This window comes from Panthera onca, chromosome A3 (assembly GCF_046562875.1).
Source record: "Panthera onca isolate mPanOnc1 chromosome A3, mPanOnc1 haplotype 2, whole genome shotgun sequence".
NCBI lineage: Eukaryota > Metazoa > Chordata > Mammalia > Carnivora > Felidae > Panthera > Panthera onca.
In genome coordinates, this window is record NC_138341.1 from 57,904,690 (window position 1) to 58,193,047 (window position 288,358).

The 288,358-nt window shown below is 41.6% G+C and overlaps 3 protein-coding genes across 13 annotated transcripts; 1 reads left to right on the top strand and 2 right to left on the bottom strand.

Moving 5' to 3' along the window:
• The first annotated feature begins 15,090 nt into the window (after positions 1-15,090).
• Positions 15,091-130,343, top strand: SERTAD2 (SERTA domain containing 2). 7 transcript variants are annotated; one of them, XM_060604484.3, is made up of 4 exons: positions 15,091-15,858; positions 80,274-80,377; positions 105,334-105,423; positions 125,046-130,343. In XM_060604484.3, exon 4 carries the CDS (start codon positions 125,050-125,052, stop codon positions 126,001-126,003), a length of 954 nt encoding a protein of 317 aa, XP_060460467.1. In that variant the 5' UTR covers positions 15,091-15,858; positions 80,274-80,377; positions 105,334-105,423; positions 125,046-125,049; the 3' UTR covers positions 126,004-130,343. The 7 variants fall into 7 exon arrangements, with proteins under 7 accessions (XP_060460467.1, XP_060460491.1, XP_060460455.1 ...); XM_060604508.3 differs by lacking the exon at positions 80,274-80,377; XM_060604478.3 differs by lacking the exons at positions 15,091-15,858; positions 80,274-80,377; positions 105,334-105,423 and adding exons at positions 107,895-108,224; positions 108,678-108,758.
• Positions 130,344-163,978: 33,635 nt separating this feature from the next.
• On the bottom strand, positions 163,979-230,656 carry AFTPH (aftiphilin). 5 transcript variants are annotated; one of them, XM_060604563.2, is made up of 11 exons: positions 230,545-230,642; positions 222,367-222,469; positions 201,766-203,723; positions 190,006-190,157; positions 187,319-187,445; positions 186,857-186,913; positions 182,928-183,050; positions 176,587-176,647; positions 174,971-175,054; positions 170,959-171,082; positions 163,979-164,236 (listed from the first exon to the last, which is right to left on the bottom strand). In XM_060604563.2, exons 3-11 carry the CDS (start codon positions 203,689-203,691, stop codon positions 164,092-164,094), a joined length of 2,799 nt encoding a protein of 932 aa, XP_060460546.1. In that variant the 5' UTR covers positions 203,692-203,723; positions 222,367-222,469; positions 230,545-230,642; the 3' UTR covers positions 163,979-164,091. The 5 variants fall into 5 exon arrangements, 4 of the variants coding, with proteins under 4 accessions (XP_060460546.1, XP_060460540.1, XP_060460554.1 ...); XM_060604557.2 differs by lacking the exon at positions 222,367-222,469 and having other exon boundaries at positions 230,545-230,656; XM_060604571.3 differs by lacking the exons at positions 222,367-222,469; positions 230,545-230,642 and adding an exon at positions 217,057-219,669.
• A 46,319-nt stretch (positions 230,657-276,975) lies between these two features.
• On the bottom strand, positions 276,976-284,807 carry LGALSL (galectin like). The gene is made up of 5 exons (XM_060604588.3): positions 284,266-284,807; positions 283,388-283,459; positions 283,149-283,237; positions 282,331-282,508; positions 276,976-280,127 (listed from the first exon to the last, which is right to left on the bottom strand). Exons 1-5 carry the CDS (start codon positions 284,299-284,301, stop codon positions 279,984-279,986), a joined length of 519 nt encoding a protein of 172 aa, XP_060460571.1. The 5' UTR covers positions 284,302-284,807; the 3' UTR covers positions 276,976-279,983.
• Positions 284,808-288,358: the final 3,551 nt, after the last annotated feature.

Here is a 288,358-nt window from a genome sequence, read left to right on the forward strand (position 1 = left end):
TGCAGATAATTCTAAGACAGCAAAATGCAAGCCAAATAATGTTCAATATGCCATTCTTGCCAACTCCTAGTCTGTAAAGTGAGGGGTGTCTATAATAACAGTTTTATAACATGATTTTGCTGTGGAGAGTACATGGCTGTATAAGTATTTGATAAAGAATGACTTCAATAACAACTGTTACAGTGCGTTACAAAATGCCCATTTGATGGTAGGCCCCTGATGAAAGACAATTTGGCAGTAAATGTCACGTTTTAAACTGTCCATGCCCTTGGACCCATCAGTTCTACTCTTGTGCGTTTCTGCTACAGAGGCAGTACCTACATGTGAGGTCATTGATTGGTGCAGTGTTTGTACAAACAAAAGGTTAGAAATATACAAATGTCCTGCAATAATGGCACATCTATATGATGAACTATTACATAGCCTTGAAGATTAAAACACTCCCTTTTTGTACCAACAGGGTAGTATCTCCAAGATGTCCTGTTAAGTGAGAAAGATGCAGAAACAATATAAAATACTATCAGCTATATTAGAAAAATAAATCTAAATGCACATATTAACTTTTACATGTCTCAAATACATACATGTATATTAAATGCATATATATGGAAATATTTATGAAACTAGTAACAATGTTTGCATCTCGGGAGGCACCAGGGAGTCTAAAATGGGAGAGAAACATATTTTCTATTATCCAGCCTTTCGTATCTTTGAATTTAGTTCCATGCCCATGCATCACCTGTTAGTTTTTTTTTAACTAAAAATACCTTTAAATTTCTTTATAAATTTAGTCAGCTATGATAGATCTCTCTTCAATTTGTAGAAGTTCTATATTTGGGATTGCCGTCATTTTAGAGAAGTTTACTGTGTTGAAGAAAACGATGAAAAGTCAAGCTAAGCTTTGATCTTCAGGACTCGTTTAACCTAGCTCTACCTAGTCTATGAATCATCATAGAAATGCTTTGCCCTGATATGGCTAGAATGCTATTACCAGCATTTTTAAAGAAAGCATTCTGTTGGTTTTTTCTCTATTCTTGGGCATTTCATAAATGGGAGCCGGGGCAGAGTTAAACGTCTATTTAGCTTCTATTATAAAATAACTATTTAAAGAGATTTATAATTCATCCATTTTTTTTTTTGCACAAGTCTTATTTAACAGAATTCATGCTTCTTCCAATGATTTTCTTTTTTTTTTTTTTAATTTTTTTTTTTTAACATTTATTTATTTTTGAGACAGAGAGAGACAGAGCATGAACGGGGGAGGGGCAGAGAGAGAGGGAGACACAGAACCGGAAGCAGGCTCCAGGCTCTGGGCCAACAGCCCAGAGCCCGATGTGGGGCTCAAACTCACGGAACGCGAGATCATGACCTGAGCTGAAGTGCGACGTTTAACCGACTGAGCCACCCAGGCGCCCCCCGATGATTTTCTATAATGGAGATAAGTTGGTTAGATTTCAAAGTATTCTAGTGAGGTAATGTGCACAGAGTACATCTGCCTCCATTACAAAAGAGAAAAAAACAGAGGCCTTGGGGTAGGCAAGGGGTGTGTACTATGAGATTATACCAGAAATTAGCTAAATTATTTATATTTTCAATTTCATTGTAGGTATTTTTTTCTTTCCAGCTTTATTGAGATATAATTGACACATAACGTTAAATACATTTAAGGTATGTAGTGTGTTGATTCAATACACTTACATATTGCAAAATGACTTTGTAAGTATTTCTTACTTAAGTTTATGTAAGTTTATGTTGTTACTCTTCAGTATAAGAACAGGAATGGGGCAGGACTGGTGTTGCCAGGGTGGTTTCCCTCCGGGCCGAGCACCAATGCTCTGTGATGAGGATGATGATGAGGACAAGGAGGAGGAAGGGTGTCTTTGCATAAACAGAAATGTCTGCAAGTTTTGTGTACACAAACTGTGTGTAGAGCACTTTGCCAGAGTCTGGCAGTTAAAAAGGACTCAAAATAGAATTACTATTTTATTTTATCTTATTTTAAAAATTTTTAAATGTTTATTTATTTTTGAGAGAGAGGGAGAGAGAGAGAAAGAGAGAACGTGAGTGGAGGAGGGGCAGAGAGGGAGACACAGAATCCGAAGCAGGCTCCCGGCTCTGACCTGTCAGCATGGAGCTCAACTCGGGGCTCGGACTCACTAACCCTGAGATCATGACCTGAGCCCATGAGCCAAAGTCAGACGCTTAATTGACTGAGCCACCCAGGTGCCCCTAGAATTATTTTACAATAGTTTACAATAGTCTCCTGGGCCACAAGTTTTGTTTGGGGTCGTAGGATCAGGCTGCCCGTGCACCATATTCCACTTTTTTTTTTTAGAGAGAGAGGTGGGGAGGAGGGACAGAGGGAGAGGACAAGAGAATCCCAGTGCAGATTCCAGTGACCTTAAGATCATGACCTGAGCCAAAATCAAGAGTCAGATGCTCCACCAACTGAGCCACCAAGGCGCCCCCATATTCCACTTTCTTAAGAACTACAAAGTCCCTGTGCAATGTTTCCCACCGTCAAGTATCACAAAAGTGAAGCACAATCATGACTTGTACTATCTTTAGGCACCAGCTATAATATTATTTCTAGAGAGTTTTTTAAAACATTACTTCAAGATAACTCTACTCTCCCCCTAGCTTTGCTCTCTAAGCAATCATCATGGCTTTTAGCTGTCAGTGGTATATATATGTGTGTGTGTGTGTAATATTAGGACAAAATACATTATGTGCATAATATTAGAATAAAAACTGTCTGTGAACCTGCTGAAAGTATCTCATGTAGCGTATCTACCCTCTTGGGATGCAGAAAAGGAGAGATCGCTATGCAATTGCTTGTCTTTGATAATTTCATTGTAACCTGCAGAGGACCCTGCGAGACACTTGGCAGCTACTTCTCCCCTTCGACATCCTTGATTGGGTTTGGGGTGGCTGCTCTGGAAGCAGGAAAACATGATAACCACCTGCTACTCACACTGCAAGGTAGACACTTTGAGAGCAGAAAGCTTTTGCAGTTCCTGGCCATGCATGAGCAAGCCTGGGTATATTCAAGTGTCTGTGTATCCATATTCTGGTGTATGCTTGCATTGCTCCTGGGTTTGGGCTCAGAAAGGACACTTTCAGATGAATGTACTCTGGTCACCTATTTCAGAACAAAGTCAGATTAGATGGGTAGTGAAGAATTTGGGGAGGGTGAGAGTATTTGGGGGGAGGAGAGTCCCAGCATGTATATAACCTGTCTGGGAAAGCCTCAGGAGACAGAAGAGTGAGGTTGTGGAAAACTTTATCTTTTGGAATTGGCCTGAGATACATTAGCTTATATGATACCATGAATACAGAAGAACATATGGCAAGTGTGGTTTTAGGGAAAAAAATAAATTGGACAATCACGTGTCTATCACCTTGCTTAAGAAACAGAGTATCACCAGCTCCTTAGAAGCCCCTGTGTGTTCATTTCCAAACCTATCTGTCTCCCTGGCTTCTCTCGGGAACCACCTTTCTGAATTTTGTTTTTGTTTCTGGTTGTAGTGGTTATGTACCTATTCCTGAATAACAGTGTTTAGATTTACCCACCTTTGAACTATAAGTAGATGGAGTCTTCGATGACTTACTTTTTTCACTCAGCATTCTGTTTGTGAGCCTCCTCCAGCCCCATCCTTTCTCCCCTCATTGCAGACCTCCAGCCCAGATCCCCTCTGGGATTCTCGCTTTTATCCCCCAGCCAGACTCTCTGTTGACAGATTCTTCCTTCTAGAATTCGCTGTGCAAACCACCACCAAATATTCACCCTAAAATGCAAAGTTGCGTGTGAAACTATTTTCTAGCAGCATATTCAGTGAGAGATGTTTGTTACGTTGACAAATTTTGTACCAATATATATTATAAATCACATTTGGACACAATGTTAACAATGGCTCTCTCTAGGCAGGAGGTTTATAGGTAATTTCGGTTTTTGTGATTTTCTATATTTTCCACATTTTCAACGGATTACATGAAACCTTGAAAGTGAGGTTCGGGTCCTTCCCTGCTTTGATCTTTCTTCTTCCCGGTGGTTTCTGGGGTGTGACTGGTGGAGAGCTGGGAGTGTGGGGCACAAGAGAAGAACACAGAGCTCCCTTTTTCAGCAACATTTTGGTGCTTAGAACCTCTGCTTTCTCTCTCACCCTCAGTCCAGAGCATCATTCTCTCAGCCGAGGCAGGGCAGCCTGGCCTTTCGTCTGTTCTTCCAGACAGGGCCAGCATCACAGACGTGTCATCCCCGCAGCCACCCAGGGCCCCGCGCTCCGAAGGGCTCTGTGCCGCTGTGCTGTCTCAACAGTCTTGATTTTATTTTTGTGCCTATGTTTTGTATGTGAAGTCCCATGGGACAAGGGAGCATGAGCAGAAGGGACATGAATATCTGCTACTCTTGCCCCCGCATGAGCACAGTTTCCTGGTTGTCCCACAATGCTTAGGAGTTCAGCAAGATGCAAGTGTGTTTCATCTTTGATTGAGTAAGTGGGGACGCTTGGGCTTTTTTTTTTTTTTTTAATGTTTATATTTTGAGAGAGAGAGAGACAGAGAAAGAGAGGACAAGCGGGAGAGGGGCAGAGAGAGGGAGACAGGATCCGAAGCAGGATCCGCGGTGACAGCAGAGAGCCTGAAGTGGGGCTCCAGCTCACCAACCAGGAGATCTTGACCTGAGCCAAAGTCAGATGTTTAACGGACTGAGCCACCCAGGTGCCCCAGAGGTCGGACTTTCTATTCAAACCAGGATGTGTTTTGAAGGCAGAAAAAAGGGCAATGGTATTCTAAAAACATGAACAGGCAAAGAACCTTATCATATCCTTTCTTACTTTTGATGCTGTCTCTATTAGGCAAGCACATAGGCTGAAAATGACAACATGGAGGGGAAAAGAACACCATGGTTCCTTTTCCTTTCAGTCCTGCCTTACCCATTGGTAAACTTAAGTAGAGTGTTGGTGGAATGCGCCCATATCAAGAAGTAGAATAAAAACACTTGAATTAGTTCTGTGCAGTGTGTCCACTGTTCTGGTAAGAATAAAATACATATGCACATACAAGCTACAACATATGAATTGGATACTTTCAGTGGTTCTACTTATAAGTTAAATGCTCTTATATTTGCATTTAAAATGCAATTTAACAATATATTTATATATATTTCACAATATAAAATGAACAGTAAAATTCAGGCTAATAATTTAATTTTCAACTTAATTTTAATTTGTTTACTGAGAGTCACATTAAATAAATTTTTTTAAAAATGTGACAAGTTGAGAGAGAGAGACTATGGAAGAAAGAGTAAAAGAAAGAATAAAACCTTTTTATTCTAGTATCTTTAACAGCACTTTTTTTCTGGGCTCCACAAATTATGCTGGGATACACAGATTGTATTTCCAAGTCTATGGCTTATGTTGTGTTGTAGCTTATGAAAACCCAGGTCTTTTCTCTAAAACTAGGTTTCATCTCTGCTGTGAGTTTTCTCTCTCTCTCTCTCTCTCTCTCTCTCTCTCTCTTTCTTAATGTTTTTATTTGTTTTTGAGAGAGACAGAGAAAAAGACAGAGTGTGAGCATGGCAGGGGCAGAGAGAGAGGAAGACACAGAATCTGAAGCAGGCTCCAGGTTCTGAGCTGTGAGCACCGAGCCCAATGCAAGGCTTCAACTTGTGAACTGCAAGATCATGACTTGAGCCAAAGTCAGACACTTAACCAACTGAGCCACCTAGGTGCCCCTCCCCTGTGAGTTCTTAAAGCCCATTTCCAGACCTGGGAGTCAAGGGTTCACTCTTCTTTCTTTCTGAATCTTTATTGTACGATATCCATACCCTGTGGGAAGGGACTGGGGTAGAGAAAATGCTGGGAAAGCACACTGGTTAATATCTCAAAATAGTACCCTCTCTATTAAAAAACAAAAACAGAACAACAACTAGAAACTATAAATTTCTTGAAGACAAGGACTTTCTCTCTCTCCCCTGTGCCTCCATAGTGCTTTCCTGTAATAGGGGCTTGATAGCTGTTTGTCCTTTTCCTCAGTAAGTGTTTGCTCAATTAAATTTAAAACACTCTTTTCATCATGCTCTTCCAGTTCTCAAACACCTTCAAAGGCTCCCTATTGCCTTATCCTATAAATTGAAACGCTTAACCAGGCATTTAAGGTTCTATAATCTGGGCTCCATCTGCTTTTCCAAATACATCTCTAAGACTCCCTAGAACTCAGTAAGTAATTGTTGAACAAATATGGAGTGATTGGATTACACAGCTTCTAGGAGTTACAGAAACTACAGATGGATAAATCATTAGACCTTTTAGGGTTAGATTTATGTAATAGATGTCAGCTAACATTAATGCCCCAGTACTGGGAGCGTGATGAGTGTTACAGCCCCCAAATGGTAATCATAAGATATGCGATCCTGAGAATAGTCATCTCTGCAGGATCACATTCTGGCTTCTGCAAAAATCAGACATCCAAAGCTAGTTGGAGAGAAGCCTGCAGCTGTGGCTTAGTTCCCTGGGAAGGGGTGTGGGCCACGGGGCCTCACGTGCTGCTCTGTGGAGCTCCCTACCTGGGCTCAGGCAAGCTCCTGCAAATGGGAATTTGAGGGCCATGAAATCATAGCCATTACTAACGGTCAGAATTTCGTATGCTAGTAAAGAGCCATTAGGAAAGCTCTGGGCAGAGACAGGCTTTTAAGGCAGTATAATCCAAGCAGGGGCTATTCTCAGCATACCTTTGTGGGAAACAATTGCACTTCCAACATGCCTGCTCTGAGGAGATTCATGACCTGACAGAGCTGGGAGAAACTTTAAGAGCCGTTGTGTCCATTCCCCTGCGTTTAGGTTAGAAAACACCCAAATCTTTCAGAAAGCTACCCATCTGTACCCAAACCTTCTGGTAACTCCTTCACTTGTTTATCCAACACTGATTTCAGGGAACTACTTCTGATATCTAACCTAGATCTCTACAGCTCATTATCTTTTTCATCTTCTCCCTCTCAATCAACCTTAAAAGGCCTTTTGTGTCTACTGCTCATTGACACAAAGCTAATATTACAATTACCGTTACGGTTTCATCCTTACGGTTATTATTAGCACTGACAGCACACTAGGAGGTATATAAAGATACATAAGCAAACACATTTTTAGGTCAGTCTTGAAATAAAGCTTTAAAAAAATTTTTTTAATGCTTGTTTATTTTTGAGAGAGAGAGAGAGAGAGAGAGAGAGAGAGAGACAGAATCTGAAGCAGGCTCCAGGCACAGAGTCTGACATGGGGTTTGAACCCAAGAACTGTGAGTCCGCGTCCTGAGCCAAAGTTGGACACTTAACTGACTGAGCCACCCGGGCACACCCAAATAAAGCTCTTTAAAATCCAGTAACGTTTGGGTGTTTCTGACTTGGAAATGGGGCAACGGGCAGATGTGGGTAGCAGAGTGGCCCTGACTGTGGCTGACTCTTCAAGAGCCATCGCTCAACTTCCACCCAGCTGGATCAGGAAGCTTATAACCTGATGCATGGATATTAAATATGCATGGGGGAGCGAGGAGGTGCTAGGGAAGGCCACAACAGTAGAAACTGTGGAAGCCTGCAGAAGGAGTCGACCTGGGGTGTAGGGGGAGGGCATATATGAAAACCTGCCACAGCATCACGTGGAAGCCAGAAGGAAATATTTGAGTCAGAAGTGAATTGTAACAACACTTTCCTTATCCTTCTTTCAAAGTGTTCCAGTTAAGAGCACAAATGAAAAACATCCTTGTGATGAAAAACATCCAGAGGCCCGTGGCTGACATGATCTTGTTCTGTTTCTTACCTGTTTTCACTTATGAAACATTTTAAAGATTTATCCATGCTACAAGATGTGTATTTAGTACCTTACTTCACGTTACTCCACGGCATCTGCTACACTTTACTTACCTACCGTAGTACAGGTGTTATATACTTAAGTTTGCCTATAATACCTCAAGTGCTGCTGTGATGAATAGCCTCAGTTGTGCCCTCTTATGGACCTGTACAAGAGTTTCTTAGTGGTCTATATCTCCAGGAGCGGAACTGTTGGGCCATCAGGAAAACATTTGCTACATTTCATTAAGTATTGCCAGATGACTCCAAAATGGCTGTACCAGGGCTTAAGTCCAAACAGCAATATACAAGGGTTCATACTCTCCTCCATCCTAGCCAACACTTGGTGTTATCCACCTTTCACATTTTTGTCCAGTTTGTGGATGTAAAGAAAGAAGTGTCCTGTTGTTTTAATATGCATCTCTCTGATTATAAGGGAGGTTGTATATCTCCTCATCTTCTCAGAGTTCCCTTCTGTAAATTTGCCTGTTCATATCCTTCGGCTATTTTTCTACTGTGTTTCCTGTTTACTTTTTTTCCCCTCGATGATTTGCAAGAATTCCTAGTATATTCTAGATATTAATCTTTTGTTCATTTTAGGCTTTGGAAATACCTCTCAATCTACCAACTGTCTCTTAAATTGTCTATGATGTTTCTGTTGAACAGAAAACTTTAATTTTGATGCAGTCAAGTTCATCGTTCTTTTGGTTTTATAGTTTATGCGTTTAGAGTCACATTTAAGTAGTCTTCTCCTATCTTAAGACTCCAAAGCTATTCTATTTTTAATATCTATTAGCCTACCAGTTTTCCCTTCCCTTTTTAGTGTTCTTTTTTTGTTTTTTAATTCATCAAGAGCTCACTTTTGCATATAGTATGAGCTATGGATGCAACTTTATTTTTCTCCATGGTGAACCAATTTTCCTGAAATTACCTATCAAACAAAACCTCTGCATTGGATTGGATTATTGTTCTCAATCCTTCATGTCTTCCTTGCTATTGAATTATATACCCATGACCTTTGCCATGTGATTTTGTAGGACCTTCCACTATTGATGTCGGACTTGGCCATGTGACTTATTTGGCCAATGGAATGTTAGAATATGTGATGGGAGCAAAGGTATTAAATGTGTTTGAGTGACTTGGCTTCACCTCTTGAGCTTCTGTAATTGCCAGAATGAGACATGTGATGGAGACCTGAACTTAACCTGTGTCCTGGAGCTAAGCCCAGAGAATTCGGTGGAGCCCAATTAAGCCTTGATGAATCCAGATGAGATCAGCAAATCTCAGGTCACACACAGACCCATGAAGGAGAAAACACAAATGGCTGTAAGTAAGCCACTGGTTCTCTGGTTCTCTGGGGTTGTCTGTCATGGAGTATTATTATTGCAGCAATAGTTGGCTATCTCAACATGATTTCCTCAAAGATTTGTGATGTCACCATTATCATATACCAAACTCTCATAGGTAGATGGTTTGTTTCTGAGTTCTCTATTCTGTTCCACTGCTCTACAAGTCTGTTACTGTCACTTAGAATATGTCTTACTATATGGGAGGGTAAATTTCCCCTCTGATTTTCTGCCTGGGTGGCTCAGTTGGTTAAACGTCCAACTTCGGCTCAGTTCATGATCTCATGGTTCATGAGTTCAAGCCCTGCTTCAGGGACTATGAGTGCAGAGCCTGCTTGGGATTCTCTCCTTCCTCTATTTGCCCACCCCCCTCAAAATAAATAAACTTTAAAAAATGACCAGATTATACGGAATTTAGTCTTCCATATGCATTTTCATTAATTAATTTTCTATTTTAAGTAGGCTCCACACCCAACGAGAGGCTCGAACTCATGACCCTGAGATCAAGAATTGCATGCTTTACCTACTGAGCCAGCCAGGTGTCCCTCCATATGCATTTTAAAATATTTGAATTCCTCCACTCCTGCTACAAGTTTGAATAGTTTGCATTGAATTTGTGAATAAATTTTGAGATCATTGATATCTTTTTTAAATATATTTTTTAATGTTTTATTTATTTTTGAGAGAGAGAGAGAGTGTGCACGAGAGAGTTGGGGAGGGGCAGAGAGGGAGAGGGAAAGAGGATCCGTAGCAGGCTCTGTGCTGACAGCAGCAAGCCTGATGTAAGGCTCAAACTCACATACTGTGAGATTAAGACTTGAGGTAAAGTTGGATGCTTAACGGACTGAGCCACCCAGGTGCCCAGATATCACTGATATCTTAATAATGTTATCATCCTATCCACAAACATTATATATAATGCTGTTTAGGTCTTCTTTGAAGTCTATCAACAGAGTTAACTTTTTTTTTTTTTTTTCCATAAAGGCTTTGTGCATTTTCTTAGGTTAATTGCTAGAGACTTTACTATTGTAAATAGTATCTTCCTTTCTAGTTTGTTAGTACTGGTTTGTAGGAATACTTCTGGTTTTCATGAATTGCATTGGTATTTGGGGATCTTGTATCAGTTAGGATTGGGTTTGGCTGTAAGTACATCACAACACACACACACACACACACACACACACACACACACACACACACAATCTAAGATAACAGTAGCATGAATTAGAGGTTTATTCAGGAAATTCAAGAAGACTGGAGGTAGATACTTTAAGGCTAGTGTGGGTATTGCAGATGCCTTCTGTCTTGTTGCTCCACTGTGTGTGTTTTCCATACCCAAGGTCAGCTCATGGTCTAAGATAACTGCTGAAGCTCCAGCCATTATGTCTTCATTTCAGATGACAGAAAAAAGGATGAGGCATACCCTCTCCCTCTTAGGACTTATACACCATTCCACTTTTAACCTATTGCCTGGAACATGGGAATACTTAGCATAAGAGATGCTGCCCAATGCTGTGTTTGTTCTGGCTGGCTATGTGCCATCTAAACAAAGCATAGTGCTGTGGAAGAAAGGGAGAAAAGTGTATCTTCACTTCGCTGATTTCTCAGATTATTCCCTCTTTTAAAAAAATGTTTATTTATTGGGGAGCCTGGGTGGCTCAGTCGGTTAAGCATCCGACTTCGGCTCAGGTCACGATGTTGTGGTTCATGGGTTCAAGCCTCGCATCAGGCTCTGTGCTGACAGCTCAGAGTCAGGAGCCTGCTTCAGATTCTGTGTCCCCCTCTCTCTCTGCCCCTCCCCCCACTCGTGCTCCCTCTTTCTCTCAAAAATAAACATAAAAAAAAGTTTATTTATTTATTTTGAGAGACAGAGACAGAGAGATAGCACGTGCATGGAAGAGTGGCAGAGAGAGAGAGAGAGAGAGAGAGAATCCCAAGCAGGCTCTGCACTGTTAGCACAGAACCCAGTGTGGCTCAAACTCACAAACTATGAGTTCATGACCTGAGCCAAAATCAAGAGTCAGACACTTAACCGACTGAGCCACACAGAGACCCCTCTCTGATTACTTCTAATAGCTTGTTTTTGTTGGGTGTTTTATATGGTTGGCCAAGTTACTACAAGCAATCCCAGTTTTATCTCTTTCCTTTGGATTTCACTATTTAATTTCTTCTTCCTTTTACAAATCTTACCCTGTTAACCAGGATTTTCAGTATCATGTTAAATAGCAGTGGCAACTTTGTCTTGATCCCACAATTAAATGGAATGTGTTTTAAGTAAATCTATTAGTAAGGGTTTTCTGTACATTTTGGTTCTTCATAAAGTTAATTTCTTCCTATTCCTAATTTTCTAGAAGTTCTTATTAATAATAAGCGATACACTTTCTCAAATGCTTTTTCTCTCTGAGTCTTTTTGAGATGAATTACCGGTAGGCTTTCTGATGTTAAATCATGCTTGAGTTTCTGGAATAAACTCTACTTGATTTATTATTCTTCATGTGGATGGCTAGATAGGTAGCTAGATAGATATCTAAGCTAAAGATAGAAAAATGAGACTCAAGGTTTCTCTTAGTTCACAGAAGTAGGCATGTTGGATTTGGTTAGCTAATATTTTATTTAGAATTTTTGTGCTTATGTTGATAAGTGAAATGGGTCTATATTATTCATAAACTATCCTTTTTAGAATTAGAATTTAGAATCTAGGTTCAAATTAATTTAAATTTAGAATTAAATTGAGAATTAGATTTAGAATCTAATTCTGCTAGTTTCCTTTTTTCTGCTTTTGCTTCCTTTTGCTCATGATAGCTTTTTTCTTCATTTGTTTTGTAATTTGGATTGTGAGCTCATGTTTGTCTAGTGTCTATCTGTGGGAATTCTGTGAGGCCTGGTTTGAATTCTCTATCCTTTATCCAAAAACATAAAGGATATGCTTTTCTTCCTGATCCATGTGGGTAATATATATTCAAACTAACTAAAAAAGAGCTTATAATTTAATTGAGATCAGCTACAATCATATAAATAAGTAAATAAGAGTAAAAGGGATCTATATTGTAATCACATATTTCTTGGATACTTTCTGATTTTAGATTTAAAAAATTATACATGTGACTCATAACAGATTGAAAAGTACAGATAAGTAAGCAAAAGGAAAACTAGATAAAAATGAACTCAGTCCTGCTTATCTGTGACAAACACATTTGAAGTCTTCCTAGACTTTTCCTCAGGTTCCTATTTAAATGTTGCCTGTGTGTACTTTTGAGCCTCTTAATTAGATTATAAGCTCCTTGAGGCAACAAAAATCTCATATGGTACTTTTTTGTTGTAATTATCACAACAATTGTAAGTTGTTGGTACGTCATTAGTTTCACTCCACTGGTTAGAAGAAAAATTATGGTAACAACATATTTTTTGTATGGCGAAATTTGAATTTTGAAATGTGACCCCATACATATGAAAAATTCTGTCTCTGTGTACTTTGAAACTATAAACTAGTAAGTTTCACACATATTGTAGGTTCATACACAAGATCGATTACAGTGATATTTTTAAGGTTATAAAATTATTTGACTTCCCTATACTTTTAAGTGTTATAAGGTATGCTTATGATATTTATGAAAGACAATTTGCCAGCTTCAACCTCCTTTTTAGGGATCACGCTGCCAGTATAACACAGACCTGTGTACAAGAGATTTAGAAAAGGAAGTCATCATAAAAATAAGAACTAGGAAATATATAGGAGAAAGGAAATAGATATGTGCGAAAAAGGAAAATAAGGGAAAAAAATCAAATAAATACGAGTTCTCTAATTTTCAAAAGGAATGAATACATAGGGGTTCTCAAATCAAATGTTTATTTTGATATTTTAATATTTATTTAAGTCACCTGGGGTATTTGTTTAAATAGCAGATGTCCAGGTCCTACCTACAGAAATGATCATTCAATAGATCTGAGTGCAGACCCAGTAATCTGGGTGGGCCTTAGACAATCATTTAAGAAATACCGGAATTGAGAGAGCACAGAATTAGAAAATGACACATCTTAGACATTGAAGCCATGCCAGTAACAACTGACAAGAGGGCAACTTCCACCACAGGATGCTAAACCTGGGTATTTGGAATCCTCTGGAAGATCCTAGTGTATGTCTAGACTCAAAATCTTCTTCTGTGTTATTAGTACCCTCCACAGTATGTAAGATAACACTTTCACCAGGACTCAGGTCTACAGGCTGAAATCATGGAGTAAGACTAAAATCTGAGAAGAGAGAAGACGTGTCAGGCTGAGTATCACAACTAGGGCTCAGGGGAAGGATCAGTACCTTAAAATGACAATAATCAAAGAAAGCCTCAACATGGCTAGAGTAAGCCTTTGTGTTCACGTATTATCTGTCCTCTGAATTTCAGACCGCTGTAGGCTTTAATCTTATAATTATGAAAACAGCAGCAACAACTACCTTTCTCTCTTGAAGACCCTAAATCAACCCTTAGGTCTCTCTAGTTTACTTGTCTATGAAAAATGGATATGGGGTATTCTAAGCGGATTTGAAAATATTTTTGTAGAAATGCAATATATAATTTGCCTTTCCTTGGTTTCTTGATGGGAAGCAATTGCTGTACTTTTCAAATAATGCACAGAAATGCACCTTGTGGGAAAGGTGGATTTTTGCCAATGTTTTGCTTTTGTGAGCATCTCTATTCAGGTTTACCGGTAATTAAAGTTATTTCCAAGTAAAAGTGCGTAGAAACTGTTAAGGTCCGTATAATGATTATTGGACACTAGGCAAGAAATTTGAGAAAAAGCCATAGCTCCGGAGAATGAGCAGCGTTAAGATCCAGCAGTGAGAGCTTCCCAGCATTGCCATCAGGGTACCAGGTGAGGAGGGTGGGCAGAGAAGTGGGAGAAAGAGTAGCGCGGGAGGGAAGGTAAGGCATAGACACATACTTAAAAAGCAGAGCCCATACAGTTTCGCTCCTGCCAGGTTAAGAAGTGCCTTTTCCAGAAGATCAGTAAAGAAATGGTATGTATTCGGGAGCTGTTTCAACCTGTCCACACCCTACCCTGACTTCCCCAGAAAACAGGCGAGCAGAGAGGCTCGCTCATGCCTTTGCCAAGCCTCGGGTCTCTGGATTCCAGCTTCCTCAGATCCCAGATCCCAGCCCCACAGGACGTCACAAGGAGCTGTCTTTCAGAGTGGGCACTGCAAGGGATGTGGAGCAAAGTTTTGATCCGATTCACTCCACATCTGGTTGCCCCTAGGGAGTGGAGTTCGACCTCAGGGGCTCTCCGGCAGCACAAGGCAGAGGGGATGAGCAGCAGCAGCCTGCAAGCTGAGTAAGGAGCCAGCCTCCGCCGCCGCCTCCTCCTGCCGGTGCGGAGTCGGCAGCACAGCCAGTCCCTTTCGCTGTCACGCCGCCAGCAGCGCTGCCCCTCCGCCGCCCCCCCGCGCAGCCCCAGCCCTCACACTGTTATTTGCGTGACTGACCCGAACCGAGCGGGAGGGAGGGGAAGGCGTTGGCCCGCCCACTCCTTCCCCTCCGGCTCGGGGCGGCACCTTCTCCTCCTCATTGGTCACACGCTTGCGTCCATCACCCCCACGCAGCCTTCGGATTGGCGGAAGACGCACTTCTGGAGCTAGGAGGGCAGAGTGACTCCGCCGATCTCCGGCGCCTCATCTTTCCCTCCACCCCCCACTTCAACGTCCACCCACCTCTCCCCACCCCCCACTCCACTTCCCCCGCCCCGTTCGCGGCAGTGTCCTTAGAAGACTCATTGGGCCAGGGGCGAAGCCAGCCGCCTATGGAGCCGCGTCGTGATTGGCCGACGCCCACGCCCGTCGGAGCGGCGGGATTTGCCATTCGCCACTTGCTCCGCTCTGCTCCCCGCCCCCCCAACGCCTCGCCCTCTCAGTCGCCTCCTCCCCTCCCGGCTCTTCTTCGGCCCCCTTTCCCCGCCCGTCCCCGCCGCATCTCCCCTGTCCAGCTGGGCGGGGACTGCTGTACGACTCTGTAAAGTCTGTGAGTCACTGCACAACCCATCAATCCAATTAAATGTCTCGAGCGAGCCGAGCAGGGGGTGCTGCCGCCGCCGCCGCCGCCGCTCGCCCCGCCGCGGCCGCCCCTGCTCGCAGCGCCCCTCTGATCCATGGCTGTCTGTCTGTACTTGTTACGGTGTAACCTCCTCCTCCTCCTCCTCCTCCTCCACCTCCTCCTCCTCCTCCTCCCTCTCCTCAGGAGCCGCTGCAACTTCCCCTCTGCCAGCCTCCTCTGCTTGGGGACTGCAAAGGCATGGGATAGATCCAGAGCCACTTCTCTCTATCTCCCCTCCAGCCCTCGCTCAATTTCCCCCCTTTAAATTAAAGTCTGTTCCTCGCTCCTCGTCGTTTTAGAAATTTATTTGTCAGTCTATTATTTCCCCTGATTTATTTTCCCTCCTGGGGTAAGGGGTCGCAGGAGCCGGTGGGTTTATTTTAGGGAAGGGGCTCTCCACCCCCACCCCCGTTTCTCCTCCTTTTTCGGCCGTGACTTGATTGCCCTGTTCCTCTTCGCTCCCACCCCTCGAACTCACCGTCCTGCACTCGAGTGACGCACCGACACCCCCCGCCCACTGCCCAGACGTCCCCTCCCTCGGTGCCACCCCGACCCGACTCGGAGCTGGACCCGGTGCCGACTTCTTCGCAGAAGGGTGAGTACCGTGTTGGTTTTTTTTCTGGGGGGGGGGGGGGGGATCTGGAAAGATGTAGCCGGTCCACTTTGAGGAGGGCAGGGATCACGTTGTGGGCTGGAGGTTCCTGGTCCGGCGTGGATTTGAGGTGGCGACTGCCTCCCTCCCTCGCTCTCTCTTCCCCCGCCCCTCGACTCCTTATTCACCAGCCTTGCTGTATTTCTAGGTATTGCCAGACTTCCACCATCGGGGCATTATAACGCTTATAAAATGAGCGGTAATGGCATGTTTTCTGTCTTAGGATGCTTAGTGAGCGGTAATAGTCAGCGATGGGATCTAATAGACTCTATAACCTGCAAAAAGTGTAAAACGTCTAATGGGTACATTTTACTCTAAATCAAAGTTAAACTTTTATTTAATGAAGGCAAAGCAAAAGGTATTTTTATTTTGGATGTGTGGGGATAGAGCAAGGGAAGACAGGTTGTCTAGTGGCCTGGCTTAGTATTTTTATTTTAAAATAGTTTTATGGGTTCCCTTTTGAAAAAAAAAAAAAAAGGATTTCAGTATTAAAGACTATGAAGTCTTTGAACCTGTTGGAGGAGTGCAAGGTAAGGTGGAAATCCAGCTTGACACTTCATCTTTCTCTCCCCTCTATTCAAGCGAGGCATACAAAACAGAATTTTTTATTTCTCAGGCACTGGGCACAGTGGGATAAATATGGATTTTTTTTCTTTTGATATCTGTCTTTTGTATACTTGATTGCTCTTAAACAATGTCATGCTATGGAATTTTGTAAAATTTAATTGGTTTCTTGGTTGTGGGTGGTTCAAAGGTGCACCTACCTGCTGCCCATGTATGCTTTATGAGAATCTTGCCTTATGGATCTTTAATATTTAATTTGAGATAGGAGAAAAATTATGAAAAATAGTTACTCTGAATTGGCATCTGAGGTCACTTTTGAGAATTCAGCCTGTTTAAAAATGGTAGTACCTTTTTTGAATCAAGGTCTGGTCTAGTTGTCCACAAGATTCAAATTAGGCCAAACCAAACATGTTTTGAAATATTAAAGTATAAGAAAGGCCTCTTAGTAGTTCATTCTCTCCTTCTCTTTCAGACTAACCAGAATAAGTTGTTACTAAATTTAATTTTAAAGAATAGATTGTTCCTGTACTGAAATCTGCCAAGTTTCTACAGAGATTTCTTTTTAAAGAGCAGAAATGTGTTTATGATCAACCCAAAGTAGTAATGTTGACTCAAATGTAAATGCTGTCGTAAGGAAGTGCTTGTCATAAGCCCCAAAACCTTGCAAAGTGCTTCAGGAAGACTTATACAAAGCCTTTTGGAATTGTTTAATAAATTTCTTCTTGGGGCCCTTTTCTTGAATCTAAGACTGAATCACTGAGAGACCTCATAGCACGGTGGAGCTGTGCTGCCTGCGTTTGAATCTTGCCGCCTACCCTTGAGGGCTGTCTGACCTTGGGCAAGTTTCAAACCCGGTCTGTGCTGGTTTTCTTTTGTAAATGGAAAGGATGACTTTCCCTCAAAGGGTTGCTGTAAAGGTAAATAAGAGAGTGCCTGTCACAGAGTGTTGGGTGTTGTCCCTCATCATCACCATCTGCAGTGAGGATGTCTAGTGTAGAAATTGAGAGTATGGCCTTCAGAACCACACTCTTTAGTTCAGGTCCCAGAATTTCCTCTTGTTATCTTTGTGACCAGGGTCAAGTGAACTTCAGATGCCTCATCTGTAAAATGGGAATAATAGAAGCATTTGCTTCATAGGGTTATTGTGAGGTCGGAATGAATTCATATATTCAAAGATCTTGACTAGTGTTTGGTACATCTTTTCGAATTTAATTCTGTGTAGTGTTTCTTGTCTGTCTTGAACCATGGATGACTATATTTTTTAGAAATAAATTTTGGTAACGATAGAGAATAATAGCCATCATGAAATATGCAGAATTCCTATCCATATGCATGATGTTTAATTGAATTTATACTTTTAAACCAGAGTTTATATGAGTCTTTATGAAATTTAGTTATTAGATGAGTTGATCACTCTTCCATTTAAATATACATAACAGACCGTATGACTGTATGACTGTATAGCAGACTGTAAAACTCTCTTATAATGGTACCTATCACACATTTGCTGCTACCTGCGATTTTCTCCTCTACTAAACAGAAAAAGCTCTTTGAGGGTAAGAATAGTGTATCATTCATAATTTAATCTCTGGTGCCTAGCAGAGTGTTGGATATATAAAGAAGCTTAATGAATGCTGTATAGTGAATTAAATACTGTTATTCTCAAGTTGTTTATGAGTAGTTGAATGACATTATAAGTGATACTGTGGAGAATGCTATTATTAGTATTGCTGAATTGAATTTTTACATTCTTAATTATTATTTTTGTAACTTGAGAGTAAATAAGGGGAATTATAGTAAAACTTATGTTTTGTTAAGGAAACATTTCTCATTTTGGAAATTAAACTTAAAACAGTCTGAAAAGTACATATTGAATGTCTTTCTTTGTTATCTGACATGTCCATTTTTATTGTAAAACTTTCTGACTCCTACACTTTCCTGCCACTAAGTTGGATGTCATTGCAATTAACATGAATTATACAGATTCTAATTTGGATGTCCCAGATGATGATGTGATGTTGTTATTGGCTTCAGAATTAATAATAATAAAGAAAAATTTTCAAGTTAACACTGTGAAAATAAAGTAGTATCATTTCTTAAGGACCAAAGCTTTATTTCTCTGTCCATTCAAGAGTGAGACTCTTTCTCTTGAGCAGTCTTAATAAATAATTAACTTTTGAAATACCTGTAGTAAATAGTGTAACAGGAATCATAAAGGAGGTATATGTAATTAGGAGGTAAAACACTTAAACTTTAAACCTGACTGCACATTTAATAGGCATTACACAATGGGAGAATATATTTTTTTAAATAAGCAAAATTGATGGGACCTTCCAGCTGCTTCATTTATAGAATCATTCTGTTTTACTTGTCAATATAATGCAGTTTAATTACTGTGCTCTCTGAAATTATAAAATGCAAGAAATAGCTTTCATGAAAGAGATATCCTCAGCAAAGAAATCTGAATACTAATCTACTCAGAAGTGTATAGTGTTTCATAACATTGTTAAAACTTTTCAAAAATGTGAACCATCTACTACAATGTGGATCCTTTGTTCAGTTACCCAATTTAGTTGAATATACTGCATTTTTATTGGCTAAAACAATTTACTAAACTTGCCCTTTTTTGTTCATATATTTTTAAAGCAACCAATCTCAGATGGAACTTAAAAACATTAAGTTATGGGCACTTAGAAACTACACTTAAGGGTCTGGTCTGTGAGATGCAAAGTGGTTTGTTTTCACTTGACACATTTTAGCATGACATTGTTTCCACACCTCATATCTCTTTTCTTTAACACTGTTGTGAAGGCATTGGAATATTGATTAGCATTTTACAGATGTATGTGATGTCTCCAACTTTTGAAGAAGCAGTGTTTCTGATGAAGAATTGCATGGAAAGAAGAGGAAAGAGAGAAATAACTTTTAGGACTTGTGATTTCTATCCTTGTCCTCTAACATTAGGAAAATGCTTAACTGTGTGCTTTGTCAGTGATCCAAAGGAGAGGAAAATAATATATGCATTATCTATTGACAAACTTAGAATCGAGGTCCATGGAGTTCTAGACTGAGCAGTGCTACTGATTGGCACGTGACCTTGAGCGGTACACTTCACTTCCACTACTGTTCACGTTCTTATTCTTTCAGCGGGAAGAGAGAAGGCAGTTACCCTGCCCTCACTCAGAACGTTGTAGGGGTTATAAGTGCTTTTTAAAAGCATTAGAGAAGGACAAGTTGCAAGCAAATACAAAATAAACATTAGGATTTAGAAATGGATATTTGTTTATCATTATTTAAAAATTGTAACCTTTTAGCTTGTTTGTCTGAAGGGCGTTTTCCTTTTAACTTTATATTTGAAGAGACTTCTTATTGGTGTGTTCACAAGATTATGTAAGGTAACTCCTAAAGAGGCAAGGAACTTTGGTTTAATTGAATGGGACTTTAATGTTAACACCGAGTTTTGTTTTATCCTGGGTTATAGCAGATGTTGATGTTGAAGAATAAACTACGTACTGAGAAGATACCACATTTTATTAGGTTAAAACTTGTAAAACCTGCACATGCATTTCAGGAAAAAAAAAGTTCAGATATATCAGATTCCATTAGAAGTATATCCAAAGGGAAAAATTAATCACATTATTTACTTTTAAATTTCAAAAGGATTATTCGGCTGTAGGACCCCTCCCTTGCTCATTTAATTTATACCTCGAATGCAGTGAAATGTGCACAATTCAGAATATGTATACTGGCCTGGAGGATTTCTCGTATTCCAGCTAATCTTTTATTTAGGAAGGCGAGTGAAGACACACGTGGAAAGGCTGTATTTTATGGAAGTAGTTTTTTTTCCCTCTTGTCCCTAAAAGTGAGTTAACAGTCTTTAAAAGTCAAAAGCTGGAGTTAACACATTATGTAAGTTTCTTTGAATTTAGCGTTTCCTCTCTGGTTATTAGAGAAGAGTTGTCACAACCTCACGATGTCACTTTTTTAAGTGGAAATGAAATTCTAGTGTACTCAGAGTAAGACCTATTCAGATGAGTGGCACATACGAGAAATATTATTCATCCCATTTAATATTAAGTATAGGGAACAATGATCCTCAAATGCAAGGTTGTTAAGTAGAAAGCAACTTTTAAAAATATATTGTCTTTTTGTCCTTATTGTTCAGCTTCCAACTGATGGAAAATTGGAACGATCAGATTTCTTTTCCACTTTTGAATTTAAAGTCTACATTGATGTTTGTAATCTTGGGTGGTGGTCTGTATAACTCTGTAGTACTGAATGTTTACTTTTAACATATTAAATAAAATGATTAAAACAGCCCATCCTTTATTTAAACTTGATCTGTTTTTCGCAACCCCCTTCCCTTTGTTCTACCATTGTTTTCAATTTTCTTAGTGTTTCCACATGAGTTTGTGTGTCTTTTAATGCAGCATCTTTCTTATTTGCTCTGTCTTCTTTTTGCATCTGTTTTCTTTTCCTCCATCACAGCACGTTTTTTTCTTTAGCTCTCTTTTGCCTTTGCCTCTGCATAAGGTATGGAGTAGGGGTTTTCACTTAGTTCAGTCTGCTCTTATGAGACTGAGGCAAAATGTAAAATTTTCTCTCTATAAAATTTGCTTTGCCTTATCTCAGCAGAGGAGCTCTCTGATCATCTTATCTATGCAAAACTTCAGGGGCCATTTTGTAAACCTAAAACCAAGTTTTAGTTTATGTGGGATGGTGAAAATTTTTCATTATTTACTATTTTTCTACTAATTTCTTTCATTGGAGGATACCCACAGCATTTTTCTGTCCACGTTACCTTGAAACATCTAAACATCCAAGCTTTGTTGTGTTCCTTCCGCTCGGCACCCAGTGCGCTGGCGAGTCCTGGAGCTGTCTCAGCAATGACCGTCGCCACCTGACCACCTTGGGGGTGGCTGGCCTGAGAACATCGAGTTAGACGGGAAGAGCAGCTCCTTTGTTTTGTTTTGTTTTGTTGTTAACTCCTTAAAACCAGACAGAACATCAGACCATGTCCACTGTGAGGTTTTCCAGGGTTCACCATTGTTGAATGATTAATGGTTCCTAGTAAAGTAACCATCAGCTTTATTGTCTTCCATGGCTTCAACTCAAATGAAATGTATCCCTTTGAGTTAACTTTTGTTTTGATTTTAAGGGTTCTTTTCACCCAGAAAATCAAAGGGTATGAAAATGAATATGTATTTTTAAACAAAAAAGATTTACATAAAAATCCCTTGAGTAGAAAGTTTCCTAAGGACCCAAATCCATTGATTTGGAGTGAATGTTTAATAGTTTCTCTAAATACCTGACATTATTCAGACATCAGTAGTAGGAAACCTTTCAGTTTGATTAAACAAAATGACTCCTCCTTTTGATTTAGAAAACAAGCAGACCGTTGTTACTTTTTATTTAAACAATTAAAATATAAGATTAGATAAACTGCATTTTAGAGTTGATTAAATAAGAGAGTTTTCCAGAAATTGCATTTTATGAAATCTGTACCTCATAGAAAAAACTTGATTTTTTTTTATACACCTATATCTCATTCCTAGCTTCTATTTATTCATTTATTCAGTTCATTCAGCAGATATTTGTTGAACACTTACTATGTGCCAGCTACTTTTACTAGGCACATATATTACAGCAGTGGAGAAAAGAGACAAATATTCTCGTCCTTGTAGGAATTATATTCCAAACCATTCTGGTGTGTATAGAGCTTTTTATTTACTGCGTGAAGTAGTCATAACTAAACATTGTGTAATAACGATTGGAAAAAAAAGTAAGATTCCTTTGTATGGATTTTATGTCCTTCGACTTGGTATAAAAGAATCCTGAGGCTGCCTGGGTGGCTCAGTCGGTTGAATGTCCAACTCTTCATTTCGGCTCAGGTCATGATCTCACGGTTGTGGCATCAAGCCCCATGTTGTTGCTCTGTGCTGGGCATGGAGGCTGCTTGGGATTCTCTCTCTCCTCCTCTCTCTCTGCCCCTCCTCTGCTTCCGTTCACTCTCTTAAAATAAATAAACAAACATTAAAAAAAAAAAAAAAAAAGGAATCCTAACTCCTAAAACGAAACTCCATTTGAATGTACAATTTGAGTTTGAGTTGAAATATTAAATACCTAAAATGTTGTTGGATGTTTCCACTAGAAATCATGAAATCATCCTCATTTATGAACCCTGGGAAACCTAACAGTGGATACCGTTTGAAATTTCTCCTTGGTTTTCTTTATACTTTTAAAGTTGTTTTCTCCCTTTGCTTTGTTTTCTTTGTGACAGAGCCTGAAAAAAATGTGTAACACTGAAAATTGCACAATGGCAATGTAGTCATCTTGGCTATATTGCACAATTAACAAGAAAATCTTAAGTTTGCTTTGTCTAGTATATGTAAAGAACTAATTTTTTGTTTCCATGATTGTCAAAACCATGTAATTTCCTAAACAAACAAAACCCTCAAGTGTACCTTTCCAGCTCAGATATTAAAGTAGATATATCTAAGTGTTTTTACAGTACAAATAGCATTAGTATGATATAATCTATTATAATGATTTTTATTTTTAAATTTTTATTCATAAATACTTAATACATGTCCCAAGTACTTGGGGGTATCAGAGACAAGTAAGACATCACACCTGTTCATAACGGTGTTCACAGTCCATTTGGGGAAACAAAAGATCCCCACGTGAAAAGTAAATCTCTTGTATTAGGCAATATGGGGTTTAGCTTGATGGGAAGTCTGTTGTAGGCTGCTACAGTAAGCTGAGTCCTAGGTCAAGTGGACGTGCCTGGCTCGTCTTCATGGGAATCCATCTTTTCTGTTCACTTTGGGCAAAGATGGTTAGCAGGCCTTCTTTGTGCCTTAGGCACCTGAAGGTAGTGAAGTCCCCTTTCCAGCTACTGCAACTGCTCAGCAAGGAAGGGGAAGGAAAGGGAATAGAGCATACATCCTAGCCATTTACTGCATTCACTAGCTATGCCTGCTGGAAGCAGAAACTCTGCACTTAAGAATGGAATGTATATAGACACACCATGGACATGATTCAGGTTCTTGAGGCCAAAAATTATTCCATAGGTTTGGGAGGACTGATATATTAACGAGGGTCCTGTAAACAAGGGGTGTTCCCTGAGAAACAGAAGAAGCACCAAGAAGGGAGGAAGGAGCCTTTTGGCGGTTACTGGAGAGCACTCTTTCTTCCTTAGTTTTGCCTGAAACAGCCCTGCCTGTGAGATGGGCTAATTTGTCAAATTTAGGAAGTCTGTATTGCTATAATATGTAGATACAATCTTTCTAAATTATTTTGCTTCACAATTAGCCAAAATTCCTGATATGTGTGTGTATTTAAATTCTCAAACAATGCTGTGTGCCCATGACTTTTGTTTTCATTTCCCTGGACATTTGAAAGTATTAAGAGTCTCTTTGTTTTTAGAGTATATTTGTTTGTTTATTTGGGCCTAAATCTAAGATGGAATAGCATCCATTGTTTTCTTTTAGATTTAAATTGGGGGAAAAAAAATCCAAAGCCTCAATGTGTATTTTGTCTGTTGATGAAACTATTTGGACACTTGTATATAGATTTCTTTGTGGTGGTGGTTATTGTTGTTTCAAATAACAATTTCTATGAAGGATATCTTTTCCTGAAAACCATATCTGGGCAAGAATCATCACACTTCTATTTGATTCAGAGGCCACCTAGGATAGTTATGTTCATTATCTTGATTGCTGTGATGGTTTCAGGGATATATACATACGTCAGAACTTACCAAATTATACATTTTAAATCTGTGCATTTGTTGTATATCAATAAAACTTTTAAAAAGCCGCCTAGGTCATAAGGTATATTTTCAAGGTAAAATCCGTATTATAAGAATTATATTTTAAAGTTTGTCATTTGTTTTTTATTTCTCTATTTTATCTACCACTTATTCACCTCTATCCCATACCCCAGACACATATGTTTTAAGAAAGACAAATAGAACTGAGGAGGCCTCTGCTCCAGCTGAAATTTAGATATGGGACCTTAGAGAGCTTTTTTCCGTATGTAAGGCTCACTGGAGTATCTTTAAGTAAATTACACAAATTTGAATTTGGAGAATTGGAGTTGTGTGTTTTTCAAGAAATCCTCCTTTCCTTATAGTTTAACAGATTATGACTCATCTTTGGCATGGAATAAAGAACATGATTTTAGTAAGACCTTTTTTTTTTTTCTTAAGAGAGGTTAAATTACTTAATGCTTCTTCTTAAATATTGTTCTCTGTTTTTTTGTTTCTTTTTTTTCATTTTTGTAAACTAACTTTTGGCATGTTGAGCCATAGACTCTATGAATAGATTTGTTTGGGAAGAACTAAGTCAACTCCACTCTTCATGCCCCATGCACAGAAGGCTTAATACATGTTTCATTAAAATGAGATGGTTTACTATTAACTGAATATTTCTTGTGTCACCCAGTATATGTCTGAGGGAAATTTCTTTATTGTTGGATTAATGCTTACGTTAAGTTTAAAACACTGGCAATTTTTCATGAATAAAACATAGCCTAGAAAAATTTTCAGAGCTGTCTTTCTGGGATTGGGACTATTAGAGTTGTGACTTCAAAGCTCAGGCTCTTTCCACCATACCAGTTGTACACATTGGAATTACCTGTGCCTAGGCCACAATCCTGGGTGAGGCCTTCCTGTAAGTATTTTTTAAAGTCCCCAGGTCATTCCAGTAACATCCACACTGTCTCTGCATCATATTCCCCCACACTCAAACTTTTCAAACATGTAGAGAACTTGGAAGAATAATTCAGTGAACACCCATATTTCCTCTACCTAAACTCAGTAATTTGCTTTATGACTCCTCTCTCTCTTTTTCTCTACATGTAATAGTTTATTGTACCAGTGAAAATAGGTTTCAGACACCGTGACTCTTTACCATTAAATACTTTAGTATGCCTCTCTTGTGGACAAGGACATTCTCCTACATAACCACAATACCATTATCACACCTAAGAAAATTAATAATAACTTAGAATGCTCTTTAAGAGCTCAATTCCATTTATTAAAGGCATGTGAATTCATATTCTACTAAAAATTAAATGCATATGAAATGAGAAGTTCTTCAGAATATGAAATCCTGGGAATTCTTGCCAATAATATGTTTCTCCTCTGTGTTTGCTTAAATCGTTTTGATGAGGTAAACGTATTTTCCTACATATGGTGAAGTAAGATCCTTCCTAGCTCTCACATCGCATGATCATATGATGAGAAAAAACACTTGTCAAAGTTCATGCCACAGCGTGGTTTAGTGGAAAAAGCCCAGTTTCAAGCCAGAACAATGTTGGTTCAAACACTTGCTCTGCCGCTTACCGCAGGTGACCTTGGAGAAATAAAACTCTTGTGTCAGTTAGGACAGTGTCAGAAACTACCTTCAGGCTCACTGGAGTGATCAGGAACTTTATTATTTCACGAGAAACCCAGAGGTAGGACAGGCTCCACGTTGGTCAGTTCTGTAGTTCAGGTACTTAGCGTCTTTCTACTGCGCCAGATGCCTTGTTGGCTCCAGCTTCTGTTTTGGCTTCTTCCTCAAGGTGGTTCACATCTATACGGTACGGTATTCAGAGGAAGTCAGAAACCTCTTCATGGGTGTGGGCTGTCTGTCTTTGTATCTGATTGGACACCTCTGCCCACTTCCAGACCAGTACCTTGGGATGGGGTTTTCATCAGGAGAAGAAGGGAACAATGGACTTTGGGTACCACTAACAGTGTCCAGTACTCCTCCAGATCCCAGTTTTCTTTGCTGTAAAATGAGAACAGTGATGTCTATCTCCGTGGTTATCAACTGACATGAAATAGGTAAAGCAACAAATACGAAGCCGATAATTTAATGATGGTAATTTCTATTTTTTTTTCCTCTCCTTTTCATCTTCGAGAAACTTCTGACACTGCTGCACTGCCTACTAGTAAGCACGTGTAAGTGATTGTCCCTTAACGGGTCTCTTCTGTATACCCTCACCTCAGCATGTAAGGAAGAACTTTTTTTTTAAATATATTTTTAATGTTTATTTTTGAGAGAGAGAGAGCGAGAGAAAATGAGAGTGGGGGAGGGGAAGAGAGAGAGGAGACACAAAATCTGAAGTAGGCTCCTGGCTCTGAGCTGTTAGCACAGAGCCTGACATGGGACTTGAACTCACGAACCGAACCGTGAGATTATGAACTGAGCCGAAGTTGGACGCTAAACTGACTGAGCTACCCGGGCACCCCTAGGCAAAACATTTTAGGTGAACTGTTCAGATTTGTCAGATACCCTCCGTTAACCTATTTTGGCTCATCTTATTTTTTCTTATATATTTCAACTTCACTTTATATTATTGCAAAGCCAGAGAAGGGGAACTGTCAACAGTGGGTACATATTTATCAAGATCAAGATCCAGATCCAATGTGAACAAAAAATATCTTTAATTTCACTATCTGTAAAAACAAAAAAGTTGAAATAGGTTTTCCCCTTTTATTAAAATACGTGCACCATGATCTGTGAAAAAGTCAACAAAATAAAATGTTATATTTGAAACGTAGTATCTTATTTGTCCAGGAGAGACCAGGTCTTTGATATGTGGGGAAAATCTAGGCTTACCATCATTTAGCCACTCTGGTTTCCCCAGAACTTACTTTCTAAAAAAAAAAATCTTGTTTACCAGCAGATCTTTTTTTGATAGTTTGGTCTTGAACCTTCTTTTCCCCAATGTGAGAAAGTCATCTTCCAAAGTCATGTTTTCCGATATATGCGAACACTGGAGGGTCTTTGTTCAGGCATGCCTTTACAAAATATGTAAAGAAGAGTTGTCATATTTTTCTCCCTATGGAATTTCTAAAGCACTTCTGAAACACCTGTGAAGTTCTGCAAAATTATTACAGCCCAATCACATGGGAAGATCATCACTTTGTTTTTGAATTTTCTCCCTAAACGATGGGATTTCTTTTGAAGGGGAGCTACCGCTCCTTCTTGACCCCTCAAGTAGAAGATTTAATTCCTTCGAACTTCCATGGCTAGGGAATAGAAGAACAGTGACAAGCCGAGTGTCTCTCCTGACTTGGAAGATGCTGGACCTAGGCTTATCCTGTCTTAGTCACAGTTTTTTTGCTTTGTCTTTAATTTTGTTGATGAGGTATCTATTGGTCTAGTAAGCTCTTTGAATATTGAAAATGGTCAGATTTTGAGTGGTTCCATCATAATTCAAACCTTCTGCTGGCATGCATCATTTCAGCCAGAGAGATTTTTTTAAAGGAACAATTTAAATGTGTGTTGATGTTTCTTTTTTTTTTTTTTTTTTTTTTTTTTAAATTTTTTTTTTTCAACGTTTATTTTTTTATTTTTGGGACAGAGAGAGACAGAGCATGAACGGGGGAGGGACAGAGAGAGAGGGAGACACAGAATCGGAAACAGGCTCCAGGCTCCGAGCCATCAGCCCAGAGCCCGACGCGGGGCTCGAACTCACGGACCGTGAGATCGTGACCTGGCTGAAGTCGGACGCTTAACCGACTGCGCCACCCAGGCGCCCCATGTGTGTTGATGTTTCTTACACGTTTAATTATGAAGCAGCACAATCAAAGCAGAACTCTGATATAGATCATAATTTTATTAAAGAAGCCAGATAAGGGACACTGTGGCCATAATGTTAGTTAAAAGTACTAGAGTTTGGGGGGAAAAATAAGTTTGAAATTTGTATTGCATTGTCTCGAATTAGTTACTTTTAAAAAGGGTGATATGTGATTATAACTTATGAAGCTTGGTTTTGTTGGGGCAGATTTTTAATTTTAGTCCCTTTCCGGAAAGTTTTGTGGACAGGATTCCCTTTGCTGTGTAACAAATGCTTTTACTGTTTGGTTAAGGTTTGCTACCAGTGGCTCAGAGGCTAAAATGAAAAGTGAAATGGCTGTTGTTTCCCATCTAATAACAGATTTTATTTTTATTTCCACTACCCAGTGTTAAAAAAAGAAATGAAATGAAAGCAAAGATCAAGATCCAAAAGCTCAAACTAAAATTTAATTTCCTAACTAGAATAAGGCTGGCTTTGCCGTGATGTGAACAGTCATATGTAGGAAACATTTGTTCATAGCTATACAGTTGGCCATGCTAATTGCTGGGATTAGTAGTTGGATTGGCATGTATTCCTGTCTTCAGACACTCCGTCAGGCACGTAAAAACCAATGAAGGCTAAGCAGTTGGGATTGACTCAACTTTTTTTACCTCCCTACTGAGAAATGTTTCAACTGTGCTTCTTGAGAGAATGGAACAAAAATGTAAGTGATAGTGGGTTGGAGAGCCATGCGTTATCCACCTCTTTATTACCCAGGACTTTAATGATAGAGTAATTGCCAGAGCTTTGTCTTTGTTTCTTTTCTTATTCTATCATTTCTATATTCTGTCTTGGAGCTTCTTATGTATGGGGTCTAAAGTTGTCTGCAATAGATCCTAAGGGCAAACTGCTTTTGTCCCAAGTCATTTATCGTTTCACTTTTCATATAGAGTTCTTGTTTTCACTGAAAATCACAACATGATCAGTGAAAAATTCTTGCCCAGCTAAGAAAAATATATTTACAAGAGATTTTATTTTATTTTATTTTATTATTTTTAAAGTTTATTTACTTATTTGAACAAGACAGAGACAGCACGAGCAGGGAAGGGGTCGAGAGAGAAGGAGAGAGAATCCCAAGCAGGCTCCGCACTGCCTGCCCAGAGCCTGACATGGGGCTCAAACTCACGAAACTGTGAGATCATGACCTGAGCCGAAACCAAGAGTCAGATGCTTAACCAACTGAGTCACCAAGGTGCCCCTTTACAGGAGCTTTTAAAAAATTATGCAGAAAAGGGATTATACTTGGAGAATCATTTTTGTTATTATTTCTGAAAGACCCAGTACCACAGAAAGTTTTAGGGCCATGAGTCCATTTAGCCATACTGAGCATTATGCCATTCAGTTTATCCATCTTTAGCTATATGCTGTGTGACTGAGTCACGAAGTATTTGGGGATACTTACTGGTCAACTTGAGTTTTGAGAAGTAGTTTTTTAAAAATTTGCAGCGGGACACAAGCACAGGGTCATTTGAGAATATTATTGGGATTGTGTTATGGTCGAAAAAGCTTGATTGTCAGAAAATTTGTAATCAGCCACGTATTTAGTTTTATTGTGGACTGAGTCGTGGACTCTGCTGGTGATGCAGCTTGTCTTTCTCCCAGCTGAGCATGAAAACCTGGTAGTACAGGGACGCGCCTGTCTTCTCAGCATCGGCAGGTTTCACAGCAGCTCCTTTCACATGTTATTGCTGACATGCTACCAAGTGGTGAGTGCGCTACACTGACACGGGTCACAGATTTTTGGTTTTGTTCTTTGTGGTACTTACGCACCATCAGAGCAATGCGATGACAACGGAAGCATTTCTCTTTGGTCTGTTTTAGGATCGTCAGTAGACACATAAAGGCATTTGACTGGTTTTTTAAATTAAAAAAAATTTTTTTTAATGTTTTATTTATTTTTGAGAGAGCATGAACCGGGGAAGGACAGAGAGAGAGAGAGAGAGAGAGAGAGAGAGAGAGAGAGGGAGACAGAAGATCCGGAGCTGGCTATGCGCTGCCAACAGCGAGCCCGATGTGGGGCTCGAACTCAGGAACTGGGAGATCGTGACCTGAGCCGAAGTCGGATGCTCACTGACTGGGCCACCCAGGCATCCCCCCCCCCCACCGCCACCGCCACACACACCTTTTTTTTTTTTTTTTTTTGAATGTTTTGCTCTCACGTGATGACTGGATGGGGAGATGAGCAAAGAATCTCTGTTGGGGTTATGGGGGAGAGTTGCTTGTGGCTACCACTTTTTGTTTGCGTGATCTGCTAATCATTTCATATGGCTGCTGGCAACTGTTCCGGTGACCTAGGTTTCACTTCCTTCGCAGAAACTCTGACTTTTATTTTTGAATAATCGTATGAATAAGAAAGTGTTTTTTAAAAATGGATTTGCCATTTCCTGAAATAAAGTGGAAGCCTTTTGTCGGTTTATTCTGCTTCAGCTTTTATTAGCCCCTTGCACACTTGTAGGCATTGTTGGTGTGAGAATTACTCTTTTGAAAGCTTTCAGTTTGGTTTTTGATCCAAGTGGTGACATTCAAATTAGCAGTATCCCTACTTTTTACCTGAGGAGTACAAAATGAGATGCACTTTGGAATATTTATTCTTTAACTTTTGAATATTGGACGCAGGTATTAGTATAAATTCAGCACACCAGTATGTGATGGGAAGAAAAGAGACATGTTTATGACTAGCGAGAACTTTTTTGGCAAAGAGCAGTTCTGTCCCGTTCAGTCAGTTACTGAGATGGAACTGATGAGTTTCCTTTTATTAGGTGTGTCTTTGAAGTTGAAATGATTCAGTAGTCACCTGTGAGCATTAGTGTATCGAGTTCTTGGAACCCCTTGTACTCCCAAGGAGGCAGTTTATGAAGCAAATGTATGGCAGGCAAGTATATTATGACTTTTCTAAATAGTGTGCCACAGAGCGGATGATGTTTTGGTACCATGTGTGACACAGTTACACCATGACATGTCAAGTGGAAACTCAGGCACTTGGTCAATCCAGTGATAACTATCTACTCTTCATGTGCGCTCATTTTCTCAGTGTGCGTTTGTAACTGCTTTATAGGGATCCTCCCGATTTGACAACCAGGAAGAGTAAAAAAAAAAAATAAATCCCAAATAGTTGATTTTAGAATTTTTAAGTAAGTTGGGTAGGGGGAAATGTTGCCTTTTGCTGGTTTCCTTATCAGTTGACCGCTTTACTTTATGTGAAGTTTTATTTCTTTTAAAAATAAAGTTCATGGGGCGCCTGGGTGGCTCAGTTGGTTAAGTGACCGACTTTGGCTCAGGTCACCATCTAACGGTTCGGGGGTTCGAGCCCCGCGTCGGGCTCTGTGCTGACACTCGGAGCCTGGAGCCTGCTTCAGATTCTGTGTCTCCTTCTCTCTCTGCCCCTCCCCTGCTCGTGCTCTGTCTCACTCTGTCTCTCAAAAATAAATAAATGTAAAATAAAAAAAAATTTTTTTTTTTTTAAATAAAGTTCATGAATTTTGTACCGATTCAGGATGTGGCAAGCAATGCTGTAATCACTGCTCTGTTCGGTCAGTAAAATTCCTGTAATTGTGAAACATCTGTGGCTGTTAGACTCTTAATGTTCCTGCATGCCACCATCTTATCATTGTTTTGCATCATCATTGACTTGTGTGTTCAGGTGTTCTTTACTACATGAAGAAATGAAGCTGGTAAATAGCCATTTTCAAGTATAATCTAAACCTGCTTCCATGGTTTTCTACAAGGTTTTCTGGCATCCTTTTTTTTTTAATCATTCATGTTAAGGAGGAGCCCAGGGATGGCCTTTCAGGTTTCTTGATGTATTTAAGAATATGTGGCCAATGTTACTTGCTGGAACTGGCCCTAAAAAAGTTGAACTGGCGCCATACTTTTCATGCTACTGTTATGTCTAACTATAAAATGAAAGAAGTGCTAATAACACTTCCTACTTGTTTAGCACGTTTTCCTCCCCAGCTCTCAAAGGAGTTGGCCAATATCAGGCTGGGTTCCCAGACCATGTTTCTATTATTTTCTAATTCCTGTAAGGTAATGTAATGTTACATAAGGCTTTCACCTGTTGACTTTTTTTCTTATGTCTTCCTAAAAATTGGAAACTAGTATTTGCTCTTATCGTCCCCACTTCTCAGATGCTGAGGATAAGGCTCACCTTGGCTAACTGTTTGACCTAGTATTATACTATCATCAGTTTCAGAGCCAAAAACAGAACTCAGAATTTGTCCTTAGTCCTCAACCTCATTTGTTACTGAGTCGCAGTTTCTCTTCTTTTCCGCTATACTCACAACAGGACCAAAGAAAATACATCTTCAGGTACCAAAAGTATTTCCCACGTTTCTTCTTCAGTGTTCAAATGTTAGGCTATACACTAGATTTATTGTCTGAAGTAAAGTTTCAGTGCCAGTTATAAACATGATCTGTTGCCATATTATTCCTGATTTGACTGGTGTCCCAGAAGGTGATGGATAGTTGAAGAAAGAATATAATGAATGCAGCCCCTATTTTCTTTTGCCCTTCTAATTTTGATTTAACGTAAGGTTGCTTTCTGCCAGGAACTTTCATGAATGGGCATATATTAATAAGCCAGACCTTTTTTCCCCTTTATAGTAACAGACCTAACAAAGCATCTCCCCAAAGTGGATTCAGTTGGTGTATGCTAATACTTGAGTGCGTACTTCCTGAACTTATAGGAGGAAGCAGCTCCAAGCACTCCGAAATTGAAGTCGTTCCTATAAAACTTGGTTAGTGCAGTCTGAACATATTTTGTGCTTTGAAATAGATCTTGCGTAATTCTTGCTGTTAGTGATTGTTCATCGAACTTGAGGAGTCTGTTAAAACTAGAAGAATTGACTGTTCTGCTTTAAAAATAAAATTTACTTTAGAAAATCAAACGAGGTTTCTGGGAGTGGCATTTTTTTTTTTCTTCAGAGTGACAAAAGCGAAAGTTGCATTTTGATCAGTTTTGATGAGTCGTCTTAGTGAAAACCCCAGACCCGAAGCGTGTGCTGGTAGGCACATACAAAGCAGTTTAATGTTTTGGTGTCCCCCCACCCCCAGTGAACCGTTGCATGTATACACATGCCACACATAAAGAGTCCATTCTTGCTCACAAGCAGCTGAAGGAGGCTGGCCACTGCGGTCTTCTGCTCAGTGGAAATTGGCAGCCTTTCTTCTCCTATAAACAACAGCCTGACGTCACCCCACGCAGTGGTGATAGCGGACCCACTTTAGAGATTCTCAATGGGCAGAACTGTTGAAGGCCTGTCGCTGGCTTTGGTCATCTTCAGCCACGCTCGAGTAAATGCAATGCAGGGAGGTTCATTAATGTCCGGGATCCTGGCGAGCCCTTTAAAGCTGTCGGTCAGGTATTTATCCTTGAACTGGCACAGAGAATCCTCACAAGAAACCTGTGTGATGAGCAGGAGAAGTGGAGTTGTTCCTGTTTTAGAAATGAGCTGGCTCAAGTCCAGAGAATTAAAAAGTGAGCAAGTGGTGGAAGGATGGACATTCAGGTTTTCCAGATACGGTTTTGTCTGTCTTTCCACCATGTTAAATCGCTTCTTTAGTAATTGTTAACTGTTCGAATCTGTTACTTCCCCTCCTGTCTAAAATGTGTGGAGGTGATGATTTATGAGGTTTTTTTTTTTTTCCAGTCAAGACATCTGTGCATGAAAATCAGATAGAGTCTTGATACATTTGGGAACTCTTTGACAGTAAGGTAACCCACTCCCTTGCCTCAGAGAGAGCCTTTTGAAAAATCGAATGTAAGTCTACACTCTCCAGTGTAATTGGAAAGATTTAACAAGATGATCCTGTTTTTCATTTGGCCTCCAAAAGTGACATAAAATTGCGAGAATGAATGATTATAATTCTTTTGTGTTATTAACTGGGAGAGACAAAACCAACATGAAAGAACAGTTCTATTAGTTAGAAGTTAGATTTTTATTGGGAAGGAGGGGAGGATCGAGCCACTGGTAAAAATATAATTTATTTGTTACGTAAAATAGTTTTTTTTCTCACATGCCCACTTCAGGCAGTTACAAAAAGTGAAAGAACAGTTTTACCTTCCATGACTTACAGTTGCATATGTGGCTTGGGGATACTTTAGATTTGTAGACAACTCATGGTTTTCTGTTTGTGACTCTGAGTTGGTTTTTCAGTGCGACATTAAGAATAAATAGGCAGGGGGGCACCTGGGTGGCTCAGTCGGTTAAGCTTCTGACTCTTGGTTTCGGCTCAGATCAGGATCTCATGACTCATGAGTTCAAGCCCCATATTGGGCTCTGGGCTCTGTGCTGACAGCGCGGAGGCCTGCTTGGGATTCTCTGCCTCCCTCTGTCTTTGCCCCTCCCTTGCTTGCTCTCTCTCTGTCACTCTCTCTTAAAAATAAACATTAAAAAAAAAAAAAAAAGAATAGGCAGGGAGGGTGTTTAAATATGTGTGACCTATCCACGAGAAATTACTTGTACTTTAACTTCTCTGCTGACTCCCCCACCTTGAGCCAGCTCCCCTGATTCTGATGTGTGTGTTTAGGGGATGCAAATTGATGTTGATTTTAGCTTAACCCTGACAGAAAAATGGCTAAAACTATGTATTAAACAGGCAAATACAATCTTTAGAAAAGCTTCTGTCTAAAACTGCACTTTGGCACCCAGGAGGCACTCAAAAATGATTTTTAAAAGACTTTTTATTTTTTAAGTAATCTCTACACCCAGTGTGGGGCTCAAACTCACAGCCCCGAGATCAAGAGTCGCATGCTCCACTGATGGGGCCAGCCCGGCGCCCCTCAAAAATGAATTTAAAATGAGGTGGTGGTAATCAGAAGTTAACTATGTTGGCGACCTCTGTAAGGTAGCATCTGTACAGTAGTTGACGAAAATACACCCGAGAAAAAAAGTACACCTGGGGTGAAAGAAATGTAATTTATCGCATCACGCAAAATGAACCAAAAGGGTTGTTTATTTTGCGTTTTATTTTATCAAATGGGAAAAAATAGTTTGGCCTTTAAAAGCTGATGCTGCCGGCTTTTCAAATTACGGCGGGCCGAAGGAATAGAGCTGAAGTGCATAAAATCTGCTTTAACAAGGAGAACAGAGTGACTGCCTTTTTGCCGTCTTTCCCCTTCTTCTGTGGGTGACCGAGAATAAGGAGTAAGTAACGGCTCCCAGGCCAAGCCTCTCACTTCTGCTGTGCGGTGAGTCTGGGTCTGCGGCCGAGCGGAGCCACCTTTGCAGCAGCGGCCCAGCGCGGGCTTCCCCGGCGCTGCTCCGGGAAGCCCGCGCCCACGGCCTGCCCGGCCAGCTTGAAGTTGAGAAAGCGTGCCCGAAGTGTCCCAGTTTAGCATTTAGCAGCAGTGCAGTTTCTCATCGCTGCAAGAAGCTGTTTGTAATTGTAGACAAATAGTAGGAAGGGCAGGGCACAGATGTTCGATAACTGAAGTCAGTGGCGGGGAGCAGCGGGAGCGCCAGGTTGGGGCTTAGATTTTAACTCCTATGTAATGATCTTGCTGTCTGTTCCATGGCGAATATGATATGAACAGAAACCAAAGGAGAGTTTTAATTTTAACCTTTCATGAGAGCATTAGCTTTTTATTTTAACTTTATTTATTTAACTTTATTTTAACAAACTTCAGAGTTTGTTGAAAAATAGTATTTTGGCAGATTTGTTACAAATAATGATACCACGCAGATGTGTATGGTGCGTTGCAGTTTGTAAGCACCCTCAGGGGCATTGTCCTTTGCCACAGCCACAGCCACAGCCACCTCGTGAGTCGTGCTCTTTCCTCTTCTGATGGGGAGCAGAATTCTGAGCGTTTATGGCTCGTCCAAGGCACATACTAGAGCCAAGACTGGAATCCCTGTCTTTTGACCCCCTGCTCCAGTATTCCCTTCACCAAACCAGGAATAAGCACTTTGATAACACCCAGATCCCTGGTTTTCCTCACCCCTCGCTCTCGTTTCTGCACAGAAAACCACAGTCGGCAAATCCAGGTTAGCGACCAGTTCCTGTTGCGCCAAGTAGGAGCACGTATAATATCATCAATGGGCAGCGTCTTGATTGACTTTCAAGTTAATACTCCGATAAAAAAGAGTCTTTTTAATTCTTTTTAAGACTCTTTTTAAGAGTCTTTTTAATTCTTAGAATCAGAATGGTAGTGCAGAATGAACCTTAGGTACTGTTCCGTGTAATGTACAATTTTTTTTTTTTTTAAATCTAGAGTAAATATCTTCCATAAGGAAAGTGCAACTTTAGTGAATTCAGAGACTAAGAGTTATGACTCATTCCCCAGACCCAGACCAGTGTGCTCTTTCTTTAAAAAAAAAAGTACACCTCCCCAAGCAGAGGCTATAGTCCCATCCCAGGAGCTGATTGGAGTTGAGCTTCCAGCAGACCTTCCTGAGCATCTGCCCTGTGCTGGACCCAGACCTGCAGGAGTGTGGGATTTACTGGGGGAGACTCCATCTAAGGTAAGGTGCACCCAGCACTAAGTGTTCAGACATTTGAAAAACAGACTAGGAATGTTACAGATAGATTCATGGATAACCCAGATTTGGTCTCAGTCTTTTGTAAACATTTATGAAGAAGCTCTTTCTTATATAACCTTCTAGCTGTATGAAAAAAATGACAATTGTGACCACTTTGGAACATTTCAGAAAAATGCTGCTCATCCCTGAGAAGCTGAAGTATAAAGATTAAAAGTAAATGAAAAGCAAATGAAATTGAGATTGTTAGCACCAGATTTTTCTTTAGGTGTTGTCCCTACAAGTTTTTTTGTTTTTTTTTAATGCTTTATTTACTTCGTGAGAGAGAGAGAGAGAGAGAGAGAGAGAGCATGCACCCAAGCGAGCATGAGTGGGGGAGGGGCAGAGAGAGAGAAGGGAGGACAGAGGATCCAAAGCGGGCTCTGTGCTGACAGGGTGACAGCAGAGAGCCCGATGTGGGGCTCGAACTCAAGAACAGCAAGATCATGACCTGAGCTGAAGGTGGACACGACCACCTGAGCCACCCAGGCGCCCCAGGTGTTGTCCCTACAAGTTTTGATTGAGAACATTCTACATTACTTGTCCTGTGTTGTAAAAGCTCTGCTGATAAGTTTTCATTCCTTAGCACACATTTTCAGAGAGCTAAAGGCAAGCAAGTCACATGCTCCCTAGCCCTCTATGAATGTTGTTCAACTGAGAACCTGGAGAGCCTTTTTGAAACCTCTGATAATTTGGGCAGTCTCCAAGTCAAGCTGAATTGATAGGGAATGCAGAAAATGATCAGAATAATTACAAGTCCCATTATATAAGAGATCACTTTGCCAACCAAAACACTCAGGGAATGTCTTTATAGACCTTACTTGCACCAGAATTAAACTTGTCTTTCTCAGTAGCTGTTTCCAAAGCTGAATAAACTGCATTGTGTAAATGGGTCAGTTTGTGCAGTATTCTGCATGAAATGTTCAGGTACACACAAAGGCAGTTGGATTATAAATTTCAAGGGCAAACTAGCCTCCAGTAAAGCAGATATAGGAGGAAGCTATGTTATATTCTTAGAGGAAGAGGGGTTTCCCTTTAATTTAAAAGCTGCATTCAATTTCCCAGTCTCTTGGCTCGGATCGTGCTCACCTCTCAGCTCCGGGTTCTACCCTTTAGCAGTCTCTCTCTTCATTCTCTCACGTTTCTGCCTCCAAGTCTTTGAATCACACCCAGCAGTACTTGGTTATAATCAGGAGATTCTGCCCTCCCTCTGTTCTCCAGGGCCTAAGAACTCGCTGGAATGATTTTGAATTAACTTAAAAAAATAAAATAAAAAGATATCCTATTGACTAAGATCTGTGCAGTACCTTTTCTACTTTAATGCTCCTGGCTTCAAGTCTGGCCAAAGATGGACAAAATATTATAAATGGTACATATGTGAACTTTGCTTAAGGGGCTTTGAGGGCCCTACCTCCATTTACCATGCTTATCCCAAAGTATTCTTTATTTCATTTTGGTAGTGAAGACCAAAGTTGAATTTCAATAACAGCCTTTTTATATTTGTAGCTTTTTGTGAGTTGTGCCAGTGCTCCCTCTTAGATGATAAATAGTGAAGCGGCGGGGGTGGGGGGAGTTCCATAGATATTAGGGCAAGAACCCAGTTCATCATTCATTGGGATTTAAATTTTCAGTTCATCACTTCAGCCCCCAAGACTTGAGAAGAGAAAAACAGGCATTGCACATCTACCTGCTTGACTGAAATTGTCAGAAACCTATCAAACTAACTTAGAAAACAGAGACTTGACCTACAGAATTTAGGAAAGGCTTGAGTCACCAAACTGTGGGAAGGGCAGTATTGAGGTTGGCTTGAAAGTGGACAGAATTCTCCTCCTTTCACCTTCTTCTGCATGTTGTTTCATTCCTTCTCATGGCAGACCATTTTCCCACGTGATTGGAAACATGGCCACCAGCAGGTTATTTTATAGCTTCGGTCACTGAAAAGTTCTCTGGGGGTCAAGTTAAAAAAAAATCACAGGGAACTCATCAGATCAATATAGATCACATGTCCATCCTTGGAACACTCAGCAGGGATGAGGGAGGTGGGGCTCATGTAGAAACATGGTGACACATGTATTTACCCATACAACGAGAAGTGGGTGGGTGGGTGGATGAGTATTTCCCCGGATAAGAGATGTTTGTTGGGAAGAAAATTCCCTAGCATGTATGCTCATTACAACATGTTAAACTAGTGCTTTTCGAGCGTTTTGACAGAAACTCATAGTAAAAAATACATTTCACGTTGCGGCACACAATATATACCCATGTTTAATTGAAATACATTTCATGAAGCAATATTCACCCCCACTATAATTTAAGGCATTCTGATGTTTTCTATTACATTCTATTGTAGTTCATTAAAAAAAAAAAAATACAGGTGATAATCCACCTAATTGATTTCATGACTCATTAGTGGATAATGATCTGTAGTTTGAAGAATACTGTGCTAGACATAAAAGTGAGCAGGTAGTTCAAGTGCCGATACTTGGATGTGAACATTTACTGAGTCTTGCTGAAGAAATAACTTACATTTTAGAAAGATGCTGGAATCTCATAGGGCGACAAGTATGTGACATGAATGCCCTTTCCAATTCCCATGGTGGATGTGATTGGTGCTTCTCCTACTGAGGAACGTCCTGGAGCCACTACCCAGCCCTTTGTAAATTAAAGTAAAGAAAACAAGCACTGTATGGAAGCAGCTGCACTTCACTCTGTTTTGGGTTTATCTTGTGCTGAGAAATACTGAAATCTCTGGACCTAGAAAATTTCCCAAAGTGCTTTCAGTTCTCTCTCAAAACAAAACATCAACACAACTTTCTTTTTTTTTTTAATTTTTTTTTAACGTTTATTTATTATTGAGAGACAGAGAGACAGAACATGAGCATGGGGGGGGGGGCTGGTGGGGGGTGGGCAGAGAGAGAGAGGAGGAGACACAGAATCTGAAACAGGCTCTAGGCTCTGAGCTGTCAGCACAGAGCCCATTGCGGGGCTCGAACCCACAAACCGCGAGATCATGACCTGAGCCAAAGTCAGATGCTTAACCGACTGAGCTACCCAGGCACCCCAACACAACTTTCTTGAAAACTTCGTTGTGGCAGCATGAGGGGCACTGTAAAGAGATGGATGATACATTTATTTACCCAAGAGCCAGTTGAACAACTAAGGTGTCTTCTTTTTTGTCTTCTCCTGAAACATTTGAATCGCCAGGCTTCTATCTCTCATGTTGAATTGAGGTATTCCGATGGAAAGTTAGAGCAGTCGTACATACAGAATGACTCTTGAATGAGACGTGGAAATGCTCCTTTCTGTAAGCCGTCTAGAGCCCGTAGAGGCCCGAGATAACCGATAAGCATGCAGTGCCATGAATCTCACCGTGAAATGCCAAGTGGAAAAATGTTGAGAAGAATGTATGGAGAATACAGAGAGAGTTAGGAATATGGAGAGATTTCATAAACAAGATGCAAAAAGTACTGACCATAAAGGGAAAGATTGATAAATTTGACTACAGTTGATCAACTTCTGTTTACTAAAAAGATGGGACAAAACAGGTTGGGAAAAGTCTTTAGAACACATACAACAGACATGAGACAAAGGACTCATGTTCAGAATACAAAGAGCTGTCATGAGAGTGTAAATTTGTACAACCGCGTTAGGAAAAAGTCTGGTGGTATCTAATGAAGCTGAAGATAACATGCCCTGTGGTCCAGCAGCTTCACCCCCAGGTTACACTGTAGAACAGCAGCTCCTCAAACCTCTTGATCTCACTTTATACATACATGTATAATATATATATTATATATATGTATAATACATATATATACTATATATATAATATAAAAAAATATATAATATATATACTATATATATAATATAATATATATATAATATATATATAATATATATATAAAATTATATATATAGTATAATATATACTATATATATAATATAAAATATATATATATGAAAGAACAAGTGGGGGAGAGAGGGAGAGGGAGACAGAGGATCCTAAGTGGGCTCCATGCTCAGTGTAGAGCCCGACGTGGGGCTCGATCTCATGACCCTCATGAGCCAAAATCGAGAGTCAGATGCTCAACTGACTGAGCCACCCAGGTGCCCCATCTCACTTTATACTTTTAAAACTTATTGAGGACCTCAGAGAACTTTTGTTTGTGTGGATTATATCTATTGATATCATCTGCCATATTAGAAAACAGAGAAATTGGGGTTTTTTTAATGTTTATTTTTAAGAGAGAGAGAGAAGGAGACAGAGCATGAGCAGAGGAGGGGCAGAGAGAGAGGGAAACACAGAATTCGAAGCGGGCTCCAGGCTCTGAGCTGTCAGCACAGAGCCTGATGTGGGGCTCGAACTCACGAGCTGTGAGATCATGACCTGAGCTGAAGTCAGATGCTTAACCGACTGAGCCACCCAGGCACCCCGAAAACAGAGAAATTGTTAAAATATTGATTCATTGAAAAGCTCATTATGTGTTAACATAAATAACATTTTCGATGCAAAATAGCTAAGTTTTACCAAAACAAACAAAAAAAATTAGTGAGAAGAGTGGCATCGTTCTGTTTAATGTGTAGCTTAATAGAAGACAGCTGGATCCTCATATCTGCACTTTTGCATTGATCTTTTGTGGCACGTTGTTTTGGTTGAAGTATATGAAGAAAATGTGGCCCTCCACAGATATGTAGTCAGAAAAAGGAGGAGTATTTTAATAACCTTTCCAAATAATTGTAGATACTTGTCTTTGATACTCAACTAAAACTGCAAATGGTAGTTTCTTAAAGGTTGGTGGCAATTTGAAACCTGCAAGCATATCAATAAGCTTGTAATGATTTATTAATTACGTTATTTTAGTTTCTTGCACTTTGCATAGATTTTTACTCACGCACGATCTTGTAACACCAAACGTCGATTATTTGAAAATCTTGGTTTACTGAGCTACGCGGATCCACTCATTGCCGACATGTTTCATTATACAATATTACGATGTCACATTCTTTAACTTCACCACTGATCTCATCAGAAAAGTGTTTAAGTATCAGAAAGCTGTCGAGCACATAGTGGCAGATACAAGTTTTCCAAAAATCTAATTTTCACTTGAAAGCCCGAATTTTATCAGTGGCACCCAAACTGTCAGTTGTTTTTCTGAAGTGATAGGCTCACTTGTCTGCCAGATACTCAAGTCTGAATAACCATAGTTTGTCTGACTGTCATTCCTTCAGTAAAAATGGTGTCCCATGAAAAAAGCAGCTACTGTCAGCTCAAAGGCAGACAGTTGCCCAAGTGCCTTTCTCCAGGCAACCTTTGAACCTTGGTATGCAGCACAAGTGCTTTATGTGTACTCTCCCATTTCGACACAGAAGATTAAAAAGACATGTGTGAGGGTAGAGACTGAATACAATTAATATCTCTCCTGCTCCACCAAGGACATTTTAATGTGAACCTGGCATGTTTTCTTTAGTGTGTGGAGGTGAGGAATACAGTGATTGTTAGTACAGTCTGGTGCTGCTGCCTTTGTTCATGTCATCTTGAACCCATCCCAGTTTTTCACTGGTTTTCAATAGTGAAGGAGTCTGGGACCCCCAGGGGTCCTAGGACCCCTCTCCACCCCAGGAGTTAGTTGGACCATGCTTGAGAGCTGCTGCCCTAGAGAGAGCACAGCTCTCGTGCACCCGGATACATGCATGTCACTGGGAGTGGGGGGAGGGTGTATGATGGAGGAGGGGTGCGCGGTGGGGAGGGTGCTTCTGGCATGCTGACAGCGTTCTGTTTCTTGACCTGGGTGGGGATGCTGCTTTATAATGTACAGATCTGTCCATTTATATTTATGCACTTATCTCTGTGTTTGTTACTTAAGAATCCACTTCTCTGACTTTTACTAGTATTGCTGGTCTCTGGTTTAGCAATACAGGGTGTGGAGGAGGGAGGAACCACCCTCCAGTGCTCCCCTCTTTGTATTGGATGCCGGATGTATTTGTCCCACCTTTTCTGCTTTTTGGGCTGTGGTTCCTTTGGTTCTATCACAGTTAAGGCAGAAATTCAAATACTTCAAGGGTGTTTTCCCCTTCGGTTACAGATGTGGCCAAGGCAGTAAAAATTACGATGAGGAAACTTTTTTAATTCAAAATTTTATATAGTGCTTAGTTATTTGAGACTTAGGAACCTTTCTGTAGAAGCTGTTCCCATATCCTTATTTTCTGGAAGGGGAACAAAGTGAAAAATGACTTGAGTAAGGACTTGAGTAAGTGGAGACTAAAACCATTTCTAACTCCTGCTGTTATTAAATCATAAAACTCTGGTGACTGTAAATGAAATAAGAAATAGTAATGAGATTTTGGCATTACTGTATTACCTTACTTTTGGTCATGCTATTCTTAGTGGTCAAATTTTATCTCTGGAACACTGAACTAAGCCCGCCAGGTACTAAGACTTGCATTTCATAGGTAAGAAAACTGACGCACAGAAAAGATCAGTAATTAACTCTGTAGCAAAGCCAGGACTCTTCTTGATTTCATGACTCCTAGAATTTGCTTTTCCCACAAAGCTAGTTGAATTATAAGGAGTTCAAGATAGTCCCCAAAATGTGGACTCTTGCATCTTGACCTCTTTGGCCCTCTTTGCTGCAAGCCGAGCTCAGGCTCTCCCACTTCTGACCAGGAACATCAGTCAGTGTTCTGTATGTACCTCAGCACCATCTGCCCTGCTTCCTTATGTTCTGAGACTTGGAATGAGACCGTTTAGAAAACCACAAAGACCAAAATAATTTCAGTGTTGTCCGTTAGAAACTGTGTCCGTGGAGGTGTGCATTCTTTGCTACTAATCATAACCTTCAACGTGAACCCCTGCACTGTAAGCAAGAGGAGTGTTTACTGTCCGGTTTTTAGCCGTCGGGATGACTGGAGAGTGATGGAGCTGGACGGCAGTTAAAACCGGTTAACTTTTGGATGTGCCCGATCTCCCAACAGGACTAGCCTCTTGTTCCCGGGCAGAGGGTTGTACGCTCCAGGTTTGTGTGTGCAAGAGTGTGTGCACGAAGAGAACAGAATTACCCAGCGTGATTGCAGCAGATTAGGCAAAGACTGCTGGACTCTGGAGGGTGTGCGGATGGGCATGCCTGTAGAATGAGCTCTGATTTAAATGGGCATGTGAAGTCTTCACGAAAGTGGCTGAGATTCTCTGGCAACAGAACATAAATTAAGGCTCTTTTTATAGTTTGTCCAGGCTAATCTTTTTTTGTAAGTCATATTTACCTTCGTTAAGGGTTAGTGTCCCTGGATATATAAAAACATTTTTGGATATTATCAGCTTTGGGTTTCACAACCAGGACCCACAGTCAGTACGTATTTTTCTCATTTACTCCTACCAGCTTATTATTTCTAAGATTTAGGTCTTGATCCAAGTCTTTCGTAAGTGAGATATAACAGAAATCTAAGAAATGAATCTACTAATTGCATTTTTACTGATGCATTTCAAATAGGGCCGTCTAATTATAAGCAACCCCACACACGAATGGCTGCCGCCCTTGCCCCAGTTTTCCCCTTCTAACCAGGCCCAGATGCTGCTGCCATGAAAGCCGTTGTCTGTGCTCAGAGAATCTGAGGGTCAGAGTAGAGGGAGGAGGGGACATCGTGGAAACTGTGACCAGGGGAGTGGACCCCAGGAACAGGGCTGGTCTGGTCGTACCGCGGCAGTTGCCTGCCTTCTTGTTCGCTACCAGAGTTCTTCTCACTTATCCTTGTCAAGCGCCATTGACCAGAGTAACAGGTGTGGGGTGGCAAGAGTCTTCTTTAACATATAGCAAGGAGGAGAAGAGCATGCGTTTGGATTCTGACACTTCAGACTCGAAATTGGGTGTTAATCACTTTCCGGCTGTGTAACCTTTGGGCAGGTTGTTTTACCTCACCTTCCAGGTCTGTTTTGTCTTCTGTGAGTGGGAATAAAACTTGTGTACATACACTGTACATGATCCAGTGCCTAGGATGTGGCAAGCTGTCAGCAGATGGTAGCTCTTATCATATATGCAAAAAAATAAATGGTTCACCAATGATCCCTGCAGCATATATGATCTCTGTGACAGTGCTGTACTGCAAATCTCTAGTTGAACTCTACTCCCTGGAGGAACTGACATTTCAAGAGGGATAGGACAGGAGGGAACTTTTACCATAGAGATGCTAGGGAAGGGGCAGGTCAAGGTGGGAAACTCAGGAGATTCAGAGCATCGTAAGGTCCTGTTAAATGGGGAGAAGATTAAGAAATGGGACTGGGTAGAGTCTTCCCCCAGAAAAGGGAGAGAATTCTTCCCTATTAAACCACATACACATCGTTGCCAGGACCCCAAACTCAGGTTGGGACTGTTAATATTGTATCTGCCCTGTGATTGCACGTTCTGTATGTCACAGAGCTTACAAAAAGTGCCCGTGTTTCGGTCTTGCCCCGGTCCCTCAGATCTGAATCTTAGATGGTGAGACCCTGCAGCACCTTAGGGAACTGATGTGCAGCCAGGGTTTGGAGACATTCGAGCCACGTGTGGGCTGAGTATACCTGTGAGGGTTAGCCTGGAAACCTGCCCATTCTAAGTTCTAAACAAGTGGGAACTTCTTACACACACATGCGTGTGTGCATATACAGTCTTAACTTCACCAAAACTTAGTCCTGATTCTACACTCATGAGGAGTGTAGAAGAGATGTTATTGTCAATGCTTTTAAGGTAGAGAAGTAATCTTTATTTACAAATAACTATAAAATTTCCAAGGTACCATGAGTGCCTTTAATAGAGGCATAAATTAGGATGACAGTTCAGAGGAAGGACAAAGTGCTCATGAGCGCTAGCAGGGAAGGCTTTTTAGAGGAAGTGCAATTTGACTTGAATCTTAAAGGGCGGGTAGGGTTCTGGATGGTGAGGATGAAGAAGGAAAGGGATTTCAGAGGGAGAGAATGTTGTGAACAAAGATGCAGAGATAGAAAAGCCCAAGGCATATATGGGAACAATAGATGGACCCGCTAGGGAGTGAGTTGAAGTTTATGCTGAGGAATTTGACAACTTAGTGTGGGTTTTGAAGCGGAGGGTAATGTGGAGAGAGCTATCTTTTAAGGAAGGTGAATCTTCCTGATGGTTCTGAGGATAGAGAGCTGGAATGCAGATGAATTTTCATAGTCGTGTGTCTTTTCTGAAGAAAAGAGGCTGCGTGAAGGAGTGAGGGAACAGCACCCGTTGGACAGTGGACAGTGGTGGTGGGGTGACATGGAGAGAATGGGAAATAGGAGGGGAGGCGGCTGGATCAGAAGAGAGGAAATTCATTCTTTTACTCAACCTGCTGTCGCCTGATGTCTACATATTATTCTGCAAGATCTACATTGGCCCATTTCAAACCACTATGTGGGTTATTCCTCAAGATTCAAAGGGGCAGAAAAAAGCTGGAAAAATTTTTTGAAAACTACCTTTTCTCCCCTGAGATTTTTTTTTTCCTGAAATTGAGTATAGAACTTTGGAAAAATTGTTTAAGATAAGGTGTTCCTATTGCAACCTGCTCATGACTGCTGATCCCCTCCCCACCCCCAAATTATTTCTGAAAACCTGGCAATAGAAAGACTTCTCTGGAAAACCATCTGCAGCTCTCACTTCCCTGAATCTCATTCTCCCTTTGTCAGGCATTCTTTATCAAATGGCCCAGATAAAATGAACTCTGGGAGAGTCTGAGTGCATTTCCACTTATGAGCACAGAGAAATACTTTATTTAGAAATAGGAGGGTTTTGCTGCAAGCCAACCCGTGTGGCTGCTCAGCTCTGCTATCCAAAAATTCAGGAGGGCGTGTGGGTGTGGGGGCACCTCTCCTGGATTCGCCTGGATTCTCCCTGGACTTGGAATCTTGAGAAAGGACAGCGATTTATGTTATTTCCAGTTAATATAAATATTAAGAATGAGAAGAAAGGCTATTGTTACTGCTGCCTTAGAAAAGAGACTGATTAGGCAAAACCATCCATGGAAGAAGTTATCATCCGGGAGGTGGCCTTGCCTTAGGAAGTTTCTTCCACCTTAAAGAAATTGAAAAACTGGTATAGATGTAAAGGTGATAGAACAATGTTAAAAATGTTTATTTTGGGAAAGATATTAACTACAGGCATTGAACTACTGTTTTTACTTTTGACCTTTGCCTTATTCCACATATGTATTTTTACATGTAGATGTAGATAATATCCATGCAATGATGTATTCTGGAATATGCACTTAAAATATAACAATCATTATCTTATGTCTTTATATCATTTTTATGATAGAAATTTATTTAGTATTATACATATTTTATTGGGTTTATAAATCATAATTTATCAAGCAGCTCTTTAATACTGGCTTGTTAGATTGTTTCTTGTTTTAGGTACTAGAGAAACACTGCATTGTATATCTTCCACATATGCCATTTTGCCTTTATTCCATTATTTCCCTAGAATAGATTCTTAGGAGTAGATTTATTTAGTCAAAGGGTACAGTATCTTCATGGTGTTTGTCTCACTTCCTTTCTGAAAACGAGTACTTTCTGTATTTGCTCAGTGCCCTAAGGGTAATAAACCGAGAAACTATAACATTTCTTACTTTGCCACAATTTTGATTTTAGTTTTTTAATCTCAGATTGGTAACAACTATTATTTCCTTAAATTTAGGATCCCATAAGTGTATTTATAGCTGTAATATAAATTAAAAACAAATTCAGTTCATTAATTTATAATTAAATAACCTGTATCCTTTATTACATAAAATAAACCCCATACGTTATCTTCTTTTCGTCAATATTTCCAGAAAGTTTATCTGACTAATATTTTAGAACTATAAATCCCTTTAAAATCCTCCTTTTTCTTTTCTTCACAATACGCTAGGTCAATTCAGTCATATTTACATACCTAGTAGATCTGTGTTTCCTTGAAAAATTTTGGTGTTTGTGCATACACTTGTATATTTTTCTCTTGTTAATTTTATAAAGGAAAAACCCAAGTTTTATTTGAGCTGTTATGTATTGATCTGGTATATTAAAATATATTTTCCTGCAAGTCGCAAGTCATTTTGTGTTTAGATGGGTCTTTTTCCAAGGACTTATTTTCTGTGTGTCTGATACATAGCTACGTTAAGACTGAAATAAGCTTTGTGGCTGAGAATAGTCTCCTTGCCAGTTGTGGCAGTGGTTTCTGTCACACTTTTCTTTCCCCTCCAGTCCATCCTATTCATTACTCCCAGATTAATTTTCCTAAAACACTGCTTACTGAAAAACCTCACTGAAAAACCTTAATTGACTCCCATTTCTAGATGAATTGAGTATAAACTCTTCACCTTGGCATTTAAGACCTGGGACAAAACATGCTTTTGCAGGCTCATGAGAGCCACTGGTGAGGAGATTTCGCATGTTCCCACAGTTCCCTACCCCAGAAACCTCTAGGGGTAGGACCCTCTGAAATCTCTCTCTCTCTCTTTTAAAGCTCCCCAGTTGCAGCACCGCTGGACAGGGGTGACGAACTCTGGCACTGGAAAAGGCCAGACACAGACTTACACCCTGGCTTTGCCACATACTAGCTTAATGATTTCTAGTGTGGGTGCAGGGCTCTTTGCTTCGGCTTTCTTCTCTCTGCAAAATGGGGTCCAGTGGTACCTTGTGAGGGTAATCGCAGTTCTGCATATGATGACCGGTACAGGGTAAGTACTAAACAAACATTGGCTGCTACTGTTTGGTAGTAGTAGTAATAGAAGTCAAAAGTTTTGCATTCAGGCAAAGCCCATATGAGATGTGGTCTCATATCACAACTCAGTTCTTCTTTCTAGATCTTATCTAAATAAACTACTTCTCTGACCCTCAGTTTCCTCACCTATAAACAGGGCTAATAATGCCTCCCTTTTTAAAAAACATGTAAGATATAAACTTAAAAAAAAAAAAATATATATATATATATATATATATAAAATGTTAGCACATTGCTACATAGTGGGCACACAATTATATGCCAGGTGCTTATGTTTTAACTCCCCTTCCCATTAACGCTCTGAGCCGCTACCACCACTCCCATTATTCTATAGACGAAGAAGCTAAGACAGAGAAGTTAAGCAACTTGCTCAAGGTCGCCCAGCTGGGAAACCATGGATTTAGACTCAGTCCTCTGACCCTGGAGCCCACTCTCACCCACTGTGCAGTATTCCTTCTCATTTTTGTATTGCGTTATTATTGACTTCCTTTATTCCCCCACCCCCCACCACCTGTGTCAGTGCTAACTCCCTTAGGAAGGTGAGGAATTTTTCTTTATACCCCCTGCAGCACCTAGCAAGTAGCTCATCTGTAGAAGACACTTAACAAGTATGTGTTCAATTGAGTACAATAAACATACCCATTTTTCACATCTGATCACAGGTACACTACTTTTGGCTTTAGGCAGCTGTCTCCTGGCAGACTGTCTTCCAGCCTCAAATCAGAGGACTCTTAATTCACACACTTAGCTGCTGTCTCAGCCTCTTCTTTCTGAGCTTTAAAAGTCTGAGCCCTGAAGGGGAGAGGATGGGAGTCTGGGTGATAGGATTTGGTAGGGACTCTCCGTGAGGACTAGGCACCTGGAAGGCAGCCTGGTCGGGGAGGGGCGGGGGTGGTGCTGGAAGGTAAGAGTCCAGCCCGGGAAACCGCTGTCTCAGGGGAAGGCAGGGTTAGCTGCCACCCATTTTGCCCTTCCCCTGTGACTACGCCAAGAAGCAGCTCCCCCGTGCAGTTAACCCTGTACGCCTCACACTTAACCCTGGATGCCTCATCGGGTTCAGGGAGGCACCACATTCATTTCCCAAAAGTATGACCCTATTTCGACTTGCTGTTTAAAGGGGTCGATTTGGAGGTGATTGTCTTCTCTGACCTCTTTCCAGTCTACCAGCAGAATGAGAGTGTCAGCTGCATCTTTTCATGCTGTTACATTTACTTTATGGATTTCACACTTATTCCCTAAAAGACCCTTTTATTTTAGCTTTCTCCAAAGGAGAAATTTAGGTGTACATCTTCCTTTATTACTTATACTCTGAAATTTTAGAGATTTAATCAGAATACTTATCTTCCTGAGTAATCCAGAATTCTGTATTACAGTTGTGATTATTGTCCTTTGACATTAAAATTTTATCTGAACCTTTGATTTCTGTTGTTGTTGTTGTTGTTTTTTTTTTTTTTTACAACATCTGCTGTTGTATTTTTAAATTACAGAATCGGAATATATTCATTGTAGAAGACTATAAAAATGCAGAAAAGAATAAGTTAAAAAAATAAAACTGCTACATTGTGTTATTTAGTGATATTAACTTTTAACAATTTGACAAGTGCTCTTCTATTGTTTTTTCAATGAATACACACACACACAACATGAACATCTGTATATAGCGTATACACACACAGAAACGTTTCATAAAGTTAACATTTGGCTGTACATGCTATATCTTGATTATCTCTCATTGTGTGATTTGTAAGTATCGTCCACGGACTTGTTTGAAAAAAATAATGGAAATGAATGTAAAGGCACTTTGTGTACATTGCTGACAATCCACATCGGGCGTTTATTACTAGTGCATTTCCTAGGACCTGGGCAGCCTTTTGTCTGAGCTCCATTTGGAAGTCTGTCTCAGCAGTAAGAGTGACTAAAAGAAAACAAGCTTGACAGGGAATTTCGAGGTGGTTCCCTCTATGGATCAGAGGCGCTGGCCTTCCCCCTGCCATTTGAGTCCTGTTAGGAAAACAAAGCTGCCTTTGGGCTGTGCACTACTGTATGTGGTACTTGATTCTATATGTGCTGGTTTTCCACATACCTCGCCAAATTGGTTTCCTGACCATGACCTTGTAGTTCAGCATTTCCCCTTCCCTCCACCCGTTTCCTGCCTTTGCTTTTGATCATCAGGATTTTTTTTTTCACATGAATCCCACGGTAGTAATGTAATAGACCCACCACTGGAAGATCCCACCCTTGGTCTCCTGAAATCGTTTTTGGAAAAGTACATTTTACAGGTCTGTACTCGGTAATTGTAATATGAAACTACCACACAATGAAAAAAAAATGTCTCTTTCATTTTATTTTTTATAACAAATTTTAGAACAAACACTTTTTCTTCATTAAACCTGGCATCAGCATTGCTTTTAAGGAGTGTTTTCAACTCTTACCTGTATGCATGTGACTCCTATATTTTGTTCAGCCCTCATCTCTCCTGTTCCAGTTTTGTATTTCTGTATACATTTAGGATGTCTCCAGTTAAGTATAACACTATCACTTTAAACTTAGTTTGTCTTATATGGACCTCATTATCTTGCATACAAACCTGCTTCAGCTACTTGTGTTTTTTCTTTCCTGTGGAATCTAATACTCTTTCACTCTCCTGGAATAATTATTAGTAATAATAACTAACTACTATTAGAACTAGTAAGAAAAAAACAGTAAGGTGGCCAGATGCAAAGAAAATATGCAGAGTTCAATAGCTTTCCTATACATTATCAGTGATCACTTTGATAATATAATGAAATAGGGGTGCCTGGGTGGCTCAGTCGGTTAAGCGTCCGACTTCGGCTCAGGTCACGATCTCGTGGTTTTTGTGGGTTTGAGCCCCACGTTGGGCTCTGTGCTGACAGCTCAGAGCTTGGAGCCTGCTTCAGATTCTGTCTCCCACTCTCTCTGCCCCTCCCCCGCTCACACTCTGTGTCTCTCTCTCTCAAAACTAAGTGTTTAAAAAAATAGAAAATGTAATGAAATAATTAGCCCCAATCACCATAGCAATAAAATAAAATAAAATAAAATAAAATAAAATAATATAAAAATTTTTAGTAATAATTTTGTAAGATACATAACAAAATTTTGCTGAAGGACTGACTATTTGGGGAAACACATTCCAAAATAAGACGATGCCAGTCCTCCCCAAAGTGGTCTATATATTCAATGCAATTACAACCAAAATCCTAATAAAATTTTTAATAGAATTTCATAAGCTGATTCTACTGTTTCTCAAAATTTGAATGAAGAAGAATGAAAGGAATAATCCTACCAGGTATACTTCTACCTTAAGCCTAACATAATTAATACATTAAAAAACAAACAAAAAAAAAAAACTATGGCATTGGCACAGGGAGAAACTAACAGATCAATGGAACTGAACAGAGTCCAGGAAAAAAAAAAAAAGACATAGAACCAAAGTTAATATATGGTAAGTACAGCTTTTGTAATCAGAGGGAAGAGAATGGGCTGTTCCGTAAATTGTAGAGAAAGAGGACAAAGAGAATGTTGTAAAGGCTGTGAAGTGAGAGAATGTGCACGGTGCATCTCGTGAAGCAAGAAACTCCCATGACTGGAGAGGAGGAGTAGGGGCAGTAGGGAGAGATGATGTTAAGGAGGTGAACAAGGGTCCTTACACATCCTTCTAAAGAGTTTGGGCCTTTTATTCAAGTGCCTTACTCATCTCCAGGTTAGGAAAAATATTCTCGTACCTTTTCTTCTATGTTCTTTTATGATTTCCTTTTACATTTAGATCTTTCATTTATTTGGAACTTCTACCCATTCATTACATGAGCTAAGGATACAACTTTCATCTTTCCTAACTAAATAACCAATTATCCCAACTCTATGAATTGAATCTTCTTGCATTGATTTTAAATGCTGTTTTATTTATTATTTAATGTTTATTTTTGAGAGAGAGAGGGAGAGTGGGGGAGGGACAGAGAGAGAGAGAGAGAGAGAGGGAGACAGAATCTGAAGCACGTTCTAGGCTCTGAGCTGTCAGCACAGAGCCCGATGTGGGGCTCAAACTCACGAGCAGTGAGATCATGACCTGAGCCGAAGTCGGATGCTTAACTGACTGAGCCACGCAGGCACCCCTTAAATGCTGCTTTAAATGTCCTCACGTACAAAATTATTTTTCTGGGGTTGTTTCTGAACTGTATTCCATTCCATAAACCTGTTTCCATATAAAATGCACCACCTTGAATAGTCTTAAGCAGCAGAGTGACATGATGGGATTTGCATTGTCAGGAGATTACACTGGTCGGTTAGGATTCTGTCCCAGTGAAATTCAAGCAGGAGAGTCTCAGCCAGAACTGAACCAGAGCAGTTGGAGTGGAATGGGCAGGACTTGGTGTTTGCTGGAATGTTGTGGGTTTAGAAAGAGGAGGGGATGAGGATGGAGCCCATATTTCTGGCTTGGGAAACTGGATGGATGAAGATGATGCCTTTCACTGAGAAAGAGGAAGAGCAGCAGATTGAAGGAGGGGCTTGAGAAGAGAATGAGTTCAGTTTTGGACATGCTGAATCTGAAATACCAAGAAGACAGATTTCTCAGGGGAGAAGTAGAGTTAGGCCTTTGGGTTTGTGAGTCCAAATCTCATTAAAGATCTGGGTGAAGAACTATTTATGAGGCATCAGCAGATAGCCCACAATTGGTGAGTGGGAGCAGATGAGGGAGTACAGCAAAGGACATAAGTGAGCAGGTGAGGACAGCATCCTCAGGAATACATGAGGGAGAGGAGCCTCCAAAAGAGGCTGAGATCGAGTGGCCAGAGAAGCGGGGAGAAATTTCGGTGAACTGTTCTGGAAGCCAGGGGAAGAGCTCATTTAAAAAGAATAGAATGTAGTCTGGTAGTATACCGTCCTGCAAGGAGATCTGGATAGCTAAGCTCTGAAACGTTCCCCTGGACTTAGTAACAAAGAGGCCCTAGCTGACTATGACAAGAACTGGTTGGATGGAGTGGTGGAGTGGAAACTTGTAGTGAGTTGAGCACTGAATGGGAAGGGGAAAAAGTGGATATAGGCACTTGTTAAGAATTTTGAGTGCAAAGAGAAGACAGATGGTGGGACCTGAGAGGTGAATGGCCAACTGGAGTTGAACAGTTTTCAGAGTTTCTCTTTTGAAAGTGGAAAAGGTTTCAATGTACTTAGATGCTGATGGGGAGGATCCACATGAGGGAAAGGAAATAATTGACAGGTCCCGGTCTCTAGGGTGGCTGAAAACAAGAGCCCCGAGGGGTTGGGGTGCAGAGACAGAGTGCGTGTGTAGATAACCTTGTCAGGTAGTGGTCAAGCTAAGAGAGGATGAAGGCTTCTGTTTTCCCTGTGAAGCAGGAGCAAGGTTTTCTGCTGTGAACAAAGAGAGATGTGGTAGAATGAAGGTTTTAAGAAAAAATGCAGAGAGTTTGAAATAGCTACTGTATAGAATGAAGGGGGGCAACTAGCACAGTATGATGCTTTGGGCTCGTGGAGTTTGAATTCGTAGGGACAACGTCTTTGTGAGCTGATGGTCTGGAGCCGAGGCTTCAGTTCAAGATGAGATACAAGATTTGGGATTGTTAGGAACCTTAAATTAAGGATTGAGAGGAAAATGAACAATTGGCGGAGCAGACAGATCAGAGAAAGAGACTCCGGACAAGGATATTGAAGGGGAACAGTAGGAGAAATAGAAATGCCCAGCAAGTGTGATGCCACGGTGACTAAGAGTTTCAAGCAGAAGGGGTGAGTTGAGGAATAGAGTCAGTGTAGAGCTGGGGTTCTTGACGCTGGCTGCACGTCAGATTCACCTGGGGAACTTCACACAGGGACCCAGCCCTCTGCCAACCCAAGACCACTTAAATTGCAATCTGCAGGTGGGGCCTGGGCATCAGTATTTTGTTTTTGTACTGTACTGTAGCAGGGCTGAGAATCACTGCTATAGAGAGAGAAATGACGAAGACTGAGATGCGATTGGACTTGGCAACCAAGTTATCAGTGTCTTTTGAAGAGCGGTTGCCGTAGAGTGGGGAGACAAGATTCCAATCCGTTGGGAGGAGGGGCTGGCCGAGGACACAGCCAGTGTGGGGAAAGTAAAGTAAATGGAGAGACCCGAGGCCGCGCGGCCCCCATCTTCTTAAAAGTAGGCGTTGTCGTCAGCCACTAACCATAAGTGGGGTGTGGATCTATTTGAGACTTTGTGGATAGTGGGGAAGAAACCGAACAGATGCTATGAGGAATTGTAAGAGACTGTAAAGCCGCCGTAATGGTGAAGATGAGCGTGAATTGCATTCTGTAATTATCTGGCCTTTGTTCCTCACTGTTAACTGAAGTAGCGCATACGGCACTGATGCATGTGGTGGAGTTGCATCTGAGGCAGGAGATAAGTTTCGAAGGTAGCATGTAAGGCCAAAATTGCATTTGGTCAAAACTGCTCTTGTAAATCCCCGAGGAAGGTGCACAGTGGGGACTGCCATTCCATCTCCCCAGACAGCTAGTGTTCCCTAGCAGCAGTGGAATAATCACTGTTTCTTCCGTCGAGCACAGATAAAATAGTTGACTTGCATATAACTAATGTTCTATGAAAAAATGTGTCTTTATGCTATAACCCCACTCAGCCTAATTAAATACTGTCTTGAGTCATTAAAGAGGGGTACTTAAATACCGAAATGGACGAACGGTACAAAATTAGTTTCCCCTCTTGTGTCCTGAGCATACAGTGAGTAGAGCGGGAGGAGTTGCCTTTACTAGCTAAATTGTTGTCTTCCAGTTTCCTTTTTAAAAAAAAATGGTTGTTTTTTTACTTTTGAGAGAGAGAGAGCGTGCACATGTGCTCATGCACACGCAAGCTGGGGAGGGGCAGAGAGAGAGAGGGAGAGAGAGAGAATCCCAAGCAGGCTCCGCACTCTCAGCGCAGAGCCCTACATGGAGCCCCATCTCACGAACGGTGAGATCGTGACCTGAGCCAAAATCATTAGTCGGAGGCTTAAGTGACTGAGCTACCCAGGCGCCCCCAGTTTCCTTTTTTTTAATTGAGCACATATAGTTGAATTTGAGTAAGTTAAATGCATGGTAATGCAGCTCACACTACTGGATTTTTTTTCTTGCTTGTCCCTTGCTATTATCTTTGCGAGAATATAATACAGTAGTTAAGAGCATGGGCTGTGGCTTAGTCCACCTGGGTTCACAACACATCACCGTCACTTACAGCATGTATGACTTTGGTCATGTTACTTAGTCTCACTTTTCCTCACCTGTCTCATCTGTAAAGTCAGCATGAAAATACTATCTACCTCATAAATTTATTGTGAGGACCAAATGGATACATGGAAAGCACTCAATACTGTTAGAGATTATTACTGTTGTAGTAACAGTGGCACGTGATGCTTCTTCCTAAGTGTGATCCGATGTTAGACTACAACTTACATCACAAGGTCAGACTTTCCCCAGACCGTAGATTATGGCCCAGTTGACGATCTTTGCCTTTCACATCAAGGCCTTGGTGAAAGAGCTGCTGGCAAAGTTCAGATGTTTTACTACCAAAAAAGGAGCCATATTTATGACTTTTAAAGAATCGAACTTGCTGCAGTGGGGTCTTCCTCAAATCTCAGAACAAAACAGATCACCAGTCATCACACCAAGTCACGGTCTTTACACGAAGATAAATGGTACATATGCTGGGAGGTAGTAGATTTTCTAGTATCGTATGTTTTACAGGTCGTCTCTACCAAAACTGTGGTATGTGTTGAAGGCACTCTTGTAAATGAAACGATACGATGAGTTGCCCAGATTTTAGGCCTCATGATTTTTTTGCAAAAACAGGCATTTATTTTAAAAGAACACCCCTATTGTAAAGGGACAATGAAATGAAGTCTAATGATGTGATAATGAAATTAAGGGATGGCTCAAAATGGAGTGATAAAGACATAAAAAGAAAGAAGCTTCATTGTAAAAGAATGGGGGGGGGAATACCTCTAAGATTTGAGCATTTCTTAGTTCTAGGCTTTTTATATAGCTGGATTTTGCAACGGTACCTTTTAAACTTGTGGTAATTGCTGGCATAAACTCATTTCCAGTTCTTTGAACAAGTACGTGTGTCACATTGGCAAAGATTTTTTATTTTTCCAGAATAAAACCTGCAACTGATAAACATATTCACTTTTACAAATTGTCTATTTGAAAAAAAAAATTACCACATTTTGGCTCAGAAAATTAATTAGATTAAGCCCCTGAACTCTTTGAAACAATTGTACTATATAACCTTATGAATAAAATTTAGTTAATGCAGAGTTTTAAAGCACTTCAAAGATTTAAAATTAATTATTCACCACTTTTTTAAAAAGTCAGAACCATAATGAGTTGAATTATAGATGCCTTAAAACTTAAATATAGCTTGGTTAGTTCCATGGCTATCCCACAGCAGTAGAGTACTAGAATCATTTATGCCCTGTAATCATACGATAGCTAATACATTTATTGAGCATCGAGCATTTATTGAGCATTCTCTGTGTAAGGAACTGTTGCAAGTGCTTTATACCTATTAACTCAGTTAATCATTACAGCTCTGAGGCAGGTCTTACGTTGCCCAAGATTTCATAGCTAGTATGTGGGCAGAGCCAAGACTTGTACTCATACCATCTGGCTCCAAGGCTTTAACCATTATGCTACACTGCCTGTACTCAAATATGTAAATTCTGAGGTGGACTTTAACACGCTTGAATTCCCTATATATCTTGTTTTTTAAAGAAATGGAGAGAGTTTACAGTATTAACTTGGATTAATTGTACAGGTTATGATACCCTGCAGAGAGGTTTCTGTTTCAGGCGCCCTGTTTCAAGGGCAGAATTCTTGAGATTTTAAGTACTTCAGGATATTACAGGCCATTGAAACAAGACTTTTCAGATGTGCTGGCTGTGCTATTTGCTATTTGTATTAGACCGACAGCTTATGTTACATTACCTCTTCCTGAATCAGTCTTGCTCTCCATATTACATGCCAAACAATTTACTGACTACTTTTTAAATTGATTTTACGTTTGGGGATTTTGGAATAAGTTGTGGGTGAATATTTTTGAGTTTGCAGCAAAATAAGAGACATTTTCGTGGTGTTGGACAAAAGAATTCCATTGCATTTTGGATGTGTTTTCAAGTGTAGGTTTTCTGACTGGTCAGAACTGATGCGGTGACCATCTGAACACCTCATGGCCTTGGTTTGCTTCCTTATAGTTCCTCCGTTTACTCGCTTCTTGTGTTGATTTAGAATAGCATCATTTGTAAGATAAAGCGAATTCTTTTCTCAGGATGCTTTACCTGGGTGGCTTCTCTAGCACCTGTCTTTTCCCTGGGCCTTACATCACTAGAACGGAGGTGGGGCAGGGGAGGATTTTATTCCCTAGTAAGCCAATTTGGTCAGCTTTAGGCTTCATTGCCATAATGATTAAGAGTCTCTCATGTCTTATCTGATACATACTGAATTTAATTCCTTTGGATTTAAAGGAATTAAATCTGCGTCTATGCATGTGTATGCATAATGTGTCATTATTATTATCTTGTATGTTTATGAAGATAATACATGTTTGTTCAAGAAATCCAAACCATAAAAGTATAAATCCCCCTAAGCCCTCCGCTCAGAATGCGCTGGCATCATTTTGATGAATAAACTTCTGGACCCACCCCTAGAGGATACGTAGAAATTAATAACTTTATTAAATAAAGTCATACTATAGATGCCATCTTGCTTTATGTTATTTTCAGGCAGGGAATCCTTTCCATGTCAATATAGATGATCTTTTTAAATAGCAGCATTGTATTCCAATGTGAATGGGTGCATAATAACTTACTCCCTAAACCATTATTGCCAGACATTTGTATTGGTTTTCATTTGTTCTCCTGGAAGCAGTGTACTGCTGGGAATATCACTTACACTTACATCTTTGCACGCTTTTCCATTTTTCTCAGTAAGATAAATTTGTTATATAGGTTTGCTGAGTCTAGTAGAATGTACATTAAAACATTTTATAATATTGCCAGTTTGTTTTCCACTGTCTTACAGTGTGCTTCTACTAACAGCACATGAAAGATCTGTTTTATTTTTTCCAATTGTTTCTTCACTAAGCTGATTCATTGTTTAATCAACAACTGAGTGCCTACTATGTGCCAGGGTATGCTAGGGCTTCAATAATAAGCAACACAGAAATTGTTTCTGCCTTCCCAGGATTTGTTGTTTGGGGAGACTTAATTGAATTAAGTCTTAATTTCTTTTCTTCTCATTAATTTGAAAATTTTAAACTGTATATATTGACTAGTATTCTTTTATGAATTGTGTATTCACATACTTGTTTTTCTGTAATTTATTTTTTCTTATTTGTTACTAGTTTTAGATTGTTTTATAGTCAGCTCTATCTTTTTAGGCAGGCCTTTTCCACCCCGAGATCATAAAATTGTTTGCCCATTGGACTAGCTAGAGTTCTTGGTTGCAAAAACAGAAACTGACTTTCTTCTTCTGCTTAAGCCATAAATGGTATCAGGTGCTCTCCTGAATTGCCAGAAATTGCCTGGAAGGCTAGAAACAAGAGGTCAAGAGAAGCTGGGTGGTCTGTAGCAGAATAAGGCCCCATGACAAGGGTAGATTCTTAACACCAATTTTCCCATTCTGAACCTGCTACTGTTCAAAAATAGCATCAGGAATACGTAATCTTTTCTCACTTTTCTTCATTGTTATCTCCTGTGGTGTCTTCCTTCTTAGGTGTATTGTCCCTATGCAGTAGTGGGACAGCCAGAAGCCATGGTCTTATTACCTTTTTGGCATCCTTAGCAGAAAGAGGGCACTTCTTTCCCAGTAGTTTGTGCAAAGATCTTGGTGTTAGACCTCATTGGTCTGTCTTGGGACATGTATGCATCTGTGAACCAATCACTGTGTCTAGGGAGATGGAATGCTTTGATTGGCCAGGTCTAGGTCATGTGCCCCATCCCTGGTACCAAGAGTAGAATCAGCTGGACTGAGAAAAAAGGGAGGGGTGGCTCACAAGAAAAAGTGGGGTGCTGTTATGGAAGAAGGGGAATAGATGAAACAAAAGCAACAGATGTCCTCTGTAATGATGGTATTTGACATTTTTAATAATGCTGGATTCTGCATTTATTCTGCATAAAATAATGAAGGATTCTGCATTCCTTCAGTAGAGCAAAATGCCACTTTGTAATTTATTGTTCCAGAAAATTAAAATGTCCTTTTATTAAATAAGTTCTTTTTTTTACTGTACATCAGTCACTAGGTAGAGGAAATACTAAAATCCTAATAAGGAAAGTAAGTTTCATCCTTCATTTTGAATCAATTATACTGAATGAAAGACAGCTGTGTAGAGGAATAAAGAACTTTTTCTTTTTATTGTATATATAGAACATGGGTTCTTAGAGATGCAAGATTCATACAAGGTGGGGACGTATATTTTACTAAAAACTCATATGTTATTAAAATATGATAACGTGCTATAAACATGTTTAGGAAAGCCAAAAATATAAAACTGAAAAGAAAAGTACTTACACTCTCAATTACATGGCATGAAAAGTCACTGTTGTGTGTTACAAGGTATTTCTGTAGTCATTCAAAACTGTTTCCCCATTTGAGTCAGTACTTGCTCAATGTATTTTCTACCGGGAATGCTGGCAACAAACAGAAAAATATCAAGAAACAGTGAAGCGTAGTGAAACTTCATGAGTTTTGGAGTCAGTCAAACTTGAGTTTCAATTTGATCTTAAATGATGTGACCATGAGCACGTATCCCTCTCTGTAAAATGATGTAATACCTACTTCATGAGTTTAAGAATGAAATGATGTTGTTTATATAGTAACTAGTATCATTGCTATTACAATTTGGAATTATTACTTGGGGGAAGATAACAGTGTTTTGGAAAATCAATTGTGTCAGCATGTTCAGAGACAGCGAGTATATGAAAGAAATATAATACATTCCCAACTGTGTACTGGGATTTTCTCTTGATATCTGCAGTTTGAGCATATCTGTGGTGAGCCTTTGGGGTGAAAAGGTTGATTTACCAAAGATAGGCTGTAATGTGTTGACTTGGATTATTCTAGTGTTTGAAGATCTGCGAGAAACTTTCTGTACATTTTCAGGTCTAGGAGAAAACAGCAGGAGCCTGATGTGCCCGGTAACTGCACTGTAGTCCAGCACCCTAGGGATTGAAGGAACTATCTGTGGAGTTAGACTAATCTAGCCTAGCAGCATTTGAACTTGGGGCCACACTTTAATTTGATTAACACTTTCACTTAGTGGTCTTGCTGTTTTGGCACTCTGCAATTGAATGATTTACACAAAGCCTTTATCCTTTGGGCAAAGCATGCATTTGTTGTCTAACTACAGAGTTTAGCATCAAATAATTTTATGACAGACCACATTTGGCATGCCTAGTTATTCAGGGAATTTTCAAAGAACTGTAGTGGGACTTTTTAGTCACACATCCTCTCCGTTCTTAGTCATCCATTCCTTTTATGGTAGTCATTAGCAAATATCTCTCAACCTCTTCTGTAATGGTTAACAGTCAGTGTAAGCACTCTGTAGCGTTGGCTGTTTTGAGCTCTGTGTACTTCATTATGAGACAGTGAGCATATACTTGTGAAAACATAAACTAAATGTTGGTATATTCTCCACATGGTTTTTTTTTTTTTTACAGAACTACTGTTGTTAATACACATACTGAACTATTTCAAAATCACTAATTAGAAGATTTTTCCCATGTATACTTTTTTGGGTATTATCTCTTCTGTCCTTCAGTGTACCACTTGTCCAAATGTGGTTGATTACTTACAGAATTAAGGAAAAACTGAAATGAAAGTCAGTATGATTAGAAATTTGTGTTAATGCATGAGATGGCAGTCATTTTTACATTCTAGGCAATCAGAAGCACCTTTTACATTTAACTGCTTGACCCCAATGGTCTGGTCAAATTCCAATGTTGCACAATTGCATTCTACCTTCCCTAATATGTAGTAAATCCAATTGTTTGGTTACCACCTGTGTACTTAACTTTTAAAAACTGTTTGTTGACTGTGCTCTTATTGTAAGGGCACAGCAGAAGCTGTGTACGTGTGTACGTGTCACTTTTTCTAAAAATTTGATAATTTACATTCCAACCCTTCTTCTTGCCCTTCCATTTTCCCCCCCAAACTCATAGACATATTGCTCCAAACATATTCAGTAGTGTTCTTTTTCATACATCCAGAAGACTTTGAACATGTGGATTGAAAACAACACTAAAGGTAATTAATTAAGGTAAGAAAAGGAGATAATGGGTAACACCTTTTATCCAGTGTCCAGTAAGGTATTACAAAGTATTCTTTTGTCTTGCAGGCCTCAGCATATCCGGAGTTAAATTTGTTATCTCTCCCCAGACTCCAGTTTACCCTCCTAAATGCTCTGTCTCCGCTTATGGCATCTCTCTCCATGCTTTTGTCATCTCAACTGGAACCCCAGCTCTCTTCCTCACACCCTATATCCAGTCCTCTCAGGCCTTGAGTGGAGGAGGGGGACAGTGGTGGGTAGCCCTGGGTAGCCACAGTCTCCAGTGGTCTCATCTAGCAACCAGTAGGTGCATCCATTAACTGTAGCATGCTGTATAAATCGCAGCTGTATAGCAGCTGTATGACCTTGGATGATTATGTAAACCCTCAAGTACTCAGTTCCTTCTTTGTAAAATGGACGTCATCCTCTCTAACTTGGGGGGTTGCTATGAAGATTAAGTGGAAGATAAAACTGTTTAGTGCTCAGTAAATGCTATGTTACAGTACTTATTTGAACTACTGAAATATTACACAATTCCTTTTTGTGTGCTCTCTGATCGGTTCTAAACTCCTGTACAAAAGGACTATGCCTTACTTTTGTCCAACATCTGCGACGATGCTTGGCATTAGTAGTAGTGGTAGTCGTCGCCGTCGTCGTGCTCTGTAGATCTTCCTATGTGCCAGGGACAGTTCTAAGAACTTTGTTAACAGTATCTCCCACACAGCGTTGTTGAGAGGGTCACATGCCCTCATAACAATCCTATGTGGGAGATACTGTCGTATCCATTTAACTGATGAGGGAACTGAGGCACAGGGAGGTTACATAGGCTACATAGGCTTGATCCAAGGCTACATAGCTATTAAGGGGAGGAAACAGAATTTGACCCCAGGCATCCTGGTTACAGACTCCGTGCTCTTAACTACCACACTAGGCTCCCTTATAGTAGGTATAATAAATATCTGTTGAATAAATTAATATGATTCAGATAAAGAGGCATGTGGGACAGAGTGCTGGAAATAGTCTTATTCAATGAGATGTGGGTAAGAAGTAAAAAGATTATCAAAAGGTAGACAAAATGAATAAAATAAAGCATTGATAAATACGGGAAAGGGAATATAATCAGTGTTAGTGACTATGGATGGCTGGTTCTTTGAAGATGCATAACTGGTCAGCAGGCAGTGTAGGACTATGATTTCTGAAAGAAGAAAATGGAGTAAGCCCTGAGATCATCACAGGTTTCTGCCTGGAGCACTGTTTGTCCACATTGTAGCTGAGCTGAGGAGAGAGAGACTAGAGTTCAATGAGGATGAAGAGACTGGAATTTGTGAGGCCAAGTACTGGAGAGGGGGAGCTATGCAGACATCTGCATAGGGGTCCCTGGAATCTGTTGCTGAATACTAAGCTATGCATGTCTGTGGTTAAACTCCACAAAGCTGGTTGTGTTGGTGGTCCCAAGATCCCTGTCAGTTTGATGACTCTCTAGGAGGACTCATAGGACTTGGCATATAGTCAAACTCCTGGCTAATATCTATTACAATGAAAGAATACAAAGAGAAAGTCAGTAGAGGGAAAAGGTGCATGGGGTGAAGTCTGGAAGAAACTAGGTGTGAGCTTCCAAGAGTCCACTCCCAGTGGAGTCACATAGGACACAGTTTCCTGTGTAACATGTGTGCAATGTTGTCTACCAGAGAAGCTCATTAGAGGCTAGTACCAGGGTTTTTATTAGGAGCTGGTCATGTAGGCATGTTCTACCTGACACATACCAAAATTCCAGATTTTTGTGAAGAAAGCAGATGTTCAGCATAAACCGTATTGTTTGTACAAACGTTGTCGGCCCAGTGAGCCACTCTTATCAGTTAGTATGTTGGGAACACTTCTGAAGTCCAAGTTTCCAGGAGGCCTTTCAAAAGATAGCAATCTGGCCTGCTATGTTAACTGTTTTCTGTACACCAGACAAAGAACTGAGAAGACCTGTAAGCTAATGATTCCCAGACCTCACCTATGGCATTATGCTGTTTGAGTTCTGAGTAGCCAGGGGGTCATTCAATAGAGGTACCAGAAAGGTCACATCTTGGAAATAGGTCTAAACCAGCCCTAGAGTAAAAGCTACCCTACACCAGTGGTTCTCAACAGGGATAGTTTTATCCCCCCAGAAGACATTTGGCAATATCTAGAGACATTTTGTGTCATCATAACTGGGAGTTGCTACTGATACCTAATGAGTAGAGGCCAGGAATGTTGCTAAACAACCTGTAATCCACAAAGCAGGCCCCCTACAACCAAGAATTATGTGGCTCAAGATATCAGTAGAGCCAAGGTTGAGAAACCCTGCTATCCTAACAAAAGTTTAAAACAAGCCTAGAAAGGATCAAGTTGATCTGCAAATAATTTGAATGCTGGTCAAAACAAAATGACAATTTTTAAAGGAAGGCAATGAAACCCAGACACTTAACAGTGCAACATTTATAATGTCCAGCATTCAATAAAAAATGACCGGACATGTGCAGTAGAGAGTATGATTTGTCACCAGGAGAAAAAAATTATTCAGTATAAGGGGGGGCTAGAAATGACTAAGATGATGAATTAGTAGACAATTATTATCAATATGACCAAGGACTTAAAATAAAACATAACCATAAATAAGGACGGAAATGGAAGATACTTAAAAACAGAAACTTCTAGAGCTGAAAAATACAATGTCTGAAATGAAAATTTTACTGGATGGGATTCTTGGCATTTTAGAAATACAGAATAAAAAGGTCAGTGAACTGGAAGACATAGCAACAGAAACTATTCAATATGATGCATGGAGAAAAATGACTGCAAACAAAAAAAGAAAGAAAGAAAAGAGAAAAAGAAAGAAAGAAAGAAAGAAAGAAAGAAAGAAAGAAAGAAAGAAAGAAAGAAAAGTGAAAGTTTCAGTGACCTGTGGGACAGTAGAAGTAGTCTGATATTCATGTAATTTTGAAGTTCTAAGGATGGAGGGAGAAAAAAATTAGACAAAATAAAGGACAAAAATAACCAAATTTGATGAAAACTAAACCTTACAGACTCAAGAAACTAGATGAATCTGAAGCAGAACAAGCACAAAACCACACCAAGGTACATCATAACCAAATTGTTGAAAGCCAATATGAAGATAAAAGTCTTAAAAGAAGCCAGAAGGAAAAAAGACATTTAAAGAGACATTTACATACAGGGAATTTTTTTTAAGTATCATAAACTACTCATCAGAAACTACACAATCAGAAGACAGTGAAATAACATCTTTTAGATGCTGAAGGAAAATGTACCCAGGTGAAATGTACCAGGTGAAAATATCCTTCAAATATGAAGACAAAATAAATGTTTGAAACAACAAAAGTGGGAGAATTTATGGCCAGCAGATCTGCATACCAAGAAATATAATAGGAAAATTTTCAGACTGAAGGAAAAAGATCCCAGATGGAAACTTAGATGTGTGCAAAAGAACAAAGAGAACAGATGTGGTAAATATGTGGATAAATAGGAAAGACTTCCCCATGTAATATTAAAAAAAAAATACTCTTAGCAATTGATTATTCAAAGCAAACAAATAGATTATATTGTGGGTCTTATTACTTATGTAGAAGAAAAATGAATGGCATCAGCAGTACCAGGAATGGTTGTTACAATATGTGTGAAGGTGTATGATATTATTTGAAGGTATATTTTGTTAAGTTTAAATGCATATTGCAAATACTAATAAAGAAATGAAATGAAATAGTAAAATATACACAGTCCAAAAGAAGGGAAGAAAAGAGGGAAAATGAACAATGAACAGATGAGATGCTAGACTTAGAGCCAACCTAGTTTAATAATTACATTAAGTGTAAGTGGTTTAAACAATCCAATTAAAAGGAATCAGACTGGATTAAAAAACAAGACTCAACTATATGTACTGTCTTTAAGAAGGGCCCAACTATATAATAACATTTCTAGTTATATATTATTTATACACTTAAAATATAAAGACAGATAGGTTAAAAGTAAAAGAATAGAAAAAAATAAACTATACAAACACTAATCAAAAGAAAGCTGTAGTACCTATATCATTATCAGGCAAATTATATTGTAGAGTAAGAAATATCACTAGGGATTAAGAGAGACATTTCCTAATGATTGTGATAGTTTTAAGTGTATACTCAAATTGTTTGACACTCCTTTCTTTAAGAGGTGGAGGCTAATTCTCCCTTTGAGTAGTGGTTGGACTTAATGACCATGAATAGAATATGATGGAAGAGATAAAAGATACTGTAGCTTACAACTTGGTCGCTTTCTGTAGAAAGGTTCATATGCTGAGGAACTGAGGCTGTCCCTGGATTTCTGACCCTCAGAACCTGTGTAAGATAATAAATGCTGTTTTTTAAGGAATGCTCTTGCACTGTTGGTGGGAATGCAAACTGGTGCAGCCGCTCTGGAAAACAGTGTGGAGGTTCCTCACAAAATTAAAAGTAGAACTATCCTATTACCCAGCAATAGCACTACTAGGAATTTACCCAAGGGATATAAGAGTGCTGATGCATAGGGGCACATGTACCCCAATATTTATAACACCGCTTTCAACAATAGCCAAATTATGGAAAGAGCCTAAATGTCCATCAACTGATGAATGGATAAAGATGATGTGGTTTATATATACAATGTAATACTACTTGGCCATGAGAAAGAATGACATCATGCCATTTGCAGCAGCATAGATGGAACTGGAGGGTTTTATGCTAAGTGAAAGAAGTCAGTCAGAAAAGGACAGATATATGGTTTAACTCATATGTGAATCTTGAGAAACTTAACAGAAGACCATGAGGGAAGGGAAGGGGAGAAAAATAGTTACAAACAGAGAAGGAGAGAGGCAAACCATAAGAGACTCTTAAATACAAGAACAAACTGATGGGGGGAAGGGATGGGTGATGGGCATTGAGGAGGGCACTTGTTGGGATGAACACTGGGTATTTATTGTATGTAAGCCAATTTGACAATAAATTATATTAAAAAAATAAATGCTGTTTTCAGCTGCTAAATTTTAGGGTTGTTACACAATAATAGACCTAATAGCATGATAAAAAGGGTTGCTTTATCAAGAAGACATTCAGATTTTAAATCTGTATGTACTTACTAATATAAGTTCAAATTATATAATGTAAAACTTGACAGCACTAAAAGCAGAAATAGATAAATCCTTATTTGAGTTAGAGACTTCAGCACTCTCTACCCAAAAATTGATAGAACAAATAGACAAAAAAATCAGAACTGGAAGTCTTGAGAAACACCATCAACCAACTTAATTGATTTTTATAGAATACTCCACCTACTAGTAGCAGCAGAATACATCTTCTTTTCAAGTGAACTAGAGTATTCACCAAGATAGACTATATTCTTGGCTGTAGAAAAAGTCTCAGTAAATTTTTAAAGATTGAAATCATGGAGAATGTATTCTCTGACCACAATGGAGTCAAACTAGAAATCAACAACAGAAATATACCTGTGAGATTTCCCAAGTATTTGGAAATTAAACTCTACACTTAAAAAAAAAAACTTTAAAAAAATGTTTATTTATGTTAGAGAGAGAGATACACAGAGCACAAGTGGGGGAGGGGCAAAGAGAGAAGGAGACACAGAATCCAAAGCAGGCTGCAGGCTCTGAGCTGTCAGCACAGAGCCCAACGTGGGGCTCAAACTCACGAACCGTGAGATCATGACCTGAGCCAAAGTTGGATGCTTTACCTAGCCACATAGGTGCCCCTGAACTGTACACTTTTAAAACAACATTTGGTTTAAAGGAATCGTAAGGGAAAATAGAAAATATTTTGAACTGAAAGAAAATGAAATCAATGTATTAAAATTTGTGAGACACAGGTTAAGCAGTGCTGAGGGAGATGCATAGTTTTAAATGCTTACACTAGAAAAGAAAACTGATCCGAAGTCAATGACTTAAGTTTCTACCTGGATAAACTAGGAAAAGAAGAGCAAATGAAACCCAAAGTAAATGGAAGAAAATAATAAAGAGAAATCAATAAATAAAAAAGAGCAAAGAATATTTTAAAAACTGTGAAATAAAAATTGGTTCTTCGCAAAGAACAATAAAATCGATTAAATGTATCATGAGTCTTATTCCTGTTGCATCCCTAAAATACAGTACAGTACACTTTTAAAATGAAATTTTGAAAACTAAAAAGTTGACTCCTTAATTGTCTTTTATTTAAAATACATGGCATTATTTTGAGAACTAGGCATTGAGCTACAATAAAATTTATTTAAACAGGTCTCAGATACAAGTTTAGTTATGATCAATCTATTTCAGAAAGATTCCTTGGAAAGATAATGAGTTATACTTATGGAGAGATAGTATTTGCAAAAAAAGAAGAAGAAGAAGGAAGAAGAAGAAGAAGAAGAAGAAGAAGCAGCTCTCCACAATTTGAAAGTTCTGTATTTTGTCTTCAGTTTTGAACAAAAAAGGCATAGAAGACAGTAAAAAGTTTGAGATTACAAGCAATAATATAAGTTCCAGGAAAATCCAGTTAAAGATGTTGAAAAGTACATATTGAGCATTTATCGATTTCATTTACAAGGAACATATTTTCAAAGTATGCATTCCTGCAAAGTGTTATTCGGTACCATTGATTATAAACTAATACCTGCCAAAAGAAAACTAGAGACCAAAACCAAATGTGCCAAATGATGAGGCATAATTTTAATAGTTGATCTCTTCAGTTATCAAATCTATTGATAAATAATCTGTGCCACGATTTGTAGTGTTACCCACGACAAAAACACTTTTGCTAAAGCAAAGACTGAAGTGAGGCAAGAATGTATAAGGAATCATTTTGTCCTTCGTGAAAGTGATCTTAAATATTTAGTTTTATCAGAATTGGAAGATAATAAATTACTTACTTGTAATGTTCAGCAAATAATGCATACAAGCCCAAGGAAAAAATAAAATCAGGTAAAATTCACATGTCATCACTAGGATATTTGGTAAATTTTTAAATCATTTCTTGATTATTCGTTGTCTGATATTCTGTTCATGGATTTTACAGGTTCTCTGTTAGAATCAAATTACATCATCCAGCCCCCTCATTCAGTTTCCTTTTGCTCTTCATCTTTTGAAACACCTCACTGATTATGAGCCTGCCAGATACAGGAAGAAATACTTAAAACCAAACCAGTCAGTTCTGCTACCTTCTAATAGAGTTTTTAAAAGGTGTCTTCACATAGGGGGTGGGGGTGGAGGAAGGAAGACAACCAAAATTAGGAGTTCAGGGTTATAGGTGGAATTCAATTTCAAATTCAATTTTTAACTTCATTTAATCATCTCATAGTGTTTGTAATATGCTTGTCCACCTGCTTCTCAAGAATAGTTTCTGGTTTTGACAGTCCTCCCTCTGAAGTATGAATTTTCACCCCAAGCAGGAGATTGCAATCAACTGCAAGGGCAGACTCAAGGAAAACTTTATGAGGATTCCTTTTCTGGGGGAATTTTGTTGCTTTGATTAGATGGGGCACAATGTTCACAATTAGAAGGAAAATTTTGGCCAGCCCAGAGAAGAGTTAGTTTTAAGGACAGCAATATTACTCTTCCTGTTGTATAGATTCAGCTACCAGGAATTCCTTAAGTGCTGTGGATCCCAGGGATTAAGTGTGACAGAGTAATAGTTACACTTCTTATTATTTGCACTCTTGTTTCATGTATGCATGTCCTCTTTCTACATTTTTTGAGTTTGCTATATTTGACAGCTGTTCATCAGTGGTATTTTTTGTAGTTCAAAATAAATAGAATGTGCTATAGCTGTCACTTTGTATTTTCTGTAGTTTTCTTTTCTGCTCTCTAGTAGGAGGGCTTGTTTTTGTTTGTCTGGAGCTGTATTTAAAAAATAATGGGAACAGGGTGCCTGGGTGGCTGGGTGGGTAGAGCCTCCAACTCTTGATTTCTGCCCAGGTCATGATCCCAGGGTCTTGGGATAAAGCCCTGCATCGGGCTCTGCACTGAGCATGGAGCCTGCTTGGGATTCATTCATTCATTCATCCTCTCTCTCTCTCTCTCCCCTCTCTCTCTCCCTACCCCCCTCCCTCTCTCCTCCCTCCCCCCTTCTCTCTCACTCTAAAATTTAAAAAAAGTTAAAAGGTAATGGAAAATAAACACCAAGCAAACTTGAATTCTATGATACATTATTGCAGAGGATGAAGTCTAAAGCCATCACAAATTACCGGGGATATATAAAGCGAATGTGACCATTGCACTCAGTTTGCTTTTCTCTCTGATTTGTTATAAGTGTTTCCCTGTTCTGAGTTCAAGTTCTCTACTATGCTTTCCTACTTTCTTAACATTCCTAGGTGTCTCCTCTTGGGCAAGGCAGTTCTTGTTTATTTCTTCTCAGAAGTTCTTCCTTACATTTAAAAAAAGAAGGAAAGGAAAAAGATAAAAAAAAAGGCATGACTTTCCTAGAACCTAGTTTTTCTTACCAAGTTTATTTGGCAGATAGTGGCTTTTTTTAAAATGAGTGTTGTGAAATCTGTTAATTTTCCAGTAAAAGGCTTTCTATCATAGTGGGCAATCATTAATTATTTCTTGAATTAAATTAAATGAATTCTTATGCTTACATTTGACGAAGAATTGAGAAATACCAGCTCATAGGAGTCCCCCCAAAGGATCAATTAAGGGAGACTAAAGACAAAGATCACATGTTCCAACAGTTTTGTAATTCTGCAGAGTCTGGCAAAAGAGAACCCTTGGTTATTGGGTCACATTGCATAAGGCGTGTGAACTCTGTTCCTTCAGCCAAGTTGTTTACTACCTAGAATAAGCCAAGCACTGTGCTGGTGGTGGGATAGGGTGATAAGGTACAGAAGGTGGCACTTACCTTCCAGGTTCCCTGAGAAGGCAATTCCTCAGCTAGAGGCAGCCATTTCTCACCTGTTTTTTTTTTTTTTTTTTTTTTTTTTTCTTCCCTCTTCTCTTTTGTTTTGCAAACCAGTTCTCGGAGCTTTCTTTGCTGCGATCTGTGACACCATTACTCTGGAGCTCACATCACAGTGTAATTACTTATATGTCCCGTTTTCAGACTCAAAGGGACTGTCTTTTTATTTGTTGCCCCAGTACCTAGCAGCGTAATGGAACCTAGTTGGTGTCGATGTTCACCAAATAAGTCAAATTAGAGTAATGTGTCATGATCTTTTTCATGCTGTGACACATAAAAAATACTGAAGAGCGCGAGCAGAGGCACTGGCTGAAGACTTGGCATTGCTTTGGGCCCTCTGTAACTGCCCTGCAGACTGACGGATCAGCATCTCAGCATACCTGTCTCCCATTTGGCATTTTACACACTCTACAGGAGCTCTGTGCTAGAGAGTACCATGTGCTTTCAATCTGCAGCTAGAGGGAAGGGGAGAGTGGTGGCCAGGAGCAAATGTAGGGCTGCAGGCATGGAGGGCAGAGTCAGTAAACTAAAGACTGAAAAGGAATCTAGGAATTTGGGCCAGTTGTCTGAAGGAGAATAAACTTTGAGAAAATTCCTGCAGTTTAACTTTGGAAGATGGGGCTTTAGCCTTTGAAAAGGGTGGTAGATTGTGTAAAACTCCCTTCCTTCTATTTTCTTTCCATCCTGGCCTCTCAAAACACCAAGTGCAAAAAGCAGTTGATTGGATGACTCTGTGAATATACTAAAAGCCGTTGAATTAGATGCTTTGTATGGATGGTTTGTATGATATGTGAATTCTATCTCAGTAAACCTGTTAAAAAAATTTCTCTGCTCCACTTAAGTTAAAAAAAATGAATCTGGAGAAAAAAAGTTGATTTAGGGAGTTGGGATTACCAAGATACAAATATTTAAATTACTAATCATTAAACATTTCCAAATCTGAACATTCAGAAATATACTTATTATTATTGGTATCTCATGGATTTTATAACATTTTATAAATGTCACACAATTAGAGCTTGATCCTGAATTATATTATAATCAAGATACTATTTTATTTTGGTGGAAAAGAGTAAGAAATCTTTATGACTATGTCATAGAGATCATTGTTTTGATATGAAATCATTAGTTGCAAAATATTTAGTAAAATTAGTTGTTTGGTTACTTTCAAAGATCTGATTTGCTAGTGTCCAATTGTATAAAGATAAATAAAGTTATTTTCATAGTCTATATTATGTATTTCTTTTTCACATGAGCACTACCTACAAATTTCTAGTATGTATAAAAATAGCAAAACCATGAAATGAAATTTATGTATGACTTTTTGAAACTGTGACCTCTTATCATTGATATTTCTGTTTTAGAACAGCTATATTAATTATCAATTGCTATATAACAGATTACCCCAAAACTTAGGTTAAAACAATAAGTATTTATCATTTTAGTTTCTGTGAGTAAAGAATTTGGGTGCAACCTGGTTGAGTGCCTCTGTGTTTGGGTCTCTCAATGCCAAGCAGGGCTGTAGTCTCATATGAAGACATGGTTGAGGGAGGATCTACTTCTAAGCTCACTCACCTGGTGAGTGACAGGAGGACAGGATTTAGTTCTTTATAGGCAGTTGGAATGAAGGCCTCAGTCCCTCATGGGCTGTTGGAAGGAATTCCTTGATTTGTGGGCCTCTGTCTAGAATAGCACAATATGGCGTCTGGCTTCCATCAGAGCAATTGAGCAAGAAAGGGTGAGTAAGATGGAGGCCACAATCTTTTTGTAAATCTAATCTTGAAAGCGACATCCCGTCACATTTGCTGCGTCTGTTTGTTAGAAGTGCGTCACCAGGTCGGCCTATACTCAAGAGAAGGGAATTTCACAAGAACCTGAATACCAGGAAGCGGGAGTCAATGGGGGACCATATTAGGGGCTGCCTACCACAACATTCCTCTCAGAAAGTTCTACATAGTATGTATTTTAACTTAGAATTCATTTCGTTTTAAGAATGTGATGGCATTTCTTGAAAATATTAGTGATACGCAAAGATGTAATAGATAAAGGACCAGGGAACAATACACTAGAACTGTTATCATATCCCTTTCTATCTTTTCACTTCACTACCCTGGAGCATTACCTTTGTCTAGGATGGCGCAACACCCACGAAAACAGCCACTGGAAAGGGAGCACAGACTCGGGGGAAAGATGGGCACAACACATAAGTCACATAAGCCGTCATTTAAGCTCTCTATCCTATTTGCCAGAACATAGTCATGTGGCCACCACCACCCCCACCTGCTACAAAAAAGGCTAGGAAATTCAGGCTTTGGCCGAGCAGTCATGAGCTCAACTAAAAATTACGTTGTTACTGAAGAAAGGAAGAATACATATTGGGGGAAGCTGGAAGGCTCTGCCCAAAGCTTTCAACAGCATTAAAATGATTATCGCATGAAAAGCACTAATGCATTTTACTCAGAGGTGAGTAAAATCATGTCCTCGTTCAGAGCCTATTACTCTTAATTTAGACAGATAGAATTCTTATTAGCTTAGTTACAGGGCTTCCCAAACCACTGCAGGTTAGGAGGAAGTATAGTGAGAAGTAGGCATCATGTCCAGTAACAAATAGGGAGGTACAGAAGGCCAAAGCTAAAACTAAGCTGGCAGTTCAGAGGAATTTGATACAGGGGCAACCGATTCTCTGGTAGCCCCAAAGCTTTGCTCATTTAACAACATTACCACATAGTAAAATACTTAGATTTAGTAATGATGATCCAGAGTCTTCCATTGTGGTGAAGAGAAAACGTTTTGGCATTCTGAAAGAGGTAAGCTTCATTGATTATCTAGAAAATTTTGTAGAGCATTCTGTAAACATGATCCTGTCAAATAAAGGAGAAGCCCCTCTACTTAGAATACTCTTGGTTGAGTATCAGTCGGTTGAGCGTCTGACTTCGGCTCAGGTCATGATCTTACGGTTTGTGTGTTCGAGCCCTGCATCGGGCTCTGTGCTGACAGCTCAGAGCCTGGAGCCTGCTTCAGATTCTGTGTCTCCCTTTCTCTCTGCCCCTCCCGTGCTAACGCACTGTCTGTCTCTGTCTCTCAAAAATAAATAAATGTAAAAATTAAAAAAAAAATTTTTAAATCTAATTACCACCACGTTATTTGTACAGAAAAATTCTTTCAGAGTTCCATTTCTAGTATCTAGAATTGTATATTATCTCAGAGAGCTTGGCATTAGTAATTTCCTTGTTTTTATAGAAAGTGTCTACATTAGCCAAGCCCCAAATATTTGATATTATAAACACAGAGCTCTTACTTCCCATCCTCTTATAAAGAAGTTATACATATAGAGTATTATTGTAAGTATAGGATTGTCAGAGAGTTCTGCAGTTCTCATATTTTTTAAGCCACTGGCATCATAGCTAGTATCAGCATTCTGATACATTAGCCCTGAATGTTTTCTTTCCCTTTTCTCAGTCTGGCAAACTCTGACTCATTTAAGACTCTGATCCATTACAGAATAAATTGCAGTACACATGAAATGCATGATCTGTGAAAGGAAGAAATGACAGGTTATATCATCGAAGTTAAAGTTTGCCTTATGAGAGACTATGTTAATAAGATGAAAAAACAAGCTGCAGAGTAGGAGAAAATATCTGACAAAGGACTAATATCTAAATATATAAAGAACTTTCAAAACCCAACAGTAAAAAAACCAAACAATCCAATTTAAAAATGGGCAAAAGACATGAAGAGACATTACACCAAAGGATATATACAGATGACAAAAAGGTGTTGAACATCATTAGACTAGGGAAATGCAAATTAAAACCACAAGGAGATACAAACGGATCTATCAGAATGGCTAAAATAAAAAAAATAGTGACAACACTAAATGCTGGCGAGGATGCTGAGAAAGTAGGTTACAGATACATGGCTAGTAGGAATGTAACATATCGCAGACACTTTGGAAAACAGGCTGGCAGGTTCTTCAAAAGCTAAACATGCCACTACCACATGGCCCAGCAGTTGCACCCCTGTGCAGTTATCCCAGAAAAATGAAAACTTAGTTCATGCACAAACCTGTACATGAATGTTTATAGCAGCTTTATTCATGGTAGTCCCAAACTGGAAACAGCTGAGATCCTTCAATGAGTGAATGGAGAAACTAACTCGTATGTTCAGCATACTAGTTACGAATGATACGTGCCACAACTTGGGTGAGCTGTGCTGAGTGAAAAAAGCCAGTCCCGAAAGGTTGTATACTGTATAATTCCATGCATAGAGTGATCTTGAAGTGACAAAATTACAGAAATGGAGAACAGATTAGTGATTCCCAGGGGTTAAGAAAGGTGATGGGTAAAGAGAGGGAAGTGGATATGGCTATAAAAAGGCAACACGAGGGATCAGTGTGGTGACGGAAAGGTTCTGTATCCTGACTATATCCATGCTAATATCCTGTGCTATAGTTTCGTAAGGTGCCACCCTGGGGGGAAACTGAGTAAAGGGTACATGGAATCTCTTGGTATTGTTTGTTACAACAGCGTGTGGAAATACAATTATCTCAAAAAATTAAATTAAAAATTATGAACTCCTGAGAACTCCATTGGGCTGTGAACCTCATGAAGGAAGGGATGGATATCTGTATTTCACCAGCAGCTAGTACAGTGGCTGACTCATAGGAGGTGCTTAAAAACTGTTTGTGGGTTGCCTTAAGGGAGAGAGGCTGAACATTTGAATGTAGCCATATTAGGCACATCCCAAAATGAAGGGGTCTCTCTGCTGACCTCTTCATTTAAAAACTATCGATTGAACATCTGCCTCATGATAGACACTCTTCTAAATGCCCGAAATACAACAGTGAACAAAATCAGTAGGTGAGGGGTGGGGGATCTCCTGCTTTCACGGAGCTTACAGTTTAACTGGGGCAAAAGACAATGAACATAATACATAAATTATATAATATATGAGGAAATGCTAAGTGCTCTGGAAAAAAAGTTTTAAAGGATTGCTCAGCGTTTGGCATTTGGGGATACAGAAAAGACTCCAAGAGGGAGAGGGTTGTAATTTGCAATTTTATACAGGGTTTAAAAACAAAGGACAGTGTCACTTGAACAATTTTGAAGGAATTAAGGGAAAAATCATGCAGGTATGGGGAGGAAGAGAGTTCCAGGCAAAAGGATCAGCCAATGTAAAGGCTTTGAGGTAGAAAGGTGTCTAGTGTGTTCAAGGACTAGCAAGGAAGTGAAGCCAGCTTGGAAGGAACAAGAATGAGTGAGGGAGAGTGGTTTGGTAATGAATTAGAGAAACAATGAGAATGCAGAGCATAGAGAGTGCTTTAGGATGTTGTGAAGTCTTTGGGTCCTACTTCAAGTGAAATGGGGAGGTACTGGAGGATTTTGAGTGGAGCAGTGACACAACCTGACTTAACATTTTCAGAAGGGTCATTCTGGCTGCTGTATTGAGAATAGACAGTAGAGGAACAGGGTAAAAGCAAGAGTACTTCAGAAGCTATCTCAGTACTTTAGGGCAAAAAGTGGACTGGGGTGGTGGCAATCGAAATATGAGAAATTATCCGTTTGTATTTAGATTTTGAAGACAGAGCCAACAGGATTTGCTGACAGATTGGATGTGGGGTATGAAGGAAAGAGGAATCAGTGATGACTCCAAGGTTTTGGAGCAGAAGACTTGACAAATGGTGTTGCCAATAACTGAACTAGAGAAATCTGGGGCGGGGCGGGGTGGGGGCGGAGTGGTGAGGGGCAGCTTTGGGAGGAAGTTGAGGAGTGCATGTTGAATTTGAGACATCTAAGTGGAGACGTTGAATGGGCAGTTGGGTATTCCAGTCTGGAGCTCAGAGGAGAAGTATACACACTGGACATTTATGTTTGCAAGTTGCCAGCATTTATATGGTATTTAAAGCCATGAAACTAGATGAGATCTCCAGGAAGGTGTATAGTGAAGAATTCCAAACACTGAACCCCAGGAACCCTGTAGAGGTCAGGGAGAGGGAGAAGAACCAGCTGAGAGAGGCTGAGATGGTGTGGCCAGTGACAGAGCAGGACCAAGAGGGTGGGATCCTGGGGGCCAAGTGGACAAGGCGTTTCCTGGAGGAGGAGGGAGTGATCGGCCGATCAGCTGTGCAAGTCAAGTAAGAAAAGGACTGAGGATGACCATTAGTTTAGTAACATGGAGGGAACCGGTAACCTCCTCACTAGAGAGAGGAAGAATTTTAGTTGTGAAACTGATGTATGACTCATTACAAGGACAAATTTAAGTTTTAGGAGCTTTGTTTTAAAAAGCTACTCTTCAGTTTCTCAAAAGGTTATAGAATTACCATATGATCCAGTAATTCCATTTCTAGGGCATACCCAAAAGACTTGAAAGCAGGAACTCGCATCCTAGTATGCCAATGTTCAGAGCAGCATTACTCACAGTAGCCAAAGGTAGAAGCTACTGAAATGCCTGCTGACAGATGACTGGTTAAGCAAGATGTGGTATATACATAGAACAGAATATTATTTAGCCTTAAAAAGAAATGAAATTCTAATACATGCAACAACATATATATAGGTGAACCTGGAAAACATACTAAGTGAAATAAGGCAGGTACAAACGAGCAAATATTGCATGACTCCACTTACATAAGGCACCTAAAATGTCAAACTCATAAAGACAGAATGTAGAATAGAGGTTATCAGAGGCTGGGGGCAGGAAGGAATGGAGTGTTATTGTTTAGTAAGTACAGACTTTCTGTTTGAGATTATTTTAAAAATTTCTGGAAACAGATAAGAGGTGATGGTTGTACAACAATATGAATGTTGTACATTGTACAACAATATGAATGTACAATATTAATGCCAATGAACTGTACACCCAAAAAGTTTGGAACGGTAAATGCATAATAAAAAGAAAGTATAGGATGCAGACAGAATACTGTCTAAAGAGAAATTGGTTATATATATATATGTATGCTTCGAACATATATATTTGAATAAAATCAATGAATGAGCAAAAAAAAAAAAAAAACAACCCACCATTTTTTCACTTATTTCTAACCTAAGAGCTAAGCTTGCTTGAGGCATCATCTGAGATTGGCTTTCCTTGTAGATCCTTTAGTACATGTTTGTTACACTTTTTTCTTTCTTTCTCTTTTTCTTTTCTTTCTCTCTCTCTCTCCCCCCTTTCCCTTCTTCTTCTTCTTTTTTTGTTACACTCTTTTTTTTTTTTAATGTTTATTTCTGAGAGACAGAGACAGAGAGACATTGCATAAGCTGGGGGGAGAGAGAGGGAGACACAGAATCCGAAGCAGGCTCCAGGCTGAGCTGTCAGCACAGAGGGGCTCGAACTCAAGAAAAGCGAGATCATGACCTGAGCTGAAGTCGGAAGCCCAACGAACTGAGCCACCCAGGTGCCCCTGTTACACTCCTTTTTAATGGCACAAGCCTTAGCCATTGAAGTTGAAGAAAATAGTATTCTTTTATAAAGGTCATTATCATCAGGAGGGCAGGAGAAGAGTCAATTGTTTGAGATTGATCCAACTAATTACTATTTTTGGAAAAAGGTTCATCTGTAAAATATTTACATTTTATATCTATTAAATAAATGTATTCCATATGTATTAAATATATATTCATTCAGGAAAACGTTTCTCGTACAATGACCCTTGAAAATAATGTTCCTTGAGTTCACATGTTAAGTATTTTCCTGCTAAAACCAGCATTTTTGATAATTTAGCAGAGCCGATACGGAGCAAACCTTGAGTACTGGAAGGTTTTGTGGCACAGCATATTTAATAACCGTGACAACTCAAGAATTTTAAGCAGACTCGCCTCCTTGTCTGGGATCTGTCGGCACCAGTGTGTCTCTACTGGCAAGCCCCTAAATGTACTGTTTCAGCCAAAACTGTGCTAATGATGGTCTACCAAATTTTAACAGGATATTTTTAAGACTTGATAGTCTCATGATTTAAAAAAACAAACAAACAAAAAAACGAAAAAACAAAAACAACTTTTCCGTCATTCCTTTCAAAAGCTGCCGCTCTAAAATATGTGGCAAATTAAAAAAACAAAAGGTCTAAAATTGCTTTACAGTCTGGATGAAACAAAGACTGGTGTGCTGGTGTGGCTGCAGGGAGCTCTGCGCTGCTTTTGTATGATTTCAGAGGTGAATTTAGATGGCTGGAAGATAGATGGGTGCCAGATGCAGTTTGACATAGATTCAGGCAGCTGCTCCTGGGCTAGGTTTCATTAGCTGGTAAGTGCGCCAGCAGAAGCAGCAGAGCGAGGCCCCAAATGCCAAAATGACAGTGAGAACAGTGGAACAATACAATATTCACTAAGTGATTTTAATCTTGGAGATTAACTATCACCCAATCAGTTTCCAGGTCTTAAAAGCCAACTCGTACGAAGCCATTAGAGGGCCCAAGTCTTTGTCCATTGGGGGGAAAGATGTTTTAGTTAAAAAAAAAAAAAAAAAAAAAAAAAAAAAAGTTGAAAAACAAAAAGTGTTGTAAACTCATTTTGGTAATATCCGATTAAAAATCACGTCAACCCCCTCCACACACACGCTGCGGTAAAAGAAATACATCCACTGTTGCAACCAGGCAGTAAGTGGACCCAATGTTGGTTTATCTGTCTTTTTCAAATCAAAGTCTTGGGTGAGCTTCCCAGGCCTCTTCCAGCTTTAAGGGCTCCCTCCCCCACCACTACCACACCCATTCTTCAAAGAAAGACCAAGGTCTCAAAATCCAGAGAGTGTACCTATTTGCTTTTCAGACCTTATGATCTGCATAGCTAGTGGTGATTATGTACGCAGCCACATAATTGTGAATTAAAAAAAAACAATTCCTATAAAGAATTTTTGCTCTAACTGCTTGTGGGGTCATAAGTAATTATGAAACTGACTCCAGAAGTCCCCATACTTGATTTTAACTCACATGTTTTCTCAGATGTGAAAGGGAACCTTTATTTAGTATATTATTTAAACTTACTAAACTTATCTTTGCTTTTCTGAAAAGAGTGTTATGATCTAATCTATCAGTGATGCAACCATTTCATGTGGAGTAATTTTTTAAGTTAAAATTAACACAAAATAAATAATTTGATTGGACATGTACGTATTTGAAAACTGTAAATTTAACCAGTCTCTGCTTTTTTTATTGAGTCGTAGGAAGCTAATGCATCACTTATAATAACTCTGAGGCATTACACGGTATTTCTTTTTTTTTTCCTCCAAATGAGTGTGTGCTTGGCTCTCTTAATAACAATGGGAGTTGTATATGTGCTCAAATAAGAATAGCATCCATTGTGTTTTGGTATTTTTAGTGTTTTGCTTAGTAATAATGTTGTGACACCACTTTTTGGGGGGGATGTCTACAGAATGGTTAAAGACCTAGAAATAAGCTCGGATTGAGTTAGAAACTCTGTATATTCAGGAGCACATTCTAATGTTAACTAATGGCTATATGATATCCTACCAAGTTTGAATATATTCTGGCCTTAAGTATGTTGCATACATGTTCTTTAAAGTTGAATTTCCTTGAGTTAAAGCTACCCATCTGTGAACTGATATTTGAATTAAAGGGAATAATACCCTAGGTGACGTGGTTTTAGTTCCTGTAAGTCTTTGGGAGTTATTTCCTAGTGACCAAAGCTCTGCCTCTCTCTTGCTTCCTTCCCTCCTTTTTCTCTCCCTTCTTCTACTGGTCTAGCACTGACGACTTCACCATGTGGACCTCAGTATTGAGACCTTTTTGTTTGTTTCACTGTACATACTGCTCACAAGGCCTGCTCTTGCAAACCTCTTTGATAACGGGTGAGTACTGGGTTAATGAAGAGTCTCTTCGGTTCAGCACACTCAGGTTTAGTGAACCTGACAAGACTCAGTTTGCATTTCTCATGACGGCCTGTAAATAAAGCTTACCTAACCTTTCCGAATCCCCCTCATAGGGTCTCTGGGAGGAGAAAATGAGGCACGTATGTTACACATTTAGCATAGTACTTGGCCCAAGGGTTCATTCGGAGGTTCTATATTCTGTATTTCTTTCCTTTACTTTATGCAAATATCCTCTGGAAAATGTCTCATTTAACCTTGTGAGAAAAGTTAATATATGTAGGAAACATATGGAGTTCCTCAGGGAAAAGGGTTATATGAATAAGTCCAAGATGCCATTGTGGTGATTACTGACCAATACAAAGCTGTTTCAATTGTTAATAATCATTGACACTTTAATTCTTTTTTTCCCCCTCAACGAAATCATAAATTTAAGCCTAGTCTTTTACCACTTATGGCAAATTTTGTTAATTATCAATGTTATATCTATTCCCCCTGTTACTTCATTCTGTTTCCGTGGTGGTGGTGGTGGTTTTCATTTTGGTTTTGTTGGTAAAATACATATAACATAGCATTGAACTTAGCCATTTTTAAGTACACTGTTCAGGGGTATTACATACATATACACTGTTGTACAGTCATCACCACCATCCATTCCCAGAACTCTTATCATCTTGTAAAACTGAAACTTCATACCCATTAAACAATAACTTCCTATTCTCCCCTACCTCCAGCTCCTGGTAGCCACTTTCTGTCTTTGCTTTTGACTACCCTAAGTACTTGTTCAAATAAGTGGAATCATGTAGTATTTGTCTTTTTGTGATGGGCTTATTTCACTTAGCATAATGTCTTCATCCATGCATGAGGTTCATTCATGTTGTAGCATATTGCAGAATTTCTTTCAGGAACTTCAGCCTTCTTAAGGCTGAATAATATTCTATTATATGTGTATACCACATTTCCCGTGTCCATTCGTCTATTGATGAGCATTTGGGTTGCTTCCACATTTTAGCTACTGTGAATAATGCTGCTGCGAACTTGGGTGTACAGATATCTCTCCAAGACCCTGCTCTTGATTCTTTTTGGTATATACCAGAAGTGAAGAAATTGTTGGGTCGTATGGTAATTCTATTTTTAATTTTTTGAAGAACTGCCATACTGTTTTCCACAATGGCTGTACCCATTTTACATTCCCACCAATGATGCCCAAGGGTTCCAGTTTCTCCATATCCTTGTCAGCACTTGTTGTTTTCTGGTTTTTTGATAGTAGCCCTCCTAATGGGTGTGAGATAATATCTCATTGTAGTTTGGATTTGGATTACTCTAATGATTAGTGATGTTGAGCATCTTTTCTTGTGCTTGCTGGTCATTCATACTTCTTCTCTGGAGTAATGTCTTCAAATCTTTTGCCCATTTTGGGGCGCCTGGGTGGCTCAGTTGGTTAAACATCCGACTTTGGCTCAGGTCATGATCTCATGGTTGTGAGTTCAAGCACAATCAGGCTCTGTGCTGACAGCTCGGAGGCTGGAACCTGCTTTGGATTCTGTGTTTCCTTCCCGCTCTCTCTGCCCCTCCCCTGCTCATGCTCTGTCTGTCTCTCTCAAAAATAAATAAACATTAAAAAATTTTTAAAAACAAACAAAGCAAAACAAAGCAAATCCTTTGCCCATTTTTGAATCAGGTGGTTGTTTTTGTTGTTGCTGACTTTTAGGAGTTCTTTATATATTATGGATATTAATCCCTTATCAGGTATATGATTTGCAAATATTTTTTCCCATTCTGTGGGTTGCCCTTTTACTCTTTTGACAGTGGATTTTATTTTAAGTTTTTGTTTATTTATTTTGAGAGAGAGAGAGAGAGAGGGAACGAACACAGAATCCCAAGCAGGCTCTGTACCATCAGCAGAGCCTGATGTGGGGCTCGAACTCAGAAACTGTGATATCATGACCTGAGCTCAGATCAGGAGTCAGACGTTTAACTGACTGCACCACCCAGGCACCCCTGTTGACAGTGTTTTTTGATGCACAAAATTTGTAAATTTTCTTAAAGTCTAATTTGTCTATTTTTTCTTTTGTTACTGGTGCCTTTGGTGTTATATCCAATAAATCAATGCGTAATTCAATGTCATGAGGCTTCTGTCATATGTTTTCATCTTGAGAGTTATGTTTGAGGTCTTACATTTAGGTACTTCATCCATTTTGAGCTGATTTTTGTATATGGTGTTAGGGTAAGGGTCTAGCTTCATTCCTTTGCATGTGGATATCTGGTTTTCCCAACACCATTTGTTGAAAAGACTATCCTTTCCTACCAAAGGGTCTTAGCACCCCTGTCAAAAGTCATTTATCCATATAGGTGAGGGTTTGTATCTGGGCTCTCTGTTCTGTTCCACTCATCTGTATGTCTGTCTTTGTGCCAATACCACAGTTTTGATTACTGTCACTTTGTAGTAAAATTTGAAATCAGGAAGTATAGGTCCTCTAAGTTTGTCCTTCTTTTTCAAGATTGCTTTCAGTATTCCAAGTCCCTTGAGATTCCATATGAATTTTATGATGGTTTTTCTATTTCTGCAAAAAAAACAGCTTTGGGATTTTGATAGGGATTGCATTGAATCTGTAGGTCTTTTGGGTAGTATTGACATTTTAACCATATTGTCTTCCAATCCATGAACATGAGATGTATTTCCACTTATTTATGTTCTCTTTAATTTCTTTAGCAATGTTTTCTAGTTTCCATTGTACATGTGTTTCACCTCCTTGATTAATTTCTAAGTGTTTTATTCTTTTTGATGCTATTGTAAATTGAATTGCTTTTCTTTTTCAGATTGTTCATTGTTATGTATAGAAATGCAACTGATTTAAAGTGATTACTGATAAGGAGGGACTTCTGCCATTGTGGTATTAGTTTTCTCTATGACTTAATAGCTGTTTTTGTCTCTCATGTCCTATATTAATGTCTTCTTTTGTGCTGAGACAATTGTTAATAGTGAAATGTTTAAAGTTCTTTCATTTCTTTTTGTGTATATTCTATAGCTACTTTCCTTGTAGTTACCATAGGGATTACGTTTAACATCCTAAAGTTGTAACACTCTAATTTGAATTTATACCAACCCAACTTCAATAACATACAAAAACTCTGCTCATTTGTAGCTCCATCCCAACCCCTTTTGGTTGTTGATGTTATGCAGTAGTCTCTTAAATTGCAGAAAAAAACAGATTTGGAGTACAAACCAAAGTTACAGTAATACTGGCTTTACCACTAATAATTTTTTTCTTTAAATCTATTTGTGTCTTGAATCATATTGAAAATAAAAAGTGCAGTTAAAAACCAGTTTTGCAATAATACTGTTTTTTATAATTGTCCTTGTATTTACCTTTATTGAGATCTTTATTTCCTCAGATGTCTTTAAGTTTCTGTTTAGAGTCTTTTCCTTTAACTTTGCTGGGTTCCTGAGAACATTTCTTGCAGGATAGGCCTAGTTGTCATGAACTCCCTCTGCTTGTATTTATTTGGAAATGTCTGACTTTCTCCTCCCTTTTGAAGGACAGTATTGTGCGATGTAGGATTCTTGGTTGACAGTTTCATTCTTTTAGAACTTGGAATATATTGGCTAACTGTCTGGTGGCCTACAGAGCTTCTGATGAGAAATGTACTGATAACCTGATTGAGGATTCCCTTGTACATGACAATTGACTTCTCTCTTCCTGCCTTCAAGATTCACCCTTTGTCTTTTGAAAGTTTTATTATAATATGCGTCAGTGTGGATCTCTTTGAGTTCATCAACTTTGGAGTTAGGTGAGCTTTTTGGATGTTTATATTCATGTCTTTCATCACATTTGGGAGTTTTCAGCATTATTTCTTCAAATATTCTCTCTACCCCTTCCTCTCTTCTTCTGAGATCCCATGATGAGTTTATTGCTTCACTTGTCCCACAGCTCCCTTGGGCTCTGCTTGCTTTTCTTCAATTTTATTCTTTCTATTCCTCAGACTCAATAATTCCCAGTGTCGTATCTTCAAATTTGCTGATTCTTTCTTCTGCTCAAATCTACCATTGAATACTTCTAGTGAAATTTTCATTTCAGTTATTGTGCTTTTCAGCTGCAGAGCTTCTTTCTAGTTTTTTTTTAAAGGTTTTCTATCTCTTTATTGATATTTTCATTTTGTTTCACACATCATTTTCTTGACTGTCTTCACATTTTCCTTTAGTTCATTGAGTGTCTTGAAAATAGTTGTTTTAAAATCTTTGTCTAGTATATCTCCAGTAGGTCTTTTTCAAGGACATTTTCCATTGATTTATTTTTTCCCTTTCAATGGGCCATACTTTCCTCTTCTGTTTTGTTTAATGCCTTGTAATTTCTTTTTGTTGAACACTGGACATTTGAGTCTAATATTGTAGCAACTCTGGAAACCAGATTCTTCCCCCTTCCTCAGGGGAGGATATCCCTTCTTGGATAAAAAGACAAAACCTCATGAAGACAAGACTTTTGACTTTCCTCTTATCTGGAATGTGGATGAAATAGCTGGTAGTAGCAGCCTTCATGTGACTCTGAGGACCATGAGGTGGAAGGTTACATTTGACCCATCCTTCCAGTCCTGGACTGCCTAACCCCACACTTTTAATTTTGTGGGAAAAAAATAAACTCTTTGTTATTTCAACCACTGTTAGTATTTCTTTTTTTTTTTTAATTTATTTTTAAAAATTGTTTTTATTTTGAGAGAGAGTGAACAGGGAGGGGCAGAGAAAGAGGGAGGGAGAATCTCAAGCAGACTTCCACACTGCCAGCACAGAACCTGACATGGGGCCTGAACTCACGAACCACAATCATGATCTAAGTCGAAATTAAGAGTTGGACACTCAACCAACTGAGGCACCCAGGCACCCCTGTTAGTATTTCTTCACTCACAGGCAAATGTAAATCCTGCTATACCATTCGAGCTCATAACCCACCAACCTAGGGGTAGAAGTTTGAGCCAATGGAGATGAGCACCAATATTTTTCAGAGCAATGCAAGAGGTTGGAGATTCAGTTACTCAGAGGTATAGTGGATATTAAAGAACAAGGAGTACCTTTATTTCTAATGAGGTGTTCAAGCTTTCTACATTTTTGGTGTTCATTCTCTGTTTCTTTGGGTTCACTTGCCAGACATTACTGGCACTTTTTTTAGGTGGAATAAGAAAGCATTGTAGCTCAGTTATAGCAATGAAAGTAGGAAGAGGCGTGCTGGTTGCTCCTGTTACTTATATTTTAAAGCCATTGTAGAAAGTAGCTGATTTTTCTCAGTCTTTGTTATAATTTGTTATGTACACATTATCACATCAGAATATAATTAAATCGAAGGAATAAGAAGGATGGAATTACAAATAACAATTCAGACATCTGACATTCTCTCAAATATTTGTGAGAGAATCTTCTCTAAAATGTAGACTAGGGCCTCGCACAGTGGATAGGCAGTAAATGTTAGGCAAAGAAAAAAAGTGGAGTTGGTTTTATATGGAACTACAGGTACAGAGGTAGAGGTCAGATGAGATTTATTCAGTAAAGATGCCTTTTTCTTACACTTCAGTCTGGCCTGATGCCTTAAGTTTGCAGGGCTCCATCTAATGTCTAGTGTGCTGTAATGTGTGTCCCAACCCCATACATGAGATTCATCATAGCAGCGAAGACTAGGCCTACTGGGAATGAGCAAAGTTAGCCCTCCTTCCAACACCAGCGACTACTAGCGCGGTGCTGAACTTAAGTAATTATTAAAAACAAAGACCTTTGTGTATCATTTTCAGGGGGCTGTGCTAACTTCTTTACATACATAAATCTCTCTGAACCCTCACAGTAACACCTGCCTCAGGTCCTGGCTCTATCCCCTTTTTACAGCTGAGAAAACTGAGGCTTAAGCAAGTTGCCGAAGGTCAGATAGCCAACACGTGGTCAAGCTGGAACTTGAAACCCTGTCTGTCCCGGGGCTTTTTGACTCCAGAGTTCGTGTTGTTAGGCACGTGAGAAGATGTTGACTACAGTTTGCTTAATTACATGGGAAATAATCTCTAAATAGTCTGTACTGTGTCCTTTCGTTTTTCTGCAAAGAACCAAAAGGTAATGGCACAAGTGGCCTAAGTCGTAGTAAAGACTTTTCTATTGTTAACGTGGAAAAAGTGACTTCTGACTAAGGGTACCTTTGTATAATCCTTTTTTATTCACTTCAGTTTCACGGTTTGTCTCTCCCTCGAGTGGGAGGGTGGGTCAGAGGTAGACAGATATGCTCTGCTGGGGTTATACACGCTGTGCCGCGGGGGCAGGAGAGCATGTGCATATGTTACGCAGAGCACAGCTTCACATCCAGCCGGTATGTCACCGAACTGCATGACTGTGGCAGCCTTGATGAATCATGGCATTTTAAGCTCTGCATGTGTCATCGACGTATGTGGGTTGAAATTGCATGGAAACATAGTAGTCCACTAGAAATATAAATAAGAGTAAAATACACCATCGGAATAACTGCAGCATTTCTTAGAGCAAGCAAATACTTGTGAAACTGGTACATTTTGAGCTTTTTGTTTTTAGAGCTAATGATTTTGTTTACTAGCTTAGATCATCTCAGCATTTTCTATTTATTTAAGTGTTTGAGGTTCAGTCATAAAATTTCACTCTGAGCTAGAGCTGTTTATAGAAGCTTAGCCAGTGTGTGTGTGTGTATATTAAAAAGAAAGAGATAATGTATATATATTTTAAAAGATACTAAAATTTTTCTGATTCGTGCTGCTTTCTAAATAAGTAGATAGGTGGATCACCACACTTGAAGTGCCCATGTGAGTTTGTTTTTAGAAATTCAGGTTAAGTGAAGTGCTATTTACAATAGTAAATTTGAAAATGAAAATTGGATTTTGAATCAGATCTGGATTCCAGTCTGGGCTTTATTGCTTGGTCATTGTGCGGTCTTTTATTAGTATTATTATCTTTTTTATTTAAAAATTTTTTTAAATGTTTGTTTACTTTTGAGAGAGAGAGAGAGAGAAAGAGCACGAACTGGGGAGGAGCAGAGAGAGAGGGAGACACAGAATCCGAAACAGGCTCCAGGCTCTGAGCTGTCAGCACAGAGCCTGACACGGGTCTCGAACTCACAAAAGGTGGAGATCATGACCTGAGCCGAAGCTGGACGCTCAACTGACTGAGCCACCCAAACGCCCCTATTTTTTATTTAAAAAAAAATTTTTTTTTAACATTTATTTATTTTTGAGACAGAGAGAGACAAGGCATGAACGGGGGAGGGTCAGAGAGAGGGAGACACAGAATGTGAAACAGGCTCCAGGCTCTGAGCTGTCAGCACAGAGCCCGACGCGGGGCTCGAACTCACAGACCGCGAGATCATGACCTGGGCCGAAGTCGGCCGCTTAACCGACTGAGCCACCCAGGTGCCCCGCCCCTATTTTTTAATCTTTATTTATTTATTTTGAGAGAGACAGAGTGGAGGGGGGGCAGAGAGGGAGGAAGAGAGAGAATCCCAAGGAGGCTCTGCATTGTTAGAGCAGAGCCCATCGCAGGTCTCTATCTCATGAACCATGAGACCATGATCTGAGCTGAAATCAAGAGTTGCATGTTTAACAGACTAAGTCACCCAGGAGCCCCAGTCATTGTGGCATCTTGAGAAAGTTTTCTCTGAACCTCAGTTCCTCAAATGTAAAACACAATAGTAGTAGCTGGCTTTTGGGGTTTTAGGGGGAGAGGAGCAAATAAGATGGTGATGCCAACATGCTTTATAATCTGTAAATAAGTGTACAGATTTAAAGCTGGGGTATCCTTACTGTCTACTCTATAGCCAGCAGATGGCCTGATCTAATGCCATCCTTCATCCATGAAGGTGACAATGTCAGTTTTGGTCTCTCAAACCATACAGATGTATTGAGCTCTTATGATGCATGATGACTAATTCACATCAGCAGAACTTATGTATAGATTTATAACAGCTATGGTTTGTACAGTGATGCACTTTATACAGCACACAGGCATTCTATACATGAGCATTCTGTAGATGTTTGAAGTTTCTCTTTAAGCACCCAAATTTGTTTCACGTGAGCTTGTTTGATAAAAATCTTTCCCTATACCATTATTGTTCTTGTAATTACATTTTTCCCACAGAGAGCATTGAGCATAGTAGTAGCTTTTATTCGCGATTCAGGATCATTTAGTTTGCTAAGGCATTCTGTTGGAACAGAGTCCTTTGGGCAGGGCTGGTGAGGGAGGGGCATGGTGCTCTTTGCCACGACTTTGAATAATCCCACGTCACTCAATTTTTTGAATTCTCTTTTTTTTCTTTAACATCTTATTTCTTTATTTTGAGAGAGAGAGCATGCGCAAGCGGGGAAGGGGCAGAGAGAGAAGGGGAGAGAGAATCCCAAGCAGGCTCCGTGCTGATAGCACAGAGCCTCACGCGGGGCTCGATCCCATGAACTGTGAGATCATGACCTTAGTGGAAACCAGGAGTCGCATGCCCAACCAACTGGGCCATCCAGGCGCCCCTGAATTACAGTATCAACATTTTAATTCCTCCTCCTGTTTCAAATTGTTAGTTGTCTTTTTTTTTTTCTTTTGGCTAGTATCATGTCCAATCCATTTTCCGTTTATAATCTGTGGTTTGAAGGGAAAAAAATTAAAATCATTTTTAAGATTAAATAGACACTTGGGAAATACATGATAATGCATGAGCTTTGAGATTTCTTATTTTTTCTCAAAGATTGAATTTTGCTTACTTTGTTAGTTCCAAGTACCTGGAATGTCTCTGGACGAATTGTCTTGCCCGCTACCATCATTTGCAGTCTGTTTATCAGTTTCGTCTAATAATTATCAATCATACTTATATAACTCGTTACCAACTATAAATTGCTCCCACATACATTGCCTTGCTTGATCTTCATATGACCATGGGAGATAGGCAGGACATACATTATTTTCAGACTTTACAATAAGAAAACTAAGGCATAGTTGGAGCTTACTCAGTGGTTTTAGCCAGGGGTGCCAGGTGTGTCTCCCAAGGAGGTTTATTCACCCGCATGTGCCTCGTGCTTGTACCTGGATAGCTCGATTCCGTAGGTCTGGGGCAGGACTCAGGCATATATTATTTTGGAAAAAGATTCCAAACAATTCTAATGTGCCTAGCTTTCCCCGACCCTTTTATCCATCCTCCATGCCCCACCTCTGCTCCCATCGAGGACCACTGGGTTAAGTTTTTACGACCAGTAAGTGATTTACTAGGATGCTTTCATGTGCAGGTTACAGAAAAGCCAACAAACAGTGGCTTAAACTTATGATTTTTAATGGTTCAATAATCAACTGAAGTGTGGTCAGAATAGTGCCCTTCATCCATCCGACCCCCCAAGCCCCACAGTTACTTTACTTGGTAAAAGAAACTTCGCAGATAAGGTTAAATTAAGGATCTTGAGATGGGGAGGTTATCCTGCATTGTTTGGCCCGGCTCCCTGTAATCCCAAGAGTCCTTGTAAGAGGGAGCAAGGAGGTCAAGGGCAGAAGAAGGAGATGAGGCGACAGAAGCAGAGGTTGGAATGATGTGTTTTGAAAGTGGAAGAAGGGACCACGAGCCAAGGAGTGCAGGTGGCCTCTAGAAACTGGAAGAGACAAGAAGACAGATTCTCCCTTGAAGCCTCCAGAAGGAATACAGCCCTGTCAACACTACGATTTTAGACCTCAGGACTGTCATTTGCATTGCTTTGAGCTACTAAGTCTATAGTAATTTGTTACAGCAGCAAAAGGAAACCAATACCACTGTGAGAAGTATAAAATGCAGATTCTTTTCTTTTTTAAGTTTATGTATTTTAAGAGAGACAGCACACATGGGGGAGGGGCAGAGAGAGGAGGACAGAGGATCTGAAGTGGACTCAGTGCTGAGAGCAGAGAGCCTGATGCAGGGCTCAAACTCATGAATCGTGAAATCATGACCTAAGCCGAAGTCAGACGCCTAACTGACTGAGTCACCCAGGGACCCCTAAAATGCAGATTCTTAAGCCTCTCTCACAGAGATAATATTTTAGCAGAGGTGGGTGGGGTCCAGGGATGTGGGGTTAAACTAGTCCCTAGGTGATTCACTGGCCTGTGGTCCTTGGATCTCACCTACAGAGTTATAAATATACCCATAAATCATTTATTATTTCCCTTGGAAGTTCAGAGGTGGGCATTCCTAGGTCAATTATTCTCTTTAAATTGTTTTTTTAATGTTTGTTTATTTTTGAGAGAGGGAGAGATAGGGCGTGAGCAGGGGAGGGGCAGAGAGAGAGGGAGACACAGAATCAGAAGCAGGCTCCAGGCCCTGAGCTGTCAGCACAGAGCCCGACACGGGGCTTGAACTCATGGGCCATGAGACCATGACCTGAGCCGAAGTCAAGCACTTAACTGACTGAGCCACCCAAGCGCCCTTTGGTTGTTCTCTTCAGCTCAGTGACGTCATCAAGAGCCCAGGCTCCACTTCAACCTCTACCCCACCACCCTCAGTGCGTTGAACTTTTGTCCTTAGCCTCCTTAAACTCTGTACACTGGAAGACACCGCATCCTCACACAGCCAGGAAGGGGAGAGAGAGCTCTCTCTGCAGGCCTGTGTGCCCCTCACTTTTTAGTCAGGTGGTAAAATTCTTCCCCAGAGCTCCCAGCAGACTGACTTCCCCTTACAGCCCACTAGCCAAAACCGCATCACCTGCCCACCTCCAGTAACATGGGAGGCAGCGAGAATCCTTGAGTTCTCCTCCTCCTCGTACATCCCCTCAAACGACACTCCCCTCTTAACCTAGCTGTGACCTCTGTCCTCCAAAATGACCCTTTAGTGCCAGTTCTTCGTCCTTTTAAATCATCTCATGTCCCACCCTTCACTTTGAGAAATAAATGCATTGTCTTATTTAATCTTTGTGACACCATGGAGTTGATAATATTTCCCCTGTTTTTACAGTTAAGAATCAGAGATTGAGAAACATGCCCAGGGTTCATTGGTGGAAAGCTCCTAAGTGGCAGGTCTGTCTTAACTGTAAAGCTCAAGCCCTTAACCATTACACCCACTGGTTACACAACTGCTTCTCAGTTGTTTGATTTTGGTGGCACGTTCTCAAATGCTAGAGCTTTTGGCACACTTGAAGAGATTCAAAACACAAAGCAACACTCAGCAGATCAATCATTACAACACAATCACCATCATTGGAGGGTTTTGCGAGAGGAGAGGAGGACACGACCTGACTTTTGTTTTAAAAGGATCATTGGCCACTGTCTCGAGAATACACAGGCGACAAGACTATTGCAATAATTACTTCCCCACTTAGGGTAAAAGCCAAAGTCGTTGCGTTGGCTTATTAAGGCCCTCCACAACCTGCCCCCTTCTCATACCTCCTCTCCTTCCACTCTCTCCTTCACTTCCTCCTCCACTCGCTCACCCGCCCCTCCTTTCCTTATTGACATGGAGCCCTCGGGCATGCTCCCCACTGCTAGTATTTTCTCTTCCCTCTGCTGGGAAAAATCTTGTGCTGGGCTTCAGTTCTTACCTCCTTCAGGTCTTTACTTCTTGTCATCTTCTCAGCAGGCTTTCTTAACCACCTCTTCAAAATCACCCGCCCACCCCCCCCAACACACACGCCCAGGCACACATTCCCCAGCTTTCCTTCCTGTTTTATTTTTCCGTATAGCACTTAATTTCTAACATGCCATATAATTTACTAATTTATTGTGTTTTCTCTTTCCTCTCACTAGCATGTAAGAGCCATGAGAACAGGGATTGTTGCGGGTTTTGTTTGTTGCCACATTCCCAAGTCCCAGAACCTAGGGCACAGTAGGCATTCAATAAATAGTTGTTGAATGAATACAATTTTTATGCGCAGCTCTGATTAGTTCTAAGGAGTAAATTCCTAGAAATGAAAAGACTACATTACAGCATATTGATATATATATTTTTTAATTATTGCGTTTATTTATTTTGAGACAGAGAGACAGACAGACAGACAGGGTGTGAGTGGGGGAAGGGCAGAGAGAGAGGGAGACACAGAATCCAAAGCAGGCTCCAGGCTTTGAGCTGTCAACACAGAGCCTGACGCGGGGCTCGGACTCACAAACCGTGAGATCATGACCTGAGCTGAAGTTGGACGCTTAACCAACTAAGCCACCCAGGTGCCCCCGGCATATGGATATTTTAAAAGGCTCTTCATACCCATGACCAAACCCTGTCTTCTCAAGGTTGAATCCAGTCACACTTTCATCGGTGGCTCTGGCATCCCAGCCCACTGTGCCCGCACATTGTAATCAGGGTTAACACATCTGTAGTCAGCTTGGGATGTGGCAATCATATTTCCTTTTAATTTATATTACTTTGATTAGATGAATTTGTATTTGGTTTTTTCATGCATTTCTTCTTTTGGTGACCATTAGCTTATATCCTTTGCTCATTTTTCTAATTTAGCGTCAGTGTTTTTCTAATTTAGTATTGGTGTTTTTCTTTCTTATTCTTTTTTAATGTTATTCATTTCTGAGAGAGCGTGAGTGGAGAAGGGGTGGGGGGGGGGGGGACAAAAGATCTGAAGCAGACTGCGCTTACAGCAGCAAGCCCAGTGCTGGGCTGAAACCCGTGAACCGTGAGATCATGACCTGAGCCGAAGTCGGATGCTCAACCTACTGAGCCACCCAGGTGCCCTCCCCCCCTTTTTTTTTTAAGTTTATTTATTTATTTTGAGAGAGAGAGAGCACACCAGAGAGCTTGAAAGAGCAAGGGAGGGGCAGAGAGAAAGGAAGAGGGGGCGGGGAGAATCTCAAGTAGGCTCCACGCTGTCAGCACAGAGCCCAATGCAGGGCTGTACAAAGGGCTCAATCCCACAAACCATGAGATTACGACCTGAGCCAAAATCAAGAGTCCAATGCCTAACCAACTGAGCCACCCAGGTGTCCCGATATTGATGTTTTTCTAATTGATTCATAAGTACTTGTTTGGCTATCAGGTTACTAAGTCTTTGTTAACTGTGTTACAGATATTTTTCCTAGTTTGTCATTTTTCTTTTAATTTTGCTTATGGCGCTTCTTGGTATATAGTTTTGTAGTATAATCATTTTAACTCTATGTTTCTTCTTTTGCTTTGTGTTTGGAAAGGTCTTGTCTACCTTTCAGATCAATTGTTCATCTGTAATTTCTTTTAATGTTATGTCTTTATACTGTGGCGTGTTTCAAGTTTTTCTTTTCGTTTTTTAAGTTTATTTTGAGAGAGAGGAGAGAGAGAGAGGGAGAAAGCGTGAGCACGTTTAGGGGAGGGGCAAAGAGAGGGAGAGAGAGAATCCCAAGCAGTCTCCACGCTGTCACTGCAGAGCCCGATGCAGGGCTCGAACTCACGAACTGCGAGACCACGGCCTCAGCCAAAATGAGGAGTTGGACGCTCAACGAACTGAGCCCCCCAGGCGCCCCTCAAGTTTTTCAGTGCACATCCATTTGTATTTTTCTTTTGTCAGAATCCAACTCTATTATTACAGCTTTTTAACATCTTATATAAAATTTATTTTTCTTCATTTGTTGGTTATTATAAATAACTTTTAAGATTGTTCTGTCAAATTCAGGAATAGATGTAGAATTAACGTCCAAAAATAAAAGTCAGATGATGCCACTCTCTCACGGAAAATATTTTAATGATCCCTCATTGCCTTCGGAATATAAAGTCCAAACCCTTTAATGTGGCACCCAAGGCCTTCCTAGACATGCCCAGCTGAACTCCTTAGTCTTGTATGTAGCTACTTCTTGCTTGCAATTTAAACTTTGGATCTGTACCCATATCCACTGCTATTTCTCACCTCCCTGTCTCTGCTGCTAATGACCTTGACTAATCCCCATTTGTCTTAAAACCGACACCATGGCTTTCACACTGGCCAGGCTCTGTGGCCACGCATATGTGTCCATTGTCACTCTGTGTCTCTATCACCACATAACCCACTGCATCACATCGATGAGTTAGTTTTTCCCGTGAACTTGGTGGGAGCATCTCCTGTTCATTTTGTATTTTTAGTACCTCGTGTGCTACCAGTCGTGCAGCAGGTGGTGTAGATGGATTAGAGGGGGAATATTCAAGACTGGAAGTAGGGAGATGGATTGTTGCCATAATCAAAATCAAAGATGATTAGGGTCTTGACTAGGGCAGTGATGGGAAAAATGGAGAGGAAGGGACATATTTGAAATGTATTTAAGAGGGAAAATTGGCAGGACTCTATGTCTGGTTAAATGCGAGGGAAAGAGAGAGGGAAGATACTTTGAATCTTAGATTTCCAACCTAGACACCAGGGGTACCTTGTTGGTAACTTAACCATTCTTAGGCATTCAAGAGGAGGTGCAGATTTAAGGAAAATACGATTAGGACAATTTCAGATGTGCTGTGACTTGGAGGTGCCTTTATGGTACCCAGTGGAGATGTCTAATAGGCAATGGGATAGAAATAGGCTAATTATATACTTTTATTGTTCAAACCAGGACCGTTTTGAGATTGAAACAGGGTGCTATTAGTAATTATGCCATGACAAGCATAAACTAGGAATGACCCTGACAAACTGGGATATATGGTCTCTCTCTCTATAAAGGTCAGATATGAAGCTCAAAGAGAAAGGTCTGGAATGTGGTTAATGGTTTGTGAATCATTAGCATATAGATGCCCTGAGAGTGGGTGAGGTTGCCTGGGGGGAGTTTATAGGATGAGAAGAGAAGAAGGAGCAAAAAGAAAACCATAGGGAATACAAACATTTGGATAGTGATTATCAGTGGGCAGAATGTTCTCAAAACACTCGTGTCTTCACATTTTCCTGAAGATTCTGATATCCTAACCAACCACCCCCATTCCCCACTCACCTCAATTACTCTCTATGGTCCCAAATTGCAACCGGAGGTGATTTTGGAAAAAAGTCAAGAACTATAGGTTTATAGGGAGGTCAGACGAAGGGGAGCCAGCAAAGGAAACTCTAAGTGTCCAGAGAGATAAGAACCAGCAGGCTATAGTTTAACCAAACTCACTGAAAGAGATGGTTGGAGGTGGTCAGTAATGTCAAATGCTACCGAGGCGCTCAGTAATGTGAGGAACTGGGAAGAGTGTCCATTCGCCTTGGTGCTTAGAGGGCACTGGGTGCTCTTTTCTAGGGGTGGTCAGTAGTGTCCTGCAGACGCCAGAGGAAGGAGGAGGGGCTAAAGCAGTGAAGGGTAGAGACAGGAGCAGCTACTGGTCTCCCTGCAGCACTGAAGCACAGAAAGATTACTTCTTGCTTTAAAACTGAAGACAGAGAGTGTTGGGTCCATAATTTATTGACTTCAGGAAGGAGCCAGTGGAGAGGGCAAGGCTGGGTGTAGACGAGAGGGAAGAAATAGCAGTTTGTAGTCATATTTAAGCTGTTTTCCTTGGACTGGTTTTCTCGTCAGGAATACCTGTGTTGTCCTAGAGTTGAATGCCACCAACCCATTCCAGTAGGAGTCACTTTGACTTTGAAAAACTTATCATTCAGACATCTTTTTATTTGGTTAGCCTGGGGTCTGGATTTTTCTCCCAATTTTTTACAAAAGACTCAAGATGGAAACCTTTGACTAGAATATAAATTCATCTCCCAGTTGCACTGATTTGCTGAAATGTCGCTAACAAAGTGTTAATAACCCATCAAGCTAGACTTATGGGTGGATATGATATATCCTTGTTGATAGATTTAGAAACACATATTGTAGATGAATCTATTCTTTTAGAACACATATGTGTGTGTTTATGCAGTACTGTATGTCTTAGAAGGAAAAGTGAGTTTTAAACTGAGAATTGATTTTTTTTTTCCCCATGAGAAGCTCCATTAAAAAAAAAAACAAAAAAACTTTAAGTTTCAGAATAGAAACTGTTCCGTTTTCTGATCTGCTACCTCATAGTAAGAAGTTAGTTGTAAGGTTAACTTCCTCGGAGAGAAGAAGGCAAGGACACCAGCAAATGGAAAAGAAAGGTTTAATTGCTCTGCAAAGGCCCAGACATGCTCTGAAAAGTAAAGATTTCAGGCTTAATGTGCACAGAACAAAAGGCCGTTGTGAACTGTGTACAAGAGTTGGTGAGAGTTTGTATTCTGCCCCTTTTTTCTGTGGGAGTTATTTCCTGTTGTTGACTAGAGTTCTTTATTTAGAACCACCTAGCTTCAGAATGCCTGCTAGCACGCAGAAAAGTGTGTATTTAAAACATAGGCTTATTTCAAGACAATCTCTGAAAAAAGTCACATTACCCATGCACTGAGACAACATCATGTCCCCAAAGGTCAGGAGAGCATGTGGGCTTTATTTCTATGCCTATGTGGAGAGACATAAAATAAGAAAGAATCAAAATGCATTTGGTATAGCAGCCAGTGGTCACCTCAACACCAAGTGAGAGATATTTATTTCATGGGGAAAGTGTGTTTCCGTTGTTTTAGAATGCACAGACACATACGTGCACACGATTTCACTTTTTAGTGCTAAATGCATTATTTGGCATATTAATCAAGTAACAAGCCTTCCTATTTTGTGAGGAAACTTTGATCTTTTCTAGCATGATAGAAGTTAGCCTGTTGGGTGAGAAATACATGGACTTTATCCCAGTTATTGTCTTACAGTTGACCTGTCAGCTGGGCTTCCTGTTAAGAACTTTAGGTTACTGTAGAGTCATCATTGGATTTTACAGTCTGTTATTAGGAGAGAGAGAAGGATAATATATCAAAATGAGTGTAAGGAATAAGTTATTACTGAAATAATGGGGAATGAATAAATACATTAAATATAAATACTGCTCAATGCTTTATTAATAGAGATTAAGAAATTGTGGGAGAAAAACTTCTGAAGTTCTACTTCATGGGGACCATAAGGAAGAAAGAAAATAAGGTGTATTTTTTTAACCTGATGAAATCTAAATCAATAAATTCACACTGTGTATTCCAGCATACTTACTTGGCTTTTCGTGTTTGTAAAAAAGAAATTAAACATTATAGATAAAAGAGAAGCCACCTGTGTGTCTCTCCCTGATTCCATTTCCCTCCTCTGTTTACCAGAGGTAACCACTTTCCTAAACGTTTTTTTATCTCTAATGTTTTTATTCTGTAATTGCATGCCTATGTATTTGTAAACAATGTATAGCCATATTTTGCATGTGTTAAAAGATTTTATATAGTGAGATTATACTGTACATGTTTAACAGCTTGCTTTGTTTTACTCAGCATTATGTTTTTTTAAGATTTAGCCACGTTGATATAGGTACCTTTAGTACTTCTTAACCACTATAGTTTTCAAGTGTATCAGTTTACTCTTACCTTGGTGAACATTAAGGTTGTTTCCAATTTTTAGCTGTTATAAGCAAAGCAGCTACAAATACTCTTCTATGTTTTCATGGGGGATAAAAACAAGAGTTTCTCTAAGATTCTAGATTCAGCTCTTCTCATCCAGAATTCCTCCAGAGAATTAAGCCCCAGTACCCTAAGACATCCATTATATGTAATGAATTAACTTCCTTCCTGTAAATCTAGAATGATTCCTGTGTTTGGGCTGGAGTTAGGGACTGACACCTGCCCCTGAGAGCGATCGTGTGAATCCCTTTCTAATTCTTGAGTTCATTTGGGAGGCTTCAAATCAGCCGTGATGGGGCTATTTACACCACAGAAATCAGTACATGCTACAGATAAAGGCTTCTTTCCGCATCGACCCAGCCAGTTGGTGAACATTTACCAACACACGACTGGTTTTTAACTGTATACCATCCATGGGAGAACTGAGGAAATAGGCACTTGAATCATTTTCTGTAGGGCTTATTTTTTTCATGGCACCCCAGTAAGAGAGACTGCATGTCTGTGGGTAGAGTGGATGCATCTCCAACTTTACTAGTTCATGTCAGATTATCTCCAAAACAGTCAATCTGATAGCTGTGAACTATCTTTTTGTAATTTGCATTTTTCTTATTACCGATGAGATTGAGTTATCTTTTCACATGTTTGTTGGACATTTAAGTTTCTTTCCTCTTTAACCCACTTTTCTGTTGGGTTTTAGGACTTCTAAAAACTTGATTCAGAAAAGCTCTTTATTCTGGATACTAATCGTTTGTTGATTATATGAATCACATATGTCATTCCACAGCCTTTAGCTTCCCTTTATTTTGTTTGTAGTGTATTTTGTTTAATAGGTGTTTAAGTTTAATGTAATCACATTATTGATCTTTTTCTTTACAGTTTCTGCACTGGGTGTCTAGTTTCTGAGTAGTCAGAATCTCGGCAGGAAACAATTTCATTCAAATGATACAACTTACGAGACTTATTAAAGGGACTTTTTACAGAGATGTGACAAAAGTTGAGGCATGGAAGACCAACAACAGTAGGAAGCTGTTCCTGTCCTTAGATCTGAGAGAAGGGGAGGAAATGGTATTGCTTGTATTCGGCAGAGTTGATATCCTGGAGAAGGGGGCCACCGCAGAAGCTGTGGGTGTGGAGGGATGGATACTGCCATGACAGGGGTTCAAAGCAGGAAGGGTCACGAAAGAAACACCCAAGCCTCTTTCCCCTCTGACCCACTGGCCTCCTTCTGGTGCCTTGCTTTTGCTGAATCCAGCTGGCAGCTAGTTGGCGAAAGAGCTTAGTCCCAAGGGGGTCAACATTTCAAGGCACAGAGCAAAGCAAAAGCAAGTGAGTCTGAATCTTAGCAATCAGACCATAATCTCACATTCTTTATCCTGAGGCCATAAACATATTCTCCTATATTCTCTCCTTAAAAGTTTTATTTATTGGGGTGCCTGGGTAGCTCAGTCAGTTAAGTGTCTTGACTCCTGATTTCAGCTCAGGTCATGGTCATGAGTTCGAGCCCCACGTGGGGCTCAGCACTGGCAATGCAGAGCCTGCTTGGGATTCTCTCTCTGCCCCTCCCCACTCGTGTTGTCTCTGTCTCTCTCAAAATAAATAAATAAAGACTTTAAAAAAGTTTATTAAAAAAAGTTTTATTTATTTTTAAAAAATGTTTATTTTGAGAGAGAGAGAGAGAGCGAGCGCACAAATGGGGTAGGGGCAGAGAGAGAAGGAGAGAGAAAAATCCCAAGCAGGCTCGCATGCTGTCACTGTGAAGCCCGATGTGGGGCTTGATCTCACGAACCATGAGATTGTGACCTGAGCCAAAATCAAGAGTCAGATGCTTAACCGACTGAGCCACCCAGACGCCCCTCTCCTTAAAAGTTTTAAAGTTTTGTTTTACGTATTTAGATTTAGTCCACCAGAATATATGTTTTGGAAAGATATTAGGTACTTAATTTTATTTTCCATGCAGTTAATCAAGTGGCCCTTAGCCATTTATTGAATAATCTGCTCTTTCCCCCTGATCTGTAATATCAGACCTGTCATATTATACACTTTCTTATATGCGTGGGTCTATTTCTGCACTTGTCAATTCTGTTCTGTTGATCTATTTATCTATCCCTATGACACAGCACTCTCTTAATTACTAGTAATTTATAATAAGCCTCGGTATCTGACAGGACGCATCCCCCATTTTGTTCTTTAAACTTACTACAGCTATCTTTTGCTCTTTGCTATTCCAGATGATTTCTGGATTTGCTTACCAAGTTCCATGAAAAGAAAAGGGGTATTTAAATTGGAATTGCATATAATTTATTGATGAGTTGAGGGGAGAGAGAAGTGATATTTATAAAGTATTAAGTATTCTTGTTCATAAGTGGTATAGTTCCCCATTAATTCTGTTCTTTTCATCTGATGAACTTTTGGAAAGATTTCTGTTTTCTCACTTTTCATTTTTGGCCGGATGTGAAAATAGTAAATCCGAAGTCTTTATAGCTGTTATTTTTTTTTATCACAAAAACTAGAAGTATGATGTTTAACGGTTCTAAAGTGGTAACAAATGAGAATGGATTGAAAATGAACATCTGATGCATTACAATTTTTGTCAACCTTTTTGTAATTTGGGTCTTAATTCCTAAAATGAAGTTAAAAGGAAATATAAATGGTGCTGAAATTACCAGTATTATTCCCACAAAAGCTAGTGCTAGGATGGACTGTGCTGCCGTGTGTAATGAGGCCAAATGAATAATTAGTGAAAGTCAGGGAATCTGGCACTTTTTAAGTGAGTTTTTTTATTTGATGTAATCCTTTCACATTTATGTTTTTCTCTTAAGAGAATCATTTTTAGGAATGATTAGATGTATGTATTGTTTGAGCAAACTCAAGTTCGTAGCGTGTAATTTGTAACAGAACAGAACAGCAATGGGCGTCTATACTATAGATGATATTCTCTCATTCTCCTTTCTAAATTTGGTGTCACACAGATTCAACTTCTGTTTTTAAAAAGGGAAGTTACATATAGCTCATTCACACTATTATTTTCCCCTTAAAAGCCAGTTTCTCTGATAATTGTCCATTTAAGGAGTTTCATATAACTCAAACAAGACTTCTCTGAGAAAACAGTTTTGAAACAAATGTTACTTAGCAAGATTAAATTTTTGGTTCAATATTTAAAGCATGTTTAGCAAAACAATTGACTGGTGACACCAGGGTATCTAATGTGTTAGTGTTTAGCTGGGATGCTTGCTTTACGTCTTCCTACTTCGACTTCACTCTGTGTGTTTCTGAAATTTTAAATTAAAAAACCTTGTAACTTAAAAATACAACCTTTTTTCAATTTAAAGCAAGGGACCGGTATGATTGGACAGTTTGATAATTTTGAAAAAGTCTTACTGTTTATTCTGGCAACAGAATAAACTTAAAAAAAAAAACTTTAATAAACTTAATAAAAACTTCTACATTGGTGACTAAAAGAAAAGATAAGGTCTACACCATTTTACCTAGGTGTTGCCTCTTCCAGAAAATCCAATAAAAAAAATGCAAAGGTCAAACAAGTGGATTCATTTTTAGTTGTATACTATGTTTCCATTGAAGCTGGGTTGTCTGTCAACATGTTTCTTTTCTAATGATGCCTCATAGCCTGAACTTGGAGGCATTTCCTGGGCATCTCTACACATTAAAGCTTGGAAATTTTTTAACTTCTCAGGGTAGAATTTTCATAGCTGGGACTTCAAAAATGGATTAAGTATATTATTTACATTCCCCAAATTACCATCATTTTCCTAAGTGACTTCTTTATTCATAGGTGATTTAAAGATACACAATCCTAGATAGTTTCTACAATAGATATGAGACCATGTATATAGCAGAAAAGAGAATTTAGTCTAGCCAGTCATATAAATGCTTGGTTTTGAAACATAAAAGATGGCCAGCATTAGAGTAATACTGTTAAAACCAATTACTTTTGCTGTCATCGTCTTACCAAGTTTTCCTGGAAGTTAATATTGGTTGATGATGTTCATAACATATTTGGTTATTGGCATATTTTTTTAATATTCCATGACCAAGAGGGCAGGAAGGTGCCAGTGAGAAGTGGTCATTTGAACCATCCAGGTAATCACTGGAAAATTTGCATAGGCAAGTCTTTTCCCCCCCATAATTATCAAATGCTGCTGTGGTTTTAAATACCATTTGACCAAGACTTTTATTTCTTAAAGTAAGTAGGAAGAGAAAACCTTTGTAAAGAATACAGAATGGTGGAATTTCAGCAGTAATTTATCTGCGAGGTTACTTCCCCAGTCGTGAGACTGTATAGATTAATAGTACTTTGTGAGTGCCCATTAGTCCTTTTAGCTATGTTAAACCCAAATGCATATTTTAGAATTGCTGAAAAGCAGTTACAAGGACAATATTATATTGCTCACAGCAGGAAAGATTAACCCCTTGACTTTATGAAACTGGGTATAAACACTTCAGCATTCCTTAAATTATTCATTCAGTGAAAACTTAACAAATATCTGCCGTGTCAGGTTCTAGACAAAGCGGTAAACATGAGTGAGGGGACTGAATGGTGTGATGAGTTTTCTTTCTTTTCTGTTGTGTTGTTTATGGGGTATTACTTTTGTGGGGTAAAAGGGGATGCTAACAAAGCTGACAAGCAGGGTTGGGGTTCTTTGGGTAAGAAGTAGAATTGTTGTTATTTTATGACTCTAGTATAGGGTCAAAGCAAAGTGGTGTCCAGCTCCTGGCACAGCACTACCCTCCTGGTGATCTCTGCACGTCGACTCTGTACTTCCTGCCTATAACCCAGTCTCCCTCCTTGAGCACTTCATACTCTTCTCAAGACACTCAGCTTGCGTCTTTCCTGGCTTCCACAATTTCAGTGAATGTTAGGAATCACAGCCTCCAGACCTTCTTTGTCCCTGGGAGTCAGCTTGATAAAGGAGTTCAATTGGCTGGTTCATCTCCAAGCCTCTGTTTACTCCTCTGTAAGACGTGGGAAGGAGGACCTGTCCTGCCTGTGGCACAGGGAAGGTGTTTTGAAGAGCGGACAAGTAAATCCGTATGAAAATGCCTTATAAACCATCCTGCTTCTATCCAAACGTTGGGGTTGGGGGCGGGGTGACTTGAACCATAACGGGTAACAAATCCAGGAGAATGTGGATAGATTGCTCAAATCTGTCTTCTAGATAGGAAAATGATTCCAAGAACATATTCTGTTGAATGGAGTATATTATCATTATTTGTACTTCTCCTTTCTTTTGGAAATTTGTGAATGTGAAGTTGGTTTTATATTCTTCCAGTTTGAGCAGGTTATCTCATTTGAGTCTAAAACTCCCCTATGGGGGTAGTCTACATTGTAATCACTTTTTTATAGTCTCCTAGCTCTGGGAAGGGGCTACAGAAATCGTTGACCCTGAGCACCTCCTTTTGAAGGGTGTGAAAGCAGGCCCCGTGATGCTAAGCGTCTGATTCAGCCTCACGGCTGGCTGTGGCTGAGGAACTAGACCCCAGATCTCCCGACAACAAACAACCTGTGCTGTTTTCCCTGGAACTGGGGCTGACCCTAAACCTGTGACATGGCAGATTAAGAAACTAAAGAGTCAGTCATAATTAAGTGATTTATTTGTACAAGATCTTCAAACTCCTACTCCGGGACTCATCGTCCCCCTCAGACTGGTTCCCGAGGACAGGGAAGGTCTGGAGGCTGTGCGGTCTCAAACATTCATTGACGCTTTCTGTGGGTGCCGGTGATGCTGAGTGTCTTGAGAAGAGTATGAAGTGCTCAAGAAGGGAGAATGGTTTATAGACAGGAAGTACAGAGTCGACACGGAGAGGCCCTCGAGAGGGTAGTGCTGTGTGGGGAACAGAGGACAATAAGAGATGCTTATGAGAAGCCACCACCAGTCCTAGTGGAGCAGCATCTAGCAGGAAGGAAACATAGAGTTGTTACCAGTAGTTTCCACCTGAGGAGAGGGTGAGAGCTGTAGTCTCTTAAGAAGGGCTGCTCCAAATTGGACCTCGCAGTTTATCAGAAGGTTTTTTTTAAGTTTATTTGTTTATTTTGAGAGAGAGAGAGACACAGAGAGAGAGAACAGGCAGGGGAGGAGCAGAGAGAGAGGGAGAGAGAGAATCCCAAGCAGGCTTCTCCCTGTCAGCATAGAGCCTGGTGCAGGGCTCGAACCCATGGATTGTGAGATCGTGACCTGAGATGAAGATTGGAATGCTCAGCTCAACCAACTCATCCACCCAGGCGTCCCTATCTGACGATTTTAGTGGAAAATAGTGGCAAATGAAATAAGAAGGAAAGTAATGCCCAGCAGAAGCCATTTTTTTTCCTAGCAATGGTGAGAAGGGACTAATGAACAATGTTAGGGGAAAAAAAGGTTTTAAAAGCATTTTCTTCAAATATTATCATTAAGATATTTTAAATATTTAAATATTGCCAGATTTTTTAAAAGGGAAGAAGACATATCTCTAACAGAAGAATAACCTTCTCTCAGAACATAAGGGGCTGTCAATGCAGAGCAGTCCCATAATAATTAAGGAAGCTTTGCAAAAGCAGCCCTTCACTGGAGTTGAAGATCTGCTTGTGCGAATGAACCATGACTTCAGGGAGAAACGGGGGAAAAGACCTGACAAAAGTAGGTGGAGGAAGAGGTGGTGGGGGAGTCTGCAGAAGTGGATGTGTTAACATGTTCCATTGGCACAGTGACCTTTTAAATTGCTAGTGGCTGCAAAGTACTGAACCTGTCTGTGCCACCTTCTCTAGAGTGTTGAGGTTTCCAAATCCTTCTGTCCCGTATGACTCCTTGGTAATCAATGAGGTGATGTGACTCCCAGAAGTTTATTTTAAAGTTAACAGTTTTCAGGGGTGCCTGGGTGGCTCAGTCAGTTAAGCATCCAACTTCGGCTCAGGTCATGATCTAACGGTTCGTGAGTTCGAGCCCCGCGTCAGGCTCTGTGCTGACTGCTCAGAGCCTGGAGCCTGCTTCAGATTCTGTGTCTCCCTCTCTCTCTGCCCCTCCCCCGTTCATGCTCTGTCTCTCTCTGTCTCAAAAATAAATAAAACATTAAAAAAAATTTTTTTAAGTTAACAGTTTTCAGTCGTCAGTGAATGAGAAGTCCAGGTTCAGGAAGGATGTCTATATTTTCCATAAAGAGATTATTTAGCCTAGCTGGCCGCATACAATATGTTTCAATAACTGAAATGTTTATTTTCTTTTTTTTTCCCGAAGACCAATAGTTTCAAGGTGTATACGTGGATGATTATTACTAGTATTTCAAGTGGAACCGGAAAGATAAAATGTAATAAGGGAGAAAGAAAAATTAAAGTGTAAAACTGTTTTAAAGTCTTTGTTTCTCAGTTTATATAACCAGCTTGTCCTGGTGTCATTTCTTGGGTGCATGCTAATTAAGTGCTAAAAGTGGCCTTCAGTCAGTGAAGTCGTCTTGTAGTTTGCAAGATGTGAAGGTACAGAAACTTTCAAAGAGAAGCAGTGAAGTGCGAACTAGTAGCCAGAACTACAAAGCCGTGTTGAGAAGTAGCTCTCTGAAACTAAACCAGTGAGTATTTTTATAATTTACCATTACAGTTCTGTACTTACAAAAGCAATGTTTGTTTTCTCCCTAAACAGATATGTTCCTGATAGTTAAATGCGGATGACTGGCCTAATTTCTTAAATGTGAAAGCGAGAAGGAGAAACTCTAAACTCTAAATCCTGAGGGTAGGATTATTTTAAATGGGCTTGTTAATGTCCCAAAGAGTGGGAGTGAAAACCACACTTACATGTTCACTAAACATTTCTTGTTCATGTGCTGGGAATAAGCAATGATTTTTTAAAAAGCGTGCCGTTGCATACTGAAGGGAGTTGACTTCAAAAGCTCAGGGAGAGCCTTTCCTTATCTTGGTGGAATTGGGTTCCTAGGGCCAGGCAGGGATTGCTGTGCTGGCTTGCGGGGGCTTGGGCTGGGGGAGGGGTGGTTAACCACCTTGTGTCTGACCACATCGGCAGCTGTTGAAGCTGCCACTTCACGATTTGACAAAAGATACCAGACTCTAGAAGTGGGGGAAGTGGAACTCCTACTATATAACGTGCACACTGTTAAGATGTTACTATCTTCCAAGGTGTGGAAAGGCGAAAACCTTTTCACTTGAAAACTCAAGGTGCTCTCCTAAGAATGCAAACCTTTCCTGAATTACATGCCTTAGCAGAATCACGGGCCCACTCTGTCTGGAGACACAAAGATTGTCACTTAGATCTTAGTTCTTTTTACAGGAACACTGCATTTGGTAATCCGTTTGCTAGAAAATATTCAAGTGTCACAAAAATTCTGCAGGTCTAACTTGCTGCTAACTTCAGCTCATGGATAAACGGTTTAAATTCATTTTAAATTCAACAGAGCCTTTGGCCTCTGCCACAAAGATATCACAGGAAGAGATTATTGCAGCTTCTGTTTCAATGGCTTTTCCTTAAAAGTGAGCGCTGAAAGTATAAGGGAGTGGGTGGTTGGGAAACTGTTAGAAGTTAGTGTTGTCTCTAAAAGGCAGAACTCTGGAAATGAAAAATATCTTGGCTTCGCAGCAAAATGTTTGAATGCTGTGCCGCCCAGGCACAGACTGAGCAGGACCTACAGAGGGCCCCGCACAGTACTTCCATGATGTGTCATTTGGAGCGCCATTATAATGAGACTTTCTAAAGACATCCACAAATAATTAGCTTTTAGCATTGGTTATACTTAAAGAAAAAATCTATAAGATTTTAACTATACTGAGGGTCAAGTAAAATCCTTTTTTATTCTCCTTAAAGATAACACAAGAAACACTGCCTCCTCTACCAACAGCTTAAACCAAGTTTAATTTCAGTAAGCTCATCAATTTGATTGATAACAAATCATTGCAGAACAGTTCGAATAGGTCTAAACTTGTCTTGATGTTAACGACTTATAATCACCTTTATGTTAGGTCTTAAAGCTTTATTATTCTTAAATATAACTAGTAGAGCGGACCGTTAAACGCCAGCTATCTGAGTTGATACTGATTGGGGTGGCAGCCAGAATTTTAAGATGCTTCAATTACTTTTTGTAACATCTTTACACTGAACGCGCATTTAACTTTTAAAATAATCATTAATTTTCCGGGGGAGCTCTTTTCCTGGTGTTTTAAATTCGCACCACTTAGGCACACACACAGCTCTCCCAGTTAGTATAAATTTCTCTGCTAAATGAAAGTAGTTCAAAGCAGAAGCTTTCCTAAGGAGAGGGAAAAGGTTATCCACATGAAACTTCTGGGCGGAGGACCGGGGGCCTCTGACCCCGCTGCGTCTCCAAGCCTGGCTTCCCTACCTGCGTGGGCTCTGCCAGCGCGGGCGGCCGGCTGCCCGCAGCCGGCCACGAAGGATGCAACTCGGTTCCGTCCTACTCCGAAAGTACTGTTGACTTGGTGACCCATTTCGAGGTGTTGGGCCGAGACTGTCGCACGCATGGGGCATTTTCTGCCCCCGGCTCCAGCTGGAGCCCCCGTCCTGCCATTCGGACATCTCTGCAGGCCACTCGTGCGTCCGGAGACCTGGCCGTCTGGGAGTGTCCCAGCTGCAGACGCTGCCGCCCCCCGCCCTCCAGGGACGCCTATCTCGAAAGCCGCGCAGGCAGCGTGGACGCCGTGCCTCGGGGTCGAATTTTTGCCCCTCACCTCCTATCCCCCCCTCCCCCGCGGGACCCTGCCCGCCCTGCTGACCGGCCCCAAGTTGCCGAATAGCTCAGATGCTTGTCATATTTGCGGTCGCGCGACTCAGCGGGCTGTGCGCGCGCTGCACTGGCCGCCGCCTTTGTCACTAGCCGCTCGGTCATTTGCATGAGTATTTTCTGGAGTATGAGGGGATTATTGGTGGTTAGTTGTGGTCCCTTGGCCGGAGTGTCTCTTTTCGTCTCGCCTTCTCTTTAAGCCTTTCCTTGAGAGAAAATAAAGGGCGCGCCGGCCGGGGAGGGAGCCGTGGGCGGCGCTGCCACCCGACGTCTCCCGTGCTCTGCCTGCCCCTTCCTGCTCCTGCAGCGGCCGGGGCCCGGCTCGGCATTTATCTCGCCTCCCGGGACCGCCGGGGGAGGGGGGCGGGGCCGGGAGAGGGGCGGGGCCGGGAGAGGGGCGGGGCCGGGAGAGGGGCGGGGCCTGCGGAGCCAGGGGCCCGGAGCTCGCGGGAGGCTCGCTGGCCGCACGTCACTCCTGCACGGCGAGTGCTGGAGCACGAGCTGCCGCTCCCTCGGTCAGGGCGCCCCCTCCGCCCGCCTCCCGCTTCCTCCTCCGCTGCCTGCCTGCCGCCGCCGCCGCCGCCGCCGCCTCCTCCACCATTGTATAATGCTCCGAGCGCGCCGGCAGAGGACTGCGGAGTCTTAGCTTCGGTCTCGTCTCCCGCCCGCTCCCCGGCGCCACCCTCGGGCCCCCGGAGCGGGGACTCCGCATGGAGAGAGAGTAGCTTGAGGAGTGGGCAGAAACCCCTCCTGATGCGTTAGTTCCCAGGTGGAGCTGCATGTGGTAAGTTCTCCCGGCGCCAGGCTGGAGGGGATCCTCGGATGCGCCGGGCTCCCGGCGATGGGTGGGGGGCAGCGTTGGGACCCGGCCAGGGCCGGGAGAGCCCGGAGGGCGGAGGAGGGGCCCGAGCGGCCGCGGGGGTCGCGGGCGCCTCGGCGAGAGGGACCTGGCCTGGAGCAGGTACCCGGACAAGCGTTCCCTCCCACTGCTTCCCGGCCCCGCGCCCTTAGACCCTCGGGCCGAGGGCCGGGAACCCCCCGGCGTACCCGGGCAGATCTGCTGGGGGAAGGGCAGGGGACGGGCAGTCACGGACCCAGGTCAGGAGGGGGTCGGGAGCTAACCGGAGCCCAGCAGTGGGGCGAAGGGAGCTTGGAGCTGTCGCTTCTACAGCTGGGATGTGTGTGCGTGTTGTGGCCGTTGTGTTGTTGTGAACGTACGAGACTTTTTTTTTTTAAGGTTCGGATTGCTGGAGCGAAGGCTGCTTCACTTTTGGGTTCCGTGACCGGGTCTGCATCCAACTTGCTATAGTGTGTTTCTGTGAGTTTCTCTTGTGTTTTTAGCTTGAAATCCTCCCTCTCTTCCCTGCTTTCGCTCGTGACAAGTGAGCTGATTTTGAATATTTGTGTGTATTCAACTTAACGTCTCACTGGCTTTTAAGTTAGAAATCTACAAGTCATCTTGGTGGTAACCGCCTCTGACTGAAAGGGAGGGGGCTGCGGGGAGCCAGCTGGCCCTGGCCCTGGACTTTGTACCATTAAGACAGAGGGTGCCGTCCGAGGGCCACTGCATCTAAAGAAAATCATAAATTGTTCTTATTTGTATTCTTGGCGGTCAATCATCCTGCCTTTAGCAGAAGTAGGAGTAATAGATTGAGAAGGGAGTAGGGTTTGGGGTTTAGTTTAAATTTCACAAAAAGATTAGGTATAGTTTGTCTTAGAGTAACTTTTTGCTTTCAAACCGGGTAGTTTCAGGATGTTTGGGGTGGCAGAAAGTAAGTTTTTACAGGCACTGAATAGGGAAGGGCAAATCAGCAGGGTGAGACATACAGCCTCAGACTAGCAGTTTTTATTTGAATCGAATTGGGCAGCCTCAGTCTTAAGGAAGATAGTAGATGTTTTCAAGCTTTGTTCATGAAATATGCTTTTTGATTTCCCAATATCTGTTAAGAAATGGCCATAATGTGTGTAAAGAACCTAGAAGTTGTAGTAGCCAATAGGATCCTCGAGGCCTTAAGTGTTCAAAGTAGCGTTCTGTAATTAGGGACTGGCCTCTGACAAGATTGAAGTGGGCTCTTGGCTCCACTCAACCCCTGGAGGGCAGTCCACCTGAGAGTCTCTTCATTGTTGTGCTGAGGGGGGTGAAGGGGATAGTTGCTCAGCTAACCAGAAGGCACGGCTCACTCCAAGAGCTCCTCCCATTGCTCCCACTTTTTATAGCAGTCTATTCTGATTTGAGTGAGCTAGAGTGTGCTGTGAGGATGAAAATACCCATCCGAAGACCCAGCTTCTGGCATGAGCAGGAATAGCTTGTTCACGGATCTCTGCTTTCCTATAAATTTCATCCGTTTCTTTGTGGAAAGAAAAAAAAAAGATGAATGTTAGAAAGTTTTCTTTTAGCTTCATTGATTTACTTAGAGGGGGTTATATGCTAATGTAAAGTTATTTATGTTGTTCCTCAAGTTTGGAATCCTTGAAAATAATTTTTACTTTTTTCCTCTCCTCCTAATTGAAACGTACATAACCGTGTTGCTGTCAGATGAGAAATCTTAGGAAATGGATTTGAGAGCCTTTTTTTTTTTTTCTTTTCTTTTTTGACACTCAGTGTGTTCTTTGCTTTATCACAATGGGCAGGTGAGAGGACTCACATTTTATAACACCAGCCAAGTATACAACAAGATGTCCTAAGGAACAGTTTTATTGTCAGGCAAGTGTCACAGCTTCTTAGGTAACAGCTGCTCAGGTTTGTTTCCCTTTAAGAACTAAGAGAAGGATATTAATTGAGATTTTGAAATCCTTTAGACTCCTGTTTGCTGAATTGTCCCCCTTGAAAGCTTTTTCAGTGAGAGGGTGAAATATGAATTTTACCCAGTTGTCATGCACTGAATTATCAATAATGAGCATAGAAAATAATAAAAATCTTGATATTTTAAAACTCACTCAAATTTGTATAGCAACTGATAGCTTTTGGCATCCACTATTTTACATAACACTCTAATGGCAGAATAAAAGTACAACACTACTTGAGAAAGACACATACACAAAACATTTTAAAAAAGGTGTGGAGGAGGTCAAAAATACAGACAAATGCATACAGTGGTCTTTTTTTTTTTTTTTTTTTGTCAAAGTAGCATACTACAGATTATCAGTATGAAGTTTTACTACAAGGCTACCCTCCGTCAAAATATTTTACACTTTATTTTTTTTAATGTTTATTTATTTTTGAGACAGAGTGAGGTGTGTGAATGGAGGGGCAGAGAGAGAGGGAGGCAGAATCTGAAGCAGGTTTCAGGCACTGAGCTGTCAGCACCAAGCCCCATGTGGGGCTTGAACCCATGAACCGTGAGATCATGACCCGAGCCAAAGTCGGACGCTTAACCCACTGAGCTACCCAGGTGCCTCGATATTTTACTTTAATTAACTAAGAAAGGTAAAAGCTACAACAGAAACTTTCTGAGTTTGTTTTTTGCTGTGGTTCCTCATTAACACCTATAGTAAAAGCATGGTGTTTTATTTTACATTTAATTTCTGTCAGAAAAATGAAGACCACTTTGTCAATATTCGATGTGGATTAAATACATGCAGAGGTAAATATGGCATTGAGGAGTGTGAACCTCAGTTCACTTTTAGAATTTTTTAAAAACTTTGTTGCTACAGAAATTTCATACTTACTGTTAAGATCTATCCTATAGGAGATGGTTCTGGTTGCAGTAGTTTCTTGGCAAAGGACAGAAAGAGAAAGAGAGAGGTATCTCTGATTACCGAGTCCAAAGATCACACGTATGCCAAAGGCACCACAGAGGGCAGGCTTCCAGTTTTAAGTGAAAAATGGCTTCGCAGTAAAGGTAACGCCTACCTTCATAGGTCTTCCCATGAATTAATACTGGCCAGCAGAACATGAAAATCTAAGATTTGGCCACTGCATATGCATAAATCATAATTTTCCACCTGCTGCTTCTATGTATTACTTCAACAAATGATAGAAACCCGTAAGCTGGGACTCCTGCTTAAAAAGTATGTGGGTTTTCAACTTAGTTTTAATATTCTTGAAGGAAACAGCTACTAACCAAAGCTGGCGTGTCTTTTAAAACAATTATTGTCTCCAATGGCCAGTGCCATTGGTATGAAAAGCAAACTTCTGCCCTCTGTGCAGATGCTGGGAAACCCTGTGAACAGAACTGTCCCCTGGAGCGCCCATCACTCATTGTGTGGAGCAGTGTCTTTCTCCATGAGCTGTGTGGCAGTTCATTCTTTGTATGAATCTGTGAATGGCATATGTCAGGCCAATAAGACGACATTCCTATTCTGGGTAATAAATAGATGCCTTGTGGGTTGTTTGTTTTTTTTTTTTTCTTTTCTTTTTTTTCTTTTTTCTGAAAGATCATGAGACAAAACATGCTTGGCTGTCTAAAAATTTTCATCGAAATACAAATAAAAATTTCAAAATAAAAACCTCACAGTATCTTTGAAAACGTATGACTTTTAATAGAACAAAACAAATACTTATCATTTAAACTAAGCACTTCATATAGACAATGCAAACTCCCTTTTGGAAATTCTGCTCCCTTTGTGGTCTGATGGCTCCAAAAGCTGGAAAGCCTCATTTGTCTCCTCTCAAGGTCTTCTGTCCCTCATCTGAACTTAATTAGAAATACCTGCCAGGATTCACTGACACAAACAACCACAATTTGATTTATCTATTTTAGAAACCCGGGACCACGTAAGCTGTATTCCATGCCCAGGGCTGCTCTCAGCTCAGACTGGAGTCAGCTCCTGCTGGCCTGTGTGGCCCCTCCTTACACTTGCACGCTGTGTGTGGAGCGCTGGCCCTGGCCATGAGCAGGGACGGCAGGACGAGGGGTGAGTGTGCCCGGCCCGGCACCGCCCGGAGTGGAGTGAGCTATGCGGATGCGTGGGGTGGGGGCTGGAGGGAGGAGAGTGGAGGGCAGGTCTGGAGCCACTGTGCAACTGCTACAGCAGGTCTGACTAGTTTTAGGCGCCCAAAGGCAGCTTTGTTTCTCTAGTGACTCCAGGTAGCAGCAAACCTATGTTCTTAAAACGAATTCGTGTCTGAATTACTATCTTTTTGTCTGTCTGCAAAAACCCTGTAACTTTGCAGAGTTATTAAGTCGTTCCAAGGTTTCTGCTTTAACAATCTTCATAGGCGGTTAACTGAGGAGACGATGCTGAACCAAGCATTTTTGTGCTTCTAGGGGGTTTCACGTAGAATAGTGAAGGGGAAGGGATTCTGGCTCTTAAGGGCATTTTATGTATACACACACACACACTCATGTTTACAGTGGGCTGTGTGAATCTGCTGAACAGAAAGTGAAAAGAACCGCTTGGATATGCCGTGGTTAGACGATTACATTCAAATTATGTTCGGATGGATACGCCACTTGCTGCACATCAACCTTTAGCTCCTTGCTCTCCTCTCCTGGCCGGCTGCTTATCACTCCCTGCCACGCCGGGGCTCCTGGGGCTTCGAGCAGGGCTGCTGGAGTACCCCACCCTGGTGTTTAGAAGTGCTGCCTGAGTTCACCTCAGGGAATCTGAAAGTCCCAAGGTCATCTCTACACCAGAACAGGTTTGCATAAAATTCTAGCCACGCTAAGGAGATAATGAGGCGGCACCTGTTTTAAACCGAGCCTCCCTGAGTGGTTATCCCATTTTTATAATACCTGATACAGACTTGCTTTTCAGATTTCTCTCCTCCTTTGAGGAGGGAATCTCCATGTGCGTGTGTACTTCCGTGTCTTCCCCGCAGTTGGAGAAGCCATCCAGCAGAGGAATTTGAGTTTTGTGGTCTGCAGCTGAACAAGAAATTTTTGTGCTTCCTTTCTGCTTGTCTTGAACCTGGTGGTGGTCCTTTCTGAATAGTTTTTAAAACAGGCTGCTTTCTTCAAAGCATTTTTTACCGAATCCAGGAACGTAAAATAAAGTAGATTTGACCTGATGATGATTGTTAGCTGCCTGATGGTAGCTGGTTTCTAAATTCAAAATGTGGATTCCTCAAGTGGCACCTGCCTTCTCGCTTCTGAAACCCCTGAAGATAGGCAGGAGGACTGGAATGTCAGGGATCGCAAGTGTGGTAGACGGGAGGCCCGCTCCCCTTAGGGATCATTGGAGACCATTGAAGTGTTAAGAGGTCAGTTCCTTAGAAAATAAATATTTATCATATTCAGTGTGGTACTTTGATTATTTTTATTGTCTTTGACTGACTTTGTGTTCCATGGGTCATTAATTATCAATAGGTAGAAGTCTTCAGAAAGAAACACATTTCATCTCAAAGTGGCCCCAAAGTATTATTTGTAAAAATGAATGGCTGACATATTTATAAAGTATCATTCACAGCTCTTGAGTCTAGTTGGTGTCCTCATTTTCTTTCTCTACTTTGTGAATTTCTCAAGTATATTATATAAAGTTTAAATTGTCTTTGTAAGACCTTATCACTAGCCTGCCCAATTCTTAGGAGTAACTAAAACATTCTGAGTATGGATGTGGCTTATATGGGACTGTGATTTACACAGCAAAATAGTTCCCTCCCTTTTACATGTCTCTTAAGTCTATTTCTATTATCCTATACCTTCAGGTTTTATCTTCTTATGTCATGTTGTAGAGATTTTTTTGAAGGAATCCAGATTTGGACCATACAGTACAATGTTTAGTTTGACTCAGTAAGTAAATTAAAAAAAAAAAAATTAACTAGACTGCATGTGGAAGTTAAAAGATGAAATATGTTCAATATTTGTGAATAATATGTTATAATCTGTCTTCTTTAAAGTGATCTTTCACAGTAATACAGAATACAGTATAGTATACAGTAAAGTATTCTGAATTTGAAAGCAAAGAAGATTAAAAACGCCCCATAATGTTTAAGAAACACTTCCTGATGTAGCATACTTAGTTTTTATTCATTTCATCCAGTGGTAACTAGTTGGCTAACAAAACGTGGAAGGCAACCTTTTGTTTTAACTAAAGATGCAATTTTATTTTGCACAGATTTATTTGAACAAAGTACATTTGCCTGTTTCAGTGTGACTGTTTTATATATCTGATGGCCCTCTTTAAAAAAAAAAAAAAAAACAAAACAAAACAGGACAAAAAAACAAAAAGCAAACCTGTCACTTACTTTTGGCAAGGCATTGGTTTCTACCCAAAGCCTTTTATTCCCCCTGACATTGTTTATTAAAGGTCTCTAGTGTGAGGGGGAAAAACAAGGTATCTTTGGGGAAAAGGCGCTATAGGAGGATTGAAACCAGAATCCCATCCAAGCAATTATAAATACAGGAGAAAAAAATATTTTCATTATGTACGGGAATGGGGGTGGGGCAAGGCTGGCTAGACTTTACAGGCACATTATCTTAAGAGAAGGAAAGAAATTCAAATCTAACAATTTTTTTTCCTTAATTGATTATGAATCTTTAGATTCAGCATGCTAAAGATGATCCTGACACCAAATAAGCATGAATTACTACCATCAGAATTTAAATGATTATAATAAATCATTATAAAAAATAATAATGTTTGTATTTACAAAGTTTCAAATGGAAAGTTTGGTGATAGTAGTTAATTTCTTTCGAACATTATTATGGAACATACATCATCATAGAACATCAACTTGTAATTGAGTAGAAAAATAGTTCATCAAGTAGTTACACAGTAACTGGTTTCATTATCTCTCTAAGGTTAACTTTGTTACATTTTATAGTTAAATGACTCCTCCCCAATATCCTTTTTGAAGTTTTCCCAAATAACTGCCCGAAGCCATATCTGTTCAGTGTGGAAGTAATTTCCAGTTCTTAAGAAGCAATAAGATTATTGAAGGCTTTTCAATACTAGTAAAATTCTTAATGCTACCATTGAGACTAACTTGTGTGGTTGGGAGTCCACTGTGGTTAGGACCTCCACTGGAAAATTTGAACTGTTGGCTTCTCCAAGTTCTCATCTTATACTTGGGTTTGTATGTTTGTTGTTGTTGTGTGTGTTCTCACTTCAGAAATCCTCCAGGGATTTTAACCATGGTTTTTGAAACATCAGTGTCACATACACAGGCAACAGCCTTTTTCTACATATAGTTTATTATTCAGTCTGAACCATAGAATAATGTAATTTAGTTTGGCCTTGGCAAGCCTCTTGGCTCGCTTAGCAGTGTCCTGTGTAGACTGCAATTTGGGAACAATCTCTGAAATGTGTATACTTTGAGAAGTCTATAGGTAGAATTGCAGTGAATAATCAGAATTCAGGCGTGCCTTGTTGCTCTCCTGCACCCCCTTGTGGCTGAATGTGATGTGCTGTCTTTCAGAGTTTGAAAGGAGTTGACCTGTACTGGGCTGGCGTACTTAGTTTACACGGAGCATTAATAGCCGCCTTCTGTGTAAACTAACCTCTCAAGTTAATAGAATAGTTCTCGCTGAGGGTGTAAATAATTTATTGTGCTTATTTGATTTTTTTAGTTTGTAGAATTTCAAACATCCGTATTGACATGTTGTGTGTGTGTGTGTGTTTAACCTTTTATTACGGAAAATTCCAAACACTCAAAAGTAAGAGTGTCATGCATCCCCTTGTACATATTACCCAGTTTCAATAGTTGTCAACATTTTGTCAATTTTGTTTCAGCTCCGGGTCCGGGTTTTCTCTCGAGGATTTTGAAGCAAATATTGAGTATGTTGTTGTTAAACTTAAGTTCAGAAACTGTATATTTCTGCTCAATCTTTTACTTCAAGGGTGGGGTGCTTTTGGCCAGAATCCTTCGGTAAAATAAAATAACTGCTAGCATTTCCACTGTCTTTGGAAGAAGGTGACTGATGTCCCTAGCTTCATAAGATTTAGCTTTAAAACCTAAAATTCCCAGCTGGTGGAGGAACCAATAAGACAGGATATTAGAAACATTTTATACTACTTAACAGTAACATTCGAAAAAGCCTATTTTTCTTTCCAGATGTTTATTAACAAGGCCATACTATATTCCAAAGAAATATTTACTTGAAATGTTCTCTCCCAGAATTTGAGTCTGTTTTGCTTACTAACTGCAGTTAGTTGTCAACATTTAAATTTTGCCTTTTCTTTTTCCGAGAGAAAAGATTATATTTGACAAACCGACAGTGTCTGAAACAGTCTTCAATTTAATAGAAGTATGCAAAAATCAGGAGAGAGGCGGCTCGAGTTTCTTAAATGTGGACATTAGAAGACATTCCCAACAGTCCAAGTTTTTTGGGTTTGTTTTGTTTTGTTACTTTAGTTAGGGGTTGACTTCCTGGCCGAATTTCGGTTTTGTCTCCAGGCTTTAAGGCTGTGTCAAGAAAGCAGAGAGGACTGTTCCCCGGGTCTCCGTGGAAATGCAGTGTCTGACGCCTAGCAAACAGCCGGTGCAGAGCCCTGCGGCCCGGAGCCCCCTGCGCAGCGGGCCGAGCCGGGAGGCGGTGCCGCCGCAAACAGTGGTGTCGGGTTACAGCTTCAGAATAGCGCCCGAGCGCGCCGAACTGGCTTCCTCCAGTGACTGGCTTCATAATTACATTGCTGATTTGTTAGGGAAGGCTTTGTCTTACTTACCAATTAGCATGGATGTTACTGCGGGGACCTCGTCCTGGATGAGCTTCGGTTGTTTTTTTTGTTTTGTTTTGTTGCGAAAAAAGCTTTCCCGGTGCAGGCAGCTTTAGGGCTTGTGTTAGTAACACTCTCCCCTGTCTTCGGGGAGTCCTTACCCTGCCTGTAAATAAGCAGGGAGGTTTTCTCCCCGTTGGAATTTTGCCCCTGTGTTTCCGCCATTCCCCGAGGCCAGAGGCAGTCACTTTGGGGTCTGAAAGGCGGCCTTGGGGAGGGCGGTTTCCACCCCCCACTTTCTGCACCCTCCTGGAGGCTCAGCGGATCTCCCCCCCCACCCCCCCCCCCCCCACGCTAGGGGATCCGTGGTCACTGCGAGGAGGAGCGTGTGGCGTGGTGGCACAGCTGCGGGTAGGGAGCCCTTGGAGGACTGGGCCTGTTTCTGTGAGCTGTTTCGCCAGCACCGCCACCTACTATGTCCATTTCAGGGTGGCCTTTGTGTTCTCCGGGTGTGTTTTGTTGTTAACTTGCGCCAGGGAGGGTGTTAAAAGCGCCGACGTTATCAGATTTCTGAGTCCCGTGTGTTTTTTAAGGTGTAATATTTTAACAGTGTAGCAAGTTGTCTAAGCAAATGTGGCTTCCCCCCACTGAAGTTGGATCAGGCTTTTCCTTCCTGCCTGGGAGTTGCTGTGTGACATTCTTGACAGTGGAAGCACCATTTCTCAGAGTTCTGCCCTGGGGCTGGTGGGAGGAGTCCTTTCTTAGGACCAGAGGCTCTCCGTTTGGACCGCCTCAAAAACAGGATCCAGAATGCACCTTAAGGCAAGCAGACTCTAGAAGGGAAGTGAGACCATCCCGTGTTGCAGAGGCTGTCTGAGAACCATTTCTCCGGCCGGCCCCTCTCTGGGTCTTGGAAGTCTCACACACACACAGTAATTTTGCCAGGGGCCCTTGCTGCTACCCCCATAAGAAACTGGAAGAATGTGTGTGTTTCCACTTAAAGGGCTGTGGGTTTTGGTGGCACAGGATGTCCTATGAGGAAATCACCCCTGCTATGCTCTTTGAAGACACTTGTCACACATCTTCTCTTAGCTTTTTTTTTTTTTTTCCTCTTCAAGGGAGGTTGATCCATGAGGACAAACCATTACTCTGAATTGTTGGCATCACTGTAAATGTTTTTTCACTTTTAGGAGTTTTAGTGTCAGCACTGGTACTTCTGTACCCTTCAGCGACCAGCAGTCACATAGGAAGATGTAGTCGCAGAGATTAGGGAGATGGCTTCCTAAAGCTCCCCTTTGAATTGGGAGCCTTTTCCTTGAGAGCTACTAACGAGTATTTTTTAAAAGTATTTTTATTATGGGGCGCCTGGATGGCACAGTTAAGCATCCGACTTCCGCTCAGGTCATGATCTCACAGTCCGTGAGTTCAAGCCCCGCATCAGGCTCCGTGCTGATAGCTCAGAGCCTGGAGGCTGCTTTGGATTCTGTGTCTCCCTCTCTCTCTGCCCCTCCCCTGCTCGTTCGCGCGCTCTCTCTCTCTCTCTCTCTGTCTCAAAAATAAACATTAAAAAAATAAAAGATAAATTTAAATATATTTTTAGTAAAGTCTAGCATGCATACAGAAACATGCATGATCCTAAGTGTGCAGGCCAGTGACCAGACTCCCCAGAAGCCATGACCCACTGAGGAACTACCCTTTTCTGACCGCAGATACCACAGCTTAGTTCTGCCTTGTTACTTGCCTTTTAAAACAATGTGTCACTTAATGGTGAGGCCTGCTACGCTCCTGAATGGGATAACACTGGACTTCTAGTTTTTATTTACTAGTACAAAAGGAAATCAGAACAGGCTCTTAAAAATGGACACAGTGTATGACCTAGTTGGGCGTGGAGGTATTTTTAAGTAATGATTTTCATCTTTTTTTCACCAGTACTAGTCAGAAAGGCAGCCCCCATGGTGGGATGAGGAGGCTTCCCATTCAGGCCCCCAGGGGCCCCAGCAGGGATGCTACCCACAGGGGCATCACTGCCCTCTGTGGGCCTGTCTGCGGGAGGCCATAGAGGGCTCTGGAGACCCTGCAGGTTAAAGCGGGAGGCGGTGGGGGGGGGGGGGGCGCGGGGGGGGGGGACGACAGAAGTGGTAGTTTGCAAAAGTAGACTTAATATTCTTAATTTAAATAGAACATTTCTTTTTGACAGTTCAAATAGCATTAAAGGAGAGTGGGGTTTTTGTTCATTTTAAGACATCGCTTTTAAAAAGTTGAAAAACATTGAGTAAAGAGAACTTTCTGATTGTTTTTTAAGTTTACATTTTGTTTCCTTAACGCCTTAAAAATATAAAAGCTATGAAATGTTAGGCTTTTAACACATAGGTACTATTTCAGTTCCTTCTTTGGACGCTGGGCTTAAGGCCTCACTGCCATGCACTCTAAGATCAGGCAAGAAGAATCTGGGTCCTGCTAGCCAGTGGGATGTGATATATCAGTCTGAGAAGCTGGGCTTTACCATTAAAATTGAATCGAAGGCACCTTAATTCTGCATATAGTCTTTTTTTTTTTAATGTCAGTTGTCAGTTGCCATCGCAAAAACGCTGTTCATTTCCTTTTTTCCTTACTTGCTTAGACACAAATAGGGAAGACCTTTAGACTCCCTATTGGGAGTAAAATTGGATAAAAATATCCACAGGCTTACACATGAAATGGCTGGATGCAGAAAAGAGGAAGTTAGGGTCCCCAGACCAGCATAACCTGGAAACCTGGAAATGCAGATTCCCCGGCTCCACACTAGACCTGCTGAATGAGAATCCTGGGGGTTAGGGGGATCAGCGTTCTGTGTTAACAAGCCCTCCAGGTGAGTGGGATACTCGCCCAAGTTGGAGAAGTGTGACGGGCATTCACTAGATGGCTTTCTGAGCTAAGCCTTCCCTGCCCACCCCATGTGTCTCAGTCCCACCAAGTTTCCTGACCCACATCCCGCCCTGTACAGCTCTCACCTCTGAGGTCTGTTCAATTCTCCTCTTTCTCAGATCCTCCCTCTCAGGGACAAAGACACACACATCACCGTCTTACAGTTCCCTGGCTGTCCCGCAGTCTTTTCTCATTCTTTGCATTTACTATTCATTCAGTAAGCAACTGTTTGTGGGGCATCTTGTGTGTGGCGAGGACTGCCCTGTCCTGGGGATACAGAGGTGAATGAAACACCGTCTATGCCCTCATGGGGCTTATCGTCTGGAGTAGGAAATAGGCATTAAGAGACCATCCCATCTTAATACAAATCTCAAACCCTGTCTCCAGAAGTCTTCCCTAATCACTCCAGCCTATAATAACCTCTCTGATGCGTTGCTATGGGAGTCCCTCAGAATCTGAAATTGCACACCCCCAGGTAGTCAGGTAATAATATCAGCCCCTGTGTTTCTGGTCCTATGGAATGTCCTAGTGACCCCGTGTTACTTTTGATCATCTGCCCAAGCAGATTGTAGCTTTTGAGGGCAGGGTCCCTTCTAATGAAAGCCGTGCCACTGAGAGCCAAGGTGGGTCCATAGAGTTGTATTCAGTATTAAATTTCTTGGAAAACTCTGGAAGAGAGGTTTTCATTTATATTGCTACCCATGAGTTTTGTTCTTTATTTTTAAAACTTAATTTGCTGTAGTTAACACTTGCTAAAGTTTATGTTAAGAAAAATGAGGATGCTAGGAGTTTGTTTCTAGCCAGTTTATTGGGAAGGGGGTGTTTTATCGGGAACCTTGTATCAGAAACCACCAAATATGCAAGAGAAGAGTGGGTATGGTTGGCTTTAGGCTCCTTGGAGGGGCAGAAAAGGGAGGAAACAACCACGTCCCTCCTGCATCCGGGGGTCTCTAACCAGCCCTGAAGTTCAGGGTCCCTTTTTGGATCTTTGACTGCAAAACTGGGTAAAAGACATGTGTGTTGGGCTTAAGTCTTCACAAGCCAAGGGAGGAGACAAAGAGGGGTGTCAGGTCTCTGGATGACCTAGAAGCCACACTTGTCACAAGCCCCTCCTTTCTGTCCCGGTGTAGGTGTCCCTGTTCCACAGCCAGGGCCTTTCAGGCAGGAACAGCAGAACACCCCCTTCTCAAGTGTTACCTTGAAGCCCTTAATGAGCCCCAGCTACTGCTTGGTCTTCAAGCTGCGGCCCAGTGAGGCCTTTTAAAAGGTCACGTGCTTCGCCAATAGGTGCTTAAAGAGCTATTGTTGTTTTCTTAGCGAGCCTGGGGAGCGAGGCTTCTCAGGAGCTGCTGACCCTGGCTTTGGCCAGCCTGAGCCCCAGGCCCAGAGACACCATTTGGCTTTTTGCCCTCAGGTTCTTGAGTGGCTTGTCTTTCCTTCTTTGAACTGTGCCCTGCTCCCGGAGGTGGTCGTTAACACCGCACTGAGAGTGGGAGTTCTCAAAACCTCCCTCCTGTAGGAGTTGGAGGCCTCTTCTGAACGTGGTCAGTGGGAGGACTTGACTCAAACAATGTGTTAAGCAAACTCTGCAGAAACTTTAGCTCTTAAAAATAAAATTAAAAACATGGTTTTAAGAGTTAAAGTTTCTAAGTGAAGATGCGGACTCCATTCTATTATGTTGCATTTTATCCTTTCTAGCAAGATTTAGATAGAATCAGGATTACAGACGGGGATTGTGTGTGTTTTGCAATCTCACTTGGGTGTGTGCAGCCAGTTTTGCCTCATAAAATGCTATAGAGAAATGAAGGCAAACCTGCTTTGAGACATACTGTATCATGGGTTACTTACACATCTGAAAAGCATCCAAGCTTCCATTTGTCTATCCTGCCCACAAATTTTGCTTACAAGGGTCCTCCTCCTTCCCCTTCCAGCATTACAACGTCTTATCAGGCTGCCCCTGAAGCATTAGGATTATCACACAGCTATGACCAGCTGGCTCATTCTAATTGGAAATTAAGTGCTTCTCACATTGAAATCTCTTTGAAAACATCTCCACCGATCTCCTTCAGCTGTGGGAATTCCTCTAAATGCCTGTGGTGCTGCATGCTTGGTAAACATTTGAGTTTCACAGATCCAGTGTTTATTTCTAGAGAAATAATCCTTATTGAGAAAGTTATTGAAAAAGTCCTATTGTTAACCTGGCAACAACTCTTTAAAAAGACAGTCCTATAATGATGACTAAGAAAAGGATGTCTTACCTGTTACCTCTCCCCCAGAAAATTCCAAGTGGCAGTGAGGTTACTCATTTTTTTTCTAGTTATTTATTTGGTTTACATTTTTGGGACAGTGCTTCTCAAACTTTTTGTGATGAAGGACCATCTTGCTTGTTCTTTTCTTTACTCTAGTAAAACATAAAAATACTTACTAGAGAAATGGAATAAAAGTACTGAGCCTGGGCGGCTCACTCAGTTAAGTGTCTGACTCTTGATTTCAGCTCAGGTCATCATCTCATGATTGTGAGATCAAACCTAGCAACGGGCTCTGTGCTGCATGTAGAGTCTGCTTAAGATTCTCTCTTTCCCTCTCTCTTTCTGCCCTTCTGCTGCTCTCCCCCACTCAAGCTCGCTCTCCTTCTCTTTCTCTCTCTCAAAAAAAAAAAAAAAAAAAAAAAATATATATATATATATATATATATACACAAAAACAAAGGAGAAGCCTCATTTTAGAAATTAGATTTACAGACATAGAATTACTCTGTAAATTTGCTGTAAACGTTTCTAAATAATACAGTATCTCTGTTTAACTCATCGTGGGCCAGTAACAGTTCACAGACCGGCACCTTCTACAGACCACACTTTGGGAAACACACATTTAGAGTGTATTTGTATGAATTTGTGTATTCTCACACAGATTCACATGTATTGGGTGAGATTACATTATAACCTACAACATAGACCATCTAACAGCTTTATATGAGAATTAAATGCACTCAGTGAGCTCTTTGGCAAAAATGGAATTTTTCTAGAAATGAATATTTAAATGCTTAAATTTTAAGGAGATACAATAGTGTAACTGTCGCAAAACACAGCCATCCAGTAACACTTCTAAGGCCTAAAGGGGAAAGTGTCCTGTAATGTGAAGTGAAATCACCTCTCTGATGCACACTCACATTTAAGTAGCACAGGTACTTTAGATAGGAAATGTTCTATGCAAAGTATATATACAAATGAGACTTTTTAGTACTGAACAGTAGGAAAGGTTTTTGTCATGGGGAGTATTAGATACAGAAGTCACATCTGCCTTCCCTCAGAGAACATTGTGGGCTGGTCTTTGGTCCTTGTGATTGACATCCATTTTCTTCATGTTTATGAAGGAAGGCGTTTCATATAAGTAACTGTATATTCTTTATGAACATTAACAAGTTCTCAGGCTGATTCTGACATTGACGGGTCGTGGCCATCTTTCTCTCCCAGAGACCGAGGCATGTGAAGGCAGTCACTCCCAGTGGAACTTGCGTACCAGGCTCTGTGACCCCCTGCATGTTGTTTGTCCATCTTGGGTGGGGGGGGGGGGGGGGGGTGGGCAGCGTGGCCTTCCTTAACAAAGTGTTGCAAGGAAGATCTGTGCAGTTTTGTTATGGTTAGCCTTATTCCCTTAGGATGAGACTCAATTCAAAATGATAATGAGGTGTAGGAGATGATACTCAGCCCCTTGAAGACCAGGCTTTATTCATCTGTGGGACTCCCAGATGGGACTCTTGGGCAGAGTGCCCAAGACAGCATAGATGCAGAACGAGTAAATCTAAAGGACTGAATGAGGCTCCGTCAAAATCCTGCCTTTTACTGAAGCAATCCAGTAAAAGGCAGGTCACTTTTAGAAGAAAAAATTGGCGAAGTACAAAGTACTTGTATGTGAAGGTATCAAAGAGTGAGTGGCATGGACGAGAGGATTAACACTCGCCTGTGGGTAGGTGCTGCAGAGAGGGTGGGCGGGCAAGCACCAGCCTGGCTTGGTTGGAACCATGTCTTCTCTGGTCTGGATGGCATGAGAACAACTTTCTTAATTAAATGGTTTGAAAGTGAGGTCTGTGAGGCAAAGGCCAGGGGACTTGGAATCGTTCTATTTAGATGGCAGAAGTTCCGAAAGGAAGGACCCCTCTCCAGAAGACGCAGCTAGCTGAGGGGGGTCTTCACTAAGGCGGGAGCAGGCGAGGAGCCGGCCTAGGCTGTGAGCGTCAGGTGAGGCGGGGCAGCAGTTCAGAGCCAAGCCATTCCCAGATGCTCAAGGTCTGAGATGTCAGGTGCTTGGGGTTTTTTGAAATATGTATGTATCTCTGGAATCACAGTAGGTATTTTGTTATGAAGTGTCTCACGTCCTCAAACAGCAATGCTTATAATCAGAACAAAGTACTTTTAAACTCGTCCCAGTTGCATTCAGACGTAACTGTATGCAATCAAAGTGAGCCAAGGAACTTGGACTGGGAAAACCGCATTCCTCCACTTTATTCTAGGCTGAAAAGCAGTGGCGGCTCCATCACTGTGGTCATTTAACACAGGCCAAGTGCTTCACCACATGTCACCAAACAGGCAGAGAGTCTCTATGCATAATGAGGAAGGAAAAGGCATTTTGAAAGCACGCAAGGTTCTACCAAAATTGTACATCCCCCCCCCCCCCCCCGCCCCCCTTCTCCAGCTTGGTTCTTTTAATCGTTCAAGATGTGTTCGAGATGTAATCTGTGACACCTTTATCTGTTAGGTCCTAGCATTGTAAGTGTTTTCTTGGGCTTTAAAAATAAATCTGTTTAGGGGAGGGAAATTGAACCTGCATGGTAATGTTAGGGAAGCGAACGCAAGCGCACGAGTGGAGAAAGTCAAAATCATGGTTTCCATGGTAACGTTTAACTTGTCTGTGTCGTACACATTTCTCAAGAAATACATTCACCAGACTACCTAGTGATAAAAATTGCTCCACCAGCATACAAAGGTAGATTTCCCAATACTCTCGTATTCCGAAAGATCTTCTCCCCAGTTAATCCGACTCTTCTACGTAACCTTGGGCAAGGAACCGGAGTCCCAGGCCCGACCTCCGAAACAGCGTCTTTTTCAGGGTCGAAGTTAGTTTTCGTGTCATTGATTCCATTTCCTTCCTTTCTCCTTCGCAGATATATGTTGGGTAAAGGAGAAAAACGGAAGTTTGACGAGCATGAAGATGGGCTGGAAGGCAAAATCCTGTCTCCCTCCGATGGGCCATCCAAGGTGTCTTACACCTTACAGCGCCAGACTATCTTCAACATTTCCCTTATGAAACTCTATAACCACAGGCCCCTCACAGAGCCCAGCTTGCAAAAGACCGTTCTGATCAACAACATGTTGCGGCGGATCCAGGAGGAGCTCAAACAGGAAGGCAGCCTGAGGCCGGTGTTCGCCTCCGCCGCCGCCGCCGCCGCCGCCGCCACCGCCTCTCCCCCGCCCGACTCGCTGAGCGACAGCTACCGGGAGGCGGCGCCGCCCGCCCTCAGCGCCCCCGCGCCCCCGCCCGCGCACGCCTGCGACCTCGGGAGCTCTACGCCGCTGGACGCCTGCCTCACGCCCGCCTCGCTGCTCGAGGACGACGCCGACGACACGTTTTGCACTTCCCCGGCCGCGCCGCCCGCGGCTGCCGCCAGACTGTCGGCCCCAGCGCCCCCGCCGGAGAAGGACAGCTTCTCCTCTGCCCTGGACGAGATCGAGGAGCTCTGTCCCACGTCTACCTCCCCCGGGGCCGCAGCCGCAGCGCCCGACAGCTCCCGAGGGGGCTCCGGCGCGCCGGGCGGCCCGAAAGCCGAAGACCCGAAGCTGATGGACTCTCTGCCCGGGAACTTTGAAATCACGACGTCCACGGGGTTTCTGACAGACTTGACCCTGGACGACATCCTGTTTGCCGACATCGACACGTCCATGTACGACTTCGACCCCTGCACGTCTGCCTCGGGGCCGGCCTCGAAGATGGCCCCGGTGTCGGCCGACGACCTCCTCAAGACTCTGGCCCCTTACAGCAGTCAGCCGGTCGCCCCGAGTCAGCCTTTCAAAATGGACCTCACGGAGCTGGACCACATCATGGAGGTGCTGGTCGGGTCCTAAGAGCCCCGGCCCGGCGCCCGCGCCGCCCAGACCCTGCGAGTGTCCCTGCACCCCACAGCTCTCCGCACTGTGCATGCACCCTTGCTTGCCTTTTTCAGAGGAAAAGATCGTTTTACAAAAGGATCACACTAGTTTTTGCTTTGAGCAGAGTTGGAGTGCCTTCATCCACGTCTGACCACTTTTAATATGCTTTTTTTTTTTTTTTGGAGTGGTCCTCGGAGACCTACTACCCTGGAATAGGAAAGAATGCTTTTGAAGACAATGTGGCTATGCTGAATGACAGAAATAAACAGTTCAAGTGAAGCACAAGGAATAAGTTGGAAAAGCTGTAAATTGCATGTGCATATTTGTCTATTTTTTCTATAAGTTTTATTGCAAGAGGTAAAAAGAGAAAATATATATATATATTATTTAGATAATCTCAGTACCTTTTCTGGCATTTTCGCCCTGTATAGGTTGACTTGGCAATTCAGCCTTTTTAGAGGCATTAACTACTCCTCCTAAGTGTTGCATTTACATGGCTGTTTAGAAACTGCTGCCCAAATTTATTTTATATTTTTGTACAGATTCTGCAGTTTATGATATTGTTTTTCTAAAAACAAATGCTGTTTATACATGAGATAGCTATTTTGATAGGATTTGCTCACATAGTTCCTGCAAACTTCAGATGTACAAGTTGCACTTGTACTTTTATAGAGTTGTAATGTTTTATATGTGTTTGGTGCAAAGAGAAAATTGGGTCAAATTAATCCTCAGTTGATGTCCCCAAATGCAAACACACACACATACACACACACACACACACACACTCTCTCTCTGCTTTCAGAAAGGGCCAGGCAATATCACACCCAAATTTCACAGGCACCAACCCCCTGGCATGAACACCCGCCAGCACTGTGACTTCCAAAGCCAGAGCCTCGTCTGCTCATCAAACTTGCATTAAGCAGTTGGCGGGAGATGGCCACGGAGCTGGGGGGTTGAAGTGATGGTTCTCTTTAGCTCCCTCTCTTGAGGGGAAGCCTACCGAATACTCACTGTATTTATGCCAAGTTTGTGCTTTTAATTGTTTTTATTTTTTTAAACAAAACCCCAACTCTTTCCCTTTTGGCGTAATTTTTACGATGACCGGAAATTTTACATGAGAACAAAATTTTCTGAAAATTAACCAACCTCTTTGTGGAACGAAACCCTATTGCAGATGCTTAGGGCTCGTAAGGAAGAAACTACCCCCAGAAGGCATCCACCGTGTTGCTCAGTTGTCTTTTCCAGCTTCCCTTCCCTAGAGCTTTTGTTCCCTCTGTTGCTAAGTGCTGAAAATGTCATCTTCATGATCACCACAGCGAGCTCCGCTCACCTCTGCCCAGCCTGGGGATGCTGTCTTGTAACAGCCGTGGCTCTAGAACCTGGAGTTGGTACCATTATGTCACAGCTTCCAATCTGGTTGCTTCCTTGGATCAACTGCTTTAACTACACTTTTACAAGGCTGTTTTACCCAAATAACACAGACAGGACTTTCTATGCATGTTTCTCCTCCTCCCCCTTGCCTCCCTGCCACCCCCTCCCCCGCCCCCACCCGGAACACTTGAGAAGTCGCTCTTTATTCCTAGTGGTGTACATTTAATTTTAAAACACTTGCAATGTATCATGCTTGTTGCCGAAATTGTTGATGGCCTTTTCGTTTCAGTTTTTTTCTTTCTTCCAATGGTACTTTAGCTGGTTACAACCTATATTGTTGAAATGCAGATGGCTTCTTTAGGAATAACTTTTATATTTATTTAAGAATTTTTAAATTATGGGATTTGTGTTATTGTCGTTGTCTTTGTTGTTGGTCATTTGTCAATATTCAGTCACCAGTTCTGCTCACTTCTTGCCATGGATAAAAATTGAGTCCTTCTGGCCAATTAAAAAAAGACAGCTTTATAAAATGGCACTTTAAACAAGCCATAGATAGTTTTATTTTTATAATGCACATGGCAAAGCAAACACATTTGTGATGAAGGAACTGCTCGTCTAAGCAAACGATTTCTGTATGATATGATTAAACTTTTCTGTATTCGAATTTACTTTTCCCCCACTTGAATGCGTTTTTAAAGGCTAATTGTCAACTCAGTAGAGCAGTGAGAAACAGATCAAATTGCACTTGTTCTCCTACGAGCAACCTCTACCTGGACACCTCTTAACTGCTGCAGACGCGTCATCTCCTTTGATAGGACCGGGGACCATAGAGTTAAGGTGAGGGTTGTTGTAGATGCTTCCGGTGTCACTGTGCCTGTCCATTTTAAGAGCTTCCTTTTCCTGTGGAGAACAAGTCAGCCCAGACGCCATGCTTTCGATAACGGGAGGACCCGGCGGGCTCGCCACATGCCGCACACATACACACACGTATACAGACACAATAGTGTTGATTATTCTGAACAATAACAGGGGAAGGCGGTTGATTTGCCATTGTTAAAAACTGATTTACAGTAACTTACAACAACTGTACTTTGGTTGGATTAGCAAATCGTGTGTTTAAACAAATCCCATATGTTGGGCAACAGTTCAAATAAGCACAGCAAAGTGTTGCCCAAACATGGTTCTCTGACTCTCTCATATTTGTAAGGCTGGGCTTCAAAATCAAAACAGAAAACCCCCAACAACAGCGGGCAAATGCTTTTTAACTCTGGACACCCTTGCCACAAAGGCTTGACATTGAAGGTCTGCTGAGGAAGACATGGGAAATCGGTGGCCCGTTTCTAAAAGAACAAAACCATCGGGTGTTCAAGTTATCTTAGTCTTATTTTCACAAGGCGGTGTCCCAGTGGGGAAGCACGCGGGCCTGGCTGTGATCTCCAAGTCCCCGTCTTGAGTGTGGGATGTGCTTCCAGATGCCACGGGGCAGCAGCGCCTTCCCCCTTTCTAAAGGACATCGCGTGGCATTCAGAGTCAGGCAGGCGGTTGGAGGTGCTTTTACGGGAAAGACGTGCCGGGTGGGGCTGGGAGAGGAAAATTATTGACAGTGATGTGCAATGAAGTGACAAGATGAGAGCAGAATAATAAGAGCTTTGAATTTGAAGTGATTTTTTTTCATAAGTTATTTATTCCTTTTTTTTTTCCATGTAAATATATTTATTTTACTGTGGAGCTCTAACAACATCTGGATCGTAACATGTGCAGAATGTATGGTAGGAATGTATTCTCTTGTAGGAATGTCAATCTGTATTCAGAGGGGGTCCGAGCCAGACCCCTGGGTCTTCTCATCGTGTATGCTCAGCCCACATTCAGTTTTCTCCTCTTCTCTCATCTAGGTCTATTTGAAATATGCAAAAGGTATGGATGAGGAATGTTTCAATACCTCCAAATTTTTAAGAAAATCAAGCATCAAAGGGTTGATATTTTTAAAACTTTTTTTAGTAACACTTTCTCTTCCTGACAGCAGGGGCAATCACACCGACACCCTCGTTCACACCAAAGGGTGGGAACTGGCCAGAGCCTCCACTGCACCTCGAGTGTCTTTATCAATTGAGCTTTTATTGCCATATCCCCGTGGAATATCCCAACTGCCCTGAGGTCAATCAAGGAAAATTTCTTGAATACATAAGCTCCAAAGAGCCAAAGTATCATCTTACAGATCGTTTTTAAAGCTTAAATTTATTAACCACCTTTGTGGTAAACAATGAATTATGAATACTGCAGGGCAGCCTTCTTAAATGACAGATGTAAAAAAAAAAAAAAAAAAAAAAAAAAAGACTCTACTTTGTGCAGTGATTGTTACCCGCTATATGAATTGTCTTAGTTTCAAAACTTTGCTGTTACAAATTGGACCTTTCTCCATTTTCTGAGAATATTGAAAAGAGCATATTTAACTTGTTCTGGCTGCAAATGGTTAACTTCCTGTGACTGCCGAAGGCAACGAGGTGTGTGCGTCCTGCTTGTGTACAATTGTTCTCAGTGCTTCTTAAGAGTGAGTCTAAATGGTTCTTGAAAATTAGCCAGGATCAAATGCTATTGCAGACAAAGCCAATAAAAATTTTGGATGTCTTTTGGGGATACCAAGTTTGGAAGAGAAGTGCAGTCCATACAAGCAAACAAGCTTTTGGAAAAGATGTACATAGTGACATGTTTGGTGCATGGTTTTTGAGGAAGGCTTTTGTCAAAAAGGAGGTGTAACCTTTCCCCCACAGACCTGAGAGCTGTGCCTTTTCTATGCAATATTACAGACGTTACATCGGAACCCAGATAGCTGTATTCACATGTAGGTTTGGGCTGTAATCTAAACAATTGGACAGATTAAATGTACATGGAAATGAGCAGTCTTACTTTTGTAGTTTTATATTATACAATAAACAGTTAAAAGATGAGAGAGGCGTGTTCGCAGTTTCCTTCTGACTGGAGCGCAACCAGCTCGTTGGTTCGTCACAATTTGCTTGTGTTAAGGAACAGCCCCCCCCACCCCCCCCCCCCACCCCAGCCTGTGCCAGAGTTGGGGCCGTTGACTTTCTCACACCTTCTCAGCCCCAGGAGCACATTTCCCTCCTGGTTCTCCCCCTGCCTCTTGGGCCCTTCTCGACCTCCCTATTCTCCCTTCTCTCCCCCAGCTGTCTCTCTCCCAGGGGGACCTAATCCGCTCATGACTCTGAAAACTTGTTTCCAGCTCCTGCCTCTCTCCCGAGCTCTGGAGTTAAGTATCTGCCAACCTTTGCCATCTCACACTCACCGTGTTTCCCCACGGGGAGCTGATCCTTTCCCTTCGGGCCTCTCTCCAGTGCCAGCCACTCTGTTCCCCAATGTGCAAGCTCTCCTGCCTCCTGCTCTCCATCCCTACCACAGTTTCCCCAAACCCTGGCCCTCTCCCCTCCCTGCCTGCAGCCGTTTCCTATCTAGCTTCCTATCTACTGTAACCACCACAGTGGTTTCTCTAACACCCTTGCTGCTACAGTTGACGTTACAAAGCACCAGTGGTCTGTGAATGTGTTCCACGTCCTCCAGCGGTGCCCCTTCCTCCCATCCCCAGTTTACACAATCTGGCCTTCCCTCATCTTCCAGAGGCTCATGGAGGAGATCCTGTGCCAGCTCCTTGGGCCATCTGTGATGGGAGTCATGGGGTCCAGCCTTGCCTGGCCCAGGCAATTCTGGGTCACCATACCAGCTGGTGAGCAAATGGAGCTAGATACGAGGGGCCTGTATAATGAGGGTTCCATTCAACCAGCAGTGGAATATTTGGGGGGGGAGGGTTTGGTGTTGGGGAAGTGATATGGGTTGAATTGTGTGCTCCAAAAAATGTGTTGAAGTCTTAACCCCCCAGTACCTCAGAGTGTGACCTTAATTCGGAAATAGGGTCTTCAACAGAAATAATCAAATTAAAATGAGGCTATTAGGGTGGGCCCTAACCCAATTTGACTAGTGGCCTTATTAGAAAAAGGGGGAGATCTTGACATAGACAAGCACATAGGGAGGACACCATGTGAAGATGAAGGCAGAGATCGGCCTACAAGGAACACCAAAGCCTGCCAGCAAAGCACGAGAAGCTAGGGGACAGGCACGGAGCAGATCCTCCCCCACAGCCCTCAGGAGGAACCAGCCCAGCCCACACCTGGATCTCTGACTTCCAGCCTGCGCAACAATACATTTCTGTGGTTTAAGCCTCTCGGTCTGTGGTACTTTGCTAGGGCAGCCCTAGCAAACTCCTGTAGGAGAGAGGAACAGGCAGGGTGAGCTCTTTCCAGACATTCCGGTGGAGATACTCATTAGGCAACTAGAAATAAGAATCTGTTGCTCGGTAGAGTGGTTTGTCTCTGGAATACGAACATCTGCTATTAATTAGAGATAGAACTTGGGCAAATCACTCACTCTCTCTGAGCTTGTGAGGGCAAGATAAAGTCGTAGCTCCTAAATCTTCGAAAATGTTAACGGTGCAATGAAAACGCAAATTACGAGCATCGTCTATCCTCATGCCCACAGTCGTGCCTAGCACATAGTAGGCACTCAAGATTTCTGTTGAATTAAAAAAAGAGAAAAGCCCTGTTGTTCTCTTCTCTACCATATGGGAGAAGCACAGAACTCCGTCTTCTTTGTCTGGGTCCCAGGGCCGCTCCCATCCCAACCCTCTGGATGCCCCCATTCCCAGCACAACGTGTGCCCTTGCTTGTGTCCCTATTCTGCTTGTAGAAATTCTACCCGTCATTCCAAGGCCAAGCTCAGGAGCCTGTCCAGGAAGCTTTCTCTGCATCTCCTGACTCAGAGCCAACCTCTTCCTTTGCCGGGGGCTCTGCAGACCTCTGTAAATGCTCTTAGCAAGTCCTGCCTGTCTTAGGTTAGCTCTGCACCATCTGTTCCCTCCACTACTTTCTGCTGTTCTGTGACCTTGTGATGTTCATCTCTGCCAGAGGTCAGCCGACCACGGCCCTTGGGCCAAATCCTGCCCATGGCCTGTTTGTTCAGGTAAACTTTTGTTGGAAGTCAACCGCATTTATTTATTTGTGTATTGTCTGCGGCTGCTGTCCTATACAATGGCACAAGACCATACCATACCATATGGCTCTCAAAATTTAAATATTTGGCCCTTAACAGAAAAAGTTTGCCGAACCCTGGTCTATGCAAACCATGTAATGCTTAGGATGGTGTCTGATCATAGCTGGGGCCCCATAGTGGGGCAGGGCACTGTCCCTGTGCTCAAAGGCTTATGTAAACTGGATACAGTACAGGTTTCAGGGGCAGGAGTCTCAAGGGTACCGAGTGCTGGGGGTGGGGCTGCAAGGGCCCGAGAAGGCAGAACAGTCAGCAAAGTCACACAAGAGTGGACATCTTCACAGAGTTTAAGACCTGGGAGGAGGCTTAGACGTGGCTCTTGTGGCGAAAAGGCCCCATTTTACAGATATGAAAGCTGAGACGCAGAGAGAGAAGGTGATTATTGTCTAATGCAAGACATAGCTTATGGCTTTGGGGTTCAGAGTTTGGCTCAGCAACCAGACTGCCTGAGCTTGAATCCTGGCGCCACCATTCGTAGCCTGTGACCTTGGGCAAGCTCCCAAATCTCCCTGTGCCTCGGCTTTCTCATCTAGAAGATGAGGGTAATGATCGAGCTGATTTCACGCGATGGTGGTGATTAAATGAGTCCATACAGGTAAAGTACTTAGTTCCAGGACATTCAAAAAAGAAGTCCACACACATTAGCTGTGGCTTAGCACAACAGGGGGCAAGGCTAAAATCCACGTCTCCGCTCAGGGTGTTGTTTCAGGTTGAGCCGCAAGGCAAAGCTGGGGCATCTTGATGCAGGAGGCACGTTGTGCGGGGACACTACCATTTCCTAACACCATACTTGTCGTGGTGGTCAGCTGTATGATTACTGAGGACTGTGCTCTGAGCGTGTGTGGCAATCTGGGGTCCCAGCGTGCCTGTTGCCTCTTTCATCCTTGCTTTTCATTTCCTTTTTGCTCCTCTTGGAAAGGAATCTTTGACTGAATCTCGAGTAACGGTCTCCAGGGTTACCACTTACTGAGCGTTCACATGTGCCAGACATCCATGAGTGCTGGCGTGTGATCTCATGGACTCTTTGCTCCAGCCCTTTGAGGTTTATCTTACCACCTCAGCTTTCCAGAAGAGGGAGTCCAGGCTCAGAGAGGTTAAGAAATTTCCCGAAGGTCGCAGAGCTGGGATTGTGGGTTGGGCGGGCCTCTCTGACTCTTAGAATCCCTTTAGCACCCCCTTCTATGGCCCATCATTCATTGCTCCTGCTGTCATGGGGGATGGGGAGGGCGGGCTAATGCTCCGAGGCTGGGCAAGGTGAGGGAATCAGGAGACATCATCCCAATCTGAGCTTTACCTCTTCCACTTGCCTGACCTCCAACAAGCCCCTTCACCTCTCCTCTTCTTCATAGGGGTGTGGATCCCTCTGGCACACTGAGGCATTGCCCTGAGGGACAAGAGGAAGATGTCCCAGTGAGGCCAGCAGTGAACCAGCAGTTAGGACTGCTCTACAGGGCCGAATGCCACCTACGTTCCCTCATCCTGGCGCTCTGTGGACCTTGGACGAGCCACTCCCTGTCTCGGGGACTCGGTTGGCTCAGTGGCAAAAGAAGGGGGCAGGACTGCGCACACGCCACATGCTGGGGCCCGTGGCTCTCCCTGGCTGCAAGTTAGAATCCTGGGGACTCCGCCAGCATCTCTGGACGCTGGGGCCAGGCCTCGGGGATTTTGCAGAAACACTTGGTAGGAGGAGCCCGCTGCTCTGAGGGCACCAGTGCCAGCCTTGGGGGCTTCTGGGATGGCGCAGTGTGTGCATGACTGAGAAGGCGCACACGCTGGCATTGTCCCTGGAGCTGGGAACCCCAGCCCCGCAGCCTGCCGGCGGCCCCCCTCCCTCCCCCCACCCCACCAGGCAGGGCGGCTGAGCCGCCAGCTGCTCGCAGGGCCTATTGTTCAGCAGTGACAGGCAATGGCTGCAGGAGCACAGGCCGGGGAGGCTGGAGAGGAGAGGGGGAGGGGTGGGGCGAGGGGGGGGGATGTCTCCCGACCGCACGCCCCAGGAGCCGGTGGGCAAACACACGTAACCACCCCCACCCCCTCCACCGCCCCGTTCTCCTCACTCGTCTTCTCCAGACGTGATCCTCCGTGGAAGGGTGTGTCACTGGTTTTGGGGGATAGTGCACAGTCAGGCAGCCTCTAGAAAAGGAATTTTGGTCACTTATCTCCCAGCCGGGTGCCTGAAAACAGTGCCAGGTGGCTAAGTGCTTTTGAAATGGTGTTGTTCGAAGTCGATCCAATCCACATGCGTGTCTTAGGGAACGTGTCCTCGGGCCTGGAGAGGTTCCAGCGACGGGGACAATCATCCTCGACGTTTGTGTACAGCTCAGAGCTGTGGTACATTCATTTTATTCGATTCTCATGACTATTCTGAAGGGGGTGGTGATGGGGGAAGCTGAGCAGGCCTGGGAAAACTGAGGTACACAGAGGGGCCCATGGGGGCTGGTGGGTGAGGTGGGGGAGAGGCAGTCCCAAGCTCTGGACTCCAACCTTCATTACCTTCTGGTATTTCAGAGCTTAAAGAAATTGGCCAGAAACTTAGTTATAAAAGGAATAGTGGTTAACAGCAAGGCTTGGAGCCAGAAGTCCCACCTTGTCTTGGAGCTTTGTAACAGATTCAGAGGTAACTGAAGTCATTGACGGTGTCCGCCTTTCTCTCTCTGAGAACCTCCCTCTTCTTTCCTCCCTGGAGTTGAGGGGGGCGGCAGCAGCTGAGGCGGGGGCGGTGGGGGGGGACAGCCAGTGGCCTTCACCACTTCCAGTTGTCAGGCCCAGGCCCGATCGTGACCCACAGTGCCATTCCAAACATTTAACCTCAAGGAAAGTTAGTCTCTGACTGGGTTGTCCCAGCTTGGAGACAAATTCTGAGTCGTCCCCCCCCCCCCCCCCCCCCCACCAAACTGCTGCCCCTAAGCCTTGCCAGTGCTGAATTTCTTCCACCTGCCTAAGGGCTAGCCCTCAGTCTCTTTGTCTCTCTGTCTCTCCGTCTCTCTCTCTGTCTCACTCCCTCCTTCAGTCTCTGACTCTCAGTCTCTCGGTCTCCCTTCTTTGCCCTTTCCGTCTCAGTCTCTCTGCCTCCATCCTTCCGTCTCCGGCCTTCGTACTTCAAAGCAAGCTTTGCTGCCAGAGTCTGCGGATGGCACAGGTCTCCCTGCCCTTGGATCCGGCAAGCTGGGCTTCAGCCCCTGCACAGTCCTGGTGGGGCTGGAGTGGTTCCCGGGACAGGGGGGCTCACCTGTTCGTCGGGGGCCAGGGTGCTGCCCCCTCAGTCCCCGGCTTCCCATCTGGGGCCGCCCAGCCACCTGGCTGCGGGGTCAGTTGGGGTTAAGAGGTTTTTTAGCTCCGTTTTCCAGGTTGGCCTGACACAGCTCTGACTGGGCTGGGCACAGCCGGCCTGCAGGCAGGGAGGGAGATTCTAAGCAGGGGGAAGGCTGGCTGAGCTGGTGGGGAGTCAGTGCCGGGCGAGGTGGACTCTGCACAGAGGCGAGGCGTCTGCCTGAGGGAGACAGGAGCCAGCAGTGCCGGCGGGGAATGGACATTGGAAGACTCCTGGGTCATTCTGTTCTAAGTGGTCTGCAAACAGACTGTACAGTGTGGGCCGAGGCTGCGCGGGACCCCAAGGGAGGCCTGATGGGTCGGGCTGAGGGCCTGTGCCCTTAGGGAGATAAGGAAGGCGAGACAACCTTCTTTAAAGCAATTTCATTCTGCTGGACACTGGCGTGGGCCTCTCTCTGGCCACCCTTTCACGGATCCATTTAGGGAAACCGGGGCCCAGAAAAGTTAGGCAAGTTGTCCGAGGTGGCACATCCGGTAACTGGGGTCTTGGGGCAGGGGCGGGGGGTGGTCAGTGGGAGAAGAGCTCCCACCCAGTGAGACTGATCCCTGTGGGTCATAACAACCGGAGGACAGACCCCTTTTCAGCTGGAAACAACCCGGGAGCTTATGTGATGGCCGGTAGCAGCAGGAAGACCGACGGGGGCAGACCAGGTCAGGGAGCCCTCGTGGCGTCTCATTTGTTCTTTCATTCAATTAGCCTTTGTTGGCTCACCCCCCGCCCCCCCCCCCCATCCCCAGGACGGCAGATGGCACCACCACTCACCTAACCGATGAGGCCAAAATCCCTGGGGTCCTTCCTGACCTTCCCCCTTTCCCCCCCACACCCCCACCATGAGCAGACCCTGTAAACTCTGCCTTCCAGATAGAGGTGGGCCCTACTGGCTCCGTCACCTTTCACCAGGATTATCACACAGCCTCCCAGCTTGTCTCCCCGCTCCCAGCCTTGTCTGCATCGTCTGTCTTCAACAGAACAGCAGAATGATCCTTCAGACATATGAATCATTGCTGTGCTCCCCAAAACATACACGTGAATCACCTGGGGATCCTGTGGAAATGCAGATCCTCACTCGGCAGGTCTGGGATGGGGTTGAGCACCTGCATTGCCAACAGGCTTCCCGGAGACTCTGGCCCACGGACCACACATCAAGTAGCCAAGTGTTGGATTATGTCACTCCCGGGCTCCAAGTGTTCCACTGGCTTTCCCAGAATGGAATCCAAAGTTCTCCTCATGGCCTTTGTGGCCCCCCGCTACTTCCCTGACCCCGCGTCTCCCCTCTCCCCACTCACTCTGACCTAGTCCCACCCGCCTTCTTATCCTTCCAGCACGCTCTGCTTCCTAATGGCATACCTTGCTGTGTTTATGTGATGACGGTGTCTCCCTCACCGAACTGTACAGCCCACAGGGGCTGGCATTGTGTTGCTGTGGCTGCATCACCGGTGCCTGGCAGAGGGAAGTGACACTCAGTAACTACCTGCTGCTGATGGAATGGATGGACTAGATCCCGTTAGGCGCCGTGGCTCCAGGACTGAGCAAAACAGATGGCACCCGTCCTTGTGCCATCAGCAGCCTTGTTCCCCGGCAGGAGGACCGGCATGGGGTTGAGTAACCCAACGGTTGTGGTCAATGAATACTTCCCGGTCTCTTCCTGTGCCTGCCCTGGGCTAAATGTTTTTCATGAAGTATCTCTTTTAACCCCACTACAGCCCAGTAAGGTAGGCTCTGTCATTGCCAACTACTTCCCATTTCAGGGCAGCCTTCTGCTTGCCCTTTAGGGATCCACTTTCTCTCCCCTGGGCCAGTGACCTGACTTCCTCACCCTATCCTCCCTCAAGGGCAAAGCTGGGGGCAACCTGCTGAGAGGAGAAGAGGCCTCCCCTGCACCCCCTCCACTCCCTTGTGCTCTTGGGCAGGGGGAGGGAGGGGGAGGAGGGGGACTGCACATTGGTCCCAGGCTTGTGTACAGTCTCCCCCCACCCCCCAGCATGCATTGGTGAGGGATGGGATGGTGGGGTCACACTGGCTCCAGCCTGGAGGGAATCGCTGTGCTCAAGGGACATCATCCTAGGCCAGATAACTGATTGGGAGAAATAGTGTATGTGCTCCTCTTGCTGCCAGGTGAGAGATATTTCCCTTTCCCAACTGAGAAAGTTCTGTGCATTTAGCCATTCCCTCCCCAACCCTCCCAGGGCATTGGCTGGGGAGGGGACAGCATCTGCCGGTGGCTGCTGCTAAGGGAGAGAGAGGGCTTGCCCAGCCCTGCCCTGAAGGAGAGAGGAGTGGGTAGCAGAAATCTTTTTGAAATTACTTTTGAAGATTTTTTTTTTTATGAATAGACTTTTTACAGCATTTTTAGGTTTATAGAAAAAAAGTGAAAAAATACAGAGTTCCCACATATCCCTTCTCCCTGCCCCCCTAAAGTTTCCTCCATTATAACATTTTGTATTAGAGTGCTACATTTGTTACAGTTGATGAGCCAGGATCCGATGCATTATTACTACCTAAAGTCCACAGTTTACATTAGGGCTCACTTCTCCTCTTGTACATTCTATAGATTTTGACACGTGCATAATGTCATGTGTCCACAATCACGGTATCATACAGAATAGTTTCTCTACCTCAAAATCCCCCGTTCATCCCTCCCCTCTCCCCCTGGGCCCCAGGCTACCCCTAATCTTTTTTCTGTCTCCAGAGTTTTGCCTCTTCCAGAATGTCATATAATTGGAATGTTAGAATATGTAGCCTTCTCAGACTGGACTCTTTCACTCAGCAATACACATTTAAGCTTCCTCCGTGTCCTTTCATGGCTTGATAGCTCAATTCTTTTTATTGTTGAATAAGATTCTACTGTCTGAATGTACCACAATTTGTTTATCCATTCACCTATGAATGGTTGCTTCCAAGTTTTGGCAGTTGTGAATAAAGCTGCTATAAACATTTGTGTGCAGGCTTTTGTGCGGGCATATGATTTCGATTCCTTTGGATAAATAGCTATGCGCATGATTGCTGGATCATATGGTAAGAGTATTCCTTGTAAGAAACTGTCGAACTTGTCTTTCAAAGTGGCTGCAGTGCCAACAATGAACAAGAGTCCCTGTTGTTCCACGTCCCCATCAGCGTTTGGTGTTGTCAACGCTTTGGACTTTAGCCATTCTAATAGGTGTGTAGTGTTACCTCACTGTCGTTTTAATTTGCAATTCCCTAATGACATATGATGTTGATGATCTTTTCATATGCTTATCTGTCATCTGTATATCTTCTTTGATGTAGTTCATGTCTGTTCAGACCTTTTGCCCATTTTTAATTGGTTTGGCTCTTTTCTTATCGTTAAAAAGTTCTTTGTGTATTTGGGATACCAGTTCTTTGATCACTTTTGTGTTTTGCTAAGATTTTCTCTCAGTCTGTGGCTTCCTTTCATTCTCTTGGTAGTGTCTTTTGTAGAGCAGAAATGCTAAATTTCACTGAAGACCAACTTATTAATTTCTTTTTTACTTATTTATTTTTAATGTTTATTTATTTTTGAGAGACTGAGAGAGGCAGAGCGCGAGCAGGGGAGGGGCAGAGAGGGAAGGAGACACAGAATTGGAAACAGGCCCCAGGCTCCGAGCTGTCAGCACAGAGCCTGACACAGGGTTTGAACCCACAAGCCATAAGATCATGACCTGAGCCGAAGTCGGATGCTGAACCAACTGAGCCACCCAGGTGTCCCTAATTTTTACTTTCATGGATCATCATACTTTTGGTGTTTTATCTAAAAAGTAATTACCAAATCCAAGGTCACCTAGATATTCTCCAATGTTATCTTGTAGATGTTTTAAGTAGTTTTTCATTTTACATTTAAGCCTATGAGATTTGTTTTGAGTTAATCTTTGTGACGAGTACAAAGTCTGTGTTTAGATTCATTTGGTGTGCTGTGAATGCTCAGTTGTCCCAGCACCTTTTGTCGAGAGGGCTATCATTTCTCCATTGAATTGTCTTTGCTCTTTTATCAAAGATTAGTTACTGTATTTGTGTGGGTCTGTTTCCAGGTACTCTGTTCTCTTCCATTCATCTGTATTTATTCTTCTTCCTATACTATGCTGTCTTGATCAGTATAGCTTTAAGTCATGAAGCCAGGTGGTCAGAACTTAAACTTTGTTTTTCTCCTTCAATATTGTGTTAGCTGTTCTGGGTCTTTGGCCTTTCCATATACACTTTAGAGTAGGGTACATGTGTCAGGGTACCTAACCAGACCCTGATTGGGATTGTGTTGAATCTATGGGTTAAGCTCGGAAGAATAGGCATCTGAACAATTTTGAGTCTTCCTCTCCATGAACATGGAATACCTCTCCATTTATTTCAATCTTCTTTGATTTCTTTCATCAGCATTTTTTATTTCTTCCTTATCTATATCTATTTTGCACATATATTTTGTTAGGTTTATACCTAAGTATAAAAAGTGTTAATATAAATGGTGATATGTTTTTATTTATTTTTTTAAGTTTACTTATTTTGAGAGAGACAGAGACAGCACATGTTGGGGGTGGGGGCAGAGAGAGAGGGAGACAGAGAATCCCAAGCAGGTTCTGCACTGTCAGCACAGAGCCCGATGTGGGGCTCGAACTCACAAAACCATGAGATCATGACCTGAACCGAAACCAAGAGTTAGACACTTAACCAACTGAGCCACCCAGGTGCCCACTGTTGTTTTTGATTTCAAATTCTAAAACATTCAACATCTCAACATTCCAAGCAAGAAACAAGCTACATCCTGGCCTTCCAATAACTTCCCACTGAACTTAAACTCCCAACTCCTTCCTTGACCAGTCCCCCTGTCCAACCTCATTTTTCCTGTGTTTTGACCTTGCTTAGTGCCCTACCACTCCATTAGACTTTCTGAAGTTGGACCACCACTCTAGGCTTGGGTCTGCCTCAGGACCTTTGCATTTGCTGTTCTTTTCCCCTCTAGCTTTGTATTTTGTTGAACCCTATGAAATTAGTATTTTTGTAGACCACAAAAAAGTAAATATGTGTGATTACATGGGGTTCTACCTAATATATCCTACTGTTTCTCATCCTTCAAGACTCAGCTCAAATGCTGCATCCTCAGAGAATAGCCATCCCTGACCACCCAACCCCACCTCCAGCCAGCCAGACACATCACTCTGTTTTATTTTCGTCATAACATTTATCACCATGTGAGGTCATCTCATTCATTTATTTGCTTCCTTGTTTATTCCCATTTATTTCCTGTAGTATATAAACCTCCTAACAGTAGGGAACTTCTCCTGGCCAGTAAATTCTTCAGAGACCAGATGGGCTGGGGACCCCAGATATTTATACCATTCTAGGGAAGGGGAAGCCTCCCCCACTCCAAAAACTTGACTAACGTCATATTTCCAACCAGTTTTCTTGTTGGGAACAGACCCTGATTTATCTGACATAGAACAATAGGGAAACATGATATTTTCCCCATAAGTGTTGAGGACCAAATTCAAAATCATGTGGTTGAACAGTAGCATGGCTTGTTCAGAAAAGCAATTCTATTGGAGGCAGAGAGCACCAGGTAAGAACCAACTCTGTCCCAGCAACACCCATTTGTTTCCTTGGCCACCACCTCTACCAGCCTATCCTCTACTCCACAACAGAAGGGCTTTCCTTACACCACCACCCTCCTCCACCCACCTACCCCCCCGAGCCCCCCACCCCCATCCCTGGCCAGTGTTCCTCCAGATCTATAACTTTTGGTGGTTCCTATTGCTGGACCCTGCTCTCTCCTGCCCCGTGGATTCTTCCTGGAGTCCTTCCTCCCCTGGTACCTAACCAGACCTTGCCTGTCCTTTGGAGCTAAGAGTTAAGCCCCACCTCTTCCGAGAGCCCTTCCTGTCTGTCTGACAGTGCAGGTCTTCCATCAGTGACCTGTTATCTTGCTCAGCTCACAGGGTTTCTTTGAGGCTTGCTGGGCCCTGTTTCAGAGCTCAGGCTCCAGAAGAATAGGGACCCAGTCCAGAGACTGAGCACCAGCCTGCTGCCTCCAAGTGTGACTTGCTGGAAGGGGAAGGAGGAGAGACTGAGGGGCCTCCCATTGAGGGGGGACCTTTGTCTCCTCCTTGGTGGGGCCAGACCCCCAAGAACACCCCAGCTCAGAGAGGTGGGGCATGGTCTCCCCGCTCCCCAGAGAGGCCACGCAGCAGCCCCTCCCTCCCCCAGTGTGGAGCCGGGCTGACTCAAGTGGCAGGAAAAACGCCCCCCCCCCCCCTTCCAAGCTGCTGCACATCTGTGCCCAGACAAAGCCAGCTATTAATCCTAGCTTTTGTGTGAGTGTTTGGGTGTTGAATTCCACTTGGATCTGCCGGCTTTTGGAAAGGGAGATTGGAGGGGATTTAGTGACAACAAAAGGAACCCACTGAGGGGAATGGGAGGGGCCAGGGGAGCCAAGAAACCCAAGTGCATTCACTCTGAGCCTGGTGGGGGCTCCCGGGAGCCCAGCTTCAGCGAGAGTCTAGCAAGGCTCCCAAATTCCCAGGGTCTGAGTCACAAAAAGGGGCCACTCCCCAAGAGAAAAACACCAGCTTCGTGGGTCTGCCTTGCACTCCAGATGCTGCCTGGGGCTGAGGCTCCAGCTTGACAGGGCCTGGGCACTGCCCCTTTCAGAATGGGGCAGCCCATTGCCTAGGGGAGTCCAAGGGTTGGGAGACTGGAGATAGGGACCAGGCAGAAGGCTGGAGCCCCGGGAGGGGTGGGGGTGGGTCTAGATCAGGGAGAGTCTCAAAGCCACCCTAGGGAGTCAACAACACAGCAATAAGGCCAGAGGCCCTGTGGCAATAGGTTGCCTAGTGGTCTGGGTTGGATTCTCCCTAGAAGTTCTCGGGCACCTGGTCCCAACCAGAAGCTCAACCTCCAGGGAATCCAGTCCACACAAACCCTAACTCTGGCTCAAACATCAAACACTCAGAATAGCCCAGGACAGGGTCTGAGTGTGTGTGGGGAGAGGGGGGGAGGGGGTGTGTGTCAGGCAATTCTGAGGGGGAAGACCTACAGGCGGGCGGCTGGTATGTGATTCTTTTACTTCGCCAAAGCTCTGGTCTAGTTACTACTTTGCTGGGAGAGCAGCCTGGAGTGTGAATGGAAACCCCCTGATCTGCCCCTGCCCCTCCTTGCTTTGTTCATTTCACTTTTTGAAATGAGCTTCCCATCTGTGGGTGCTTGACTCCAAATGTTCACCGAGTTTTCAGATCCCAACCAAGTATAAGTGGTTTTGTTTTTTTTTTAATTTTTTTTTTTAACGTTTATTTATTTTTGAGACAGAGAGAGAGACAGAGCATGAACGGGGGAGGGGCAGAGAGAGAGGGAGACACAGAACCGGAAGCAGGCTCCAGGCTCTGAGCCGTCAGCCCAGAGCCCGACGCAGCGGGGCTCGAACTCACAGACCGGGAGATCGTGACCTGAGCTGAAGTCGGAAGCTTAACCGACTGAGCCACCCAGGCGCCCCAAGTGGTTTTAACTCTATGTGGTGTGGAGACACACTTAGAGCTTTCTCCCCTTTTCCTGACCTTCTGTGAGATGTCTGCTAAAATCATTCATTCATCCATTCGGTAGCTGACTGAACTATTGCTCTGCAGGCCAAGTTCTGGTTTAGCTGCTGAGCAGCAGATGCAAAATGTGACTCCCGACTGACACTTGTGTGCTCAACTAAGCCTCTGGGTTTACTTGACTATTTTCTAATGGTTGTGCACACTTAACATATTTTTAAAAACATTTTTGGGGTGCCTGGGTGGCTCGGTCGGTTAAGCATCTGACTGTTGGTTTTGGCTCAGGTCATGAGCTCATGATTTGTGAGATCGAGCCCTGAGTTGGGCTCTGCACTGACAGCATGGAGTCTGCTTGGGATTCTCTCTCTCCCTGTCTCTCTGCTCCTCTCTCTGCCCCTCCCCTGCTCACCCTCTCTTTCTTGCTCTCAAAAGAAAAAAAAAAGAAAAAAAAACAACCCCCCAAACCCGAGTGTTTGGGGGCACCTGGGTGGCTCAGTCTATTAAGCGTGCAACGTCAGCTCAGGTCATGATTTCGCAGTTTGTGAGTTCGAGCCCCGCGTCGGGCTCTGTGCTGACAGCCCGGAGCCTGCTTCGGATTCTGTGTCTCCCTCTCTCTCTCTCTGCCCCTTCCCCACTAGTGCTCTCTCTCTCTCTCTCAAAAATAAACATTAAAAAAAACCCAAGCATTATTATTTGACAGTGCTACATTGGTTTCAGGTGTACAACATAGTGATTCAGCTTCTCTATACCTTATGCTGTGCTCCCCACAAGTGTAGCTGCCATCTGTCACCACACGAGGCTATTACAATACCATTGACTGTATTCCCTATGTTGTATCTTTTGCTCCCATGACTTGTTTATTTCATAACTGGAAGCCTATATCTCCCACTCCCCTTCCCCAGTTTTGCTCATCCCCACCCCTCCCCCTCACCCCTCTGGCAACTGTCAGTTTGTTCTCTGTATTTATAGGTCTGATTCTGCTTTTTGTTTGTTTATTAATTTGTATTTTTTTTTTTTTAGATTCCACATATGGTATTTGTCTTTCTCAGTCTGAGTTATTTCACTTAACGTAATACTCTTCGAGTCCATCCATGTTGCTGTAAGTGGCAAGACGGCATGCTTTTTTAGGGCTGAATAATATTCCTGTGTGTGTGTATGTGTGTGTGTCACATCTTCTTTATATGAATGTTTTCTTCTATCTTAATTAACTCTGGAAATAAACTCAACTCATTCATTTATTCATCCCTTCACTCATTCAGCACAGGTGAAATCAGGCTGGCCCACCAGGTAGGTCCTTTATACTAAAAAATCTTGATTGTTCCCCCAACCCTTCCTGGTCTTCAGGGAAGAGGGCCTCACAGGTGCTCACTGTGTTGCTGTAAAGGCTCTCTCTCCCCAACACCGTTTCTGAGGACCTGGTCGCAGGCAGCCCTGCTCTGGAGGGGTTGCAGAATAGGTAGGCCGGTTGCTGCCTCCAGGGACAATGGCCTCCTCTGGGTCAGGGAGCAGGCACAGCTTCTCTAGCTCCCAGATGGAGCCTTCTAGAAGACCAGAGAACCACTCTTCCCAGTTTTGCCAGAGGGCATCTGTGCTGTCATTGGGGAAACTCCGCGAGCCTGGGTGAAGGTCCCCGCCGCTGCACTCACTGGAGAACTCTGGGCCAGCGGACATGTCACTCTGTACTGAAGAGCTGGGCCACCTTGGTGGGAGCTTTCTTCTGGGTTGCTAGTGAGGGGCTTGGCAGCATGGATATGGTCGTGGGGATCGAGAGGATGGGTGAGCGGAGGTGAACGTGGGACTAATCCCTTAGTTCCACATTGCAAGGGTGGGGGGCGGCGAACAGTGGCAAGATAAGTTTGCAGGCCTTGGGTGGCCCTGAGGCGTCCCCGAGTAGGCGGTGATGAATGGAGCTACTGCGAAGGAATGGTCAAGACAAGGCACCGGGCTCTGGGGGCATTTGTAGAAAGAAGGCACTGGGCATGTGGTTTAGAAGGGACTGTGGTTTAGAGCCCTTACCATGGGTGGCCTCCTAGGTCCGGCACAGAGTCTACAAGGCCCTTCTGGAGTCTGTGGGTCAGGGCTTTGGCTTCTGTCTCCAGTTTCCTTCCCAAGATGGTCAGAAGGGCCTCTGTGAGTGTCAGGACCGTCAGAGGCTCCCTGTGCAGCTGCTTGGGCAGGGAAAGGTCGGGCTTCCCAAATCAGAAATGATCTGAAGTGCCATTTATTGAGTGCTTTGTGCCAGGTATGTGGTCAGGACTATTATTCCCATTTTATAGCTGAGTGAGTGCACACTGAGACTCAGAGAGGTTAAGGGCTTGACCCAAGGTCACATAGCTAAATAGCGGTACATCCAGGACTTCAGTCCCTGGGTTCTCCTCCACCCTGATGGGGATTCCTCAGACCTCTGGAACCTCTCTTCCCCAATTCCACCTCCCTCAGCCATTTCAGAGTTTCAGAGTTCAACAATGTGGGAAAGGCCTGGAAGGAGGGGGGAAAATCCAATTGGAGCCTCTCTTTTGGCTTCTTGGTCAAAGATGAGATGCAGAGAGGGACATGAGTGGTCAGGGGGTTATCTGGAGAGTTCATTTCTTCAAGATGTCAACCCCCCCCCCCCCCCCCCCCCCCCGCAGAAGAAAACGGAGTAGCAAATTTTGCTCTGGAAAGTAAATTTTTAAATTAAAAATACTTTTTTCCTTTAGATGAAAACAAGTATGTCCTTTGTAGGGCAGAGCTAGAAAATACAGAACAGCAAAAATAAAAATGTCACTTTTGTAAGAGGTGATGACTTCTAAAACCTTATGTATATTTTTATAAGTTCCTTTCTAAGTGCAGACACATACACACACATACACATTGTCAGACTCTTTATTTTTCTAACAAAGCAAACTGTTACCATTATTATTTGGAATCTTTTTTTCCACTCAATAATTTATCTGAACATTTTCCCAAGCAGGGACATATTTATTCATCTACTATATCATATTCATTGGCCGTGTGGCATTTCGGCTCTATGACTACACCATAATTCATTGAACTAATTTCCTAATGTTAAATATTTAGGAATTTCCCATTTTTTGTTCTTGCTATGATTAACAACTCTAGTTAAAATCTCAGTACATCCTTATCTAGAATCTCAAAGTGAAATTGATGGGGCAAAAGGTGTGCCCAAGAGCCCTCAGGCAAGACTATAGCCATTTATTCTCATAAAACAATGTTTGGGGGTCCTCCCACCCCCCAAACACACTCGCAATACCCTGTTGCCATTCCTACAAATATTCTTTCATTTAAAAAAAAAAAGGTTGACAATTTGATACATGAAATGCTATCTCATTATTGTTTTATTTAACGTTTCTTTAATTATTAATTGAGGTCAACAGTTTTTCATGTGCCTATTAGCCATTTTTATTTCTTCTCTGAATTACCCATTCACATCCTGCATCCATTTTTCTATTGCATAATCTTTTTAACATAGTTGTCTTATTTAAGTGAATAGTTCTCAACCCTGGCATATTAGAATCACCTGGAAGACTTTTTAAAGAAAGAAAGAAAGAAAGAGAGGAAGGGAGGAAGGAAGGGAGGGAGGGAGGGACAAAGCCTCATCCCAGAGTAAATATTTGGTGAAGCCCGGCCATCAGTATTTTTTAAAGTGCCCTCGTGCTTCTAATTTGCAGCTATGGCTGAGAACCCTCGTTATAAATTACATTTCTCCCTGTCTGGCTCCGAATGCTTTTACTGCAGAATCTATTCTCCTTTCTTTGACACCAGTTTTCTCTTGTGAAAAATGGGCAGCAGAACTGGGAAGCAACACAGCACGCCCTCCTAAATTCTATAAATCCCATCAAGGAGGCCAGGGCTTCAGGAAAAAGGGTGAGGCAGATGCTGTGGTCAGGCTCTGTGCCAGGCGGATTGGAAGAAATTAAAAATGCTCGCTCAGGCCATAAGGCTTTCCCTGAAGACAGCCTGAGCTCTGAGTGGAGGGGGATGAAATTAAGTTTCTGTGCAACATGTTTGCTTCTCTGTTGCATCCACCTTCAGGTGCACAGCAATCTCGCCCTCTCTGGGGCTTCGAGGTTGAATTAAAGTCTTCTCTGAGGCATTTGCTCCCCTTTCAGTTGCCAGCATGAGAAAAGACTGTAGGTCCAAGGAATCGGGTCCTCTAGGAGGGAACTATCCCCCTGGCTCACAGGTCTGCCTTGAATATGGGAGGGGGTCTCCCGGGGGGTTCGAGGGCCACCTCCACTGCCTCTCATCCTTTCAAGGGGTTTATGACATTGTCAGAGCAAACTTACTAGAATTCTGTTAAAACCCGAAGGATCTGCCCCACGCCCACTGCTCCACCCTGGTGCAGGCTGTACAGGTCCCACCTGGTGCATAGGATGGGATGAAAGGGTCTTTCTGGTGATTCACTCAGGAAGTTCCCTGGAAACCCCCAGGCTGGCGGGGTGCCAATCCAGGTCGTGTGGTTGAAGCCTTGCAGTGGACAGCAAACTTGGGTCTTCTAGGTGTTACTGCCCCAGAGGAAGGTGGAAGCCATGCATGAATCCTACTCCACCTTGTGCTGGTACGTAACCCTGAACCTCAGTTTCTTCATCTGTAAAATGGAAGTAGAGTTGCCAAGAGGACCAAAAAAGCAGTATGTAGCGCACTGTGGATCCCGAGTAAATGCCAGGGGTGCTCCGTGTGCGTCCCTCCACATCCTTTCTCTACCTTCACCAGTCAAACCTGAAGGCTTCGAGTCCAGCTTGAATTCCCACCCTCTTTCTTATCCCCGTGTCCCCCACTTATTCCTTTGTTGCGAGGCAAAGGAGGCAGCACCGATCCCCGCCTACACCAGAAGCTGTACCCCTCCACCTGCATTGAGCCCTCTGCTTCATCTTCTCCCCTCTCCCTGAGAACCCCACACTCCCCAAAGCCCTGGCGCTTTCCCACCCAGGCCTGACTAAAGTATTTACAGTAAATACTAATTTTTGTTGAGTTTATTTTGTGCCTGGGACCATGCTTCATCTGCATTATCTGGGTAACTATTCACAGGAATCTTTTGTCATCCCATTTGACAGAGGAGGAAAGTTAGACTAGTTCTGCACAGCTTGCCTAAAATTACAGGGCATGAGGGAACAGAGCTGAATTCTCACGCCACCATGCTCTGTGCTCTGTATTATATACACTGACCTTCTCCTGTGTGCCTGGCCCCAAGGAGCTTAAACTCCAGTAGGTGTTCTCCACCCCCCCACTCCCCCACGCCCCCTGCACCCTGCTCATCTCTTTAGGATTTAGCCTACTCTGCCTTGAATTGGTATTTTCTCTTATCTCCTTGGACCATGAGTTCCCCCAGGGCAGAAAATACGCTTTTGTTATCTTATTCATCTTCAAGTCTGGCAATGCTTAGAACGTTGTAGGTTCTTAAGTTATTTTTCTAATTCTAGAGTAAAAAGTGCTCATTCTAGAAAAAAAAGGAAAACAAAAAAAGTGAAATAGAAAACAAGTATCACCTGTGAATCCACCACCCAGAGAAAATCTTTGCAAATATTTTGGTGAATTTCCTTCTAATCACATGTATATATATAACATATATATGTAATTTAGACAAATATGTATTTTGCACAAAGTGGAACAACATAGAAGACCATTTTTTTGAACATTTTATTTTTGAGAGACAGAGACAGAGCATGAGCAGGGAGGAACAGAGAAAGAGGGAGACACAGACTCCAAAGCAGGCTCCAGGTTCTGAGCTGTCAGCACAGAGCCTGACACGGGGCTTGAACCCATGAACCATGAGATCATGACCTGAGCTGAAGGACACTTAGCCGACTGAGCCATCCAGGCGCCTCCAAGACCATTTTTAAGAAAGATTTTATTCCCAAGTAATCTCTATACCCAACATGGGGCTCAAACCCACAACCCTGAGATCCTAGAGTCAAAAGCTCCACTGACTAAGACAGCCAGGTGCCCCTACAATATTATTTTTATGCTGCTTTTCAACCTTATATCATGAGCAAATCCCAGATCATTGGAAATTCTTTGAAAATGAGATTTTTGATGGCTGTAGTTTGTTCTCTCATGTGACAGGTCCCCTTCCTGTCTAAAACACTCCCATAGTGTTGTGGTTCATTTACAGTTTCTCTGATTATTCCCATAAGAGAAATATCTGAAATGGAATTATTGGGACAAAGAGAAGAGATATTTGCAAGGCTCTTGACATATCACAGCTGGCTCTGAACAAACCCCTGCTCTCTCAAACCCTCTCTTGTCTCACCTACTCAGGTGTGCCCATTGACCAGCCAGAGGCCCCAACTCTCTAGGGCCCCCTCTCATTCCTAACCCACCTGCTCAGAAGCAGGTGGGAGGGTCACCTGGTACATGAGACTGGAGGGACCTGGCCAACCTATGCCCAAATCTCCCGCTCTCTGACTTGGACCCCATCAACAGAATTATTCCTTGGGTTAAGGGCAGTGTGGCTCAGATGCTTGTAAAATGTCTCTGGCTGGAGACCATGACTACTAAACCATGAGTACTAGGCTATCCTTCTTTGTCACTAGGTTAACAGGGCTAGAACCCACGAACCCTGAGATCATGACCTGAGCCGAAGTCGGATGCTTAACCAACTGAGCCACCCAGGCGCCCCGAGGGAGCTTTTAGATCAGAATCTTGGAATGTATCCCCAAACCCTGCTTGGATGGATTTTCATTCTGCCTGTAAATGACCTCCATAAAGCAGTGGCCCACAGTTCTTTAGCAGGAGGCTGGGCACAGGAGCCACCCCAGGTGCTGTGAGCTCCTCAGAGGCCACGGACAAGACAGTCAGAGTGCTTTTCCAGCTCTGCTGTTAACAATTTGGGGTTAATCTAAAGAGATGCTAAGTGGATCAGTTCTTTGAGAAAATGTGTGTCAGTTTCCAAGTCACTCCTGGTCATCATCCAGGAAAGACAGTTTTCATTAAAGAACGCCAGGGCCGCCTGTAGGAACACTTCTCCCTGTGTCCCCAGGCACTCAGCAGCAGACGTGAATGGCTGCGCGGAGCGGCCGCTAACTGAGCGAACAAAGACGGGATGGGAGTCCTCCCGGGGCCCGGTGGCCTGCGGGACAGAGCCGGGCGCCCCAGAGCCGCTGCCCTCAAACTTCCGCGGACGCGGCGGTCTCGGAGGGCCTGCGGGTCTCGGAGCTTGCGGGGTGCTGAGGCTCTGATGCCGAGGGTCTGGGCTGGCCCGAGAGTCTGCGGGTCTAACAAGTCCCGGGGGAGGGCAGGGGCGCCTCCGGGCGGCGGGACGGGCTCAGGCCGCGGGCGAGCGGGAGCGCGCGAGCGGGCGGAGGGGCAGCGGCGCCAGGGAACCGGGGCCCTCGGAGGGGGAGCGGCCGCGGCAGGCGGGCGGGCGGCTCCGGGACGGCCGGCCCGCTGACCCGTACTCGGGCGCCGCCACTGGGGGAGAGCCAGAGCCCACAGGGGCTCGCGCAGGGTAGCAGGAGGGGGGGTGGGGGGGGGGGTGGGGAGGCGAGGGCGGCAACTCAGGCTTCTCTGCTCTGCCTCCCGGCCCACCGGGCCCGGGCCTCTCGAGCCCTCTCTCTTCCCCAGCTGCCTGTGGCGAGGGCACAGGGATCGCCTCCTTGCCCACGGGAGGAGACAGGAGGCTTCAAGGGCACTCCCGCCCCCAGACCACCGGTCTAGCGACCTGGAACCCATCTCGCGGCCATGTGGCCTTCAGCACCTCACTTCACCTCTCTGGCCTCAGTTTCTCCTTGTGTAAAGCAACCGGATTGGAGAGGCATGGTTTCTGAGGTCCCTTCCAGCTCTGGAGGGCTGGGATTGTCCATTTTGACGGTGTGAGTGGGACTAAGATAGGCAGGGAGCTATGTACGCCCTGGAGGAGGAAGGAGGATGAGTTGGGAGAGAGGCATCCTGGCCTCGAAAAGGGAAGGTCCCTGTGGGAATCCCCTCACTATCTGAGGGCCTGATTTAGGGTCACGTGTTTGCTAGAGGATGAGGGAAGGAACAGGAAGGAACGTGCAGACTTGACTGGAAAATCCAGCTGGACAGGAGACAGCTCCTGGCTGCGCCTCCCACCGAGGCTGGAGGCCGGCTTGGCCCCGGCCCTGCATCACATGCCCTGCTGTCCGGTCGCCCCATCCAGGGCTGCAGCTGCCACCCGGATGGGAGCCCCTGAACACAGTGTCTAGTAAGCTTTGAGGCTTCACACGTGCTCCCAAGATCGTGTGGAAATGACCTTATCTTCAACTTAAATCCGTTTTTCCTATAGATTTACTGAATGAGTTTAAAGACACTAGTTCTTAATTTATGAGCTTGGCGGCAGCTTCCAACACATTAACCCGGAGGCCTTCAGGTCCTCCCAGCCCACGCCTGTCCCCCTCTGCAAGAAGGGAGGCTCCCACAGGATGCCCAGATGGCTCAGAGAAGTACAGAAGATGGTCCGGTTGCAAGTGGCACAAATGCCCCTGCGAGTGGCTTAAAGATCAGCGCACCTATAGAATATATAAATACGTGTGCCATTTGACACGTGCATCTGCCTCACGGATTCACCGTAAAGGTTGAATGCTAGCCAGCAGGAAGGGCAGGGGCGTGACGGGGCTCGGGTGCAGCGGGACTCTGCCGGCGGTCCCAAGATCAGGGACTTGAAGTACCACAGCAGCTCTTCTCCAAACATCTAGAGCAAGGGAATCCTTAGCAAACCACACAGAGCATTGGAGGAAGGTCTGCTGAGGCCCAGACCGCTTCACCCGGGCCTCTTTGGAAGAAGTGCCAATAGGTGCCTTGTGGGTGAAAGTGGGACGGCAGGCCCTTGGGTTGGGACCTGAGGAGGGCTGAGAGGGGACAGGCTGGGGAGGCTGCCTCGCGAATCTCTCTCTACCCAGAGAAGGCACTCCTTGGGAGAAAGACCCCATGACTTTGATGCAGAAGAGGGAGCGAGGGGGCTTGTTAACCTTGAGTCTGGGCCCCACCTCTGCGAGCCATCTCTTCCAGGCTGGGGACTCTGGACTAGGATCCCTGCTTGTCAGCCCCCAGGAGCTGTCCTTGAGGCACACACCTCTGAGTTCGATGGCCTTCCAGTGTCCCATTGCTCTGTGCTCAGCTATTCCCCTGGTCACCCCTGCCCAGAGTGACCTCTCACCTCTCTGGATTCCTCTGACTTTTGTTTTGGCTCTCAGCCCTCACAGCAGGAGGTCTGTAAAGCCCCGGGTGACGTGGGGCCTGTTGCCCAACCTCAGTGTTATTACCTGTGGAATGGAGATAATCACCGTAGATACTTCAGGGGGTGGGTGTGAGGCTCAAATGAGATTACAGAGCTCGAGAGGTACAATGGCGCCTGGACTTTAAACTCCAGCTTTAAATCCAGTCTGTCTGCTGGGGGCTTGGGGCAAGTTAACTTAAGCTTTCTGGGTCTCAGTTTTATTATCTGTGAGGGGAGATGAGAAGAATGGCACCTATTTCCTAGGACTGTTGGGAGAATAAACGAGAGAGCGCTTTGAGCTGTGCCTGGCACTTACTACGTGCCAGCTTTGTTCCTACAGAGCTGAGCATTGAGCTGTGTGGATAGGAAACCCCCATGAAATAACTTGAAAACAAACCCAAACACCCCAACCTGCCTCCTCTCATCGGGCCTTATCTCCGCAGTTAGCTAGCGCTGCATGTGGCGGGAGTTTGACACAGCTTTGTTGATTCACTATCCAAAAAGCTGCCAGATGCCGGTCTCTGTGTTTTTCTTACCCATTTTTCCCCTTTATGGTGGGGGGTGGGGGGGCGGTATCACCAACTCTGCTGGGAAACCGATGAAAGTCATGGATCCCCAGACAGGTGCTCAAGAAGCAAATATTCACAATATGTTGCACAGAATTTCAGGGGACTCCTAGACCCCCCGAGGGTGAGGGTGAGAAGCCCCTCTTTAGATGATACACCCTCCACGTCTTGTTTGTTGGTCTTACTCCAACAAAACAAAAGCTGTTTCTCCTCCACTCATCAGTGCCCGGCACCTTGGCTTCCACCCTGGCTCCAGTCCCCCGGTTACCTCTCCCCAGGGCCCCTCGCTCAGAGCCTACATCAAGCCACGACCCTTGGCTAGGAGTTAAAAACAGCACCTGTTCAGAGTTTGAGGGTTGAAAACGGGGTGTGGGGGGGAAGTGGGGGTGGGCAGGGGGAGGAGGGAAGAAAAGAAACAGAAGAAGCAGACTCAACATAAAAAAAAAAAATCAGACAGAAGGAATCATCCTCCAAGCCAAACGCCGTAATTCACAGGGCTCTTATTCGCTGAGTGGGACTAAATGGTATTTATGACCAAGAGGCCCTGGGCTCACCCCAAGTTGAGCGATTCATTCAGTTGCCCAAACTCCGGCAGCAGGGAAGAGAGGCATGGGGCTGGGGAGATCAGACAGCTTGGAGGGGGGGATTTTATTGTTCACGACTCGTGTGATTCTTTATCTACTTAACGTTAAGTGTAGTTTCCGAATTTTAGTACATGTTTCTGGGAAGATGATGACCTCAAACAGTGTCTGTTCCCTTTAAGGTTAATTATGGGCTTGGAATTGGGCTCTATGCTGTGGGGCCCATTCATTCATTCATTCATTCATTCATCCAAGATTTATTAGGTGCCTTCCTTACACACGAGAAGCTATTCTAGGCACTAGAGATACAGCAGTGAACACAGCAACAAAGGTCCCTGTCCTAATGAAGTTTACAGTTTTGGCAGGAAAGACAGATAACACAAAATAAACAACAGACACATGTTGGATGGTAATGTGTACTGAGAAGAAAGACACAGCAGGCAGGGGCTAGACAGGGTGGCAGGGTGCTATTCTAGCTTGTGCTTAGGAAAGGCTTCTTTGAGCAGAGGCCTAGGGGACGAGGGACAGAGCTATGCAGAGGCCTGGGAGGGGGGTCCCAGGGAGGGAGGAAGGAAGGCCATCCACCAGGTTGGGTTGGGACAGCCCAGCATGACTGAGGACCCACAGGGTCAGTTCCCACAGCTGGGGGTTTCTGGATGGCAAGGCTGGGATGTCCCCAGCCCTCTGCTGGAACCTTTCCCAGGGCTGCATAGGTCCTTCCTGGCTGCGTGCTTGGACCTCTCCTCCATGCTGAGAGCACCCCAAGGGCTGTTTCTTCCTCAGCCTTACCCCTCCTTGTTGTACCTACATTTTGCAGAGCCCAAGACTTTTGCTGAAAGCTGGATGGAGTTGGTGATATTTCAAGATGTTGACCTTAAGAAAGGCTATCCTGTTTGCTGTAGACTGAATGTGTGTGATTTGTGCCCTCTCGGAATTCGTATGTTGAAATCCTTACCCCCAGTGCAATGGTATTTGGAGGTGGGGCCTTTGGGAGGTAATTAAACCTTTGGGATGGGATTCGTGCCCCTATCAGGCACCCCAGACAGCCCCTCCGCCCCTTCTGCCATGTAAGGACGCTGTGAAAGAGAGCTGTCTATGAATCAGGACACAGGCTCTCACCAGAACCTAGCCAGGCTGGTGTCCTGACCTTGGACTTCCCAGCCTCCGGGACTGTGAGAAGTATTTTTGTTTAAGCAGCCTGAAGGGACTAAGACCCTGTTAGAGGAAACAGAGGGGATAGAGAAACAAGTCACATGACACCGGCAGGAAACAGTCAGGTACGTCCAGAATGTGGGGCATTCTGTAACACAACTGGCCTGGCCTCTTAAAGAAAACAACCACACTGTAATAAAAAATAAAAGGATGGGAGGACTGGTCTAGATTAAAAGGAACATATAGTCAAATGGGATGCATACTCCTTGAGCAGACCTTGGTTTGAGCAGCCAAGCTATAAAAGACATTTTAGGGACACTCTGGGGAATTCAAATGGACTGGTTTTCAAATGGTATTTGTATATTATTGTTCGTTTTCTTAAGTGTGATAATAGTATTAAGGTCAGATGAGAATATCTCTGTATTTTGATATGATGTTGATGTGTGTGGCAGGGACATGTGATGATATCCATAATTTATTCTGAAATTATTCACCCAAGTAAATAAGTAAATAAAATCTAAGCTACCTAAGGTCTAGAATGGCTCAAGGGAAGGGAATGAGATGCCCCAAGGGACATGGTCCACCTTCCTGGAGTTGGCTGGGCCCTAAATACTTGACAGACCCCAATGGGTGCACTTTCTGTGTCCCGGAAGGGAATGTGCACAGCACCTGGCGTTCAGTTGCTTAATCGGAGGTGAATGAGTGGATGGTCTCTGTGGGACTGAGTACTCGCCCCTTAACACCGACACCCCACCTACCCTTGACGCTCACCACGAGACAATTAACAACATGAGCAGACTGTCAAGGGTCACGTTTTATGGAAATGCCCTGTGAGGTCTCTCTGGATGATTGCAGACGTCACTGCCATCTGCCTGCCCCCCTCCCCGCTCCCGGAGCCCCTCCAGCATCTCCTGGCGGCCCGGGCGGGGCGCTCAGTTATTTCTGGAGCCTCACCCTTTAGGTGGAGAGTACGCTGCTCATAATCACCAGGTCATGAACAGCTGGCCTGCCGGGCCCTAATTATTTCATCGAATCAGGGGCTGCGTCCTAACAGCCTGTGTCTCAAAAGACTCCCAAGTCGGGCAAGGCACACTGTGGGCACCCAGTAGAACTTGATGCTGTTATCCTAAATAACAACAACAACAATAATCATAGTACCGAACATTTATCGAGCGCTTATTATTTCCGAGTGTCACGCTAAGTGTCTAACATGAGTTATGTCTTTAATTCTACTCAGAAGCCTGTTTGGGTCTTTTTCACGCTAATTCCTATCCCCATTTTGCAGACTGGTTCATGGTCTCACAGTTAGGCAGTTCCAGGATTCAAACTCTGGTTGCCTCGTTCCTGCTTCTCTCCCAGGAGGGCCATGGAAGACGTGGCCCTGGAAGACTGACTCAGGATTCCTTTGTCGTGGGGCTGCTGAATGCCTGAAGAAGCTTCCTAGGAAAACCGTGAGCCACCAGGGCCCCAGGGACTCTAGTTACATTCTTCGTCCCCTACTGAGCTCCGTATTGAAGCAATTAGCTAAAACAATAGCTTGTGCCCCTTCTTTCACAGCCCTGCAGTAAGTAGCACACCACAGGGCAATGAAAAGTCAAAAAGTCAGGCAGACCGACAAGTGTCACCTTTTACGGAAGTGCCAGGGAGGACCCTCTCCCCAGAAGTCTGCCCGTGAAGATTTGTGCCACCAGACGCTGCCGCTCCCCTTCAGCTGGGAAAACAACCCTGTTTTCAAGTGCCTTGGGCTTTCTTGTCAGTCATTAGGGAAAGGCATTCCTGGCGGGTCCCCACTAGCATCTGAGCTGGGACCGACCACCGGTTTTCACCTTTGCTCCTCTCCCGGGACCCATGGCCCATCCATCTCCTGGTTGGCTGCAGCTGATATTAGATAAATACCGGTTGTCACCAGTGGGCTCTGCCCAGATTTTCCACCCCTGAATGCATCCTTTCAATAGGTGTTCGGTGACACAGGGCCCATGAGGTCCTGCCTGCCTCACAGATGTTAGGTTCCAGCCACAAAACCAAAAAAAATCTGGGGTGGGAAAGAAGAGTCCAGATTTCACTGAACATGAAGCTTTCCAGAGCTGCTGACTAAGGACTTCTCTTTCCAAACATCTGAAACAGCAAACAGATTGTAAATTAAGAGGGAGTTACAAGATAGTAGCTGCAGGGAAGCTCGTCCCTGTTTTCTGGGTTGTAGCTGCTGCTACAGAGCCGAGTCTGGACCCGGGCAGCAGAGAAAGGTGATTACACAGGGCAGGGGGTCTGAGCGCTGGAGGGCCCGCCACAAGTAAGAGGTGGCTGCCCAAAGAGTTCTGGCCTCTTCTCTGAGCCAAGGGAGAGCAGTTTATTCTGACGAGAGGTGGAACACTGGTCTGGGTCGTTCTCTGGAGCCAATGAATTAGTGACTCCCACCCAGATCAGAGTTCAGACTCCCGAGGCAACTCAGCAAAAATAAAGTGAAACAAATGGTAACCCCATCAAGATGATGCTTCCCTGGACCAGAGCATGAAGGGAGGAGTTACACAGTCTTTGGGCCACACTTCTCTCCTCCCACAGAGTAAAAATACTGATTTTGGGAAAATGTCTGCATTCAGTGGAGGCTTGAATCTATAATGACGGGAGAGCCCCTGGGATAGCTTGATCTGGCAGCGGTCTTGCTGGATGTGGGGTCCTGGGGCCAGATGGGAGCCTGGGCCCAGAACCACAGAGTCAGGAGCCAGTCTCCCCACCATGCCCGAACGGCCGCCAGCTCTGGCACGGAAGTCCTGCCTCGGATAACCGGAAAGAAGAAAAGGGGTGGGGTAAAGGGGGTGTGGAAAGCTGATGGAGGCTGGGCAGGTTTCAACCTGGAGCATGCCTTCAGGCATCCTCGCCTTGTCACTGGAGTGTAATGACTGTCAGGGTGACACCCCCTTTCCGGATATCCAGCTTTATCTGAGGATCCAACAGTCTGGTCATCTGAGTGCCTCTGAGCTATGTCGAGCCTTGCTCAGGGACCGAGAGGCATTTTACTGATTCCCCATAACCATCTGCACAGGGCACCCTCTGGGAAACGGTCAGGGTGATTCTAGGCTTGGGAGTCTCCTATAGAGCCGTGTACTTTTCAGCCAGGAGCTGCTGGTGGTGTAGGCTACAGAGTTGTGCCCCAGGAGTGGCCGAGTTCCCCGTATGTCCAGCCCCTACTTGCTGCTTGCCCAAGGCAGGGAGTGAGGCAAAAACAAAACCAAAACAAATAGCTTTTGGCAAAATGGAAGCCCTGTGGGGTTGGTGTTGATGTTTGGGGGTTGTTTCAGAGCCTGGAGGATTGAGTCAGTGATCAATAGAATAGGGTTTGTTTTGGAAAAATTCAGATGGGGCTAGAGGTGGGGTTCACAGTATTTGCAGGCAAAGGCAAAACACAGATTCTGGAAGGATCTCTATCCATTTCACTGGGAGGCTTATGCATAAACTGGTTTAGGAAGCAAACAAGGTGACGGTTTGCCTATGTGTCAGGCGCTGTGACAGGGAACAGGGGGACAAATCTGGGCCAGACCCTGTCCCTGCCCTCAAGATGCTTGCAGCCTGAGGGAGAAAGAGGAGCAAATCTGTCGTCATAAAGCAAGGCGACAGGTGCTGTAACAACCCTCATCGTGCCAAGAGGCTGATACTCTTCGGGTGAGCATTCAGACTCGGGGATCAGATAGACTTGGGTTCTAGACTCTTCTGCTTCCTGGCTGAGTGACCTTGGGGAAGCCACATCATGTTCCAAGTCTTGGTTTCCTCACCAGTAAATTGGAGCAGACTATAGTTCAGGTACTTCTCAGGGTTACCGGGAGGATTCAGGGAGGGAATGTGTGCGAAGCCCCATGTCTGGCATTCAGGAATGCTCTTAATCAATGTAAACTAGCTTTATTACGAGTGTGGTAGTATTATCAGAGAGGCTTGCCAAACACTCTGCAAGGCTGGAGAGCGGCAGTGTCTGGGGAGGCGGGGCCTGGGGGCATCCAGAAGAGCTCCCGGAGGAAGGGGTGCTGGCCGGCTAGTGAGAAAGAAGAGCATTCCTGGGATCCAGGTGCTGTGCCACATTCACACATATTATGTGAAGATTTGCAATACTCTCCTCAGCGGTGGCCCAGGCCAAAAGGTTAGACTGAAACAGTGGATACTGAAACATAACGCCCTGGAGGTCAGGCTGACTCTGACTTACAGTCAGGAGCACAACCAGGGGAGGCTATGGGGACTTAGGTTTTCGCTCAGTAGAAGTCTTAACAGTCAGTGCTGGCCGTCAAAGCAAGCGTGTTCGAGGGCTGTCTTGTGAGACTGAGCTCACTTGAGGTCCTTGCACGTCTTCCGGCAAAGGCCGGACTGGCCACCCCTTCAGAGGGGAGCTGCAGGAGGGTATAATGAAAAGGCCCAGAGTTAGGAAAACTGGCTTCATTCCGGTCCTGCCTCTAGTTATAGATGGATAATGTTGTGCAAGTCAGTTTCCTTGTGTGGACTTAGCACTTCCTCAGCTCAGAGAATTGAATCATCCTTGGCTTTTTCAACTTGTGAAATCTTCTGCAACACCTCCCCCCTGCCCTCAGTACATAGGTCCGATGAGCTACTAATGGACATCCCTGTCACCACAGAGGCTAGCCCTCCTGGGGCGCTGCGGGGCTCCTGGGAGTGGTTTACAGGGGCTGGACTGGCTGATCTTCCAGCCCTAAAATTCTATCATTCTCTACGGTTTCTTCCTACCTTACTTTTCAAGTCTGTAGACTCCAATCCCTCATTTTATGCAAGAAGTACCTGAGTCTTAGAAAAGGGATTTATCCAAGACCTTACAGCTGATTAGTGGAGAACTGTATTTAGAACACACAACTCCTGGCCTAATCCCTTCTACCTCTGCAGGCGGCTCCCTACTGCCATCCATGATTTGTCTTAGCATTTGTTCCTCCCAAGGTCCCAGTACACCTGTGCTGCCCTCTGTAGATTTCTTTGCCTCTTAGAAAAACAGATCCAGTCCGACACATTGCTGCAGCCCGAGACAATACCCTAGGATTCGTTTCTCTAGGTAGTACTTTAGCTCAATGAAATGGGAAGTGAAAAATAAGGCCCAGACTTCCAGTTGTCCCACAGTATCTGTTCTCTCCTTCTTACTTCCAGAACCCCATTTAGATGGCTGCCCAAAATAAAGGTATTTCCCACTCTCTTTTGTAGCTCGATATGGCGCAACTAGGTTCTGCCCTAAAGATAGTACTGTAATTAGAACTATCTTGTGTACATCATGGAAAGGGTTCTTAACGAGAGGGAGGATGCCCTTCTTCACTCTTCCTTTATCGATGGCTGGAACGTAGGCATAGTGCCCGTACCATCAATAGTCACCTTGGACCATAAGGTAGACACCATTGGAATGGTGTCGGAAATGGTGAAACAACAACACAGTTGAGAGCTTAAGTCTCTGATGATCTCATGAAGTCTCTTCACCAGCCCCCGACAGCTTTCCTTGTGTTTTACAGGCAAGAGAAAGAAACTTCTATTGTTTAAGCCACCATTACCATTTTTCATCAACTCTTGTCATTGATTTTAAGACGGCATTATTTTGTAGATCATGAAAAGAAACCACTGCCAACGAAATGGACACCCCTTCCAACGGTAGGACACGTTCCAATTTCAGATAAGTTCAGATGTGACAGAAGTATGAATCTTATTACATGAAATGCAGTATTTTGGGTTTTTGCTACTCACAGCCAAGCCTAATCCTGATTCAAGAAACATGAGGGAAGGAAAAGATGACAAGATCTAAATAAAGAACACGATAATCATGTGGAGGGAAGAACAAGTTTCTATATAAAAGAATGACTCACAAAAATAGTAGTGACATGACTCAGTTTAGGGACATTCCTCCTATACTTCCCACTCTGGCTCGGATTAAATGGGAGCTTATGTATGGCTACTTGCATTTGGCCATCAAGTGAAACGAGATGCTAGGGGAGGAGTTGAGCTGGCTTTAAGGTGTTGAGAACGCAAAGCTGATGGTTAAATCAGTCTCCACTCTGTGTGATTTGGCTTTTAGGGGGTCTGCCTCCTTGGTTTCTTCTCAACTCTGCAGGGTTCTCCTGCTTAACTTTGAGAAAGACCGATGGTCAGCTGCCGTTTGCAGCCAACGAGCCCTCCCTTAGCTGAGACCCGTAGAGACGCTTTGGGCTCTTTCCACACCGGCCACCGCTACTGCCTTCTGGCACAATTTAAGTCCTGGTTTGGTGCAAGTACTTCTGGTCAAGGCGAGACTTTAACCTATGATAATCCAGTACGGATGTGCCTGTTGTGATTAAAGCATCGAAGGCCAATGGGACCAACAAAAGGGAAAACTGGTTTACCAACAAGTGGTTCTAAGATGAAATATCCATTCTGTGTGTCATTAAAGCAGAGTCACTTTCAGTTTTCCCAACAAGTGGTTCTAAGATGAAATATCCATTCTGTGTGTCATTAAAGCAGAGTCACTTTCATGAGGAAGGTTCACTTGACCGTTTCTATTTCTGTTTTATTTTAAATGTTTATTTTTGAGAGAGAGAAAGAGCGTGCTGTGCACAAGCAGGGGAGGGACAGAGACGGGGGGGGGGGGGGGGGGGAGGGGATAGAAGATCCAAAGCGGGCTTCACGCTGACAGCAGACAGCCCGAAACAGGGCTTGAACTCACAAACTGAGATCATGACCTGAGCTGAGAAAGGATGCCTAACTGACTGAGCCACCCAGGGAACCCTTGACTCTTTTTTTTTTTAATATTTATTTTTGGGAGAGACAGACGATGAGCCGAGGAGGGGCAGAGAGAGAAGACACAGAATCCGAAGCAAGCTCCAGGCTGAGCTGTCAGCACAGAGCCCAATGCAGGGCTCGAACTCACGAACCTAACTGCGAGATCATGACCTGAGCTGAAGTCAGATGCCCAACCGACTGAGCCACCCAGGGGCCCCTGCCCCTTGACTTTTTCTAAATTATGCAATAACTTGTTATTTTCCATGATCCTTTCTCCTGTGATTGCTTCTTGAATCTATGGGGACTCCAGCCATCACAGGTTTTGCTAACTCTACATTCACTTACTGATTCTATCCTCATGTGACACATTTTGCTTACTATTTAATACAACAACCCCACAGGAAGGTAGTATAATTCCTATTAAAAAAATACATTTTTAAAAAATTTTTTTCATTTTTGAGAGAGAGCATGACGAGAAGGGCAGAAAGAGAGGGAGACAGAGAATCCCAAGCAGGCTCTAGGCTGTCAGCCAAAGCCCGACACAGGGCTCGAACCCACAAACCGTGAGATCATGACCTGAGCTGAACTTGAACACTGGACCGACTGAGGCACCCAGGCGCCCCTATCATTCCCATTTTTAAATGAAGGCTAAGACAAGTCAATTGACTCTCACAGTAGCGCAGCTAATAAATGGGCCGTGAACTTAACGTTGGTGAAGGTTGCCAGTACAGGGTAGTTGCAATGTGCTGTAGAAGCGGCCCTTTAGGGCTTTTAGGCTTCAATCACTGACACATACGAAGTTCTGCTGAGGAATATTGTTACCCTTCCATTCAGAAGGGCCACCGGGCAAAAGACTTGTGCCTATTCTGAAACAAAGGCTTCTTCGAAAAGACAGACAAAACAAAAACAAAACACAAAGAAACCCCAAGGTTGGATGCATGGTGGGAGATGGACTGGACAGGCACGGCTACCCCAGGCCACACTTCCGTCATACTCACCGACGGTTCCGACGGCCTTTGTGATAAACTGGCAGCACCCGAGTCTGTCATCGAGGGAGGGGCACAGGGTCCCACAGAACATTCCCACAGCACACGAGGTACAATTGGGGTCGGGCTGCCTGCCTGTTTCTAATGAAATAGGTCATGTGACTCTGTGGGAGCAATATCTAATAACAGCATTTAAAAATAACGTTTTAGGAATTTTCTCACATCATCATCAAGCATGTATTTCCTAGAAAAGAAAAAAATTCCCTATAAATCCTTATTTAACCTTGCCAATTCTGTTGAAGATATATTATAGTGAATCATGGGAATTTCTTTTATGATCTCATGTTCTACATAAAAACAGCTCAGCTTAGTACTGACCCAGTTCCTGTGGGCCAGATTCTAATTCCTTCTGGTTTCAAAAAGCGGAAGCCCTACCAAATGATTTCCTCTGGATTGAAATACATTAACATGGAATAAAATTTCATATCCAAACTCATTACATTTTCCCTCAGATACCAAAGTACAAAAACACAATGCTAAATTTCTTTTAAATTATTTTATTTTTGTGTAAGCTAAAAGGAAATTTACACACTGAAATCTCAAAAGACCTGGGCATGCACATTCACCTTGTTAGAGGTTCCTCTACATGTCTTTCTTTTTTCCATAGGAATTTCCCCAAACATTTAAAACCCATAGTTTTTACTGTATATACAGCCTAAACCATAGCAATCTATGATTATGTCATTTTACACTGTGCAAAATCCTCAAAAAATAGTGGTACGATAAAACAAAATCATTAAAACAAGTAAATTTCATTGTAAGACATTCATATAATTTGGTCCTTCTCCAACCAAACTGATTTAAAACAGACACAATCTCTTTAAACCCCTCCAATCAAGTTCTGACAATGATCCATACCCTACAACAAAACAGCAGTCAATTAAGTACCTCGCAAAAGGTCAAATAGCAATATGCCAGATTGAAAAGATTAAAAAAAAAAAAAAAAAAAAAAAAAAGGCGCAAAAATATTAACAAAAGCCAGATCTGAAACAAACCCACCACACGTAAAATTGGAAAAAAAAAAAAAAAATTAAATGGACACTTTGGAGCTTATTTATGATAGCAAAAGTAATTCAACATATGATATGAAAAATTAATAGAACATTCAATGCAATCTGAAAAGACTGAAGGGGATTTCACAGACAGTGGAGATTTGAGTTTTTAATTTTTTTTTATTTCAAAAGTTTTGTAAGAAGGACACCACCAGTGTATTTCACAAAGACATAAATGTATACACCCCAGCAACACAAAAAGAATAAATCTTCAAAAATGTTCACCCCCGATTATTTACATTTTTTCTAATATAAATTTAGGACTTCAGTATGTAAATAAATATACATTACTATGTATACCTTTCTAGTGCGGCTTACCAACAAATCAGCTGAATTTTTTTTTTTTTATTATTATTATTTTTTTAATTAGAGCAGGTATGCTTTTGATAGTAGGGAAGGGCTGGAGGAAAGGAAAAGCAATTGAAAGTGTCCAATTCACATCGGTTATCAGTCTGCTTTCTCTTGGGACCTTGTGGAAGGTGTTAACGTGGCTGGGAACATCAACACCTTGGCATGCATGAACGTTAAGTCAGGAAGGCTAGCGATCACCTTGATGGCTTCTTCACTCAGGTGCTCTTCTCTTTTCGGTTTCCTATTGACAAATGAAAACAGAGAAGTGTGTTGATGCGACTTTGCTGTAGGTCAAATGGGAGAAAATCCACTCCCAAGGCAGACAGCGATCTGTGGGGACTTCCTCTATCAGGTCCCGAACTTCCTAACAGCTTTGTGCTGTGTGCTTCCTCCGCCAGCTGCTGAGTCGCTCACAAAGACGGACGCCCTTCTTATGTATGCCCATTGCAGCCAGGCACGTCCCTGTAGATATTCACACGGACCTACGCACGGCCCACAGATTTGCTTAAGGCTGGAAGCATCTACTGCCCAGGCACCCTTTTAAGATGTTACTAAGCTGAAATATAATGCCAGAGCCCTAATAAAACTTCACCCAACTGGATTTCCCCCTGACCCCCTGCGAAACTACCAAAATTACTTCAACATAAAACAAAGTATGTCTGGCACAAGACCTTGTAAGTCATTTTAACCTCAGGCTTTCTTAATCCCCCATGGGGAATTCCAGGAGAGAAAGCCTTCACCTCAAAAACACCCAGTTTCAGCCCCACCGGGACAGACAGAGCAGGTCCCAAAGCAGCACGGGAGCCAGTTGTGGACATGGACAATGGACATACTCCACAGACGTGGAGAATGGCAGGACATACTTGGGGAGAGGGGGAATCTCCAAATCCTATGGGTACTGTAGATGGAGGACATTTTATTACACTGACCCCTGCTACTAGAGGTGAGAGGGTTAGTGCCTAACACAGGAAGAACTCTTTTTGACCCGGGGCCTCCCAGCTGGTGAGGTGCAGAAACACAAGTGAGCCTCAAACGTGGCTCAAATTGAGCACGTGATTCTAAGCCAACCTTTATTTTTTCCAGGACATTAAATATATTGAAAGAATAGTTGTAGTCATACAGATATTAATTTTAGGCCAAAGTTCATTTTTAAATTGTTGACTTTAAAAAGCCCAATTTTCTTTTATGGTAAAGGATAGTTGGTACTATATTAGGTGTGACAAGTTATTTCTTCCACCTAAATATGTTCTTTGGGACGGGGAACAGAAGTCAGGAGATGAAGCAAGACAAGAAAGATACAGGCCTTTATTTCATACCTAGACTTTTCTGTTAATCACTTTTGAAATCAGGCTGAAATTAAAAGACTTAATAGAATGACTGAAAAATCAAACATCAGAATTTTAGGACCAAAGTTCTTCAATAGGGGGTCGAGCTTCAAGCACACTGAAACCATCAGATCAACCAATACTCAGTTCTAGGGTTTCTCAGAAGAATGGAATAGCAATCTAGTATTTTCTGATTAAAATCTACACTTTTAAAAAATGTCTATTTTTGAAGGAGAGAAAGAGTATGAGCGGGAGAGGTGCTGAGAGGGAGGGAGACACAGCACAAACTGGGTTCCAGGCTCTGAGCTGTCAGCAGAGAGCCCAATGTGGGGCTTGAACTCACCGATGGTGAGATCATGACATGAGCCAAAATCTGATGCTTAACTGACTGAACCACCCAGGTGCCCCCAAATCTACATTTTTAATTGCATTTAAACGACAGCAAAATTCTTAGGTGGATATCTGGTGAAGAAAAACCAGATAGTTCATCTTTTTTAAATGTTAATTTATTTTGAGTGTGTGTGTATGAGTGGGAGTGGCAGAGAGAGGGAGAGAGAGAATCCCAAACAGGCTCTACACCCAGTGCAGAGCCTGACATGGGGCTCGATCCCACAACTGTGAGATCATGATCTGAACTGAAATCAAGAGTTGGATGCTCAACTGAGCACCCAGGTGCACCTCACCCCCCGGATAGTTCATTTTTAGTCTCAAAGTGAAAGACTGGAAGTGCATAATGGAAAAGGCCAGCCTCTCACCAACACTCAATCTTAGCATCACTAATGATGGAGTCAACTAGATATTACGCATCTTCTGATGTGGTTCAACACCTGTGCCGTTTACCAGTCAAAACGCTTTACCTGAGTTCATATAGTATAATATAGTAATTTGTGGATATCATTTCTAAAGCTTACAGGAAATAAGGGGAATAGAGAAAAATATTAAATACTACTTGAAGGAAGCCAACAGATAAAATGCAGAAGTTGAGACGTTCTACAGGACACCTAGACTGATCTTTTTAATAAGCTAGTGTTAAAACTGAAAACAAACAAAAGGGATGGTGGTAGATAAACCATATTAAAGGAGATTTGGGAGCCATAATGGCCAGGTACAATCATTCTCTGCTTTGTTAAAACCAATATTCAATTGAGGGGATATCTGAATATAGCCTTGGTATCATATGGAATAAAAATATGAAGTGGACAGATGGAGATCAGAGACTGCAAGGGTAGGTTCAATTCAGTATGGACCAGAAAACCTCACTTTTGGTTAAAACACCACACATACGTATATGTTTCCATAGAAAATTATCTGAAAGAATACACTATCTGAAAGAAGGAGTTATACCGATGACCTGAGTGGTAAGAATGTGAAGCTAAGTTTTAACTTTTTGTATGCATTTTCTAACTTTCTATATAATCTACCTTACCTTACTGCTTCTGTAACGATAAATGGTTGTCAAAAACAGGAACAGACAAAATTATACCTAAACGGACTTTCTCCTTCGTGGAGTGCAGTTGGGGAGTGGGAAAGGAAAGCAAAGTAGAAGCTTCCACCCAAGAAATGGTTGGTAAAGATGACTCCAGGCTTTTTACCAATAGACTTACTTCAGAGGCACTTCTCGGAGGCAACAGGAAATTGAACAAAGTTTACAGAGTTCATAGTCTGTGTATTCATCTGTACTCAATGTGCACTGATGTGATCTAGTTTTATTTTTTAGCATATAGGAAGAAAATGCTTGAGAATTTGAAAATAAAAGTTGTATCACGAACTTTTTTCAAGTCCAAAAGCAGTGACCTAATTTTGATTTATATTCTTTAGCTAAGATTTACCCTTTTGTCAGTGGAATGCAACTGAGAGTCTAGAAACAAACTCAACAAGGGTGCCAAGACCATCAATAGGGTGAAAAACAGTCTTCTCATCAGTATGGGCTATCCACATGTAAAAGAATGAAGCTGGACTCCTATCTCACACCACATTCAAATATTAAATCAAAATGAATCAAAGGCCCAAATGTTAAGAGTTGAAGGTACGAAACTCAGAAAAAACCCTAGGTATAAATCTTTCTGACCTTGAAGTAGGCAATGGTTTCTGGGATGGCTATCATCACAAAGTCAGTGAGAATGCAGCGAAACTAGAATTCTTATATATTACCGGAAGGAATGTAAGATGGTGCCACTACTACGGAAAATAGTTCGGCAGTTCCTCAAAAAGTTAAACATATGACTCGGCAGTTCCACTCCCAAGAAAATTGAAAACATCTGTCCACACTAGAACTTGGACACGAATGCTCACAGCAGCATTACTCAGAATAGTTAAAAAGTGAAACAGCCCAAGTATCTATCAATTGATTAATGGATAAAGAAAATGTGGTGTAATCACACAAAGGAATATTATGCAGCTATAAAAAGGAATGAAAAGTACTGATACACACAACAGCATGGCTGAACTTGAAAACATGTTCAATGAAAGCAACCAGATACAAAATGTCACATACTCTAGGAGTCCATTTATACGAAAGAATCAGAATAGGCAAATTCCTGGAGACAGAAGGCAGATTAGTGGATGTCAGGGGCTGGGAAAAGTGGCAGATAGGGAGTAACTGCTAATGAGTATGGAGTTTCTCTCTGGGGTGAAAAATATGTTCTGGAATTAGACAGTGGCAACGGTTGTGCCATGCTGTGAACACACTAAAAACCAATGGATTTTATGGTATGTGGCTATCTCAATTAAAAGATTAAAAAGAAAAAAGATGTATGTACCCCTTTTGGCAACTAGTTTGGCTTCTATAAACCTGAGTTAGAGGTCTGTGGCTACTAGCTAGGTGGCCACCCACTGATTCAGATAAGGGAGAAATTTTTCTCTATATTAGAAAAGGTGAGCAAGAAGATGGAACTGTTTTAAAACTAAGAACTCGTATTTCTTTAAAAAGTGAAAAGTCACTTTTTTCTTACATATGCAAAACCACTTAAAAAAGAGAATGCTGTTTGTTACACCTCAAATTCCTCTACATGTACCACAGTTTCTTAACCCTCTCGTGCCTTATAGTCACTCTATCTTCTGTGTACTGTCAATAGCCAAGAAGGTTTTGCTGAGCTTTACTTCCTGTAGTTTATTTTATTCAAAAACAAAAAGAAAAACAAAACGTAAAACAACAAAGACTCCGAAATTTTCTGAAATGATACCTGCCATCCCCTTTTCTTTTCCCTGTACGACTGGGAATCATTCATGAGGACATCTTACAGGATTACCTTCTAATTGTAAGACTTGTCAATATTTGCATTTCTTACCATTTTCAAATAACTAAATCCTCAAAGTTGAGGAATACAAAGCTGGCAACTCCTTTTCTTCTCAATTTGTTGAATTTTTTTTTTTTAATGTTTATTTATTTTTGAGAGACAGACAGCAAGCGGGGAAGGGGCAGAGAGAGAGGGAGACATAGAATCTGAAGCAGGCTCCAGGCTCTGAGCTGTCAGTACAGACGGGGCGGAGGGGGGACGGGACTCAAACCTATGAACCACAAAATCATGACCTGAGCCAAAATTGGATGCTTAACTGACTGACCCACCCAGGCACCCCTCAATTTGTTGTGTATTAAACATGAAGCTGGATAGATACTAGAGAGCAATTCAATGCTCTCAAAGTTACAACACTAACCTTAGGATACACACGATAGTTTTAGTTCATTCCATAATGGTACAGAGTAAGGGAAATAATGAAAGTAACTTCTTAAAAGTAATAAGAGTTAAAAAAGTTCCCTGGTGTACAAGGGATGTTTCAAGGATGAGTTAAAAAGAAGAGCAAGCAAGTTAAAAATGTGGTTTAGAGCTCCTCCTAATGGCACAAAGACAGAATTCTGATCACTGGGACTCTACTATAGTTCATTCAGTGAGATTGCAGAGAAAAAAAGGTAAGGAAACAGTAGGACTGTCCTTAGAAAAGACTGTCCTAAAAATAAGCAGGGGAAAGCCCAAACAATAAAAGCATCAGTATTTTTTTTTTTTAGGTCAAAGGTAGCATTTGGCTAACATATATAGAAGAAATAATGGACGAGATTTGTATGAGAAGAATTTTGACTTGTAAATATGCTTTGAGAAAAGAAAAAATTAGAAAGCAAGCAAAAAGAATCCAGAGAGGCTTCATTTACAAGTAGGTTCACTTAACAGGAGGCTTTAACAGTGTCAGGAGGCATTACTACAAAGAAATAGGAACAATGAGAATAGAGAAAATCTGTGGATGAAAGGAAATGTGCGTGCATGCTGTAAGTTTATTTTAGGGAAAAGCTAAGGGTATCCACAATTACAATAATGCTCTTATATAATTATAAATATCAGTAATAAAAAATATCTATTGAATGAATGGATATTTAAGCACAAAATACAGTTTGAAAGGCAATGTGATAAACTCAAGCCAAAGTTTTAAGACAGGTAAGCATTTATTATTCACAAGAAAAAAAGGAGATATATATATATATATATATATATATATATATATATATATATATTTTTTTTTTTTTTTTTTTTTTTTTTTTTTTTAGAGTAAGCAGTAGCGAGAAGGAGACAGACAGAGAGAATCTCCATGCTGGGTGGGGAGCCTGATGCAAGGCTGAATCTCATGACCTTGAGATCATGACCTGAGCTGAAATCAAGAGTCAGATGCTTAACAGACTGAGCCACCCAAGAACCCCCCAAAAAGGCTTTTTATAAGGATGCTTTTCTATAGAAGAACTGATTCAAAAGATAAATCTGAACCTGACAAGAGGAACGTTTTTATTTAGGACTAAGGGTTATAATACTTCTGCCAAAGTGGGCAGCTAACAGATAGAAGATTTCCACTTGAAGATGCTGATGAAGAATGGATTTGGGACAGCAGAGTCAGTATGCCTATCAACCAGAATTTGCTCTTGCAGTAGTGATTTCCTGGTTCGCAATGACTACTTCTTATTAGGAACTGGCCTATTCTTACGGCTCACATGTCAAAGCAATGGCTTATTATTCCAGCGCTAAATTGTGTAAACCTAAAGGTTTCCTGAATCCTAAACACAAGGCCCAAGTGACAATCCTTCTATCTGGTTCCGACACTGAGAGAGAACTGCTTTTCTAAAGGCCACGCCCCTGGCCTCCCAGAAAGCCTGGCAAAGCAAGCCTTCACATCCCAAATCAGAGGTGCTGCATATCAGGAAAAATGAAGAAAATAAAATAGTAGCATCCCCTACTCCATCTTAAGCCAGGACTCAAAAGATGAACCTAAATGACTCTGGGAGTGTGAAAGTGGGTTCCCACAGACGATCATCTCAATGGTTACGAAGAGAAAGAGGGACTATTTCTACAATGGCTTATGGTCTCAATACTTAATTAGAATTCTCCTCTCTGAAGTTTGGAGGGTGGAATAAAAAAGAGAAAAACATATCTGTCAGCCCTTTCCAGGCTCTTATGAAATAGCTCTGCTCTAATAAAGTTCATATTAAACATAGTTTGATAACTGTTTTCTGGAATTAGGCATCTATTGATTTTTATAAATACAACATGAATTTTAATACACATTTAATATTGAAATACTGTCAACTTATTCGCTTTCCCATTTAGGCAGTTTTGTTAAACACAGAATTCAAAATAGGGTGTAATGAACCCTAGTTGTTTACCTGGTAGATGTGCTTGTCTTCTCTACTGTGGACATGAGTCTTGCAAATGCATCAGTCACTTTGAGGCTTGAGGTGGAGATTTCCAGCTTAGAAGTTGTTAACTCATACAACTCTGGATCCACACCTTATAGTATAAAATGATAGTCAGTGATGGCAAGCTGCAATAGGTTACTCAATTAGCTACAGTCCAAGATGCAAAAGGCAATTATTCTGTAAACATCTGAGTCTTTTCCAAGCATAGCACATCTTTAGACTACTGTAGTATTGAATTTATTTTTTACATTAGAGATTCCATGTTTCAGAGTTTTTATGAAGTAGGAAAGTACTTTAGCCTTAATCTAACATTTAGGTAGTGGCTATCACGCAATTATTTCTAAAATTTCTATCTGCTATGGAAAACTCCCTCAATTTTAGATTAGTTAGCGATAAAAGTTATCCATGTTTCATAGAGTTCACGTTTGTTACATGACATTTCAATGTTCAAATGTACTGGTTAACCTCATTTTGGAACTTCCCTCTCCCTCTCCAACCATCTTTTCTCCATTACTTTACTCCTCACCAAAAGATTTGGAAGCTAACAGGAAGTCTCAAACATGGTAAATGACTCAGTTAAATATATTCTGACCATGAGGACATGAAGCATTACTCAAAGCATCAAATTATTACTAATAATAAATTATATACCACATTGTTTTTTTCTTCAGGTAAGAAGGAGGGTTAATATTCCCAGAAAAATATAATAAAAGCACAACTTTTAGACAAAATGAAAACTGTCTCAAGGGTTAATTATATTTCTATGGTCTCATATCTGATCTTGTTTAAATAATTCAAAATAAAGATGAGGTCAGAGAGATTATAAAAGTCTATAAAAATTCTCCATCTGACTTCACTAAAATATGCACATATATTTTTATATTTCCCTTGACTATAGATTTATATTAAATAACAATGACTATAAAAACACTGAAAAGAACAATTAGATATTTTTGATTCAGGCTAAATGTTGGATAATAAAGACTCAAATAAAAAACCTATTAATCCTATACTCTCTTTGGTACCAGCAAGTTACTGGAGATAAAAAGTTTAGTAGTTTCAGAATAAGAGAAAAGCAGATTGTAAGGAAGAATATCTTACAGTTTCATCAATTTTTACTTATTATTCCTAAAAAGTTCTGAAGATCAGCAGATAAAGTTACATAAATACTGATGTTATAAGTTTCCTCCTTTTAAGATATTTTAAGGGTAAGAAAAAAAAATCAGGAACTGCCTTCTATTAACCACCTTTGCAGATGACTAGCAGATGTAAAAACAGATCTCAGATGTTTACAGAAATCAAACAAGCAAAAGCAGCTTCCACAGTTATGTCCAACAAGGGAGGAAGGCTATAGAAAATGTTTGTTGACTCTCCCAAGTTCTTAATATTTCATTAAGGTACAGTTTCAAAATATACTTAACAAGGCCTTTTATTAGTATTTCTAGAAGTATGTAGGTTTCAATTAAAATCTAATCGTAGATGCCTGTAAGGGACCAAATGAACCCAAAGTACCTCCTTCCTCCACTGTGAAAGGTTGGATTCCAAGTAACCACAAAATTTAAGCTGATGTCTAATATATAATGCAGAGTAAACAACTGCATTTCGACTGGCAACAGGAAAGTGGTAGTAAAAATTTGGTTGGGTTTATAAAATACTGGCCATTTGGCTGTCAAAGAATAAAGTGGGAAATAAAAGAGAGAGAGAGAGAGAGAGAGAGAGAGAGAGAGAGAGAGAGAGAGACAACACCCACCGCCCCACCCCAAAACAATGACCATCACAAAAAAAAAAGGAAAAGTACCAGGACTATGTATTTTTCAAAAACAAGATAACTATTCTACACTAAAAATTGGAGTAATTTTTTTTAATGGAAGAGTTTGCTTGTTTTTTCTTTTTGTTTTCTTCTTTTTTTACTTTACAGAACCTTAATGAGGCATAGTATAAATAACTATAAAGCTAGCCAACCAAGTTCTATGCCAACCTCCTAATTCTCACACACAAAATAATTAAATAATCGCAAGCTAAGTAAGACAAAATGACTTTCCCAGAAACAAGTCAGAAAAAGTGCAAGCAAGTGGTGAAATGGAATACTGAGAAAGGTGCTGATACCTGTAGCTTGATGGTAAGTTTTAACAAAACCCAATAGCAATAAAAAGAAGCCAAAGCAAATTTATAGTAATCAAGTTTACACAGCAACTAGAGCATACTAATGAAAATATGGAACAAAATTATTTAAAAGGTTCCAAAGTAATGAGGACCGCATTTGAGCATGCTAATTTCACTTCTATTACAGCTCTAAGCTTCTGAAACCACTTGCTCTTCTCAAAGTTGTGTATACTGAGCCTGGTTATCAGGTGATTTCTGTACTTCTTTATATGGTGAGATTATTTGTGTTATGAATGGTTTTCAACTGAGTTTGAAATGTAACGAAGAATTAAGTTTAAACCAGGTTTTAGGTGTCCAAAAATAGTGACCTCATGTAAATTACAGTATGGTTCATGACAAAACAAATCTGAGAGCAAATTAAAAATGGGAGCTTGGTATTTCATTCTTAGGAACACAGTAATGAGGAAACTGATACACAAGTTTTTGGTTGTCTTTTCTTCCCCCAATTAAGTATTAAAAACAGCTAATTAGGCTCACCCAGGTCATTTGATAGCTCAAATGTATTTAGAAGTAACTTGAGTAAACAGTAAAATATCATTTGGAAGTCAAAACCAGACACAGATTGGTTTTTCATATGCTTACAAAATCTCAGAAATAACGAAAATGATAACCAGGGGCTTAGGTTTGAGAAATCCAGTCATTCTACCAAATGGCCTTAGAACTTCCTTACAGTAGGATCAGTTTTCCATAACCAGATTTTGGAGAAGGCTGTTCTGGCTTCCAGGCTCACCCTTATCTGACTTGTATGGTCTCCCCCATTTCCCACCATGGTTCCTAAACTGCTGGAAGAGGGTGGTATATTCAAGTGGAATAGAACAAAACCAGCAAATTCTCAGGACACAGGCTGGCTGTGTAACTGACTGCTAGTGGGGATGGAGAGGGATCCTCGCTATGCATTCTGGGCATCAGCATCTATATAGCACCCCAACAGCTGTCTGGTGATCAATGGGCATGATTACCAGATCACAAAGTGGGATGACAGGGACTCATTAAAATTATATTGAATAAAATGTAAACATAAAAATGCCATTATATTTTAATCTTTTATTCAGTTAGAAAATGACAAAGTACATTAGTCCTTTGGTCAAAAAACTGAACTTCGCAGGGCTGAACATTAATTTAACAGGCACTCCAGTAAGTTTTAATTTCTAGCTTTTAATATCTCATAGCAGTTATTTTCTACTATTAGCTTCTGTAACATTTTTTTCTTCATGGAAAACTAACAGAATACTTTCTATGTAAGAGCTACATGAAAACTACAGAATAGTTCTATGTGGGACCTATATATAACTAAGTGCTAGACTAACATTTTGGAATCTAATTATACACTTAGCAGTAATAAACAACTAACTGAATGCTAGAACTTGTAAAGGTTCTATTATCACAGGCACTACAACGTAAAGTCATCTTTGTATACTAAAATATTCTTATATCTCTAAACCTGTATTTTCTCAAATGGCTTTATAGAATATGCTTGTAAAAATAAGCATATAAAATACCACATTTTCCATTTACAGGAAAAAAAAAAAACCCACAAACCCCGCTTTTAACTAAGGACATTAGGGCCATTTTACTCCTAGAAATTACTTTCAGCTCTGAATATTACACTTAGAAAGCTTTCTTTAAGACACATTTCACAGAAGTCAGTTGTTATAATCAGATACTAGGAAATAACAATAGACAGATAAAAGAAAAGTATCAGAAAGATATTAGAGAGAATACAATCTACTCGTTTCCTTGTTTATAGGAAAGTCACGTGGTGTGGTCATGCTTTTTAGTAATTAAACTAGAATTGTGGTTTGAACACTCTGCTGACCTGGGATTGTGGTGCTGCTGCTAGAGCTACTGTCATCCACGGGCCCAAAGAAATCAAGGTTCAGAAGAGTGGAACCTCCACTAGCTTGAAATTCAGTGACCGTGTTGGTGGGCAGCCACACAGAAGGTAAGCCAAGGGAGGAGGGGTTATGTGTAAAAAGGGGTAAGACACACACTTGAACATGCAGGTTATAATTAGTAGTCATTACACATTTTAAAATCAACATTAAAACAATGTGTACAGTATTAGTTTTTCATTACTAAGGACATTTCTAAAGTAACAGTTTAATCCAATGTACATTTTCTCATGTACAAAGTAAATAATTTAACACTTAGTAAGGTTTTAGTTAGGAGTTCAGTTCTTTCAATCAAAACTCGAAGCCATACCAGAAAGACCAAGGGGAAAGTGTACCCGTTAAAGGGAAACAATACTTTAATCTCAACCCAACATTAAGTCACTGTACATGCCCAAATCAATCTTCCATGTTAGTAATGTTGGTTTCTAATTAATGATTTTTAAAAAGTGACAAAGTTGTCAGTTTCAGGACACACACCAATACATTAACTTGGTCTAAATTAAAATTAAGAAGGAATGTCATAACTGCCCTACCCTGATGTGCAACCTCAAGCTGTACTGTTCCCCTTTAACTCTGAAACAGTAATCAGAAATAGTATACATTTTTAAAGAAGTTGTTTGTTAATAAAAAGCATGATGATTTGACTGAATAAGACACCAGACAACAGCAAAAGGTGCATCCAGGCTTTCCTTCAGCACTGTATTCAATTGGATGCTTTCCATGTCCTAGGACCCCCAGCCTAAGGTAAAGCTGATAGAGTGACAGGTGTATTAGACAATGGCTCAAATAACTTATGAAGTGTAAGGAATAAGGGTAATTGTATCTTAAGATCCAATTAAAATTTGTGGTGTCAACACACTGGAAAAGTAGCATTTGAAAGACCCACATTACTAGAATAAGTTATTCCTTTTTTAGGATTTTCTCTTAAAGCCATGAGAGAAACCAATTATTTCTACAACTACCTACTAGTACGTTGAGATAAATTTTAGAAAAAGATCATGAAAATCATTCATTTTCCATTTGCATAATAAGTGCTCTATAAAATATTATTAAATCTGAAAACTACTTTGAGTCAATAAATATGGATCTATTTGCACATTGTTTTTGGTTATATAATTGTGCTTTGTGCTTTTTTTAAGCAGCCTCTAGCCACAAGACTTTGCATCCAAGAAAATTCCACAAATTAAAACTACAGAAACACATTTCAAGTGAACTGGTCCTACCTAAAATATCATTTAAACTACTTAGATATTGTAAAAAATAAAGAAGCTTTTTACGTAAGATAAAGAAATCAAAATTTTACCTAGCTACTGCTACCTGAATTTGGACATTAATAATACTGTTAATAACAGTAACAGCTGTTTTTTTGTTTTTTTGTTTTTTGAGCAATTACTATTCAGAAAGAAAGCCTGAATTTCCAAAGATAAGAATAAGAAGTTATGTTCAAACAAAAAAGGAAATCAGCAGAGAGAAGTTTGTCTGAACTTTGTAGCTTTCTTAACTCTAGCTCTGGTGCTAGAGGCTCTACGGAGAGACGTACCATCTAAAGGGTTAGTAAGGCCACTGCTACTCCAGTCAAACTGGACGGGTGGTAGAGACTCCTAGAGTTGAAAACCAAAAAATCAAAATTAATCAGTACAGGCTGTAGCAACGTAAAGAATCCTTAAAACAAAACAAAAAACTATTATAGCAAGATCATTAGGCAATGAAGAACCTAAAGACAAAACTGGGATAATTTACAGTTTCGGAAGATTATCTAAAAATATGAACACAAACAAATTGAAAAACTGACAAACAGTAGAGCTTATTGATATTAAGAAAAACTGAGAAATGGAATTACTTTTATATTTTCAAACATACTTATGGACTGATTCTATGTCAAGATTTCAATCTATTCTCAAGTTACAGTTGAAAACTACTGGCTAGATTATAATACAAATATTAAAAAAAAATCACTGACTTTTTTCACTGGAGTGATCTACTTAATATTAAATGACTGGCCACTTAAAATTTCTCAGTAGATGGTCTAATGCAATAGAGAAGGTACCATACTGAAAAGGAGGAGATTTGCATCATCCAAGACCGAGTAACTGCTAATTAACTAGTTGTATGATCACGTGTGGTTTAATTTAACTGGTCTCTTTATATATAAAATGAGAAAGTTTAGAGTCCAAGAGCTCTGGTTCTTTACAATTGCCCAAACTACAAAGAAAATTATGGGCCAGTAAATAGGAACTACGTTTAAAATAAAAAAAATTAAATCAACTTCTCTAACTTAGAAATCACTTATAATCAGTATCAGAATTTAATTTTAAAAATAATGTACTTAAAAGTATACTCAGAGCTCGTTTGCATATTCTAGGTTTTAAGATTTTGTTAATTGTCAAACACATAAATTGAGCAAATAGTACATGTGAGATGGAAGGTGGTACAAAATATTTTAAAAATGATCATTGCTTTAAGAATAGTCTTAACAAGAAAAAAATTGGGATTCTTTTCTTCTTTTATTTTTGGGGTGGTATTGACAACAGTTACTGAAATAACCTGTGTTCTAGAAGACTCTTGATACCAACATGTTGCTGTCTCTTTTTTTGGTAGTGCTTACCACTATGCTTTATTGTAAGGTAGATATTATTACAACTTTATACTCATTTTTTTTTTTTCTGTGTAAAGACTTGTTCCTTGTAGGAAAGGAGCATGAACTGGTTATTTTTGAAAGTCTAATTCCATGATATTATAATACAATTGTCTTGATAATTGGGATACCAATGATAAGCATGTTACTATAAGCATTTAGTCTTCCCTAAAGCAGGTCTGGAGATTTAGGAGGGAGGTATAAACAAAGCAAAATGCTAATATTAGTAGTTGCCAGGGGTTAGGGATAGTTGGGGGTGGGGAGGGCTATTAAAGAATTCTTTATGGTGACAGAAGAGTTCTGTATCTTGATTGCAGTGGTGGTTACACGTATCTATCCATGTGATAAAATGGCACAGAACTATACACACACATTGAAATCAAGTCATTCCTGGTTTTGATATTATACTATAATTACTAAGATGTAATTAGGGGGAGAAACTGGTGAAGGGTACAAAGCATCTCCTCTATACTATCTTTGCAACTTCTTGTGAATCTTTAATTCTTTCAAATAAAATTAATAATGCTGGTGAAAATCTAGTTTATAACCTACCTGCAAGAGTGAAACATTTAGAAAAGATCTTTAGCTGATCTCAGAAACCATCAAAAAGCTGTAAGTATTCCAACAGATTCAACTATTTTACTTAGAGATCATTGAAACCTTTAGTCCTATTGAATAGTGACTGGATGGACAATACTCAAGTTTATGCAATAACAAAATTTCTGGTTAAATGGAGCAAAGCTCTTTCATCAACATGTTTTATCTAAATGATGTCAAGTAACTGGTTGCTTAGAAATATTTCAATGATTTGCTAGGCATTTTAGATTCTCATCCAGATATAGGTCATTTTGAAGACACAGCCAATATTATAACAATGAGGTGCTAAAACATGGCTCAACATTTAGTGGAAATAAGACAGAAGTAAAACAGGACACGTTGGCAATTATAAGCTAACTAATGGCATTGCCAAGGAAGACTTCTTAAAGAGAAAGCACTGAATGAAGCATTTTAAAACAAACTTAAGCAATGAGGTATGATTACTGTAGACACTAAACACTAAGAAAGGTAATAAAAAGAGCAAAAACATTATATGTTAACTAAATGGAACTTAAGTAAAAACTTCAAATTAAACAAAAAAAATTAAGTACCTTTAGATTTATCCTTATTTCATGGTTTTGTTGCTTTGGTAATAGCATGTTTTTTTATTTCTGTTCCTAATCACTTGTTTTTAGTATATATAGAAATATAGTTCATTTCTATATATTGATCTTACAGCCTGAAATTTTGCTAAATTCACTTATTGGTATTACTATGTTTTTATAAATTCATTGGGATTTTCTATGTAGATGGATGTCATTCGTTAATAAAGACAAAGAATACTGATTAAGAAAAAAAGAGCAACCCCCCCGCCACCCCCCCCCCCCCCCAAAAAAAAACAATGGGAACTAGAAACCAGAGACTTGGGTTCTAGTCCCAGCTGTACCACTGATGTATGATTTTGGGTACATCATTTAGCCTTTCCAAATATATTCTCTTAATGTAAAAAGAGCACAGTGCTACACAATTTTTTTTTTCTTTCTTCTAACTTTAAAATTCTGATTCACAGTGCACCTGGATGGCTCAGTCGGTTAAGCGTCTGACTCTTGATCTCGCAGTTCATGAGTTCAAGCCCCATATTGGGCTCTGTGCTGACCGTGCACAGCCTGCTTGGGATTCTCTTTCCTTCTCTCTCGCCCCTCCCCTGTTTGTACTCTCTCTTAAAAAATAAACTTAAAAAAAATTAAAAAAATAAAATTCTAATTCATAAATGAAATAGCCACATCCAGAAGCCTAAGAGGAAATCTTCTAGTAGTGACTAGCTAGATAACTGCTAGCCAGAGAGCTGACTCGAATTAGCAGTGGATAAAGTGTGGTTAATGTACTGATCTTGCTAAGTAATAGGGGAATTAGTAATGGCACCATGAATGATGTGACCTTGACATTCACTGAATAAAGATTTAAAAAAAAAAAACAAAACAACAAAAGTGTCATTATTGCCTTTTGCCCACAAGCTGTTTTTTTCAGGTAAAAGTATCCTAGAAAAAAACACCAGGAACAGTTGTTAAATAAGTCATTAACCTCCTAAACAAGAGATACAATGGTATAAACTAATTTGGAACAATAAAAATCCAATGGGTACCCAGATTGACCCAGATCAGAAAGCAGGCAGTCGTAATGAGAATTATACAATGTTGGTAAGTTTGGAAGTCACTGTTAGTGATGATGCCAATAAAAAAACATAAAAGGAAGGTATGGTGTATAGTTGACCAAAAAAAAAAAAAAAAAAAAAAAAAAGGTATTAAACAGATCTTTCCTGACACATTTTGTTGAACTTCTAGTACTAAAGGCTATGGCTGTTTCCTCTGGATATCATGACTAGTGGAAAGATGTAACAGTATTACAGCATGGCCAAAATGTAAAGTAAAAATAATACACACACTGCCTGCCAGAGAATATTGGTAAGAAATATTGTTTTATATAAAGAGAATCTTACAATGTACTTTAGATGTTTCTAAAATATTTAAAATATTCAGGAGTATGGAGCCAAGCAAAGATCATATAATTTAGTGAAGAAGGTGTGCTGAGGTGCCTTCTGATACGTGTATGAAGTCTTCAGTTTGAGTGTCTGTATGCTGACATGCTTCATGTAGAATGAAGGCCTACAGAGGCTTAATTCAGGCTTGATTCAGAAACAAATTTGAGGGGCAACTGGATGGCTCAGTCGGTTAAGCATCTGACTTCAGCTCAGGTCATGATCTCGTGGTTCGTGGGTTTGAGCCCCACACTGGGCTCTGTGCTGACAGCTCAGAGCCTTACAGCCTGCTTCAGATTGTGTCTCCATCTCTCTCAAAAATAAGCATTAAAAAAAAAAAAAAAAAAGAAATTTGAACAACTTCGATTGGGAGATGATATTTTCATTGGCTCCCAAAAAGCCTAAAAACTTAAGCTAATGAGGATCACAAACCCCAAAAAAGGTACTTAATATTTATGTGTATTTTTTAAATAAAGAGATGTATGCACTAAACAGAGTAAAAGCATGTGATTAAAAAGAGTTTTTTGTTTGTTTTTTTTTTTTTTTACATAATTAGCAAGAGACCAAGTTCCATCTTCTAGCAAAGAAGTTAGATGTGCTTAAATGCTGCTGAGAACTTCTATACTTGACTAGAAAGGGGGACAGCAGTCCTTGGATTATAAATATATATATGGGTGTATGCATATGTATAGACACAGCAGCAGCTAAACACCTATCATGGAGCCCTGATTAACCTCCATTAAATTAATACACTTTAGTTTCCATTAAAAGTTCCATTAAATTAACATACATGTTTTTTATTAAGTCATCTAAGACTTATAGTCATTTATAATTGAATTCTACAAGAAAGATGGTAAGTATGAGGGGTGACTAGAATATAATATGTAAGATCAACTAAACCAACTAGGGGCAAAAATGACAAGTGACAGCTAACTCTGATAAAATAAGCAATAGTTTATGGGGTGCAACACAGAGAAGTGGCTGGATGGAGAAGAGGAGGAGGAGGAGGCAGCAGGCAAAACGAGCAACAAGTGGCCTCAAGTAAGAATGGCTTCATTTTAAGTAAATGTGCCACGTAGTCTGAACCAGGTAGTTCAAGTTAGTTTCCTAATACCTCACACTGTAGGAATAAAAATGTTGCCTTAAGGCAGAAGTGGGAATGTGCTATGGGAGAAGTAATTTTGGGATCTGCTTATGTAGGGCAGGCCTGAGAAGGAAGCTAAGAGCCAGAGAACAACGTAAGGACAATTAAAGGAAGAGAACTAAGGACAGATTCTACCTACAGAGACAAATTTGCCCAAACCACTTTGCCTGTTGCCAACCATCAATAAGGCCAGGCATTTTATGTTTCAGGCCTCCTTGCCCACTATTTCAGTGCTAGTAATGAAGTGGCTTCAAAGGGATGTTTAAGCTATGCTAAGTATAAACCACAGTGGTACACAGCCATAATATCAGATGTTCCTTGAAACACAGCTGAAAGGGTAGGACTTTGCTTTATGTTACTGTTTTCTACAGTATATTCTTCAAAATTCTAGTTCAATGGGTGTTATGACTCCTTTTCCCTTGGTCCCTGTGGCCAAGTAAATTTAAGAAATAATTAAAATTAAATAGGGTTATTTATTGCAGGATACTCCAGAGACCTTAATATGTGTGTTGAGAATCTTCAAGGTGGTTATTGGGTATGTATGAAAAATTTTCCAAACTTACTTCCCCCTGGAACCCTTCTTTAGTAGAGCATCTCTGGGGGTTAGTGTTCAACGAAACACACACTTTGGGAAAAGCTGTCCAAATACACTTTTGTGTTAGATATAACACAAAGATGTTATTTAAGGTAAAAGATGATATTTAAGGTTAAAAAAAAAAAAAAACAAAAAAAAAAACATGGCAAGAATGTTTTAGAAATGGTAATGTTCACTTAAAAATATTAATCTTCTAAAAAAAAAAAAAAAAAAAAAATGTTTAACCAGCACTCAGTTTCTAACGATGTGGGAGGAGTAAGCAAATTTTTCCACAGATAAAAAAGTGAGGGGGAAGGCTCTGATATTAACTATATTAGACTGAAAAAAATTTGTGCTTAATGATGCCAAGGAGGTAAAGGATAAGAAAGACTGCTTTCTTTTCTTCTGAATCTGGAATGTTTTGTAAAAGGCCACATTATTTTCAACTTAAATAACTTTTATTCAAACTCTCAAAACAACAGTTTTTGATGCAATAAACACTTAATTTTATTACTTAATAAAATTTGCAGGTTTCAGGAAAAACACACAATAGCAGATTTGAAGAGTCGGTGTCAATGTAGCATTTCCCAATTTTTTTGAAAATCAGCACTTACCAGATTGGTATGTCAGTAATTATGATCATACAATGTTCAAGCTGTAAGGGGTTTTTAGAGATGCCTGCTTCACAAAGTCTTCATTTTATAGGTAAAGAAACTAGGGCCTAGATAGGTTTAAAGGACTTACACATAACCAGCTAGTGCTCAAGTGTGCCTTTTTTAAAAATTAAAGATAGTTTGTTAATTGTATTCCAAGGGATGTTAATAAGTACTCAAAATCATGTCCATCATGAAGTCAAAATTTTTACATATTTTAAACTAAAATTTATACTTAAGGGAAACACTCTGGACGTATGTGTGTATACATGCATAAATGTATCAATACACAGATATTTTTACCTGAAATTGGTCAGATGTACATGTGTTCATTTCTGGTGACATGGTGTTTGTCTGACCAATGGAAGCGATTTTTTCTGCAGCAGATAGTGGTTTCAATGGTTCCTTGGTGGGTTCTAACATACCCTGAAAAAGGCATATTAGCCATTAATGGGGAGGGGGAGGAATCAACTCAAACTTCATGAGAAAAATCAATGTAGCACAAAGTAAAAACCCAAGTCATTTGGAAAGTGCTAAAGACAAAAAGGAACTACTGTTAAATTTTGTTTAGAGAAAATTTTATAGCACTGTAGTGGAAAATGTTTTACAATAGTACCTTTGGAATCCAAACTTTTGAACCAAGACCTTGTATTTTAAATCAGATTTGTTTTAAAGTGCCTAGTTATCACTGTTATACAAAAGCATAAGCAATTTGGAATGCCAGGGGTGGGGAAGAGGCAAGCACAACAGTATATAGTATGCAGGCCCTAAGAATCCAACACTTTTGTGACGTTTCAGACACTGAAACAGAAAAGGACATCCTTTGTACCCATTACACCATGGTGGTGCTTCGAGAAGTGAGAATTCTAAAACACACCATCTAGAGAGTGGCACTCTTGGAAGGGCCAAGATGATGGAGCAGCATAGAAGTTCTCTGCTTCTCTCGTCCCTGAAATGCAGCTAGATTAGAATCGAACCATTTTGCACACCTAAAACACATCATCTAATGTGATGGGGTCTACATGCTTCAATGTATGTTTAGTATTTGAGCCTATCACCACTAGAGGATGGGAGCTTTCATACTTAGTTCCTTGAATTGGCATAGTAGAGAAACAGCCATTTCAGAGGGGAAAACATCTTACATGTTCCACTACGTGTGTTAAAAATCTAACACACTTTTTGAGTAAGAAACGAAGGCACTGAGGATGGAGGCAGAAATAAAGAAGGAAAAAAAAAATCAGCAGTTTGCATCAATACTCTACCAAACACTACTAATAATGGGTAATCATCCAGGTTAATGGCCTGCCAAAAAGTTTTAACACATTTTAAAATAACACTTGATAAACTCTTAATATTTATCAACCAGACCACACAAAAGTCCCCCTTTACTGGGGGAAAAATATCAAAACTGCTAAGACAGCTTTGTAAGGCTAGAATCTGTAAAATCCAACCCCCCCTCTTTTTTTATAAGAATTTGTAAATTTCTAAAAACAAGTTTTCAGGACAATCTCTCCTCTTTTCGTGTAACAGGGTATATGCTGGGGCACCTGGGTGGCTTAGCTGGTTAAGTGTCTGACTCTTGGTTTTGGCTCAGATCATGATCTCACGGTTCCTGAGTTTGAGCCCTGTGCTGCGCTCTGAGCTGACAGTGCAGAGCCTGCTTGGGATTCTCTCTCCCCACCTCTCTTCTCTGACACTCTCCTGCTCGTTCTCTCTCACACTTTCTCAAAATAAACTTAAAAAAAGATAGGGTACATGCTAAAGCAATTTACAGATGCAATCTTTTTTTTTTTTTTTAAAGTTTATTTTGTGTGTGTGTGTGTGTGTGTGTGTGTGTGTGTGAGAGAGAGAGAGAGAGAGAGAGAGAGAGAGAGAGAGAATGAGAATATATATCCCAAGCAGGTTCCATGCTGTCAGAGCAGAGCCCCACCAAGGGCTCAATCCTGAGAACCATGAATTCATGACCTGAGAGAGAGAGAGAGAGAGAGAGAATGAGAATATATATCCCAAGCAGGTTCCATGCTGTCAGAGCAGAGCCCCACCAAGGGCTCAATCCTGAGAACCATGAATTCATGACCTGAGCCGAAATTAAGAGTCAGACGCTAACCACCCAAGTGCCCCACACAAATTCCATTCTTAACGATGATATTTTATAAAAGGCTTTCCTCCAAAGCTTGAATGAAAATAAATTCGTGGTCTGACTCATCAGCATATACATTCTGCACACTTTCTAGTGTGCCCTTATGTAAGGAGACCATGCATTCAGCAAACAATTACCAACCTTAGCCAACTTTTCTAATGTCAACTATCACTTAAATCAGTGGTCCTCAAAGTGGTCCCCAATCAGTAGTTTTTGCATCACCTGGGAACTCGTCAGATACGTAACCCCACCCCTACTGAATAAGAAACTCAGTGGTGCCCAGCATTGTTTTAACACATCTTCCAAGCAATTCTGATGCATGTTTTTTATAAAGTATTTTTTTAATGTTTTATTTTTGAGAGAGTGAGAGCAGGGGAGGGGCAGAAAGAGAGGGGGGCAGAGGATCTGAAGGAATCCAAAAACACAAACACATCCTTGGGCTGAGGATCCAAAGTGGGCTCAGGCTCTGCACTGACAGCAGCGAGCCCGATGCACAGCTCAAACTCACAAACTGTGAGATTATACCCACCCTGAAGTTGGATGCTCAACCGACAGAGCCACCCAGGTGCCCCAATTCTGATGCATATTAAGGTCTGAGAACCAGTGACTTAACTGACCACTTAAGGTACTATTGCTTCCAATGAGACCAAAAGATACTGAACACCTTATCTGTGTAAAGCACCAGGGGAAAAATTCAGGTATAATTAAAATCTGAAACCAGATATGAAAAAGAATGTTTCTAAACATAAGGCATCATAAAGATGGAGGAGGAAAGATGTATTCACTAAATCAGCTTTGGTATTAAAAGCTTATAAAAATGGTAGCATTATTGCTAATAAAGATTGTAATTAAGGCACAAAAATAAAGCAAGAATATCCCTAATTCCTCACAAAATTTAAAGAACTGGCTCATGCCTGAGCCTACACATAAGGATTAAGTAGGTTACCACCCCCAATGTGCTGAATGAAAACTCCTACAAATTAAATTCATAGTTTCTACCTCAGTATGTGACAGTAACACCAACCACCTCTAGAATGCTACTCCTTGAGGAAAAAAGAAATGCAAATAACCAAAGGTTAGAGTATGTCCTGGATTGTATTTACCCACAACAGCAAACAGTATAGGGATAATCAAGGTGTTTTGAAAATACAAGGCAAGTTACATTTGTAAAGGAGAGAAACTGATAAAAAGATTCAAGCACAGGTTTTTGTCTAATTCCACAAAACTACAAAAACAAAACGAAGTAAAACATTCCAATTCAAATCAATAATTAGGCCTTATTCATGGAAAAGTTTTGTATATTAAAAAGTCAAATTTCACAGCAAATTCATTTTTGCATGCACATAAGGTTGTATAAATTCCATACCAAGCTATATTTTTCTTTCTTAAACATTTTTCCTTGTTTTCAAAAGTTATTGGTGAAAGAATTTAATTCACCAATAACTCAAAGACACACCAAAAAACACAAACACATCAAACTTCAAAGTGTGACTGAGTCTTGAGAAGGTACAGAAAGAAAATTCCTCAGTTATCCTGGACTACCTGGCATATCTGAAAAAACAAAATTCAACATATTTAAAAAAATTAATGGAAAAACCGAGGACCGATTATGGGTCCTGGCCCATTTTCAATTACTATCATTTGGTATTCCCAAGGTTTTAGACACATCCATCCATAGCTTCAATAGTGCATGATTTAAAACTGATCACAACTGGGTTACAACAAATGCTATCTACGCCTTCAAATACTTCAGCTTCCACTTTTTAAAAGCAAATTTAGGAAGAAAAACAAAAAGGAAAGAAGAAAAAGCAAGACCTCTAAAGGTACATTTTACAAAGAGTTATGAGCACTATATTACTAGGATAAAGATAATCTTCAATCTAAAACAAAACAGTGTCTTTAATTAATACAGCAAGATGTCCTTAAATCAAGACTTGAAGGGATGAGATGAAAAAGGATATTAATACTTATTCCCTTAATGTTCCCACACTAAACACCCCTTAAAATATACTTTCCACATCATGCCACGTAAGATAATTTTATAGAATGAATGCAGCAATGATAAATAGGTACAGGGACATTTTGTACTTACCAATCCTGCTGCATACATGGGCACTATAACAGGCTGCTTCTTGTTACCCGTGAAGAGCTACACATGTGTGTTAGAGAAAAAGAATGTATATTCAGAGAATGAGATGTCATACACCGAAACAGTTAACATGTTATTGCATACATTGTGAAATATAAATAGAAGAAATTGTTAAGTTGCCCATATGGGCTTGTATTTTGGATCTGTTACTACAATTCCTTTATTTTATAGTTAATGAAAAACATTACAAACAACCTTTTCTAAAAGTAAGAAATATTGACTGGAGAAAAATTTAGATGCATTTATGTTTAAGAGCTGGCATATTCAAAATACATGAGCATTTAAGCCAACTAACATTTATTTTTCTGAGGAACTAGCTTATCACAGCTTGAACAAAAGTGTAACAGAATTTAAAAACACCCATAGGTCCACTAACGGATTTTCCAAGGTACTAACAAAACTCACAATGTTTCGGGTGTCTATTCCCAAGGAGCACAAAAGCTTCTTGTTGCTATGGGAGCCACCCCACTGATATCTCAAGCCATGTGCATCGTGGATGTCCTGTAGCTCGGTCCACACATCCAGCAGTTCCCTGCAAAGGTCATGATGAAGCCATCAACAATGGGTTACTCAATAGCTTTCACCATGAATCCTAGTTTTAATGTGACTGTGAAATATTATACATTCCAGTTAATCTTGTGTTTAACATGAGTATACAGCTATTTTCTGAATAAAATCAACGGCCACCACTTATAGTCATTAAAGTAGCTAGTAGCTAAGCTAAACTCATTTGAAACAATATGTCAGTAATCAACCAAAATTTAGCCTGTATGTTTTTTCAATTGTAAAAAATTTTTTTTAATTTTATGTTTTTTTTAACATTTATTTTTGAAACACAGAGAGCACAAGTGGGGGAGGAGCAGAGAGAAAGGGAGACACAGAATCTGAAGCCAGCTCCAGGCTCTGAGCTGTCAGCACAGAGCCCGACATGGGGCTTTAACTCACAAACTGTGAGATCATGACTTGAGCTGAAGTCTGATGCTTAACTGACTGAGCCACCCAGGAGCACCAAACTTTTTTTTTTTTTTTTTTTTTTCAACGTTTTTTATTTATTTTTGGGACAGAGAGAGACAGAGCATGAACGGGGGAGGGGCAGAGAGAAAGGGAGACACAGAATCGGAAACAGGCTCCAGGCTCCGAGCCATCAGCCCAGAGCCTGACGCGGGGCTCGAACTCACGGACCGTGAGATCGTGACCTGGCTGAAGTCGGACGCTTAACCGACTGCGCCACCCAGGCGCCCCACTTTTTTTTTTTTTTTTTTTAACGTTTATTTATTTTTGAGAGACAGAGCACGAGCAGGAGAGGGGCAGAGGGAGAGGGAGACAGAGAATCTAAAGCCGGCTCCAGGCTGTGAGCTGTCAGCACAGTGCCTGACATGGGGCTCAAACTCACAAACTATGACATCATGAGCGGAAGTCAGACGCTTAACTGACTGAGCCAACCAGGCACCCCTTAAAACAAAAATATTTAATATTTAAGAGGAGGAAAGAAATCATTCAGCATTCCACCATATTACTATAGCTATTTAATATGCTTTCTCTTTGAGTCTTGATCCACAAACACATAACTGCAATTACAGCAAATACATAATTTTGTATTCTTTTTTCAGATTTTAAGCATTTCCTCATCTACATGTATACCTTTTCCAATGGTCATGTAACATTCTGTTAGACACATGCATCATTATTTGACCACAACCTTATAGTTTAAATAAGTTATTTTCACTGTTTATCTCCTATTGTTAGTAAGGCAAATTATCTTCCTGTATTTTACAGTGTATTTTGTTGTAGAGTTGTGTTATTTCCCAAAATGAATCTCTTGGAGAGATTTCTGGGTCTAAGAGTATGAACTATCTGTACAACTAGCGTATTTTTAAATAACACATCTAAACAGTTTTAAGATGGTAAAGCATAAACCTTTTTGTCCCATTCTCAGAAATCACCCCCAAAAAACCAAGAAGCAAATCATAATCTCCATATTTAAAAAAAAATTAAGAGATAACTAAAACTTTGCACCACAAACTTTGAGGTCACAAAGAGGGATGAAGGAGGGACTTGTAGAGGGAGAGAATATGTTCAGAGGTGGAGTAATGAGATGCAAAAGTCCAGTATAATAACTTTGAAATTAAAATTAGATAATCAATCTAGCTCCTCTAACATCTAATAATTAATAGGAGTTCCAGAAAGAAAACAATGGAGGGAAAGTAACTGTATTGGTATTATATTGGTAATTGTCAATTCAAGAGAACTGCCCAATACTGAAGGACAGAAGCCTCCAGATTGAAAGGTCATATACCTAGTGTTCAGTCCAATTAATAAAGACTCATATCAAGATACTTCATTGTGAAATTTCAGAATACCCACAACAAAAAAATCCTAAATTATAAATTTAACATAAGGGTAGAATAAAAATTTTACTACCCATGTACCTTTATTTCTCAGGAGGCTATCAGAGGATGTGCCCCACCAATATGGGCTCTAAGTGAATGGCAATCCCAAGATACCATGTTTAAGAAGCCTAGATTGAATCCATCCCAAATTGGGATAGAATGGTGGAAGGCTCAGGGGAAAAAAAAAAAAAAATGGAATGGCTAGCCTGACAGGTTTGATCATAACCTGGAGGGTAGGAAAAGACTGAGTAAATGAAAAAGAGAGACAACTATTAAGTCCAAGAAGAAGCTTACTATAATGGAAACAGTGGCTTAGCAGTGAACACTATTCACATGATTAAAATAATGAAAATACCAAATATCAACTTAACAAAAAACTATGATGTAAGTCATACAGGGAAGATGAAGGGAGGAGAAGAGCACATGTAAAGTCTAAATTCACACTTATCATACTCAGAAGTCAAAAGATAATACATAAAATCGACTGAGGAGAGTAAGGATTTAGAAATATTTGAAAAAGCGTTCAAGAATGGAATAGGGAGGTTTTTTTTGTTTTGTTTCAGCACAATATGATTTTTTAAACTTCAACACAATGTTACAAGAACATTTTAGAACCCTGATGTTTTAAGGTAACTGTTGTTCTAATTTATAAGGTTAAAACTAAGGAACATACATGCTATCTAAAAACTGTCTACTACTTACCCACTTTCAGCTAAGGCCTCTCTTGTTTTTATTGGGAAGGTGCTTGTTTCCAGCAAGTGCTTCAGGGAAGTAACTTCTTCTTCAGTATCAGGGATAAATATTGAAGGAAAACATGCTTCGAAAATTCGCTCCAGGCGGTTTAGTAAAGCTGTCTGCATCAAAACAACCCCCCCAAAAGTTTAATTTCTCTAATTTTAATGATTTTAGTTTTATCATCATCAACACACATACACACACACACCTCTGACCCCACACCCTGTCCACTACTACAGGAGAGGGAGGTTCACTATCAGTCAGGTACAGGAAGCACTAAGTCAAAGGAGCATAACTACTTGCAGAACAGATGCTCTAAATGATCACTTTAAATACTCATGGTGATACAGTGGCGACAAGTAAATGTAGTTATATGCCAAGCAACATAGCTGGTACTTTGCAAACATTACCTTATTTATTAGCCTATTAAAAAATTCACAAAGAAGAAATTAACTACTCAATTGTATAATGAGAAAGCAATCGCAAAGTGTGAATTATCTACCCAAAGCAAAACCAAAACCAAACAGCAACATTCATAAAAGCAGGCGGCATTCATATTCTATCACGGGATGTTCCCTACTACCACCCATGTACTCTAGATTTAGGAACAATTAAATTGAAGGTTTGTGAAAAGTATTATGCTATCATAGTTGAAGAGAACTTTTTTCTTGAACATAAAAACATTTGAATTTTAAAACACTTTTAGAAATATCTCTGCTAAAAGAACAAAGTAGGAAAGAATGTCTTATTTTTACTAAAAAAGCAATAGCTCATTTTTCATTTTGATGATCTGTGTTATCTTTTAAAAATCCTACTTCTTTACTCTTCTATGGTGTATACAGGTGTATTTTTGAATAGAACACTGCCTTTCTTCCAAGAATGGATATTCCCTAGAGTATTTTTACTGAGAACACTGGCATTTTGAAGTATTTTCTTTAATTAAAATTTGCTGAATTTATATTAACTTACACTTTTTAGGGGTACTACTAGGTTATTCTACATGTGCAGCCCACAGTAACTAACATTTATCCCCACTATCCTAAGTGTAACTCAGACACATGTAAAATATTTTCAACTTAACTCAATTTACCGCTTAAACATCAAATAGGAATACAAACTGTTAAAGACTGTCGGGAGTGTACTACTGAAATGCTATCGAGTATACAAGAAAGTGCCACATCATGGTGGTATTTCCTGCCAAGTAACAAAGACAAGTTAACGCTTGATTTCTGTTGTTTAGCACAGTCAGCAAACAGGAAAATGAAAAACAAATGGAAAATATCTTCCAAACAGATTTTCCAATCCAAAAATCTCTTTTGGAAGCAGTATCAGAGCAAAAACTTAACAATGCATAATTAGTCTCAGGGTACTCTTCTGCTATCTCTACAAAAGTTATTCTAACACCTTCATTATATTCATGTGTGTGATATGGGAAAAGGTTCTCAGTATCAATTATGAAACCTACAGTAAAGAGTAGACTCAAGATCCCAAGGCTCGTGAAACTTGAGTGTGTCAAGGGGACCGGCACTTACTTGCTTCAACAGAGGGAATGGACAGACATTACTTTTAAAGGGATCAGATAACCATCTAATTGGAAACATGATGAGCACAGGCTCCTTCTGGGCAGACAAGGTAAACAAAAACTCACATATGACCATATTTTACTTCTCTGTAAATTAAAATTGAATCTCTCTCGTATCCTCTTTGTTATCCTTTTCATGGGAAAGAAAAAATATTTGTCAAAAGAAGCAATGACCCCAAAATACATTCAGTCATTTGGGCAATATTACATCTAACTACCAAGTCTTAGGTACAACAGTGAGCAAATTCTTAAAATGAGTGGAATGTATGTGAACATTAAAGTTTTTACATCTTCCCCCTCTCATACAGAGTATAAATTACATGGGAAATTTAAAAGACAGTTCCATTTGTCTTTAAGGTTAGATATTACATTCGATTGCTTCAAATATTTTGTTGAATGAAGTAGAGCAAGGGTCAGAATTTTTTTCTATACAGGGCCAGATAGTAAATAGTTTCAGCTTTGCACCAGCCATAAACAAGTAAGTGTGGTGTGTTCCAATGAAACTTTATTTACCAGAACAGGCGGCCACATAGAACAGGCCATAGTTTGCAGATACCTGTGGTATGGCAGTAAATAACAAAGATTCAAATAATCAGAACCCACTAATTGAAAAGCACCACCCACCACAAGGAGGAACTCTAACAATTTAACAAGAAAGCAGCTAACAGAATTAAAGATTTTGACGAAAATTGAATTTCCTCTGACATTTTGCTTTAAAAGTACATCGATTTCCAACTATCAGACTATTTCCAACTATGAGACTAGTCAGGAGGGAATCCTCTAGAAAGAGTTCCATACTAATATTTTGTTCACAGTAATAAATGCCAAATTTCATTTGCTACTAGTCAATTCCAGTAAGTAAATGGCTGATGTAACTATAATACTTTAGTGGAGGACTGTGGACGCAAGAGGCTGAGACTCCGCTTCTGGATTTATAAACTGGAGATATCAGGGGCAACCTCACAGGGTGGGTGACAAGTTACAGGATTAAATACTTGGTACCCAGTGTGTGGTCAAGAAGTGGTAACTTTTTCTTACTACTATTGTTATTGTACAGATGATATCCAGAAACAGAGTGCCTACCAAGGAATAAAGTAAATATCAAAACTAGATTCAAAGCTCACTAGCGATGTTGCTCTACTACTACTTGGCATTCTAAATCATTAAGAAAATATTTGTCTCAGACTATCAATTTCTACATTATAACAAGAAAATACAAATTTTTGCACCTTCTCCAAGATCCTCCAACTTAATTGGAAAATAAGTACCAATTTAAAAACGTCTATCATTAAGAACCACTTTTATAAATAGAACGTGTTACTGCTACTCCTTGTGGATTTTAAACTTTGGAAATTGGTAAACATTTTGCTTGACATTTTGGCATTTGTGACTCAAATCTTGATCACACTATAAAATGCAAAGTGTGCAAATCACACGTTGGGGGTGTTTGAGTGTTTTACTTCCCAAGAAGCACAATAAAGTTACAAATTCAAAATGTAATGGAACATAGTCCAAGGAACTTGGTAAGTAGAACAGGTTTAAGAACATAGCTAACATAATGCTCAAAAGAGAAATTAAACAACCCACCACAACAGTCTCTCTTGTGACCAAACAGAAAGGTTTCTTTCAAGAAACAGATTTTCTAAAAGACTGTAATCACACAGTAAATTAAAAAAAAAAAATTGAGATATTTGAGACATATGAGCACAAGATAAAAGTTATATATGAAAACTGTGATATTGGTAAAAGTTTTTGTTTTAATTATTAATTTTAACTGTTGTAATATCTATATAAATTTTTTCCTCAATACTATTAGCCATGGATAGTTTAATACATACAATAGCCTTAAACCAAATCAGTAATAAAATTAATATCAAATCAACACTAGGGTCACTAAAGTGAAATATTATTTAACTTGGATTTATTCTACTGTGTAAGAGTAAAAAATAACTTTATATTACTCTACCTAATAAGAATTCTTGTTTCTATATAGATTGTATCCAGCCATAAGAGGCAAGCTACTCCTAGTTTTGATTAAATGGGGATACTACACAGTTTTGAACTCCTTGGAGCAGACTGACTCAAAAAAAGATGTGAATGTAACAGTAATGTTTATTAACACATTACAGTACATGTGGACTTGTATTAGATGTAAAATTCTAAAATATTATATTTTATTATTTGGAATTAGTGGTAAAGTCAGACTGGCTATGCTCTAGTTTCCCTCAGCAGATAAGGCAGCATATGGAAAGCAAACAATATCAGTACAGCCTAGTTCAAGAAAGTGAAAGATCAAAAGATGTCCTCTGAAACCGTCACAAACAGCAAAACCTTGATACAGTGTGTTTTTTCATTTAATGCTGATGCAGTGCTTATCACATGCCAGGCGTCATTCTAAATGCTTTATGAATATTAGCTCACAGAAGAACAGATGAACCATCAGAGGGAAGTAACAGTAATCTTATCCCCATTGTCTAGATGAGAAAAACGGAGCACTAAGAGGTTAATTTGCCCACAGTCAGATGAATATTACATGCTGAATCCTAATCTAGGAGGTACAGTTTCAGAGTCTGTGCTCTTAAACACTAGATTATGTTGCCATCAAAGCAGTTCGAAGTTCAATTTCTAAAAATTATAGGAGCTTTGAGGGGGGGGACTATGTCTCATTTCGAATCTCCAGTACTTAGGTTCGTGCATATAGTGGATATAAAAATGTTAGCTAAGTCAGTGTGCACTTAAAAATAAAAAAAAAAAAAGCACTTCACCCTTATTTAAGACTGCAGGGGGCATGTTTGTTCTACTTATGAAAGTAGATATTATAAGCCATCTAAATCATTTTTGTACATACATTGGATATATTTATATAATTGTAACAAGTATAAATAACCAAATGCCTTTATATTCTAGGTACTATGTTTACTACTTACATGTTACTTTACTAATCTTTAAAAAAACAAAAAACAAATCCTGAAAGGTAAGTATTACGGTTTCCACATTATAGATGAAACTAAAGCTCATGGAGATTAATTAACCACAGTCTCATGTTGGTATGGTACACAGCAAGGATTTGATCCCAAGTCTGACTCCAAAGTCTCTTTTCACCAAATCATGCTTTTACCCACTTTTTGTGGTCTTTCAAACGTTTGTAGCCATTAGGTAAGAGATTCAACTGTTAACTGCTGAGGTGATGACCACACTTAAAGCAATTATTTCATCTATATAATTCATAGTTTTTAACAAAGCAAATTATAAATTTTTGCTAAAGAGTGATGCACTGTAAATTAATGAGAAGGTAACAAGTGCCCACACATTTAGCATACTAGTTAGCTGAGGTTACAATAGTAGCTGTATAGCAAACTAAATAAAATAACATTCACATCAATTACCTGACTTTTATCTTTTTAAGAAGTTGGGATTAAAAAATGTTCATTGGGGCACCTGGGTGGCTCAGTCAATTAAGCGTCCAACTTTGGCTTAAGTCACCATCTCCTGGTTCATGAGTTCGAGCCCCATGTTGGGCTCTGTGCTGACCGCTCAGAGCCTGGAGCCTGCTTCAGATTCTGTCTCCCTTTCTCCCCCTCTCCCGCTCAAGCTATGTCTCTCTCTCTTAAAAATAAACACCTTTTTTTTTTCCAATTTTTATTTGAGTGATCGAGCGAGTGGGGGAGGAGCCGACAGAAAAAGGGAGAGAGAATCCCAAGCAAGCTCCACACTTAAGTTCAAGCCCCACGTCAGGCTCCACATTACGACTGTGAGATCATGACCTGAGCCGAAATCAAGAGATGGACACTTAACAGACTGAGCCACACAAGCGACCCTCAATTATTGCCTTTTAAATGCTTTTAACTTCAAAGCCAAAGAGGAAAAACAGTCATCAGTTCTCTCTTGAATGTGGAATTAGAAAACTGGTGGTTAGCTGAATACGCATGCCTCTCAATTCACACATGTAGCAAACTCTCAGCCTGGTGAACAGCCTCACGTCTGGCCATTACACGTTTTAAGAACTGGGGGCTCTGATAAACGTAGGGTTGAAAGTCAAATGCTATTCAAGGCTTTTCTCTATTCATGTCCAGCACTAAGACAAAGGAGAAGAGCATGGTACTCAGAAGAGTTCCTAATCTGTCAAAACTATTCTGAGAACAGAAACTAGCCCCCAAGCAGCAGCCAGAACTAGAGATACTCTCACACAAATTCTCATTTGCCTCCAATACTTTCTGCCATTCACCAAAAAATGCAGTTGGCATCACTATCTCTTGCACCTTTACAGACCATTTTCCAAGAAGTTCATTTCTGAGATTTTTCAGTAACAATATTTATTGAACACTTATGTGCAAGACAACGTGGTAAACACATTGACATGTACAATTTTATTTTACTTTCAGAGTAAGGCATTTTAAATAAGTACTATTATTGTTCTCTAAATCTAAGGTTCAAGAAAGTGACTAATACAAATTAGTGTTGAAACCTAGATCTGAATCTGGCAGTATAACCCCAGAGCATTGCTTTTAAGCACTCACTGTATGTACCCAGGGCCAAGGCCTAAGGCCCACAATAACTTTAGGGATTCATGAAAATGTTTTAATAGCTAATATTAATATATTCATCTTTATACCAAGTTATAAAATAGAATTTTAAATATCTTTTATGGGTAAGTCACATAAAAGTCATATGTGGCCCTGGCTATATTGCTCTCAAAAGGTACACTGGCTTTTATCTTTCCCAATTTTCTCCTTTTCATATATTTGTTTTCCTATCAGGGTCCTTTATTACCTTGAATGTCTCTATAGTAACAATTATTACTTTTTCAAACCAGGTATGATTTCTGGGAAAGCACAAATGCTCAGCTATCCAATGGTTTAATTCATCAATGGGGGCAAAGCATTATGTATGAATTCACTTATACTCATTCTCAGGTCTGTCGTATCTCCATGTTTAGGGTAAAGGTATATAAGTAGCCGTTGCATTTTATTCACTGATGCAAACAAGTCACATTATTAAATGCAGAGTTTACCAACTGGTAGGTCCCAGTCACAAATATGTTATAAATCTCCCCTAAATCCTGAATGCTACACAGGGACAAATGGCACTCCCTCTTATTAATGTTATGTGTCAACTTGACTGGGCCATGTGCCCAGACAACTGGTCAAACACTGTTCTGGGTATGTGTGTGCAGGTGTTTCTGGATGAGATTAACATCTGAATTGGTAACCTGGGTAAGGCAGATTGTCTTCTCTAATATGAATGGGCCTCATGCAATCAAATGAAGACAGCTTGAGGACTGTAGTTGGTACTTCTCTGCCTCCATAAACACAAGAGCCAATCCCTTATTAGTCTCTTTCTCTCTCCCTCCCCCAAGCCCATCCATCTGTCTGTCCATCCAGCCATCCATCCTCCTGGTTCTGTTTTTCTGGAGAACCCCAAATACACCCCTATTTTATAAACAACTCTACTGGAGTATAAGAAGTATACTGAAAATATTCAGTTTTCCAAAGGGTAAGACCAGCACCTAGGATCCTAGACTCTGGGTCTTATGCCATTCACATGCAGACCTTCTTAAAAGCATCTTGTATTTAAGGTTAATTCCTAAAGTTCCTTCAACATATTTCTAGTTAGTTTTCTTCCTTAGGAACAAAAGTTGATTAACAGTTTTAACGTTGATAAGCATTAGATCTTGCTCTGAAGTTGAAGTTTAAATTTTTTTTTTTTTTTAATGTTGGTTTTTGAGAGAGAGATAGAATGCAAGTGGGTTGGGGCAGAGAGAGGGAGGCACAGAATCTGAAGCAGGCTTCAGGCTCTGAGCTGTCTGCGGACAGCCTGACGCGGGGCTCGAACTCATGAGCTGTGAGATCATGACCTGAGCCGAAGTTGGACGCTCAACCGACTGAGCCACCCAGGCGCCCCTGAAGTGGAAGTTTGGAAGAAACATAAAATCCACTGGGTAATTTAATCTTCCATTTAAGAGGTCACCTTATGCCTTGCCATTATTAAATATTAAGTAAGATATCAAGTACAATCGACACTTGTACACTTTATCAATTCCCAATTTCAAGCTATATAAGAAGAGTGAACAACTGTAATATTCACCATGCTCTAAAAAGATGGTTTGGCCTTTCTGCACAATTTGTGCATAAATCTAACCAAGTATTTCCACCTATTTTGGAATTAAACACCAGAATGTCAATTTTTCTGAGGGAAAAATAACACAAGAAATATTAGTTTCAGGTGTATGACATGATACGAAATGTATATATTGCAAAATGATCACCACAATAAGTCTAGTTAATAGCCATCCCATACAGTTACAAATTTTTCTTTTCTTGTGAGAACTGTTACAATCAATTTTCTTAGAGATTTTCAAATATACAATACAGTATTATTAACTATAGTCACCCTGCTGTACATTACATCCCCAGGACTTATTTTGTAACTGGAAGTTTGTACCTTTTGACCACTTAATTTATTTGGTTGCTTACTTCTGTTTTCAGTAATAAGTTCAGGTGTTCATCTACAGAAAGGAAAACCTGCACAAATCTTAGGCAGATGATTAAATAAACAAAGGTGAAAATGTAGAATTAGAGTCAGTTTGAGAATGCTGACTTCCCAGCAAACAAACGGTTTATTTATTATTTAGCAGGTTTTTTTTTTGTTTTTTTTTTTTTTTTAGTTTTTAAAGAGCAAGCGAGTAAGCAGGGGACAGGGACAGGGACAGAGAGAGAGGGAGAGAATCCCAAGCAGGCTCCACACTCAGCATGGAACCTGATGTGGAGCTCGATCCCATGACCCTACTAGGATCATTACCTGAGCCAAAATCAAGAGTCGGGTGCTCAACCAACTGTGCCACCCAGGCACCCCACCAACAATTTGGCTTATTTTACTTTAAAAGTATTCATAATTCTCTTCCTTCTTTTTGTGACACTTAATTTTTAAGCCTCTCAGAAGAAATCATCTAGTAACATTTTCCCAGTAGCATAATCAAGTAGATGGCTAATAAGAAACAATTACTCATAATTTCCTTTTCTATAGCTACTTAATATAGAAATTATCAATTACCTAAATTCTCAAATAACATCCACAGCAATATTTTAAAAATTTTACCAAAACCTCAGAGTTAAATGTTGTACTTATAATATTACCTCCTTTACCATACATCTAAGAGAAAGTAATCTTGGCTATTTCAATCAACTTTCCTTTCTGGAACATTAACAGGTTAAAAAAAAAACTGTTAGAACAATATATGAGATGGTCTTTTGGAAAAAAAGGACTCCTTTGAAAGTAAGGAGGACTTTTTTTTTTTTTTTTTAATCATCATTTTGTTTTGTTTTGAATTTTAGCCCAGAAAGCAAATAATAGTTTGGACCTCTTTCCAATTTGTACAACAGAGATACCACTACTTGTTTTCCTCTACGATGTGTAAGAATGTTAACAAGAAAATGAAATATACTGAGCTCTGGGTTCTCAGAAAAAAATAGTCACTGAAAGGGAAGAATAATTCTCAGTAAATAGTCATGCATGACTTTACATCAAGGCTTCAATCCTCTGAGGCGACCAGATCCACATTTGAGAATTAGTTTGACTAAGAACATTTTATAAGTTTGAAAGATTTCTTCTTGGTTGACTTTTCCCTAAGTAGCAAATTATTACAATACAGCTGTAACAACTGATGGTCTCTTGACTCAAGGAAGATATATTTTATCAGAATATGAAGATATCCTTTTGGTAGCCCAAAAAAAGGAAAGTATTAAAAAATAGAGACCCAGACAATGTCACAGTGAAAAGAAGAAATCTGAAATGACAACTACACCATTCGTCTCATTTCTCAAAACCAAGAATTGTTCCCCATGTTTCTTTAATTGAATTAACCGAGCTATGAATCCTAAAAGACTCACAACATTCTGTCAAAGCAGAATTTGGACAAAACCACTTGAAGGCACTCTGTTTAAGGCAGAATTGTTGCATCCATGTTAAGACTGAACAGGAATAAATCATTTTAAGTTTAACCACTAAAACCCTAATGTTCACTGTCATTAATATGTGAAGATTTCTGTGCTGTCCCCAACACTTAACAAGTAGGAGAAACATTTTAAGAAAAATATCAGTAAATCTAATCCTCTCCTAGGGGGCTTAATGTACTTTTCCCAGCAGATTCTGCAAAAGGAAGAAACTGCGGGCCACAAGCCTGGATCACAACAGCAGGATAAGAATAAAAATCATTTCCAACTCAGTCACTTACTCAGCATGCCTTACCCATTTCCTTACCTCAACTTCCTTCTAAAACTTATCTTTTAGCCCCTTTCAACAATTTCTTCTTTCCAAAATCCATCTCCAAGTTCTGCTCATTTTCCAAACCCATTCAGCAAAAATAAAAGTCTGAGGACCAAGCCAAACAAATCTCAGGAAGTCTTAATGTATCTTGCCACATCCACATGGTTTTTGCTCTATTTTCACAAAATAGAATCATACTATAGAATTCTTATTTTTCAGTGGATTTTTTCACTCACTTTAAAATTTATTGTCATTTTATCTTCACAGAAGTCCAATGAAGTAGGTATGATCTTTTTATAAACAACTGAACTCAGAAGTAACTTGTCCAAAATCATAAAGCTTATAAGAGGCCGAGTCAAGATTCAAACTCAGATCTGTAAGATTATATAAAGCTCATATACTTTACTACCTCTTATGTCCAGTTGTCAAATTACAAATAACTTCAATCAACTTGTGTAACAAAAAGGTCCTTTTTGAACTGGTCATACTTTAAAATTCATTATCTGATGATGTTAAAAGTTCTAAGGCTATAAATTAAAGATCATTCAATACCAGTGTCACCTTACAGTAAGATGAAACTCAACAGGGAAAGGATTAGGTCAAAATCAACAGTCTTGGCTTTGCATTATATAATTAGTTCACTCCTTGCAAGCTTCTACTTCCATAATAAATTAATCAACAGGAAAAATATACATTAGCCAAACCATATACAAACCAAATTAGCAAATTAAGCTATTCAGACACTCAAAGTCAAATGAAAAGTAATTAGCTATGCACACCACCTGGTAATACCATAACAGTATTTTCACATATCAAAGCAATGATGTATAACCATTTCAGCTGACACTCAGACTTTGGAAATATTTCCAATTGAAAATGGTTTGCTTGGCAAAAGATAACTGGAAGAGTTTGGGGAATTTTATTCTCAGTATCTCTAAAAGAAGCTGGTAGGACAAGTGTTCCCTGAAACAGTTGTCAATATAAAGCAGTGATTTTCTGGGGAGTTTTCTTTCCGATACCTCCGGGATTGAGGAAAGGTTAGGTTTAGCACAGGGTACAACTCAGGACCGGGGAATAACCTGGATATTAAGCTGCGTCTCTAGGGGCTACTTTAGGTCAAGATAAATCTCAGTGAATCTTCTCTGAAGGAGTCTGGAACAGAAAAGGATAAAGTACAGGCCCTGGCGGGTAAAAATATTCTCCCTGACACACTTATTCCCCAATAAGTGTAAACGTAAATGTACATTTGCAAGAAATTATAAGCAACTAAATACAGTTCTAGTCTTCTCGTACCCTCATCCCAGGTCTTTAGTGGCTGTCAAATTATGAAGTCCAAATCTGCTTTGCTCAAATTCTTTTTCTATCCTTCAGTTCCCTATAGCCTTCAGCTCAGGTTGAGGTTTCAAATTCTGCTTGCTCTCTGCCACACTCAAAACTGTACTTCAATTTCCTAGGTCTTTGATGGACAAAATTAAGAGACATTATTTTCTGAAAGTTAAAAAAACATCTACTAAATCTGAGTTTAACTTTCTTCTAAAATCACTGTAAAGGTAGAAACTGAAGGATTCACTGGACTAGTTAGCTAATTAATGAATTTTTACGTAAGTGATATTTATGTTAATCAAAAAATCAAGCTGCTGAGTTTCTGTAAATATTAAACTCATTGAAATAAAGAAAAACCTCACCAAACATTACTTATTGTAGGACTGTCCATTTAAAGTTTACCAAAGCGTTGTGAAAAATGTAATCCACAAATCAAGCAAGCATTATGTATCATAAGAGACTCCTTCAACAGGTACCCAATTTAAAAATACTTTTTGAAAAGCTGAATTGCCTCCACGGCAATTAGTATATTATACAAAATAGAGAAAACCAGTAAATACCTGAACTGAAGTGGCTGTTTCCTGTAAATGGCCACCAGCAACTGCTCCTTTGGAAGTTGCTAAAGGGACATTGTGCATTTTGGGGGTTCCTGGAGTATCAATCTTTTCATCTGTCCTATGTGACTGCCAGGCTTCCTTTCGATGGTGAGATTCAGCAGCCTGCTGGTCTCCAAAAGTAGCCCAAGAGCAACTATCTTTCTGTCCATCCTCAAAGGCATTCCAATCTACAACTTGGCTAGGCCCAGCTGAACTGAAGTCCGCAAAATCATCAGAGTCTTGAAAAGCACTGCGGTCCTCTCGAATATTTGGCACAGAATCAAAATCTCCAAATTCACCTTCTTGCTCAATTTCCAGTTTTGAAACAGTATCAGTGCCTGTCCCAGAAGACTTTCCCACCAACTTACATTCCTCTGATAAACTATCAGAAGTCTGTTTTAGGTCGGACTCAGTAAATAGAATTTCATCTTGGCAAGAAACAGCATTTGTATCCCCAAATTCTCCAAAGTCATCACCTGGTTCACTAAAATGTGGAAAGTGCTCTGAGGACTCTTCGAAAGTGATATCGCTCATTGAATCTTGGGTACCAGTAACAAAAGGTGGAGTTGTGCCACTGGCTGTGCCGAAGTCACCAAAATCATCCTCGTTAGTATCATTGCAAGTCACAAAGTCATTACTACTGTCACCATTTTTTACACTTAAAGAATCATCCAGAACATTTTCTTCTGTAGGATCAATGCTGGGGCTTTGGGAATCGGTAAACTTTTTACTTTCTTCTTTGGAAGAACCAACTTCATCATCAGCATCAGAAGTTTTAATAGAATCCATGCATAGGTCAGCACACTTAGAAGTAAACAAATCAAGTTTTTCCTCAGTTTTACATTCTCTCATACTGGCTTCTGAATTATCAGCTGAGTCTGCCAAACTCCAAGGCTTTGATTGAACTGATTTTAAAAATTCATCCTGTTGCAATGTTGGAAGGCCTTGTTTTTCAGTACTGAAACCTCTGGTACTCATTATGCTTATTTCTGAAACACAAACCTGATCCTCTCCATCAATGTCTCCTTTATCGTCAAAGCTTCTACCCAAAGACAGTGCTTTTACAGAACTCAGTTCACTGACTCTATTAATTTTATTATTTTCCTGAATGGTTAATGCTTCTCTATCATTTAAAACTGCACATCCTGTATCTTCTAGTTGTATCCTTTCCTTTTTGGAAAATGTAGCAAAATCTGCAAATTCCTCAGCAGGACTAGGTGCACAGTCTAAGTTATAGTCAGTACTATGAGTGCTAAGAGGCTTTCGTCCTTTTGAATCGGCTTCGGTGTCCAGATCATCTGTTCCCTGAGGATTTACAGTTTCCAATACTGCAAACCCGTTTGTTAGAATCTCCAGACAAGGAGGCTTTTCACCATTGCAGCTCTCTAACTGCTTGTTTTGATGAACAACATTCATATCAGTTCTAAAATCTCCTGGAGAGAAACTTTCAGGTGTTCCAACATTCTGTCTCTGCTTCACTATAGTATTTAAATCTCCTGGACTTTCTATGCCATCAATGGAAGTATCTAAAGTTTTAGATGAAATTATTTCTTTGCTGGTGGTAGAAAGTAAAACGTCAGACTGTCCTTTCACAGGAGAAGAAAGTTCAGCAGTGATGTCTTTATCATTACCATTCTTAATGGATTTAAAGCTAGTAAGGCTATCTACATTTTCTGAGAAATCATGAATTGGCATAAAATGGTTTGAAGGTACAAACTCTTCCTTGGGACGAGTATAATCTGGTGTATCAAAGTCAACAAATCCTACACCAGAAGGGCTAACTTCTGAAAACCCACCAAATTCCCCAAATTCATCATCATCATCATCCTCGGCTCCATTGTCTAGTGGTGGTGGGGATGAAGAGTACATTCGAATGATGTCTGGCTCCATTGTTCAATTGCTTTCAAATAATTAATTTACACCTGAAAAAACAAAACAACAGGGTTTTTTTTTTTTTTCTTGGAGGGGACAGATTACATATACAACGTCTTTCAAAACTCTCTCAAAGCTATTTCAAACCAGTGAAAATTTACAGTGCTTTGTTTTGGACCTTTTTTTTTTTTTTTTTTTTCAACTTTTTTTTTTTTTTTATTTTTTATTTTTGGGACAGAGAGAGACAGAGCATGAACGGGGGAGGGGCAGAGAGAGAGGGAGACACAGAATCAGAAACAGGCTCCAGGCTCCGAGCCATCAGCCCAGAGCCTGACGCGGGGCTCGAACTCACAGACCGCGAGATCGTGACCTGGCTGAAGTCGGACGCTTAACCGACTGCGCCACCCAGGCGCCCCTGTTTTGGACCTTTTAAATTCTTTTTCTCTTAGGTAAGATGACTTTACACAGCTATAACGGCAAAAAAATTTTCTCTTTTCTAGTGTAGGTTTCTAAGAACATTGGTGTTACATTACTGAATTTGGGGATTCCAGGAAATTTTGAATAAACACAAAAGTATATCTACAAAATTCTCTCGGAGCACTTGCTTATTCTCTTAAGCTTGCTTTGCTTTCTAGTCCACTGGAGATTCAGGGCCTGCCCTTATGGATTTGTGAGTTCTTTATAAATAAGACATGAAAATTTTCTTTAATAATTGCTATTCAGTTCAACGTTTATTTCTTACCCAAGTTAAATTTTAACAGACTTTATTTTTAGAGCAATTTTAGGTTCATTGAGATGGTAAGTGAATTCCTAGATCTTCCCCACCCCCATTCATCCACAGCCTCATTTATTACAGACATCCTCCAGCAGAGTAGTATATTTGTTACAACTGATGAACCTACATTGACATACAACGTTATTACCCAAAGTCCAAATTTATATTAGGGTTTGCTCTGTGTTGTACATTCTATGTGTTAGGACAAATGCATTAATTACAGTATCACAGAGTAATTTCAATGCTCCAAAAACCCTCAGTTCCATTATACATCCCTCTCTCCCCTGTGCCTGGCAACCACTGATCTTTTTACTGTCTCCACAGTTTTGCCTTTTTTGGGATGTCACAGAGTTGGAATCATACAGTACGTAGACATACATGTCACACAATATGTAGCCTGTACATACTGTATGATTAGCTTCTTTCATTTAATAACATGCATCTAAGCTTCCTCCAGGTCTTTTCATGGTTGATGGCTCATTTCTTTTCAGCACTGAATAATATTCCATTGTCTGGATGTACTGCATTTTCATTTTGTTTTATAACTTTTCACTACTGAAGTCATTTAAGTTGCAAAAACAGTACAGAGCTCTCATGTATACTCCAACCAGTTTCCCACACTGATAATGCGGTAAATAACTGTAGTACCTGTTCAAACCAGAAAACTGACATCAGTACACTATTAACTCAGTTACACACTTTAGATTTGACCATTTTTCTGTGTGTGTGTAATTCTATGAAATTTTATCACATATGCAGATTAGATTCAAGTAACCAACACTACAATTAGGATAAGAACTGTTGCAAAAATAGTTCTGTAATATTCATCAATATAAAGAAACTCCCTTGAGGTGCCTGGGTGGCTCAGTCAGCTAACCATCTGACTCTTGATTTTAGCTCAGGTCCTATCTCGAGGTTTGTGGGTTTAAGCCCCATATGGGGCTCAGAGCTGACAGTGCAGAGCCTGCTTGGGATTCCCCCCCCCCCCCCCCAATCTCTCTGCCCCTCCTCCATGCTCTAATTCTCAAAATAAACTTAAAAAAAAACAAAACAAAACCAAAAACCTCATTCGTGTTACCTCTCAATACACCCTCCCCTAAACCCTAACTCCTGTCAACCACTGATCTGTTCCCCATAATTTTGCTACTTCATAAGTACTTATTATGTAAATGGAATTACACAATATGTAATTCTTTGGAGGTGTTTTTTTTCCCCCCACTCAGCTTAATGCCCTTGAAATCCATCCATGTTGTTGCATGTCAAGAATTCATTCTTTTTTATTGCCAAGTTGTATTCCGTTATATAGCTGCACCACAGATTATTTGCCAGTTCATTCAATTTAGGACCCGTTGGTTGTTTCTTGTATTTTACAATTACAAATAAAGCTGCTATGAATATTTGTGTACAGACTGTTGTCTGACAAGTTTTTATTTCTCTAATATGAATTCCCAGGAGTGCAAATGCTTGGTCACATTAAGTTTACAAGAAACTGTAAAACTGTTTTCCAAAGTTAATTTTTATGGGACCAAATCAACTGTTCATTAGTAATTTTCATTAATTTGGTTTCATATAAGCTTGAGATTTAATATTTTTTTTTCTAATTTTACACGGTTTTCTTTGCATTTAGTTTTTAATACATCTAGAATTTTGGTATATGATCTAAAGCAAAGGTCTAATTTTTGTTTTCTAAATAGCCAAGCAATTATCCTAATCCCATTTATTGAATAATCTTTCCCATATCTATTAGTTTATATCTTCTTCACCTAACTTCTCTTTTAAATATTTATTTATTTAATCTCTACACCCAACATGGGGCTCAAACTCATGGATTCGAGATCAAGAGTCACATGCTTTTTGGACTGAACCAGCCAGGTGCCCCTCTCTATATATTTAACTCTTAAATGGAATCTATGTCTGAGTTACCCTGTTCCTCTATGCTAAATCGTCAAAAATGCCATAAGACAGATTTACATTAAAAGCAAAGGGAAAATTAACAACAAAAGTCCTAGAACAAAACGAGCCTATAAATTGATACTTTCAGTGAACTAAACTGAAGCCCAATGAATTGGTATTTTCTGCCACTCACGGTTGCCAAGTTAGATACGTGAATACTTTACCACAAAACTTCGTAAGCTCAAAAAACAGAACAACCACTTCCTTCTAATTCTCAAAATAAAGTTTCATAAAATCTTCCAACTTTAGGGAGAAGGTACCATACAAACCACTTAATTTAATTAGATATGAGGAAAATGAGGCCTACTGATGAGCAACTTTCTCAAAGGTCATACAGCTGGTTAGCAGAGAATGGTTTCAGAATTTTGAAAATGATCTTTGAGGTCAATGGTCACTGAGAGTTATTTGAAAGAAAGTGAGCAAATCATAAAAGTAAAAGACTCCATTGTAACAGATCTATTTTAAACTGTCTTCCTCACAAAATCAGCATCATAAAGAAGGAAATGATGGCTTTACTTCCTGAGATACCTTCTTTTTTGCTCTTTAAATGAGAAAAGGAAAAAAAACAGTAAAAGATACATATAAGCCCTTAATTTTCTCCTTTGTCTAGAATCCCGATAACCCATTTCAATGCTTAAGTATACAGGGTTATTTGACCTCTAACAGTTTCTCTGTGATTATGAAGTTCCTATTATTCAAAAATACTCTGATTGTTAATGAGTGTGTGGAGAAAAGGACATTTGCACACACATACTGCAGGTGGGTGTGTAAATTGTTAGAAGGCTTATAGAAGGCAATATGGCTATACCACACAAACTTTCTTTTCCTTAAAAATAAAACAAAATGCTCCAAAAGGGATTATTTAAGCAAATTATGCTTTGTCCTTCCAATAACATACTATGTAGCCATTCGTATCATGATTCCTTTTTTTTTTTTTTTTTTTAATTTAAAAGCATTCACTTGGGGCGCCTGGGTGGCTCAGTCGGTTAAGCGGCCGACTTCGGCTCAGGTCATGATCTCGCGGTCCGTGAGTTCAAGCCCTGCGTCGGGCTCTGTGCTGACCGCTCAGAGCCTGGAGCCTGTTTCAGATTCTGTGTCTCCCTCTCTCTCTGACCCTCCCCCGCTCATGCTCTGTCTCTGTCTCAAAAATAAATAAATGTTAAGAAAAAAAAATTAAAAATAAAAATAAAAGCATTCACAATGGTGGCAGCATGTCAAAAGGACACAAAAGGCAGCCTGAAGTGATTCTTACTGGTAAAATCAGTGATAAGCATCAAAATAACGACAGTAACAGATTATAATCCACTGAATAACCAACTATCAGTCCTCAAATATAAACATGTTAAGATACTGCAGTTTCAAAATAGCTCCCCACAACATACTCAATTATAAGAGAAAGCAGTGTAACTTTACAGCGGAGCTGACACTTCATCAAATGATCAAAGTGAACATCATTAGCAACGGGAATATCAAAATCCCACATCACCTGACAAGACACAATAAGAACACAGGATCACTTCTGGAATATTCCTGCCCAGAATATACAACCTGAACCGATTCATGAGATAACGTCAGACAAATTCAAACTGAGAGACAGGCTGCAAAACAGCTGGTCTGTAATCTTCAAAAGTATCACTATCATGAAACTTAAGGAAAAACTTAAGAACTGTTCCAGGTTGAAGACAACTAAAGAGACAAGTAAATTTAACACTTGATTTTTAACTAGCTTCCCTTTCTATACAGGTCATTATTGGGACCACTGTGAAACTTGAATAGTGTCCAAGGACTAGATAGCAGAAATGTATTGATGCTTATTTCTTGGTTTTGAGAGTGGTATTGTGCTTATGTAAGAGAATGTCCTTGGTTGTAGGAAACGCACACTAAAATACTTGGGAGAGATGGTACATCAGGTTGGCAACAGTCCCAAATTATTCCAGATAAAGACTTATTTGTACTGCACTTCCAACTTTTTATATGATTGTGATCACCAATCACCTCAAGATGAAAATGAAAGTTAAAAGAATTCAAGATTTATGTTTGCATTTAAATATGTACACTGTATAATAAACGTGTTGCTTACATAGCATTTAAAAAATTGTGACAATACATAAAATTTACTATTAAATTTTTTAAATGGACTATTTTAACAATTTTTAAGTGTATATTTCAGTGACATTAAGTACATTCACATTGTTGTGCAACCATCACCACCACTCATCTTTACAACTCTATCTTCCAAAATATTAAAATGTTTCCTGTACTCATTAAACAATAGCTTCCCATTCTCCCTCCTCCCAGCTCCTGCGACCACCATTCTATTTTGTCTCCACGAATTTGGTCAGTCTAGGTATCTCATGTAAGTGAAATTGCACACTATTTGTCCTTTTGTGACTGGCTTATTGCACTTAGCATCAAGTCCTCAAGGTACCTGTTGTAGGGCCAGTGTCAGAAGTTCATCCTTTTAAAGGCTGAATATTATTCCACTGTATGCATCTACTATCATCTGTTGGTAGACACTTGGGTTGCTTCCACCTTCTGGCCACTGAATAATGCTGCTATGAACACAGCTGTACATCTTACTTTAATTTTTAATTTTGAAATAGACTAACAAAGTTGCAAACACAGTAGACACTTGCACACTCTTCACCTAGCCCCCCCAATGGTGAATCTTACATAGCTCCAGTATAGGAGAAAACTGAAAACTGACCCTGTTGGTCCATTACTATTAATTAGACTACGGACGTTATTCAGTCTTGACCATTAAAGAAACCAAAAACTTGCATCCACTTGTGTTCGTGTGTAATTCTGTTCAATTTTATCCCATGTATAGATCTGTGTAACTATCACAACTATCAAGATACAGAACTACTCCCTCTCCCCCCCACCCCCATCCCTGGCAACCACTGATCTGCTTTCTGTCTCCATGGTTTTGTCATTTCAAAAGTGTTACGTAAATGAAATTATACACTACATAACCTTTTGAAGTTGACTTTTTCCACTAAGTATAATGCCCTTAAGGTCTGTCCTGGTTACTGCGTGTATCAATAGGTCAGTTTTTGCTAGGTAGTATTCTATGGTACAGATATACCACTTTGTTCAACCACTCAACAACTGAATGCGATGAGTTATTTCCTATATTTTATTTTAAACAGTACACATAATACATTAGTAATATATATAACAGCATCTTTAAGTAGTATACATAATAAAGATGTTAACAACTTTTATGTACAGGTTTTGTTGTGAATAGAAGTTCTTATTTTCTGGGATAAATGCCCAAGAGTGTGATTACTAGGTTTTATGGTAAGTGCATGTTTAGTTTTGAAAAAGGCTGCCAAACTCTTTTTCAGAGTGCTGTACCACTTCACCTTCCCACAGTATTTTTTTTTTTTTTTTTTAAAGAACTACCTGTGATGTTTCTTATTAGTAGAATCTGTTCACAGTTAACCTACTGCTCTTCCTAAAACTTTTCATTGTTTGAAAAATGAAACATTTGATTGGTTTAGGCCCATTTCAAACTCAGGTGTTAAGGAAATACCAAGATCTGAATAAGAGTTTGTAACCAAACAAACCAACATAGAAAATAGTTTTTCTTCCTGTCATAAAAGTACTCTCTCCTACATGCAACAGGCTGTCAGTCTCCCACACTATGAGTATTTCCATATTTCTCAAAACCGTGTCACCTACTGATGGGAAGAACTTGGGCTGCATATTCCCCTTCAGTAGGTCTTGGTTCTGGCCCACCTCATCCTTCAAAAATCTAAAAGAATGCCACTCTCAAGTTTCAATCAAGAACACCAACCAGCCAGTGTGGAGGAGGAGTGAAATTTTCCAAAAAAATTCTTCCATGTCCAGGCCAACTCAGTAAAATTTATTAGTTGAAGTATTATTTGTTGTTAATTGAAGTATTATTTGTATGATGAATTAGCATATGAAGTTTGACTTAATTAAAAAGTGTGTCTATTTTGAGAGAGAGAGCACACGCGCACACACATGCAAGCAGAAGGAGGGACAGAGAGAATCTCAAGCAGGCTCCATGCTATCAGCACAGAGTCTGATGCAGGGACTCTATCCCACAACCATGGGAACATGACCTGAGATGAAATCAAGAGTCGGACACTTAACCGCCTGAGCCACCCAGGCGCCCCCCCTTTTCTTTTACACAGAAAATATGGATTTTAGCTATTCCTAACAGGAAAAAGAAAAAGAGATAGATGAGCTAATTTTTTTAATTTTTTTTTTTAATATTTTTGAGACAGAGAGAGACAGAGCATGAGCGGGGGAGGGTCAGAGACAGGGAGACACAGAATCCGAAACGGGCTCCAGGCTGTCAGCACAGAGCCCGACGCGGGGCTCGAACTCACGGACCGCGAGATCGTGACCTGAGCCGAAGTCGGACGCTTAGCCAACTGAGCCACCCAGGCGCCCCTAGATGAGCTACTTTAATACCGTGCCTGGCACACAGCAACCTTAATAAATGTTTCTTCATCCTTCTTAATAGACAACTTACTCCTTACTCCACACCACAAGGATTTCAAAACACTTGTCTAATTTCTTTATAATCCAAACAAGCATATTCACACGTGTGTGTATGTGTAGAAGGATGTGTTCAACTCCCCATTTTTATGCCTGCTTATTTCAAGACCTCTTACAGTGAAATAAACAAGTAATGGGGGTATCGAGGAAAGATTCAAGCCATAGTATACACAAAAAGTAGACATGGAGCTTTCACGTCTGGGTAAATGGGGGATCCTAAAGTTAGAGCATGAGGCAGAGAATTCGGGCAGACCTCTGCACTTTGTAGAGATCTATGGGAAATCACATCCTTATACAGAGACTAGGAGACAACATAAGTGAAAAATAGTAAACATAAATGTGAGCCAAAAAAAGACCTTCAGGGCTACACACCACGAAAATCAAAGGATCTTAGCTTTGGGAATTCTAATATAAAAGGTCCAATGAGAGGAGTCAGGGGAACAATCCAGAAGTTTAGTAGCAATCAGCAGTGGAATACTGAGTCCTGAGCCAGATGAGCAGCCAGGGTAGCAAGGCGTACAATAGGTGAGAGTGATTCAATATTAATCTCTCACAAGAAAAGAAGCTGCACCTGCTCAAGGAGTTCTAGCCTCATATCTGAAATGGTCATGGAAAAGAAGAGATGGGGAGTCTCTAAGTGGAAAGCTGTGGGGTCAAGTGGAAAGGTGGGCCTGGGAAGGCAGAGGACTCAAAGGATGAATAGGGCTAACTATCACCTAAGATTAAAAATTTTTTTTTTTTTTTAACATTTATTTATTTTTAAGACAGAGACAGAGCACAAACGGGGGAGGGTCAGAGAGAGGGAGACACAGAATCTGAAACAGGCTCCAGGCTCTGAGCGGTCAGCACAGAGCCCGACATGGGGCTTGAACTCACAGACCGCAAGATCATGACCTGAGCCGAAGTCGGCCGCTTAACCGACTGAGCCACCCAGGCGCCCCTAAGATTATCAGGCAATTAAAAAAAGTTTCCCAAGAGGAACAAAGTTGGAAGACTTCAACCACCAGATACCAAGACTCAGTTTAAAGCTACATCATCATGTAATAATAAAGACAGCACTGCAGTGGGGTGGGGAAAGGACAGCCTTGTTTTACAAGTGGTGCTTAGATCAAGTGAATATCCACACAAGGGGAATCAATCTTTGATTCTACCTAATATCTCACACAAAAATCAGCTCCAGACAGATTGTAGACCTAAATGTGAAAGGTAAAAAACAATCAACCTTCTAAGAAGGTAACTTAAGAGATTATTTTCATGACCTGAGGGAAGGCAAGGTGTTTTAAATAAGACATAGAAAGCAGTAATCATAAAAGAGAAAATGATACATTGGACTTCATGAAGGTTTAAAACCTATGTCCACCTAAAGAACAGCATTAAGAGAGTGGAAAGGCAAGCCATTGCCCAGAAGATATTTGTGGTTACATGTAACTGTCAAAGAACTCATATCCAAAATATATAAGGAATTCCTACAAATCAATGGGAGACAACCCAACAGAAAAATGGCCGAAATATATGAACAGGTAAATCACAAAAGAGGATATCCAAATGGCCAATAAGCATGTGAAAAGTCATCAGAGAAATGCACATTAAAACCATGGTATCAACACTATTATACACCCACTAGAACAGCTAAAATTAAAACAAAATAACATTAACCACAGCTACCGATGGCAACAGCATGAAACAAGTGGTATTCTCATACTTCAATGGCTGGAATGTAAGTTGGTATACCCATTTGGAGAACTGTTTGGCAGTATTTACTAAAACCGTACCTGGTATATACTCCACAAAGGTGAGTACATACATGCACTGAAAGACATGTACAAGACTGCTCAGGACAACTTTATTCTTAACTGAAAATAACCCAAATAACAGATGCTTAAAACAAACCATGGTATATACATACAGTGGGGTACATGGCAATGAAATGAATTACTTACTACATGCAACATGGATGACTATCACAGACACGTGAAAGAAACCAGATACACACACACAAAATATATATTATGTGATTCAACTTCTGGGAAGTTCAAAACAGGCAAAACTAATGTATGGTGATAATTCAGAATAGGAGTTACTACAGCAGGTATAGTATTGACTGGAAGAGAACATAAAAGAGCCTGGTGAATGCTAAAATTGCTATTATCTCTTGATCAAAATACTACACACGTATATGTATTTGTAAAAGTTCATCCCGTTGTACACTTAAGACTTGTGTACTCTCTCTCTATATGCATCAAAAACAAAAAAAATGCTTCTCAGAAAATCAACATACTTCAATTAAGGGACTCCATTACAAGTGAATGTATGTGACCATAATAAACATATCATTCCATTAAAAAAAAAGTTTTGCTTACTTATACTTTGCCTGTCTCTGGGATTTAAGGTAATATATGTATGTCTCAACAGGTAGTATGGTACAGGAGAAATATCTTGGACTTGGAATGAGATCCTAGGTTCAGATTCCAGCTTCCTCACTTACGAATTATGTGAGTTTGCCCTGAGCTTCGGTTTCCTATCCAGAAAAAGGGGCTAGCAGCTCCTCCCTTTCAATGCTGTTTTGAGGATTACAGATAACAGACCTTCAGTATGTGGCACATGCTGTGCCTCAGCCAGTTATCAACTATCATCACATTTTAACTTCACTGAGTCTGTGGTTCAAATCATAATCTACCCTTAACAAAAATCTAAGTCAATGTTTGCTTAGTCGGCACAAACATTCACATGACTCTGCATATAGTTTAGGTCACTGAGAGAGTAAATCATGGAAGAAAAATTTACTAACCACACTAAAGATCCATGACACTGACTTTATTGCCAATTTCTATAACCCATCCCTGGAAAATATAAAACAATATCCAAGGTTGAAGGACTGAGAACATAGACTCTAAAGGGACCCAACCAACTCAACAGACTCGATTAAAAGATGGAGGTTTTATAAGTCAGAGAAAGTCAAATACCATATGATTTCACTCATATGCGGAATTTAAAAACCAGATGAACACAGGGGAAAGGAGGGGGAAAAAAGAGAGGGAAGCAAACCATAAGAGACTCTTAGCTACAGAGAACAAACTGAAGGCTGATGGAAGGAGGTGGGGGGGGGGGGATGGGCTAAATGGGTGAGGAGTATTTTTTTAAGTTTATTGAGCGAGAGAGAGAGAGTGCGTGAGGGAGGGACAGAGGGAGAGAGAAAATCCCAAGCAGGCTCTGCACTGTCAGCACAGAGCCCAAAGTGGGGCTTGAACTCATGAACCGTGAGATCATGACCTGAGCCCAAATCAAGAGTCTGATGCTTAACTGACTAAACCACCCAGGTACCCCGGGTGATGGGTATTAGGGAAGGCGCTTGTTGTGATGAGCACTTGGTGTTATGCGTAAGTGATGAATCACTAAATTCGACACCTGAAACCAATCATACGTATTAGCTAACTAGTATTTAAGTAAAAACTTGGGGGGAAAAAAGATGTTTTGATGAGCAACAGCACAATACAACCCAGTTAATTTGAAATAAACTAGCTGTAGATACTATCCATTTAGAGAAAGACCACAAGAATAAAGGCTTCTAAGAAGGTGCCTAGTTGGAATGGAAAGGATTCTACATGTTCCTCTAAGAAAGAGTTAATCCTTGACCACTCCTCTATCCTCCATCATCCACCCAATGTATTAACACCATCCTGCGGGTCCTTGGGCTCACATTGGGTGGTAGTGGTGAGGTCTAAGAGGTCTTTCAGGAATTTCCCAGATTCAAACACTGAGATAACTTTCCAGACAAGCTAAAAACTCACCGGAGAGAGAGATTCCCACGTTTTATAGGGCACCAAACTGCATCAATGCGTATATCAACTTTCAAGGCCAGATAAGCGCATCTAGATTATACAATCCTCAGCTTTACTGAGGACCTTTCACTCCAAACTTATTGTTATAGGGACTGGAACAGGGGTGAGGGTGAAGGAGAACACAAGCCGGAAGGATGGTGGTAAGAAAAGACAAACACTGTATCTGAAGTTGTGCTACGGACTTTACATAGTACAAACTACACTAGCAAGGTTTAGTTAATGGATCACACACACAAAAAACTGCTACCTTTTTACCATAATGTCTGAGATTTTTAATGAGTCACTTGTTAAATCATTTGGGTGAGTGATGGGGAAAAAACGGTGTATTTTCTTTAGAAAAATGATTATATAAGCAACAACATTGATTTGCATTACAAATGTTGCCTGCTATTGCAGTAGTTCAAATTATTCAAATCTTCACTGTAATATCCTTGCTGGAGTTTTAAGATACTATCAAAATGTAGTGTCAATGAATCTGTCCAGCCTACATTTCTGCTTAAGAGTCATAGTATCATAAAGAAACCAAAGAAAGAGCCTTTCCTCTGAGCCATATGAAGATAGGGATTTTAGTTAACTTTCTGGTTTTTGATACATCTAGAGATGACTGGACCATGTATGATGTCACAAAAGTTTTCAAGCTTCTAAAATTTAAGATCTACAAAATTGATAATTTTCATTTTCTTTTTGAGTGGCTTGTCCTCAGCATATTATATTGCTCAATGGCAGCTAACAAAACAAGGACAGTCCCTAAAAATAGATGCTTTTTAGTAAAAAAACTGAGAAAAGTTTTATGTTTCTAGGACTCCCTTTTTAACACAGGCTGCAAACTTCAAGGCTATTTAATCAAACTTCCATAATTCCAAAGCTGAACATTGTTAAGATCTTATAATTCCTTCAAACTTGCTGATTTATTTTTTTAAATTTTTTTTTTCAACGTTTTTTATTTATTTTTGGGACAGAGAGAGACAGAGCATGAACGGGGGAGGGGCAGAGAGAGAGGGAGACACAGAATCGGAAACAGGCTCCAGGCTCCGAGCCATCAGCCCAGAGCCTGACGCGGGGCTCGAACTCACGGACCGCGAGATCGTGACCTGGCTGAAGTCGGACGCTTAACCGACTGCGCCACCCAGGCGCCCCTCAAACTTGCTGATTTAAAAACAAAAACCCAAGGGGCACCTGGGTGGCTCAGTCGGTTGGGCATCCAATTCTTGATTTTGGCTCAAGTCATGATCCCACGGTTTGTGGGTTAGAGTCCCACATCAGGCTCCATGCTGATAGTGCAGAGGCTACTTAGGATTGTCTCTCCCCCTCCCTCTCTGCCCCTCCCAGGTGTTCTCTCTCAAATTAAAAAAAAAAAAAACAAACCCAAGACATCAGAGACATCAACTGTATCAACAGGTCAATGTTATCAACTACACAACACGCAGTATTATTTAAAACACTTGTTGAATAGTATATTCCATGTGCTTTCATCTTCTGCTTACACCAATGTCAAGTTAATATTTATTCAACACTATGTGTTGATACTATGTGAAAAGTATTCATGAATTATCTCATTTAGTCCTTATACTATGCAATGAGGTAGGAATTACTATCTTCATTTTACAGATGAATAAATAAAAGCTTAGAAGTTAAATAATCCCTCACAGTAGTGTCACTTGTAAGTGGTGAATCAGTCACAAGCTAATAAAATACTTGAAAAATGTCTTACTGCAGAAACAACTGACAGCAAATATTAGAATTACAGGAATCATCCCTTAAAGTTTTCTGAGTTGTTCAGAAAAAGGTTTCTGAAACTTCTACAATAATTTGGAAGGAGAAAATAAGATGCTTACAAACTAATTACCAACGAAAACACCAAGAGGTGAATGTCTTCTTTTAATCTTAATGTACACAAATTAAGTGGTAAAAATGTGGTAAAGAATGAAACAAGCAGCAAAATATCTTTATAAGTAGGTTGATCACCCTCAAAAGGCCAGACTGCCAAAAGTGATAACCAAATTTTCTGTCTTCCTGATTTTGACGTCAGTAAGGATGATTCACAAGAGTACAAATATACACGATGTAAATGACAACATGAGCAGCGATGCATTCATTCTTCAATGAATGTTGCTAAATAGCAGTAAGAGTTATTTTACAGAAGGTAGTTTTCAAAAGTTCCTAAGAGCTTTCCCTTCACTGTGTTTTAAATTTCTATGTAAACCCATAAGGCACTTGTGTTTATATAGCTGTATAGTAAAAATTAAACAAGACAGATAAAAACATTTGAAATTGTTTTACCTTTAACTCATATCAACTGGCCATATTTGAGAGATTACTGTTATTCCCAAAAAGGTACTTCAACTTGAAACAGAATAAATGATATGGATAACTGTTGGTAACAAAGACAACAAAACAGAAGCAGCAATGAGGATAGATGCATTAGCCCTTGGAAACAGTTTTTTCCCTAGTACTCTTTGCTCTTATTACACAGTTGCAGAATAAATGAGCCACTCTAATTTGCCACCCTAATATCTCAGAAACTTTACAATGAAAACAGAATCTAAAAGCAGGAACTACTTCAGTTTCATTTCCTTTCACTAAAATCTTGCTTACACTTACAATAGTGTCTACAGATAACCCCTGGACCTTCTGTTCTCTTTCTGAATTGCTCGCTCAGGGGACCCTTTGAATTTCTCCACTACTACTGATGCTTTCTCATCAGCCTGTAAGTGTTCAAGAGTCTTCCAACCCTCAAATCGGAGCAAAACAAAACTCTTCCCTTCAGTATCCTCCTAGCTTTCCTCCTCCTCACCAAACTTCTTCAAAGGGCCATATCTATTTGCTATCTCTACTTCCTAACCTCCCACTCACTCCTCAAGCCAGCACAATCTGGCTTCCATCCTACCACTCCACTGAAACTGCTCTTGCAAGAGGTACTTTACTTGAGCTCAAAAGACTGGAAATGTTGTGCAGGCACAGGCCTCCGTTGTTGACCACTGCATCCTCAGGGCCTGCCGCATGGGAGGAACTGAATACATGGTTATTGTTCTTGCTGGGGCATGTATTCCCCTGACCACTCTCGAACTGTTTGCCCCTCCACCTCCCACTAGGTTTCTATAACCCTAGCTGTGATGTTCCACCAAGTCAGTTAGGAAACATCTAAGTTCAGTCAAGGTAAGTAAGCGTGATCTGAGAAAGGCGGGCCTGAAATGTAGCACATGCAAAAGAAAACAAATCCAATCCTCTGTGAACCTGTCTGAAAAAAAAGTTGAAAGGGGGAGCACTTATACAAGCTAAGCGAAACAAAACAGCTCAAGTACAAAAATTTGTTCACGGTTTTTAACAGACCAGCTAGTATCACTATCTGCTTTGATTTGAAGAGTTTCTCACCGTAAGTGGAGGCATCAGCCAGGATCTCCAGAGTGTGACGTGACTCTGGATGGCCCAACTAACTTCCCCTGCTCTTGTTCTCCACTCCTAGCAACTTTCTTTAGTACTTCATGTAAAATTTCCCGCAGATTTGCAGTCAGCTGACATGAATAGCTGACATGTTTTGAAAGAAATTTCTTGCTATAAAGCTTTAGATTTAAATTCCGGTCAAGACTGATGAATTAAACCAAGATCCCATGGTATTCTGAAAACAAAAGAGCCCCATGGAAACCTACTTTGTGGATTTCCAAAACGAAAGACCCCTAGTCTGTAACTAAAATATGTAGATCTCGGCAGGCTCTTGGCAGCTGCCCTTCCTGACAGTGTTACTATGTTATAAATGCCTACCATGAGAACTCACCTTTCAGAGAGAAAAAGCACCTAGTAAAAGGTCTAAAGCTGCAACCAAATGCAGTTAGAATTCAATTATCTGAGCTAATGAGAAAGGATGCAGACAGCATCCTAGATAATCTATAACTCACAAATTTGGCCTTAAAATATGACCTATGTAACAGCACATTTACCTTACAAATTGTCTTTGCTAAGCGCTATTTGTTCCTTTAAATTTTCCTCTGACCACCTATCAATTGAGAAGATAACCTAGAAATGTGTGAGGCAACAGAAGGAAACCAGACAATGAACCAGGCTTAAAAATAGTCATATCATCCACAGATAACATAATGACATCCTTGGGGGGAATTATTATAAAACAGAAGGTACATATGTGAAAAACCAAATATAAACACGTTCCAAAACAGTGCTCAAGAGTGTACATGTGTGTAATATACACAGGTAATGCCACAAGTAGGTCTACCTGTACTGATAACCTTCATGGAAACTATGGGAGGAATTCCCATAGCAAACAAATTCTAGGTAGTTGACCTTTTAATGGTGTTGTTTCTTGGTTTAAAGTTTTACTTTCTCATTAAAGGTAGAAAGGCTAAAGGGTAAAAATTAAAAAAAAAAAAAATTATTATTTTGGTTAGAAATGATTTGAGAATAAGCCTGTCCTATAAAGCAGAATTTTAAACTTTCCCTCACATAACCCACAAAAGCAATACATTTTGCATGATGACCCAACACATACACATTAAGGGAAAAAAAACCAAAACCAAAAACAAACTTCACCAAACAGTACCTTCCCCTTACTCTCTGGGTACTCTTGATATTTTTAGTTCTATTCCATTTTATCGTAAAAGCTGGTCATGATTCCCTAACTTGATTTTACAAACCTAAATTTATAAACCAGAAATAGGTCATAACTTTAAGTAAAAACAAAAAAACCCAAAAACACCCAAAACGGACACTGAAGAGTTTAGAGAGAATGACCAAAACCAACAATTTCCCCTAAATACTATTAGTACCACTGGGGTTAGGAAAAGCTAAGTCCTTCCATACAGACGTTATGAACAATGTCAAGTAACAAAAAAAAATTTGAAATCTGAAGTTTTTTTTATCGTTGGAGCATGTAAGCAATATAATTTAAGGTGACTTAAAACTTCTGCAGTATTTCTATTCTGCATATTTAAGACATCAATTCTCCTCTGATGAGTTTGATAGAAATAACCCATTTTACATTATTTGAATGAACCACATAATTTGATAAAATGAAAGTGTTCCTTTCCTATTCGCAGAATTTTGCATTAAATAAAAAAATACTATTTTTCAAATTCATAATACCCTCAATCTAGGAAGCAAGCCACTTTAAGGATAAAATTAAAGATACTATTGGTCAGAGTACATGTTGGTTTATACTCCAGGCAACTCTACAATACACCACAAATTTTAATGCACATTTTTTGGACTAAATAATTTCATCCACGAGAATGTATCCTACAGAAGCATTCATGTAAGTACACAAAGATCATTCCATACAAATGTTAATTCCTGCATTGTTTTAAAAAGCAACTGAAAGTAACTTAAATATTTATCAATGAGGAATAGGGTAAATAAAAAGTATAGCCATAAAAAAAAAAAGATAAGGCTACATTACTAATAGGAAAAGGTGTCTAAAACACATTTTTAAGTGAAAAAAGTTTCTGAAAGGCATTTTCTCTGGATTTCCCTCTTGCCTATGATATCCTTTCTCCTCCAACAGATCTGCCTTCTGCTTGCCTCTTAAATTTCAGTGTTTCCCATATTTCCTTATCCCAGAGAGAGATCTCATCCAATTTTTTTTTTTTTTTTTAATATATGTTCATAATGCTGAAACCCCTATCTATGGGCTGCGCAACCTCTGGATCTATGTACCCAAATGCCTTTCTGAATATCTTTATTTGACTGTCCCAAAGATATCTCATATTCTCCAATTCCAAACTGAAATCAACCTGTACTTAAAGAACAGAAACTACTTGTTCCTATACAACGTTCTGAATTCTAAGTCCTGAAATCTGAGTGATAGCCCTGACTGCCCCCTACTTTGCCATTCCCCCTCCCACAAATTAAATCTTCGATATATTTAACATCCCGTGACCTATAGGGTCTCATTTCAGGGTCTCATTATTTTTGGCCAAGATTACTACAGTCCACTTGATATTCCTATCTTATCCATGGCTAAGATACTATCTCTTTACTCCATCTAGACAAAACTACCCCCCTGGTTCCTCCACTGGCACTATGTCACAAGTCATTTCTTCTAATTTCCTATTCTTACTTGCTTAGAGAACTCATTTACTACACCTTCAAAACCCATTCAGGCATGAAGTTTCCTGTGAAGCGAGATCATCAATACTTATCAAGTTATGATGTCATAGGTACTATGAGAGGTGCTATTCATACACTAATTTAACCTCAACCATCCATTTTACACAGGAGAAAACAGGCTCAGAGAGGTCAAATAATCTGCTCAAGGTTTCAAAGTACGGAAAGTAGGACTCTAACATTAAAGCCAGTGTTTTCATTAGGTTAGGCTGCCTTTCTGAATCAATTAATCCCTCTTTATATCTATCTCTTTTATTACATTCAAAGTAAATCAAAAATTTTTCCCCATGTTTTTCTCCTCTAGCAGCCTATTAACCAATGTTTCTCAATCTTAGCTTTGTGTTAAGTTTTCCTTTTTTTAATAGAACAGGTGGATCTAAAGACCTGTATTTTTAAAAGTTTCAAAAATGCTGCTGGTTGTTAGCAAAGGTTGAGAACCAGTGAATTAAATACCAAAGGATAAGAATGCTGCCAGACTTTATAACTTTTGGGGTGATATAAACGTCTGCAAACTTCACTGAACTGATACAGGTAAAGCAATGAAATTTGTACTTTTTCTTATAAAAAGCCTTCCCTAACTTACAATGGTTTGAGTGTACAAACATTTCTTAAAGTTCTGCCATACACATTTACCTGAGAGTATCACAAAGAAATGTCACCCTCAAGATTTAAAAAAGAGTTAAACAAAAAAACGTTCTCAACATAAAATTTTCAATACTTAAAAATGGCACTTGGAAAATTTCCTTAAAGGATCAAATTTAAGTTACTGCAATAATCCTTGAAACAGATATTAACATATAACATAAATGTTACAGAATTCTTGGAAAAAATAAAATCCTGTCTGAATAATCAGTTTCAGTTGAATGTTAAGAAATTAAAATGTAAACAGCAACAATAACCTTTTCTCTACTTCCAGAAACCAAGGTCACTGGCAATCTGATTAAAATCTGTACCTTTTATTTAGGTGTAACACTTGCCACTTGTTTCAAGTAAACTTCTGAACCCTAAGGAGACAGAAACCTAGCACCTGCTGGCTCATTAGGATATAGAGGAAGGAGTCTGAAATATGAAAGAAGAAATGATAACCACAGGTAAAAAGTATTGAATATTCATTCATTTGGGCTCCTGATAAAAGATTTGAATTTGATACTTGAAACTCTTGGTATGATTTTTAAGAAATAAATATGCCATTAAAAATATTTGGCATAAAAAGTTAACTTAATGTAGGTTTATTACTCTATAAATGGCTACTAAAAACAAAGGCCTTAAGAAATGAACGCTTCAGATTCTGAGTATCACTGTAGCAGAAGTGTTTGTTTTACCTACAAATTCTTGAGGTCAACATTTCTGATCTCATTAAGATATATGCAAATATTAAAGATCTTATTCCTAGAAGTCTTGCTTTGAAAAGTATCATTTAGGGGCACCTGGGTGGCTCAGTCCTATGAGCAACTGACTTCAGCTCAGGTCATAACCTACCTCAAGGTTCAGGAGTTTGAGTCCCACAATGGGCTCACTGTGCTGTCGGCCTGTCAGCGCAGAGCCTGCTTCAGATCCTCTGTCCCCCTCCCACTTGTGTTCTCTCAAAAACAAACATTAAAAAAAAAAAAAAAAAAAAAGTATCACTTAAAGTTAGTATTGAAAGAATAAGATGTGAATTGGGAATGATGTCCTCTATTACCTAAACATGCAATTGTTAAATTTAACATAAAAATTCAATGTTAGCAACATAGGATTTTCACATGTTGTTAAACTTGTCAGGTATTTACTTCTCATGTTTTTGCTTCTCATGTAAAATGGGGTCTCCACTTCTATCCTATTTTCTATTTAGGAAATTGGAAGCTCTTGCTACTTGTAAATCATATCATAGGCAAACTGGAGCATCTGACCGACCATTTCCTTTCCAATTCTTAGGTCTCTGTTTTTCCTTATTGACTGTGCTTGCTTAATACCCCTAATACCAAATCCAATAGTAGTGGTGAGAGCAGGCATTAGTATTCCCCCTAAATTAAGATACTGATCTTTGGTTTGAGGTTACATACATTTTGTCATATTACAGAATTATCCAATTCTTAAGTTGCTTTGTTAAAAAATTTTTTAAAAAGGAGTTTCCAAATGCCTTTTCAGTATTTATGGAGAGAAGTACATAATTTTTCCTTAGATCTATTAAGGTAACAAAAATACCAGTATTTATTCATAATTGTTTTCAGGCTGTTCAATAGTCAGGGAAGCCCAATTTGTTTTCTGCTACAGGAAAAGGTATGTTTCAAAGTAATCAAATAAGCATTGTTAGATTATGTGCTCGATTACACACATGTCAAACAAATATTTAACTTATTTAATACAATTTACTCCTTACTTTCACTTTTACAAGTAGGCCTCAAAACAAACTGAAATTTTCTCGTAAGTATGAAACATTCAAATTAGTAGTATAAGTCCTTTCAGGTTTCATCTAGGCTCTTTTCTTATTCAACTCCTCCTCAAGCAATCTCATCCACCTAAGGCTTTAATTTCCATATCCTAGGACTCCTACTTTATTCCTACAGCCCAGCCCTCAAACTTGAGCTCCAGACCAGCCAGGCCAACTCTCTACAAGTTCTCTCCTCTTGAATTCCTCAACTCAAACTAAGCTTAACAAGAGAACTCAAGCTTTTCTTTCTCAAACCTGGTCCTCTTCCAGGGCTCTGTAACTTAGTAACTAAGTGGGTGGAGGGGCCATCCCCTAAGTAGGAAACGTAAGAGCCACCCTTGACAAAGCTCCTCACCCTCCTCTACCTTCTAAAGAAGGACTTTTATCTCATAAATCCCTCAATTCTAGAATATCTATCTGTACCTCCTTTCAGCTCCCCAGACACCCTTCTGGTTCTGGTCTAAAAGCTGTCATCACCATTTAAATGGTCTCTCCCTGACCAGTATTCAATCATGCCCAACCCAAGAAATCTCTTTAAAAGTCAATCTGATCACATGGATCTCCTACTTGTGATAAGGATTTTTTAAAAGTATATATTATTTATTTTGGAGTGCCTGGGTGGCTCAGTAGGTTAAGTATCAGACTCTCGGTTTCAGCTCAGGTTATGATCTCACAGTTTCATGGGTTCAAGCCCCACATTGGGCTGCGCTGGCAGCTTGGAGACTGCTTAGGTCTCTCAAACAAATAAATAAACTTAAAAAAGTATATTTATTTTGGGAAAGAGCACAAGCATGCACATGAGAGCCTGAGTAGGGGGAGGGTGGGGGAGAGAATCCCAAGCAGGCTCTGCACCCCCAGCATGGAGTTTGAAACAAGGCTCGAACTCATAAACTGTATCTTGACCTGGGCAAAATCAAGAGTTAGTTGTTTAACCTTCTGAGCCACCCAAGCACCCTGTGATAAAGATTAAAAAAAAAAAAAAAAGAATCTTTAATAAAGTCTATATAAGCCATTCCCATCTTTCCAGTTACCACCTTCTCCTTCCTTCCCCTATCATTTCTAATGCTCCACACCAGGCTTTCTTTCAGTTTTTGAAAGGCAGATAACATTCTTTTATGCCACAGGGCCTTTGCACCTGTGGTACCATTGCCTAAAACATTCCCACACATCCTTCAATTCTTAGAAAATTTACCTGAGGCATTGATCCCTCATCTAACACCTTTCCCCAAGTCCTCCTACATGTATTTCTTTCAGAGCATAAGAACTGCAGTATAGTTTGTAATAAAACACTTACAATTTTAAAGATGACTGTGCAAACTGTACCCCATGAAAAACACTGACAACCTGAAATGTATGATTTTTAAAAACCCATTTGCTGCTTTCCAGAATAGTGAAGTTAATCTTATAGTTCTTTTCCATAGATAAAAATAAGTCAGTGTCATGCTCCTGAGCAGCACTGTCCAACTAAAATATAGTATGAGCCACATAATTATTTTTCCAGTAGCCTATTAAAAAAAGCATATGAAATTAATTATAATATACTTTGCTTAACCCAAAGTGCCCAAAATATTATTTTAACATGTAATCAGTCTAAACTATGTATCTTAACATTAGTTTTGAGATCTGGTTTTTTTTTTTTGTTTTTTGTTTTTTTTTTTTTTACACTTAGAGTACATCTACTTTGGACTAGTTTTATTAAAAGTGCCACATGTGGCCAGTGGTTACTATACTGAACATAGTTCCAGAATATTGTATTTCTTTCACTTAAATAGCTAACAGAATCAGTTATTTTAAGAAGAGCACATTATCAAGCAATTTTAATCTCATATCAAACAAGGACACATCTCCCATTTAAACCCTTCAAAAAATGTTTAAATTATGCAAATATTCCATACTGCTGAAAAGCCTAAATCCAAAATAAAAATCTAGGTAAACACTTTAAAAACTGCATATTTACTGATCATTTGAGGAGATTAAAGGAAGACAGGTACTCTCAGCCACTGCTTGAAGGACTGATTTTATTACAACCTCTTGAAAAGCCATTGGTTTCCCTTTGATTTAGTAACTACACTTCTAGGACTCAATCCTATGGAAATAACCCAAAACAAAGTCCAAGATTACAAACCTGTTCACCAAGATACAATAGGATTCATACATACATGTGTGTAGGACACTCGAACTCACGGGGGCGGGGGGGGGGGGGGGGTGGGGAGGGGAGAAACTGAATGTAATCCAAAATGTTTAGTTATCTCTTTGTCGTGTGATGACTAATATTTTAATACATATTATTCCTTTTAACATGTTTACTGAGTGCTGCTCTGTGCCAGGCATTAATAACAGATGGGTCCCTGCCATCGAGGGGCATACCAGTTTTCTTTACACTTTTCTACAGTTTCCAAATATTCTACAATATTCTATAATAAACATTTTCCTTTCATAACTTTAATAACCAGAAAAACATAATATGGAGTGGATGCTGATTTGGGCAAATCAGCTGTAAAGGGACATTGAGCCACCTGGAGAAGAATTTGAATATAGCCTCGTATAGTGGCTTAGATGAAAATTTTCTGAAATGGTAAGGGAAGTTTAATTAATGCAAAACAACCTACAAAGTAGTCTGTGCAATAAGACTCTGTTTTGGTATAAAGTGCATGTTTATATATGTAAAAAATAGGTGGAAAGATATGCATTAAATTGTTAACAGTGGGGATTTCTGAGTAGTAGGAGTGGTTTTTTTTTTTTTTTTGGCTTGCCAATTTTCTACAATGCCCCTGTAACAAAAGACTACTTTAAAAAATTAAATAGATACATACCCACTACTTACTGAGCATTTACGACATACAAAACTGTGCTAGATTCTATAAGGGGTAGAAGTAAGTAAAAGGAGTCGCAATCTTAAAGAAAATTACAGTTAATTAGGGGGAACATAAGAAACAAAATGCAAGCCAGAATATAAACAGCAAAGTAAAATGTAGTTATAAGGAATCTAAGAAAAGATCTTACCTGATTGGGAAGAGGAAGAAAGAATAGTGAAAACAAGAAAAAGCTTCATGGAGACAGAATTTGAAATGAAAGGGTTTTAACTGATCCGATCCAAGTAACAGTGGGCACTAAAAATAAAGTATGGGGCAAGTATCAAAGAACAGGAAGTCACATAATAGAGTTTGGTTAGAATGTAGGATATATGAAGGAAGTAGGCAGTATGCTGGAAAAGTAGGCTGTGGAGGGCCTTGAATTTTCAGAAGGGAGTATCTCTAGAAGTATTTTTGAATTTAGCAATGGTGAAATTACTACAGGTTCCAATTCCAGAGACTGACTGTATCACTGTAGCCACCTCCTAATGGAATCTTCCTGCTTCCACTCCTGAACTCCTATAGTCTATTTTCTATACAGCAGCCAGCCAGATCCTCCCCCCCCCAACCCCAGCCAGATCCTTTTAAAACATAGATTATGTCACATCTCTACTCATAAGCCCTGCAGTGGCTTCCCATCTCACACAGTAAAAAGCCAAAGTCATTAGAATTTCTACAAAGCCCTGCAACACTGCTCTCTCACCCTCTAGCTCTCTGATCACATATACTACTATTCCCCTTGCAATTCTTTGAATATTCCAGGCATACTTCTGCTTCTACCACTCTTCCCCTTATTCTCCTCACCTCCTTCAGGTCTTAAGCTTTCTCTGACCCTATCCTATATAAAACAGCAAGCTCCAACAACCTCTCCCTCCTAGCTCTAAGTCAAAAAGTCTGAACTCCCGTATCCCTCCAAATGGACGTTTTTCTCTAGGATACTTATCTGCCATTTTTTTTTTAATCCCCCTACATCTACACAAACGTGTACACACACACACACACACGTGAAGTTCAATGAGGGTTGTTTTTCTTAGTTGATTTTAGTATCCTTAGCACCTAGAACAGGGCTTCACATGTTGCCATAAGAATGAAATGAAGAGAATATCATGGTGTTAGGTATTTAGTTGAAATGGTTTATGGCATATTTTAAGTATTTACATAAATGGAACCTACACTGTATTCTAGTTTACCAGTTTATTTTCCCCTGAGAACTATTCACCAAAACAGTGCTTATAAGTTTTGAGCATACAGCTGAACTTTAATTTATTAGCAATTTATCTCTGCAAGGTTTATTGAAGTATTATTTGAAATAAGGATGGTGGTGGTTGAAGAAGAAAGAGTATAAACCTATGTTCCTTTTTTCATTTCTCCCGAACTAATGAGCAGTGGCTCCCCACCTCTGCTTCCTCCCCAGTGTATAGTTTCTGACTTTTTCCTTTTTCTCGGGAAGGGGTCTAATCCAGACCTATGAGCCCCCACCCCAGGGTAAGGTCAGCAATAAAACTAGGAGTGTGATACAGGGCTGTGCAGCTGGTTGGCAGGAAAAAGAGGAGAGCCCAGGCAAGGGAGGTTACTGCAGAAGAAACTCAGGAGGGGAACAATTTCTTGACTTAAATATTTTCAAGTTAGAACTTCCTTATATTTTAAAAGGAAGTCAAAACAAAATAACATTCAACCTAATTCCCTACCTTCGTTTTAAATATACAATGCTGAAAGAGTGATACTTTTAAAATGAAAAACCTGACCTTTTATTATGATTTCAAGCATACAAAGTTTAGAAAAAAATATAATGAATGATCAAGTACCCACTACCTAGCTGTGTTAAATCTTTTACCAAATCTGCTTCAGATTTATTTAAAAGACAGTAAAGCTACGGTTGAAAAACCACAGGCCCTTCCTAGATCCTTTATCCCTCTTCTGTTCTGCAGAGGTAACTTTAATTCTCATTTGGTATTTATCATTCCGATGAATGTTTTTATACTTTTGTCATATAGCTCATGATTCCCAAAAAATATATTGTATACTTTTACATATTTTAAAAACTGTATTAAAACTACAGGAGTATGATAAGTAAAACTATCATATCCTGGCTCTGTTACCAGCTGTCTGACCTTAGGTAAGCTGCTTAACATTTGTGCCTGTTTCTTCTCTGAAAAATGGAGATAATACCACCTGAGTTTGTAGGGTTGTTAGGAGGATCAAATGAGTTAATATATTCTATATAAATCACTAAGACAAGTATCTCACTCATAGCAAATAGTGTATATCAGAGTTAGCATTTATATAAAGTTGCAAAATGACCTGTGATTGTATTATACACACACTCTGTGAAAAAAACTATCAAAATGACATATATATCACCCATGTAATGCCAGATATTTTTACGAATTGTGTAAAAACTATAAATACTTATGAAGCTCAGGCTGGAAAGGTTCACTAGCCTAACCACTAAGAAAAAAAGTCCTTATTTTTTAACTTACTAATTGTAGATAACATTAACAGTATAAACATCTAAGTAATTTATGACGGTTTAAAAATACCTACTTAATGGCCTCCTTTTATGAGTTTTGGGGGACAGGGTCAGGAGAGAAGGGGTAATTCCTCAATGAGATGCTATTCCAAGAATTTAGACTCTTAATGGAAGCACTTTAGATTTCACACAAAAATAAAACATTTGGTACTCAAATTTCACTTGCTTTCTGAACTTTTAATTGTAAGTAAAATAAATTAAAAATTTAAATGATACTTTATGATAGGATTTATCTAGATGACAAAATTTTCATAAGGACAGCTGGATTCTGCAAAATTTATCGATGCAATTAAGGACACTGTATCCAGTTATGGACACATTTGATATAGGGTTATTTTTATAATAATCTCTAGGTCAAAATCAGAAAACAGAAAAAATGCCCCACATCTTATGTGAATTCTAGTTAATTTCTTACAAGAGCTTTCTAAAGGTTGTGAAATATATTAATTGATCAAGTGTAGATATATCTAATTAGTATATAGTGGAATTCGATCTAATGAGCATTTACTAGGTATCATTTACTGGGCTAAAGGTTTTATACAAGATCTTTTAATCCATGTGCAACATCTTCATGCACAAAATTTACAAGACCACAAATACTCGGCGTAAACACATACTTCTGCGAAGTTAAAAATGACTACTACAAAAGTCAACCATTAAGCTGGCAAAGCATATAAAATGTAGATAAACTGTGCAAATTATATCATCAGAACAGTGTTGACATATTTGTTTCCCCTAGTTTGGCATATATTTCAATGTTTAAAAAGTTCACTGAGAGTAACAATTAAATGTAAACATTAAGGATGAAACGTCTCCCCCTCCTATCTCCAAAGGAAAAAAAAAAAAACCCCGAAATCAAAAACTCAATTTGGAGTGGGAGAAATACTCCGTGGAAGCTAGTGAAGAGGAAAGACTAAAGTTCAAAAGTTTTACTTTTCTCCTAGTGAGAACTTTGAAACGGAACCAGTGCTTTTATTTGTCCCCCTTGTCATACCCCCACTAAAATATTTACAAGTATGAGTCCTTTCCTCAACCGAAGATTCAGTGAGAAACAAAGTTATAACTCGCATTAACCAGTAAGAAAAATCTAGCCATTCTCAGTAACTTCCTAATGGAGAAAAGACCCTACTACCGTTCATCCTATAGTCTTGTCCTCTGCCCAAGCAAGACACTGCACCTGCCAAATCGGGAGTTTAAAGAATAATGGTCTAACTTTGCGAACGCGATCTGGGGAGGAAACGCAGATTATTTCTTGAGGAATGCAAGAAAGGAGCAAAAAAGATCCTTTCAGGAAAGGATTCATGGGCTTTGGGGCTTTCCTCTGCCAGTTGGAGGATTCAAAATCCACTTGCTTCAGAGACCTTCGGAAGCAGCCACACTCCGGTCGCAGCCGGCCTCGGGCCTGGGAGAAGCAGGCAGTGTTTACACCTGTCACGAGGAAGGGGGAGGGAAAAAGAGGAAGCCCCAGCAAAGCCCCAAACTTCTCGACAGCTCCAGAGAGGGAGCGGCCGGCCGGAGCTGTGGGCAGGTGGAAGCGGAGGCGCAGAGCGACCCGGCAGCGGCCGGAGAGGTGGGAACAGCTCACACTTCCCCCGGCCGGTGCCCGGGTTGGCGGGGAGGGATCCTTGAGCTTTGGGCGCCGCCGCCGCCGCCGCCGGCGTCCCCGCACCCGCCGCGGAAGAGGGCAAAGCCCAAGTCCGGAGCCCGCAGGCCCGCAGAGCCGGCACCGTCCCCGTACCCGCAGTTCCCGGCCCCGCGGCAGACAGGTGCTCCCGGCCCGGGCAAGGGTCCGGCCGGTGGGCTGGGCCAGGTCCCCGCACCCTGTTCCCCCCGCACGGCTGGAGAAGCGAAGCGGTGGCGCTTACCTGGCTCGTTCGGGGCGGCCGCGATGGGCATGGCTCAGGGGCCCGGGGAGGAACTGGCTCCCCGGGGAAGGACCGGCTAGTCCGACACGGAGCTAGTGAGAGCGGAAGGCAGACTGCTCACAGCCCCGTCAGCGAAGCAGCGCCATGGCCGCCCACCCGGAGTTTCAGCGCTGTCGCGGGACCCCCATCCCATTACCCTCCGCCCTCTTCCGCCGCCGCCGCCGCCTCCACCTCCTCCTCCGCCGAGACCCCCCGCCCACTCCACACACTCTCCCATCATGCAGCGGGGAACCGCTGCTGCCGACACGTCACTTCCGGGCGCAGGTGGCTAGGTCGGGGCCGGGCGCTGTTGGGTGCAGGGAGGTAGGGGGAGGGGGGGGTGGGGGGGAGGACACTCCAGGGGAATTAGTGTCACAGAACGCTTACCCCTGCGCAGGCGCGGTCACGCTAAGCGCCGGCCGCCATTTTGGGTGAGGGCAAGCTGCCCTTTTCCTTTACTTCCTTGCGAGTCATCGAGCTGTTGCGGGGAAAGACGTCCTCCTGCGTTCCGCCTCCCTCGGAAACAGCGCTCCCGCCGAGGGACAGGTGCTCCTCAGCCGGTTAACTATAACGTTCAGTCAGGACCGAGTTAAGTCTCTTGCTCTCTAAATAAAACTGCAATACAGAACCATTATCTTCTCTACCGAAAGCCTATTAGGAGAGCCCTTATCAGCTTGCCCTTTTCGCCCCGGAAAACGACTTTTTCATTCAGTCTAAGTCCCTTCCTCTTTTTAATTTAAACTGACAAGAGGAAGCTGGTAGTTAATAACAAAGAAGAGATTGTTGTATATAAAATCAACCTTAACAGGATGGAAACAGAGGGAAAGCACCCGCTGAAGACTGACAAATCAATCGGCTTTGAGACCAATAACAAAAAAATTGGGAATTTTGCTAACAAATGGAGACGGTGGTAATTTTTCATGCCTGCTGCGGGAGAATATCCAATGAAGCAAAAGAAATAAAATCAATTTATGCATTTCTCTAGCAGGGGTCATAATGGATTCTTTTTCTATCATCAGTGTTGAGCAGTTGATTATTTGCATTTTTATAACCTTTTCTTCTCTTATCATAAATATCTCTTAGAACACCGACCACTGTGGCTTCAAGGATTATTGTTATCGTTCGAGATGATGATCCCGGGGAAGCTACCCTGCAAATCATGAGCCCTGCTGAGTGCCCATTCTCCTCACTTTTGCCAAACCTGCACCGGTAATTTGAGTAATTTAAAATAGTCCAAAAACAGTAAAGCTCAGCAGCTACGCAAAGAAACAGGATGGAAAACACTCCCTCAGCCAGAGAGAAGTGTCCACCCCCTTGAGTGGAGAAATTATACAAATCGGGAAGATAAGGACAAAAGCAGTTCATCACGGTTTATCCCGCCTCTGCAATATTCTAGACAAATTAACTTGAAGCGCTAAAATAGACCCGCATTTGTCTTTTTACAGCTCAATTGCCGTAAAAAATACGGAGACTGCATCACTTTAAATTGGAGTACCAATTGTTTTGTGGTGGTACTGGATTTTTTTGTTATTGCTCAGTCACTAAAGAAAAATCTATATGGCTTGTCAAATTCCTATTGTATTTCGCCCCCTGCTGGTGTAGCTTGCGTGCAAGCTTGAAAAAAATAGTATAGGTCACTATAAATGTTTATTGACCAAGAAAGAAAAATGCGTGTGTGTGTAGAGATTGTAAATTGATTTTAGATGAACACGTTTTAGTTTGATAGCTCTACTAAACGAATATTGGAATAAGAGCATATGACAAAATCCTAAAGCAGACCCTACACCAATAAAATGTTTAAATTGAAATGAATTTAAACATCAAAACGTTAAAAAGAAAACCCTGCTTCGGAAAAATATCTCCCTGATCCATACATAACATAGGATTACAAAGTGATGATTTTTGTCAGGTAAACGCAGAAGCCAGTTCTGTTCACTTAAGCACAATTTAGAAATCAGTGTCCAACTTTGAATATGGAAATTGAGTAGCTACTTGGTCAGCTGACTTGTGAGTGCAATCAACCAACTTGTAGTTTCACACAGGATTCTGAAGACAGTATTCCAAAGCCTGTGAAAATGTACTAAAGGACAGTCTGATTCTGAATGTTTTTAAGTTGATGCATCTGTAGGAAACAATTAAAATGCATTGCATTTGGAAGAAAATTCAGTGCATTTGAATCTAGTGATAATTTTTAAAAAGTAAACAAAAACACTATGACCATTAATTACCTAAGACTTTGCATCAAGTGACCATCGTGTGTCTTCTAGTTTTTCCTCCTGTGCAGTTTTTTTTTTTTTTTTACAAAGTTGTAATCATAATGTAAATCAATTCTGTATCCCCATTTCCACTTAATATCATGTTGTAAGCATTTCCTTCTATCGTTTCACATTTTATAAAAACTAAATTTTAATCATCTACATAGTATTCAACGGAGTGGACACAGTGAATTGTCCATTATCCTATTAGTAGATATTTTCCACTATTACAAATAATACTCTGATGAACATTGTGTGCATGTGGCTTTGTTCAATTTTAGGATTTTTTCCCCTCAATATAAAAATGATTAATAACCTTTTGGCCCTTTGTCATCTTATATTGTTTTCCAAAAGACTATACCAATTCACAATGCCACCACTAATACAGAAATGTATCAACTTTACCCTCCTTACCAACAGATAATAATTAAAAAAGATTGAATTATACTTTATGGACTAAAAGTTGAAAGGACCTTAACTGTATAATTATATAAGAAATCAACAAACACAAAACCCCAGCAATGTGGTTGAAAGGACCTTAGCTGATAATTGTGTAAGAAATAAACACAAAACCCCAGCAACGTGATGTTCTGGAAAAGCAATAACATAGATCTGGGTCTGTGAACAGGGTCTATTATCATTATGATTTTATATAAATTACTTAATCTCTCCGGACTTCAGTCTTATCTGTCAAATGAGAGAGTGAAACTAGACCACAGGTTCTTAACTCTTAAGTAGCACGTGTGTCTTTTTGAGGATATGACAAGTCTTTGGTGCTTTCTGCAGAAAATGCTCATCCCAAATTTCAGATTTCTTAGAGCTCCTTCATGGAAGAGGGTCTATGAATTGCAGCTTAAGACACCCTGTGCCAGATGGATTTCCAAGGTTCTTTTCATCTACACATTTTCCTAGGATTTCATTTTATAATCCATTAAACACTTTAAGACTAAGTTATACTTTTTAGTGGATAGTGATATATTCATATATTACTTTTCAGCACTTAAATTAGAGCTATAGGTATCAATATGGTTAGATTATAAAAACAAGTGAATAAAGTTTAAGAATGGGTAAAATATGAATTTTATAATGTGAGTTTTTAAAACCAATACTTTATTATAAAAAAATGTATATCCTAAAGTATAAAAATATGGACTGGAATGACATGCAAAATTCTATTAGGGGCTAGTATGGGTCAGGAAACACTAAAGTGGACTTATCTGTAATTGCAATGTGTTATATATAAGAAAATATGAAGCAAATGTGACAAGCCATTTACATTTTTTCTTTTCCCAGCTTTGAGATAAATGACAAATAGAAATTATACTTAGGATGTACAACTAGATGTTTTGATCAATCCATTTACATTAATTCTAAATAGAGGGTACATGGGTATTGGTCATAATTCTGACATGTTTTGTATTCATTTTTTCATGGTTAAAAACAGCTTTTCCAGAACCAGTTGTTTAAAAAACCATGAATTGTGAACAGCATCCTAGAGAGTTCCTGACATATTGTACTAATGCTAATATTTTAGATTTGTACAACTTTCCGAAGTATTTTTAAGTATATTATCTCTCCTGATTCTCACACAGTCCTTGTAGAGCCTCTGTAGGGTCTCTCAGTTGTCTGCCACTGTTTCCCCAAACTTAAAATCACTCCAGGAGCCACACTGCCCCACTGGTTTTCTGGAGAACTTCCTACTGGCATTTTGGGCTTCTACTGGTATATTAGAGCTGACAGGAACAATAAGTCAGGTGTCCTGGCTTCTGGGTCTATATTAAGTATGCCAGACCCTACATTTTTTTTTAACGTTTATTTATTTTTGAGACCGAGAGAGACAGAGCATGAACGGGGGAGGGGCAGAGAGAGAGGGAGACACAGAATTGGAAGCAGGCTCCAGGCTCTGAACCATCAGCCCAGAGCCCGACGCGGGGCTCCAACTCACAGACTGAGATTGTGACCTGAGCTGAAGTCAGACGCTTAACCGACTGAGCCACCCAGGCGCCCCCAGACCCTACATTTTTGTTTTAAGTTTTATTCATTTATTTTGAGAGAGAGCATACATGCGTGCATATGTGCATACATGGGGGAGGGGCGGAGAGGGAAAGAGAATCCCAAACAGGCTTGCAGTGGTCAGCTCAGAGCCTGATGGGGCCTGAACCTAAATCAAGAGTCAGACACTCAACAGAGCCACCCAGGCGCCCCTGCACCCTAAATTCTTACAGCTCTGTAGACCCCATGAAGTAAATGTTGCTGTGGTGCTTTTGTGAAGAGGAAATCAGGCCAGACATCTCCCAGAACAGGACGAGAGAGACTTGAACAGGGGCTATGCTTAGGACCTTACTCTTCCGTGAGGTAGAGGACTTGTTCTCAGACTCCATGCAGGATGTTTGCCTTCCTTCATTAGTGCCATCATGATGAGCCTCTCTCTTCTCAGGTAATTAAGTCAGCCAAAGCTGAGGGCTAAGAAGTAGACAGCATCCCCAGGGGGCTGGCTATCCCTTCTTCTCCACACCTTTGGCCCTTTTTTAATCCTTAGGCTATTTTGTCTCACCCAAACTGTGTACATTATCTTTGTTCCTCCCTCCCCAAACCGAAAGACAAAGGCAATTGGACACAGTGAGCCCCCTGATGTGATGCAGTGTGAAATTCACGGATCACAGAAGTATGGAGATGGAAGTACACAGTATTCCTGCCAAATATATTTAATCTGAATCTTATTAAACCTTTAAAACTACCTTCTAGTTCACAGGAAATACTGGAGGAACGAGTTAAACAGGGCTACTACGAAACAATGGCACCAATCCCTCATGTGGATTATTCTACAAATAACTTCTCTTCAAAAGGGATAATCTAGGTTAAAAGGGACATAAGAGAAATAACCAAATGCAATTTGTGGTTTTCAATAGAACCATTTGAATAAACCATTCATAAAAGCCTTTTTGGGATACTTGAGAAAATCTGTGTCCTGGCATTAAATGTTCTTGAGGAACTTTTTTTTTTTTTTTTTTTAGATATAGTGATGAAATTACAGATATGTAGGAGAACATCCTTACTCTCTGGAGATGCCCGAAATGTAATGATGTGTAATTTAAAAAAAAAAAAATGGTTCAGAAAAAACTCATGTACATAAAGTATGACAAAATGCTAGAAATCATTAAGTTGAAACTAGGTGGTGAATGTGTGTGTGTGTGTGTGTGTGTGTGTGTGTGTGTGTGTGTGTGTTTTTAACTTATTATGAAATACTCAAAATAGCAGATGAGAAGCAAAAGACTTAAAAAATGCAGGGCGCCTGGGTGGCTCAGTCAATTAACTGTCCAACTCTTGATTTCAGCTCAGGTCATAATCTCTCGGGTTCCTGAGTTTGAGCCCTGCATCAGGCTCTGTGCTGACAGCTCCCAGCCTACTTGGGATTCTACCTCTCTGCCCCTCCTGCGTGCATGTGTGCACTCTCTCGCTCAAAAAGAGGAGGTCTGGATTTTAATTTTTCCTGAAGTACTGCATTCCCTAGGCAATCATTGTCAAATACACATTTCTGATTCTGGAGCAAATCGCACAAACAGTGATCTTGTGAAGGGTTTTAAAGATGTGGAAAGGAGGGGAAAAAAAACCAAGGACTGAAACTTCCAAATCAATTGTAATTAGTTTAAATCCTCTAATATGTACAAATTCAGTAGAATTACGGCTCTGCTCAGCAAGGAGTTCTAATGCAGTGTTAGCAAGAGAGAACAGCGGGAATTATATTATCAAGAGTAGTGCACTATTTAAGCGGCAGTAGTAGCTGAAGCCCTCTGTGACTTTCTAGTACTGTTTCCTTCTGCTTGAAATGTCCTTCTCCCTGCTTCTTACAGTGGATAATTGTTTTTTTGTTTTGTTTTGTTTTTTTAAGAGCTCAGTATTGGAACCCCTCTCCCATGCATGGGAAAATCACCAACTTGTGAGTCTCAGTGGGAGACAAACCCCTCCCGCCTAGTATAAAGGCTGAGAGGGTCAGTGTAGGGAATTAAAGACAGCTGCAGATTCTTACCATGCTGCAGTTTTGAGATGGAGTTTCTCTCTCGTCTTCAGTGTGTGCTAGCCTGTGGCTTAATTTGACCAACAACATGGGTGGAAGTGGGGCTGTGTAACTTTTCAGGCTGAGCACTAAGATCTGAAGGTTCTGACTTTGCTGCTTGGTGTGCTCCTCCTGGGAAGAGAGACCCCATGTAAAATGTACAACTTCCCTGAGTGAAGCATGCTGAGGGAAGCCCAACCTACGTGTAGGAGTGACCTGCTCTGACTGCGCTCTCAGCCAACAGCCAGCCATGGACGTGACCCATCTTGGACATTCCAGGCGGAGCAGCCTTCCCATGATTTTTAGACCCTGCAGGTAGCGCTTAGAGCACAAGAACTGATCAGCTGATCCCAGTCATTCCACACAATCTGCAGATCTAATAACGGCCGTTGATGTTTTAAGCCACTAAGTTCTGGAGTGGGCAATGAAAAACAGGAGGAGACTTTCTCCGCTTCCTTTGCTGCTAGGTGCCACACATGCCACCCAGGCTTTTCTGAACAGAGGCCCCTCCCCAGACTTTGAATGAGGAGGTAATTAGAAGAACCAGAGAAATTTTTCTGATGGTGATGGTAGCAGTTCTAGCAAGACTGAGCTCTGTTGGGGCTGGTTGTTGTTTAATGTCCAGGGACAGTGGCACTGACAATACCAGTTCCAGCAGCATCCTCCCTGGACCAGATCTCTGGCAGGATTTTGGGAGATGCTTCTGTTTGTGAGCTATGTAACATTTTAATAAATTTTCACTTTATCAGCCAATATCAATTTCTGTTGCTGGTGACTGAGAACTCTGATATGGCCTTAAACTGTTTGGCTTCTATTTGTTCCTTAAAATTCAAACCATAAGAATTACTCCTCCTGGAAAGCTTCACTGACATCTTCTCTGTACTCCCTGCCCCCTCAAATTTGTTTCTGCTAAGTCCCTGCAGTGCCTCATGTGTATCTATAGTATTGCTCTTATCACATCCTTGCTAACTGCCAATTCCTTTTCAAAAAGATTTTAACATCTATTTTTGAGAGACAGAGCATGAGTGGGGGAGGGGCAGAGAGAGAGGGAGACCCAGAATCCAAAGCAGGCTCCAGGCTCTGAGCTGTCAGCACAGAGCCCGATGCGGGGCTCAAACTCACAGACCTCGAGATCATGACCTGAGCTGAAGTCGGACACTTAACTGAGCCACCCCCAGGTGCCCTGAAACTTCCAATTTCCTAAACGGTCTCCCCACTAAACTCATAACTCTAAAGGAAAAAAAAAAAAAACAACAACTACATCTCTAGTGCCTAATATGGTGTTTTTCTAACATTTGTTGGACGAATGAGTAATTGAACGAATGAAATTGATGGTTTGAAATTTAGTATGTTTATAACTCTGGACATCCATAGTTATTTCTAAGTTTGTGCGTGTGTGTGTGTGTGTGTGTGTTTACCATTCACATTCTTGTCATAATAGAACATTGACAAGGTTCTCCTGACAAGAAAAATAGAGCAAATTTTAGAGTATTGCTTTTATAAAATACCACTGTAAATTCTTTGGATACTACCGATATCCATAATATTAATGGATTCCTTCTTAACCTAGTAACTATTTCCCTTTAATGCACTGCCAGAGACATTTTCATCGTTATTCCAATGATTACATTCTCATTTTTGATGTAAAAATGTTGAAAGTGTAGGTTAAAAGAATCCTTTTAGTGATATTCCCTAGAGTACTTTAAGCATTTGAAGAGTTGTGTAAAAAAATCATCTTAGAAGAAATGACAGGTACACATCATGAAGCTTTCAGCCATATCATTTAGTGAAGTCATGGCAAAAGTTCTCATGACTTCTCTTTGAGAACAGCATAGGGTTAAAGATTAATGAAAATATTTGTATGGCCCCAAATCCAGCTATGGAATCAGTATTTTCTCACTGCATCAAGATCACCAGGCTTGGGGCATGGGCAACCATATCTTTGAAAGTTCCACAGGTGACAGTGACATGCACTTGAAGTTGAGAACAATTAAGACAAGGGACATTCACTTTTGGCTATTAGATTTAACCTCGTAACAATATGTTAAGCCTCTATCCCAGGTGCTGTGAAGACAAACACGAGCAAGATACTCCTCGTCCCCCGGGAGTTTGCAACCTGGTATCAGGTACATGCAAAGATTTTACATCTTTTGTGCACTTTTCTGTATGTTTTATGCTTCAATAAAAATTAATAGTTTCTGCCTCGTGGACCCATAGGAGGTCTAAATAAGGTGCTATAAATAAGGTACTGAACACAGGGCTTGGGACAAAGTACCAGCAACTGTTAGTTGTCACTGATGTGGTTATTCCATGAGTGTTGTATCCCTACTGACTAGGAGATAGTACTGATCTCTTCCCACTGTATCAGCTGTATGGACTTTAAGATGGACTCCTGGGGACTCCTGAGCATGGGTTCAAATGCACCACTGTTCCAGGTGTCCCAAGACCTTTCTCCTTCCTTGTTTTCAAAGCACTTCCTGGACTGGGATGAAACAGGGTTGAATCTTGGATTGTACTCAGGTATAAAAGAGAATCTGTAAAGTAACATACACTAAGGAAATGGTGTTGGTGTTTCCCAAGCCTTGGGAGCTTTTATGAGCTTACCATGGTGCTTTTATCCTTCCATCAGTATTATGCACATATGATGCTCAAATGTTTACCGAATGAGCACATAGGTCTTGAATGCATCAGAGTGTTAAGTCTTCTACAGAAACGTGCCCATCCTGAATACTGGAGCACTGATCAGCTCCTGCTGACAGAATCCCAATTATCCATATCTTGTAACACCCAACCTGGGAAAATGTTGAAGCTCACTGCTGCCAGCTTCATCACAGATCAGGAATCTAGATCTGTAGTTACACAAATTATAAGTCTTTTGGCATGTAGGGCAACCACTTTCTGGTGGGGTATTTCTCAAGACTCCCTTTACTAAAGACATGATTGTTTACATTGAAAACTTTAAAATTTTTTTTAACGTTTACCTATTTTTGAGGAAAGAGACACAGAATGAGAGACTGCAAGCAGGGGAGGGGCAGAAGGGAGACACAGAATCAGAGCTATCAGCACAGAGCTTGACCACCTGGGGCTCGAACTTACGAACCGTGAGATCATGACCTGAGCCAAAGGCGGATGCTTAACCAACCGAGCCACCCAGGCATCCCTACACTGAAAACTCGAAGTCTATGGGAAAAAAAATACTAACGCTGAAAAGTGAACTTAAGGACGTTGCATGTTACAAGGTTAGTATACAAAAATAAACTTTGTATATGCTATGAACAATTGAAAAAGTGAACTTTAAAATACCACTTACAATGGCATTCAAAAACAAAATATTTCGGAATCAAACTTGATAAAAATCTGTAAGACACTTATTCTGTCAATAATAAATCACTGAGAAACTTTAACAAAGACCTAAGTGAATCGAAATATATAATGTTCATGCAGTAGAAAACTTGACATTAAGGTGGCAGTTTCCTCCAATTTAACCTACAGATTCAACATAATCCTAATCAAAATCCCAAGCATTTTCTCTAAGAATTTCCTTTTAATGGAGGTATAATTGACACACAATTCACATATTAGTTTCAGGTATACAGTGTAATGATTTGATATTTGTAAAATGATCACAATAAGTCTAGTTAACACCCGTGACTGTATTTAAGTTTGAAACAAGGGACATCTGGGCGACTCAGTCGGTTGAGCATCTGACTTCAGCTCAGGTCATGATCTCGCAATCCTTGAATTCCAGCCCCGAGTCTGGCTCTGTGCTGACAGCTTGGAGCCTGAAGCCTGCTTCAGATTCTCTCTCCCTCCCTCTCTGCTCCTCCCCTACTCGTGCTCTGTCTCTAAAATGAACATTAAAATTTAATTTGAAACAAAAAACCAGAAGTATATTTTCCCTTAGGAGAATCAGTTTTATTCAATGGAATCTAGGAAACAAGTTACTTGGATCTAAAATATTTTGTTTATTCCATGTTGTGTTGAAAATGCCCTGTTCATGGCTGATGAGGAAGCTAAAATGAGGACCTAATGAACTACACAAAAAGCCTTTGTTAGCTGGCTACTAGGGTAACGAGGAGGGTCTCAAATTAGCATGGATTTGTGCACTGATATCCATCAAACTACAGCTTTCTCTGTTGATTATAAAGGGATAAAATCACCATCGCTGTCAAATGGTTTTTCTACAGAGCCTTATCCATGTCAAATACAAACCTATTACATCTATGTGGACAGAAAGGCTTGTGATAAAGGCTCATACAGTCATGGAAGGTAGTAAATTATAGGGAACGATGGGTCACAAATTACCTTAGTATTAGTCACATGGAGATATATACAGGAAATTCCATTAAATTCAAAGTGTTTCTTTTCCTTTCTCACCTTTCTCTGACTTTTCCTTAAGAACAGTGTGATTTCTAGTGTTTGGGGCAGCAAATACCAATTCCATTATCTTCCCTCTGCAGTGGTTTAAAAATAAAAGTTCTTCTGACAACTTATAAACCTAAAACTCAAGGAGTTTTGTTGCTTCCATAATGTGCTTTAAAAAAATTTTGGGATCTGAGCAATTGGCTCTGGAAAGTAGCTATCACACCGCAACCCCACAGGACTTACAGAGTAGCAGCCAGGACATCTGCAAAGTAGTTCTTCTATGGGAGTGCTCTCACCCTCTTTTCTCCTGCCCTTCCTTCTCCCAAACCTGCCTCCTCCTAGCCTCCTTGCAGAACTGGCTTTGGTTTTCTAGCACCTTCACTACTAGATGTACTCAGGGTGTGCACATTCAACCCAACCCAGCAAGGCGAGAGTTGTGGGCCTTAGCCAAGCAGATCACCTGTTGGCTGTTCCTCAGTCATACCCTTGGGATCTCAAGACATCTATTTAGTTTTGTTTCATTTATTCTACAAAGATGGAATCATCTTACTCTGGATGTAGTTTGGGAATTTTTTTTTTTTTTTTTTTTTTTTTAACATTGTGGACATTTCCCCATTAGTTCATACAGCACTTTTAATTTTTTATGGCTGCATAGTACTCCATGATGTGGCCAAATATGTATTTAAAATTCCACAAAAACCTAATTCTCTACTATGTTTTGCAGTGACAAATAAGGTCATGATTTCTTAATCTGGGGAGTGGGGTATAAAGTGGAAGGAAAGGAGAGAAGTTTGGAGCATGTCAAAGGGCTGCAAGACTGGTTTTGGGTATGACGGTAACTACAGCAAGTCCAAAGTCACCTCCAGAATGCAACTGGATGTCTTGGAAATGGGGGTGTGGAGTGGAGGAAGTAGAAAGGGTAAGCAGAGGAGAGGGGACAATGCCTGGACCGATAGCCAGGTCATGTTTTTCCCAGCATCCCATTCCTTTTTAGGTGACCAGTGAATTCCATCAATTACCAACATGGTGTTAGCCCAGTGTTAACTCATCTTTCCTCAACCTAATGCTCTGACAACTGTCTTTTCTATGCCTTATTTTGGGAAGGCAGGCTGAGACCAATCTGTGGAGGGTTTTAAATTCTGCACCAAGGAGTTACAGCAATCGGAAGCTGTTAATGGATTGTACTTGAGTTGAGACTTCAGATCTTAACTCAGAAGTTTGCTTTGCAACCACTCAAGTGTTCTTAGGAGATAAACAGCACAATTAAAGAATAGCCAACCTGGAAGAACAGCCAACTGTGTGAAAGAACACAATATATCAACTGTCTGGTTTTTCAACTTGTTTACTTTTATCTCCAGGGGTAGCCCCATTCTATCCATCTAACCTCACATTATTTGTACTTTTCCTGTCCATAACTATGTTCCCATGGTGTCCCCCATTCTCAAAGCCCTGTTGGTTGCTTCTCTTTTTGACTATTGGTAGATTTATAATGCACAGTTGCAGCATTTTCTAGCATAACTTCTAAAGGTAAATACAACTTGGCCCCAAGCCTGACTTTTCTAAAGCATTTGACCTTACAGTTACTCCCCTGCACCCCGCCCACAGAACATTTTCAGTCATCACTTATTTGGAGAGATGGTCATTTCTTATAAAGCATATTTTGCAAAGATCAAGGTAACTATTATACCAATATGTAATATATGATCTGTATATGCTAAACTACACCTCTAACCGCAATCTAACACAAGCCCCCAAATAACAAAATACTGCCAGTTTTCTATTTTGTTGACTATATTTGAGTCTTAATGCTACTTTTTTTTAACTCTTAATTTTCTATGCAGGCATAACTGCACAGGAGAATCCTACTCTTTCCATCTGTTGATCACCTTTTGGTTGAAGCATGGCTCTACTTCCTAAACCTCCTCAGACCTCCATGCTGTTCTTGGGGCTTCTGTTTGATCTGGTGCTTCCGAGGCTGCGCCACTCAGCTTTTTCTTCTTCTCAGGACCAAATGAGGACAACTCTCCTCACCACTTGGGGCAAGCTGCCTTTTGCTCACAGCTAGAACCCACAAAGAACCCCTTTAGGGCTTGGAGGAAGGTGCTGTCACAACACTTAGTACTTTGCTTCTGGCATTAGCCCCTTACATCTTTTTCTCCACCAACCTTTTCCTACCCCTCTCTGGAGAACGGTCTCCTTCCCTTCCAGGGCTTTCAGCCTTCATTTCCCCAGGAAAGGATTTTCTCAGTGTTTCCACAAAAGCTCAGGAGGAAAGAAACTGGCCTTTCGTTCGTAATTGGCCACTGTGTGGTATGGGGGGCAGTAAGAGGAGGAGTAAATGTTCTCCGTATTTGACATAAATGCATCTTCCAACAAAAACCAGCTGCTGCTGTTAACTGGAGTGAGTAGAAAGCTTACTGTTTGGAATGATCAATGACGAGATTACCAGAAAGTCAATGTGTCAAGGAGTGACTTAGAGTATCTTACTGGATGAGGAAATGAAGATTGATTTATTTTATTCATGGTGTGTATGAATGGGTACTTGTGTGTGCGTGTGATTTCCTTCCTTTGTAAAGGAGCTAGTTTCTGAAATCAAGAGGGCCAGACTCCGAGGGGATAATTAGGATTTTAACAGCTTACTGTGAGTGGAAAATTTCATTTCTCTAAGTATTGAGAAGTGCATGCTAATAGTTATTCCAGCCATTAGTCTGCCAAAGATTCCTATCAGACTTAGACATTCAGATAGATGACCCAGCAAACACTACAATCAGCAGAGACCTGTAAAGACTTTTCTGGAGAAAATCAATCTGTACCCAATGCATTATCCAGGCATGTTTATTTTTCAGAATCAGAAGTCATTTTGTTGTCAGAGCAGCCTTTTTATTCCTAACCTTCTATTAAAGTCTTTGAGGCAGCTGTTCCAGATTCATTTCACTCTTCTTAAAGAACTTTGGATGTTCCCCCGTTCCCACAGGTGACCTCTACACCTGATTCACTGAGAAGGTCAAGGCCTCAGTTCTTCTCTCTACTCCCTCAATTTTGTCTGCATCATCATCCATCCTTTGCTTTTCTCCCCTTCATTCTATTTCTAGAGAAGCCACATCCTATTAGTTCCTGGGGTTCTTTTACTAGTGATTCTCTACTTCCATCCCCATTATCTCCTTTCTGGTATCTTCAAGTTCTTGTTCTCCTCTAGCTTCTCGAAAGCATGCCCTGATGTCTTGACTGCAAAAACCTGTACCACAACTATGCTTCCCTGTCTTTCTGGAAAATGTAGGCTATGGTCCATTTATCTGGAACTATCATAGTTTAAAAAAAATTTTTTAACGTTTATTATTGACAGAGCAAGACAGAGCATGAGTATGGGAAGGGCAGAGAGGAGGAGACAGAATCCAAAGCAGGCTCCAGGCTCTGAGGTGTCAGCACAGAGCCCGACGTGGGGCTCAAACTGACGAACTGTGAGATCATGACCTGAGCCGAAGTTGTATGCTTAACCGACTGAGCCACTCAGGCACCCCTGTAACTATCATAGTCTTTATTAATACTGGCCTCTCAAATCATCAATGCACTGCTTAAACACCATATCCAATGACCTCATGCTGCTGATTTCTGTAATCCTTGATACTCCTGACCGTGGGCTATGCTTAGGAAAAGGGGACAGTGGAGGCTGGAGAGTAAGAAGGTAAAGGAGATCCCAGAAGGGAAGTGCAGTTTTTTCTGCAAGCAGCCATTAACGAGGTACAGCAGAGTCAGACACACCAGGACCTTGGGCTTGGTTCCTTTCTTGTGGAAGCAAGCTGGAGGGGGCAGAGTAGCCTCCCCAGGCTCTATTGTCAGAGCCAGGACTGCAGGCCCTGGACAACCTTGTGCACTGGAGCACAGCGTTGCTTGGGCAGAGGAATGGCTGTGTGACTTCTCTTTTAGGGAAAGGAGTTGGACAGACACCCCAGGGTCCACGGGGGGGGGGGGGGGGGGGGAGGTTCCCCTTTATGGAGTCCGGCATCTTGAAAATGTTCAACCCAAGTTTTTCTAACCTAAAGCACACAAGTTACTCCAAATCAAGACTATACTCAGGAGTGCAAGATATCCTTTCTTGCTTTGTCTTTCTTCAGATTTTTGCCATGGTTTCCATAACACCATGTTATTCCTCCCTCTCTGGTCTCTCTCTCACTGGCTCATCTGTTGCAGGAGCTGTAAAAGTCACACCACAAGGTTCTCCTTCAGATGTATTCCTCTTCTCTCAATATGTCCAACCCTTGATTTCTCTCTCATTCCCATGCTCTCCGAAAGCCTGGTGAAACTCCCTCCTGCTTTGATGTGACCAAGAATATATTAGGTCCTAGGAAGTGCAGTTTTATTTTGGATGATTTGAAAGATGGGCAAACATGCACCAGGTCACCCGTGCCCTGATTCACCAGTTTGGAAGGCTGTGGCCACATTCATTCGTGTTGGAAATTATAAGTTCCTATAGAAATAGTGCTCATTCCACGAGTCCATTGATGTTGCCGCATTCTTTCACTGTTCGTGAGGTTTAATTTAATGGCAGCTCTCCTAGTCTCATACCAGAGGGCCCATTCTTTTGAGAGGCTCAAGATGCATGGATATGTAATAACTAGTGAGGAAACGTAGGAATGATGGCATTAGAAAGTTACCATTTGGCCACCATCACAGTAATAATTGCTTTAAGCAAGATTCATCAAGAAAAGCTAAAATTAATGGGCAAAAAGGAGGAGAAACAGGATATTTATACAATCTCAAAGTATCTCCCAATAAAATGCTTACTGAAAAGATAAATTTAGTAAGTATACAGCGGGAAAAACCTGGCAGATACCGTTTTATCCAAGTGATCAGAGGGGACACCATCATTAATGGGACAAAAAGGCATCATGTGCTTAACATGAAGCACTGAAAAGGCTACTACATGGTTTCTGGAATATTACTGACAAAAATGCATAACCTCAATCTAATCATGAAGAAACAGACAAACCCAAACAGAGGAGTATTGTGCAAAAGCAGCAGCCCGTATTTTTAAAATATATCAAGGTCATGAAAGAACAGTTTCAAATTGAAAGGGATTAAAGAAACATGACAAGGAAACACTACATATGGTTCAGAATCTAACCCTGGACCAGAAGGAGGACATCAGTAGGGCACCTGGAAAAATCTGGATAAGGTTTGTAGATCACATATTGTTTCAACGCCAATTTCTTGATTTTGGCAATTATACTACGTTTAAGAAAATGGCCTTCACAGAAAATAAATATTTAGAGGTATAGGGGTATCCTATTTGTAATTTACCCTCAGTTCAGAAAGAAATCGCACACGTGTAGAGGCTGAGAAGTGTGATAATAACATTTGGGACTTGAAAAAACTGGAAATTTTGTACTACTTTTGTAACTTATCAATCTCGAATATAAAGTTAAAAATCACAATACTAGGTAGCATTTATTGAAGACTTGGATACTTAACATCTATATAAGGTGCTTTGAAGAGTAGGATCTTTTAATCTTCACATTAACCATATTTGGCAGGTACTCTTACTACCCTGCAAGTTAAAGAGAAATAGGTTTAGAGAGGTTAAAAAACTTGGCCAAAGTCACACTGTTAGAAATGATCGAGCCATAATTTACAGAGGCTGTGTGATTCCAGAGCTCATGCATTTCACCTGTGTCATGTATAATTTGCCAAAGATTGCTTAGATAAATCAGCCATCTGGCTAACTCAGCTCTCTGGAAAATTCTCAATGACCTCACATGTAGATGTAACCAGGTGGCTGTGGCTGGGACTATATGCAGAGTTTCTAAACAGGAGTAGGGAAGAGACCAATCCTTTTTACTTCTATCCAGTTCTTTCTCGTTCCCTAGATTCTAAAGACTATACTTCCCAGCTTTCCCGCAGTTAGGCAAGGCCATGCGACTAGTTCTAGCCAATGAAGTGTGAGGGGTGATGCGTATTTCCAATGTGAAGTGTTTAAGGGCAAGTGAGTCCTTCCACACTCTTTCCTGTCCATGGTGACTGAAGCCAAGTTGAAATGGTGGACCCATAAGATGGAAACAATCTGGATCCTGGAGTCACTGCACGAAGGACAGAAGCCTACAAGAATTACCCCACCATTGTTGGATTTTGTGTGAAGAAATAAATCTGTTAAGTTGAACCACTGAGCTGTCAGGGTTTACTTAGGACTATAGCTTAGCCTGGTCTAATATGCTGACTACAAGGCCTAAATGCCTGCAGGAGCTTGACTAGCAGGCAATTAAAATGAAAAAAGTAGCTATCAATGAGTGGGAGGAGAACTATGTTGGATTGGAGGCACTTGTCCCATTATAGGAGAAAAGCAAGGCTCAGATCTAGCTTATTCTTTCACAAGATAATTTGGGGCCGGCATTGTTGGGTTTTAAGATTTTTTTTTTTTCAAGAAAAGCTGGAAATTGGGGTGTTAATGTGAAATCTCCCATTTTTTAATGTTGGCAGCTCACATGGATTCAAAACAAAATGAAGTTGAAACCGAAAACCAGACATCCTTGCTATTTTCTAAACATCATAGGAATGCCTCTGCCTCAAGGTTTTGGCACTTGCTGATCCCTTCTGCCTGGAATGCCCTTCCTCTTAGACACCTGCAACACAGGGTCCTCTCTCTCTGCTTCTCAGCCAAGCCCTTCCTGACCACCCTCTTTAAAACTGCAACACTCTCTCCCCAACTGTGCTCTCTCCCCTTTCCCTGTTTTTCCCCTCCCCCAATGCTATTTATCACCTTCTAAATAACTTAAACCTGATCGGCCTGCCCATTTCCTACCACGACAAACTAGGAGGGCAGAAATTGTCTTGTTAGGTTTTGTAAGTCAAGTGCCTGGAATAGTGCCTGAAACAGTGCTCAAGATTTAAGTAAATGATTTAAAAACAAACACCCCACCTGTGTGAGTCAGACCCGGCACACTCAAGTTTGATTTGATTCAAGGCCAGTTTGCAGCTTCAGTTTTAGAGCCTCATTGAGCAGTCCTGGAAAAATGTGCCATTTCGAGTTGCTAACAGTTCTCGGCTTCCTTCAGAGTAGTGGTTAATTTGGTTCCAGGAAATAGACCACAATGCGTTTGGAGAAAAGTCTTGTAAGTTCCGGGGAGCCCCACGCCTGCCTTGGTCTTCACGGAATACCGTGACAGTCCACTTTTCATCTCATCTCTTGTAAATCTCCGGTTTGTTTATTCCTAAACTGGTCTAGAACCTGGGATGTGGACCAGTCCTGGTCTTCAGTTTTGCGAAGCCAGTCGGTGCCCTTTTGCTTATTCGTTTGGTCTGAGTTGGGTTTCTGTCACTGTGAATCACAGTCCTAACAAGTTGAATGTGACTTTGGGCAAGTTGTTTGGTGTTTGAGTTTCCGTTCCTTCACTTATAAAAAAAAAAAAAAGGAGCGGGTTACCTACGTTAGATAAGCACTATAGCTTTTTCCAGGATTTCAGCATTCTTGTACAATTAAGCCCTCAATCTATGGAGCCCAAGCAGTTTTGACCGGAGGTGAATTTGCTTCCTCAGAGCCACACGTCTGTCACACCAGCCCCTCTGACTCAGGCTATCTATCCACCCTGCTGGCAGAGCCACTTGTACACCACTTCTGGGAATCACCAGATAGGTCTTTCAACATGATCCTTGTTGGCATTTTCTTCTTTTGGACCCACTCTCGCCTCCCTTACTTTTGTCCCATGCCTCCTTAAAGTCCTATTCATTTACTAAACTTCAAATAAAATGAGATTTCAGGTCTTCCATCCTAGGACTCTATAGTGGACTTAGATGACTCTTCCCTTCCCTGCCTTCCATTTTTTTCTCCAGGATGGGCAGGAATCTATCAACTCCAGTTATAAAGCTATTACTTTGTTTTCTTTCAGTCATCATAGAGTCTGCCCCGAGTTCTCATTTGGCAGGGCTGGTGGGGAATTCAGCCTTAGTCATTAGTAAGGATTCCTCCTCTCATCCCAGGGTTGGACGAAGGTCCTGAAGTCTTAGCCAGAACAAAACGTTTGGAGGGGCCCCCCAGGACACTGCAAATATGTTCATTTTCTCCACCCACCATGGTACCCTTTGTGTCTGGGAGGTTCCAGACCATATTTGGGCATGAAAATAATGTTTATAGAATGTTAAAGTGCCAGGGATTTACATAAATGATTTCATAGGAGCAACTACTCTTTGGTCTAGAGAACATACTTTTCCCAAACTCCCAGTTCTCCCTCACTATCTCCCAGTCTTTTTTTAACGTTTATTTTTGAGACAGAGAGATAGAGCATGAACAGGGAGGGGCAGAGAGAGAGGGAGACACAGAATCGGAAGCAGGCTCCAGGCTCTGAGCCATCAGCCCAGAGCCCGACTCGGGGCTTGAACTCACGGACCATGAGATCGTGACCTGAGCTGAAGTCGGACGCTTAACCGACTGAGCCACCCAGGCGCCCCTCCCCCAGTCTTTGCCCAATTACCTTTCCATGAGGCTGATTGTGACCACCTGCACCTGTGCCTCACCTCCCTCACCCCACAGCTACCCCTCCCTTTTCCTTGTACTTTTGTTCCCATAGAACCTTCTTCTAACATACACGTATGATTTACATACTAGTGTTTTCTGTCTGCCTCCCCTACTAGAACATAAGCTCCGCAAAGTAGGATTTTTTTTTTTTTACTTTGGTCGCTCAAACCCCTGGAACAGCACCTAGCATAGAGTTCAAGAAATACTTGTGGAATACTTTTCTTTTTACAGGTGAGAAGACAGACACAAAGGAAAATAGTGGTCCCAGGTCACATAACCTACAAGTGGCAAAACTTGGGTTCAAACCCAGGCCACCTGATTTCTTTTAACCACTACGCTATCTGTGTGAACTGGGTATTTCCCCAGACCTAGATCTAGCGTCCCTGCTGTATCCCTGGGACACAGAGCAGAGAGAGTGGGTCGCAATCCTTAATAACCACCCCCCCCCCCCCCACAGCTAACCTCCCATCCATTCCCCAAACGCTGCCCACTTCCAGAATATATAGTATCCTCAAGGAGATTAAACTTTCATTTAGGCCAGGGAATGAGTCATTCTTCTGGAAACAGCTTTCCACTTAGGAAGTGCTCTTGAGTTTAAATCTAAGGATTGGCCATTTTCTTGGAATGAGGTGGGCTATCCAGAAAACAAAACCGAATCAGCGGTAAGTGTGCGAGAGGGGGGGGGGGGGGGAGAGAGAACGAGATGAGCAAGGCTTTTATACCTGGAGTTCCCCCTCCCACACCAGCTGCAAGGTCTTCTCCCTCTGTTCATTCTAGTCCCAAAGTCCAACCAGACTACCACTACCTGCTGAAACGCCTCTGAATGGAACAAGGTTTTGTGCAAAGCCCACCTCCTAAGATGACTGCAAGTGGGGAAAAAAGGACTGTCCCTGTTACTGATTTCCCCAGTGCTTCCCTGAGACTTCAAGCTACAGCACACTTGATTAGAGCCTCCTGTTTTCCCAGGAAAACGACTCCTCCACACTTGGTGAAAAATAGTTTTCCTTTTGTATAAAGTCCCCTCTGCTCCCTGCCTTGCCCACTGGGCAAGAGACAGCAGCGTTATCTGTGTTCTGCATAAAGGAACACGGGACCTGTTGTAAAGGCTGTAACAGGTGGAGGTACAGAAAGGCCGGCTGTGACTGAGTGTAGCACAATGCAGACAGTGCTTAGAAAAGGGGGCTGATTTTTTCCACTCTTTGAGAGAAAGCAGTCTTTCAAAAAAAATTTTTAAGACTTATTTTGAGAGACAGAGACAGCACCAGCAGGAGAACAGAAAGAGAGGGAGACAGAATCGAAAGCAGGCTCCAGGCTCTGTGCTTTTGGCACAGAGCCCGATGCAGGGCTCAAACTTGCAAACCGGGAGATGGAGACTTGAGCCACAATTGGACGCTCAACCGACTGAGCCATCTAGGCACCCCGAGAAAGAGCTGTGTCTTAAAAGCACAACCATGATCTAATGCTTCTGATGATACTACCAAAGATACTAACGCTAGTAAAGATGCTATTCTTTTCTCTTTCTCCTCCCCCCCCACTGCCCTTCTAGAAAATCAACACTTGTGCATCTTTGAGGAGAGGGAGCCAAAGCATTCTCCTCATGCCAGCCTGCCAAAAAGACCCTAGCACTTATTTGAAAAGACATCCATGCCGTATAGACGCCGTTTCCTGTCTTGCCGCAAACTAGGAGTCTGGAGGTGTCGCTTAGACAGCAAGAGAGCAGACAGCAGAAGTAAATACGAGAGAGACTAACATCCTGGAGGAGACAAGGAAAGCGAACAGGGCGCTCGTCTGCGTATTTATTGAGCTCACAAGATATTACCCACGTGGTGAACGTGAAGAAAACAAGATCTTACACACGTGAACGTGGAGAAAACACTCAGACGGTAATTATTAACTTGTGTGTGTAAGCAAAGTGTCGGGGGGGGGGGGGGCAGGGGCAAGTGGAGCTTGTGATATTGGCATCAGATGGAAAGTAATTTCCTGCAGGTGATATAACAAGTTACTTGTGATCCTATTACAATATCTCGCTACTTAACCTCGGGCGCTTTTGCCCCATGGCGGCGGCTTTCTGCCCGAAGTTTTTTTTTTAACCCATTTATGCAAGCAGAACCTATTTCCCCACACTGTCTTTCTAGCGACTTCCTATGATGACCGACAAGTAGTTTTAGCTGCTGGAGATTGATAAAAACGAGACCAAGTCCTGGTGTGATTTTTTCACAGCTGGGCCCTTGTGTTTGTCTTGGAGCGAGCGGCAGTCAGGACCAGTGTGATCAGAGAGGAGAAAGCTGGCTGCAACATCACCCCAGAGGAGAGGAGAGGTGGATAAGGTGGGGTCCCACGTAGCCTGTGCTTGGGCCCAGGGCTCCCAGATACCCAGCAAGGCCTGGGAGAGGTAGGCCACCGTGAGAGGCTGTGTACTGTGTGCAGCCCTGAAAACCAGAGCAGTTAGGTCTGGGGAACCCTGGATAGTCACTTTTACTGGCCTCCCTTTTCCTCTCCTGTAATTTGGGAGGCATGGGGGAAGATTCCCTGTACACGATGGCCTCAGGCAAACTACACGTCCTTGCAACCTCACTGTTCCTATTTCTTAAGGGAAGGATAGTGGTAGGTACCTCTGAAATGTGGTTCTGAGGCTGATTGGAGGCAGACAGGGCCAAGTCTCATGAAGCCAAGCTACCAAGCAGGGCTCCTAGAGGTGGCCATGCCAGTGGTCCTCGAATTTGAGAGTTCATCAGAATCCCCTGGACGGACTGCTGGCCCCAGCCCCCCTGAGTTGCCTTTCAGTAAGACTGGAGTGGGGCCTCAGAATTTACATTGCTAACAAGGTCCCAAATGCTGCTGCTGGTGCTAGGCTGGGGGTCGCAAGTTGAGAAGCACTGCTCTAGATCCCCCGCCACCCAGGGCAGGAAGCCCTCTGAGATGAAGATCAACCGGGCGAGGCACAGCACCCCGCCCCCCCCCCCTTCCCCCATCCTCCCAGGGTTTCAGCCTTGAGGACGCTTGCCTTTCCCTCCCACCTGTAGGGGGCAGCCTGGTTCTGCCTCAGCCTAACAGGAAGGACCCGGATAACCTCCAAGTTAACTGTTGATAAAATACTCCTATTTCCTAAAAGTCCCAGACAAATGCCCTTGGCTGGGGACCCCCTTCAGTCTGAGTGTTCTCAACGTGGGCTGGCTAGGGTTTTAGTACAGAAAGAGGGCTGCTAACAAAGCACTGGCTCAGCGTCAGGGCCTAATAAATGTTCCACAAACGAACAAATTAAGACCCTGAATATTTGTGCAAGAGCCAGTGAAAGAGAAGGGCAGAAAGGGATGGGATGAGTTTTAAACATGGTCCGTCTACCAGGGACACCAACCGCTGTTTGTGAAAGCGAGAGTGTCTTCTGTCGCTGGCCGACTCCTTCTCCCCTGTGAGGAGAGACACAGGACTTCACCAAGGCTAACGCGTTCAGGCAGAGGGCTGCAGGAGCAAAACTAGCCAGCAGGGGGAGCCTCTACATTTGCTCCCTAAGCTCTTAGCCCCATGCAAGGTATCCCCCCAGTCCTTCTGTTCTTATTTGAAAAACAAAAACAAAAACAAAAAAAAAAACTATTATATTGCAAGATGCCTCAAACCTTTATTTAAAACCAGGTGAGAATAAATAAGCAATCCACAAAGAATTCCCAAGCTGAACGACAGTATTCTGTTCATACTGCAAACAAATAGCCTATCAAATCCAGAGGTAGGCTGCTCGCACAGATAACAATCCCACTCAGAAAACTGCTGGCAAGTAGACTTGCCCAGTGTGGAAACAGAAGGCATTCTGGGGACATGGAAGGAGCAATCAAGGTTCTGAGGTGGAAAGAAGGTGTTTGGGGCAAAAGAGAGAAAACTAGACTAATTTGAAAAGACTCCTCTCTCCTGTCCATCCCTCAGGCTAGGAGGTCAGATTTGGGTGGAGACTCAAGGGAGGGCTTGAGAAAAATCACAACAGTCACATTATCTACCCTCCTGTACTCGTTCTTGCACTACAGGCAGATTTCCATCCAGTCTCCAAACACTTACCTGTGGTACCACGTGGGGCCCACTCAGTAGGAGAGGATTTCTGGCTGGGTCTGTGAGGGCAGCCCTAGGCTTGTACTACCATTCCATTCCCACACTCCCTCAAAGTTCCTCTGGTGACCATAGTGATCACTCCGTGGGACACAATCAGTATGTAAGACAAGCCTGCAGATGTAGGACAGAGTAGCTCCAGTGAGGCAGCTGGAGATCAACCCACAACAGACCACTGGAACAATGCCTGACCCTCATTAACAACATTATCTGTCTCCTATACCAGTAAGGGAGACGTCATTTTGTGGCATTTTGCACTAAAGCGGTTCCTTGAGCTTTTCATCACCCCTTCTCCAAAGTTGGTCCTCCACCTGTGTGGTCAAGCTGCTTTAGTGCTGTCGTCATTCACAAAGTCCTCTAAACAAGAAACTCTCTAGTTCTCTCTCTCTGCTACCCATCCACATTGAGCCAGCAAAGAAATCCTGATTATTCTACCTCTTAAATAATCTCTATCCTCTCCCCTCCACAGCCACCAGTAAGGACTCATGTGGATGGCTACTAGCGTTTGTCTTCTCTAATTCCATTCTCGACATGGATTCCAGATGATCTAAAAGCCATATTCGATGATGGAGTGCCCTTGTTTAAAGACCATTGTTCGCTCCCCAGTGCCTACAGTGGATGAGGTGGCATGGCTTTCAGGAACCAGGCAGGGCATGAACAAATGAATGAGTGAATGAATAGAAACAGATGGGGAAGAGGAATTGGGGGTAAGAGACTTTTACTGTACTCCTGTTGTGGGACAGGAGACCACCCACTGCAATCCTGTAAGCCCTACCGTGTCCTAAAGTTAAGTTCCCATTAATGAAGGGGAATAAAAATTGTAATCAATATCTTTTACTCCATTATTTATGGCACCCCAGCCAGACATGCTTCTCATTTCCTCCCCTACTCTCCTTAGATTCCAAAAGCACTTTGTACTACTTCTAAGATTGGCACTAGTGAGAAATAAGGTGTCACCTGGTCAGACCCATGTAGCATAAGCAGACTGTCATCCAGAGGGCCTTTCTGTATGCAGTTGGGTGGGTACTTCGAACAAAATTTCCCTCCTAGCCCTCTCCAGCCTCTAGTTGGAGAAAAGAATATGGTCTCACAAGTAGGGAAATGGGGACAGCTGGGTGGCTCGGTCAGTTGAGTGCCTGACTCTTGATTTCAGCTCAGGGCGTGATCTCATGGGTTCGTGGGATCGAGCCCAGCAGGATCTGCACACTGTCAGTGCAGAGCCTGCTTGGGATTCTCTGTCGCTCTCTCTACCTGCTCCTCCCCCATGTGCACAAGAGCACATGTATGCTCTCTCTCAAAATAAACTAAAAAAAAAATAGACAAATGTTTGTTTTTTTAACACAGACCCTTGTCTTATACTCACCTTAGAAAAATACTACACACACACACACACACACACACACACACAGTATTTAGCTTTTTGATAAAAGCTACTATTACTGTGTTTTTGTCCTTAATATCTGCATTTTGGGGGTAGTTAGCCTTTGTTGCTGCGCTTGACAAGAGCTGACAAGTAACCACTTGTGGGTGTCACCGATGCTGTGACTGGAGTGTCTCAGGGATGAGGTGATGGGACGCTGGTTCTGTGTTTATGCATCCGGGCAACCGTCGTGTTTACTCACTGTCTCTTTGGTCCGCTTCCAAACCAGGAGCACCGCACCCGTTAACACTGGGCTCCACACTGGTTACTGATGGGCTGGCCTCTTAGTTGTAGGGAATTGTGACTTTTAACTTGAGCAATTGGTGGTTTCATTTGAGAAGCACTTTTACAAACACGCATCAGAGTTTCGCCTGACAAAAACCCTTCATGCCCAATGAGGCGGTGAACCCAGAAGGTGTGGCCATGAACCAATCAGCCTGTTTGTCCCTCTTCTTGAGAGGCTCATTGTGTCTATCACTCCGTTTGGATTTGTTGAGCTCCTACTGTGTGTTTCGCATCGATCTAGGCTTCAGGAACCCAAAGATAACTAAGATATCATCTGCCAGGAGTGATAAATATGTGAGCAGGGAAATGAACCTACGAAATACCATCATTGTTCCAGTTTCTGAATGCCCTAAGCTTTCCTTCTGAGACTTTCCCTTCCAGTTCTGTCTTCCTCCCTGCCTGGAGTATCCTTTTTTTCTTCAAGCCTCTTCTTATTTTCCCATTCTCCACGCTTTTATAAGAGCCAGCAGGAAAGAGAGAGGAACAGGGAAGATAAATATGTTAAGAAACTAGCACTAATGAGGGCCTACTATGTGTCAAGCACTTTTCAGGCCTTTTCCATGATTGATCTGATTTAGTCATTCCCCCCAAACCCTGTTATTGTTGTTGTTAGTTCTCTTCTACAGATGAGAGAATTGAAGACTGGAGACCCAACAGGACTTACTCCAGATCACTTAGGGGGGTAAGCGGCAGTGCTGGGACACGAGCAACGCATGTTCACCCCACGCAGCATGCTGCCTCCTGGCATGCATGGAATTTTTTTTTTAATGTTTATTTATTTTTGAGACAGAGAATGAGCAGGGAAGGGGCAGAGAGAGAGGGAGGCACAGAAGCTGAAGCAGGCTCCAGGCTCTGAACTGTCAGCACAGAGCCCAATGCGGGGCTCGAACTCACAGACTGGGAGATCATGACCTGAGCCGAAGTCGGACGCTTAACCGACTGAGCCACCCAGGCGCCTCTGTATGGAATTGTTTTTATCCAGTGACAGGTTCACTTGTTCCTGCTGATGGGGCTCGGGGCTGACTCCAACATCCGGCCTTCGCTCCGAGAGGGCTGACCAGTTTAATTGGACAGCTTTCACAGAATCTGTCCTTTTCTTTCTGTGCCAACAGGTAAATTTCTAATCAGCCTTGCTGCCAGGTGAACACATTCCCCTGGGAGGGAATCCCATCTTCCCTCTCCAAGTCAAATTGTTTCTGTGTTAAATCAAATCCTGAGCATGCCAGGGAGGGCACAGTGCCACCTGCTCCCACAGGGGCCTCTGACAGCCCTTGTTTACTGGGGACACAGGCCCACCCTGGCAGGAAAGGTGAACCAGGAATTTCAGGGCCCGGAGAGGATGTCCCAGGTCTCCACACCACGAAGTGGGAAACCTCAGCCTTGGCTTCTCCTTCCACACCAAATGGAGACAGGTGATAGAGTGGAGCAGTCCTGTTTGCAGACATAACTCTGATTCCATCACTGAGACGGCACCAGGAAGCCCCAGCAGCCGAGCAAGAGAAACCCACAACAGCAACTAGACCATAAGCCTGGTTTCAAAGGCAGAGAAAAATAATTCCTCTGAAATGCTTTTCTATGCTGTATGAGTCATGGCTGAACTGCCAAGGGAAGCATTTTTAGAACACCACAGAGGGGGACAGTCATAGGTCTAAACCTTTAAAGGACTACATTTTTGAAAAGTCAACTGCTTTTTCCCTGGAGGGGGTGCTCCTAATAGGGACTATAGAGACGGAAAATTAATAATTGTGATGTTGGGAGAGTGACAGGGAAAAGGAAAAAATTACTTGGAACCAGCTCCTCCCACCTCCTTGCATTGCTCTGACCTAGAGATGCAGCGAAGCTCTCTCTCTCGGCTGGGGTTTCCAGACTGTGGCTCTCACTGACAGACTTGCAATTGTGTTGCACATCCAGTTCATAGAGCCGGGAATCACTGTTCAGCAGAGGCTGCTACCGCAGAAATGCGCCGTGAATTCCTTTTCCTCCATTTGTATTTTCAATATTCTGTGTTAATTGCTGTAACTGTTTCTTCATGATGAACGTGTGGTGTATTTGTGCACATGCCAATATTAAGCACATACCCGGTGTGTACTCGTAGCCAAATTAAAAAAGTGGAGGAAGGAATTGGACATATGAGGTTTGAAGGCTGAACTGACTTCCCATTTCTGCCTGGGACAAGCCACTCATTTTCAATTTCTAGCCTCCCTGTTAAGGATTTCTCTGTGCCTAGTCCTCAATCCCTACGGCCCCTGAATTCAAGCTTTGTTTCCCTGCTCCTTGGGCTGTTCTGCTCCCTCCTATCAGATTCTCCAAGGCTCCCTCTCTGTTGGGACTCTGACCTGCTGAGTTCACATCCTCCCCATGCTGTAGCTGGCCCTGGAATGGATTAGCTACTTTTTTGCCTACTTCCTGCAGCTGAGGTTGTTCTGGAAGGCTCGAACGGTCTCTGAGAATTGTTAATAATGAGCACCCTTCCTGAGCACTCTGTATATGCCAGGCCTGTGCTAAGCTCTTTATGTGTGTTGTTCTCATTAATCCTCACAAGAAGCTTGCTCTCCTTGTCACCTGCTCTACAAATGAGGACGCTGATGGACAGAGAGGCTGAATAACATGCACAGAATTACAAACCTAGTAGTGGTCCCGGAATTTGAATTCCATGACCTTGGCTCCAGTGTTTGTGTTCTTCACCGTGATGCCATTATTGGCTCATTCCAGATCTTAGCCCATTTCCTGCAGGGTCCTCGTTATTGGCAGGCAGCCAATATAGGTGCAGCTATATCATGAGAGTAAGACAGGTATTCAATAAATTCTATTCAAAAATCACGTATCGGGTGCAAAGCACTACTAAGTCGCAAACCTTCAGTGTAACTTTTGGTGTGGAGATGAACCACGCTCATCTTTCACTGAATGATTGGGAAGAGAATCCGTTTGCTTGTAAGAATAGCAGATGTAACTTTAGGCAAAATTGTGAGGTTTCTGTGTCCCGTTGGGTGGCACTTCTTGCACCCTGTTCTGTTCTTTCTTCACCTTAGGAAGCTTCTCCTCCTCCTCTGCCAGGATCTGCGCTCTGTGCTTCTGCACCCAGCATTGCACCCAGAAATAGGTCGTACGCACCTCAGTGCATTGTTGATGTGAGTTTTATCTCCTGATTATCCAGGAGTGCACTTCAACACATTTATTTGTTTGCTTGGCTCTGGAGAGGGCACGACAAGTCATGGTGTCCCCAGCCTCACTGAGCTTATACTTTGGTAGGTAAAGGCAGACAGGAGTCCCTATATAAAGGGTAGAGTGAAATAAGAACTCTAACAGGGAATATGTAAAGTGAGGACTAATTGTTGGCTAATAAAGAGCATTATTTCTTTTCGGGGGTGATGGAAATGTTACAATTCTCGATTGGAGTTTTGGTTGCATAGGGAATATATTTTTCAAACCTCACCAAATTGTGCACCAAAGACCTCACATTTTGCTGTGTATCAAGTTGGCCTAAATAAAATCTTTTTTTGTCTAAAAAAATAAAAAGCATAGATCTAAAGAAACATTAGGAAGTAGACACAGAGTCACCCCAAGTGTCCTATGAGTAAATGTCTATCTAAGAGCCATTCATTCAACAAATATTTATTGAGCACCTAATGTGTACCGGGCTGTTCTAGGATCCATCCATGAAGGGCCCTGTGTTCATGGAGCTTACATTCTAGCAGGACCCTCTAGGGGGCGAAGGAAGGGGAGATGTCAGCAGGAGGTGGGGCAGATTTCAGGCTATTGAGATGGCCTGGATGATCCACAAAAGGGGAGATTAGTGAAAAAGCCCTAGAAAGCAGAAAGCCAAAGGTCCTTAGATACTTTGCAGACTATAGCAGCTCTTTCAGGTGGGGCCATTAAATCTTTAAATCTTCCAGCCTCAACCCCACCCAGCTTGGGAGGGCAGGGTCCACACCACCTCCCCACCAGCAACTCCAGAGGATGAGAGGACAGTGCCTCCGCCAGAGGACCCAGCCTCCCTTCCGGCACTCCTGCAAACAAGGGAACGGGGCTTGGGCTCTGGCCAAAGCCAGCAAGCCAGGAGGTTGGAAACTTATTTTCTGAGTGCTGGGAGAGGCAGGGAGGTGTCGGTGCTTTTTGAAATCAAACCTATGTCCTTAGAAACACCGCAGAAGGGCTTGGCAGAGCCCCTGGGAGTGGGATGGTGCTGCTGTGAATCACAGGAACCCCGGGCGAGAAGAGGCCATCCATTTGAGCAGGATGAAACTTCTTTTGAAGTCTCCAACTCTTTATTTAATAAAGGATCCAGGAAGCCTTGATCATACAGCACAGTTTAATAACATTATATATATATATATAAATTTTATATATATTATATATATAATAAATTTTATATATATTTTATATATATTTATATAAAATATATATATAAAGGACAATGAAGCAACATATAGTCATTGTTAACTAAAAATGATTGCAGTGACATATAATCTCTGAGTTTACAAAGACAGCGCAATTACACAATGCATCGTATTCTACAGTTGGTCTTTTTCGAACAATTAGAAGATTGGTGTTGCAGTCTGTGATCTCTACCCACTTTTTGCCCTTCCTATAACCCATTTTATTTTATTTTTTAATTTTTAAAAAATGTTTATTTTTGAGAGAGAGACAGAGCACAAGTTGGGGAGGGGCAGAGAGAGAGGGGGAGACACAGAATCTGAAGCAGGCTCCAGGCACTGAGCTGTCAGCACAGAGCCGGGTACGGGGCTCCAACTCACGGGCCATGAGACCATGACCTGAGCCAAAGTCAGATGCTCAACCGACTGAGCCACCCAGGCGCCCCTTCCTGTAACCCATTTTTTGTCCTTGAGTTGATTGCACTCAGATTGTTTACTTTTTGTTCGATTAGTTGAGAATATATACAAAACTTCCAGGTGACAGGAGAACTTCTTTTGGAGGGTGCATACGAGAAAGGAATTAAATTCAGGAAGAATTTCCTTAAGTCTAAAAAACACGAAAAACTTCACCCATGTTACAAGACAACCACAACACCCCAATGAGCCCTGAAAGCGAACAAGCATCCCAGTCCTTCTCCAGCACATTGGAGCTCTTCCCTAGAGGTGGTCCCATTCTGTGGTTTGCCCAGTGTACCGTGCTGATCCCCAAGGGGAAAGAAATAGAAGAAACGGCGCAGTTGAGAGAGATCAACACACTCTTGGAATTTGGAAAGCCGATGCGTTTATGCACATGTTGTCAAATTTTTTCTGTAAAGGTCCAGGTTGCAAATAGTTTAGGCTTTGTGAGCTACCTGGTTCTGTGTCAAAACGATACAACTCTGCCATTAGAGCATGAAAGTGGCCAGAGACAGTAAGTAAACAAACAGGTATGGCCGTGTTCCAACAACACTTTATTTACAAAAACAGCCATGGATTGGATATGGTCCACAGGCCATTCATTGTTTGCCAACAATGATGGTTACATGACGACAGGCCAGAGACAGCTAGAAACAAAAGTGGGGGAAATAGGGCTGGAAAATGGAGTCAAGGACAGATATGCATTCACCGAGCCCCATTTTTGTACAGACATGTGTTAGCTTGTGTTTTCCTGGCCTCCCTCAGAGTCAGGTGGGACTGTGGGACCGAACGCTGAATAGCAAAATATAGGCAGAGATAAGTTATGCCCCTTTCTGGCCTGGTGTTTCTGGTGTTCTCACTGGCTCTTCCTCTACCTGCTGGCTGGTACAGCAGGAGCAGGTAGAGGACCCTGAGGCCCCAGAAATTGCAGGCCCGGAGTTAATGGAACTTGGGTTCCCAGATGGCGGCGTGGAGCACAGCTTCCCTGCCAACACCAGCAGACTTTGACATGAAGTAGCCATTAACTTTTTATTTTGCAAGCTGGCTGAGAACTGGGGGGTTTGTCTGTTACAGCAGCCAGGTTACTTATTGTAACCAATACAGAATCTAAGGATCATGTTACTCTGTGCCACAGACCCCCAGAAAGCCCAGGAATTGGATACAACATATACTTTTGAATGTGGGGTGGGGGTGGGGTCGGAATCAGCATAATTGTTTGAATTTTCAGATTAAAAAACCAGTCAGAGGCTGAGATCCCACCTTAACTTTGCAAAGTCAGGGGATGCCTTTCTAAAGGAGTTTTCGTTTTTTAAAAAATTTCTTATGTTTATTTATTTTTGAGAGAGACACACACACACACACACACACACACACACACACACACACACACAGTGTTAGCAGGGGGAGGGGCAGAGAGAGAAGGAGACACAGAATCTGAAGCAGGCTCCAGGCTCTGAGCTGTCAGCATAGAGCCCAAGGTGGTTCGTGAACCTACAAACTGAGCTGAAGTCTGATGATGCTTAACTGACTGAACCACCCAGGCGCCCCTCTAAAGGAGTTTTCAAATCTTTCATATAAAATGAGTCTATTTGATTCTCACAGAAGCTTTGTGAGCAAGGTTATTGGTTAGAACCCGTCAGTTTCCAGAAACAGAGACCATTTAAGCTAGTTTCATCAAAATTGGGGGAATTTATGATCAAACTGTAGGGGCATTTCCACAGATTTGAAGATAGGCCTCAGGCCAGCCTCAGGTCAGGTCAGGTCAGGGTTCTGGAACTGGAAATCCATCAGGACCGTCTCTCCACTCTGCCTCTCAGCAAGCTGCGTGTTGTTCTGTAACCCAGCTTCCTCTGTCAAAGATGGCCAAACTCAGAAGCTGAGGTTTTTATTTCTCCCTCTCAAAAAACCAGCCCAGACTGAACCTGGGGTTCTTGGTACCCATTCTAAGATCCCAGGAAGGGAAGTCTGATTGATACTGCGTGAGGCTGGTTTCCACTCCTGGTCCAGTTAGCGGTGCCCACAGGGTACAGACATGCTGCTGAGGCCCATCCTGGCCAGATAACACGGTATGTAGAATAAAATCCTATTTTTATAAAAATGCATGAAGGACACATTTCAAGAGGTAGTAGTGGGATTACATGAGAATCTCATTTCTTATGCTGCTCAGTACTTCCCAGTTTTTCTGCAAGAAACCGGTTTTTTCAGAGGGTCAGTGTGAGCTGAGCTGACTCCCCATAAATGTTTTCCCCCTCATTTCATGCAGGGAGTGACATAGGCGGTGCAGACGTTCTTGTGCCCACTGTCCCCACAAAGTGTGGCACGGAGACGTTAATGAATTTCTGAAAGCCAACCAGACCCTTGAGCAGGACTTCTGCCACAGCCAGCCTTGCTCCCCTGCAGCTGCTCTATTCCTTGCCACAGGTATCTGGCTGCTTCCCACATAAATCAGTAGCTGTCTTTGGATATTTAGCAAAAGGATAGCCTTCCTTAAAAGCAGATCTGGTTTTCCCTACCACGCTTCTAAAGATTTTGCCTGATCTTGCCATGGCAAGCAGGAGTGGAGTGTGAAAGGAAGAGCCGGGAGAACCATGGGTTTTTAGCGCTCCTAAGCTGGTTTGAAGACTAGAACTATTTGACAGCCTTTGATATAACTTACTTCCTGGACTCTAGCCTGAAAAATAACTAAATAATATGATTTCTACCATTAGTACTGTAGTTCTGAATAGTCTGATTAAAAAATAATTTAAGGGGCACCTGGGTGGCTGTTGGTTGAGCATCTTTCTCTTGATTTTGGCTCAGGTCATGTACCCAGGATCGTGGGATCAAGCCCTGTGTCGGGCTCCATGCTGAGTGTAGAGCCTGCTTAAGATTCTCTCTCTCCCTCTCTCCCTGCTTGGGCTCTCTCTCTCTCTAAAATAATGATAATGATAACAATAATAATAATTTTTTTTTAAATTGCACAAGTAGCATTATACCAAAAAATTCTGGCGGACAGGGATCTTATCTGTGAGTTTCAACTTAGCACTGCCCTTGATACTGAGTTACTCAATAAACATTTGTTGAAAGACTGAACGAACTTGTTTCTTGCAGAAAAACTGGGAAGTACTGAGCAGCATAAGGAAGAAATGAGATTCTCACGTAATCCCACTACTACCTCTTGAAATGTGTCCTTCATGCATTTTTATAAAAATAGGATTTTATTCTACATACTGTGTTATCTTCTTCCTCCCTCCCTCCCTTCCTTTCGTTTCTCTTCCTGTCACATTATGGTATTTTGGGACATTGTAGTGGCCATGTAGGATTTCATCCTATGATCACATTTATTTACTGAAGACACTCTTTAGGTTGTTTTCAGATATTTCCCTACATGAAACAGGCTATAACGAATCCCCTGGCATCTCAGTCTTCAGGCATATCTTAGACTGTTTCCTTGGGGTAAGTTCCTAGACGTGGTATTTCTGGCTCAAAGGGCAGATGCACCTTGGATGCTTTTTGCTAAATGGCCTGCCAACAAGTCTGTTCCAGGGTGTGTTTGAAAATGCCTATGTTCAAAGGTCTGATCTTTACAAAATGTTCTCTTTTGCTTTATCAAATGTTTTTAGAAAGCCTGTTGGAGGTGCGCCTGGGTGGCTCAGTCGGTCAAACGTCCGACTTCGGCTCATGTCACGATCTCATGGTTTGTGACTTCGAGCCCTGTGTGGGGCTCTGTGCTGACAGCTCAGAGCCTAGAGCCTGCTTCGGATTCTGTGTGTCTCTCTCTGTCTGTTCCTCTCCCGTTTGCTCTCCCTCTCTCAAAAATAAAAAAGATTAAAAAAAATTTTTTGAGAAAGCCTATTGGTTCTTCTTGTCCAGGTGAGGCTCCTGACAGGAAAAATTGGCTTGGGCGTCTTCAGGAGGTGGTGTGCAGGCATGTACCTGGGCTGCCATCAGCAGCGGGGATTTGACCTGGAGCAGCCTCTTGGCCCATAAGCTGCTCTTTGCAGTTCAAAAAAGGAGCAGAAAAAAGAGCCTCAGTGTTCACACACTCTGAAGCTCATAAAGTGTTGAAAGAAGAGGAGAGAGACTTCTTTTTACAATGCTTTCACCAGAAACTGAGCCCTTTTGAGACTAGGGGCCATAGGAAAGGCTGGCTGCCGGGACGTGACATCTACTAAGTGCCGTGTGAGTCCGAGGACCACACAAGGCCGCTCCTGGTTCCTTCACATCTGGGAGTGGAGATGGATCTGAGCCCTGCTTGCGCCAAAGCCCTAGATGACGAGGCTTGTTGTCAATGACCTGAGGACCATCAGTGACTTGAGAACCAAAATGTATTATCCACGATGGTAAAACCTACATCTTAAAGCATATTCGCATGTGGATAATTTAATCATCTCGGTGACCAAAATCAAGGCCACAGAAACCGTTCATAGCACATATGAATTGCTCTAGGTCACACAGCTGATAACCGGCAGTTTTAAAATTGAGAATAAGTTTCCTGAACCTGTACGTTTTGGCCTTTCCACTCTCCTGTGGTGAATATTCTTATCCTGTGCATCCCGGGTTATATCATTTTCAACAGAGCCATCCTGAGGCCGGCGGTGGGGGTGGGAGGTGGGGTGGGGGGGTGGGGAAACAGACTCTAGAGTGAAAACACGAGGCCCATTTATTAAGTGCTTCCTGCCTGGGTGACTGGAGGCTCCGTCAGCCTGGATCTTTGAGCGAGGGTGATGTGGATGCCAATGCCATCCACGGACCTGAGTTAGATACATAGCATCAGGCAAGACATAAACCTTTGTTGTTTTCAGTCACTAAAATTCCAGGACTGTTTATGACTGCAGCACACTACCTAAAGGGAAGGGAGATAGGGAGGCTGGTGGAGCATGAGGGAGAGAAAGTTACCCAGCAACAGAGCTGGCCATTCTTAACACCTTCTCCCTCAAGACCCACCTTACACTTGGTCACTGCCACCTGCAGTTCCTGCATGAAGTTATGGGTCAGTTATTGGAAGGAGAAGTGAAAAGCTCATCTTTTGGGGAGCGTGGGTAGTAAAGAGAAGCCCAGAACCTGGAGGGTCTGGCTGTGAGGACAAACGTCTACCTCCCAGAACCACAGATAGCCCAGTGGAAGGTGTGTGGAACTGCAGAATTCAGTGCCCTCTCTGTTCTCAGCCTCAGCGACACATGCAGGTGCAGTGGGCACTGCAATTCAGCCTCCTGTCCACCAGGGGGCCATGCACTGCTCCTCAGGCACATGGACTACTCAGGACTCTTTCAGGGTATGAGTGGGGCTTCAATACCCTTATTAAGGTCTAGCCATCCTTCTTATTGTCCCAACCTTATGTCCTCTTGGCATTCATAGCCCCATTTTCTGACCCAGTTGAAAATCCTCTCAGGAACGCTTGCTCTCCCTCATTTCATAGGGGTGAATAGTCCTCCCCGAGGTGGAGAACCCCAGGACCCAAGAGTGAGCCACCTCTACAAACCAGTGCCTGTTTGGAGTGTGGGCAGTGGGCATGCCTGGCAAAGGTGGCCCTTGGCACCCGTCTTTGGATAACTATGTCATTCTTAGGTACCACAGATGATAAATTTATCTGTGTTCTCTTTCAACAGACTTTGTGCTAGAAGTATCTCTATAGAGCTGAACCATCTACAATGCCTCCAGGAGACTACTGTACTTTCATACAGCTTCCCAAGTTCACCGGGCAGTGCTTCATCTCAGCCCTTCTCTTTGGTAGGGCATCTCACTAAACTGACTAGGCCCTTCTCTCTTTCTGTATCTGCTTTCCTTACCCTTGAAGCCAAATTCATTTTCTTGGAGGGCCACCTTCATTACTCTCTAAGCCGGGATAATCCTTGGAAAGCACGTGAAGTATTTGGAGTACACAACTCCTTGCCTTCCAGTGCCTCTCCGGCAGCCCTGGGTCTCCCGTCTCACCTCTGCTTTACACACTGCCTCCTCCTGCTCCTGACGTTGCTCCTGCAAAGACTCCTAGGCAGAAGGATACCTGCGTTTCATCTCCACGTCTGCCTTTGAATTTTTTTTTTTTAACGTTTATTCATTTTTGAGAGACAGAGAGAAAGACAGAGTGCGAGTAGGGGAGGGGCAGAGAGAGAGGGGTGATGCAGAATCCAGAGTAGGCTTCAGGCTCTGAACTGTGAGCACAGAGCCCGACATTGGGCTTGAACCCACACCCATGAGATTTAACCTGAGCCGAAGTCGGACGCTTAACTGACTGAGCCATCCAGACTGTAATTTTAAGCAGTTGACTTCATCTCCCTAAGCCTCCGTTTTCTCATCTGGATACTGGCAATATTGGATCACCTCAAGAATGAGTTCTATGCCTTCTGTCAATTCCCTCTCTCACTTTATTTATTTAATGTTTATTTTTGAGAGAGAGAGAGAGAGAATGCATGAGCAGGGGAGGAGCAGAGAGAGATGGGGACAGAGGATCCCAACCGGGCTCTGCGTTGACAGCAGAGAGCCTGACATGGGGCTCAAACTCACAAACCATGAGATGGTGATCTGAGCTGAAGTCAGATGCTTAACCAACTGAGCCACCCAGATGTCCCCCTCTCTCACTTTAGACCTAGCCTTCCAAGTCTCAGTCCTGCAGGACAACATCTGTGCTTCCAGATATTTTCTTTGAATTCTTCCCAGGTGCCTTCTAGAGGTGGGGCCTCATCTGTGGAGTGTGACTCTGCTGGTGGGAACACCACAGCCTGCATCAGGTGGGTGAGTGGAATTCTGGAACATGATTTTGTGGTTTCTACCACCCGTTGCAAACAATCAGCCATGCAGAACTTGGTTGTCTAAGTGGTACTCTGGATTGCGCCCAGACACTTCATTTGCACCAAACTTTGGGCATAAGTAGGAGTTTTCTCTCTCATAGGCTGTGGGTGGGGGAGGGTGTTCCTTTTAAGTATTGTAGTGTGAACACAGATTGACTTCACGGTTCACTTTCATGGTGATGCCTCAGACAGAGTGTTTTGGTTTTTTTTTTCATAAAAGCCTGTGCAGGGCATGACATCCTACCCTCCTGACCTAAAAAGGGCTGGGTGCTTTGTTCATTGCTTAACCAGGGAGTTACTTTTTGTGGAAACGAGAAAATATGATCCTTTTCTCCTCTAGAGCCCTGGGTAGTTGTGGCAGCTTTCTAGAATGGATTAAAAAAAGAAGTATGTGCCCTTTGGGGGTGAAGATGGAAGCCATCTGGGTGACTTGAAGAGAGCTTGAGACCAGGCAAATACAAACCCAGTGTCATGACCTCACATTATTTGCAAATGACTAAAAATTTGCCCAGAAAGCGTGGATGACTAATCCACGCAGGAACCTTCCCAGTGAGGAAACTTTAAACAAGAAACAAACAAACAAAAAAAACCTATAACAAAAAAACAAAACAAGGCCAAAAAACCCCAAACAACAACAAAAAGATGGGATAATTAGTAAGGCTCTTAGGACTCCCCAGAATTACAGCCGAGCAAGCTCGTTAAGGCCTAAGTGGTTGTTTTCCATCTGGCTATAGCTGCTGGATGCACTCGGGTGGCTTACCAGAATAAGGATGCCCTGTCACTGCTGTTTTACCAGACGCTAATTAATCCCTTCAAACTGTCGCCGGGAGGTGGGTCAGGCACATAAGCCTCCCCTGAAGAATCGACCAAGACAGCAACCGGGTCCCCAGCTCACCCCAGAATGGCCCCAGGGAGCCATTCTATCTCAGGTCACTCATCACCCTTCCTCAGCTGGTTTTCACTGTGTCTCCACAGAAAGCCCTGCCCAGGATCCCAAAAAGCAGTGAGGCGCAAAGTCGCACCACGGACAAGTCACTTAAGCTCTCTGGACTTGTTTCTCTCCTCTGCCATATGAGAACCTAGCAAGCCCTGCTATTCAGGTAGCCTCAGTAGCCTCAGAATTGCTAAGTTGAGGTCGGTCCAGAATATAAAGTATCAGATGAGAGAGTCTGATTTCTCGTGTAGTTTTTTTTTTTTTTTTTTTTTTTAATGTTGCTTATTTTTGAGAGAGACAGAGAATGAGTGGAGGAGGGGCAGAGAGAGGCAGACACAGAATCTGAAGCAGGGTCCAGGCTCTGAGTTGTCAGCACAGGACGTGGGGCTTGAACTCATGGACTGTGAGATCATGACCTGAGCCAAAGCCAGACACTTAACCAATTGAGCCACCCAGGCGCCCATCTGACATAGTTCTCACAGAAACTGTTTGTTGAGCTCTCGTTACATTCCAGGCACTATTCTAAGTGCCACAGGGATAGTCTTTTGCTTAATCCTTATAATAATCTTGCAAAGATTTTTGCAGTCCCATATTACAGAAGAAAAAACTGAGGCTCAGATTTGTCAAAACTTATACAGGGAGATCACAGAGCTGGCAAGCAGCAAGATTTGAACCCCAATCTGTCTGTCCTAATGCTCTTTTCCTTTGCACAGTATTTCTTTTTTAAAGTTTGTTTGTTTTTTTATTTAGAGAGCACGAGCAGGGGAGGGGCAGAGAGAGAGGGAGACAGAGAATCTGAAGCAGGCTTCACACTGTCAGTGCAGAGCTTGATGTGGGGCTTGAACTCACGAACAGTGAGATCATGACTTGAGTCAAAACCAAGAGTCGGGCACTCAACTGACTGAGCCACCAGGTGCCCCTCTTTTTTTTTTTTTATTAACTTAAAGGGGCGCCTGGGTGGCTCAGTCGGTTAGGCGTCCGACTTCAGCTCAGGTCACGATCTCGCGGTCCGCGAGTTCGAGCCCCGCGTCGGGCTCTGGGCTGATGGCTCGGAGCCTGGAGCTTGCTTCCAATTCTGTGTCTCCCTCTCTCTCTGCCCCTCCCCTGTTCATGCTGTGTCTCTCTCTGTCTCAAAAATAAATAAATGTTAAAAAAAATTTTTTTAAAAATTCCCGTATAGTTAACATACGGTGTTATAATAGTGTCAAATGTACAACATAGTGACTCAACAATTCTATACATTTTTCAGTGCTCATCATAAATGTACTCTTAATCTCCTTTACCTATTTCACCCATCGCCGCGCTCAGCTCACCTCTGGTAACCACCAGTCTGTTTCTTGGTCTCTCTCTCTGTTTCTCTCATTCCTTTGCTCATTTGTTTTGTTTCTTAAATTCTACACAGGAGTGAAATCATATGGTATTTGTCTTTCTCTGACTGGCTTATTTCACTCAGCATTATACTCTCTCGCTCCATCCATGTTGTTGCAAAGGGCAGGATTTCATTTTTTCTAATGGCTGAGTACGATTCCATTATGTGTGTGTATGCGTGTGTGTGTGTTGATGGACACTTAGGCTGCATCCATAGTTTGACTTATTGTAAATAATGCTGCAGTAAACGTAGGAATGCATGTATCCCTTTGAATTAGTGTTTTTGTATTAAAAAATTTTTTTTAATGCTTATTTATTTTTGAGACAGAGACAGAGTGTGAGTGGGGGAGCAGAGAAAGAGGGAGACAGAGAATCTGAAGCAGGCTCCAGGCTCCAAACTATCAGCACAGAGCCCAACGCAGGGCTCGAACTCACAAACTTTGAGATCATGACCTGAGCTGAAGTCAGACACTTAACCGCCTGAGCCACCCAGGTGCCCCTAGTGTTTTTGTATTTTGTGGGTAAATACCCAGCAGTGTGATTATTGGATCATAGGGTAGTTCCATTTTTAACTTTTTTTTTTAATGTTTGTTTATTTTTGAGAGAGAGAGAGAGAGAGAGAGAGAGAGAGAAAGAGACAGAGTGCAAGTGGGGGAGGGGCAGATGGAGGGAGACACAGAATCCAAAGCAGGCTCCAGGCTCTGTGCTATCAGCACAGAACCCAACGCGGGCCTCGAACCCATGAACCATGAGATCATGACCTGAGCCGAAGTCTGTCGCTTAACCAACTGAGCCACCCAAGTGCCCCAAGAGGCAACTTCTTTACAATTATTAGGGAAGTCGAAGAGGAGACATTAAGCCTGAGTCTTGAGGACAGAAAGAACCAGGAGGTTCTGGCATTTTCCTCCCCACCTGTTTTGATGTCCTCACTCTTCGCTTCCTTGAGTTGTTTTGGAAATGAGGCAAAGTGTTAAAGAAACTAGGAAATGGCATGATAGAGAATTCTCAGTTTTCATGGGGCCTGAATCTCCCCTGTGGAGAAAATTGCCTTTTAAAAGCCCCTTTTGGAGAGCTGGTACAGGCCAAATAGCTCTCTGCATAAGGCAGGCAATTGGGGAGATACAGAAACTGCCTCGGAGAGCGTTGGAAAGGGCTAGAAGTTAAAGAGGGACTTGGGGAGAAAAAAATGTCTACTAAGGGTTTTTATTCCCTTGTTTTTTTGAGTGGTGTGTGATAAAAGACTCGTCTTCCCACAAAATGACCCATAAAATTTCTTGTTCCCAAACGCTTTCTGGAGTAGGTTGGCTTTTTGAGGATATGAAAAAGTGTTGGGTCTTCCTCCAATCGTGGCTTTAGGTCAACCCAAGACTGTTCACAGGAGGCCAACCACTTATGGGTTAGACAAACATGTAAACACGATGGCGTGAGTCATAAAAATAAATAAAGGCTTCTGACCACCATTGCGATTCTGAGATGGACAGCTATGCTCCTGACGCTGTTCGGTGGCATCTGTCGTACTGCTGACAGCTGTGCAGAGGCTGCTGAAGACTCAGGCCCAGGCAGGTGCCACGGCAGCTGCCCACACGGCTGCCAGCATCTAGCACCATGCCTGGAACGCACGAGGTGCATGGGAAACGTCGGTGGGTACACGACTACATGTTGCCCGTGCTGCTGCTACCTCACTCTTCAGCTCTCTGAGGGGTGGGGTTCACACGGAAGCAGGGTGTTTATTGCAGCCCCTTGTTCTAGGATTCAAGTATAGCTCCACTGACTTGGGCCTGGGACGGCGTGAGGGACAACACAGAAGTGACTGCAAAGTTATCACTTTCTCTGGAAGCTTGCCTGCCTTCCTGGAACAAACTGCCTTGTGGACTCTCTCTTCCTCTGCAGTGTGTTCTTCCCCAGAGGCACCTTGGTCTGTCATATGAATATGCCTTCAGAAAGTGCCTAGACTTTCCTGAATTTGCGGGTAAGTGCGGCTTAGGTTCAAACAGGAAGTTCTGCCGCCTACAAAATTCCCTGAGGGTCTAGACAGAGCATAAGCTCAGCACAGTCTGATGTTCTAGACGGGCGCTGTCCAGTATGGTAGGCACTAGCCACATTCTAAGTGCTGAACAGCCACGTGTAGATGGTGGCTACTGTATTGGACAATGCAGATTGCAGAATCTCTCCAATGCCCCAGAAAGTTTACTGGACATCCCTGTCTAGAACCAGAGCTCAGAAAATGGATTCTGCTATCAAGAAGCTGGCTATCATGTATAAACAATAAAACTGTTTACTTGGGCTAAACGGTGGAAATCTGTCACATGTGGTTAGGTACAAAAGTCAGCATGGAAAGCTCAGGGACAAAATTTCCCTTGGAAAAAATCCCTTAAGAAGGGGTCACTTTGGAGGCTAGTTCTCAGTAAATTCAACAATGCAGTTCTTCATTCAGTGATGGAGAAGGTCTTTGTTCCTCTGGTGGAGCACCAGAAGGAGAATCTGGTTGGTGGTTAGGAGCGAGGCACAGGAAAGATCAATGGTATCTTTAGACGTGGGCCCAGGGATCTTAGAGGACCTTTGAGGGCTCAGCTGTGAGGCCCAGGAAGCTCAATCACAGAAGGCACATCTGAGTCACATCCCCACTCTCAGGCCCTTTGCTCTTCCAGTGGGATGACAGGCGGAGTATTTAATGGTTCCTTTCTATACAAGATGGTTTTTTTTTTTTTTTTTGCTTTGTTTTGTATTTTGGTGCCAAATGGTGGGGCTGAAGTTGAGTACTTGAAATGCATCTATGATATGATTTCTCCATAGATATTCTATGAAGTAGCCCTTTCTTTGCTGGAGGCTTCTGAAAGGAAGGTCTTCTCTCTACCAGAGACCCATGTGGTTTGTAATTTAAAAATAGCAAATTCCTCCTTGAACTTGCTTCGGGAGGCCAGAATTTCAACTACATCACTGAACTTTTGGAGACATAACACTGGCCCCTCAGCTCAAACCCAAAGTTGGTATGTACGGGGGAGGGGGGGTTGGTGTAGCACGAAGGTGCAAAGGGCATTTGGGCCCTTGGAAGCCCAGCTGAAGTCTTCTGGACCCAGACGCTGCCCCTGGGTCACCCTAGCAAGCCCTGTCCCCTGGAACTCCTAGAGCATGTAATGTTCTGCCCACTCAGACTGGCTCTATTTGTTGACGTGTATCTTTATGTGTATTTTATATGTCCATGACCTGTCTTTCCAGTTAGATCATAAACTCTTCCAGGTAGATGACATATGTCCTTTATCTCTTTTTATAACCCATGGTGTCCAACACGGAGCCTTCATATAAAAGTGCTCCGTTTAATCCCAGCTTCACTACATTAGCATCCAGTTATGAGTGATTCCATTACGAGAGAGAAGAACTATGGGCATGAATAACTATACAGACATGCTTTAAGAGCGTGAACTGTATAAAAGTATTTGCCCTTTCAACTGAGCAAGCTGAATTTTTAAAAAGCATTTATGTAATTTCAAAGTTATTGAGGATTGCCAGGGGGAATCCCAAGTCAGGAATTTACACTGCTTACAAAAGCAAAGAGAATGAAGGTTAGTTGCCTTCTACCCCAAACTGTGAGGTAACCCCAATATTGGATTTTAATCAGAGTCTTATGAGAACAGGTCTCTTTCCAACCTCCTCAGATAAAGACACTGGACTTGTCCATAATGTGTGGGTTTTTTGTTTATTTAAAGATTTAAAAAATGTAGGATAAGGGTGCCAGGGTGGATCAGTTGGCTGAGCATCCAACTCTTGATTTCAGCTCAGGTCATGATTCCAGGGTCATGGGGCTCCAAGCTGAGCATGGAGCCTGCTTGGGATTCTCTCTCTCTCTCTCTCTCTCTCTCTCTCTCTCTCTCTTTCTCCCCCTCTGCCCCTCCTCCCCACTTGTGTGCATGTGCTCTCTCTCTCTAAAGTTAAAAAAAAATGTAGGATGGGGCACCTGGGTGGCTCAGTCGGTTGAGTGCCTGACTGCGGCTCAGGTCATGATCTCATGGTTTGTGGGTTCAAGCCCCGCATCGGGCTGTGTGCTGACAGCTCAGAGCCTGGAGCCTGCTTCAGATTCTGTGTCTCCCTCTCTCTCTGCCCCTCCCCTGCTCACACTCTGTCTCTCCCTCTCTCTCAAAAATAAATAAACATAAAAAAAATTTTTTTTAAATGTAGGATAAATGAATGGTGAATTAGCATCTTAGAGTAACAGACCACACTACTCCATGAAGATTCTCATTAAAAGAACTGTTTTCAGTAGTTCCTTATCTTTTTTGTGCATGTCTTCCTTATTCACTTTTTAATGTAACATGAAAAATCATTTTATGTTGAACTAAAGATTATTTTTACTGCATTAGGAGAAACCCATGCTTCTCATATTGGAACAAATGTAATAATTCAGCATAAAAAATCTCTAATTGTATTTTACAAACATCATTTTAAATATTGCCTAACACACTGCTAACTTTGGCTAGATTTTAAATAAAATAGACTTCCATGAGACAATATTAAAAGCGTATTCCAAGGGATTAGACACAGCCTCAAACACTGGCGCTTTTCTTACTGTTTTACAACCTTGTGGAGAACTGCTACAGGAGTTGGTATCATGATTATTTTCACTCTGGCTTTATCAATCGTGACAAATGTTTTACTCCTGCCCCAACTGCTATTACCTCTGGCTCTCCAAACATGATGATACAATGATGATACAGTGTCATGATTTCCGTTTCTCACAGGAGGCAAAGTGAAGCAGGAAGTTTAAAGTGCCCACTTGAACTGGTGACTGATGGTTAGTGTGATATTTGGAAAGTTCTTAATGTGATGGTAACTGCGTCTAGCACTTAGTGCTGCAATGCAGATTACTCAATTTACTAATGTATTTCAACAATTAAAACATTTTTCCCCCTCTTTCAAAAAAAGTAAATAAATAAAGTGCCTACCTAAGCTTCCACAAGGAATCCCTGAGGCAGGGGTGCCCCATTCTCACCTCTCACCACAGACTCACTGCTTCTCCCTCCTGTTCCCAGACCAGCTGTTTAGGTGAGCTTTGATTATTTTCATCTCTCGGTTTAGAATTAATGACAGAAGACTTACAGAGAGGGAGTTGCTGGGGTCATTAGCAAACATTTGCTATCATTCTTACTCATGAAACCTTGGAAGGCCCCCCAAACCTCATATCGTCCCCAAGGCTCATGGCTGGCTTGGGGCTTCCCAGGGCCTATTATTTAGGGACAGTCTGTTGCCCTTTCAAAGAACGATGTCTCCTTACTTCTGTAAGACTTTGCTCACCTGGTCACCATCTTTCCCTGGGAGATGGAAGGTGTATCAAAGCAAGAGAAAGCATCAGTGGCTATTTCTTCCCCTTCTGTCTTGGTTGAGTATTGTTTTGGCATCTGTATACACCCATTTTAATTAATTATTTAGTGTTTGTCTTGCAAGGCAGTTCTTGGCCTTGTGCAGGAGGCTTTTTTTTTTTTTTTTTTTTTTAGGGAAGAATCATTGTGAAATTAACATGGTGGTTAGTAAGCAAGGCATGCACGCAGTGTTGCAGCCTTTTCTTGTGAAAGGAAGACTCTAAATTCATTTCCAAAATGCCAGGAATAGCTCATTTGGGCCATTACTACTTGCCCTCTGACCTCTTTACAAGTTATACGTCACTCTGTGTTATTTGTCTCAGAGTAACGATTGGGTCCCACCCTGACAATTCTCCAATGAGTAACTGATTGAAATTGTTACCAATAAGGAAGGCAGGCTTCCCCCAGAACCTCAATCTTTCTCAGAGCATCCACTGTTTAAAACAGGTGTCAGGTCCTCCTGAGGTCCAAAGTCAATCCAAATAAGGAAGATTTCTATAAAACTTGGTTGAAAGGCACTTTCTTTTACTTCAGTGTCTTATATTTGAGGTAGGGATAGAGTGAGGAGAGTAAGAGGTTAAATCAGGGATGTTGGCACATAGTTGTAGAGCTGTAATGACAGTTGCATGATTTTTTGGGGGAGTGCAAGGACGTCCCTGCGTTGAAATGCAATTTTCACAGGAAGATATGCACAGATCAGAGTATCACAGCCCCATACAATCCAACAGTTTGATTAGGTGAATGTGTATGGAATTCACCAAGGCAGAGCTCCTTAATTTGGGATCCAGGATGTTTCCTAAAAATACAAACTCTTGGGACCAACTCCAGATCTTTTGAAACAATCTCCCGGAATGAGGCTGGGCTTGCGCCTTTAAGCAGGCTTTCTGGGTGATTCTTAGGCACACTAAAGTTTAAACCCACCAGAGACCTTCGTCAGTCTTACTCATTGATGTATTGTCTGAGTGCCTAGAACAGCAACTGGCAACTGGCTCAATAAATACCTGTTGCATGAGTGAAGACCTTCAGTGTTTGAGGCACTTGGAGGCTCCAATTATAGCTGTCTTCCACACCATCTAATCCACAATGCTGTCACAAAGCAAGTATAATGTCATATTTCAAAAGGGATCTCTCTAGCAAGGCTGTGGGGCACGGAAGTTCCCCCATCTCCGTCCAATAGTGTCAGCAAACTGTCCCCACCTTAACAGGTGCGCATATAGGTGCCTCCCTGCCTATACTTAACTGCAAAAGCTGTGACAGAATCATGCCTCATAACGTTGCATCTTTGAAAAATAAAAATGGAAAAAAGGGATTAATAAAAACATTTAAGGCGTTAAGTAGGACCCTAGAACCAGCATGTGAGTAAATATCTCTGCTTACCTCCCGAACTGAAGCTAGGCAAACTTCTATAAGCTATAGTTTTATTTGTAGGCAGAATAGCCAAGGAATCAAGTTTCCTTCCTAATCATTCAAACCGCAGGAAAGAGAAGACATGGATATTCAGTCTTGCTTTTGTATATATACTGTGCTAAGATTATATGTAATGATTTATTAAGAACCCACTGCATCCTTAACAGGTAGATGGATAAAGAAATTGGTACATCTATACAATAGAACACTACTGAGCGATAAAAACTATTGATACACACACCACATGAATCTCAAATGCATTACGCAAATGGGAAAAAACCGACCTCAAAAGATTACGTACTGCATGATTTTCTTTCTAGGACACTCAGGAAAAGGCAAAACTATAGAGAGGGGACAGGGAACAGTGGTTGCCTGATTAGGGGTTAGGAGTGAGGGGCAAATTTAACTATAAAAGGATAGCACAAGGGAATTTTGGGGGGTGATGGAACAATTCTGTATCCCGGTTGAGGTGGTGGTTAACAGGAATCTATGCATGCGTTAGAACCCGTGGAATTGTACATCAAAGTGAATTTACTGTATATAAATTATACTTAAAAAGAAAACCCATTGTACACACAACATAAACTCATTAGGTCTCCGAGCCACCTTCCTTCCCTTTATCAGTTTATCAAAGTGGGAAACATGTGAACAAGTGGTCTTGGAGCATATATTAAAGTGAGGGAACACTGTTAATACCGTTTGGTTTATACTAAGTACATCATATCTGGTGCCAAATTTAGCATGTTACAAACCAGAAACCACTTTGTAGAAAATTCCTTTATTATAGTGCAAATAACTTTTAGCAGTGACATAATAATGTAAGAACACATTTAGCAACATTTTACACCACGCAGTAAATAAGAAAGTGTTTCCTTGAAAATATGTCATCATAAGAACATTATTTCTACATTAATGCCGGAAAATGCCAAGGCTGTCTCTCTCAAGGCCACAGGGCTCCCTCCCTCTTTTTGGATATATATTTTTTTAGTACAAATGAAAGGATTTGCCATTTTAACAAGTCACCATCAATTCCAAGAGTGATCTCTTAGGGGTTTTGAACTGAGGTTGGCAAGATTTGAAACGGGGTTTCAAATTTTAAAAAAATAGTATTTTTCAGACAATTCTGGGACAGCCCAAAAAGCAGAAGTCACTTCTATTAATTTTTAAGTAGATATACACATTGAATTCAATTTTGATGCAGAAATGGACAGATTGTCTAAAGCCTGCCTTTCGTTCCCCCAGAGCCTGACTGTTATTTATATTCCTTGGTTTTGGTCATATTGCAAAATTAGGCTCTGGTCGGAAATAACTCCTTACATACCCAAATGCTCTCCTGTGAAGCTTTAAATTGCACTTTCCACCCTGAATTCCCACCTTATACCTCACATGCCAATGAGAGGCAAGAACACTGTTTCCAGTTTCCAGCTAATGATTAACACAGCCCCCCTGCTAATTTCGTTATACCTGAATCAAACCATCACATCATTTAGACTAATTCCAACAGGCTTAACCAAGAGGTTCCCACTGGCCTCCCAGAGAAAGGAAGGGTTAACAGTGTATCTTCACACTAAGCTGCGTAAGGGCTCGGCCGATAAGCAGTTAGCCGATAGGTAGAGAGAACAGTGTCATTTCCAATCAACACACCCAGCTCCTCTGGTTTCTGCTGAATTATGCAGTGCGTGGGGATGGACAGCCACTCAAAGGAAACCTCCCGTGGGGGTCTTCCACCAAAACCCCTACAAATATAGTTCAGGGTGCCCTCTAAATGCCTGTACAAACACTCCTCAAAATCTAGTGGCTTGAGAAGCCACGAGAAGTTAATCACAGGCTTGAAAATACCGGGAGCCACAGAACAGCCCTCTTGGCTGAACATGGCTGATTAAGTCAGCTGGTACATAAAGCTTTTCAATGCTCAGCCAGTCTCGTTGGATAAAGTATCTTCTTCTATAACACAGTGGAACTGTGCTAAACAGTTTCAAAGTTGAGAAGAACCCAAATACATCACCTATAAAAAATTCACAATTTTAGGTTGCTTTTTCTTAAGACTTTGGTACTGAAACACTGTCTACATTCTCGACACGTGAAAATGACGTGGCCACTTCCGTGTCTCTGCATGTTGTGTAAAAAATACTCCAAAGCAAAGCAGGGCAAGGACGTGTCATAACATGATGCAGTATGCTGTACAAACAAAACCTAAATTATATATAAATACACCCCCACCCCAGCATCCCTCAGTCCTCCCCACTACCTGACCAAAGCAATGCCAGGGGTCCTTCTCTCCAGGGCCAATGCACTTTGTGACGTCCAGTGCCCAGGACTCCGACCATCCCTTGCCGCGTGGTGACATTTACAGTACTGCAGGCTCCTCCCGATGACGCTCTGCTGTCGGATGGATCAGTTCCACAAGTGCACGGAAACTCTTCCAGCTTAAGTGGAAGCATTCATACTATTGGCTGGGCTCAAGAGACCTGGAGTTCTGGGAGTTAACCTTCCAGATAAACTAACTGGATCATTTCCTAATCCGGATCCCCTCTTATCCTAATGTCTCAGCACAGCCAACACAGCGGGAAGCATCCTCTCCTCTGAAGCTCCAAAGGCATTGCTTAGGGACATTGGCGAGGGTCACATAATAAAAGTAATACAATGAGCTAACAGCTTAAGTTGATATAAATTACTTCCAAGTAAGTTATTTGGGGCCACTTGCTTCTGCTTTACATTGCATTCCAGAATCATTTTCATAGTATACTTTTAAAAGTTTATATAACAGTTATTTTAAAAATTGTCTATGCAATCATCTGTTATATGTTTTCAATCAGTTTAATAACAACTTAATGAGCTGTTATAAAGACCTAGGAAAAAGTAGTTAATTAGTCTTAAGGAAGCCAATACTGTGCTAATTCACAGTAAGGAGAAAAAGTCATGTAAATAGAATTCATGTAATCGTCTATTACTTGAAAAGCAGTTTTATCGAAATGTTGCCAAGTTTTCCCAAAAGCACTTACAGCAATTTATATCAAGAGATCCTAAGTTTAGGGGTATGGAAGATACAATTCTTTCATGATTGTAATAAGTAATTTTCCCCTTTGGACCTAAGATATTTGTACATTCAAAAGTTCATAACTTGTTTTTGAGACATTAATCATTCCCTAATACATAACACTGAGTATAAATAAATAACTCCGAGAAAGCTTTCAAAATCTGAATTAACATTATGTTGTGCAAAAACAAACAAAAAAAAAAAAAAAAAAAAGAAGAAACCAGAAAAACAAAACCAACCAAACCTCGAACAACCTACATTCTATGTAAATACCCTGACTAAAATGTTGGTTGTGCTACACGATCCCACTTCAGTGCAGAAATGAGTTGATTTCGGTGTACCGTCTTTGTTGGTGGTGGTGTTGTTTTAGGTCTTTAGCACTTTTGTTTCTAAGTATCACCTTGTTTTGAAAAGATGAATAACTTGCTACCAAATCACAAATTATCACAAATCCATGTCCGTTTAGTCTGAATAAAATCCAGCATAAATGTATTACTTGGTTCTGGAAATAATGGCTCGGTGTCTTTGTTCTGACGGCTTCCTAAGGGCAAACCACAGTCTGAAGTTGCCATTTTGGGTCTAAACTGCACAGAAAGAAGAGACAGGGAAGCTTGCTTTTTTGTTTTTGTTTTCTTTTTAAGTCTCCAGATCTTGCTAGGACACTTCTTCCAGACCGACAGTCAGATAGTCGTGGCACCTGATCCTATTTGAAACGGAGGTGGTTTAAACAGTGTCAGCCAAGCTTAGTGATCTGGAGGTCCCCGTTTATCTTTATGGTGTCGATTGCAGATAACGTTTGAATGCGGTGGTAAAAATCAAAAAGTTGGTGTCCATCCACAAACACTCTGAAACGTGGGTGCTCACAAAGAATTTCCACCTGGAAGAAACAAAATCATCATCCATCTCTTCTTTTTTTTTTTTTTTAAATCATCATCTATCTCAATTCACAATTTCACTGAACCCTGCTGGGGAAAACAAATAAATAATACTTAATTTTAGAGAAAGGCACCATCTTCAGTGGTTCTCAAGCATCGGGGTGTACTAGACTCATACAGAAGGCTTGTTACGACACAGATTGCTAGGCTCCACCCCCCAAATTATCCACTTAGTAGGTTGAGGGTAAGATCTAAGAATCTGCATTTCCATCAAGTTCCAACACGATGCGGGCATGGCTGGAATGAGGAACACACTTTGTGAACCATTGCTCTATGCTATTCAATATCCTTTAAAGATTTATTCATGCTTTAATTTCTCCCTTCTCCTCGTACTCCAGAAAGGGACATAAAGTAGCATATATTTATTTATATGACACATAATGTCTCCACTGTCATCCCCTGAACCATTTTTTTCTTTTTTAAAAAAAAAATAATTATTTTTGAGAGAGCGTGAGCAAGAGAGGGAGGGGCAGAGAGAGAGGGAGACAGAGGATCTGAAGCAGGCTCTTCGTTGACAGCAGAGAGCTCAATGAGGGGCTCAAACTCATGAACTGTGCGATCATGACCTGAGCTGAAGTCGGATGCTTAACTGATGAAGCCACCTAGGTGCCTCCATCCCCTGCACAATTCTGTCCTACCCTCAGAGAAGACCCTAACAAAGCAGAACCAGTACCCCCTTAGTAGCATGTAATAACAGTCTAGACACTCAAACATGGTAAACACTACAGCAGAGAGGAGGTAATTACCACTGGACCAGGTGTAATTAACAAGGCTTTGTTAAGCTAAACAGAAATGCTGATTCCATATGGCAAAAGCTTTTTCTTCCTCTTTTCCTCAAGTAATTCACCATACATTTTAATCATTGGTTCTGTACTATGTATTCATTAAAAGCACTGGTGGCTCCCATGCAAGAAGAGACTTTATATGTGATATTAGTCACATTTAATACATATTATTACTAAAATTGTATCACCAAGAAGGGCTGATTTCATTTCAATTTGGTTGTTGGGGAGCATTATATTCTTGGCCGTCAGAAGCTCTAGTTACTCATACTCATGAGCTACGCATTAAGATTCATCATTGAGAAAGTGTCACGGTCAAAAAAACAAAAAAAGGAAGAAAAAAAACCTGTCACAGTCAAGAGGAGTCTAAGGGGTCATTACCATTCTAGAGAAGGGGGAGGGCATGGGACATGGACAGGGTTGCCTTCCCCAGGCTACGATGAGAACAACAATCTTGATTCTATCATTGATGTAGACCTCGTGGATTCTTATTCCTCCCACTACTTATTTATAAGGCCCTTGTAAATTTCTAGATGAAGAGCAACAGGTTAAGGATAGCTGTGCTTTTAGTAGGCTTATATGCAACAGGGAGCTTTTAACTGAGTTGTCATTATTGTGACGTATGTTAACAAGGTATAATGCAGACAACTTCATCACCAGGACTGATAGTTCAGTAAATCCTTTCCTAACACATTACCCACACTACTTGCATCTCTTGGCGTTGGCCTTCATAGAGGAAGGTGCTACTCATATTGCTTGGTTGGATGGGAAGTTTGGGCTGTGCTTCCTGCCCACGAGATAGTGGAGAGCCAATTTATACTCATCTAGGCCCCAGAGAAGGAGTCTGTCAGCCACACAGCCTGTGGCAATAAAACACACTGAGGCTACTTAACCCAGAGGCAGAAACAGGACCAGGCCATACAGGCAAAAGCAACAAGAAACAATGAAAAGATCATCACTATATTCTTTAAAAGGTCACAACCAATAAGGCTTACTACTCCTTACAGGTTGAGGAAAATTCTAGCACTTACTATTATTTATTAATCAGGTGTTTCGGGGCCAGTATAGATTACGTTCCCAGTACTAGGTTGAGTACTACATAGAAAAGTATTTATTCTTAGCAATCCAGACATGGGTTTATTTACTAAATGTACTAGCTAAATAGAGCCAAGAGCTAGTATGGTATTAATTCCTATCAGCAAACAGAGCTCTTTTGATCTTTTTTTCTTTTTTTCGCCGTCAGGTGACAAATTTCCTGGACATGCAAAAATTCTGGCTGCTTAAAGCCTTCTTGGCATACACTGCAGGAGAACAGCATCATCACCCTGCCAGCAGTTAGAGTTGAGGCACTCGAGGTACTCACCCTGAATGGCTGGTCTGGGATGAATGGAAAGTAAGGGATTGCTGACTGTTCTTCACCTCTTTCCCCAGATATACAAGAATTTCTGAGTAGCTGCCGGTCTGTGAACACAGCTTTGAGTTCAATTGCCACGTCGGCGGGAGGGTCTTCAGAGTCACCACAGGTCAAGCTGATGGCAAAGCTGAACAGAAAATTACCTCGTTAATCAGGGTTGGCCATGACAACACTTGTCAATAACTCAGGCCCCCATACTTGCTCCTTCTTCTCAGGGTGTGTTTGCTTTTAATGGGCCACTTTTTACACAGGGAATTGGGCTACGTATGGAGACGGAGGATTACAATCAAGCCAGGCGTTTTGATACCTAAAGGAGGCTTTGCAAAAGGACTGATATTAGGGATGTCAGATACTTCAAACCACCCACACATCTGTACCTTAATCCATTTCAGAATTCTCAGAAGAAGCCCCAGAAACTGACCAGGGGAATAATATCTTGTAAAGTCTGCTTGCCATTTACATTGACAGATCTTGCTCTAAGCACCATGTTTAAAAACCCTTAGAAAAAAATCCTTTGGCCTCCCTAAGGGTCAAAGAGAAAATGATGTGGGCCTATATTTATAATCTCTGATATAAATAGCTGTCTGGACAAATGATGGCTAGGATTCATACACATTCTTTTCATGGGAACATGGTACTTTCTTGGCGCTTCTAACTAGCAACACTGGCCACAGGGAGAGGAGGAGGGGCAATAAACCACAACAAGAGTGGGCGCCGCCTTGTAACTCCCTGATAAGCCTTCCCGTGACAAGGACTCTCTGTCTTACCTCTCTGGGTTGAGGTCTACGATGCCCATCACCAACACCTTCTTGCCTGGTCTCATGCCACCCTTAATGTGCCCACAAAATGGAACTATCTGCAAAGGATGACAGGAGAAGCAGGAAGTTTACAGCCTGTAGGGGAAGAGCCAAGCCCTCAGATCCTGGGGACCTGACTCATTAGAAAATGCAGTTAGAAAGAAAATGGGTACAGGCGGAGACACAGAGCACAGAACTAAATCACTTACCAGTCGTGGGAAGTACACGTCGGCTTGAACTGGAGAGCCCAAAGAGTTGTTTAAATGCCCATCATCTAGTTTCTAAAAATAGAAGCACACAGATTGGCTTTCCAAAGGCTCTAGTTTTGGGGGTGGGGGCGGGAGAGGGGAAGGGGAAGGGGTGGGGAAGAACCTACAGGGATCTGGCTGAATCCAGCAGCCTTGGCAGGACACAGGCAGCGTCTGCAAATGCTGCCACCTCACAGCCCATTGAATAGCCGCAGAAAGCCCCGGAACAAAACCCGTCCTTTCCACCTGGTAGCTAAGCTTCTGAAGATCCCCAGACCTTCAGATCTGGATCAAAATCCAGGTCGAGGCACACCGGGGAGCCCGAGCCCCGCGTCGGTGGAGGACAGGCCCCTCTTTAAATGCAAACGCCTCTGGACCCGCTGTCGCCCAGGCCTGTCCCGAAGGACGTGGCTGGAGTGCAGGGCCGCGCTCAACTTCTCTCGGGAGCCCCCGGGCCAGACCCATTTCCAAGGGGGAATCCCCGGGACGTCGGAGGCGGCGGCGGGGCGCGCGCCCCAGACACACTCACACACGCGCACACTCACACGTGCAACGTGCACACACCTGGCCGCCGGCTGCACGGCATCGAGGGGGCTGTCGGTCACCCCCATGCCGCCGTCCGCCCCCACGCACGCTCCCTCGGCTGCACCCGGGGCGCCCCGCCTGCCCCCCAGGCCTGCCTTTCACAGCCGGCGCTCGCTAACAGGTACCCGGCGCCTTCCCACGCGGGGGGCGCCGGGCTGGGCCTCAGCCACCTCTCCGCCGCAGCCAGGCTGAGCAGGCGGCGGCGTGCGGGGCCGCGGGAAGGGGGCGCCTCGCGTGCACCCCTCCGCACTCACCACCGCGGCATCGCTGTCGGCCACGGATCCCGCCATCTTCTTGCACTGCGCGCCGGGGTGCAGGGCTGGCGGCCCGGCGGCGGCGGCGGGGGACGTGGGACGCGGCGCGCGGGCGGGGATCCCGGGGCGGTCCTGCGCCGGGCGGGGGCGCGGGTCCGAGGCTGGCTCGGGCGCGCGCACACACAGGCGGGCACGCGTGCGCGCACGCCTGGGGCCAGGCGCCGACCAGGCAGGCTGGGCCAGGGAGGAGGGGGAGGGGAGCGGGAGGCGGCTCGGGCCGGGAGGTCGGAGGTGGCCACTGCTGCCGGACCGCCGCTGCGCGGTCGGGGCTGCTTTCTGCCTCGGGGTGCTGCTGTCGCCGCCCGAGGAAGAAGGGTGGCGAAGGCCGCGTCGCGCTGGCCCTGGGCGGCATTTAAAGGTCGCAGGGGCCCGGCTCGGGAACCGGGAACAGGGCGGGGACCCAGCTGGGCTGCCGCGGCTTGCTCAGCTTGCCCTGCCCCTTGGCCATTGGAAGGTGGCGGGAGGCTGGGGCGGGAGGGACGGGCTAGTCGCAGTCGGGGCGTGCGGGAGGGAGGGCGGAGGTTCTGGGGGCTGGGGAGGTGGGGACCAGGGCCAGCCAGGTGACAGGTGCTTGTGACACTTTCGCCCCTCCCTTCCAGCCAACCTCCTTCCTTCTGTCACGTCCTGGGGCAGGTGGAACGACGGAGGCAGAGGTCAAGGGAAGACTGGAGGGTGTGAGCGGTGTCCCAGAGCTCGAGATTTTTTTCAGAGAGTAAGTTCTTTCAGAAAATTCCTACAGAGTGGAAGGAGAGATTCATTCGGCCCTCTAGGGTAGAAAGATAATGAAGTCTCTAGACTTAAATAAATAAATATTTGACCCAAAAGCAAGAGGCAGAAAGGACTCAAAGTAAGGACTTTTATATCCCAGGAGGCTAGATAACAGAATAGGCCTCTTTCTGCCCTGTGGGAGGGGGCGGGTCTGGGGGACACTGGAGACTGTCTAGGGCAGGGGTCTGGCTAAGTCTTAACCAAGTGGAACTGCCCATAGTGAATTCTTAGCCCCCATTGCGACCTGTTTTTTACAAGTCACCTGCTCTGTCTAGGGTAATAACTTTCTCACTGGAAAACTCCTTATATCCTTTCTGGAGTCAGTCATTCCCAGGGGTACATCTCTCTTTTATTCCAAGGCACAAATTCCTTTTTGGCATTTCCACATTGGGATGATTATGTAACTTCTCAGATAAAGCTGTATCAACATACCCTCTATTAGGTGACATCTTGGCTTAAGCATTCCACTGTGTGAGTCACCAGGGTGTTTTACACTAATAAGCAGGGAGCATGTGTGGCCTGCTGCAGTCCCAGAGGGGCCCTCAATGGCTCCCTTCCAGCCACTGTTCCTGGCTGTGTGTCCTGGAACATCACTGCAGCTTTTATGTCTTAGCTTTCCCTTTATGGACCAGAGCTAATAATGGTAATCCCAGTCCAGTGTGGAGAGTTGCCTGCACACATGTGTATGTCACAGTCCTATGGTTTGTGTGCTCTGAATTAGACACCCAAGTGCATCAGAACTGTGGCTCACATTTTTGCTCCTGTTTATGAGTCTTAGCGATTGTTTAAAATATTAGGCAGTTATAGGAAACTGCTGACATTTTGAAAGCACACTGGAATGTATCCCAATTTCTGAGAGTATGGTGTGGGGAAAAAAACACTGAAGTCATTTTTTGTCATTAGTTAAGCGTGACACAATACGTCTCGGTGGTTAAAGAGCCTGTGCTCTGGGTTCAAATTCTGGATTTACCGTTTACTAGCTGAGTGATCTTGGACAAGTTTCTAAGCTTCTCTGTGCCTTAGTTTCTTCATCCGTGAACCAGAGATGACAGTGATGACAATAGTTGGTTCTTGTTGGGAAGGCTGAGTAAATTGGTCCTTGTACCTTCCTTAGAATAGTACCTGGCACATAGTAGCACTTAGACTTCAAAAATACTGAGTGTTTAGGGGCGCCTGGGTGGCTCGGTTGAGCATCTGACTTCGGCTCAGGTCATGGTCTCGCGGTCTGTGAGTTCGAGCCCCGTGTTGGGCTCTGTGCTGACAGCTCGGAGCCTGGAGCCTGCTTCGGATTCTGTGTCTCTCCATCTCTCCACCCCTCCCCTGCTCATGTTCTGTGTCTCTCTGTCTTTCAGTAATAAATAAACATTAAGAAAAATTTTTATAAAAAAAATACTGTCTGGGGATCCAGCAGGGATTTTTTTTTTTTTTTTTGATCTTCTAGTGGGGAAAGGCAGTCAATGAATAAATAAATATGTAATGTGTCAGGTAGTAAAAGTGTTAGAAAAAGTAGGAAAGAAAGCAAGGTGGGAGAGAGGGAGAGAGAGAAAGAGAGAGAGAGGAGGTGGAATGGTGTTATTTACATAGAGGTGGTCAGAGAAGCCACCTCTGGTAAAGTGATGTTTGAGAAAACCCCAGAAGAAAGGAAAGGAGGGAGGGAATCATTTGGCAGTCTAGAAGAAGGGGTTTCTGGTGGATGGAACTGTAAGGGTCAGGATCCAGTGAAGAAAGCGTTGGGTGCTTTGATAGAAGAGACAAATAATGACAAATAGATTAGGCTGCGTAGGCCACGTGAGGATTAGCTTTCACCTAAGGGAGGTGGGAAGACATCCGAAGTTTCTGAGCAAAGGAGTGACCTAGTTTTCCCTCTGTTGTAGATATGTCCCTCTGGCTGCTGTGTGGAGTGATCTTTGTGGGGAGGGGAGGGCACAGGTGGGAGGGTAGAAGTAGGACTTCTCTACCAGGCCCGCTACGGTATAATGACGGCTTAGACAGGGTGGAAGTGATAAAGATGTGAGAAGCTGTGGGCCTTTGATATAAGTCCTAGCTGTTATCATTATGTGGCTCTGAGAGTTCATATTGCCTTCTGAGCCTGTTTCTTCACCTGCAAAATTAAGGGGTTGGGCTCTTTTGTCATTCCTTCTTAGCTCTTAGGAAGTTCTTCTGATTCCTGAAAAGATGTGTAAACATCATCTGAATTTGAATGGCTTTGAGAGTAAGTGCTGCTGAATGAAAGCAATCTTGGGTTGAATCTTCACCTTTATAAGGTGAAGAATAGTCCTTTGATTTGTTTTGTAAGTGGAGTTGAAGATATTTGGATTGCTTGGGATGAGTTTCTTACATCTTGGGAATGGGAACAATAGGAAGGTACTGAAGCTTCCCAGAATACTTTAACATGGAAAATTGCCTTTTATTCCAAAATTGCCTTTTATTCCCAAACTACTTTTTATCCCCAAAATGCTTGATTCCTTCTCAGTCTATAGAGTGACTCATTTTGAATATGAAGAGGAAGGAGAAAGCCTAAATCAAATTTTTGTTACAACTGAAGCTGAGCAGAGTCAAACTGCTTTTTACAGGGAAAAGTCATTAGCAAATTAACAAATTATAGAGCCTAATTAATTTTTATTTTTAGTTGTGTAGTGAAGGATAGGCAAACTGCCCTGTGCTTTGATCTCAGGCATTTACGTCTAAAATAACATTAACCAAGATTGTGACCCTTTTATGAGATGCAGCAGTGAAATTTCAAGATGAACCGCATTACTACTGGAAACTGCTAAAAAGGCTCAAGAAAGGGGGAAGGCAGTCAGGCAGATGGTTAGCATCAAAAAAGAAGTATAAACAGGTCTTTGAAGGTAGAGTTTGCTGAAGGATTTTTCCAGATGAAAATAGTAGATCACTTCCTTTTTCTTTTCCCATGTAACATGTTTTATTCACACGTGTGCATGCAGTGTTTCTAATATTGGGGGGACACTACAACATTGATGTAAATTCAACAACCATTTCATGGGGATTGCTTTGTTCTGTGATCCCATGGACAAGGAAATATTTGAAAAGGCACGAGTCTTGTCTTCGAGGAGCTTACAGCTCACTCTGAGAACCAGTGGCAGAAGGTAGTGGTTGGTAAGGTAATAAGGACCTCGGACCTATAGCCTGAGCACTGAGGGGGGCGGCTCTCTCCCGTTTGGAGGATTAAGGCCGTTTTCTGGAGGAGACAGCACATTTCTGATCAGATGCGTACAGCAACTTTCACAGTCCCACAAAAGCACAT

What these genes read in the sequence shown, in the direction of transcription:
- LGALSL (XM_060604588.3), bottom strand. Translation starts at nt 284,301, where the DNA reads ATGGCGGGATCCGTGGCCGACAGCGATGCCGCGGTG. An exon ending in CCGACAGCGATGCCGCGGTG is followed by an intron (nt 283,460 to 284,265) that starts GTGAGTGCGGAG and finishes TTCTATTTTTAG; the next exon opens with AAACTAGATGATGGGCATTT. An exon ending in GTAGACCTCAACCCAGAGAG is followed by an intron (nt 282,509 to 283,148) that starts GTAAGACAGAGA and finishes TTTTCTGTTCAG; the next exon opens with CTTTGCCATCAGCTTGACCT.
- AFTPH (XM_060604557.2), bottom strand. Translation starts at nt 203,691, where the DNA reads ATGGAGCCAGACATCATTCGAATGTACTCTTCATCCCCACCACCACTA. An exon ending in GAGGCCTTAGCTGAAAGTGG is followed by an intron (nt 187,446 to 190,005) that starts GTAAGTAGTAGA and finishes TGACCTTTGCAG; the next exon opens with GGAACTGCTGGATGTGTGGA. An exon ending in GTACATCTGACCAATTTCAG is followed by an intron (nt 176,648 to 182,927) that starts GTAAAAATATCT and finishes TTTCAACTCTAG; the next exon opens with GAGTCTCTACCACCCGTCCA.
- SERTAD2 (XM_060604484.3), top strand. Translation starts at nt 125,050, where the DNA reads ATGTTGGGTAAAGGAGAAAAACGGAAGTTTGACGAGCATGAAGATGGG.